Below are 206,190 nucleotides of genomic sequence, written 5' to 3'. Positions count from 1 at the left end.
GGCAGAATCCCCTCCCTGCCCTGCTGCCCACGGGGCTCTGGATGCAGCCCAGGACACGTTTGGCTCTCTGGGCTGTGAGTGCCATGGCTGGGGCATGTCCAGCCTCTCACCCACAGCATCCCCAAGTCCTTCTGGGCAGGGCTGGGCTGGGGCTGTTCATGCCCAGCCTGTGCTGATACTGGGGTTGATCTGACCCAGGTGCAGAACCAGCACTTGGCCTTGTTAAACCTCATGATGCTCCCATGGGTCCAACCCTCACGCTTGTCTAGGTGAAGGGGAGATATGGGACATCAGGGGGGTTGCACCTTATTTGACTTTCCTTTTCTGGAAGCTGTCCCTGCTTTTCTTTGTGCTTTGCCATGTTCAGTTCCAGCTTTGCCTTGGCTTTCCTTACCTCATCACTGCAAAACCCTGCTTTGTCTCCATACTCTTCCCAGCTCACTGTCCTTGCTTCTGCTGCCTGTGCACTTGCTTTCCCTTTAGTTTTACCAGCAGTTCTCTGCTCACTGCTGGTCTCTTTCTTTCCTTGTCTGACTTCATGTTCCTGGTAATGTGCTTTATAGGAGATGTCCTTAAAGCTCTGACAGTTCTGTTCCAATCTCTTGTCCCTGTGGGCAGTGTCCCAGAGGATCTCCCTGAAAATCTGGAACTCTGCTTTCCTAAAGTTCAGGAGCCTAACTTTACTCCTTACCTGACCACATCCCTCAGGACAAAAACTCCATCAATGCATGGTCACTGCAGCCCAGGCTCTCTCCAGTCTTGGTGTCCCCAGTTATCTTTTTTGCGCTGGAGACCAACAGATCCAGTACTGCATCCCCTCTGGTAGGGCTCAAGAGCTATTACCTGGCTCAAGAATTTATACTCCACTCCAGGAGTTTCCTGGATTGCCCACAGCTTTCCCAGCAAATGTTGGGGAGGGTGAAGTCCCCCAGTATGACTAAGGCCTGCAAGTGTGATGCCTCCTGTGGCTGGTCTAAGAAGCTTTGGCAACAGGCTCCCCTTGATCAGGACCTGAGCAAACACCACCCACAAGGTTCCCTTTGCTTCCTTTGCCTCTGATTCCTTCTCCACAGTCATTCAACTTGCTCATGACTTATCTTCAAAGAGAGCTCTTCACTCTCAGTCCACCTCTTGATGCAGAGGGCAACGCCCCTGCCTCTCTTTCCTGCCCTGTCCTTTCTGAGCAGCTTGTAGCCACCCATAGTCAGACTGCAGTCATGGGTTTTGTCCCACCAATCTCCAGTAGTGGCAACAAGGTCATAGTTTTCTAACACCAACTGGCTTTCACCTCCTCCTGTTGGTTGCCCAGGGTATGTGCCTTGGTAAAGGCACCTCAGCTGGGCTGCCAGCTCTGTCACCTTCCCAGGGCACCACCCCTTAATTCCTGTGAGATAATTTCCTGGTGTTTAAGTAGAATATGGTAAGGAAAACAACCCAGTAAAAAATGCACCTTTTTTTTTTTTCCCCCCCAAATCAGCTTCCAGTCTGTAGATGGGGGAAACATGAGTTTCTGGGGCATGAAACTGCTCTGATGGTTTATAGGAGCCTCTCTCTGTTTGCAGCAAGTTCTCTGCCAACCACCAGTCTGAGGTTTAGTGTCCATAAATCCAAGTGTCCACTTCTCCTCACACCCAACTAATACAAGTTCCTGACACTCAGTTATATATATCTGATGACCTGTATGGTCTTTGTGGCCTGCATGGCAAGACCTAGAGAAGGAAGTTGGGATAGTCCCTGCCCAAAATGTTGAATGAAATTGTGTGGTTGATGAATGCATCTTTGTTTCAGGACCTGTTCTTCCATTAGATTTTATCCTTACTTTTGGATATGCAGAAGGGCCAAACCCAACTACCTGCTGCTTCATCTGTCAGTTGAAACAAAAAGTTTTAAATCTAACAGCAAAAAGCTGTTAGACAAACATTCCTAAAAATAATTTTGAGTCTAAATTGGGAATTTATTCACCATAGATATGTTCAAAGAAACAATGAAACTTTTCAGACATTTATATACACTATAACACCCAAGATTTTTTTACAGACACTCCCAAAAGTCTGCCCAATTTATTGCATCATGGTACAGGTATTTAGTTTCTTTTAATTGCTACCAGACTATCTCATCTACCTTTATTTAATGAATAACCCAAGTTTTATCCAGCTAAACAGTTCTTTATTAAATTTGCTGTCCTGGTTAGACCATTATCACTGATTAAGTTTTCTGAGGTGTTCAAGTCTATGAAATGGGTCCCTTACCTGCAATGAATTAATTAAGTTTTCTGGGGTGTTTGGACAGACCTTTGACTCCTTAACTTTCTCTAGATATCTTTCTTGTTCTATGACATGTAATTCATCTCTAGTTATATGATAACCATTAAAAAATTCTTTATTGAATTTTGTTCTTCAGCTATTGATTAAGTTCTCTAAGGGGTATGGATCCATGGAGCTCCTTTCTGCAGGTGCAGTGAGGTAATTTCTCAGGGTTTTCTACTGACACTCAGCCAACACAGATTTAAATCAAAACCAGCTAAAATAATGGCCCAACATTCCTTAACTAATTAAACATAGCTCACTACAAAATTTTTATAGAGTCACAAAACTCCTGGCTGACCCTGTCACAGGGTCATTCTAAACTTTCTTATCCCAGGATGTCTGGTTGCCTATTGCTGGCAGGATGAGCATCCATAAGAAATCACAAGAGGTCTGTGCATTGCCCAGCCACAGGAGGAAGCCACAGCACAGCAGGATATCTCTAAGGCAGAAACTGAGAGTGAAGAAACTCCCTCAGTAGCTCTGAACAAACCTGAATTCACAGATCATAAGAAAAAGGGATTATTGGTGCAACCCACAGACCACAAGACGGAAGGAAGCAGAAATATTCCCAAAACTGTTGGGTTTTGCAAAGGGGGCGACAATTTTTGAAAGAACTGCTCTAGAAGAAATCTTCTGGAGAAGTGCTGAGGGTCATGAAGGGAAGAGCAGATCATGTAAGCAGTTCTTGCAACACATCTTTTTATCAGGCAGCAGCATGCCTTTCTTTTTCCCTTAAAAATTGCATCATTCTTAAACAGTAGCTTTTTAACTCCAAATGAAGGGAGCTCTCATGCTACAGAAACATTAATCTAAAGCTGTACTCTCAGCTCCAAATTGCTAACCATTGTTAATTTGAAGTTAATTTTACTTTAGTATCCAACACAGCAAAGACAGGAAAGAATTGTAAATTTGTGTATCCTCCAAGACTAATTCTGAGTGCAGTGTAGAAGTCTTCCTGTCAGCTGGCTGACTCATAGCTGTAGTGCTTGGAGGCAAAATGCTAACAGGAGAGGCTGTCATATTTCCAGTGCACTATGTGGCACCTTTTTCCCTTAAGAAGACCTTCTGTTTCAATAACAATATCATGAACCAATACAATAATGGAAAGTCAATAGAAAAAGAGCTTATTCATTTGCGCCCCACAGAAATATGATTATTTCCATTTTTGGGGGAGGAAAAAAAATGTATTTAATGGAACTTTGGGACAGCCTCTGCCTTTGTAAGATGAAAGAGACTTAGAATTCTCATGTTCTGAGACATCACTGGTGTGTCTCATAATACCTTGTAGTTGGCAATGTCTCCTACTTGGTCTCTTGATGAAGTGAAGAATTATTATTCTCTTTTATGAATAAGGAAAGAGAAGCACAGCAGCATTTATTGATTCATCCAGGATCTGTCACAGATGTGAGAGGGGATTTGAGTCTCATTTCAGTGTTGCTTGGGCTGTTATCCTTCCTTCTTTGGGTTGTGTCCACATGACCCTATTAGTCATAACCACGGCCTATTATCTACTGGGAGATCTTTAAATAAAATTGTAAGCTTTCACTGCTATGTTTGCAATCCCATCTGCTGCTCTGAAAGGCAAAGAATAGATTTAGTCTGAAAAAGGCTGCAGTGGTACTGATGAATCTCTTTTCATTAATCGAGAACACACAGAACAAAACCCCCTCAAACAGACAAGGTGGTTAAGGAGGTGTGAATTACTTTTTAGAAAGGTTTCTGATTCAATAATTTAGCATATTGCGAAGCATGTTTTTTAAAAAAATATATTTTAAAAAAAATCTTTATCTGTTTAAACCTGACGCTGATTTGGAATTTTTCAGGCAGAAGGTGTCATTAAACCTAAAAGCAGGAGGCTAAAAGACCTTAAAGGAGCAAATCAAAGCTTGTGAATTAGCACTGGAAGTTTTCATTATCAAACTGTAGGAAAGTATGCAATACTGGTGTTGCAGATAAACATCATTACTTAGACAATTTAATTTTATTGCACGTTTTTATATTGCACGTTTTCATATTGCAGCCTATCGCCATTGTACTTAGGTGGCTTTTTTAGATTAGTTCTCTCTCTTCTCTGTCTCAGATTTATCTTTGTAAACGTTTTATTTAGTCTGAAGAGGGCATTGAAACAAAAAACCGTGTCAAAAGCTGAACTGACACGTTTTTTCTCATAACATGGAATCCAGAAGCGTGGATCAGGATCCTTCAGTACTTGGCATCATAAACTCCCCAAACAAGCAGCTATCCCACAGAAGTTGCATGCATTTTATAGGAGGCAGTGAAATGTCTGACCTGCAAGGAAGAGCACATTTTTTGACTGAAATTCTCCGAGTGCTGTCCAGGAAGACAAATCTGCTGGCTGCCAAAAGCTGAGCTCAAGGTCTCTCTGCTGCTTCAGCTGCAAGCAGGGCACACCACCGGGTTCCTGGGCTGCACCTCTCTTAGGTGAAACCCAGAGCCTGTGGTGGATAAACCTTTGTAATACCTGGAGGCACACCCGAGTCCAAGGATCACTTGGTTTTTATTTGCTCAGTGCTGCACGGTGCCACGTTCCACCCACAGCCCCGGGAACTTTGCCTTTCCCCTCGCACCAGACATCCTGAAACTCCTGGATCAGCGTGCCCCTGGGTGCTGGATCCTGGAGAGCGTGGTGTTCCCTCGCCAGCCTCACCTCCCAGCTGGGGAGAAGCTGAAGGAGCTTAAAACAGGGCACTTAAACAAACTGGGGCTCTTTGCATGGTGCTGAAAACAAAACCCTCTGTGCGGCGTGACAGCTCCAGGTTAACCACAACACACAGAACGGCCAGGTAGGACAATTCCTCTATTTCTTCTCCTAAGAGAAGAGTGTGAAAACTTGCATAGAAGCTCAGATTTCAGCTTTTTTTTTGTTCCTTTCTTTCTGTTTTTTTTTTTTGTTTTTTGTTTTTTGTTTTGTTTTTTTTTTTCTCTTTTGCATACCAGATTATTAATCTATCTCTGAATGTTTCTCCTCAATAATGAGCCTGGTGTCAATGTTTTCTGTTTGTAGCACCAGCCCCAGTGTGTCACCAACACTCAAATCTAGAACAAGCTGGGATCACTGCAGTGTGGCTGTGTAAAGCTCTCTGAAGTTGGTGGGAAAACACATCTTAATTTTACTGGCTTTGGATCCAGGCCTCTCTTCTCTCTCTCTGTAGATTTCTGAAGGGAGAGCTGAGCTTCCCCTTCTTGCTGAAAGGTGTTCTGAGTTGTTCCTATAATCACTATTGGCAATTGCATTTTAATTTAACATAAATACATGAAACACAGGCTTTGCATGAATTGGTTTGCATTGGAGCTGACTGTCTCTGGAGGAGATGTGCTCTCTCACACTGGTAGATGCTCCAATTAGCAAGCTATTTTCTGGCCTGTCCCATGCTAAATGATAAATGGTGTCACTGCCTTTAAAACTGGAGGGTATGAGACTGGGATGAAGCATTTGCACCACTTGTTTAAGACCCTTATATAGAAATCACAGCGTTAGGTTTCTCCTGGACAGTCTTTTCTTAGCATAGTTATTTTTGTTTCATTAAGCCAGTATGTGACACCCTGCAAAGTCAACTCATGGATGCTCAAAAACTTTGTGAAGTTTTTCCTAGAGTAAACACTATCTTCTGCAGTACTGTGAAAAATCACCCCTTCTCCCACAAATCTTTTCTCATTTGATATACTAAGTCCTCCGATGTTTCCTCACATCTGTCTCTATTTTGACTCTTACCCTAGGACTAAGACACTTTAGAGTGTATTGAAGGAGGATTTCCACCACAAAGTATTGCTCTTCTCTCTCTACCCATGATTATTCAGGTGTCCTGATACTGGCAAAAGAAGTCCTATGAAAGCCAGAAGGAGATTTTGCCAAATGAGGCCATGGAGGAAAGAACATTTTTGTTTTAGCTAAAGCAAACTTGCAGTGCTACCTAACTCCGCAAATTTTAAATTACTTCAAAAACAGTATTGAAAGCAAAAGTTAAGGCCATGCTACTGGTGGCAAGAGGCACTCTCCTTATTTCTCAGCATTAGCTTGGTTGCAGAGCATCAGGTGAAGGTAACACTGCAATTCACAGTACCGAAGTAATGTTTGCTTCCTTTTCCGTGGATGGCTTATTTTTTCTTAGTGATAAAAACTCCCCGTGGATCTCTATTTAGTCAAATGTGTGACTTACTGCACTTTAGCTGTGGTTCTAGGTGTTAGCCTAGTCATGCCCTACACACAGTTTTGCATTACTGAAAGTCACTGTTGCAGGTTTAAGCAGAACAAAAATCACTGGAAGGAAGGAAACAGAGATGTGGGATAATTTGCTGGTATCACAGTTAATGATGCAGTTTGGTGACAGTATAGCTCTCTTCAAACCAGCCAGGAAACAATGCTCACAGTTTCACTGGGAATAGCTGGTCTCTATCAGAGAAGACAGACCCCTGGGTCATGACCAGGCTGTCTGTGTTAGAGGGACACTCCTCGCACCTTCCACAGAGTTACACTGGCAGTGTTTAGTCTGGGTAGCTGTCCAGCCCCTCACACTCGTGGGTCCAGCCTGGGACCCATAAATGTTTGCATGTGCTCAGCACTGGCTGCAGGAAGAGCAGGATTAGGTTCTTGTACAGTGGTGTAAAGGTAAGGAGGGAAACCTGCCTGAGAACCTGAGACTCATGAGCAGGAAAAGTCAGAGGTGAGTTCTGCTCTACTGTCTGTAGATCTGTACCTTATCTATATCTATATTTAAATATCTAAAGGTGATTTTCACAATTTAAAGGTGGAATGTTCTGGTTTTGCCAGCGCCCCCAGTGCCATATTCCAAGCAGGAGCAGTGAAAGGGCTGCAGACAGGCTGTGATCCGTAGATAAACAGGACTCCTTTTCCCTTCCCCTGACTCACTCCAGAGGCCTGCAGCTCCTTCCCTGCCTCACAGGTGATTCAGGATTACTCGTTTATCCATTACTTCCTTCCTGCTCCCTTCTTCTAGTGAGTCTGACTTTACTGGGATGTGCAATCACTTCAGGCTGCAATTTCAGTGGGAATCTGGATTACCCACCAGTTTAAATTTAGACCTCCACTTGCTTTCCCCTTCAGTAAGAGCTGCAGTGTGCAATTTATACTCTTGTTGTCTTGTGAAATGTTGCCAATGCATTCCCCACCTGCCATTTCACTTCTTGAACAAACAAGACTTTGTTTACTTTCCCATCTTAAATGTACAGATTTGGCGTTACAAAAGTACAAAAGGTACAGGTGTGAGGGGAGTCAGAACAATGGTTTTGCTTAATTTATGCATGTTTTCATGAGAGTAATGTCTTGCATTCCAATTAGGATTGCTCTCCTTGTCTTATAGACCTCCCCACCCTTCCAGCCATGTCCTCTGGGTGTTTTTTACCCGAGGGCTCTGTCTTTGCACTTGTTAGGATGGCTGTATCCTAAAGGGAATTTCCCCACAGCAAAGCAGTTCCCCCAAATCATAGTGCATCTCTTCCTGAGCTGCTGAATTTGTAGGAACTGTTCTGTGAGCATAAACTGACACTGATGCTGATTTATATTTATTTGTGGCACTGCAAACCATGACTACTCCAATTAGCATCCTCTCCAGCTCTACCTGCTGCAAAATAAATTGATGCCTCAATGCCTCAGACTTCCCCAGTACCTTTCAGGAACCTCTGGGCTCCACTGTTTGCAAACACAAGCATCTCACATTAAATTCACTGGTTTTCAGTGCTTTTCCTTACTACTGTATCCATCAAGCAATTTGGTTTGTCTTTAAATTTATTTCCAATTCTAGGGTTGTTTCTCTTCATCCTGGTACACTCCTAAAGTGAATTCTTTTGCCTCTGCTGCCTGGCCTTCAGAGCTCCATAAGTGCACTCCTTTTTTTCTTTGACTCTTCCCCTTCATGTGATGTAAGAGACTGCCTGAAGACCTCTTCTTGTTTCATTAACAAGCAAAAGACTTGAAACAAAAACGAAAAACCTGAACAAATTTGTAGAACACTTGCAAGATCAGCTGCAGACTGAAACAAGTTTCCAAAAAATCATTAATCCAAAAATTTCCACTACATCACATATTGATTAATGAAGCAATATACACTTTGGTCTATTTAAATTTCATGCCTCACTGGCAAGGTTGCCTCATGTCCCAGGCATTTTTGGGAGTCCCAAGGTATAGCTGTGTGAAGTACAACTTCACCATATGCTAGAGAGATTTCCCAGCTACAGCTGGACACCATGCACTGCTTTTGACTTTGTGTGCTTGCCAGAGGTTGTCATTCTCTGGATTGTCACCAGTTTCGTTTCTGATCAGCTCTCGCTGCAAAGTTGTACTGCAGGTTGACTGGCCAGGCAAATGTGCTTTTCTTTATTTGGTTTACAAACAGCATTTTTTCTCAGCATTTTTTTGCTGGACTAGTGTAAATATGCTCTTCCCAAATATGCTCTGCAAACTCACTTGGGACACTGCCTTTGACTAACCCCTTTGTGTTTAATGCTGTTTTTTTCTCCTATGGCCAAAACAGCAATCTGATTGTAGGAAAAAATTAAAGTCCTTGCCTGGGCAGACACCACCTGTTAAGCAGATGGCATCCAAAGAAACACTCAGACCTCTCTCTGACCTGTTTACATCTCTGTACCAGCTCATCCCCAGAGCTAATCCAAACTTGCTTTTCTAAGAGAAATTATGACTTTCATTTACTGACACAAAGCATTTATTCTGTTCTGATTACACCATCTTTACAAAGTCTTTAGGGATTACATGTGTCTTCTAGTACTCAGCTTCACCCAGGGAGCTTGGCCAGATACTAACAGTCCTTAGAAGACATTTCAGCTTAACCCAAGCCCTGTGAATATCTGCTGTGGAATATTTGAGGTAAGCAGTTACGTGGGAGCTGGGCACGGGGGATGCCAGCAGCCCAGAGTGGAGCTGGGCCACAGGCAGGGCATTGCAGAGCTCTGCTTTTGAGGTGTGACACAACTGGAACGAGGTTGTCAAGGTTCAAGGTTATAATCATAGAATCACAGAATGGTTTAGACTGGAAGGGAGAGTAAAATAATGTATTTCCAGGCCCCCTACTGTGGGCAGGCACACCTTCCACGAGGTTGTTCAAAGCCCCATCCAGCCTTGAACACAGCCAGGGATGAGACATCCACAGCTTCTCTGGGTAACCTGTCACTGTGTCTTACCACCCTCACAGCAATAATTCTTCCTAGTATCTAATCTAAACCTACTCTCTTCCAACTTAAAGACATTCCCACTTGTCCTATCTGCATGATTTTGTCAAAAGTCCCTCTCCAGTGTTCTTGTAGGTTCCCTTTACATGTTAAAAGGCTGCTTAGAAAGTTAAAAATGCAGATTTGGAAATAATGGAACTCAGCATAAAAAGAACCTAAAATAACAAAACACACCCTGAAGATTTCGCTTAAGAGCATATTTTCTCATTGTCTGCACTAATCCTCATGCAGTTTACACCTCTTTTTCTATTATTTTAAACTGGGATATCCTGTGATTATCTAAAGATTATCTATCTCCTTGTGGGGAGGAGGCACCAAAAATGGTTGAGCTTTTATGCTTCAGTGCCACACCAAGATAAAGGGCCATGGGTTTTGTGGGTTTTTTTCACTTCCTTATTAAGAAAACTGCTTTCTATATTTCTCCTGACTATGCACTTGGTGCTTCACAGTACTGCTGAAACCTTATTCATTCTCTTTAGTCCCAGAGTCTTTTGATTACTTTTTTTTTTTGTTGCTGTTGCATATCTTCATTAGCACATTACAAGCTTGAAGCTATGTGTCACTGCCTTCTGGAGATACACCAACAAGACCTTGATCACTCTATCAGAAACAGGAAATGCTGTCTCTTCTTATGGGGCCCACAACTTATTTAACCCTTAAGCAGCACATGATGAAAGTCAGAAGTGGGATGACAAATGGCAACACTGGGAATTGGGTGTTAAATATCTACCTCCCTTCTAATGTATCTCCTTGTTTTAAAAGGGATCTTCTGTGATACTGCATCATATCCCAACAGCAGAAACGGTAGTGATTAACCTCAAATGAGTTTCACACCCAGCTCCTTGTGGCTGTGTGCACTGCACATTTCTCACTGGCTTAGCTGCTGATGTGTTCTTCATGTTCTCCTGATCTGCCAGTGAGGAGCATGTCCTTAACTCTGCCATCACATCCTGAAGGCCCCAGGCACACATCAGGCTCTTCCTCTCCTTCATAAGGCTGCAGAGGGATTCACATGCACAACTTCTACCTCAGTTAACAGAAAATCACTGCCTAAACACTGGCTGTCCACGTGAATGGAGATGGGAATAATACATGTCTTTGCTCTCAGCCAAGTAAGTGCAAAGGAACATGCACTTCTGTTAAATACCTGGAGGACAGATGCAGGAACAATACAACATAAATTAAACTTGCACTGAATAAAAGCAAAGGCTGGCAGTGCTGTGATCTGGCATGGGCTGTGGCCATGCTGGCAGAGCTGTGGATATATTTATGGCTTATTTACTGCCAAGGTGGTGCTGCAATGGAAGTGCAAACTGTTGATTAAAATGTCATGCAGTTTTGATGGGGAAATATCCAGGGAAATAAATTTTTTGTGCTTTTTTATGTCATATCATATTAGCACAGACATTTTAGATTTTTGGTTAATTATCTGAAGTTTGATGTTCCATAGAGAAGCCAAGTTTTCTCTTGTCAATACATTAGGCTCCCTAGGCCTTGTTTTATATGATTTTTTTTCCAGATCATGCTCCTTTGCCACCAGGCAGAGGCTTCCTTGTTCTTTTCAAACTTCACAGAACCTGAGCTCTGATGGCTCAAGAAGCCAATTCAGTCCTAGTCATCAGCTCTACAAATTATTGTAGCGCTACAGATTATACTCCTGTGTGCTTAAATCCTGTTTTGGGATCATGGCTCGATGGAATGCTGGTCCTGTTGCACATCCCTAAAGTGAACATCAGTCAGTAACCCCAAGGCCCTCTAACCTCTCTGAAGTGGGCCAGGTTATCATGATCTAGCCATCAAAAACTATAATAATATAATAAAGACCTAATTATAGAATTGTAAAATGATTTGGGTTGAAGGGACCTTAAAGATCATCTTAGCTCCAACCCCCTGCCATGGACAGAACACCTTCCACCAGGTTAATCTAGGCAAGACTTGAACACCTAATTCAGTAAATTATGCTAAAAAATATTTAAAAGATCATTTTATATTAGAAGTAATTATGTAGCAAGTAGCAAGTTGTCTCCATATTTCTCCTGGCAGGATAGATATAATTGTAACCTGGAAAAGAGACAGTAGAGATATACATCATACAGTATGTTCAATTTGGAATTATGGTTAAAATGCTCATGAGCATAATGGATGTGGCATGCTATTTACAGGAATTCTCTCAGAATGCCACTAAGTCTTTCATGGGATGGATAATTGATCTTCACAGCAATATGCAATGAAGGACTTAAAGAAATAAATCCCAGATATCTTGGCTGGTGCTGTAGGGAATGCAGAAGCAGGGACTAGTCCATGCAGACCCAGGGACTTCCCATCCCTTCCATGCATACCTAGTGCAGAAAAGTGGAAGATTGTGGGAAGTCTCTGTAAAATGTGGAGGTTTGGCATGGTTGGATCTCCTCTGGGTGTTCAACCACGGGGTCCCACTGAGGGGTATCCTAATTCCTCAGTGGATCGAGCTGGGGTTTTTTGATGTGTGTCTGAGGAGTGGGCAAGTGGCAGTGCCTGAAGTGCCACCACACATGGCATATGCCTTGGTGGCAGCTGCTGCCTTGCCAATAGCAGCCTTGGCCCTTGTGCAACACCCCTGTTACAAAGGGCACTCAAAGGTTCCAAGGAGCTGGGCTGCAGCTTTGCCCTCAGCTACTGATTTTATTTTTCTATTCACATTCATGTGATTAGCTTTTAACGAGCCCTCCCAGGCATCCCCCTGGGATCCCCCTCTTTTTCTGTGGAGATAATTAGGAAATATGTGTTAAAGCAGTGTGGACACCTCTGGGGTTTGCTGCAGCAGCTGATTAATCCCCAGGCTTTGCCAGTGCAGCTGGGCACGTGCAGTGTCCTGGGCAAAGACAGAGACACGGATTTTTATTCCAGGAATATAACTCTGAGACAGGAGGCTCTCCATCAGCTCCCACCAATATCTGTGTCCACCAAATCACTCAGTTTCTCACAGGATCACAGAGAATATTTCAGATACCCAGGAGATTTCTCTCCTTCAACAGCACCTTCTCTACCAGAGCAGTGAAATTTTTGGCCGGGAGGGAGTTTGTAAACAGAACATCCCAAATCTGGTGGGAACAGGACTCAGAAATGAGGTAGTGTTGGGCCTTGTTCCCTGCAGGACTGGTTTTCTTCTCGACTTTTTTCTGAGCATCTGAACCTGGGTTTTTGACCAAAATGTTTTCAGCACTGCTGCATCTCCTAAGGGCTGCAAAGGCAACACCTGAGAGATATTATTTCAATTTCTGTTTTAAAACATCAGATGTTATCACATTTGCAGGGGTTGGTGCCAGGAAGATGAGATCAATAGTTGCCAGAGCAAGCTGTTGCTTTCTTTTTAAAGACAAGAATCTGGACCTTTTTTGATTTCTCATATCCAAGGTGTGGACAATAATGTCCTGATTTGTTCCTTTGAGTCCTTTATTTCTCATGTATCCTACTCTGACTTTTGACAAGAAGAGGATACTGAAAATGTCTCATTGGAAAGCCTCTGACCCCTTTGACCCATTGCAGGTGCTCATAACAACAGATGTTTCCCCACAGTGAAGTGGGTTACTTATCCTTCCCCTACATAAGGAGCTCCTCACTGATAAGGACTAGGGGGGAAAGCTGGGACAAGAAAAGCATAGACTGTGGGAGGAGATTAATTCATCTAAGGCTAACCCTTGTGGGTTTGTGAGGAAGCCAAACAATGCCAAATAGAAAGGCTTTTGTGGAACAGTGACCAGCATGGTTAGGAACTGAGCAAGGCTCTTGTGGTGCTCTGGGAGATGAGGCTGGGTGAAATGATCCCTGGAGATTCCACATGCTTGGGCATGGGGGATGAGCCCAGCATGGCTCATCAGACAGTGGCACCATCACTCATCTGCAGAGTGGTACCAGCCATGGCAGAGCAGGTCAAGCTCCAAACCTTGCAGTTCAGGAGTGGCAGACTGCAGTTACAAGAGAGTAAGGGAAGGCAAAGACCATCAGTGCTGCTTTTGAAATATATTGGATCACTGGGAAACCATCAAGATGTCAGTAATTTTAAAAATTGTATATCATGGAGACAGATTCTCTCAAGGACAGGCATTTGGTTTAAGTCTACATTGTGGGATGCTCCAGCATGTTCTTCTCTCCTGTTTCTCTCCAATCCTCTAGTTTGCTCCAGCTGCTCAAGGGCATATTAAAACTGGAGCATAGTATGAAGGAATCTGCCTGGCCAAGAAGACAGCTCGTTTACTGGAACAACTGCAGATTTAACTTCCCACCATGGCAAGTGACTGCTGCCCTGTTGCATCTGCCCAGCTGAATCTCTGCCCAAACCATGCTGGCTTCAGGGAACACTCAGACACCCAGCATATGTGTACACCCTTTATACAGGAACTGAGATTTTGACAAGTGCCACTGCAGGCAGCAGTGCTCCCTGGCATGTTTGGAAATCTGCAAAAGAGGATGTAAATCACCTGGTGATGGGAAAGATGCTATCCAGGGAACAAAGTGTAAGGCAAGGACAAGAGAACCCGGAGCTGAGTTCATAACCCTGAATCACCTCCTGCTCTTCTGAGTGCTTCCATGTGTGTTAAGCTTCCCTGTGTGAGCAGGTTCACTGGAGTCCACAAGGAAAGCATAGCTGAGGGAAAAGTCATGGCCAATGTATATGAGGTGGATTTCAGTGCCAAGAAAAATCATAAAACAGCCTACTAAACTCTTAGCTATTTTAAAGCCTAAACAAGACCCAAGACTGGGTGGCTTTATGGTTGGTTCCATTTGTGTGTCAAAGGAAGGAGACAAACCTAACTCTAGGAAGGAAGAAATTACTGTGGCCAAGGTCAAAGTGGTAATAAGCAAGTATAAAGACAGCAGCAAAGAAAGTAGGAGTAGTGTAGAATGACTTGTAATCAACCAACATATTAAAATGTCATGAAGAAAAGCAGATGAAAGTTATAAGAAGGAGGAAAAGTCCAGAATGAGGCAAAACTAAGGGGTTCTCTACATATATAAAAGGACCAAAATTAATCCAGATTCTTCTACTTTTTCTTGCTGTTGAAATGAGGTGTGGGGGTCGAGAAAATAAAAAATGGCCAGTGCAGGGGGGATTTCTTCTCCAGTTAGATCCTTCGAGGTCTTCATCATAAACATCTGAAAATGACCTGGATCTTCAGGAGATCAGTCCTATGTGCCTCATCCCACATTGGCTGTTTGTTGTATGTGTGCTTGAATTAGGAAGCCAATTCAGTGAGCATTGTCTCAAATTGGTGTAGCTTGAAATATCCCTGAGGTCATAGCAAAAGGCACAGACTTTTCTTTCAGAAATTGCTTGTGATGCTAGAGTGCCCTCTTCATTGTCACTCTGTTCCTCAGCCTTCATGACCAGCACTGGAGCACTATCACTGCAGCTTTCAGAGTCCTCCATACCTTTCCTCTTGACTACAGAAGATTTCACTTTGTAGAAAATACTCTTTGGCAAAGCCTTGACTCTTGTGTTACTATAATTAATCAGCTGATCAACGCATTCAAGAGGGTAAATATGAAACTAATTTTAACAGTGCTAATGAATTTGCCTGTAGGAAAACTCAGAAGCTGAAGGAAAAAACCAGACACAAACACACATAGAATATTAAAGTTTCTTGTGTAGTCACAATAGATGGAGATATTCCTGGCAGGCATTACTGTGAAGAATATGATGCTTTAAAAATAATTGCAATTCACAGGTATAGGGAAGCTAGAAGTGGATCAAAGTTGTAGTTGCCCCAATTTTGGTCTGGAGATTAGAGCAGCTGGCAGGTGAAATGCCACAGGACTGCCATATAGGATGGCACTGTATTGTGAAGAGTGTCAAAGCTTGGGGAAAAAAGTGAATGTTTTATTTGTTGAAGGTGGGAAACTGGGGTGGGAAGGCTGGAAGGCTCATGAGCTGCTGGGGGGTTGTGGTGAGCAGGGCCCCCGTGGCCACAGTGTGGTCAGGCAGGTGTCCCAGAGGGCAAGGGAAGGTCAGGATCTCGGGATGAGCAAGCAATTCGGCGCCGAAGCAATCCTCTGGCTGGCTGGAGGAAACTCTGTGGTTGAGTTATGCAATTGTGCTCTACGAGGCTTTTCTCTGCAGAGTTCTTGCTACTGACAACTTTGGAAAGTGAGTGAGGTGGAGCCTTGGGATCAGCTTGTAGGACCGTGTCTCTGAGTTTAAGGAGTCCTGACCAACTCCGGTGTTACAGGCACAGAGAGAGGGGCTGCTGCTGAGAAATGGATCTCTTCCCAAGCTCATCCTTTTTGAAGGCAATTTGATATGTTGGACTCTTTTTCCCGATTGCTTTCTTTCTGAAAGCTTCCGCGTCGGGCAGGAGGTAGGTAAAGCTGTTGCCTCTGGAGTTAGTTGGGGTTCCCCAAGCCCAGGTGCTGTGCTCTTCTGCTTTGCTCTTTCACAGCTTGTAGCACTGAAGAATTGTATTTTTAAGGGAGCTACTACACTCTCCTTCTCTACAGGAAACAGAATATAAAAAAAGAAAAGGAGAGGAAAAGAAAAAAAAAATAATAATTTGGCAAGGAGCCAAGCCCAGCGACTGAAGTAAGAAGTAGGGAACTTGGAGTAAGTGTAGCTGCCGGGACACTGTATGTCAGAGGAGTCAGCGGCGGGTTTAAGGTGCGGAGAGACAGGCGATGCCCATCTCGGAGCGCAGATAAGGGTTGCGTCCTTAGGTGAATGTCCCGGCGCTGCGGCCGGGAGCGAAGCTGCCGGTCCTGGGAGGGGATAAAGCTGCGTGTAAAGGAGAAGAGAGGAGTGTACCGGAGTGCTATGGAGGGCAGCAACTTTGTTGCTGTGACTTTTACAAGCCGTCAAGGGTAAGATTCAATGCTTTCCTTCCGCTATCTTGTTTTTCCTGACAGTTTGGGGGTGGGGGGCAGAAACTTGTGGGGTTTTTTTTCAGACCCGAGAGTTTTGCGAAGCTTAATCAAAGCGCTCGGGGTTGATCTTTTCCTACGGGCGAGCTGGGAGACGTCTGGGTGGAGTGAGCTGAGCTGTGCATGATTCCGAGCAGCAGGAGCAGCAGCAGCCGCTCGGGAAGCTGCTATTGTTTGTTTCAGAGGGATCAGACCGCGTTTCTCTTTGGGAACCCGCTCCGCCACAGCTGTTGGTTCGTAACTTGAGCGTCGCCGCAACTAACTTACCCAGCGGAGCTGAATGCAGCTTTTTGACTGCCGTCCTGGTGTCAGTTTAAAGAGTGTTTTAATGAAGACAGATGGAGGATGTTGGATCATTACTTTAAGACGTGGCAGATAACAGACTGAGCCTGTTTCCCAGCAATTACAGCTAATTGCATTGGCACATTGGAGTGTAGGGGTGGGAACGCAGAGTTTCATGGGTTTCTGTATATATAGATTGGAACAGCACCAGAAAATAGCTGTATCGCTGGCTCACCTCATCCAGGATACCTCTTCACGTATGGAAAAAGCAGGGAGGCTTCAGGGATGCTTTGAAACTCTTTGCACCTGGGTCGGTAGATTTAAACCAGAGGCTACGCTACTTTTTTTAAACCCTGATGCCACGAGTGACCACTTACAGCGCCTTAAACTTGTTCCAGGTTTTAATTCAGCCAAATCTGATTTCAGCCCTGAAAAAGAGTAGTTTCTGGATTCAAAACACACGTTTTAGTTGTCAACCCTGCGGCTCGCTTTCTGTGTTTGCAAAGCAGGGAGTGGTACAACACATGCTATTCCCTGTTTTGCTCTTGAGGTATTCAAACACAAGAGGATGTAAGGAGGGGTGGAGAAATGCAAATAGTGATGTATTTCAGTGCTGAAAGGTTAATAGTACTAATTACTTAAATGGCTGAAATTTTTGAGTCTGCTTTTGGTAAGAAAAAGCAAATGCATTCTTCACTTTGGAACCAAAATTTGACAAATTTGACTGAAACAGTTAGTACAGCTGTAGTTCAAAGGGGCCCCTTGGCAAACATGCCTTTGTGTGGCACATGGCAAGGTCAGTCTGTGCCAGGTGTGCCAGGCCTTTATGCTGATCTCACCAGAGCCTTGGCAAAAGCTGCACTGTGGTGTCCTTCTCTTGCAATACCTGTGAGTGAATGTGACTGTCCAGCTCCAGCACATGACATGTGGCAACAAAGGCATGGATAAAACAGGGAGGCTGAGGATCTGGTGTATTTTAGATCCTTAGTATTTTCTCAGATGTGCCTCTAAATCCAGTAAAGTGATACATGTTCAAAATTCAGGAACTGAATTTGTATTTAACATCATTACTCCACCAAGAGCAATGAGCATTGAAAACAAGTTTTCAACCTTTTTTGTCGTGATGTTCATTGCTTGGGACATATTTTCTCATATGTTGAGTTGTTGGTTGAATATTTAGTAATTTAGCCTGAAAAATAACAGAATTCTAAAATCAGTGAGTATTCATGAGCATTACATCATCTAAACATATTTTAAAAAACCCAAACTTTGCTGCAAAAAATTGATCTGACCTGGAAAGGTGAGGGGAGACATGATATGCTTTCTGAATTTGTACCTGCACAGGGTTGTTTAAACTTTTTTGTGTGTACACACACCACAGGATATTTGGTGGCAAAACTGACTGGAGAAATCTTGTTCTTCTGCCTAATTCCCCTCATTTCTGGGTGCTTACTTCTTGTACTACAGCACTATTCACTGCCCCCTCAGATCTGATATGACCACTGCCTGGGCAGGAATTTCAGTCTGTACTGAACTACACCCCATGATCTGGATTAAAATAACCCTTCCAAAAATGATTGTATTTAGCATGGATCATTTAACAGAGTCTGGGAATGAAGTGATAGGAGCAGAGGCACCAAGTATATCCTAATTCATATTTATCATTGAATCTGATGTATCATATAGCTTTGTTGAGAGAAACAGGGCCAAGAAATAGGACATGTTTTCCATCCACAACATCTGCTCTGTATTCATCCAGGTTGTGCCATGTCTTTTCTCATTTTGCCACTCAAGGCTGTGGTGGTGGGAAATGCCTCCCTCCTCCTTCAGTTTCCAGTACAGCCCTCAGTGAACCTTTGCAAAATCCACATGTTGTAGCTCATTGCAACTTACCCCTCATGCCAGAGGAGCTTTGCAGTTGTGTTCTCAAGCCAAATCATTGAATTGTGGGATAGTTTGGGCTGAAAGGGACCTTGAATATCACTGTGTTCCACCTCCCCTGCCATGGACCGGGATGCTCAGAGCCTCATCCAGCCTGGCCTGGAGCATTTCCAGGGATGGGGCATCCACAGCTTCTCTGGGCAGCCCGTGCCAGTGTCTCACCATCCTCAGAGTAAATAATTTCTTCCTAATGTCTAGTATAAGCCTACTCTCTTTCAGTTTGAAGCCATTCACCCTTACCCTGGCATTTCATGCCTTGTCAAAAGTATCTCTCAAGGTCTCTTGTAGTCTAAGTACTGAAATTGGCTCTGAGATCTCACCAAAGCCTTCCCTTCTCCAGGCTGAACAACCCCCACTCTCTCAGCCTGTCTCCACAGCAGAGATCCTCCATCCCTCTGATCATCTTGGTGTCTCCTCTGTGCTGGCTCCAGCAGGTCCCTGTCCCTCCTGTGCAGGGACCCCAGCTCTGGCTGCAGTGCTCCAGGTGGGTCTCACAGAGCAGAGCAGAGGGGCAGAATCCCCTCCCTGCCCTGCTGCCCACGGGGCTCTGGATGCAGCCCAGGACACGTTTGGCTCTCTGGGCTGTGAGTGCACATGTCCAGCCCATGTTGAACTTCTCATCCACCAGCTCAAGCCTCTCTCCTCTGGTCTGCTTTCAAACTGTTCTCTTTGGGATTGCCTTGACCCTCCTTGCTTCTGTCTCTAAAATAAGGCAGAATTTGGTTTGTGAGGAAACATCACTTCCCTATTCAAGACCTGTCAAATCAGCTTCTCATTGCAGATATTGAAATACCCAGAGCCCTTGATCAAACTGTCAGTAGCCATAAAGAAGGTGGATTTTCTTTGCAGAGAGACAGTTCACAGAGCCCTGCAGGTACAAAAGTGTTCTATGGTGAGAAGGGATAATTTATTTGTAGCTTATACCTCCAATTCCCTGTAAGGGAAGAATTGGAAATTTGAATTTTAAATAATTTCTGATATAGGTTCTGAAAACATGGTGAAGCAACATGTGTCCTGTTAAGCTGAGGGATTGGACCTGCATGAGTTCTCAAATACTCTGAGCCCCAGTTGATTATTGAACAGTGCAGAGTGCCTGGGGTAAAAAGAAATGAAAAAAATCCAAAAATAATCAAGAAGAAAATGGAGAAACAACAACAACAAAAGTCCAGAAGGGCTGATTCAGACTGTGGAAAGCAACTAGAGGAGACTAAAGCAGTGCCTCACTTTGCCTGAACATAGCGGGTGCCAGGGAAAATTAACACAAACAGGAAATTGTCTTTTTTCTGACTATAGAATGTGTTTTGTGTGTTTATGGGTTTTTAATTAATTCAGGAAAGGAGGCTATGAAATTGTCCAAAATTTGAGAAGTACTTAATGCCACACAACAAATGAAATATGAGATAATTTTTTTCCCCCAATAGCTTTTTTTCCCTGGAAGCATAAAGAGAAATTAAAACTCTAATTAAAAATAGATGTGAGTGATAGGAGGCTGATGACCCATCATTGCAAGTTTGGAAGGGAAACTGAATCTCAGCCTTAAAAAAATATGAAAATAAAGAAAATTAAAGAGAGGCATGAATTTTGATTACACGTGAAATCTGTGGGGGAAAAAAATACCCTGAGGGAGGTTGTTGATAAATACAGGTGCAAAGATGTTGGATGATGCAGGTAGAATTGAGAGTCTAAAATAATCCAAGAAAGAAGACCTGGGGCTGAAATGCAGGAAGAGCCAAGGTCAGCCAAGAGAGCACATCTGTCTGCACAAGCTGTGATAGGTGAGACAAACAGGAGCAGTACCTGCTGCTCCACCAAAGGGGACAACTCCACCATTACTTGCTCGTGTTTCTTTTCACACTGGCAGCTGGTGGTCAATGAACTCCCAGACTGAAAACAGACACCTGGGAGTGTGGCAGTGTACTGTCACAGAGGGGGTGTGAGCAGGCAGCCTTGCACAGGAGCCACAGTCCTCCTGAGAGTGGCTTTCCTCTGTAAAGAAGGATGGGGATTAGACGTGTGAGTCAATAACAAAGCAGTAAAGTAAGATATTTGCAATATTATGAAAATAAAGGGTACACCTAAATGCAATAAGGGTGTGTCTAGCCCTTAATGCCATCATCTGTGTGCCCATTGAATACTGACACATTTTCAAATTACATTGTGGTTTGGGCAAGTCAGGAACTGAGTTTTGCCTAGAGGATCAGGTCATCTTGGGAAGGATTCATGCATGACTCCTGGGATTTAACTAAGTGAGCAGGTATGCCAAGTCTGTGTGGTGGAAATGATGAACTGGAGAGGTAATTGGAACAAATGGATGTGGCAAAGTTATCCCCCACGTCTGCCCTAAAAGGTGAAGTTTTGTGGGAATTGAAAACCAATAAGGGTATTTGTGCTGGCCATGATGGTAACTTAAATTTACTGCTGAGTGAAGACGTTGAGTGCATGCAATCCTGATTTAATGCACTGAGAAGCTGTGGGAACTACATGCTTTCCATATCAAAACACTGTATTGTTTCAGTCTTCTTGTCGTGCTGCATTCCCACCAGAAACCAGGGTTCAAAGAACCACAGTAATTAACAAAAGCAATGTGTCAGAGCTGAAGGAAGTTTGGGTTTTTGTTTGGAAGACGTGAAAGTCTATTGTTTGTTTCATGTTATTACTGTAGAGAGAAAGCTTATAGCCACCTTCTCTTCTCTGCTCCCCCAAAAATATAAACATCCTTTTTTCACCCTATGATGAAATTATATGCCTTGTCAATTGAGTACACAGCTGGGAGAGGTAGCTGGGATTGTTTTTCTGAAATGTTTGGAAAATACACGAAGATCCAGGGTTCATATGGGTCATGTAATCATCAATATGATGATTATAACCAGTTAACCTTTTGAATCTTTGTGCTGGCAGTGATGAGTGCCATTTGTTTTTCTAAAATGTTTTGCAAATACAACAATATCCAGAGTTCATATGGATCATGTAATCATCAATATTTTCATTACAACCAGTCAACCTTTTGCATCCTTGTGCTGCCAGGATTACCAGATTAGTGATTATCAGATCTGTGGCTCCTGGTGCTTTAGAAAATCTGAGGTCTTTACCTCTATGCATGTGGGGAATGTATCTCACTCTTTTCACCATCTTATGGGAAACTCTCAGTGAGTAGGGGTTTGTGAGACTTAACAGTAATTCTAAAATGTGGAAGAAATACATTGAAAGAGATAGACTGAGGTCAGGGATGGAAAGCAAGTTTGGTCAGCAGGGTCAAGAAAGCTTTAGATTGTGACATTGCATATTTTAACTCTAAGTGGTTCGGCTTCATGGGCACAGAAATTCTGGGGAGAGGTGGTACCAAAGCATTTGTTATGATGAGCAGAAACAATTGGATGAGTGAATAGAGAGAGGACATCTTCCAAGTAGAGTGGGCACAGAGAGGCTCCCAAACCCCTCACTGAATTCAGATTCATGCAACAGCAGTAGCTAAATATAGCTTTGCTGGAGCATCTGGACCAGAAGTTTGACATAAGCTAGGATTGTAGAGTTTTCCTTAAAGTTTACCTTTATTTTCTGCAAAGACATGAAGCCCAGGCTTTCACTGGTGGTGTTGTGTGAGGCTTGCATTTGGGCAGTGGCATAGGCTGTGGTCGCATGCGTTTCCAAGATGTGACATATTTGTTATTCCTGTCTCCTTAGGCACCCTTGCTCTGCACAGATAACACAGGATAAAGTGAAAAAACTACATTCTGTCACCTAGAAAACTTGTTCTAGACTGTGACTCTCTAAAGTGTCTCAGCTTGCCTCACTGACCATTTAAGCAACTGGTATAGTGCACCTGTTGGTTCAGGCTCCTGGTCACAGAGCAATGCCATCTTTCTCATGTTCACAGATTCTCTAGCTTGTCAGCACCAACATCACCTTCAAATCCTTTAAATAAACTTGTCTGGTGATTGGGACACATAAAATTCCACTACCAGCCAGTTTTGACGTGATTATTTTTTTAATGCTCAAATCCTCTGCCTATCAGGATATAATCAGGGCTTTAAATGCATTTCTGGTGCCTGGTCTTAGCTTCTGGGCCAGGTAGTTTGGAGCCAGTGGAGGAGAAATTTTATTCTAGTCTGCCCCAAACATGCAGGATGACCAGCAATGGACAACAGTGTGAGCCAGCACGTGTTGAGCAGAGGCGGATTTACAGGAAACCAGTGCTTCCCTCTGCTTCCTCCTCTTCAAGGAGGCTGGACTTGCTCTGGGTAGACACGCAGTTCGGTTCCTCTGTGCCTTAAGTACAAGCTCTGGGTGTGTATTTCTCATTTTCATATAGCTCCAAGATAGTGGGAATGTCCTCTTCAGTCTCTCCTCCACTGGCCCCTCTTTTGTGCTATGTCAGGAGATGAATTGATCAGCATGTCCAAGGTAAGGTAGCCCGCTGATGCAGTGCAACCTGAAAACCTAGGACTGTTTTACATAGATGATAAACGGTGGCTGTTGGCCACAGTGCTTAGGAATTTGTTTCCCCCATTTATTTGGCATAGAATTATATGTGTGTGCTGCTGTATGTGTTGTGAATTGCCTTCTCTTTTCTCTTGCAGAAGTTCCATGGAGTTGGACTAAAATAAAGTTTTGGGATGTCTCTATTTGGATTAAAATTTGGAAAAAAGAAATTGAAAGGTGAGTGTGGTCTGGTAATGCCATTGTCTTGTGAGCAAAAGAATGTAAATACAGCACATGTGGAAATCCTTGAGCTCCTATTTGGGAGCATGTCTGGCCCAGAGCAGGTGGGGGAAGATACACTTTCTTTCCTTTTCCTGCATTTCATGCTGCTTTGGAAGAGTGCTGTGGATTGGGAAAGGCGGCACATCTGCAACAGGACCAGCTACAGAATTTGTGCACTGTCCTGACACATGGCTGCCTTGGGGAAGTTGGGTTTTGGTGGTTTTTTTTAAATACAGAATCCTTTGCGGGTGTGGGTGGATGAGCAATGCACAGTGCAAAGGTCTGATGCAGTTTTTGGATGATGAAATGTACCGGTCCATCTCAAATTCTGTGTTCAGTTTTGACCCCCTCACAAGAAAGACTTTGAGGTGCTGGAGCACATCCAGAGAAGGGAGAAGAAGCTGGTGAAGGCTCTGGAGCATAAATCTTATAAAGAGCAGCTGAGGGAGCTGGGAGGTGTCTAATCTGGGGAAAAGGAGGCTCAGGGGAGACTTTATTGTTTTCTAAAACTACCTCAAAGGAAGCTGTAGTTAGGTAGGGGTCAGTCTCTCCTCCCATGTAACAAGAAACTGGACAAGAAGAAATGGCCTTGATTCACCAGGGGAAGTTTAGATTGGATATTACAAAAAATTTCTTCACAGGAAGAGCTGTCAAGCATTAGAACAGGCTGCCCATGGCAGCCATGCCCATGGTGGAGTCACCATCTCTGGAGGTGTTTAACAGATGTGTAGATGTGGTATTTAGGGACAGGGTTTAGTGATGGAGTTGGCTGGGTAAAGAGCTGGATTTGCTGAATTTGGAGGCCTTTTCCAATCTAAACAATTATGATTCTGTTTTATGATGGCAATGGCCTAGTTATTCCCCCCAATCAGAAACAGGAAGAGTAAATTAGAGACATGAGAGCACTCTGTGGGCACCCTGAGAGACCCAGGGTGCAGTGTCTGGTCGGGGATCCAGGCCTGCAGGCATGGTGAAGAGGGAGAGTCTCCAGCCTTTCCTTCCAGGGTGTTCCTCTCTGTACTTCATGCATGCGGAATTGCTGCCCTACTTGTTTTTTGACAACCTCTCTGAGCTCAGAGGACTGAACAGCTTTTTCCCAGGGGTTTATTTTTGCAATTGTGCTGCTATTTCCCCTTCCTGGACCAGGGCAGACTGCGAGCCCTGGTGTTAAGACAGGGGCATCCGTTTGTTTCTCCGACAGTCCCAGGAGAAGAGGTTGTGACTGCTCCCAGGGAAGGATCTCTGCCAGCCCCAGATCTTTTTTACCCTATTTTGCCTTTGCTGATGAAGCAACAGAGATTCATCTGTGAGCCACCATCCAGTCAGGGCACCCCCACTTGTACAGCAGTAACTGTTCAGATTATCAAAAATATTCTGTTGCTATATTAAGAAAGTGTTGTGTTTTGCCTGGACTGGAGTCTGGGTTTTAGCAGGGAAGGGTTCAGCCCACCCACCCTCAACCAAGTATTCGAGAAACTCAGATCTTCCTAGATATAAACCATGTATTTTATTTCTTTTCACATCTTACCATCAGTTCAAAACCAATGAAGGCAAACTGGAAAAAGTTCAGAGGCTAAAGGAAGCAGAGGTGATCAGGGAATGAGGAGCTTCCATAACAGGAAGCCGAGAGTGTTTTCTCCTCCTCTTGTGTTTTTAATTATTTTGCCTGAGGCATAAATGCCAGTATTGAAGTGCTATATTAATCCAAGGGTTTGTAAGTCTTTGTGTTTGTAGAAGTCCAAAGGATTGTGCTGCCTGAGAGCAGGCAAGGCCCTCCCACAGGGAACATCACATGTGCTCATCTTGGAGAGGCAGTACTGCTTATGGAAAGACCAAATTTCTGTTCCAAAAACAAAGCTGGATGATGTTTAACCTTGCTGAAGAGCCATGCTCATGATATGACTTTTATTGGAGAGAATGGATTACCTCAGGCATCAGCTGCTGGACCTGGGATCAGGATTGCTCTCATGAGATCCAGAATTTCTCCCCAGCAAGGCATGGTTTCCACATGAGCTGAGGTGCAGGTGAAATATGATAGCTGTAGTTTAAGAGGACAGGTTACATGGTCTTAAGTTTCTTGGAGATAAGGGTAGGCTTTTTATAGTCTCAAGTTCTTTATAGAAGTTATCAGGAGAGTAAAACGCAGCTCATGTTGACACACAGAGATGCTCGGAGGAAACCAGTTGCTGGATAATGTTTGTGAAGCTGTTCCAGCTGAAGCAGAGAAGAAAACCTCTTAGATAAGCAGCAGAGGTGTTTCTATGGAAAAGGTGTCTGAGATCCTTTACACTGAGGTTTAACCTACAGTGAACACGGCTGGAACAGAGAGGAGGGGGGCACTCTAGTCATCGACTGTGTGGAAGGTTGGCTGATAATTGTGGGATATCTCTATTCACTGGCTTCCTCCCACTGCAGTTCAGTTCAGCACTGGAGTTATCGAGGACAGGGATAGGCAGGTACAGTCCACCAAAAAAAGGGGAATAGAGAGTGGGGAGAATTCATCCACACAGGTGGAAAAGCAGTCATTGCTTTTCGTCTCCATAAGCCCAGTGTCAGGGCATTGTGAGAGGAGGAAGAAAGTTATAAATTCAGCTTTTGGAAAGCTCCACTGGGTTTTCCTTCTTGCCAAGGCAATCTGGGCTTGGAGCAGTCAGGCTCTGGGCAGAGCTTGGCAGCTCCTGAAGAAGGCAGCCCATGACTGGCAGGATGGGACACTGAGCTCAGCTGCCCCCTGGGATCCCCATTCTGGTCCGATAGGAAATGTCTCACCACGATAGACATTGAGCATGAAAAATGCAGTTATTTTTACATAATTTCCCATGAGGGTGATAATTGTGAATTGAAAAACTTCTCAAAGTTAGTGTCAGGGCTGTATTTATTTTTATGATTTTTTGCATCACTTCCTATCACTGTGCATTGCTGTTATTAACAACATGTGCAATTGTGTTAAGCTTGTATTTACCAGCATGTCTAGGAGATACTGTTTTCTAGTAAAGGAAATTATATGTGTCAGCCAGTCACTGTCAGACTAGTCTTCAAAATAAAAACAAAAGACTATTTCAGCTGCTTTTTTTGGCATGCTAATATAAGTCAAAATATTGTGAACTACTACCAGAAATAAAACCAGGACATAGAGTGATATAAAATTCTAAACCAATTGGGGTGGGGGAGGGGAAATCAGTTCTTCATAATAAAGAAAAGAAAATTTCTACTGCTCATATATTTGAAAAATGTATATTTCATTCTGAAGTGGACTGAAACAATTATGAAAAGATGTAGATGTTTCTTGAGAATTAATTTGTTGCCAGGCATTTTTGAGACATGATGAGCCCTCGCCTCTGCCCAGAGCCAGGGCAGGTGCTGAGACATTGCCAGGAGTAGGAAAGGAAGGGAAACCAAGACTGGTGTTATTGCAGGAGATGGGAAGAGAGATGAGTCACCCTATGTCCCTTCCTAGAAAAACCTAAATAGGAATACAAATGGGTTTAAGGTTATCCAACACTTCTTCCACCTGTGTCCCAAGAGTGCTATTTGACCACAAGGGTTGCACATGCTGGGCAAATCTGGAGCAATCTTTTTGAGCTGTCTTTTCTTCTTTTCTCTTTTCCTATGGTGATAATACAAAATGCTGCTTTTAGAAAAGGGCAAGGTATAGCACAGAACTTCATGTTGATATTAAAAATTTACTAGACTTGAGGTAAAAATATTTCCAGTTCACCCTCAGGGTTTTTTATTTCAGACCTTTAATCTGCTGTATGAAAATGGAGGAGGTCAGTACATCACCAAAGTGGGCCTTCTGTTAGTGATTCAGTAGCAATTTGGCTTTCTATACCAGGGATATATGAAATGTTTTACCTGTGTGAGAAATTCTGCTATGGTGTTTGTTTGATGATTAGCAGGAGGTTTAGCTTAGTACCAATCACCAAAGACACAGTCCATGACCACAAAAGTGTATTTCTTGCATTTTATCTCTTCAGGAGGAGTGAGGTTTCTTGTTTTTTTGAGGCAGAAAGACATAATGAATATATTTATTTAATAAAGGAAGGATGAAAGAGGGCTAAACCCATTGACGATGGTATCCCTGTAAGGTCATGATGCATGCTTTTTCTTAATTAAATGCCTCACACTCAGGACAGTCTACTCCATTTCTGAGATGAAAATGCATGTAATTGCCAGCATAAATCTTCTCCAGCCAGGGAAGCCAGAGAGCTCCACAGAAGAGGGAGCACCTGCACATTAAAAATGTGTGGATTTGTAGCACGGAGCCCAGGAGAGCCCCTCTTGTGAGTCAGTAAAAAACCACATTTGTGTGCCAGGCAGCTGAACATGCTCCTGCTCTGAGCTGGGCTTGGCTCTGACCTTCCTCTCCCATCTCCATCCCACAGTTTTCTCACTCTGCTGTCCCAGCCACACTGGCTGAGCCCTGCCAGGCTCTGGCTGTGGCTCAGGGCAGGGATGGGCTTTGGTTTCGTGCTGCAGAGCAGCAGGTGCGCAGCACTGCTTGGGTTACAGCATGAGGGTGACACTCAGGTAATGGGGGTCTGACAGATGTCCCAGACTGGCTGTGAAATATAGATATTTAACCACTGTGACCTCAGACCTGCCTTTGCTTCACCCATGCATCCTCTGAGCCATGTGGGATGATGAACCTTTCACATAAAGATCCCTGGGCTTGCTTTTGGATGAAGTTCATTTGCTGCAGCTCTGATCCCAGCAAGGCGCTGCTGTGTTATGAATGTGAAATTCTGTTGTATCACTGCTGTAAGAAATAATCCCATTCTCTTTACCCCAGTGACAGGGACTCTACCCAGATACAGCACCTGCGAATCAAGACACTTGTTGCATGGTTCTTTCACCCCAAATGATTGCAAAAAATGGGGCAAATATTGCTTTAAGGTGCAAGGAGATTTTAACTACTGGTTTGTATAACAACCTCCTAGGAGAAAAATATTTTGGTTGCCCAACATAGTAAATGATTGCTTGCCCTCTGCCATGGAGTTGCCTTTCATGGAGACTGTAATTCTCAGGTTTTTTTGAGGAGAGGATAGAGGTACTGACTCACCGTGGCAATTTTGAGTTGCTTGCGCATGAAGAGGAGCAGTCCAGTAAAGAACACAAAACAGGGCCGGGATTTGTCTGCCTGTTAAGAGATGGCTGATGCTGGGTGTGAGGTGGCCATAGTTGAGAAGTGATACCAAAAGCTGAGCCACACAGTGATGATAAGGTGCCCAAAAGTAGGGACAACAAAAGGAGGGAGATGGGACAAGGAGGAGGTAGCAGGAGGCACTTCATGAGGTGTGTGACTAGAGGGGGTTTTCTGGGACTGCTTATAGCTTGTTACAGAAGACACCTGAATTAGAGTCCCAGTAGGGTCAGTTCCCTGGGAACCAGAGCAATGTGTTGCAGCTTTCACAGCTTGGTAAGGATAACAGCTCTGCTAAGAACCACTCTGTAAGGGAAGTTGGGGAGATGAGTCCAGCTCCTGGATACCACACTTTGTAGCTGGTCCAGGGCAGAGTTTTTGCTCTTGAGGTCACTTGTTAAAAGGGTGGAGGAGAGATTATTGTTTTTACAGAGTTTATGCTGTCTCTGTTCTGTTGTCAGGGTTAGTTACGCAGGCACTCCCCTAATTGGGCTGTGTTCATTTCGTGCATGAAGTATCACTGCCTAGTTTGTATTGGACTTGGCAAAACCAGGCAGATCTTAACCTCCCATTTCTTGGAGCCACAAGACCCAATATCTACAAAGCTTTTCCAATACCCTGTTGAAAACACTTCTCTTGGCATATGTTCCTTAGCATAAACCAGAAACAAATTTCCTGGCTGTCTGACCAGATCTTGAATCTAACCTTTTGCAGGACTTTTCCATGCAGCAGTCTAAAGTAAAAAGGCTGGTGGGCTGGCCAGTTACATTTATAGCTGATTTTTTGGCATGGGTTTAATTTTATTAAATACAGATGTTATTCTGAGGTTTAGCTTCTAAAGCTGTCTGCCTGAGAAAACAGGCACTTTCCCAGTGACTTGGTCTCAGTGGTTAGACCAAGAACTGGGCACTAAGCCATATTTATGTACTCTGAGTTTCCACTGATGAATAATTTAAAATAGTTTTCAGTGGCAGTGAAATGATAACTTGGAGCACAAATACCATTCCTTCTTTCCAGTGAATGCAATTTGCAGAAGCAGAACATTTGATTTACTTAGAGATATATTAAAAAGTTTCAAGAAATGAAAAACTTCTCATCTGATATCCGTACAGCTTCCCCCTCCCTTTTTCCTCATTGCTTTCAGAATCAACAGGGCATGATAAGACACGCATGCTTGGATCTACAGCCAAAAAACCCTGAGTTATGGTTTCCAGGCAAAGCTGTTGTAATGCTTTACTTTTCCTAATTTTTTGCTTATTGTGATCATCCAAGAGTCTTCATTTCTGTCCAGACTGTTCCAGAAACAAAGGAGAACTGCTGGATTAGGAGGCACAGCAGTAGGACCTCACAGTCCTCAGCAGGTAAAAACCACTGAGGCAAAGCTGCCCTGTGCTTGTGGTCAGAGTGGCTCTTCTTTGGTGTAGCCAAAGGACAGAAATTCTCCTTGCTGATGCTGTTGGATAAGTCTCCCTGTGAAAATTATTGTGTTTTTTCTTGATTTAGCCAAGGGTATTGGCTGTTGCCCACTAGGAAAAATTAAATTTTCGCCACTAGACATTAGCCTTGTGTTTTGGCCTTTAGAGACGCTGCCTCTGAGAGAGATGAATGGCTATGGCAGACAAATGCCCCATTCAGTTTTGAACCAGTTACCTGGGGCCTTAAGGAAGGATTATCACAGAAAACCTGCCCTTGGGTGCCATGTGAGAGTGCAGTGCCTTGATTCCCATTTCTTTCTGTTTCATGTCCCACTGCCTCATGTTTCTGTGCCATCCCAGAGCCGTTTGCTGCCATTAATGTTTCTCACATAAAAGCCATTCGAGGGTGTATCTCTCACTGTTCTGAGAGGCTCCTTTCCTCACCGGGGCACATACATGTGTCAGCTTTTTTCTAAGAGCATTTGAGACTCCTGAGTTCAAATCCATGTGTCAAGTGCCTCTTCCCTGGCTGCAAAGACCCTGGGGGAAGCCTGAGAAACGGGATGGCTTCTTGCTCCCCCCGTGTGCCCTGGGAGCACCAAAGGAGCTCAGGGCGTGTTCAGCTGTTGCCTGCAGCACTTGGATTTCCGTTTCTGCATACAAAACAGAAAGCCACTGAGGACTCCGTGTGACACTGAGGCTCTCTAAAGCTTTGTCATCTATTCCTATTTACATTAACACCATTTATCTTTTCTGTGGCATTTCTTCCAGGACTAGACTTTGAGCCCCTGAGGAGGGGATAAGGATAGCACTTACTGTATGGCAGGAAACAGGCAAGTGTTGGGAAGTTCTGTTTTTCACAAATAGCTTTATCTTTCATCAGCTCTGAGAATTTGCTCTCAGGAAAATTCCTGAAGGAGCACACAACACAATAGTTGAAGCCCAGCAAGCCTGGACCTCTTGAGCTCTCCTTCTGTTTTCCTCTTCTACACCAGATAAGTGACTCTGATCTCTTGGTACATTGTTCTCCCCATTGTGAAGATAAGAAAAATTTGTCTGAGGAAAGCAGTGAAGGATTAAGTACTTTGAGGGTTCTGAATGAAGCTGCTGTGGCCATCTGAATCATCCATCTGGGGCAGATGGCAGCTGATTTCAAAATGACTGATACTGTTAGATGTGCCTGAAGAAGGAGAAAAGCACATTTGCCTGCTAACATAGCTTTACATTAGTGACTAGAGGGCTTGATGAAAATAGCCTACAGACAGACACCAAAAAATGGTGATCTGAAAGAGGGCTTAAAAATTAGGGATGCTCTGTATTTACAGGGTCATTGAAGAAAAAAGAGGAAGGCAAGCACTTCAATGCACTGAACAGCTTAGATGCTTGCTAATGCAAGAGTGAATAAACAGGAAGAGCTAGATATCTTAGCACATCAATTAATAGGTGTAGCAGATACGCGCTGTGATTAACTCATGAGGCTGGAATATCCATAGAAAAGAATAAAACTAACTCTGTATTGTTAGCAGAAGTTTTCATTTTGTGACTGTGTGGTCTGAAATGCAGCTTGAAGAAATAGATGAGCAAATTGCAGATCTCTTTGTAATGCTACAAGGTAATGAGCACAAGCACAGCAAACCAAGAAGGGAAGTCTTTTGTGAGGGGGGAAAAGAAAGTTTTCTGAGAGGCAGGACATGGTATAAAGGAAGAATTCTGTCTATGCAGAGGCAGAGTTGGAGAGAAGTGTACAGGAACACGACCTAGTCAGCCAGCTCAAAGTTTTGGTGCAGAGGTGGGTAATTTTTTGGAGAGAAGAGGAGGTTGTTTCAGAAGTTATTCCCTTCTAAATGGAGGGAATGGGAGGAGCTGGCTGGTCCTCTGAAAGCTGGAGGGAGTGTATACAGGAATTGTTATTAAATGATGCGAAGATACTTAGGAAAAAGTGACAGTATCAAATTGTTTAACATTGACTTCAAGAAGGAAACCTCCAATAAATATGAAGAACTAATAGCTGAGACCTCATGGGAAGGAATCCTGGGGTGGAGGGAGAATTAGACAGGGTTGTTGTTTCCTTAAATAATTGATATTAAGGGAACATATATTATTAATTGATATTAAGGACACATATATTATTAATTGATATTAAGGGCACATGTATACGTTATCACCTTTCAGAGAAAGGCTCAGAAGGATGAGTGAAATGGTGAAATCAGAAGCTCCCCATTTGCTTCAGACAAAGGAAGGATGCCTCTAGAAGGTGCAAAACAGTTTGTTTTATCCAGTACAAACAGTGTGGCAAAGGCTCAAAGAGAAAAGGCTATCAAGGACATCTAGGACAATGAAAGTTGTTCTGTAAGAATTAGGGTCTCTGGAGAAGCTCAGTGGAAAAAGCCTTAGCAAATAAAGCTAAGAAATCAGAGGGGTTTTGTTGGGGTGGTTTTTTTGTTTGTTGTTTTTTTTTTTTTTTTTTTTTTTTTTTTCCCCTCTAGATATCTAACAAAATACTTGCCAAATGTAGAGGAGAAAGGGGCAGGTTTTGGGCTGGAATAGAGAGAGGATGGCTTGACTGGGTAAGGTAAAGCATGCCCTGGAGCAGCTCTGCCTTTGAGAGTCTGGCTCACAGGCAGGAAAGTTCAGAAGACTGGGAAGAAAGCAAGCACAGCATCTATCTTGAAACAGGGAAAGAAGAAAAGCTGAGCAATTATAGATGTATTGGCTTCACTTGAGTAAAGGTTAAAACAATACAGTAAACCACTTCAAAGTAACTAGGAGTGTGTGTGTGGGGAAGAGATGATTAACAGTCAGCAGTCCTGAAAAACTGCATCAAACCAAAATTAATTCTGTTTTAGTGGTAGCTGGAGGGCTATTGAAAAAGCATCAGATAGCTGCCATGTATCTTGACTGTCACTTGTGGCATTTTTATAAGTAATCTGGAGATGCATGCTTGAGATAAAGTCACAAAACAGTGAGTGCCAGATTTTTCAGGAAAAAAAAGACATCAACAATAGATATTGATGACTGATTAGGAAACTCAAAAGATTCGTCAGGGGTATATCCCATCCTGAGTCTGGTATTCAATATTTACTTCTACATCCTGGCTGACAGAATAGAGAACACACTTAGTACATCTGTGAATGGCACCACGCTGGCAGGAACTACAAGCACACTGAAAGATAGGATTGGAATTGCCTAGTTGAAGAAATAGTCTGAAAGAATTTGGATGCAATTCAGCAAGGACAAATGAAAGATTTGCATTGCCTGATGAGGCATCTGGCTCTGCCAGAAAGGATCTGCCAAAATGGATCATATTCTGAGAAGCTATCCTCAGTGTGCTTGTGGTGCATAAGGATTTTACTTTAAATTACTCCTGGGTGAATTATTATGCATGATGTGCAATGTCTGCAAGGAAAGTTGCATGTCCCTTGTGCCCTGGCCAGCTTTGGTAGGGCCTCAGCTGCAAACCATGGCCCATTTTGGGCATTCATCCAGAATGGGTTGAACTAGCTGGGAATTCCACCGGAGAGCACCAAGAGTGATGCTCCTACTCATGGATTAATGCATAAGAAGACTGAAGAAACAGGAGCTGCCTACCCTTGGGAAGGCTGGAGTAAAACACAACAGCCTTTACTACGTAGTGAGCTTGGAATCACAGACTCATAGAATCCCTTCACAGAACAGCTTCAAGAACCACACCTTGTGCCTGAGAACATTGTCCAAATGCTTCTTGAACTCTGTCAGGCTTGCTGCTGTGACTGCTTTCCTGGGGAGGAAGCACCCAGCCACCCTCTGGGTGAAGAACCTTTTTGTGATATCCAACCTAAACTTCCCCTGACACAGCTTCAGGCCATTCCTTCTGGTCCTGTCACTGGGCACCCAGAGGAGAGATCAGTGCCTGCCCTTCTGCTTCTCCTCCCAAGGAAGTTGTAGACAGGGATGGGGTCTCCCCTAAGTCTACTCCTCTCCAGGTTGAACAGGCCAAGTGACCTCAGGTGTTTCTCATGTGGCTTCCCCTCCAGTCTCTTCACCATCACCTTCCTTTGGTCTCTTTCTAACAGCTTTTACACCTTTGCATACTGCAGTGCCCAGAATTGCACACAGGACTTGAGGTGAGGCTGCACCAGTGCAGAGCAGAGTGGGACAATCCCCTCACTCATCTGTACTCTGAATCCTTGGCAAGTAGCACAAGGAACTTAGGAGAAGCTGAGGATCACCTTTGACCCTCCTGAGAGAAGACAAAATTTCTTGAAATTGAAGCAATGAGTTTTACGTTAGATAATGTAGGCAAAAACTGCCCTAGGGGGAGGAAACTTCAGTCCTGGAATAAGTATTTGAAGAACAGGTGTCACTGGAACTTTCTATGTCATTTTTGGGGGAGAGAGGCAAGACCCAGACTAGAGGTAAAGGACAGATTTGATGACCTTTTGATATCCTTCCAGTAATTTTTGATTTCATGAGAGCTGTGGTGATGGTGTCTCATCAGTGGGATGATGCTCAGAAATGCTCCTGTACTGGAAGAAGGGCACCAGCTGTAGGCTGATGGCAACAGCTCCAGAGACTTCAGGGGGAAGAGAAGGAGCAGGGCAGGAAGAGTGAGCACCAGTAGTTAAGTGGGAATTCCTACCCAGAAGGTGAACAACCTGACGAGGCCCTGGCATTGCAGTGAGTGGTGGGTAGAGGAGATTTGTTGTGTGATGTTAAGAGTGCCATGGTACCAGTCCAGAGTGCAGCTCCACCAGGGCCACCAGCACCCCCAGGTCCCTGACCTGTGGCTGTTGGCACAGGGCTCTGATTCACTGTGCCATTCCCTTCTAGCAGCTCTGCTTGCACTTCCTGATGCTTCATCCACATCTGTGTAGACTCTGCTTACCCTCCAGCATGACTGATGTGTTTTTCCTTTTCTTTGCAGAGGAAGAGAGACAACTTCAAGCAAACAACCGTGATTTCAATCTGCAGTTTGAATATGCTGTGAGTAACCAGCGTGTGTTGTTTCGTGCAGATGTAGTCACAGATGTAGCTGCATCTGCTTCATGTCTCGAGTGTGATTTCAAAGGGGTGAGCAGAACTGCATGCCAGCTTTGGCTCTGCAAACCAGGCAAACACAAGCCAGATGAACCATCAGAGGTGGATTGCTGCTGAGTCAGCCTGAAAAATGGGCATTTGGAGGAGATGTGCTTCTGGAAAAGCATGACACAGTGACTTTGCACACTTCCAGAAAATTATTTGTGAGTCAAGGCGTTTGCAGGATCAGGCTCCAAGGCCTTTCAATAACGGAATCTGGGAGGAGTTTTCCTTGGAAATTTGTCTCCATTTAAAGTAAAACATGAAAGGAAATGTGTCAGTTCCTCAGCTTTTGCAGTGAAATCATCTGTGTCAGGAAGGTTTTTGAATCTGGCCCTTGTGGCTTTCTGCCAGCTTTTCTGCCAGATTCTTAGCAGCCTACTTAGGTTCACTTTGTGCTGTGAAATCTGTGATTCCAAATTTGGCCTTGACACAGGCTGGCTGTGTCCCAGGTCTGCCAGGCTAATTCACCAGGGAGCCCTTGGCAACTTGATTTCCAAAGCTTGTGGACCATTTTCTGATGCTGTGTAGAGGAGGGTTATTTCAGCCACTAGATCTGTCCTGCCTGCCTGCAGGGACATCCCCTCTGTGAGGCCATCCTGAAGCTGCATTCTTTCAAACTGTTTGCAGTGGCCAATTAATACCAAAGTGAATTTTGTGAATTTTTGTGCTTTGAATATCTGAATTCCAGTGGTGAAATTAATCATTCAGTTACTCAGGAGCTTCTTTGAATCCTGTTTTGGTTTAGGAACATCACAAGTATTTTCTTGGCAAGAGCTGAAAAAATGATGCATTTTAGAACACACTAGTTTCCTGTGATGGGGACAGTCTGACTTGCCAGCAGGTTTGTCTAATGGCAACAACATGGTGGTTTTCAGTGGTCACTTTTCATCCACAAACTACACAACATTGGTTAGAGTCCCAGGATCCAGAGCTGCTGTGTCCTGAATATGAAATGCATATAAGTATATATATGTGAAGTACTATGCAGCATGAATATATGTCTTACCAAGACTGGTGATTTGAGACTGGGGAAGTGAACCTGATTTGCACACAACCTGTCAGTAGTGTGCTGGGGTGGGTATTGCCACTACACTTATTTTTGTAATCTTCCACTGAATGATTGCTATGTGCATAGTGGGACAGAACAGTAGGAGGGAGATGGGCAGGGTAGAGGAAAGGAGCAACTCTTCTGGTTCCAGGCCTCATTCTGTGAAAAGCCATTCAGAAAACTGACTTTGCATGACACAGCTTCCCAGCTGATTGCTTGATTGTCCCAAGGATTTGCAAATAGCCACAATTAGATAGACAGCTTTGAGAACACTACAGAATTTCCATAAGTCTGTGATTAGGTGATAAAGTGAAGGCAGCCAAAAAGCCAGCTCAGTACAATGTGCTAAAACTTGGCAGTTTTGGTAGTCACACCTCTCATTTTAGTCAGCTGTGGCTTCTGATTTCTGGAGTCCTGTGTAGACTGAGGTTTAGAACATCCAGGAAACTGCCCAAAAAGAGATGAGCTTTGAAGTGGTGAGTGGGTGGTGAGGTACTAACAGACTTTAGGTAGTGATGCAAGAACTGCTCTAACTGTACAAGGCTGCATATAATTTCCTGGGCTGCTTATTTCCAATAAGTCCTTGCAAAGGTTCAATTTAATTACTCCACATTACTGTGGTCGATGAAAAAACTAACCTTGCTCATAAATTACTTCAGATCCCATGCTGTAGATTGCTGAAGAATGTGGAAATGACAAAAAGGGAGATAGTCTTCTGGCATCCTCCCATAACATATCCATGATGCTCCTGAAAGTTAGCTCTTCCAGGCAAGAGTTAAATTTGGGCACTTTCCTCGCCTTCAGATTTGTCTCATCATGTTGGGGTTGCACTGCTAAGCACTAGGATGTGGTTCAGGGGGAGAAGACCACTACGATCCAAAGGAAACACACCAATATAACAAAGCTTTAAAAGTATTTTAGATAGTGAAAGTCACAGGAGTGAGGTTCAGATTTCTTCATACAGTAAGGCAACATTAGCCATAAAACCTATAGAACAGGTTCTTGTAACAAAGCTAGGTGAGGCGCTAAATTCTTTAGGGTGAGGCTGTTGCTGAGAAAGGCCAATAAGGAAAAAGAAAGGGAAATGCAAGCCGAGGTGTTGACTTACTTGTGTATTGTTGAGGCCAGGATTTATGTTCCCCCTGGTGTGAAGATTTGAGCCTTTCACTAAAAGGACAGTTTCTATTATGTAGGAATAGATCAAAGGTACAGAGGTGTTTTGTCCTTCTTATCACAGGGAGAACAGGGAAGTAGGAAAGTACAACCAGAGGTGGGTGTGCTGTCCCTGAATATCCCTGTTCCTGGTGGGACTTTGCCCCTTGCCCGTGCAAAGTCTCCAGGATATCTGTGAATGGAGAAGAGACGAACTGATAAATACTTGAAAAGTCTATTGTGTGTGGAGTCTGACATCAGCTCTGGCAGCTGCTCGAAGGTGGCCCTCCTGGGATGAAGCAAGACTCCTGAATGGCTCAAACCAGCTTTGCAGGAACTGCTGCTGCACCAGGGAAAGCCGTGTCTGCCCCTGCGTGCAAGGGCATGTCCACCTCCATCACAGTGCAGGAGACTTCAGAGGCCAAATTCCAAATTACCTCCCAGAGCTGCCAGAAAATACAGGAGATGCTAAACTGCAGTGTGTCCCTGCCTGCCACACTTCTCCAGCCCTGAGACCTCAGTAGTTGAGCAGAAGGGTTAGAAAAATTAAACAAACTTTAAAACAAAGTGATGTGTGGTTCACTGGAAGGGCTGAGTGGGAAGGTATGTACACTACCCACCAGCTCACAAAATCAGGTAGGAATTACTCAGAAACTAGGTGTGAATGAGTGGCATGAAAAGGCACTTAGAGCAGCAGAGAAAAGGGCTCAGTATAGGTCAGTAAAAATGAAAAGTGAAGTCCTAAACCTGTGTTTATTCACAGTGCAGAAAAAAATAATCCTTCCTGAATTCAGAAAGAGGTTTGTCTGTGTGAAGACTGAAATAAAGTGGAACGCAGGGTGGCAGATGTGGTATAGCGAGATTTAAGGACTTTAATCAACTTAATCTGTCTGCACTCTCCCCAGCAGAGCTACAGAGGGGACAGCCTCTGTGTGTCCACCACGATGGGCTATCCATCAACACTCTGGAGGGGACAATCTCTTCTGAAGGCTTTTAATGTTTGCTCTGATCTTAGTTCCCTTTCTAATTCTTTGCTTTCACATTGGAATTTAGCACAGCTGCACTGGGACGTCATGAAGGGCTGCGAAAACAACTTTGAAATTGGCTTTCAGACAATAGGAAAGGAAATGCAAGGCCTATGAGTCAATGACAAATTTCATCTTGGATCAGGACCCAGGTCAAACCAGCATTCTTTCATCAGGACCAGCAGCAAGGGGGCTGCTTGGACTCGGGTCACCTGATGAAGTCACTAGTTAAACAGGAGGGATGTATATGACTTCCTATAGCCAATACACATTGCCCTGGGCTGGATCAGCCAGCTGGGTTCTTATCTCTTTGAAATTTATTTGGAGAGCAGGGAGATCTATTAGTGGCCCAGTCTCCTCTCCGCCTCCTCTGCTTGCATGCTTTGATCTCAGGAGGCTGCCTGGTGGGTGATCCTCAAGGACCTTATCAGTGTGGTCAGGGCTGTGGCACCAGCTGCCCTCTCTTCCTGTCTCAGCTTGCAAATGTTTCCCAGTGTCCCTCACACTCAAGGCTGAAGGGAGTGTAGTCTGATGAAGTGAAAAGTGTGCTCAGCAGTCCCCGAAAGAATAGCTACAGCAGCAATACCCCTGTGCTCCTTCATTTAGTAAGGTGTAAGTTGGATTCATCCAAAGGGCAGCTGAGGCACTGTCAGGGAGCAGCCAGAGCAGGGCTGTACTACGAGAGGGGGCAAGCTGGGAAGGTGATGCCAGCTCAGGCAGAGCTCTCACTGACCAGAGTGCAGTCCTGCAGCATCTGGCTGGCAGGGACAGGGCAGGATGCTGGTGATGGGGTCCATCCTGACCATTCCAGACAAGGTGAGGTGATGAACCAGGTCCAGGGCCCTCCTAGGGAGCCCAGGCAGAAGTGGTGAGAGACAGGACTGAAGACAAATCTACACCAGAGGTTCTGGGTCCATCAAGGAAGTAGAGCTGGATAGATATATCCTGGAAACTAGGACAGGTGGCAGTCTGGAGATGGGGACTCAGGTGAGGATAGAAGGCTCAAGGCTGAGCTTAAGTGAACTCCTGAGCTCTGGACAGGGTTTGTGGGAAGCACATAAATATTGAGCTGTGCCAAATGTGGTCTTCAGTGAAGTCCATAGACTCCTTTGGATCAAGTCCTCTACTCTTCATCAGGTTAAGTCTCACGGAGAGAATACTCCTGTCGCACTGGTTGGGAGTCTTGTTGTGTGAGACCACAATGAAAACAAGCCAGTAGTTTGGAGTTTGTCTCCTTTGCACTACTCAGCTGTGCTCTGCCCTCACCTTCTTTCCTCCTTCCTGCCCAGCAGCAGCTTCAGGTACTGAGCCAGGCCACAGGAGAGCACGGAGCTGTCCCAGGGGACTTGACTAGAGCCAAGACCTTTAGGTGCTGTGCTTGGCTTGTCTGTGAGCAATGACATGATGTGAGCAATGACATGATGTTGTCAAGCCATGCCAGCCCTGTGCCCTCCTTTGCACTCCCGTGACAAGGACATTCACCACACTGATGATTAACTGCTCAGTAATGGGGTGGCACCAGACTGAAGGAACAGCATAGGAAAACACAACCAGTGGTCACGCTTTCCTGCAGATTTTCCTGGCATATCCACCATGTGATGAGATCCTGGAACTCACTTCATTAGTGCTGTCAAGAGAGGGTCAAGGGGTCACATATGTAAGACATTCCTGTATTTTTTTCTGTTTAAAGGAAAGAAAAATGGGAGGAAAAAGAAAGAAAAGGGAAGAAAAGAGAACTGTATTTTGGAAACTGACATTTTTATTTCTGCTGTTTGGCCACTCTGTTACTTCTGGGAATTTACTTTTTTACAGGGACTTTTACGGGGACCAGATTAACACCACCACATCGTTTTGGCCTTTATCAGTCTTCTGTTGAGCTGGGACTGCTGCCTGCCATCAGGAATAAGTCAGTGAATTTGGGAGTCTTAAAACTGATCTGGTCTGACTGTTTCGTACTCCCTGTGAAAACAAAGCCTTGGTGGCAGCATATGCACTGTTACATGAGTTTATTAGAATTTTTCACGAGCACATTCACAGCCCTTTTGGTCACATTTCTGCTTATGGCTCCTGTTTGCTTTCCCGTGGCACTGCTGCAGTCAAACAGAGTGCCATGGAATTGCACTTCTGCCACCACCTTGACAAGGCTTTACCAAAACTCCTGGGAAAGACATTTTGGCTGTTCAGCTGTTCCATTGGTCTGTGCTACACAAGTACCAGGGAAATTATTAAGTGTTGTGGCATAACACCTCCCTCTGGGGTCACCAAAGTCTTGCTAAAATTTACATATGGCTAGGTTGTCCAGCTGCTGGGAACTATTATGTCACTGAGCCAGGGGTATAAATTCAGAGGGTCAATACCTTGCCATACCCTTTAGCCCCTGTAATCTAGGCACAAAAGCATCAATGTCTCTCATTTCCAGTGACTTTTATGGCAAGGAGATGATTTGTTTGCTCAGCGATCTAAGGTAGGAGCCATCTGCTGAGTTTTGCTTGCTGTTGGACGTCACTGGCGGGCTTCTGAAAACACCCCCAAAGTAACAGCTCATCCACCAGATCTGGACTTGTGTAACTGTGGAGAGATGAGCACTATTCTTAGGAACAGCATTTTGGTGGAGTCACACCTCCAGGAGGTGTGAATCTAGCCCCTGAAAAGAGCAGATGAGAATAATCCCTCACCCACAGACAACATTGCTCTGGTGTCAAGCTCTGCATCTGGAGAGCTGCAGGCTGACTGTGGGTAACCAGGCTCAGATCTGCTCATTTAGGACACAGGTGCCTGCAGGGGCTGCCCTTGGGCAGCCAGAGGATAGGGCAGATCAGGGAGTAAATGTAAAGCTCCCCATCTCTGTGCTTACCCATAGAACTCTTATCTGGGAAGTTGCCTAATTGCTGTTACAAAGATTATTCCTCTCCATGACTTTTTCTCTATGGGAGTCTCCCCACTTATGGCAGAGTGTGGGGACAGTGAGGCAGATGATGTGCTAGAGGCATTGTTTGTGAAATGATGGCTGTATGTGGACTATTTAATGCACTGCCATGGTGCAGGCTCCTGTAGCATCCCTCCCACCCCCAGAGGTGGGAGGTCCAGGTTCTGGTCCAGCTCTAAAGAGTGACAGGGTTTGATGCTGTTAAGCATCACACAATAGGATAAGATCAAGAGCAGAGGCCAACTGAGATTTTCCTGTAGCTGGCCAAGAGCCTGAGCCATCAAAGCACACAGCCCTGTAGTATTCCTGAAAACATAATTGATAGCTGAGAGAATTGGGTTTGTTCAGCCTGGAGAAGATAAGGGTTCAGGGTGACCTAACTGTGGCCTTCCAGTACCTGAAGAAAGCCCACAGGAATGATGGAGAGGGACTTTTTACAAGGGCATGTAGTAGACAGGGCAAAGGAATGACTTCAGAGAGAGGCTGGGTTTAGAGGATGCTGTGAGGATGCTCAGGCACTGGTACAGGTTGTCCAGAGAAGCCGTGGGTGCCCTATCCCTGGAAGTGTTCAAAGCCAGGCTGGAGCAATCTGGTCTGGTGGGAGGTGTCCTTGTCCATGGCAGGCGATTTTGAATGAGATGATCTTTAAGGTCCCTTCCAACCCAAACCATTCTATGTTTCTATGATTATATGGTACCTTGCATAGTGCTTCAGCTGTATCTGTGATGTGGAAATGCAGAGCTCTGATTTGGAAAGGGTGAAGTTTTCTCTAGTTTGTCATTATAATTTGCTATTGATATGCCTTTAGCCCCTGAGGTCCATGAACAAGTTATGTGTTGAATTAGAAATATTTATAGTAATTATAAGATCTTTTTTTCCTGGTGATTAATTTTAATTATCAATTCTAGAATAATGAGAAGATCCATGATAATACTCCCTGTCCTTATCCCTATCGTAAAGTGCTCTAGTGTCTCAAAAGACTGTATGTGCCTAACAATATCATGATCCTGAGCAACTATGGAGAAAACACTGGTTATCCAGATTCCTGCAGTTAAGCATTTGGAAGCTGTTATGTCTGGGGTTTTTACCATGCCTAATGGCAATAGGAAATAAAATGAATGGCTGTGGTTCATTCAATGATCTTCCTGACGTAATTAATGGACAGAAATAGAAGGCAGGAATTGAAATAAACCACTCCCATTCTTTTCTTATTCCCCTTTGAGATTTTCACAGGCAAAGAATTATAAACTTTATCTGAGTGTTTACCAAGTAGTTTTTCCCATGTTATATGTGACCCTCTGAAATCTGTTGACGCACAAAGGTCAAGTCCCTGCATTTACTTTTTCCTGCAGCAACAATCTTCTATTTTTTCTTTAAGTAAGTGGTCATGACACTTTTCCTCAGAATAGTGGGCAGATTTATATATTGAGGTCCAGCATTTATTAAAATATCTGCTAGGCTCTGTGCCTGATGGACACACCCTTGTCAAGGAATTTAGTTCCCAGTATGCTGGGTTTGCAGAGGATGCTGTTATTCCATTGCTTCTGTTTCAGCAGTGCCCATGGAGCCTGTCCACAACATACACCCCACGGTTAAGGATTTTGAAATAAACCAAATTTAATTACATGTCATGGCACAGACAGAGTGAACCACTTACAGGTGGCTACATGATACCAGGAGACAGGCAATACAGTGAATATGACGATCACTGATAAATATATTTTCTTGTTAGACTGCAATCAACAGGAGGATTTGGCTAGCTCTTCTATGAAGGCTGTTTTCATTCCTGCCCTTTTAGAGATTTACTCATTTGTCCAAGGGATAAAACATGATTTTAATGCTAAAGAACATATGCTGTGATGTGTGTCTGAACACAGAGAAATCCAATAACTGCCTTAAATGGAATAGCTTCCCCCACACATACCTTTCAATAGTAACCTGAAATAATTGGTTTAGTACTGGAAACATGCTGATGCATGTCAGTGTAGATGTTGAGATCTTGGATTAATGCATGGATAAGAAGTAGGCTGTGATTCATACTTAGTAGCTCCTGTCCTCCCACCAGCTTAGCAATATCTAAAGGCTATTACAAATACCACAATCACCACTTTCTCTGCTGTTGCACCAGGCTATTTATTATGGAATTCAGGTGTCCTTCATATCTGCCTCCTTGTGCTGTCACAGTTTATATTCCCTGAAAGAGGCTTAAATGGGCATTGTCTGGAGAGCTTCTAGGGGTAAAAATTTAGGATGTTTTTACAACAGGTGGGATTCATCCTTCCAGGATTAAATCTGGACCAGGGCCTGTTAAACATCACATGAAAAGATGGTCTAGCACACCTGAAAGCTAGAGACAGCTGTAGCTGGTGGGTCAGTATGATGGATTGAGCCTGTCTGGGTAGTGACAAGTATTGGACCAGACTGCTCTGACCTTTGGGGAAGAAAATAGCCAGTTCTGCAATATCAAGCTTAGGTCTTTCTGTGGCTTGCAGAAGACAGGCTGGGGAGCAGCCAGTTCTTGTGGCTGCAGGGGCTGTCCACAATTAGAAAAGGAAACTGGAAATAGGGAACAGAGCTGCAGCTTGCTTACTGAAATGGTGAGTTCTTGTATCAGTGACTGTTTGCAAAATGCCACATCCAAGTTATTTTTGTGGAATAGAAACAAACCACCCGTTGAAGCTGCTGAGCTGAAAGTTTGCTGAATGAGCTGAAAATGATAATAATAATGTCCTGCTCCTGGGAGGACATATACCTCATGCAAGGTTGTCCAGCCAATGGGTATTTCAAAGCATCAAACAAGCTACAGATGGTTGACCTGGCATGTGTTTTCCAACCCTGCTTTGTAGATGCTAAGAGCTAAATTGTCATCGTCTGGTTACAGTTCTCAATTTGCTTTGTGCACTGTGTTAGTAAGAAGACTATTAATAAAGGGAAGATGTTGTGAGCAGCTACATACAAGTTTATCTACCTGCAGCAGCACTGGCATAAGCTGATCATCATGTTTTCACCCATTCCAAGAGGAATTCTCTGTTTATCCAGACTTGGCATGATTGTGTGGGGAAAAAGGAAACCCTTTTTGAGCTGCTGTTGGAAACAATGCTATTGCTAAATATAAGCAAGACACAGTTGAAATGTGTTGTGCTGTAATTTTGTTTCCTGTTTTACCAATCCTACTTATTTTCATTTTTTTTCCCAACAGAACAATTCAATTAAAACATCGAAATATAATTTCTTCACTTTCCTGCCTCTCAACCTGTTTGAACAGTTTCAGCGAATAGCCAATGCCTACTTCCTTTTCTTGCTGATTTTGCAGGTATGAAATCACTATGTTGTTTCCAGCAGATTGTTCTCTGCTATCAAAGCCAGTCTATGTTTGACAGGTGTAATGAAGTGCAAGCTATATTCCTGGTGTGAATTAGCATCTTAGTAAAATCTTACAGTACATAGAAAGTAGGGCAGAAAAAAGCAATTTTCTCTTTTACCTTTGGATATGAGGGTTTGAACTAAATGAATAAAAAAAAAGTTAATTAGTTTTCAACAAATTGTGCATGCCCTGCCCTACTATCCCTTTGGGTCTACATCTGAGTGCTCCTGGCTGTCCTCAGATTTGCATTACTTACTCAACCTGCAGTATAAAGCTAAGCTGTCTCTTACCCATAGATTTTAAGGTGAATTCCACAAGGAAACAGCAAGAAGGACACCACCTGTGTAACCTGTGGTGTTTCTCTGGGAAGGAAGAAGTTAACATTAGAAGGACTCAAGGTTGTGGCTAGTTTGCATAAAGCTGCTGCCTTCTCCAGGGTGAGGAAGGAGTCCAGTGTGGAGTGTGTCAGACACTGGCAGCACCATTGAACCCTGTGGATTGTAATGGCATTGAGTTGCACTTTGCTCATCACTCTTGCTAATGATACCCTGAAAGCTGAATGCACTGGATAAATTGATATCAGGATTTCTGCCCCTTTGCACCTTGCTGTGTAGTCTGCAGTTGCTGAGTCATATCAGAACACACATTATCAAAAGAAGGGTATAATTTTGATTATGTTTCAAGCTCAGTGTTTTATAGTTGACCCTTTCACTGCACGCAAATTTGCAAAATAACCTGTTTCAAATGCTTTTCTTTTTAAAATTTCAGCTTTAAAAAGGCTTTAAGCCTTCAGCAAACCACATACGATCTTTTTTGCTTTTCTACAGGGAATGAATTTTTAAAATTTCAGTGCATGTATATTTTTCAAGAGAAGGTGTCTTTTCAGCTAAGCTGAGAGCACAGTTCCTGCGTTGTTGTACTGCACTCTAGCTGTTTGTCTGTCAAATTCATAGTATTTCAATGTATTTGCCTTAAGTTTTTCCACAGTGTGTTTTGCTGGGCCATCTAGGGTTGACTATATATAAAAACACACAGCTTTTTCTTTACATCAAGGTAGCCTAAAGAGGGCAGGCATTAGTCTAGCTATTGCTCTGTTTAATTATTTTTCCTCGCTCCATCCCTGTGGGACCATTCCTGGATCAGGAGGGGACATGATGGGCAGGCTGTGGGGACTCTGTGTCCCCCTCCTTTGTCACAGACCAGTGGGACATGCATTTTCTGAGGCAGGTGAGAAGGCAACTATTGTAGCCTGTACAGCTGAGCAGGGCTGTGGTGGCTGCAGCATCTGGGTTATGACAGGGCAGAAATGCCAACTTCACAACACACATGGAGCTGACACTTCCCAGATCCAAGCTGAGGGACACTGATGCTGGTTTCACATTGCTTCCATTCCTAGTGCTGTGCTTCTAGGGGAAGGGGACAACTGTGTGGGGGTGAGACATCTCCCTCTGCATTACTGATGGCACAACAGAATCACCTTCACTTATTTGGCCCTCTCAAAGTTAAAGATGTAGGAAATAAAAATGGTGCTGCTCTTGGGAGAGCAAGGTCAGTCCTGGCAGCATCTTGCATGTCCATTGATGTGAAACTTACTTCAGCAAAGTGTGAAAAGCTACTGAAACAAAAAACAGAAGCTTCTGATGGCTCTGCACAGCTGGTTTTGCTCAGATAGCTCTTGAGTCCCTCACAGCAGGCTTGCCCATGTCAGTACTTCCAAAGAAATACCCTGGGGATTTCACAATCCTGATTCTGCAAACAACAAGGAAGACCAACCCACTGCACTTTCTGACTGCTCCATTTTTCTAACTTTAATTGTAGCTTGTTTTGTAAGGAAAACATGGGTTACCTGCCTCTCCCACCTTTGAGGGATGTCACACATCAGGGATGGAGCTACATTTCTGTCTTTATTCTATATTCAGTTATCATAGCAAAATGTTGTCTGCAGCTTCATTAGGAAGCAGTGTTTTTCTGCACTGACAGGAAATGTCTTAACTCAGGTCTTTTCTTCTTACAGTTGATTCCTCAGATTTCCTCACTGGCCTGGTTTACAACAGTGGTGCCCCTGGTGCTGGTGCTGGCTGTATCAGGAGTCAAAGATGCCATTGATGATTTTGTAAGATCTGTATTTCTCACCTGAGCTTTGGAGTTGGACTGTGATTTTTTAGCACAATAGCTGAACTAAACTGCTTAAACACAGATGGTGGCAGGCACTCAGATGGGGTCTGAGATTAAGTCCCCAAAATCTACAGTTTGTTATTGAAACAGGAGCTAGAATTTCCAAATTGCTGAGCAGCCCAGCAGCTCCATTGACTTTCTTTGAAACTGCTCAGCATGTCTGAAAATGTGATCACTCATAGATATGTCTGGATGCAGGCACAGAAATCTTTTCTTAGGCTTCCACTTTGGAAAACTCATCCTCTGTCATCTAGCAAAATGTAGGTGGAAAAAAAATTTGGTAGGAAGCAAATGCTCAACCCACTTGTGATTTTTCAAACTTGCTCAGCTTTGGCCAAAGTCTACTGCCATCAGAGCTAGTGATCGAAGCCCAGTTGACTTCACAGAGTGATATTAGAGCTGAGTTTAGCATCTGGTTTTCTCTCATTATTAAAATTATTTTGATGTTCAATGGAGCAATGCCAGAACATCAGTGGCCACTTTCTGTATGAGAGCAGAGGAGTTAATTTCTCTGGTGTTTACAGACTGAGGTGGGTGGGAGGAGTGCCAGCTGAGTCAGAGCTGTGCTAAAGTGACATGTAAGACTCTACCCTCCTCCTCCTCCCCAAGAGCAAGCCCAGTGTTGCCTGTTGCCCTTTGTAGTCTGGTTATACTCTGTGTCACTGCTGTAAACATGTGCTGGACACTGACTCAGTTGTGACCCTAATCTGCCTGACCCATTCAGCCAGCTGGGTGGAAACCTAAAATGTTAATGAACTGCCTACGGCTCCTGTGTGTTTGGTTTCCTGGAAATGCCTTTTAACCTTGTGATCCAATTTTCAGAATCGACACAAAAGCGACAAACACGTCAACAACCGCCCAGTCCAGGTCCTGATCAATGGCATGTAAGTCCTTTTTGCTGTAGTTCTCACAGGGAAAAGCATTTCATTAGAAATTTTTGATTTTGTGTGTGTGTGTGTGATTCTCAAGGGTCACTAAACAATTTAAAATTGAATTGTATTTCACACTACTAGTTCATCATGCAGTTTAGAACTATGTGTCTGATTAATGAACACTAGACACAGTACCAGAATCTGTGCATATATTATAGCTGTGACCTTATGCTGACAAAAACTAAACTCTTTCTCTGTTCCTGGGTGTTTATGTTTAAGTAAGAATTTCAGAGTCTTGTATTATTTTAATCCTTACCCCAGCAGTAATAAGCAAAGCTATCTTCTGTGTCCATTTATACTCATAGCATTTATTTTGCATTAAGCAAAACTAGGCATTCAACAAGATATTTCAAATTAAGAAGCTGGAAGAGCTCCCTCATACACTTCATTATAGTTTGAGTGTGTGTAGCACTTCTGGCTTAGATGTACCCAAAACATTTCAGCTGCGTACTTTGGACATTGTACTGCACTGTTCTTTCCTGCAGAAAAAATAGCAGAGGCTTTGGCCCTCTTGGCAGACAGATGTGCTGTTTACTTGCAGCTCCATGGAGTTCAACCATGCATAGGACACAGCTGTAGACAGCTGTGAAGTCTTTTGTGACTTTTTTCCTCTCTATAGATAGCAGTATGTTGTGCAAACTCCAACAGATGATCAAACAGTCAAAAATATAAGTGGAAACGGAAGAATAGGGACATAGTTTTTTGTGATCTCTGCTAAGTAAACCAGTTTCTTAGTTTACTGTGTATTAGTTACTGTGTCTAGGAAACAAATTTTGGCACATAAATTTTATAATATTTTGCCTTTTCCAAAGCCTGGAAACCACAGATTCTGTCCAGCTCTGATCAACACTGAATAAGCAAGATTGAACTGAGTTCAAGCTTAAGCTCCCAGTCCTGTTTTGAGACTGATCTTTCTCACTTTCTCACTTTCTCACTTTCTCATTTGCATATACAGCTATCTTGACTTGGCTGTGTTGGTGGTTGCAGTTTAGCTGGCTTCCTGTGTGAACATCCAGCTCAGTGCTGTGAAGACACAGCTCAGACTGGCAAGTGCACAGCCAAAGCACCTGCACTGACCTTCCAGACAGCTGGTTACCCTTGCCCTTAGCACCACGCAGAAAACCTTACACAATCTGCAGTTTTCCCAGATGAAGTCCCTCACACAAAGCAGACAGGGTTTTTTGAGGCAATGTGGCCCTCTAAAAGAAGGAAGGAAGGGAGTGGTCAGTGCAGAGACAAGGACAAGGATTGTGCACATGGACTGCTCTGCTAATGTGGGGCTTAGTCTCAACCCAGCATGGGACAACCCAAACACTGTTTTTTTTATTTTTACTGCTTTTTTTTTTTTTTTTTTTTTTGGTACTGTGGTACAAAAAAGCTTAATATGGAACAGAACACATCATGGCAGGCCCTGGCCCCAAGTCCTGATGGCACCTGTAGCCTAGCTCCAGGAGCACAGCTAAGTTCCTCACTTTCCCAAGTAGCATTTCCTGTATGTGCTGACTTACTAGAGGTTTCCTTACAGGTTAAAGGAGCAAAAATGGATGAATGTCCAAGTGGGGGATATAATAAAACTAGAAAACAACAACTTTGTGACAGTGAGTACCATTTCTTTCTATCCTGATCGCAGTCAATCTCTGCCACTCTTATCACGCACAAGAAAATTGGTCAAAGTGATGATATGGCAGTAACCACAAGCAGCACTGGTCTCTGACTGTGTGAATTCATGCCAAGTCTGTCTGTCTGTCTGTGCTCAGGCTGATCTCCTGTTGCTGTCGAGCAGTGAGCCCCACAGCCTGACATACATCGAGACAGCTGAGCTGGACGGGTAAGTGAGCCTGGCCCTGGTGTCAACCACTGCCACGCTGCAAAGCCACCTTCCTGGTGGCCCTGGGTGCTGCAGGCATACCTGCAAGCAAGAGTTTCATCACATGTAGAATAAACTTTGGGTAGGTATCTTGGAAATAACATCTTCTAGTGGACACTTTTGCTTCTTGAGTGCAAATGTCATGTGAGGAGGGACTTTACTTTCCAGTGACAGTTCTTCTAACACTGAGAGTTAGACACATGTTCCTGCAATATCCCCAGCAGAAGCTGTTTCTTTTCTCTTCTTTAGTATTTTGCTTGAGACAGATTATGATTATCTAGGGGAGATAATCATAATTAATAACTCTGGTAATCTCCTTTGGACTGCTACAGAATAATATCAATGCAAGCACACAGCAAAGGCTTCCAAATGCTGCCCACTCCAGGACACAGCTGGCCACAAAACCAGAGGGCTGCAACTTGTATTAATTGGAATAAACTGGAGCAGGCTCATCTTTATGACCCAGCTTGCATTACATTTTGGGCATTGCCCAGAACTAGCAACAGTCTGAGGGACTAAGCAAGACCAGAGATTTTGTGTCACTCCCAAGACCCTACAGACATCCCTCTGGGCCTTCCCCATCTGATTCTGCTGAAAATGGGTTTGTAGTTTTCATACACCCAAGGGCCACTTCTAAGAGGCCCTGAGCAGATGCATTACTCTTTTGACATTGCATTTCCAACTCCCCAGCTAGCTAGTCCCAGGACTGAAGTAAACTTCCAGACCAGAACACCATGGGAGTAAACATTCAGAGTTCTCATATACGCTGAGATACTTTGGGTTTAAATGTGTCATGAGTGACAGGATAGAGAGTGAAGTGCTCTTGGTGAAATTAAGAAGACAGAGCCACTTCACATTTGCTACCATGCTCAGAATTCTTCTGAATGCCTGTCATTGCAACTGAAAGAGACATCTATACCCTTTGGCCAAGTGAAACAGGTGTACAGTATCACAGTCCATCAGATGTCTAAGGAAGAAGACTGTCCTCAAAAGCAGAAGGGATTTTCAAGGACAGCTTTCAGTTCACATATGACTTTCAGTTCATGTTTTTGTCTTATATTATTTGTCACAGTGAAACAAACCTGAAGGTGAAGCAGGCACTGACAGTCACTGCAGAGCTTGGAGAAGATCTTCAGAAGCTGACAGAGTTCAATGGTGAGTATAAATTGAAAAATCACTTTCCAGATGACTTGCCCAGATTACAGAGAGTGGTTGGGACCCTTCCTTCCAAGTTATCCACTGCCCCCTGCTAAGTCTTCTCTGGAAACAGTGCCAGCGAAATAGAACAGGCACTTTGCAGTCTGTACAGCAGGTATCAACACCACATGTAAAGGAAAAGGTCCATCTTTGCTTGCAGGTCTTGGTGCCATGCAGGGCTATAATCTGACACTGCACTGGTGGCAATTCCTCTGCGTGGACACTTTTCTTTTGTGTCTGTCTGCACGTGGCAAGACTACCCACCCTGAAAGCCAGCACAGGAGCTCACATAATTGCACAATTTAAACTGTTTTTAACTTTATGCTTAGTTCTGGCCTCAAAGCATTTTTGCACTGCACTTTCACACTGAGGTAGCAATGCTGATGCACTGATTACACTGATTACATTTATCTTCTGATCAGTGGCACTTCCCAGACACCACACAAACCTGAGGGCTGACTGTGCACACAGGACAGGTGACTACATCCCATCTTGAAGCCTCACCCTGAAACTGTTCCTTTCATTTCTCAATGCAACAATAAAGACTGAATTTTAAAATATCTAAAGGCAAACAATATAGATGTGCTTAACAGGAAATGTGTCCTTTCTCAGTGCTGTTCATTGTATAAAATACAGGATAGGATAGGATAGGATAGGATAGGATAGGATAGGATAGGATAGGATAGGATAGGATAGGATAGGATAGGATAGGATAGGATAGGATAGGATAGGATAGGATAGGAATGGAATGGAATGGAATGGAATGGAATGGAATGGAATGGAATGGAATGGAATGGAATGGAATGGAATGGAATGGAGCAGAATATTTTAATTCAAAGGGTTCTACAGAGATCATCTAATGCAACTGCCTGACCAAAAATTAAAGTTTATTTTTAAGGTCACTGTCCAAATGCCCCTTAAACTTGACAGGCTGGGGGCATCAAACACCTCTCTAGGAAGCGTGTTCCAGTGAGTGTTCACCCTCTCAGTAAAGAAATATTCCCTAAGAAGTCCAGTCTGAACCTCTTCTGGTGCAACTTCAATGATTCCCATGTGTCCTGTCACTGGATGCCAGGGAATATTTAGCAGCACATACAGAGAAAGGAGCTAGACTTGTCAAAACCAGAATACTCCATGCTCACACATCATCTATCTGTGGAGAGAAGACGAGATCTTCATGAGAAGACGAGAACACCAGACCAAGTGGTGCTAGCTCTGCAGTGCCCTGCTGGCTTAGGTATGAGGTCAAGATTGCAGGAGGAGTTATTATGGAAAGGGGTGGAATCAGTGCTGGAATCAGTCCTTGGAATGCCTCAAGGACTGCAGGCTCTCAGGAAATATTTTCACATATAGAGGGAAAATAATTTTAGAAAAAAAATGTTTTTTAAAAAAATAGATGATATCAGGACAAGTGGTGGGGATGCGGCAAAGACCATAGCTGAGACTGTCTCTGGTACAGCTTCTCTTGCCTTCTTTGTTGAAGTTTTATGCAATAATGTGTGTGGCTTTTGCCAGATGTTAGCTCAGTACATCAGGACTTCTTTGAAGTGATGACTGAGGTTCTGCGTGTTTTAGGTCTTGAGAAATAAGTTTTAACATGTACAGTTAGATGCTTAATGCTAATAAATGGAGTGGCATGCCTTAATTATTTTCCTGAGCAGGCTGAAGTGTCTATCAATTTGAAGCAAAATCTTAATCTTAGATAATTTTTCAAACATGCTTAGTGTGATGCTTATCTAAGGGCACTGTGTTCTTGGAAGTGCTTAACTTAAAAAAAAAAATTAAAAATATTTTGGAAAATTGAGAATTCTCTTTTTGGATATTTACCTATTCTCTAAATCTCTATTTTATTTATGTTGTAAATAAAAGTGGCCTCTTCACAATACTTGAGATGAATAAAATGTTTCCCAGAATGATTTATACTTGATAGCGTACTGGGAAGAGTGCCTGGAATCAGACCCAGCCTTGCATTTCCCTTAGCAAACCTCTGTAGAAATATTTAAATATTTATGTAACTCTTTATCTAATTACTTTTTAAGACAGGAAGAGAGGGCAGGGTTGTGCAGCTAATACAGGCACTCAGTGGAATGCTTAATATGAGTTATGATGTTTGTTTGATGGTTCAGATAAGGAAGATGCTTGCAAAATGCTGAATTTCTTTGAGGAACTGGAAGACCAGAAAGGCCACAGTACTTTTCAGTTACCTCTGCTTATCACAGTTGACTTGGCAGTGTTTAACTCTTTCAGCTGAAATGTGTTCCAGACATCTTATTGCTGTGCCTTCAGCTGCAGAGGTACTGAGTCCAGTGCAGCTGTCCTGGGGGGATCTTTAGAATTTCTCCCTCTTTTGTGGTCAGTCTCATCTGGATGAATCCCTTCTGATCTCAGAATTAGCGTGGCAGGCACGGTGCTCCTGCTGGGAGGCCATGCCTGGGTTTGCTTTGCCAAGCATTGTGCTGTTTGAGGTTCCAGTGCTTTTGTGTGTCCTTTGTGCTTTTCAAGGTGTTTGTGAGGGTGGCAGTGAGACTAGCCTGGTTGCTAGAGACTTTCAGAAAGGATGGGGCACAGGTCTGGTCCCTGTTGGAACAACCAGATAATGAAATAGAAGATAATGAATTCTGATGCCACATGTCACTGAATTTCCTAACTACTTCGATCTTTCATGTCTGATGGTTTGTCTGTCCTAGATTAGAGCTGCTTTTTTGACTATTTGCATAATTTTTAAAATGTGTTGTGGTGAAGATGATCACGACAGTTAAAGCTGTACTTTTCTTCTGGACTTCTCTGGATTTTGGTTCCAGTCTCTTAAGCCTGGTGTGTAAATCTGAGAGCAGCTAGAAGAACTATACTCTCTGCAAATGCTAATATTTTTGTAGGTATTTACAGCCTGTGATGAAAATAACTTTAATGTTCCTGCTGATTAAGCGAACAGACTGAACTCTTAGGCTGCCTTTCAGTAAGGCATATTTGTATTTTCCAGTTCCAATACATCCACAGGGCTCTGCTTTGAATGTTTAAATGTCAGATGCAGTGTTGATTTAAGTACTCATTTTTATACTGAGGTATCTGAACACTTTTTATTACAAGAAATAAATACAAAGCATGGAAATAGACACTCCCATCACTTAGAGTATCAGCTCAGTGGCCAAAAAAGGTAGCTGTATCTTTTTATACACTCCTGGGACTTGAGTTATAAAACAGATGAAATTAAAAATCAGTGAACAAAGACACCTCAGTTAATTACTCTTCTGCAGCCTTTAGGCTATGATTCTATTCGCTTGGGCTCCTGCAATTTGAAGGAAAATGAAACAGGAAAAAAGGTGAAGTCAGCACTTTCAGCTGAAGTTATCCAGTGACATCCTACTGCTATGAACTTGCTGTGAATGGATTAAAAGTATGTTGCTGGTTCAACATTTCTTCTCACCCAAATAGAAGTTGTGGAAACTTTGTTTTGTACTCTTCTAATAAAAAATTGCCATGTTCAAAGAATTTGATAAATGCAAGTTCACTACAGTCCCTTGATTTATGAGATGAATATGGGGAAGGAGCAACATCCAAGAACATCAGTAAATATAAAATATAGAAAGGGAATGACAGGGTTAGGATTGACTGTAACTAGAGTGTGAAATATTGTCTCTCAGGAACACTGGGAATGCAGTACTGATGATACCTTTCTGGCAAAGATTTCCATTTTTCCTTTTACCTTCTTTTTACAGGAGAAATCAGATGTGAGGCACCAAATAACAAGCTGGATAAATTCACAGGAACTCTTACTCTTCGAGGAGAGAAATATGCCCTGGACAATGAGAAGATGTTGCTGAGGGGCTGTACTATCAGGAACACAGAGTGGTGCTTTGGACTCGTTATTTATGCTGGTAGGTGGAAAGGCTGACATGTCAATTGCAGACCCCAGCAGCTCTAGCATGGGGATACATCACACCCAGAATGCACACAAAGTTTATGTTTGTGTTTCTACCAGGTATGAGAAGAAGAAAGTTTCTTGTTTCAGAAATCCATGCAGCAAAGTACAAGGAGGGGAGTTTTGATTGATGACTAAGATAGAATGTAACTATTAAATTTGGTTAAGAACCCTCTCAAGTGTATTGAAATAAACACTCTATATAATTTCTATGTGATTTTAATCCACTTGGAATATCAGGGTCATAAATAATATTATTGATTAGATCTATGCTTTTCATGAGCAGAGGCCTTTCTATTGTCTCTATACTCCTCTAGGCATGTGAGATAATACATAATATACCACCGATATCATTGCAGTATCAGAGATGCTGTGAAAAGTGATTAAACCCAAAAGGAAGGGTTGAATGTTGAAGAAAAGGGTTGAGTCAAAGTCCAGATTTAATGGTTTTATGTGACTCTCTCCATATAATCTCAGACAAATGACTGAACCTGTTTCTGGCCAGGTTTCCCACCAGCACTCTAAAATGTGTGTACCTGGCTTCATGAGGGCTGTGGTGGTTATTTATGCTGAAAATCACAGTGGGCCCTCAGGGAGAATCAGCTTTAGAACAGCTAAGTGTTATTACTAAAATTTACACATGTGCTTCATCTCCAGGGCCAGACACGAAGCTCATGCAGAACAGCGGAAAAACAACTTTTAAGCGGACGAGCATCGACCGGCTCATGAATGTCCTTGTGCTGGTGGTGAGTCTGATTAATGTGCCTTCCTTTCTTCAGATGTGCTCATCATTTCCAGACGCTCCACCTCTCTGTCCACAATATCAGAAGTGGCTAAGGATAAAAAGAAAAAGTACATCATAATTTATCAGCAGCCTGAGCTCTGCAGAGCCTCTGCCAGCCCATCCTGCAAAGCAAGGCCATTACATTGACAGAATTAAGGACTTTCCTTCTGAGCTTGTCATTTACTTTGCTCTCCCTTGCTCTGCATTTTTGTGTGAGAAATATTCTGAAGCCTGCAAAACTCTTTTTTCTTCTAGTAATTTTGTCATTTTCTATTTAAATAAACATTAGCAGTTCTCTCTCTTCCTCCCGATTTCCTGGCATCTCTGGTGGTATCTGCACAGGCCTTGGTAATTCAGTTTGCTAATTTACATGGTGCCAGCTCCTGACTTAACACATTAGGGTGAATTATTAGACATGGTCTCATTAATGCTCAAAATAGTATTTTTAGCAGCTGGGAAATTTGAGAACACTAATCTTACATAGCAGGCACTCTTCTCAGATTGAAAAACAGATCTAATTTGAGGGTTAAGCTCATCAGTGGTTTTAACAAATGGCAAATACTTCCAGGCAGAAATAGTGATTCTTTCACAGACTCAAGATTTTACTGTTTGAGTTCAAAGCCATTCAGGGAAGAAAGACATACACTCTGACACTGGCTTAATCAATGTTGCTTGAAGAAAAGGTCTTTAGTTTCAGATTTTATTTCCCTTTGAGTGCAAATTTGTCATGCTTTCCCACACACGCTGCACCACCTTCAGTTTATGATACTGGGAAGGTCTGGTGCTCAGTGGTCACTGTCAGAAACTCAGTGACACTCAGTGTTTCTGCCTCTTCCCTACTACTCTTGCTCTCCAGATCACCTCAGCAGCCAGCTGGGGGCAAGATCCATTTCCAGGAGCTGGAAGAAGCCCTGGAGGAGGCATCCATCAGCCGTCTGTGCATGACAGCAAGGCTGTCCTGAGCTCTCTCTGCCCTCTCTCACTTCATGCCTCCCCAGCACTGGGGCTTAGAACACAAACCTCTCCAGGCTGGCACCACCTTCCAACATCCACATTTCATCTCAGCCTCTCTATTCCTGTTTTGCTCTGGGGATCCCTAAAGCCCTTTAGGTGAGCCCGGGGTGCCACAGCACAGAGAGACACTCCAGGGCAACCTCCCTCTTGAGGCCTTGCTCTGTGTACAGTAAGGGCATGCCCTTAATTTTAAGTCTTGCACCTATCTCTACCAAGGGAAAATCTTGGTTTATTAATCTAGGTTATCATTAGCTTTTTTCCCTCAGTGTTTTCTTCCCCTTCTCCCCTTGTGGATAGCAATACCAAACAAGGTTAGGCCTCTTACATTCATAATTTTGCAAGCATTTGAAGAATTTCACATTTTCATAGGTGTTCTGCTATGTTCTGACTAGAGAGGAGAATGAGCTTTGGGGGGGATCCTCAGGGCACAGAAACAGCAGACAAAAACTGAACTGGAAATCTGGAATTTAACGTTCAATTATGATTTGCTAAATCTCCTTTCACAAGCCAAGGGTCCCACCCAGAACTTTCAGTCTGTTTGGCCTCTCTTTATAAAAACAAATGAGATGAATTTACCTCCTGGCTCTGTTTAAAAAAAAAAAACTTAGCAAGTTGCAACTGATTGCATCAGCCTCTGCCTGGGTTCTGGGGCGCTGGAGGAGCCAAGGGTGTGTTTGTCTCCTTTACACATTTTCAAGGATCCTAAAATTTTGATGTTTAAGTAAAGCTCTGTCACACGTTTAACACCAGACTCGTGGCATTGGGTTTTTCCAGCTCACCGGGTGGTCAAAGGTTACAGAGTGTAGCCACAAAGACAGGCAGCATATTGTGCTCTTGAGCTGGAGAATACAAACCAGCCACAGCTTACTACAAACAGGTCATTTAAATGTGGTGAAACTTACTCCACATTAACACTGGCAAAGTTATTATGTGTTTATTTGCCCATAAAACTTCCAGGCACAAAGCAGTGTTTAAGCAGGTTTGCCAAGGGTGGTCCTGTTTAAATGTTGCCCTGGTCTGCCCCAGCAAGGGTTTATCAGAAGTGAACCTTCCCAGATGGCAGTCCTAGCTGTTTTGTCACATTTGGAGGTGTTTCTCATCGATTTCAGAGAGAAGTTAATGCTCCTCCACTGGGGATGCACTTGCCAGCTCCAGAAATGCTTTTTTCTCCAAAAGCTGCTTTGTAGCAGGCTAGGGGGAGCAAATTCTCAGAGAAAGAGAGCTCTCACATTCATCTCTTAAACAGCTGGCTGCTTCAAATCCCAGAGCAGAACTCAAAGTACCAATCAAGAAACCAAGACTATTTTAATTCACAATACAACAGTCAATGTTTGCCTTGAAGTCAAAAGTCACTTCCTCTTTACAAATCTCTTACCAAGAGGATCTTCAGCAGTCAATGCATGGGCAGGACCCAGGGAGGGAGGTTGCTCATGCTGGGAAGCTCCATGAGCATGCACAAGCAATGATTTTTCATGTCCTTCTCTCCAGGGCTGTGGTTACAATTGCAACACCCTGCCCACAGTTGTTTCTGTGCACAAAAATTAATTTAGAGGGCTGCTTTTAATGGCTTGGTCCTTTCCAATTGTTTCAGATTAAACAGCATGTTAGTGAGCTTTGTGCAAGCACAAGTGTTGCACATGAGTGGAGCTGTGAGAGTTTTGACATGCCCAGTGCTCAGAAAACAAAATGTACACAAATCAAGTGCAACTGTAGGCAAGAGCTGCTGTGGTGTAGAATCAGAGTGGTTTGGGTCGGAAGAGACCTTAAAGATCCTCTTGTTCCAACACCCCAGCCACAGCAGAGACACCTTGGGAAGTTCAGCTCCTGTCTTGCCCCACATACATTTCTATTGCTGAATCACTACATGGATTGTGATATTCTGCAAATGGATAATTTTTAGCCTCTGAAGCAGTGGGGTGGATCATGCCTCTCAAATACCCTTAAGTCCTTATAATTACAATAGCATGGATTGAAGTATGTTTTAATTTCTGGTTCACAGAGGTTTAAAAACACTGCACCACATTCCTTACCAGCAAGCAATATTGTCTCCATTTCACAAGCTGAGCAATTTATTTGGCTCCACACAATTAAATAGAGAAGCTACTACTCATGTGTGAAATAAATGTGTCCCCTGAAAGTCAGTTTGCCACCTTTTCTTACTGCAGTTTCCTTTTGTGGCTTTTTGATATTAAAACTGGAGTTGATCAGGCATGAACTTTTCACCAAGTGATTCATATTACTCCATAGAGGTATCTTTCTTCCTCCCATAGATTACCTCAGCAGTACACATATTGGCTTTACCATCAACGTTTCTATGTTTGTCCCTCAATTACTGTTTTTAAAAAAGGTTGATTACTGTTTTAATGTGATTGTTGCTGTGTGGCCTTTACATAATGGCCCAGCTTACTGATATCTCCTCCCTAATGATTATCCTTGCAAAAGATGATTTTTAATTGCTCTTTTGTGCAGCCTGTTGACTCCATATCTTCACTTTCTTCTTATTATATTGGTTGTTTTATGTCAATGTTTCCAAAAGATCATGCCAAAAGAATTACTTTCTCATAATTTGTCCAGGAAGGGTTCCAAATTAACTGCAGTTTATCTCCCCCACCATCACCATTTCTACATTCTAAATATTCTTATTATATTAACAGGATTCCAAGATGATGGGTTTTCCTAGTTTTCAATGCGTTGTTAAAAAATCAACCTTATTAAAACTTAAAAACTAACCTCTAATCTTCCTTCTTTGAATTAGATGGACCTGCTGCATTGAAAATGTGTATTAGCAGAGAGAGCCACACAGTACTCTGTGTCAGTGAATATAATCTGCCTTTTTCATCTACTATAGGGCAGATAAGTCCTTCCTTTCTTTTTCTTCTTGGAGGACTGTCTATTAACACATTTGCTTTTCACATATCTGTTTATGATCTTTTTTTCTTTTCTTGATGCTTTATTACTGTTAGATATTAAGAGTTCAGTAATTCCTTGCATTTTATATTAATTTATGTTAAATTTCTTTCTTCCTGTTCTTTTTATCTTCTTTTCCAAATAAATGTATTGCTACAGTCTTGCCCTTTTTTAATCAAAAAATGCTTTATTACATGTGTAATGGTTTTGTGTCTGTTAAATGCTGTTCTTGAGGAAGCCCCAGTTTTCCCAATTTGAAATTCACTTCCCAGTTGCTGTTGCCCTGGTTCCTTTAGGCTTCAGGAAACAGGCTTCTCTAGAGCCCAGGGATATGCATCACTGGTTAGTGTTGCTTTTTGTTTGCTCAAAGGAAATGTAATCAAATTGTGAGGGCAGATACCGAGGCAACCATTAGCTTTGAGAAAGCAATTAACTCTCCTCTAACCATCAGAATAATATCCAGTGCTAAATTCCAGACTGTACGCTGGATTATCCTTAGCAGTCTTTCAGAAATTGTGAGGAAGACTATGATACATCTGGCAGATGGCCAGGTAAAGCTCTCCAGGCAGTTTATATGCCCAAGTGTGCAGCCAGGTGTTTGAGGACCCTCAGCTCAACTCTTCTCTAATGAGATTTGGTGTTCTGCAGCAGACTGCTGTAACCACCCTAGTTGAGATGTCTGCTTGGGATTTAAACCTCCAGCTGTTTGAGCACTTTAAATTCCAGACTCTGCATGGTGTTGTCCTTGAGGTAGAAGTATCATAATTTTGCTGGTTTTTCCTCCTCATCCCTAGGCACATTATCCTATCATTCAGGCTGTCCAACCCTATCCTATTAGGGTCTTCTGATAAACCTGTGCATAACAAATTCCTTGTTTCTAAAATGCAATACATTTTGTTTGGTTTTGATTTGTTTGGTTTGTTTTTTGATTTTTTTTTTTTTTCCAGATCTTTGCATTTTTAGCACTGATGTGTCTCATCCTAGCCATTGGCAATGGTATCTGGGAGCATGATAAGGGCTACTACTTCCAGGTCTATTTGCCCTGGGCAGAGGGTGTCAACTCTGCCTCCTACTCTGGCTTCCTCATGTTCTGGTCATATGTGATCATTCTAAACACAGTGGTACCTATTTCACTCTACGTCAGGTATGTGCCAGAAGCTCCTCTCACTTTTGATCTTAGGAGAGATTTAGCTTTTGCCTTAACTGGAAGCATCATTTTCCTGAAAACCTAACACAGCCCCATCATGGATGCTCCTACACAACCACAGTGACGCTTTTCTTGTTTCTGCTGCCTTCAGAAGGCTTTATCAGGGTTGGAGTGGGGACAGCAGCGAGCCCTGGAAGAGGAGAGGATGATTTTGCAGTTAAAGGGGAGGTGTAGGTGTGTAGGATGCTATAGAAGCAGGGCTGTAAGCCTGCCACCATTAGCATCTTGATAACAGTGAATGAATGGCCTGTTCTTGGAGGTGGCTTCAGGACTGTGTGAGGGTTGCCAGGTAAGGAGGTGCAATCAGGTTGAAGTACTCGATGCTATATGAGCAGTTGGGAGTGTTGCCTCTTCCCAGACAATGCAGAGCTGTGTTGGTTATTGGTGATAAACAAATAGGAGTGACAGGTAGGCAGTGTGTCTGTGATGCTCTCAGAACTTGGGGCTAGGGTAGAGACTGCATAGCCCTGTTTAATTTATCATTGTAGCTACCTTCAGTCGGCTTTGCTACTGAGACTCTCTTTTGTGTTGGTAAACGTGAGGAATGAATTCCATTCCTGTCCACTCAGCAAGGTGAAAATTCATGTCATCCATGAGTTGATGCCACTCTTCTGGTTGTAGTGAGTGACATGGTGGCTCTCTTGTTGTGGAGCTCACTGTTGTTGGAGACAGGGCTGTGCTCATCCCCTGCCACTGGGCTCAGCCCAGCCCACAGCTCTGCTGCAAACCATCTCCTGAAACGGCATTAACTGACACCCACTGCTCCTGCCTCGCTTCTCAGGCCAGAAATTTCTGAAACTTTCCAAGTACTTTTATAAAGTACTGCTTTATAAACAAAGGAAATGAGTTGCTGTAAACTTAGCAGATCATTTCAGTGGGGCTTGCTTCAGCAACCCTTACCACAGGCCACCTATGGTCAGATGAGTTCAACCTGTCATTACTTCAAAGTTGTCTTCTAATTGCTATTGATAATGGTGGTGCTGAAGATAAAGAGCTTGTCCCTTAAGATAATTTATATTCCATCACCTCCTCTTTCTGTTTTGTCAGTGTGGAGATTATACGCTTGGGTAACAGTTTCTACATCGACTGGGACCGTAAAATGTATTACCCACTGAATGACACCCCAGCTCAGGCTCGAACCACTACACTCAACGAAGAGCTGGGGCAGATCAAGTACATCTTCTCAGACAAAACAGGAACTCTCACACAGAACATCATGTGTTTCAACAAGTGCTCCATCAATGGCAAATCCTATGGTATGTTTGTCTCATTCTCTGGGTTTTTTTCACTGTGTGCCTCTTCATCCACAGAGACTAAATCTGGTATCCAGAAGACAGTGCCATGTAAGGAGCTGCAGTGATCAAGGGTAAGGCTGCCCATCAGGGATGTCTGGACAGCCTGGTTGCATCACTTGCCATGTATTAACTGTTTCCCCTTTTTTCTCTCTTTTATCCCTTTTCCTGCCCCACTGTTATCCCTGCTAAAGAACCAACACTATTAGTTTCTCCTCATTTGTCCCAGATTTACATCTGTAGTCAAATTTGTGTGTTTTTTCATGATGTCATTAGTTAGGTAATCACAGCATTTTATGGTATTATTGACATCATTAGCCAGATATTGCTAAGCTTGCAAAACATGACATGTAACTCACATCACTCACTCCCTCCTAATCACTTATGAAATCAGCCATCCCTCATGGGGCTCATCTGCAAATTTTGTCAGCTTCTCACATTGTCTCTCAGCAATTTCTTGTGCCATGGGCAGTGATATTCCACTTCCTTTTCAGGTAGCTGGGCTAGTCAATGACCTTTCTTTGTATTTATACATGACATTCTTCACCTATCAGAAGAGAGAAGAGTTTGCAGGGAGTTGGAAAAAATGGGAAACATGAATTGTTAGCTCTGTTGGATCCTAGAAGTCATTGATTTAAACAGCTTGTTCATGCTATGAAACTGCCTCAGGCAGTTTTCTTCATACTGCTCAAGAGGTGCCAGCACTTTGCTAATTGATTAACATCATTAGGTGCCCCAGAGAAATTAGTCACTGCTTATTTGTATATGGATGCTTTCTTTGCCTGTGTCAGACCTGCTGATGCACCAATGTGCCAGGAAGTTTGCATCTTTTCTCAGTGCTATCAGATGACTTAATAAAAGAAGATATTTCTTCCTATGAATCTGTGCATATCTGGAGACCACCTTGTCTCAAGCAGTGTTACTATGACATCTAACATTAGTATTGCTAAATAGTTTGAAATTTCACCTATCAATTGTCCTTAACTGACTTTTCTGAAGTGGATATCTCCACCAACATAGATACAGGGTAGGGGTTCAAGAAATGAATGAGAAATACATGCATAGAAGGCAAACAATCTATTGCCTGTAGTTTTCTAAATGTTTAGCTTCTTCTCACCACAGTGCTGCTCAGGGGCATTCAGGAAAGCAATCCCAGAAAGGATGATTTAGTTCTGCTCTCCTATGGAGGCTTAAGGGAAGCAGATGTACAAAAGCCTCTTGACTATGGTTCCCAGGGAATCAGATGTACAAGTCCTCAGAAGACATGTTTACTGTATTTCTTTCACACTTCTGAGGCCTTTGTGAAGGCACACCAGCACAATTTACTTTGTTAGCAGCTGAGGTTGCTGGTGCAAACATGAGTCAATCATTCCTGCAATTCATTGCATTTCTATCTTATTTCAATGAGGTGTTGGGACCTGGTAGCCTTGGCACAGTCCAGACCTTCCTAGTGAAACTTTTCTCCAAGCAGAAGTTTTAATAATGTTCTTTAGAGATGACATGTCTTCAATTCCTGTGACCAGATATTCCATTCAGGAATAATCAATAGAGCAGTCTTGCTACCTAGATGCAGGAAAAATGGGCTTTGAAAACTCTTTTTCTGTGGGTGTCCAGGGACTGCTGCAAATAGTAGGATCCAGAAGCTGAATTTTGAAAGAGAAGGTACAAGAAAAGTCATCCCCTGGAAGTACTTTCATTTCCTACCTAGCACTAGAAGCCCTGTCCTCTGTGTTCAGCTCAAGACAAGTCTTCTTTACTCAAAAGCCAGTCACTTTTATGGTAACTGCTTTGTGTTTCAGGCATCTGTCCCTCTCTGGATTTTGTCACGGACCAACATAGAAACTGATTGTTATGTATCACTAGTTGTCAGTGCCCATGTCAATGTATGGAAACTTTTAAAATAGATTCTAGCTTAGAAACACTTGACCCGATTTTGTGGCTATAATTTCATCTTTCTTTCTTGCAGGTGATGTCTATGACATATCTGGGCAAAGGATAGAAATAAATGAGGTAAGTGCTCAAGTGCTTTCAGTGGCCCTGGATAAGTACCAGTGGACACAACCCTGCATAGCTTATGTTTTTGACCCTGCAAGAGCTGATGCTCTTGATGCTCACAACAGAGGTGTGTGTACCTCTGGATATCAGAGAATTCCCAGAGTTAAGTTCTTTTCCAGTAAGCCTGGGTTAAACCTGCAGATTAGGAACAGCTCACTGTCCCCTGTACTTCACGTGACATCCTGGTGAACGCACAATTTCTCTTGAACACTTGACCATTGGTGTTTGCTGGAGACTTGGACATTGTTCAATTTTATTAACCTTGGCAGTTAATTAAAGCTTTAGCTAGGAATTAGTGAGTGCAGTTCATACCAATAGCAAGGTCTCTGTCAAATTCCTCTAATGTCTGGACTTCAGAAAGTGTGAAAATATATAATTTCTGCATTTTTCTTTAACCTCTGCTTTTGGGCACAAGCTCACATGTCCTCATTTCTAAAATGTCTGAAAGCTGCACGCAGTAATCCCAATAACAAACAGAAAGATGATGAAAATCCCACTCCTCCTTCCAGTGATTCATTTCCAGTCCATTTAGAACTTAAATTGCCCACTGCAACAGGCTGTTTGTGCTGAGTACTGTGCCTCCAGCCTGCCCTCTCCATCAGCCTTGGTGACACACTGGACTCCTGCCAGCTGTCCACCCCACCCTGCTGCCGGTGACCCTGTCTGGAGCAGAGCCCTGCTGCCCACACATCCACAATGCTGCTGTGCCTGGACCTTGCTGCACAGACGAGTGTGGGAGGGGTCAGTCTGTGCTCTTGGGCTGAGTGCTAAATGTCAGTGTGCAGACGTCAAAAGGATGATTCCCGCCCTGGAAACTCTGAGCTCATCAGGGATGGGGCGGGAGGCAGAATTGTCCGAGGCAGGCTTGGCAGTCCATTACTCCATGACACATCATGTGGTGAGCTTCTGGACATTTCTCCAGTGTGCTCCACTCTACTTGGGGCTCCTTGGTTTTTGACAAGATGGGCAGTGCCTGTGGAGTTTAACCTTTACTTCACCTGCCTGTCCTATTTTTTTCATATCAGGACTTTTTTCTGGCTTCGGGAGAACATGGTGTATAAGACAGACTTTAGAATTGTTTTAAACTCTGTTGCTGCATTCCACTATCACAGGCAGCCTTTGACATTGTAAGCATGATGTTTCCAAGCAGGCATGTTTTGAAGGCAGGCACTTCTTTGCTGTAGGCATCCATTGGCAGGGATCCTGTTGGAGAATTAGCTGCTGCTCAGAGAGGCAGTTTAGCTACTTGGTTCTTAGCCTGAGTGCTGCTCTGGAAGGCACATCTAGAGCCTGTCCTGCCCTATGATTAAATACCTTTCATGACCTCCCACTCCCTTAAATCCACCAATCTCTGTCACGAGCAGCCAGCCCTGCAGGGCAGGGTCCTTTGTAAATGTGAGGAGGAGAGATGTTGTGTTGGGCAGGCACTGGTGCACAGCCCTGTGAGAGCTCAACAAACCAAGCCGTGTTTTTTTTCAGAACACAGAGAAGGTTGATTTCTCATACAACCCGTTAGCAGACCCAAAGTTTGCCTTCTATGACCACAGCCTGGTGGAAGCTGTGAAGCTGAACGATGTCCCGACGCACAGGTTCTTCCGGCTGCTCTCGCTGTGCCACACGGTGATGCCAGAGGAGAAGAAGGAAGGTGAGGACTGCTGAGGGCACTGGAATGAGGGGTTATGTTCACTCGCACCACAGCATGTCTTCTCTCCACAGAAGCTGTTGTTGGTCCTTTTGGCTCCTTGGTGATTTTCTGTAGTGTACAGCTAATCAGTGTCTTTGGAGATGCCACATGGGAAGAGAAAGGACCAGGGACTCTACTCCCTGTGTGTTCCTGGGGTGGAGCTGACACTACTGCAAACACCACATCTCTGGAGTGAGGAGATTGCAGGTGCCACAGCTTCCCTGAGGTGGCAGACTCTTGCCCCAATTTCTCTCTACTCTGCTGCTAGTCCCAAAAAGCAAAGAGCATCTATCCACTGGAGACTCATTAGCTCCTCTCACCCAGTGTTTCCACAGCTACTAGGTCAGCCTCCTCAAATCCCAAACAGGATGAAAGCCATGCTTAAAGGCTAGAATCAATTGACAGGTATAAAGTGAAAATACTGATCAGAAAGATACATGCAGATCTAACTAGAAGGGGCTAAACCCAAGGATCCTATCCTCTCAGTGGGACATTAAACTCCAAAGAGAGTGATTAAAATCCCCAAAAGAATCCAGGGTGCCTCTTGCACTGTCCTGGAGGATGGGTTGGTGGAACTTGATGAAGATGTATGGGCATAATGTAGTTTTCAGTGCTGCACCTCTATGGATAGACAGAAAAGCAAAGGGATAATTGCTATATTATGTCTTAGATTTAATTTTTTTTTTTTAGCTCAGAAATAAGTCAGAAGCCACATTACTTTTTTTTTTTTTCTTGCATATCAGGAAACTTGGTGTATCAAGCACAATCTCCTGATGAGGGAGCCCTAGTCACTGCTGCCAGAAACTTTGGATTTGTGTTCCGGGCTCGCACACCAGAGACCATCACTGTTGTGGAAATGGGAGAAACAAAAATCTACAAACTTCTGGCTATTCTTGATTTCAACAATGTTCGCAAGAGAATGTCTGTGATTGGTATGTTCCCTTTGCTGCTTTCTTTCCTTCCTTCCTTTTAGGTTCTGGAACTGTTCCTCATTCTGCTATGATGCATTTTTCTAGGACATCTCCTTTGCAATGTGCCCTGAGTAATACTTATTTCTGAGGACTTGAGATGGGCTGCCTTGACTTTAAAATTATACAGCTACAGTGCCAGAAAAATACTTAAAGGAGGCAAGTGGGAGAAATCTCCACATCTGGACCACAGTGATGCAAGCCAGCTTCCTAAAGACACTAGCTTTCATATATCTTGCCCCCCTCATTACAATGCAGGAAAGGCATTTCTTCTAATCACGAACAAACTAAGAAACCCACTTTCCCAAACAGAAAACGGAGAAATTATTCAAGAAACTTTTTGCAACCTTTATTAACACTCCAACATACTCTAATATTTCAGGAATGTTGCAATTGTAGTTACAGTTTACTGGTGGCAAAATAGGAGAAGTGGACCAGTTCCCTAAAAACAGGTTGTTGCTAAGTTTTGATTGAAGTTCTGCCTGTAGGGACAAAGTAGCTCCTGCTCAGACCAATGCACTCTCTTCTTTTCTAAGCAGAGCTTATCTTGATTCCTGGGAGTTTGCCAAAACTTGGGGAAATTCAGACACAGTAAAAACTGTTCTTGGTTTTGATGGAAGGGCTTTGTACCTTAAAAGACTCAGTCTGGTATTTGTAGCATTTCTTCTCCTCTTCCTCACAGTGCGGAGTCCAGAAGGTGACTTGACTTTGTACTGCAAAGGGGCTGACACCATTCTTTATGAACTGCTTCATCCATCCTGCAACTCTCTCAAGGAGGAAACCACAGAACACCTGAATGTAAGAGCTTCCTTCTCAACAACATCTCTGCATTTGGTGTTTTCCTTTTCTCCAGCATACTTTGTCTTCAGGGGAAAAAACCCTCAGATTTTAGAAACTGCACTTAGGCACCAATTTTAAGGTATGGATTAGAGAAACAAACTAATTTGTATGGCCTTAGGTCTCAAATTAGTTGCCTAAGCATGAGCACCAGGTGCCATTTGGACTGCTGCAGGACAGTGATCAGATTGAGGGAGGTGATTCTGTCCTTGTGCTCTGCTCTTCTGACACCTCACCTGGAACACTATCCAGCTCTGGGATCCTGAACATAAGAAGGATGTGGACATGTTGGAGTGAGTCCATGGCTACAAAGACGATCAGAGGGCTGGAGCACCTCTCCTGTAGCTGGGAGATTTGGGTTTGTTCAGCCTGGAGAAGAGAAGGCTCTAGGGAGACCTTATAACACCTTCCAGTACCTGAAGGGGATACAAGACTGCTGGACAGGGACTCTTTACAAGGAGATGTAGTGATAAAACAAGAGTTAATTGCTTTAAACTGAAAGACAGACAATTTAGATTAAGTATTAGGAAGAATTTCTTTACTGGAACAGGCTGTCCAGAGAAGATACAGATGCTCCATCCCTGGAAGTGTTCAGGGCTGAGTTGGATGGGGCTCTGAGCAACCTGGTACAGTAGAAAGTGTGCCTGCCTATGGCAGGGGGATTGGAATGAGATGATTTTTAAGGTCCCTGCAAACCCAAGATATTCTATCATTCTATGATTCTGTAATATGGACAAAGACAGCAAATCCAGTGCAGGACATTTAAAAAAACCTGTGACCTGTTTCTGATGCACCTTTACTTCAAGCCTGGGGAAACAGCTCCCAGAGTTGCATTTCACGAATGCATCTTTGCTGTTCCACCAAACACTGAGCTCTGTATTGTCCATCTGAAAGCATGGCTGCAAGGAGTTGCTGAGATGCCATGACTAGCTGCACTCATGCTGTGCATTTCAGCCAGAATTCATACCTAAAATATTGAACCCACATCCAAAATTTGAGACTGTGTTCAGTATTTATTTAGGTCTCACTGTTCTGGACCTCTTGTTGAGAAATAGATACCTGGCAAGCAAATACCTGGTTAGTGAAAAGCTTTAAAGCCAGAAAGTAGAAAAGACCTTTTGAGTTATTTTTTCATAAGGACCATGGATGGCAATGATAAAATGGTCTGGAATTGCTATGTAAAAATACCCCAACATTTGTGGACTAAGGTGTTATTTTTCCACCTCTCCTCTGCAAACTTTGCCAAGACACTTTTACTAGTCTGCTTTCTGAGGGTTCTTTGTAAGCCAGGTGACCAGACTGTTCTTCTTGGACCTTTCTGCCTCACCACTGTCTTGCAGGAGTTTGCTGGAGAAGGCCTGAGGACACTCGTGGTGGCCTATAAAAGCTTGGAGGAAGATTACTTCCAGGACTGGATCAGGCGTCACCATGAAGCAAGCACTGCCTTGGAAGGACGGGAGGACAAACTGTCAGAGTTATATGAAGAGATTGAAAAAGACCTAATGGTTGGTAATTCAGGGAATCTGGGCCAAGCTGTGGGGGAGGCAGTGAGGGTGGTGGTTTGTCAATAAACAGCTCAGTATGACTTTGGTAAACACTGCTCTGCATGTAGCTCAGTGGGCTGTGTGACAGGAGCAGGTCAGAACGTGGCAGCCCTGGGTGTTCACTGGCACCTCCACCAGGAGCCCATAACTGGGGTGTCAGCCACCAGTTCAGGGGAATGGTTTTATTTTAACTCACGTGGGTGTCAGAGTAGCTTTCCCGTGATGAAGTGACATACCAGAGCCTGCAGGAGATGACGTGGACACAGATATTTCATAGCTATCCTTTGTATGTGCAAATGGATGATCTATTTATTTTCCAGCCTTTGAAATGGTAGGCAGTGAATAATTCCCAGTGCCTCTGAGAGTGTCTCCTTTGTTCTTCCAGCCCTGGGCAGGATGGGTAGATAATATCCATGAACATGTTTGTGTCAATTTGAAATGGAGCTAAACTGTGATCTTTGAGTCATTCTTCTCTCCCTCTGTGTTGTTACAGTTTTTAAATGCCCTGGAGGATTTGCCTGTGTTTTAGAGCCATGAATAATGAATGAAAAGCATGTGTGTGATCTGAGGAGATGCAATCCAGCTATTGCACTCGTGGCAGTGCTTTCTTGAAACCCCAGAAATCCTGGCAGACACCTTTGCTCCTTCCATTAGCTGTATGCTCAGAATGCCAGCAGGGACCAGGGACCAAGCAAGTGTGAGCTGGGGAAAAGCTGGCCTTTGAAATTTGCGTAGTCTCTCCAGCTGAATCAATGACTACTGTAAATCAGGGATTGCACAGTTTTGAGGACCCTGTAGAGAAGTTCTGTCAGAGCTGTTACTACATTGGTAACACTCATAGCTGATGTATGATGGACATCCCATGCCAAAAGGGATCCCAGGCTTAAAACCAAGCTCTGAATTTATTCTCTAAGCAGCAGGAGGTGGGTGGCAGCAGTGAAACCGAGGCAACAGTGAAATCTCCATGTCCTTTTGACAATAGGTTAAAGCCACCAACTATCTGCAGAGCAGCACAGCTGAGATCAAGTACCACACCAGAGGAGGTTTGGGGACACAGATTCAGGGTCTTTGTTCCTCTTTTAAAGCTCTATCTGCTGTGAAGGGAACACATGGAACAACACAGACCTGTAGCTCTGCAAACATTCTTGCAAATAATTTCATGCATATTCATAATCCATCAGAGCCTGGGTGGATTAGAGCCTAGAACATCTGCAGGACCAGGACTATATTCTGTACAGTAAATTTGCTGAGGAAGAACGACAATCAGTACAACCTTATTCCTGGAGATTTAATTTGTGTTTGCTTGAATAATTAGGTTTAATGCTTTTTCCTTCAGTAGCAGTGGGAGGATTAACCAGCTCCCTGCCATTTCTGTTAAGCTGCTAGGTGCCACAGCCATAGAGGACAAGCTACAGGATGGGGTCCCACAGACAATTGAGACTCTTGCCAAAGCCAACATCAAGATATGGGTTCTCACTGGAGATAAGCAAGGTAAAGGCACTACAGCTCTGGATGTTTCTCTTCTCTTCCCCTGCTGGGGTTCTGCTAGACCTTCTCATTCTTTGAAAACTGCACAGAAGACAAACTTAGAGGGCTTTGCTTCACTGCCAATTATGCAAAATTTCAGTTAACTGGAATTAGACCAGATGACTGTGGCTTGTGCCCATCCTTAATTTCTGTCATGAGAGTGGAAGCAGGGTGAAGGCAGCATCCTTTGTCTTTGGAGAGGTGACAGTAAGCATCCCATAGTCCCTGACATAGGCATGGAAAGGTGTCACCTTCATCCAGTTGATCATTCAGGTGAAGAAGGTGGAAAATATCTTGTCCTGCTTTCCAGAAACTTTAATGTTAAAGTTTATGTTTAATGTTAATGTTAATGTTTAATGTTTGGTACATTTGAGTTTGCATTGAGTTTTTTGCTTCTGGCTCTCATCATCCCAAATAGAAACAGAGGAAACATAGGTTTTGGAGGTGGAAAGAACAGCAAATAGACCCCAGTGAATTCTTTTGGAGACATGGTATTTTCACTGAAACAGTGGTGTTTCAGGGAGGTCAAAAATGTTTGCAAATAATTTCATCCAAGGCTTGAGCAGAGAACTCCTGAGAAAAATGAAACATTTCATTTTGTCATGTTCCAAATGCAATAGTTTTGCTATAAAATACCAAAATACCTTTTTCAGAATTTTATGGACAAAATGTTATAATCTTTTTAAGAGCTGTGGTTTGGGGGTTTTCTGGAAGTAGGAAAAAAGCAAATTATCCCCAAAAAATTTTGAATCAACATGAAATGTTATTTTGTTGCTCCAAGTACATTGGTCAAAGGGTGTTGGTCAAAGCTTTTTCATTTTAGTGGAGTTACTTTTTTCCTGTGGTCTTGTGAAGTCAAATTTGCTGCTACATCCATCAGATTGACTCTCCTGGCTCTCTTGCTTTTGACTCTGAAAGGCCACAATCTCTTTTGAGTCAGAAAGAGAGCTTTTGTCACGTGAACAAAAAGGCTACAGAAGTGGATGAATTTTGGACTGCTGAGGTGGATTATCTTTCTGGTTTATCTTCCCCAGAGACAGCAATGAATATTGGTTACTCCTGCAACTTGCTGAATGATGACATGGCAGATGTTTTCATTATTGAAGGCAGCACATCTGATGATGTACTGAATGAGCTGAGGTAAATGGCTGAAGAACAGTTTCAGTGCTATGCACTAGCACTATCTGTGTTTTGTATCTTTCCACCTTCTTTTTCCCTGTCAGCTTTCCTTGCTGCAGTTCATTCAGGGACCTTAGATAAGGCAGAGCTGTCTCCCTGGAGGATCCAGAAGCTAAACACAGTGTAGAAATCTCCTCTGAAAGTAAATGCTGAAGTTTCTTGATCCAAGAACTCAAATTAAACAAAAGTAAAAGAAAACAGAGTCAGATAGGGAATATCAGCTGAAATTGACCATGAAGTGATCCTGAGCCACAAAGGCTTTTATTTGGCTGTTGCTGTACTGCTGTTGCCATTTATTCACGTTGCTGTCCTTTGTCTGGGTATTTCCTTTGTCTGGAGACTTTCTTGGCAGTATTTGAGAACCTCCCTTCCTTCCTCATCTCCTCTGCAGACACAGGTTCTTAGGAAAAGGTGGAAAATGGGAAAAGTTTGCAGTGTTTTCCTCTTGGAGTAGATGGCTGCCAGACAACATGCACAGAAAATTGGATGTCCTTTGGGTTACCATCATTCATGACATTGACATGGTTTGTTTGACTTAAAATCAGCAGAAGTTTAGCAACACTTATTAGAGTTTCAGAAATGTGGATGATCTGTGCAGACAGCAGAAGTTCAACAGTGCATATTGTTGTAGGGATACAGTAAAAATTGGACTGAACTATCAAATGGAAACGTTAAGCTTTTTGTTCTCATAAAGTTACTTTTACAAAACATATATATATTTGCAAGATTTTCAGATTTTAATTGTTATCTTTGGTTTCTTTTTTTTTTTTTTTTTTTTTTTTTTTTTTTTTTTTTTTTTTTTAAGGAATGCGAGGAAAAAGATGAAGCCAGACTCCTTTCTGGACAGTGATGAAATCAACATTCAGTTTGAAAAGCCTTCGAAAAAACAAATAATTGTACCTGATGAGCAAGCAAATGGGGTCTATGGTCTGGTTATCACTGGCCACAGCCTGGTAAGGAAGGTTCAGAGCCCTGCTAGGGATGAGTTCCCTGAAGAACTTAACTGCAAGACATACTAGAAGTCTGAAAAATGCTTTAAAAATTACAAGGGTTTTATTTCCCCTACTTGAGGATTAGGTTTAGTGGTTATCTGAGACATCAAAGCTGACAGACAATGTTTCAGAAGATGTTTCAGGAACAGAAAACAGTTGGCCTTGATCTTTGGTGAGCAAGAGGGATAGAGCAGCTGCATCATATTTAATTTCTGGAAATATACTAGAAAAATAACCAGGTTTGTGTTTGCTGCAAGAAGATAGCATGAGATGTGGGCTTCAGTGCCAAGGACATACTCTACTAAATATAGCTGAAAGTAGATATGCTTAATTTATAAGATATAGATCTTATCACTTAACTAATATATTGATCTCTCCCACTATGTTTTTCAAAGCAAATCAAAGCAAAATCTAGACTAAATTGCTAAATGACAGATGGAGGACTGCTTGGCTCTGAAGGGCTCACTGTTGATCTAAAACAGCAGTTAGCTGTCATCTGCAGAGGGTTATCCCACATCTCTTTGACGCTCAGTGTTTGCATTAACTGTTTAGAAAGAGAGCAGGTAACACCAGGCTGGGAGAGAACAAAGAAATCTGAGTCAGGCATGATGTGGAAAGCATAGGGGGAAACTGAGTCAGTTGGGATTTCTGAACCTGGAGAATACTGATCAATCTTGGTAACACTCTTTAAATTATAAGAGGTAAACAAAGTAATGGAATTAAACTGGGATGAGAGAGTTCTGGATGAAATGTCTTCCTGGTGAGAACAGTGAAATTCTGCAATAAATTATCTCTGTTAGGAAATTTTTTAGAGGAAAGAAAAACAATTTAGATAAATTCAAACCTGTCTGCAAGGAAGGTTTAATTTTTGTTAGATTTATTTATCTGTTGTATTTTACTTTCCCAGTTCTCAGTGAAAGCAAATAGACATATTTAGAAAGTTCTGGGTTGTGCTGCCTCCCAGAAACAAGGTGCTTCTCTTCCCTGTGGTTTCTACCTTTCTTAATGTCAGCCCAGAAAGTTTCACTCCCAGTTCTATAGCAGCCCAGAAAATTACTATTAAGAAAATCTCATCTTTCTTGACTTTTGGCTAATATGCCATGTATACCGACCCCAAACACTCTCAGACAGTGCCTAGGTTGTTAAGCACCCTTTTTCCCTCTTTTACACTCACTTCCTCTTTAACTCCAGGGTCGTAATCCCCTTTAGATTCCCACTGCAAAGTGGACAAGAGGTCTGTCAGGTTTGGTCCATGTTCCTTGCATGGACATCAGCTGAAGCCCCCTGTCTGTTCCTACTCCATCCCTGCAGTGCTTACCCTGAGTGCTGTGCTACCAGAACACCACTGGCAGAGATGGCAAAGCTTTCTTTATGCTCCTGGAAAACACACACTCACCCACACCCTGGCACAGGGATGGACTCACAGAAAGAAAGTCTGCATCCAGTCCCCACAGCACAGACACAATGAATTTCACCAAGATTATGGTTTTCTCCTTGGTGGGGATCACAAGGACAGTGCAGACAAATCTAGGTGTCATTTATTTATTTCTATGAGCTTGAACAATGGTAGCAGTGCTGACACTGTCCCCCAGACAGCACCTGCTGAGTGCTCTATCCCTGCCTGCAGAGGGGTGGGAGGGCAGTGCTGGGCTGTGCACACATCTGGTCCTACCTGAACCAAGCAGTGAACAGAAACTTGCCAGCATCCTTACTGGCATCAACATGCCAGTTGATTTATATGCGCTTTCACCATTAATATACAAAGTGAAAACATTTTGCTGGTGCTGTGCAGGAAGGATGTTGAGGCAAAAGCCACCTCTGACTGCACTGAGCAGCAGTGCTCAGGCTGAACCATGAGAAGGTCTCCTGTTGAGCCAGCCTGCTGCCATGACAGAGGAAAAAGGGGACACTGGTGACTCACAGCTCTCTGTTTCAAAAAGAAAGAATATGTGACTGTCTGCCTTACACAGACAGGGCACTGGGCCTGCCGTAAAGGCTCTGAGCAGGAGTGACCCTTGTAGATTCCTTCCATATATGTCTGCTAAAAAGTGACAACAAAGAACAGAGCCAAAAAGGATGATCTGAAAGAAATATGACAAGCTCACAGCGCTCCCTCCTCCCCATGCAGAGCTGGAGGGGTAACTAGACATCCAATTATCTCAGTGCTTCTCAAATAGAAATAACACAGCTGACTGATTTAAAAGATCAGTACTCAGAGTAAAGCAGCCTTCTCCCTAGTTTTGTGGTTTGCTTTGTCATGCCCTGAGCTTAACTTTTTACATGTTTTTTTTAAAATTAAGCACTTAACTAATTGAAATCTTTCCTATTTATCTCCCAGAGCTTAAATAGTAATCCAAGATGGATGAGCAGAGACTCTCTCACATGGAGATACACAAGACTGTCTCAGGCACTGCAGCAGCTTCCTGCTCTTGGTGTTTGACACTTCTGCCCTCTGTCAGGTCACAGCAGCCAGAGCAGCTGTGGTGCATGCCCAGATGTAGTACATATCCAGATGTGGTGCATGCCCAGATGTGATACATACCCAGCTGTGGTGCATGCACAAGTGTTGTTAATACCCAGATGTGGTGCATATCCAGAGGTGGTTCATATCCAGACACGGTGCATATCCAGCTGTGGTGCATGCCCAGCTGTGGTGCATATCCAGATGTGGTGCATATACAGATGTGGTTCATACCCAGCTGTGGTGCACAGACAGATGTGGTGCATGCCCAGCTGTGGTTCATACCCAGATGTGGTTCATATCCAGACGTGGTGCATACCCAGATGTCGTGCATACTCAACATGCAAACTTGCAGGTGTAGGGTGCACGTCATGATGTGCAGTGTGGATGCTCCCTGTGACTGGGTGCATGGATCACCCACATGAGTGAGTGTAAGAGGCTGGCTCAGCTGTCGTGGGCCCCCTGCTGCATCCTCTTTGTCAGCCCAGGAGCTGCTGAGAGCCTGCCCTGAGCACTCCCTTTCCTCCTTTCAGGCTTATGCACTGGAAGGGAACCTGGAACTGGAGCTGGTGAGGACTGCCTGCATGTGCAAAGTGGTGATCTGCTGCCGAGTGACCCCCCTGCAGAAGGCCCAGGTGGTGGAGCTGGTGAAGAAGTACAAGAAGGCTGTGACCCTGGCGATTGGAGACGGTGCCAACGATGTCAGCATGATCAAAAGTGAGTGATGGCCGACAGCCAGCATGCTGCAGCAGACTGACTCAAAGGGGTGTTTGCTCTCTGAGGTGGGCTAGCAGCAGGAACACATATCTGAGTGCCTCCTGTACCACCTTCTTTGTAGAAATAAGTGTCTGTGTCCCAAATTTTGGCAGATCTCCACAGAGCACTCTCAGTGCAGGTTAGCTGTGTCCCCCTCCTGGGTCACACTGGGCCCCTTCAGGAGATAAGGTTGCACTAAGTGCCTAATTTTTTGTTTCTACCTCAGAATGGACAAAATGGTTGGTCTCAATGATCTTACAGGTCTTTTCCAACCTAAAGGACTCTATGATTCTGTCAAAAGCCCACATGGGCTGTGATGTGTCAATCAGTGTGTCTGCACGGCCACCATCACAAGGGCAATATATATAACAAACAGTTTATATCACACAGGGCCTGACTCAAAGCAGAAATAAAATCTTTGTGCCTGTAAATATTCTGTATAATATTATGTGGTGTGGGTTTTTCTCATCATTTCTTTGTGTCAGGGCTGTTTGTTAATTATCTCCCTTGAGTTACAGATGATGGGCTTCCAGGCCTCTCCATCCTTGAGCATCATTTGATGCTGCATTACCTCAGTGAATTTATGAAAAAAAGTCCTAACTAGGTATAATTAAATTAAGATTATTCAGAAAGACCTATTGCTAATCTTCCTTGTGTTAATTTGCAAGAATTGATTAACTGGAGCCTTTTAATTAAGAAAGAAAAGGCTAAGTAGAGAGCTTCAAGGGAGATAAGTCAGGCAGTCAGTAAAGAAAGGAGAAGAAAGTTAAAGTGTACATAATAATTAGAAACTAACCCACTCCCCCCACAAGAGGATTGAGACTGGGATTTTATCAATTCAGTTCAGTGAAAACCTCTGAATCTAGCCAACCTTCAGCCATTAAGATTGTATTCATTAGTCAAAGCTGTGTAATTAGCTGTCACATTGAACTTATGTCCATATTTAATAAATGCAAGTTACTATTAAAAATAATGTGACTCTTCTATCTAATTATTTGATTGAACTAATAAAGCCCAGGGAATGTAAAAAGACTACAGTCTGCCTTTCAGCACAGTGTTTGAGAAACTTTAAAATGTTTTGAAGATTTTGCCTGTTTGGGATGATATTTTAAGGCTGGAAGGACATGCATGCATGCAAATAGAAGTCACATGTCAATATATATTAAAGTTATTGATTCATAAAAGCAGATGTTATGGACAACAGTAAGTATTTATGCTGCTGGAAAGCATTCAGAAAAAAAATCATAAACTGTCACTGAACCAATAATTTCATTCAAATAATAAAAGCCCACTCAAAGGAAGTGTATCACAGAGCCAAAATCATAGTGCTGCTGAAAGAGCACGGGAATGCCCATGGGAATTTAATGCTGAAAGAATTGGCATCAATTTTTTCGTTTTTTAATATCTTTTCTTTCTGACTTTTTATGAAGGCTGTGAGGGTTTTAACAGGGTGCTCAAAAGAAAAAAGCAGGTGTGATGATGTGACCAACCACCCTCTTGTTGCAGCTGCCCACATCGGGGTGGGCATCAGTGGCCAGGAGGGGATGCAGGCGGTGCTGTCCAGCGACTTCTCCTTCGCGCAGTTCCGCTACCTGCAGCGCCTGCTCCTGGTCCACGGCCGCTGGTCCTACATCCGCATGTGCAAGTTCCTCAAGTACTTCTTCTACAAGAACTTTGCCTTCACCTTGGTGCATTTCTGGTATGGTTTCTTCTCTGGCTTCTCAGCACAGGTAGGTGCGGCTTTGGTTTTGTCAGGGGTGGAGATGGTCAGAGGGCAGCACCTCTCCTGTGGAGGGAGGCTGGGGGAGAGGGCTGGTCCAGCTGGCACATGAGAAAGCCTCAGGGAGATCTTAGAGCACCTTTCAGTACCTGAAAGTGCTGCAAGAGAGCTATAGAGGAACTTCTCAGCAGGGCCTATTGCTATACAATAAAGGGTAATAATTTTAAACTAAGCTTAAATTGATACTACAAAGATGTTTTTTACAATGAAGTTTGTAAAACACTGACAGAAGTTGCCCTGAGAGATGGTTGATGCCCCCTCCCTGGAAACATTCCAGGTCAGGTTGGATGGGGCTCTGAGCAACCTGACCTAGTCAAAGATGTCTGTGCTGATTGCAGGGAGATTGGTTTAGATGAATTTTACAGCACTCTTCCAACCAAAACCATTCTGTAAGTCTATATCCAGTGTTTTCAAGCAAAGTATCTAGAAATACTTTACAAGGAAATAAACTAAGCAATTCCTTCCACCTCACTGAACAAACTCAGGTCTGTCTTCTTCAGCCACATGGGTGTAAAGCAGATATTGCTGCCTCCATTGTGCTTCAGCTGGAGGATGGATGCCGGAGACAAAATATATATCTATTATAGAATCATATAATAATTAAGGTTGGAAAAGACCTCCAAGATCATGGAGTCCAACCATGAATCCAACACTGCCACATTCACCACTAAACCATGTCCTCCAGTGCCGCACCCACGTTTTTTAAACACTGACCACCCTTTCAATGAAGACTTTTTTCCTAATATCCAATCTAAACCTTTTCCAGCATTTAGGTACATTCTGAAGCACATACATCACTTGCAGGATTTTCAAAAGTAGTCAAAGTGATTACAACCATCAGCTGGTGACACAAATTAGAGTTTGGTGCAGATTTTGTAGTTAGCATATCTGGAGCAAGCAGATTTACCCTGAGATGTCTGTGGGCAAGAGGAGCACATCCAGAGTGAAAAAACTGGTGTTGTTGCATGACAAACCAGCCTCCAACTAAACACAGATGTGGGGAGTGCAGATATCCAGGGACTGGGGGTGCAGAGTGGTGCAGAGGGATCTTGTTCTGGCTACAGCCAGCAATGGGTGCTGAGCAAACTGGGCTGGCATAATGTGATCCTTCCCTGTTTAGGGATGCTGAGCTTGACTCATCCCTTTTGTCTCAGTAACATCTCAAAGGTGCTGCAGCAAGTAATTGTATATAATTTCAAAGAACTGGAAAACACAGCTTTTTGCTAACTTCACTTGCTTTGTTTTTGTTTATTTTCCCCAGACTGTCTATGATGAGTGGTTCATTACACTTTACAATTTGGTATACACCTCTCTCCCAGTGCTAGGAATGAGTCTCTTTGATCAGGTACTGTTTCTGTCATCACTTTGGGGGATTTTATTCATAGGGGTTTTGTCTCCAGATGCTTTTAGCTGGTTCTATGAAGCAAAAGCAGCTGACCTTTTGTCTACCTACTGTGGTAACCCCTGAAATAATACCCTGAAAGAGAGAACATGGACCACAAAAAATGATATTATCTCCTAGTCATATGATTTAGGTTTAGGTACCCTGTAACAGGGAGTTGAGATAAATAATATTACCCTGATTTGGCCTGTAGGTTTCAGTGTGTGATGAGATTTTTGGGTTAGGCTGCTGCCTACAGCACCAGCTGCCATTGCAACCCTCCCCTGGAACAGTCATATTCTACTACCTGTGTTCCTGAAGCCTGGCAAGTGACTTCCTAATGACCAGGCAAAACAATTAATTAACTGGATCTTTGAAACTAGAATTTGCAAGTTCAGCCTTTTTAGTGAATTCTTTATGCAGTAATTTCACGGAAATTTCAACTTCATTTTTACTGTTTGATAAGACAAAGGAGCAATAAAGCTGCTCCTATATTCATTTTACAAGTTAAATAAATAGGAATTAGCTGCTTTCCAGTGACTCAGTGCTCCACTCTGGACACTTAAGGGATCCAAGTCCGACAGCCTTGCCTGTGTGGGGAGGTATTTTCTAACCCTGAACTTCAAGTCAATTCTCTGGAGAGCAGTCTGCTTTAGATGAAGTGTATATTCTTTCTTATTTTATCATCTGTCAATTTTTTTTTTTTAGCACAAGAAAGGTAAAATACATTATGGAAAATATGCCCAGGTGACCTTGGGATGTGCCATGCCAATAAGCACAACTGAGTGAACTGTGTGCTATGGCTTTCCTCATGGGAATGTATGTCACAGGGACATGGCAGCCCTAACTGGGTCTGTGAGTTTGGTTGGGCAGCTGCCAGCAAATCTGACTGTCTCCTCTCTGCTTTCAGGATGTGGATGATCGCTGGAGCATGCTGTTCCCTCAGCTATATGTGCCTGGCCAGCAAAACCTCTACTTTAACAAGGTGGTGTTTGTCAAGTGCATGTTGCAAGGGATCTACAGTTCCCTCATCCTCTTCTTCATCCCCTATGGGGCCATGTACAATACAATGAGGAGTGATGGGAAGGCCATTGCTGACTACCAGTCCTTTGCTTTGATGGCCCAGACCTGCTTACTGATCGTGGTGTCTGTACAGGTAAGGCATCCCAGGTAATACTTTTAGGAATTAGTTGTTGTTTCACCATGGCAGCATCTGGAGGGCCAACTGGGGCCTTGACAGCATTGTATTTGCTACTGCATTGTGCATTCTTGCAAAAAAAAAATCTCTTGACACAAATTAGTCTCCTCAGTTCAACAGAACAGGAGATTTTTATGTCATAAAAGATCAAGCTGACAGGAAAGAAAAGCCTTTGCCTTGGGAAGATTGCAGTCATAACAGACAAATCAGTTAAGGCAAGGGATAGAGAAGGACATGTTCTGGTTTTGTGGGAAGGGTTTGAAGCACAGGACTGCCTGTCTGCCATCAGGCAGTTATTTATAGGTTCTCCATTATGGAGATGTCTCTGCAGCCTGGCCCAGTGCATGATGTATGTGTGACGCAGCCTGAACTTGCTGGAAGAAGGACTTGGTGGTATAAAATTCAGATGGTACTATCAGGATGAGAGAGATATCTTAAAAGAAGACCAATCAATCACAGTTCCCTGGATAATAGTTTCTGCCTTCTGAAGTCTTCACAGGCTTGTTCTCCTAACTTTTAATGTTACATCACAGCTTAGGAGAGGGGAAATAAAGCCTGACTCGTTTGAAATTACTGTTCAGCTCTGGGGCCCTCAGCATAAAAAGGATGAGGGCCTGTTGGAGAAGGGCCATGAAGTTGATCAGAGGGCTGGAGCACCTCTTCCAAGGAGCCTGAGAGCACTGGGGTTGTTCAGCCTGCAGAAGAGGAGGCTCCAGGGAGACCTCATTGCAGCCTTACAGTACTTACCAGGGGCCACAGGAAAGCTGGGGAGTGACTTCTGATAAGGACATGTGTAATAGAAGAAGAGTTACTGGCTTTGAAATGAGAGTGGGTTTAGATTAGATACTACAAACAAATTATTCCTGTGAGGGTATTGAGGCACAAGTTGCCCTGAGAAGCTGTGGCTGCCCCATCCCTGGAAGTGTTCTGAGTCAGGATGGGTGGGGCTCTGAGCAACCTGGGGTAGTGGAAGGTGTCCCTGCCCATGGCAGAGGGTTGGAGCAGGATGATCTTTAAAGTCCCTCAATACCCTGTCTCCAGGGCTGGCCAATAGTGAATGCTTGAGAAGAGGGCAGCAACAGGGTAAAGGTCATAATCCTGCCTTGAATGGTTTCCCAGAATGTTATGATTTGTGACTTGTTCTTTCTTGAGACTTGAATGAATAGCATTCTCAGAGAGGGATATACAAAGTGGAGGACAAGCTGTGTTCAGCACAGATCTGCTAAATAAGGAAGGCACTGACAATAGCTGCACTGCTCTGTTCTTTCAGATTGGCTTGGACACCTCTTACTGGACAGTTGTCAACCAGTTCTTCATCTGGGGCAGCCTTTCTGTTTACTTTGCCATCACCTTCACCATGTACAGTGATGGCATGTACCTGATCTTCACAGCCTCCTTTCCCTTCATTGGTAAGCCTTGGGACAAATCTGGACTGCACTCAGAATGGACATACTGCAGGGCTTAAAGTTTCCAAGTATTTCTATGTATATTTCAGGATATATTGTTGCCTTTTCTGCAAGAAATGCCAGGCTATTTCTGAGGGTTGCTGGGATTTATTTTGAATCCCATCCATCCAGGTGAATGGGTGGCATGTTCCCTTCCTTGTGTAAGAGTGGACATTCCCATGCAGTCATGGGAATGGTCCTTTAAATAAACCTAATGAGCTGGATGGAATGCTTTCTGCTGCTCTCCTATATTTGGGTTCCAGGTATCCAATTTTTACAGCTATCTAGGAGCATCTTATTTGTAGCTGTGTGATCTCTGCAAATAAGTTAACATTTTGGCATAGGAAGGTATACAAGTACAACATCCAGTTAGACATGAGAAAAATGCCATGTGATTATGGTGAGCCTTCTGCCAGGTTAAATGCAAATTCCCCAACAACAAAACATACCAGTGGTGACCAGGTCATTGTAGTTACTTTACATAACAGATTACTGAACACATACAAAAAAATGAAGGATGAAAAAATTAGTCAATCTCCTGAGACTTTGACCAGGAAGAACATATATGTAAGCAAAATTATTCAGATGATTTTAAAAGCTCTGTACATCCATAGCCAATACAGATACAACATTGTTATGAGTATCTACTTCTGAAATTCCAATATTTTTTATTTCAAGTCTCAGATTTTTGTATTAATCAATGCCTTCATTTTGTAACTGACTTTTTCGGTAAAAACTTGATTTGTTTGTCTTCACTGCAACAGCAAGGGGCTAATCCAGAAATATCTGAGATGCAGGTCAGTTGGTCAGTTATTGCAACATATTTTTCAAGCAGATGATCACATCCACTGTGAGATGGCTTTTAGAATCAAAAATGCTGAGTGAGAGAAGACAGAATGTCTGTTCAGTTTCCCAAGGCAGGTGGACAGTTGGATTGGATGATCTTTAAGGTCTCTTCCCACCCTGAGGATTCTATGAGAATTTTAACTCACTTACCAGGGATATCTTATCTGCTGCTCTATTATTACTACATTGGTCAAAGAAGTCATAATGCTGAGGGCTACTTAGGATCCCAGTCTGAAACTACTTTTAAGGAAAGTGTTTCTAGTCTGGACTGAGACAATTTGTTTACTTGAATTTCAGTGAGGTTGTATTACAGCAGAATTTGGCCAACTGGAGAGAAAACATTCAGCAAATATACTGCCAACACCAGCATCATTAAGCCCTGTAATGAGGGTTTTGCAGACTGTTTGTTCTGTCTTACATTCCCTCCGTTGTGTAAAAGCCAGAAGTGAGCACTTTGGATCCAAAGGAGGTGGCAGTGACGTGCCAGTGGTGCTGCCAGGACACCCATTAGGCTATGCTGTCTGTGCAGATCCCCAGAGCAACATATGCTTCTCTCATAAAGGGCTGTGATTCCCATCATCTTCTGGGCAGAGCCAGTACTCCACATCCTTTAGGGAATGGTGCTGGGAAGCAGGAAAGGAGTATTTCTCCTTTTGCACTAGAGTCCTGGCAATAAGTGGGAGTCCTCGGCTGCTGCTTAAGATCTTCTGAATGTTTATACCAATCCTTTGCTGAGATTTGACTCTTCACAGAGGGAAAAGATCCACTCTGACACCCTTGTCCACCTGGGTGGTTGCTGCAATCATGCCTGTACATTGCATTTTTCTTTGCTCATCCTGGACAGTGACACTGGCTTTGCAGTTGTCTCTGCAGCCAGTTGATTTCACTGTTGGAGACGATGCCTGCCTTGTATTTTGCTCTGTTTGCAGGTGCTGTGAAATCACAGAGAGCAGCAGGGAGCAGTGGTGGAGGCGCTCCGTTTGGTGTTTCAATCGTGTGCTTGTTTTCCAGGTACGGCTCGGAACACCCTCAGCCAGCCCAACGTGTGGCTGGCCATCTTCCTCAGCATCACCCTCTGCGTGCTGCCGGTGGTGGGCTTTCGGTTCCTGAAGGCTCAGCTAAAGCCAACTCCCAGCGACAAGGTGAGGAGATACCTTGTTAAACCAGAAATCCTGCTTACCGTGGCCTGGGCTCACCGGGGAGCCACATTGCATGTCCCTTACTCCCCTGAGGAGGATTGAATTTGGGGTTTGGCACAGTTCAAACCATCTGCAGCTGGGACCAAGGCTGAGGTTATTCAGATGTGGATTAGGCTGCTCTGAGGCAGGAAAAGCTGCACTATTTTTAGGTGCAGGGTTTAAGTGGTGTGGCTCAGTGGCAAAGGAGTGGCATGCTCCCCCTACCCTGACACTGTGTAGTTTTTAGCCTGGCAGAGTGCAGGCTTTCACCCTCCACCGGGGAATATGAGCTTGATGGGATTTTTTTATTTATTTCAGAATTTGCTTTTAGTAGCCAATAGCTAGGAACCAGCTTCCCTCCTATTCCCAGGAAGATGAGGGCACCAGGGCAAGGGGAGACAGGGAGTGGTGGAGTGGGCAGGGAGCACGGTGCTCACTGCAGCCCAGGGACCCTCAAGAGCATCAGCTCACACGGAGCTCCCCGGCTCGCCTCCAAACAGGAGCATTTGCTGAATGCTGCTGCCACCTCGTGCTTCCTTCCTCTCCCTGCACCGAGCTGCTGTGGCCCGGGTCAGAGCACAGCCCCAGGGCAGAGCACCGCAGGTGACACACTCCCTGGTCATCCTTGTGGAGCTCCACAGGCTCTCTCTGACCGTAGGAGAACATGTTAGGGGAATTCTCAGCCCTTGCAGAGAGGGTGGGTGGGTGCTGGAGAAGACAGAGCACTAGGGAGGTCATTGGGACACAGTTTGAGGCAGTTTGGGGTGTAAAAATGGGCTGAGTTTAGCCCAGCAGAGCAGAAGTCAAACACAGCTGTCACCCCAGATCCCAGCCTCACTGCTGAGGCTGAGCGTGCCTCTCCCTTTAGCACAAAAGTACTTTTCTGCCTCCTCTTGGAAGTGAATGGTCACAGGAGAGGAGTGGGTTTCCAGCTCTACAGAGTCCCCCAGCTGGCAGTAGACAGGCCTGGTGTTTAGAGGGGCCAAGCACCTGCCACTGCCATTGTGCCAAGCAAGAAGCACAGCAGTCTGGCAGCTGGGGGTTCTGTTGAACACAGGCTCTCAATAGCAGCCTCCTGCATTAGACAGCCCCATTCTGAAAAGGTTCTTGACAGCAGATTAACTCAGTGGCCACCTGGGAGCAGAGAGCCCACTACCTGCAAATAAAGTGCAATATTTATTTCCCATCTGCCAAGGAATACAGGAATTATCCCTGTAAGCAGGGAATTATCCCTGTAAGCATTCAAGGCCAGCTTGCATGGGGTGTTGATCAACCTGATATAGTGGCAGTGGGGTTGGAATGAGATGATCCTTCCAACCCAAGCCACTCTATGATTCTATAATTGTATAACAATCATCATTATAATCATAAAAAGCTTTTGTGTGCCAGAAACCCCCTTTAGTAGTCTGTTTTCTATATTAAATATGCCAATTCTTAAATGTTTCTTCATTTATTTTCTGGAATTTTGACTTGTTGAGATGACTTTCACATTTTGGGTGATTTGACTGAAAGTCCTACAGCCATACCCCAACCATGGCATCGCAGAGCTGTGGGTAACACATGGAAATCATTCCCTTCTATGACTTACAGATGATGCTCCCATTCACATCTCTATAGGATAGGATAGGATAGGATAGGATAGGATAGGATAGGATAGGATAGGATAGGATAGGATAGGATAGGATAGGATAGGATAGGATAGGATAGGATAGGATAGGATAGGATAGGATAGGATAGGATAGGATAGGATAGGATAGGATGAATAGAATAGAATAGAATAGAATAGAATAGAATAGAATAGAATAGAATAGAATAGAATAGAATAGAATATGCTCTTTCCTCATATTTGCCTTTGGATACCTGCTTTTGTTTCCCTTTCTCTGCTCCTCTTCCACTGTGCCTGTGAATAATGACGTACTTTCCACTTTTTCCACCTTATTTTCTGATTCCCAGGTGCTGCTGAAGATCAAAGAAGCGAAAAAGAGACCCCCTCCACCTTCCCCCAAGCGACGCCTGCGCCGGACCAGCACCCGCCGCTCCGGCTACGCCTTCTCTCACCAGCACGGCTTCGGAGCACTCATCATGTCTGGGAGAAACATGCGGCCAAAATCACCTTTTGCCACAACGGGAACGTTCTCACCAAATAGTGACAAATATAAACACAAAGGATTGTAACAAAAAAACTACAAAAAGAAAGCAACTGAAAGAAAAAGAAGAGAAGAAAAAAGAAAAGACACCCCCCTCACTCCCGTCCCCTGTAAAAATCAACAAAGCAAACCAAAGGACTGTCAGGACTGTCAGGAGAGGAGGCTGTGCTGTGTGCAAGGCATCAGTGGCTGCCCAGAGCTCTGCCCTCTGGGCTGCCAAACCAAGGACTTGGGGCTTTCCTTTCACCCAGGTGCACTCTCTGATTCTAGTTTCTTTCCCAAAGATGTGTGCCGCTGCTAGGGAAGGTGGCCAGGGTGAGTTGGACCGTGGAGTTGTATGGTATCCCAGAGGGCCTCCCTGGCACAAGAGAGAACGTGCTGTGGAAAACATCTCTGCTCCCTGACATTGTTCACAACGCTATTTTTTTCTTCCCTCTAACTATATACCTCAGAGCAAAGAGAGTTCCAGTCTGAGGAAAAGGTTGAATTTGCAATAATGTCCTTCTCACTCATGTGCCTTCATTTTTCTTCATGAATCCATTCTGGGCTGTATTACTGGGGTGACAGTATTCACCCCAGGTGTGCCTTAGGCCCAGCCACACAACCCACAAATCCACAATCTTTGTAACACGTGTGATTTTGTGGCCTTTTGACTGTAATCCACCTTCTCAAGAGATGGCCAGTACCCAAACACCATCCTCTTCCCACATCTGCCAGCAGGAAGTGCTGCAGGCTTGGAGAAACCCTTAGCTGGTCAAGAGACCAGGAGCTGACACTCATCAGCCTGCCCTGATTTATCTGGGTTGCAAACTGCTCTTGTAAAGGATTGTTGTCCTCAGAACCCTCTCAAGTTTTGTAAATGGGCACCAGCCATTTCATTAAAACTTAAAAGAGCAGAAGGCGCTCAGGCTTCCTTATGGATCAAACCACAACATTTGTCTCCTGAGGAGCCCGTGCCATGGTTAGGGCTCACCTGAACTGCCAGCATGAGGCATCTGACCCCCTTAACACAAGGTGTGTGCACATCTGGCTTGGTGGTGATCACATAGTTATTGAAACCAGGAAAGCTATTTCATAGCCAAGCAGGTGAAATAGCCTTTACTCCACTGGTGCTGGAGCTCAGTGTAAGGGATGAAGCATGACCTGGTGGCTCCCTCACCCGCCCTGATGAGCAGAGTGGTCACAATTCAGGAGAACTTAATGAGGCCTCAGGAGTCTCTGCAGTGTTTCAAGGCTGCAGTGTTTCTCTGTGCTGGCTCAAATTTTACTTTACTCAAATTTTATCTATCAAACACGGGTGGTAGAGAGCTGGAAATCCTACCAGTCTGACTGCCAGCAGAGGGACCTAAAACGCCCAGACGCAGCTAGAGACGTGGTGATCTTGAGGGACTGGGATTTGCTTGCTGTTTTGTTACACCAACTCCATAATCAGCAGGGTTACTGGGTGGAAGGCCAGCGTGGCAGCATGAGAGTCTGTCCTGCCAGCACTGCTGAGCTGTCTAAATGCAGCTTTTTTATGCAGAGGACTAAGCTCTGGCTGGTTTTAGGGGGGTTTTTTTGTTTGTTTTTGTGGGTTTTTTTGTTGAGGTTGGGGCTTTTTTCAGCTCCATTATACAAATTTAGGCTCCTTCCTTCATTTGAATTGGATTTTTTGTGCAGAAACCAGTTGATATTTATGAGACTCTGCCCTGAGTCTCTGAGCTGTCAGTGGAGGCAGTGTATGATGGCAAGAGGCCAGCCATGTCCCCATTTCATGGAACACCCTGTGGTCCCAGTTTCAGCAGTTACTGCGTGAGATTGTTTAAGCTCCAACAGAAGGTTTCATCTCCCTGTGCTTAACTAAATGCAGGAAAGAAAAAAACCCCAAAAACCAAACTAGTCTGTTGCACCTGCTGCTTGGGGAGGCTTGTTGCAAACTGTGGTATTAAATTTCAGCATGGCCAGTGAAAAACTGGAGCTGGGACTGGATCCAGACTTCAGTGTCTGGGAGCTGCTTGCTAGGGAAGGAGTAAATAATCTGGTGATCTCCCCTGGAAGGAGACACCTAAGTAAAGTGAGAGCCTGCACTCTGGCTGAGGAAGCTGCTGTGGTAGTTAATGCTTGTCGCCTCCCCCTGATTTACCATTCAGTTTGCAGAGACAATCATGGCTTTCTGATGAGGATTATGTTTTCCACAGTCAGCCTCCCTGGAGTTGGAGGAAAAAGGAGAATTTGCGCAGATAAGCAGACATCCCCATGACACCCAGACTGATCTGTGGACTGAAAGTCCTCTCAAAGCTGTTCCCGGCGTCTGATGCAGCAGAATATATTGCAGAGCAGCAGAGGCAGACCTTGTGCTGACAGAGCAAGGAAGATCTGACACTGTGCCTCTCTTCTCATACGGTTTACGTGCAAAGTACTCACCTTCTGGCTAAAAGGGGATTTGAAAATGTTGGCTACAACATGTAGGGGATAATAAAGCTGTTGGTGAACTTGCACCAGACACAATTCTTTCAGTGGTTTGACACAATCAGCATTTGAAACACATCAGCTGGCAGTGATGTCTGTCTTACATCACTCCTGATTTTGTAAAATAATGGTGGTTTTTTTTAAATAAAAAGAGAATATTGGGATGATAGATTGCTTGGCACTCTTGCTAATTGACGTACCAAGTTTATAACTTGCATGGGGGGATGGTCTGAGGGACAACGGATCTGAGACGGCAACCTCTTTCATCCGGTATCCTGATGCTGGAAGCACAGAAATTCCCCAAATTTTCCATCCTGGCTAGGATGTTTTAAGAGGAAACTTAGAGGAAACGTCAGCCATCCTTAGGCGGAGGATGGGTGGGGGCGGGCAGCGCGGAGAGCCCGCCCCGCGGAGCGCTGCGAGCAGCGGAGCGATGCTGGCGATCGGTAAGGGACAGTGCGGGGATCGTGCGGGAATCGTGCGGGAATCCTGCGGGGATCGTGCGGGAATCCTGCGGGATGGTGCGGGCAGGAGCGGGGTCGCTGCTGCTCGTGTGCGCGGTGCTCTGCTTGCGTCTGCCGGGGAGGTCAAACCGTGTCTCATCGTCTGCGCGGGGTCTGAAAAGTACAACCTCGTCTTTTATGAAGCTCTCGTGTTTCACGGATATGTCAAAAATTAATCCCTGAAGTGGATTCCGGATTTTGTTTTCACCCCCTCCCTTTTCCCCCTCCTCATTATTCCATAATATAAATATTCACAGTTTGAATGTTGTTCTGCTGTTGTGCCTATACTTGCCACCCCGCTGGGCTGCAGTTTGGGGATCGAGAATGATATGCTCTGATAGTGTTGAGGCATTGGAACAGGAGGCCCAGAGAAGCTGTGGGTGTCCCATCCCTGGGAGTGCTCAAGGCCAGATTGGATGGGGCTCTGAGCAGCCTGGTCTGGTGCAGGGTGTCCCTGCCCATGGCAGGGGGGTGGAACGAGATGGTCTTTAAGATCTCTTCCAAACCATTCTGTGATTCTTTGATAACCAGTGGTTCCTTGTCTTACACTGCAGCCGAGGAGAGCTTAGAGCATCTTCTGTCTCCCCCGAATCCACAGGGTGACAGAGAGCAATCTCTGTCCCTAATGCCATGGGGCAGCAGGTGCATTTGGGCAGAGGCACCTCAAGGGTGTTTTCCATTGCAAACTGCAACACCTGCTTTCCTTCCACGCTGCCTGGTAGCTCTCACTCTGTGTGCATCCACACAACTCTCTCCCACTGACCTGTAGCCTGGAAGTCCTTACTGGTGAGCAGCTCTTAGGAAATGGGAGGGCAGAGGAGCACTACATGCTTGCCCTGGGCTCTGCAGGTGGATACTCAGCAAAGTTTGTTGTATGAATGGAGACATCTGTGTAATGACCCATGTTCCAGCTGGAACAAAAACAGGAGCATAAAGGCCCTCTTGGGTATTTCTGGGCACATGCACTGTATCCCCTAATCCCATCAGACTTCTGATAAAATTCATCCTAAATCCAAGTATTCCAGTTGGAAAGCATTCTGTCCTAAGGGTTGATTTTTCTCTCTCTCTAATTTTCAACCTAAATGTGTTCATTGCATTTATTCTCTTGTTGTCACACCAGCTTTACACTTTTGCTTCAGCAGTTTTGTTTGTCTCCTGTGATATATTTAGACAGCAATCCTATCCGCTCTCTGCCTACATTTGGCTAGGCTAAACAAGCCAGGCTCTTAAGTTTCTTCTTGTTTGATAGGTTTTCTGTTTCCCTCAGGCCTTTTCTGCACCTGCTCATTTGAGTTTATCATTTTTAAATGTGGGTGACCAAATTTTTTTTGCATGATGCTTCTTTTATCAGTGCCTATACAATAGCTCTGGTATTTCACTGCCTCGCCTAGATTGTGTTTGCTTTTCTTACAGCATCATCATCTCTGTGTTTTTTAAAACAATTTTAGTGGTTATTTTTCCTAATTTTATTACGAATATGCACAATTGTTAGCTAAATTAGGTTAGCTACATAAATGCCTCTCTTTTCATGCCTGACAACATGGGGAGGAGCTGAAGTCATCACAGGATAAGTCTGCGCATGCTGATGCTTTAAACTGATGCCTTGTCCTCAGGGCCAAGCTTTTTCCTGAGGGCTGGCAAGGACGTTCGGCTACATCTGCTGATGTGTTGGCTGATGTGAATATTCTGGAGGGAGGGACCTGCCATTTCTTCCAGCAGTATGTGGGGCTGAGTTCCCAGCCACAGCTCCCAGACAGCCCTGTCCCTGTCCCTGTACCTGTCCCTGTCCCTGTCCCTGTCCCTGTCCCTGTCCCTGTCCCTGTGATAAAGGTCTGTGTTGCTGAAGGGCTGGATGTGATGAAGGGCTCAGAGGAAGGACACAGAGCCCTGCAGCCTGGGCTTGACCTCTGAGTGCTTTTGGCCATATCTGCAGCACAGCTACTCCTCAGCTTTTTCCAAAGCTAGTCTTCTGCTGCCCTGCTTCTTATAATTAATTTAGAAGTAGAGAGTGTTTTTTCTCTTTCTGGCACTATAGGGAGGCTACCTCTCTCCCATCGCTCCCAGTTTGAAGGGAAGAGGTTTCCATAGCCCTGTCTCCCTCCCCAGCCTGCCTCTCCTCTCCAGCTGGGTGGAGCTGACAGTACTGAGCTGTCAGCTCCTGCTTTTCCAAACAACGCTGAGCCCTCTGCCAGACTTCCCAGCTATAAATGGATCTCGACTTTTCCAACCCCCACCCTCGACACCAAGAGATGTTGTGGGATATCGGAGCTGGGCCAGGCTTCCTCTGAATTAGGAAAACATATGACCCAACTGCTTGCTTTTTGTAGGTTCTCTGTGAGCATCGTGCCTGGCTTTGGGGGAGCTGTGTGTGCCCTGGTGAGGGCTGTGCTGCTGAATTCCTTGTGTGCACTGTGAGAGCAGTGGCTCTCAGACCTGGGTGCAGGCCTGCAGGTGCAATCACCAGCCCCACAGGTCACCCCTGATCAGATGATATGAGCAGTGTCCCCCCAGGGAAGGCCAATGTTTTTGTTACTGGCTGCATCCTGCCTCCACATCCGAATCAGGCACTTCATAAGAGAAGCCTGGCTTTTGTACATAATGAGCAATCCTGTTTGCCTCCCTTAGCTTTGGGACTTGTGGCAGGGGTCCTGAGATCTTTTGAGCTTTATTGCATTCTGGCTGCTTTGAGAGGTAGGGAGCATCAGTATCTTCTCATTCAGAGGGGAGCTGGGACCTGAAGTATGCACACCAAGGTGACTCAGGGAGTCAGTAGCTGCCCTGGATTTTAAACTGAAGGCTTTTGTGTCATCAAGTGCTAACCTCCATCAGCCCTGCAGGCATCCAGGCCATTCATTCCATGTAGAGTGCAGGTCTGTATTTAGAAAACTAATTTGTACTCTCATGTTGAAAAATTGCAGTCTGAAAGTCTCCTAGTTACTGTGCTTTGTAGAAGCTGCAGGGCAAGGTTCCAGTCTGGTGACCTTTTGCTGGTAGCAGTGGGTTTGCATCCTTTTGTCTTAGACAGCAACACCTAGAGCAGCTGCTTCAGAGGCTTCCTTACCTCCTGGCAGTCATCCCTCAGAAACCTTGAGGCTGTGGATAAAGGATCATAGAATAATATTGAGAAGGTGCAAGCCTGGTTTATGGCTGTGCAGTAGTCACTCCACAGTTCTGCTTCTGGTTCAGGTTTTGCTGTGGCAGCAGATGCTGTCTGACACATTTTCCTGTGCAGGATGCCTAGTATCCTGCATTTTCCTTACTCAGTGGCTTGGTTGTGTTGCCTTTTGAATGGATCAATGAATCTGTTGACAGGGCAGTGTTCAATGGACAATATGCAGGAATAATCTGTTCTTTTTTTTTTTAATATGAGCTGGAGAATGTAATGTCCCAAACCATGATATTGAGTAGGGCTTATGGTTTATTAAAACCTCATTTCTGTCTCCCTTCTGGGATTGTGAGCAGTATTTTGTACAAAACAGATGAGGGATAGGTGAAGTTCTCCTTCACCCTTTTCCACTCCATCCCTGGACTTTGAGCTCTGGGAATGTATGAAATGAAGATACTGTATATAGTTGTAGCTACCTGATGCTCTTTCCTGTGGTAACCTCTGCCTCAGGTGTGCCAGGCATCAGAGCCTGCTGGTTTGCCAGCTCAACTTGGAGTGCTTCGGGTTAAACTTGGTTGTGAGGAGTTTTTCTGCTTGTAGCGTCCCTCCCAGATGTACAGGGAGGCTGGCTACCCCCGGTTCTTTTTTGCCTTTTGTAATTTGCCTTCCACCAAATACTTGATTCCCAGTTCTTCACCAAAGCTCTGGACTCATAGCAGGGTGTTTCCTGAGGCTTGCTGGCTCTAGTCTCTGTTCCTCTGATTCTGGAACATGAAGCCTGATTGAGGTTTTGCTACTGATACCTGCTGCTCACCTGAAGCCCACAGTTTCTCTGCCTCCTCTTCTCATTCTTGTGTGTGTTTGCCTGGACTGGAAGTTATGGTTTCCACAATTCACATCTCCTATGCCTGGGGTGAGTGTTTGGTGAGCATATTTGTAGTCCTTAGGCATTGAAGTGGACTCTGCACTTCCACCTTGCCCTCAGTGGAGTCATGGATGAAAATGTCTCAGCCACCCAACACTGCAGGCTCTTCTACAGAATGGCAGAATGATGATGGTGCTGAATCATATTTTCAATTAAAGCCTTTTTTTCTTAAGAGGTTCCTGGAAGCCAGGAAACGTAGAATGGGTTGGGTTGGAAGGAACCTAAAATATTATGTAGCATTCCTGGTGACTGTGCTTGGAGCTCTCCTTGTCAAATGCTGTGCTTTGCAGGGCACCAGAGCTCTGGTACCTGCAGTGCCTGGTCCCACAGGGGTCCCTGTGCCACACACCTAGCTGTGGTTTGGAAGACATAGTGAAGACTATATTTTTCTAGTGATTAGAAAATTAAATTAGATTAGGGTTAGTCAGGGTGGTTGGTTTGAAAACTTCTTGAGGAATTACAGGAGCATGTTGCAGAACTATTAGCCTGATAAAACAGCAAATGGGAGATCATGCTGATAAATGCCACATGTAATGGTGATCTGTAAACAGTTTCTCACTGCCCACAACGAGCTGTTTGGAGTCACTGTGGATTTTTATCTGAGCACATCAGCTAAATGTTCAACTGTGGCCAAAAAACCACTGAAAACAAAATTTGCTGGTATATATTCTTTTATACTAGATATACAATGTTGTGCCTGTATCTTGGGTATCACATACCAGCTGGTCACTCTCTTTCAGAAAGAGTAATGTAGACCTGGAAATGATAGAGAAAAGTGGAATGGGAATGACTGAGGGACTGGGATAGCTTCTGTAGAAAGAGAGATTAAACAAGAAAAAATAGATGATCCTGGGAAAGAGCAAATGTCTGTAATAGAGTGTTCAGTAGGGAGAAGTTGAGTAAAGACTGACCTTAATAAACTTTGCTGTTTCTCACAGTGCAGAGGAAGCACATCCAGCAAAATAATTTATTACACAGGAGGCTGAGGAAGCCCTTTTTCAACACGGTTGATTTGTAGAACATGTTGCTACGAGATGACATGAAGACTGAAAATACACACAGATTCCAAAAGGAACCAGACACCTCAATGGCAGAGATGTGTTTCAGTGTCTATGAAACGTGATGGTCAGTGTGTGACCTCCAGCTCTAGGAGCTCCTGATTGTTGCAGGCTGAAAGGATGTGTCCTTAGGGGAGATCACTCTGATTGCACTCTGTGATTTTTATGTGCCAGTGCCATATTGTCAAGGATAGGACACTAGACCAGAAGAATTCCTGGTGTAACCCACCGAGGTGGTTCTGGTTACCAGAGCATTCGGGAATGGTGGGGTGAAAATTAACTATTAGGTTTTGAGGACTTTTGCTCTCTCCACTCTCCTGTGGGAGTCATGCACAACTCACCACAGATTTCCTTATCACTTTTATTTTATTATCAAATCTGGATGGACTGTCAGGAGCAGGGGGCTGATGCAGGCATGGCCCATCAGCTGGCTCGGTGTGCCAGGCGCTGCTGTGGCTGTTGCAGGGTGTGCCAGCCCAGTGAGCACTGCCCTGCCAGGCAGGTGACATGCTTGGCATTCTCTTTCTTGGCTTGTGACTAAGATATGGTTTCTGTCCTGATGGAACAAAGTCTAGATTCTTAGAGCCTCTTATTCACGGAACTGTGGGTGGTGTTGTTATCCATCCAAATGTCTTGTCCTACGGAAAGGGGAAAGAACAGCTTATTGCAAATTCTATTGTGAATTCCTTTATCCTTTCCAAGTCTGATGTTGCAATTTCCTTCCCAGTCTAAATAGCAAAATGTCTCCAGTCTCCCTCCACGGAGAACTGTGAAAGTTTGGAACTGCAAAGCCTTGAAAAGTCTTACTTGCTGTTAATGAAGTAGTCATTTTAGAAGCATTAACAGAAACCACTGTTACTTGCTGCTCATTCTGTTTAAAAACTTACCAAGTCAATGTTTCTGGGGCTTTGGTTTTGATGGGATATTTTTGTTGTTGTTGTTGTTTTTTAGTGAAAGCTGGATGAGGCTGTAGCAAAAGCAAAAAGCAGTAATGGACATACTATTTTTTGTTTTCCATTCAGTTTGCTGCAAGGGGATTCTTCACTGGTTAAGCCTGATCATTGTATCACAGTGAGATTTTGAGAATACTGGACTCAGAATCCAGTCATAATTTTACCTCTGCCTTATGACCTTGAACTCATAAACATTAGAAGGTTTGTGTCTCTTCCAGTGGTACAGATAAAGAGTTCTAAAGCAAATTCCCTGCTCCCTACAGGGAAGGAAAAAAGTCTCCTGGCAGCCTCAAGCCGTTTTTAAACGAGACAAATGCCCATGGTGCCTGTCTGCCAGAGCCCCCAGCCCCTACACTGAGTCCCTTTATAGTGAACTTCATGCAGCTATATCTGGCTCCAGTTCTTTGTTCGGGGAACGTGACCTCATCGTTGTTTTGGTATTTCCAGTGATTCAGCCTGGTCCGGGGCAGGGAGGAGTCATTCCTGGTGCAGGCTGACAGGGTGTTTGTGCGTTTCTGGAATTCCAGAGCAGTGCAGCCTCAGCCCTTCCGCTGCTTTGACAGCTCGGCTGAGGCTGGGCTGGTGCACAGCATTCCTGCCTGGCAAATGGCCTGGGCGCAGCTGGTAGAGGCACTGATGCTCCAGCTTCTGGGGGTGATGGGGATCCCTGTCTTTGCAGGGTACCTGCTGTGGTGAGGGTGAAGAAAGCTGCTAGCGGTAGCTTGTGCGTCGAGGGAAGCCACAAGGAGTCTCTGCCGTATGGCTGGGAAGAGAGTCCCGCAGAATGCTCGTTCCTGCTTGCAGGCTGCCAGCATCCCACCCCGAAGTTAACCTTGCAACATCCACAGCAGCTTGGTGAGTGTCACGGTCCTTGTTTTTCAGGGGGGGAAACTGAAGCACCGAGCAGGAAAGTGGTCTTCTTGAGGTTTTACACCACTGAGCTGGAGGTCCCCCGCATCCTTACAAACCGTGGTTGCTCGAGAAGTACAGGAACTGCTTGTTCTTCACTGCCAGTTTCACCCAGAGGTCACTGGTGTGAGCTGTATGCCTGCCTGGCACAAGGCACATAGGCAGTGCCTGCTGTGCTATGGAGTGCCCTGAAACTCTTTTGCAGCCTCTCCCTAAGATCTCCCAAGGCTTGTTTAATGGGCAGTGGTTGAAACCTGCACACCTCTCCTCTGCTGCTGGCTCTAGTTGAAGGCACAGTGGAAGAAAATATCCTGAACCCTTTGACACCTTGCTTCTTAACTGTGAGATGAGCTCAGCTGGTTAGAGCGTGGTGCTAATATAGCCAAGGTTGTGGGTTCAACCCCTGAGTGGGACATTCACTTGAGGGTTGGACTTGATGGGTCCTTGTGGGTCCCTTCCAATTCAGAATAGTCTGTGATGCCAACCTAGTTCCTATCCCCCACGTTCTACATGTGCTGTAAATCCAGCTGCAGTGCTGGATTACCCTGAGAAGCCAGGGGAAGAAGAATCCTGACAGGAGATACTGAAGATGTTGAACTGGGGAAGGAGGGTAGGTCTCGAGGATGTGGAGACCCAGAGCCTGGACAAAAGGAGTGGGTCCAAGCAGGTGAATGGAGCAATGCTCCAACCAGCCTCTCTCCCTGGCATGGTGGGGTGCTGTGGCACTCTGCACAGAGAGAGATGGGGCTGGGGATGTCCCAGCCGGGGTGCAGGATGGGAAGTTGGATCAGTTTGCATTACTGCTAGCATGTACTGCAGATGGAGCTTAGGATCTGATGGAGAATGTGGAACTGGGGGGGTCTCCCCTCGCCGGTGGTCTCTTCACCCATTGGCTTCTCCTCCCAGCCCCTGTCCTGATGGCTGTCACCCATCCCGCACAGCCCTGCCACGCTTTCCACGCCTGCTGTAAATGGCTCTGTGTAACTCGAGCTGCATTTCTGCCATAGCCCGCTCCTGTGCGCATCTGTATTTACACTGGGGCTTTCATTAGCACTCCGGCCCTCGCTCCTCTCTGCTGCCCGATGCTCCTCGGGTGAGAGCCTGGCACCGCTGTGCCTGCCGGGGGGCAGGTGCCAGGCAGCAGGAGGAATTCCTGCCAGCGAGAAGTGCCTTGTCATCCTGCCTGCCGCCCGCCATCCTGCATCCGCAGGGGAGCAGCCGGCAGAGCCTCGCAGCCCGGCTCGCTGATCCCCGAGCCGGGACAAGCCGGGCTTGCTCTGGATTCTCGCTGGCTCTGCACGCCGTGCTCCTCCTGTGCCTCTCATGCCTCCAGCTGCGGTGAGCCGAGCCCACGTCCGGGGGTGGGTCTGCCTGGCAAGGTAGGAGCTGATCCCTTCTGTTTGTTCTGCTAAAAGTAATGTGGCCAGTCCTGCCGCTTCGCGGCATGTGTCAATTAGTGGGTTTATTTTGCATTGTTCTGTAGCTCTGGTGTGCTGCTCGGGCTGTAGCCTGTCTTGCAGGGAAAGAAGATGTGTATATACATTTTATTTTTACCTACATACTGGAGAAATCAAACCTTTCTGCTTCAAGATGGATTCTCCTCTATCTTGTCTGTTCTCATCCTGTAGATGTTCTTCAGGTCTTGTCACCTGCTTCTCCAGGAGATGTGAGAGTAGGGAGCAGTCTGATGTGTCTGGGGAGAAAGGGGGCGGGAGGAGAAACTCTCTGAAGACAAAAATCAAGGAAGTTCAATAGGCTTGGAAATGGCTTTAGAGAAGTTATTTTTAACCCAGAAAATCAGACTAAGGAAGAGCCTCTTTTCCTTTGATAGTCTCAAAAGGGTGGTTTGCTTTTGATTTTTTTTTTCCTTTGGTGCTTTAGGGCACACTGGTTTAATATGGAAAGGCCTGAGGCTGCTACTGTCCCTAGGGATAAAGGACAGTCAGTCTTGTTAGTCTGGTGCCTCCTTTCCAGTGAACCTTGCTGACATTTAGTGCTTCACCTGCCCCCAGCACTGCACACCTTTACTGCTGCCACACTGGGAGAAAAGGTGGTCACCAAAAAACCCAATCCCTGCTGGATTTCCCTGCAGCAGCCAAGGAGAGATAAAATAGGAAGGCATCAGCATTTTCTGTGTTTAGGCACAGCTGTTCCCTTTTTAGTCCACAGCAGCTGGGATGTGAGCTCAGCCATCCATCTCCCCCGAGCCTAATGTACCTGGGTTCCCTCCCATATGGACAAGAGTCTGGCTGCTCAGCAGGACACACAGGGATACCAGGCATTCTGCAGGCTATGGCTCACTTCTGAGGACTACCCCAAACACAAACCCATGTTTTAGGGCTCCACTGTATCCCTGTGAGGAGGATAAAGGGGTGCTCTAGCTCTCCCCAGCATATCCTGCGGTGCTGCCAGTGGGTGTATAAATAGTGCCCACAGTGTACTATTTTGGTGACAAGCTCTTCCCAGGATTCATCCAAAGAGTTATGTGAGCAAGTGTTAAAAATAACACCAAGCCCTGCCCAAGTGCTGGCATCATTTCAGCCAAAGTGTTGGGAATCTTCCATAGAGAGCAGCATTGGACCCTTTGTGGCGGGCAGCAGGAGGGGGTCCAGAACAGCTTCCCTTATTTTCCTCCTCTTGCTGTCTTGCTGACTGCACAGGGTTGTGACCGTCAGCTTCAGCAGATGTGCTGGTCACCAAGAAGGTGTGAGACTTCCACTTCTAATTAGGTTATTTGCCACTGGGCTTTCCCTGTGTGTTCTGAGTATTATCACTAGGTCTAATGAGAGGGTCAGGAAATTTAATCTAGCTTTAATCTAGCCTGCTGCCAGGTCTCTGCTGGTGGCCAAAACTTGCTGCCTCATTAGAAAGTCTTGGTCTGTAGAATGGGATATGGAGGCATTCTGGGTCTGAGTTAGGTTTATCCTGAGGACTGGTAGCTGGAATCAGTTTAACTGTGGAAAGGATATTAAAACTGTGTGTTGCATTGTGGCTGTGGCTCTTGACATTCTTGGCATCCATATAATGAGAATGTTATCCCAAATTCTGCCCTTTTCATGGTGTAGCTGGTGTCTATAACTGAGAGGTGGACCACACAGCAGAGATACCTGGGGAGCCACGCTCCTTGAGCTGTGTAGCCAGTGCAGGATGCACCATCCCACTGTTTGTTCCCCTCAGGCTGGGTTTTGCTTGTTGTTGGTCAGGTTCTATGCTGGTTATGCAATTCAGCTACTATCATGCTGCAGCAGCATCATGCTGTGTGCTGGAAAGCAGGAGACCTCACTTAGTCCTTGTGCTTGGTCTGTGAAGCCCAGAGCTCACAAAAAGGCTTCTTGAGGGGTTCATGCTCAGAGAAGCCCTGTCTGAAGAAAGATCTAATGCCTTTTGCAGATGGATGATGTGGCTCCACTCTGGCCTGGTCTCGTATGGGGATGTAGAAGCCCCTGTGGGAGGAGAGCACCCACTGCTTAATTACACGGCTTAATACATGAAGCCTCTGGAGAAGAGGTGACATGTCTCCTGGTTGCAAACACAGGGGCAAAGCTGTTTGCTCCAAATCGATAGCAGAAGTATCACAAACAGAGATGCATCTCTTTCAGGTGCTGGAATTCAAGATGACAGCATTAATCCCCCTTTATAGCTCCCTGGCCCCCCTCCCCCATGTTTGCATCCCCAGATACATCAGTTTCTGGCTTTGTAGAGGAAGGGCTGGATGGTTACAGCTGGACTTGATGATCTTAGAGATATTTCCCAACCTAAATGGTTCTGTGGTTCTGTAGTCTTTGAGCACTTTCAGAAGGGCTGCATTTATTTTAAGCTGAAAGAGAAGGTTGCTGTGAAAGCAGCAGGCATGCGAAAATTGCTAAAAAAGGTTGCAAGTGCTGTTGGACACTCTGTGCTTCACCTCCTCTGATATGGGATTACTAATTCTGGCAGATGTTCGCAGGGATGGAAAGCAGGTCCTGGTCAAACATCATGACCAAGCATTTTCCCTGGCTGTTGAGATTGAGAGAGAGAGCAGAGCAGATGCTTGGCTTCTGGCTTGGACTGTTGTATCTCCAGTGCTCCATCGTTCTTGCCCTCTCACCTTTTGGCTGGTCTTCTCTTTTCCAGGCTGTGTGTAGAGAGCCACAGGCTGGGTGTGTGCACAGGATGGAGTGCTTTCTTAAGCATGTATTGAGAGCACAGAATTCAGAATTGTCCGGACATGGAAGTACGTCATGGAGATGAAAAGCATGTTTCTGTTTCTCCAGGAACGTGCTCTGGGCAACCAGTCCTTCATCAGGGGCTTCCTGCTCCTCAGTTATTCTGTTCCTTCCTGGTGCTCGCCCATGCCCAGCCAACAAAGAACTCTCTGAGTCACCACGGTGGCTGCTTATTATTAGACTCAGCCAAGGCTCTGTGTATCATCATATATTACAGAGCTCCCGAGGGCTCTTTTAGGGCTCTTTCCACCCTGGCATGCTCTTGTTCCTCTGGCTGGAATGTGTCTGGAGTGTGTGGGGACATCTTGTTTGTTGTCCTTAAGCACCTCTTTGCTGGATGTTTCTTGATAGTTCTCTAATAGTTCTTCAACCTAGAATAGCCTTCTAGACTGTTCTCTGGTAGTCTATGCGGTGCCAGAGCCACACACCAGGGATTCCAGGAGTTTCTGAAGTGCCAAGATGTCTCCATGGGGAATGTGTAGAGTGGTCTGCCCCAGCTCTTTCATCTGCCTCACAGGAGGCTGAGCTCTGTTTCAGTCTGCCTGATGAATCCAAGCTTGGCACATTTGTCAGCCATCTCCTGTGACCTGCTTTGCCTTTGTGGCCTGCCTCACCACTGCTACTTGGGCTTTGCCTCTGCCAGCTTTTAATTAATTTCTATTTTAAAGAACAGGATTTCCTCCCACACACAGATCCCCTTTATCCCTATAACATTTCCTTCACTGGGGGTGTTTCTCCAACCTGAGCAAAATCGTTGCCCACAGACAAGAAATTCCCCATTTCTGGCTCTGCGTGCCTGTCTGCATGTGGGATGGCTGCCTGTTGTTTGAATGTGACTTTTGGAGGAGGTAGACCTTGCACAACTTGCACAGCAGCTGGAAGCTGCGAGTTAAGACTCTGTGTTAATTAAATGTACACCGATAAGCACATACAGCCACAAGGTTGCTTAATCATGGGCTGACCTGACATGGAGACCTTGAATACAGCTGACTGATGATCCATGACAGCTTGCCCTGGTAGATGGGAAGATGTTAATAATAACCAGAGGAAAGTTTAGAAGGGTTCTCAGCTGTGACCAAGGATCATCTCCAACAAGACCAAATTCTTGAGGAAATGGTCTCTTTGCTGTGGTGGATGGAAGGGAATGAATCCACTGGCTGAAAGCTCACACAAAACATATTCTGCTTAGGGAAAATATACATCTGGATTATGTTTTAAAAGCCAGGTGGATAAGCAGCCAGATCAGCTGGCACAGGATGCTTTTCCACTCTCAGCTGCACCTGTGTGTTTGCTGTGTCTTTCCAGGAGTGTGTTTGTGTTTCTCCAGGTATTCTGCCTCGCAGAATAAATTGCTCTCAGCTTTTAATCCTGCATTAGAGGCTTCCTGTTTCTCTGAGTCAAACAGAAGTCACACGACAATAAGACCTACAAAAGCCATGCAATAATCACATTTCCCTGAGCAGGCACAGTGGACTTGGGCTCTGCCATTCCTTGGGTTTCTTTATTTAATTTCTGGAATCTCCCACTGATCAGGACATTACCTGCTGCATCCTTCATTTTAGCAATCCAGCCCCTTCCTTCTATTGATATTTCCTGATGCCACGAGTTAACCAAGATTGTAACATGGGCATTTGTTTTGCAGTAAAGTTGGAAAAATACATTCTTTCCAATTTTTAAGAGTGAGTGCCTGTGAAGATTAACAGGGGTGCATGCCTCTAAATAAGTAAAGCAAAGAGCTTCTGAGATATACAAGACCATGGAAAATTTTAAGAAAACCAATTTACCTCCTTACTGTTACGCTTTTTTGGTGGAATAGTGAATGGTTAGTTTTATCTGTTACACCTGATGTCTAACCTCAACTCCCCTGTGTGGCACTCAGGGATCCTCTTTTTGTGGATGTGAAGAGCAGCTTGTCCACTTGCTCTTGGCAGCAGCCTTTTATACATTTTGGAGCTGCTTTAATGTACCCCCTGGTTTTCCCCTGAGAACTAACCCACTTGCTTTGCAGTTTACTCCTTTCTGTGCTTTTTTCCACGTCGTCTTCAAGCTCTCAGCAGTTTGTCCATTTAGGATACCTCCATGAGCTGTGTGCCAGTGTGGGCAGAGGGGAAGGATGACTCCAAGTCTTGCACATGTAGGACATGTCTGTTCACACAGCCCTACATATTGCTTGCCTGCTTCAAAGCAAAATGCCACTATTGCTCAAGCCCTGCCTGTGATCTGCAGTTACCACAGATCCCTCTGAGTGAGCAGGTCATGCACAGTGATTAAGGGTGGGGATGTGCAGTCCGTGCTGCATGAGGTGTTATGGTAATGGCTGAAATCTATGTCAATTTGTTGGTTGTGTATTGACCTTATCCCTTTGTCTAACAGTACTGTAGACAGCACAGGTGAAGAGTAAGAGACAGCTGCTCCACCTGAGAGCCAGCAGGTTCATGTACAAGTGGGGCACAGGGTCTTGAGAAGTTTCCAGTGGTCCTGTTCCCTCTCCCCCTTGCAGCTTTTCTGGGTGCCTGCTGGGATGTGGGTGCTCAGGAGCCCAGGCAGTCTCTTGTGTAGCACTGGAGCCTATGCCTGCCAATATTTTGCTTTTCTTTTGCTGCTGATAGGTGGGGATGGAGTGAATCTTCAAGTGTCTTTTAATCACAGTGTGCTTTGCAATTGCCAAGACACTGCTCTATTTGCCACTAAAGCAGAGCCAGCTGGGGCAGCTAACAGTGCAGAGCAGCACTATGTGTCCAGTTTGGGTGGTAACTGGAGAAACTTAGAGGGAAAATCAGTATAAACAAGCATAATTGATATCATATGTCTCTAATAAATCAGCCAGTGGTTATGTGTTCCCTGGGCTTCTTTGCAGAGTGGAGTGGAAATGTTTGAGAGCTGGAAGGTCTGTTGGGAACTTTCTGTTCTTTGTGGAGAGTTCACAGAAATCTCAGTCTGACTTTTGCTGTTGCTCAGAACAGGGATGGCAGGGAAGGACTTTGGCATGTGCAGAGTGATGTTAATGCAGGTTTTCTGTGTGAATCATAGGGTCATAGAATGGTTTGGTTGGAAGAGACTTTACAAAGATCATTTAGTTCCAACCTCCCTGCCCTGGGTAGAGAAATCCAGAACAGTTTTCATATTTACTGTTGCCTTGGAAAACTGAAATGTTTATGACTCAGTCCTTGGGCAAGAGGGCAGGAGGGTTTTTTCCATTCTTGGATGTGGCTTCTTGTGCATCCAGCAGTGATGTTTTTCTCCTCTGCTTGCCCTTTCCCTGCTTCATCCCTTCCATTGCAGCTCCTGTGAGCTGAGCCTCATGTGCATAGCAGTCACCCTCACTTTGAGTCAGCCCAGCCATGCCCCTGGAGTTGCAAGAGAATGTCACTTTGCTGCACATCATGGGAGCCATAAGCAGCCACCATCCTCGAGCACTGCGTGCTGTGTGCACAGTGAACCATTTCAGGGCTGCACATTCAGCTCAGCCCTGCAGCTTTTCATCTGCTTAGTTGGAAGTACATAATTTTTATTTGAGGTCAGAATGCAGCAGTGCTGTGGGTGCCAAGTTCACTGGCCCCAGTGTATTATGTTATGTGGCAATTTAAGGCTTTCCTCATGGCAGTGGGGAACTATTAAGTTATTGTGAAACTAGTTATTTAGGTAAATGGTGCTTTAAGGGCAGCATTGATTCTGTTTTGAAAACTAATTTTAATAGGAGTGAAGACAATAACACCTTAATATCCACTGTTACCATGGCTGCTGCTCAAAGTGATTGTTTGCCAGATTAAAAGGCCCTTTTTTTTTTTTTAAATAATACCCTTTCTGCTTCTTTTGCCAAGGCTTTGACTGGTGAGAGTTTATATTCCCAGTCAGTGTAGCATCAATATCTGAGTGTTGAAGAAACAGCTTCGCTCTTAGAGCTGAGCTCCTACTCAAAACACCCTGAAACCTCAGTCTAGATCAGTTATGTCCAGGCTTTGCTTTAATTCAATATTTTCTGTGCAGCTTTATGAGCCTGGTTTATCAGATGGAAGCAGAGCCTTCAGCCATGATTCAGGAGCTGCTCTGCCGTTTGTGTTCTGATTTCCCTCTGCCTAGAAACATTCAGTTATATTTTTGTGCTCTTGCTTGGGCCGTGCTAAGTATTAGGAGTAGAAGAAGGGCACTGAGAGTTGGGTTGTAGGGTCATTTCTCCCTTTCACACAGAATTCCTAGTGATTCACATCTCCCTGTTACCCCAGCCTCCTTTGGGTACAAACACACTGGAATCCTGGGCTGGAAGGGACGGGAGACAGACAGCTGGTTGTGGGCAGGGTTTGGTTTTCCCATAGATGCCTCAGTAGTGTGGAGGTATGTGGAGCTGAGCCCAGCCCTGTGCAGAGCCCTGCCAGCACTAGCCCTCTCTGGGAGTTGTGACTTTTTATGGAGCTTGTGAGGGCCTCTGTTCCTGAGCAGTGAAGCATCAATTGCCTGCACTGGGAAAGATTTGACCTCAGTACTGGAAGCTGGGAATTCAGATGGTGATTGGGATGGAGGAGCCCCCTTTTCCCAGTATGGTTTTTTTAGAAGTGGTTGCAGGTGGCCAGGAGAGACAGGGAGCAGGACACACAAGAGTGTTTGTTCCAGGACATTTGCTAGTATTTCATTTGTTTAATAACCTGAAATGAAGCTCTCAAGTGCTTGTCCTGCCTCCCTTTAATCCATGTGTAATTCTTCCATTCATAGTAGCCTTTGAGAGCTGAGGCAGTAAGCAGACTAGAGGAAAATAACAGGAATGCTGAAAGAGGAACTACTGCTCTGAAGGGAAGTTTTTAGTGGAGATCAGCCTCAAAATGGAAGCTGTTCAATACATGAAATAATGCTCTGTTCACAAAAAAGTAAGACTTCAATAGTTATTATTTCCTAAAGGCACACAAAAAGCTAAGGAAGCATCATCAGAGGCTGCTCAGTGTTATTCAGCAGGAAAAGCTGGGATTATTCCTTAAGGAACTGTACAAATGGGAACTGGATAGCTCAAAATTACATGATTGTGTGCCTAAGAAATGAGCAAAAAGTTCAGCTCTGAGACTGGAAGCTCAGTGGGGGAAAGTGACAGTGGGGGAAAACTCAGGGTCTCAGAGTGGTGTGCAAGATAACTATGAGCATCTAACATCATGCAGCCGTGGAAAAGATACACATCATCCAATGTGACACATTGGGCAAAGCATTTCTAGCAGAGATGGGAAAATTTTAGCATACTAAGGCATGGGAGACCTTGCTTGGAAGACTGAACAATCACTCTCTGAAGGCTGTGTGCAAACTGGGTCGTGTCCAGAAAAGAAATATGGGTATGATCAAAGAAATGGAAAGCCTACCTAATGTGAAGTGATTAGAGAACTCAATTGATATGACTTTAAACACAGGCTGGATAAATGCTGACGTTAAAGCTCATTTTTGGAACATGAGTGAATAGGGGTGAGTTGTGCATGGATAAAGATAAGCTGGAAATTCAGAGAATGTTCTTAAACATCAGAGGACTGAACTTGGGGAATTAATTCTGTTAGAAGACAGTTAGCAAGCAACAAGAAATGTCCAACTTTTTTGAAAAAACAGGAACAACTTTCTCCTCTGAAGCCATTACCTCATTTGGAGGTGTGGCTCCAGCCTTGGGTTGCTAGCCCTGAAGAAGTCAGTACTGCTGTTGTGGGCAGTGGGCAGGGCTCACTGGGACATGGTTGTCTTGGTGGGCTGGTGAATCCAGATTGTCTTTGACTGGCAAAACCTCACAGCCTCCTGTGCCTCTGTCCTCAGTTCCCCTTGGAAAGCAGGCTCAGTGTGGATCGGCTAGTGACCCCCCAGGGAAATGTGAGGGCTAAGGGCAGGCATTTCCTCTCTGCTAACATATGTTTTTATCAGTCTGCCTGGATTTTTGACCCCTCGTTCAAAAGCTCCTGTGTGTTCCCACTGAACAGAGAAGATGTTGAGTGCATGTCGGTCACGATCAGCCTGTATTGATCTCTGTGTGTCAGAGACCAGGTGTTTGACCTTGAAGGAATGGGGAATTATTTTAGTTTTCCTTTATTTGAATTTTTATAAAGTTTCATCATCGGCTTTTCTGTTGGCTCCTGTTTTCTGGTTCCCCCTTGCTCCAGTTGAGCAGACCCATGCTCTTAGCTCAACTCTGACCAACATCCCTCTCTCCGGCATTTCCCAAACAGCCTGGATGGTTTTGGTGCTGGGTAGGGTTGCCATGGGATTTAGATTTCTGCCACAAACAGTGGGTAAGCAAGACACTGAGCTGCTTTGGCCTTGCTCCCTGAGCACATGAGAAGAATGAAGATGTCCCTGTGGCCATGCTATGCGGCCAGAATGTGTATCCTGGGCATGTTGCTGCTGTTGCACCTGAAGATAGCTAGACACAGGTTTTCTGGTGTGATGGAGAGCTTGCTGTTGCTTGTACCACCTTCTGTTTGCTTGAGAGGCATGGACACACTGAAGGTAATGAGAGATTGGTCAAAATGCCACCCTGAGGAGGAGGTGGCAGACAGCTCCCTTTGCTGGGGTACAGCTGTGAGCTGGAGGCAGCAGCTGGGGCTATCTGGCAGTTTTGAGGGTGGTCAGATTGTGTCCCACCCCTGATGGTGAGGAGTGATTAAAGACCTAGCATAGTGCTTGATGTTGAAGCTACAGCCCAGACTGCTGACTGGAATCTGGGGCTGAGCTGTTTCCAGCTCATGCATCACTGGAGCAGCTTTGCAGCAAAGAGGTGGGAGGCTGGGTCAGCTGTTGGGTGATTTTACTGCCCAGTTGCAGCAAAATGGAATGGTTTCTTCTTGTTCTTCTTGTGGGTGTGTGCTGACCTTAGCAGCCAATTCTTGTGTGGTATGTGAAGGAAGAAGCCCAAGTCTAAGAGCGAAATGTGTTGGGCTTTCTAATGCCCAGTTGATCTATTTGTGACCTAGCTGTTGTCAGCAAGAGCTCCAGGTACATGTACAGCTCATGTCCAGTGTGAGTGCAGCACCTGTGGCTCCCTCAAAGTGGTAAGCTTTGCTGCAGCCCAGGACTGGGAGGAGGATGTGCCTCCGTACTGGAATTCAGTGGTGGAGATTCTATTGTGCATTCAGTTCTGACAGCCCTGGAACAAGGGGTAAGGAGGTGAGATGACAAAAATCCTGCCCGTCACTTGGGATGCTTGTGGATAGTGAGGCTGACATTTCTTGATAAGTAATTTTCTTCTGCCAAGCTATCTTCACTGCAGAGTGCTGGATTCTGTGGGAAGCACCTATCCCTCACTGCCCAGGTGAAGCAAGGTGGGAACCCCTGCTACTGTAGGGGGAGGCATGTCTTGACACCTCCATCTCTCTCACCTTCCTTCTCCAAGGAATACCATCACCAGCCTGCAGAATTTCTGCTCCCTCCTTGCATGACACTGTGGAGTCAGCCGTGCTCCTCTTTTTGCACTGACTCATCTCTGTGATCAAAGAGAAGTCATCTTCTAGAAGACAGTCTGTGAGAAAGAGCTTTGTTCTTCCTTATTAGCGCCTGAGATCTCCTGCTGCCTGCAGAGCTTTGGGACAGGCCGTCAGCTCCTAGCGCTGTTGCTGAGCCAGGCAGCTTGGGGAGGGAGATGCTGCAGAGGGGTGTGTGCTGCAGAGGGTCGAGGCCATGTGAGTTTGAGATCTGGGGAACATGCAGGGTGTATTTTGGGGGAGGAGGGTACAGACATTTATGTTGGAAACAGACATGTAAATAGGAGTGTTTCTTCGGGAGCCCCTTGTCTGCTTCATCGCTCTGTCTGATTTCAAAGAAAATACCCCCCTGACTCCATCTGCTCTGGTATGTGTGTCTGCTACAGCAGACAGGCATTGCTGTCAGTGAATTGGTTAATGCCAGTGTCCTGTGGCAGGGGCAGGGATGAAGGCAAGCACTCAGCCTGCCAGCATTTATACCTCCTGGCGTCAGCATTGGCAGTGCTTGTGGAGGACTGGGGAGGGCACCGAAATAGTTTCCATTCTCCTCTCTGCTGTGGGAACGAGTCTCCTGGGTAACAAATGCTCCTTGTTCTGCATAGACCTCCACAGCTGAAACTCTCTGTCTCTTTCCTCGCTGTTGCTCCCTGACCGTCCCAGCTGAGGGGGCTGGAGATGTCTGCTTGAGCCTGCCTTAATTAAAACTGGCAGTACAATGGGACTGGCCATACGGGGGTCCTGGGGCTGCACAGTAATGGGAGCACAGTAAATAGTCTCATTTACAGCAGCTTGGTTGGAGCAGAGCCTGCCAGGACTGGCTTTCTGCTTGCTCTAATGGCCAGGCATGGAGGTGAGTCCCTCACTCCTGCATCCTCCCAGGGGTTTGTCCCTGCCTCTTGAACAGGACCAGTGTGGGGAGTGGGTCCTGAGCACCCCAGGAAAGGCAGGCAATGGGCTGGGGAGCATGAAGTGCTGATAGAACGAATACATTGACTTCTGACCTGTGGAACCTGGACTCTGGGACTGGTGGAGGGACCATTTGCTGTGGTTTGGAGGTGAGTAGCAGAGCTGCATCTGTGGTACTGGCTCCAGTGCACTGCAAACAGGCTGCACAGCCCACAGCCTACAGCCCAAGGACCTTACTCTTTTCCCAGTGGGATGGTCTCTTTGCACCGGGGGGAGTCCTGGACTCCTGCCTCTGAAGACCTTGGTAGGAGCCCCATGGTTTTCTCTCAGAAATCTGATATAAATGTTACTTGAAAAGGTTTTTTAAAAGTTTCTTGTATTCTTGGATCTGAGATAATTGGCAGCCACTTCCAGTAATAAGTCTAACATTTTTCTGTCATAGCTTTTATGTTGACATCTCCAGAGGCAGAAGCTTCTGTAAAGTGTTATATTGTCTAGACTGTTATATTTGTGTTGTTTGCTGCTTTGGGTGCATCATGGCATAAAGTAAAAAGTACTCAGTCATGTGGCAGTTCTTAATTTCTTAGAATTTTGTGTCCATGTGACAATTTTAGCTCTTCTCTGCTTTGCTCTGATCTGCTCACTTCACAGACCCTCAGTTTAGGAGGTTGGGGGTGACAGGTTTTGCTTTTTCCAGCGTGGATTCTCCAGTTTCAGAGCTGTGCTTGGCTCTACGCAGGGCTGTAGGCATGGGGCTGGGTGAGAAAGGGCAGTAACGTGAGTTGTCCCTCCAGGATGGATGTTGCTCCAGTGCTAGAAACATCTGCCCTGGCACAGCACAGGCCAGAGCACAGCTGAGTTTCTGGGGTGTGTGGTTATGCCCCAGCAGGTAGAAAAGCACAACTAGCCACATGTGTCCCTTGCACAGCTAGTGTGCCCTGTCAGGAGCTGCACTACTCTGCCTATGGAGCAAATTCCATCACCCCATCTCACCAGCTGCCTCTGGTGAAAAGAGATATGGAAAAATCTTTCCAAATAGCAAGAGAGCCTGAGCTTTGCAGGGGGTGACCCCCTGTTTCAGGTAGGAAGATGTGCTGTGGGTTGCTTTGCCGAGATGCTAGTGTCTAGCCCAGGTCGTGGGCAGCATTTTAATTGCAAGCTGCAGCTAAGAGTTGGTGGGATCTTGATTTGAGGTCCCCTGTGAGAGCAGGGACTGCAGACATCCTGCCCCTGCCAGGTGGGTTCAGCACTGTGGGGAGTGGTGGTGGTTGCATCTTCTCTGAGGTAGCTGCATTTCAGGGGTGGTGTACAGATACTGTTGATGAAGCTGTCTAAGGCAAGGCACTACAGAAATTTAAAGAAGCTTCAGGAAGCTTCTTGCAGTCTTCCCATCCTCCTCCTCCTCCTCCCATGCATTGCTTTGCAGACTGCCATTTTATCTCCAAGGGTTCTAGCTGCCATTATCAACAGTAGGAACACTTCAGTCCCTTTTGCTTTCCTTTGCAAAGACAGAGTAAAGAGATCAGGCAGCCTGCAAGCACACAATATCCAAAATCCAGTCTCATCACAGAATTGGATGCTGCAGCTCTATTTTATGGCACTATTTTATTTCTCCTCTTGCTGCCTTCCTGATTTCCCAGTTCTTGTAAGAATCAATCCTCCATCATCCCCTCCTCTTCTGCTCCCTCCCATCCCCTGCCTTGAGGTTCCACAGGGACTGACTGTGAGCTGAAGCGGCGGTGCTGTGGGCATGCTTGCTCCTTCACACGCAGCAACGTCACAGCAGCAGCAGCAGCAGCAGCACCAGGAGCATCGGAGATGTGATTGCGCAGACCCTCTGCATTGCCAGGGATGCAGCTGTGAAGAAAAAAAAAAATCAGAAAAAAAAAATTGACTCTGTGTTTCCCACAGCATCCTGGTGAGAGAGCGCAGAGCCTTCTGGAATCTGAGTGCTCAGAAGTGCTGGAGCAGAGCGTCTTCACCGTCAGCAGAGAGGGATCTGTGGAGAGGTGAGATGGACGATTTACCGGGGCGGGTGTCAGTGGTGCTGTTGGTTTCGGGCCGCTCGGTGGCCGGTTTGTTTTAGTGGAGGATGCCAGCTAGCCGGTGAAGCTGAAGGATTTTAGGGCTGCTTTGTCTCTTTGGAGGCTGCATTGCTTTGGAGCTGGCTGTGGCTGTCATGGAAGTGAGCGAGCGCGGAGGCTGTGGCTGCTGCGCAGTGTGCGTTTGTCCATTGTAGCTGTGAAATAGCAGTTGTCATGTCCGGGGCTGGCTGTGCAGAGGCGAGTCGTGCTTCACCCTGGCACTGCCTCCACACAGCTCTCCATTGTGCCTGCCATGACAGCCGAGCCCACACGGATTGTTGTGGCCCACGCTCTCCCTGCATCCCTGGTGGTGATGCTGCTGTGCAGCTCAAAAGCTGTTTTGACAGACAGCACTTCCATGAAAAGCCAGAGACAAAGGGCTCAGACAGAGGAAAGGTTGCTGTCACTGTGGCTTTTGCCTTCTCTTTTTGGCTTTTATTTTTTTCCTTCTTCCCCCCTCCCCCAACACTAAATACTGATAAATCATTTGTTCAAAAGGCATTAGGGTGAATATCATGTCATGTAAAACCCTGTCCTTCTGCTAAGCGATACACGGGCTCTATGCAGGCTGGAATCTTTTGTGTTGCCAGGGTGTGTCTGTGCTGGCTGTGTAAATGGATGCTTTCTCCCTGCCTCTTTTCACAGATCAGATGAGAAAGGTTATCTAGGAATGGAAGAATTACTGCTTTTAATTACTGGAATGAGGGGTCCAGGCTGGGTACCAGTTACTGGAGCTTAATTACATGGTCTTGTTATAGCCAAATCCCTCTTTTCCCTCCCTGCCTTCCTTCTTCTTTCTCCCTCCCCCACCCTCTGCACAAATCCTTCCATTAAATTGCCTCTGCAAACAGGAGAAGGGCTTGAACAAAGAGAAGGATCTATGTGGGATAGGGACGTAGATGCTGTAAGGGCGAGGTTCAGCATGACAGTGAGAACAATAAAGCAAAGGTATGAAGAATATGTTGGTGTATGTGTTAAAGTGATGTGGCTGTACGGGAATGTGCAAATGGAAATGTCATAATAAAAGGAGATAATCAAATAGCAAATTTAGTCTTTTGGAGTTATGGAAAATGCTGAGCATGTGGGGTTGTTATTGCAGGATTTTGAGTGGATGCGAAGTAAATGGGAGTCAGAGAATAACATATACAAGGTGTGGATTGATGGGTGTCATAAAGATGTACTAAAGTACAAGGGAAGTAGAGATCTGCATTTTAATCTCCATACACATGCAGCCTTTTATACCAGTGTTGCTAAAGAGTGAGCTTGGCAGGTTTTGCCTATTCACAAAATTTTTTTTCCCATTTGCCAGTGACCCAAGAATAATTCAGACAATGCTTTTCAGGCCTATAAAGCATAACAGGATGACAGGAAAAATGTATATAAAAGTGTTGGATGTTTAGCAGAGCTGCAGAGGAACCGTGGAAAGAAGAGGCAGATGAGAGGCATTGCAGAGCTGGGGGAGCAGGAGGTTTGGGTCAGAGACCAGAGGGAGAGCGCACAGAGGGGAAATTCAGGGCTGTCATTGTCAGGGCATGCAAATGTGTTGTTTGTGTTGTCATTCTCCAGCCTCTCCCTGTGCTCCCGAGACGCTCGGCGCTGCGCGCAGCCCTGCGGGGTTTGTGGGGGTGGGGGATCCTCAGCACAGCCTTTTCTGCAGCAGCTCTCCAGAGGAACCATTTTGCTGCTGCAGGTTCTCCTTTGGCTGCTCCCTCTCCATCCCTGTGGAGTGACAAGGCTCCACAGTGTTTTTACCTGGTGGTGAAGGCAAATCCAAAGTTTCAGTGCAGGGTGCCAGGCGAGAAGGAGAGATTCCAGCAAAATCTCAAAGTGGCGTGTTGCCTTCTTGCAGTGCAGACAATGTATGGAAGCACCATACCTGAGCTGCAGCTCCTTCTCACACCTGTCTTGCTCCTGGGTTTTCCCTGTACCTGGGAAAACCTCTCTGTGTCTCCCAGAATCCGGCCCTTTCGGGCTGCTGGGAGCAGGGAGCGGGATGTCTCCTGCAGGTGTGCACCAGACTGGGTTTGTGGTGCTGCTGCAGAGCAAGTTCCTGTGGGAGATTGGTGGTGGGCAGCAACACCATGACTGTGTGCAGCACATCATGGGCTGGAGCGCAGGGTGTGCTGCAGAATGTACAGGACACAAATACCTGTGTTAGCATGTGGAAAAAAACTCATGTATATATGGTTTGTATGTACAATGTTTGCATAAAGGAATTTAAAAAGGTGATGCAGCCTCCTTCTCTGTGTGGGGTGGGAATGTCCCCAGGGCATACAGGCTGTGCCTGGCTAGTAGGTACCACTCTTACAAGAGCATCTGTTAAGCAGTGAGAGTGCACAGATAATCTCTCCCTTGAGACGCTTGAAAGATGGGCAAGAGGTTCTGGTGACTGGAGCTGACTGAAATCATCCACAGGAGTGTCTTCCTCACTGCATCAATGCAGGTGGTGGAGATAAAGTGCAGCTGGATCTCTAGATATGAGGGACCTGGACCTGCATTGCAGAAAGTGCAGGTGGCCCAGGGGAATATGCTGTGAACTCAGGAATGGCTTGCCCACACCTCCATTACTGCCTGTCAGGTGTCTGAGGCTTTGAGAACAAACAAATAACAAATTTTGAGTCCCAGACATCTTCATTTTCTTCCAGTCTGATGTTCCTGGTGAGGCAAGGTCTCACTCTGGTGTGGTTCTGATACCCAGACAATACTGTAACTTTTGCAACTCCTTGTTGTGCTTTGCCCTGTTTTTAATTTATTTCCCTATCTTATTTTTCTTTTCTAGTGTTTTCTGAAAGACTTATGTAATAGTAAGGGCAGGTTGATAAATCTAACATGGGTCACTTTCCCTGCCCTTGCAGACCAGCTGCAGACTTTTATTTTTAATATTTGTCAGCCACATGGTTTCACCTTCTCCCACTCCTTTCTAATGGGTATTTTATCAATACAGTTGCCAGCTGCGATCAACCAGCTATTCTTTTATTGTTCTGGGGTCGAGAATATCTTGTCCTTCTGACTTGAGTGCTTTAATCTTCTTGAATTTGTTTCCTCTCAAAAGCTCATTTCCTTTTCTGCACCTTCTTCACCCTGTATTATCTAACCTATCATTGCTGCAGCTTCAATATTCATCTTGCCAAAGCACTGAAGGTGCTGTTTTTCTTACCTCTAATATCCTTCTTGATGTGGTTACTCATTCAGGTTGATCAGGAGCCTTTCTCTTCTCATCTTTCTTGGTGAGTCCAGATTTTTTTTTTTTTAAACTTGAATTCAAAATATTTTTTGCAGTACTTTTTCAGGCTCTTTGTTCTTGTTGGAATTACAACTGTTTACTCTGATGCTCCAGAGATCTGCTCTTTAAAAATTAAAAAGGTTTCATTACAGCTCTGTCTGCTTTTTACCATTCTATTTAATATAAACTGGGTCAGCTTGAGATGTTCAATCCAAAGGCACTTCTGTATAGTGGGTGCTGGGTGACCGTTCATCTTAGTTCATCTTAGTAGGAGTGATTCTGATTGTTGAACCCAAAAAAAGTAAATTCACAATAAGAGATGTGGAGATCTCTGCAGGTGGTTGAGAGGTGGAGGATTGGAGGTGGAGGTACCTTCCTGTCAGCTGTGGAATCAAGGCCCATACTGGACAAGATTTTGTCCTCATGCTTGTGGAAATCTTTGAAATCTGACTGGTAGTGGAAAACCCCACTTGTCTCCTTCCTCTGCTGCTTTGTGGACAGTGTTGTGCTGTGGATAAAGTGCTTCTGGATGTCCAGTCCATAAGCCCAAAAGAGCCAGAAGCCCACCAACACATTCCAGCTGTGCGAGAGGCTGCAGGATAAGGATTGAAGAAGCTGAGAGAGCTTGGTTGGCAGGAGATGAAATCCATAGCAATGATCAATGACAGCTGTATTGGTAACGAGCCTTAGCAGGGATTTGCCATTATTATTATTATTATTATTATTATTATTATTATTATTATTATTATCTGCCAAGCAGGTTCCCTGCATGCCCTCACACTCATCTCAAAGTTGGTTACTCTCCAATAAGAAAGAAATGGGCTGTCAAAATACCTCTGGTCTCTGATTCTGCTCCAGTTTTCTCTCTTAATGAAAATGTTTTTAATATTCATTTTCTGAAAAAAAGTGGGTCAAAGCCAGGACATACCTGTTAAGATAAGCACAAAAGCAGGCTGGTCCACAAGCTCTTTCTCTCCTCACCACAGTTGTGTAGCAGCCTCAGGATCATGTAGACAGTATTTTTTTCTATCCCTCAGACACATGCAAGGATTTTTTGCTTGGCAAGGCTGACAGTTGCTAAATTTATGGACAGTGGGATAAAAAACCCAAACAAACCCCACTGTGTTTGTTAACTGCTGTAAATGGGATGGAGGGGGAAGGCAGAGCTGGAGTGTAGGTGAGTGGCCATAATGTGACTGATGGCTGCCTCTTACTCAGGCTCAAGTTCTGAGTTTGGACTCTTGGAAGAGAGACCATGTGTTGGTCTTTGGGCAGTGCTGAGGCTGTGAGGCTGGAAGTACCTTTGAGTGATAAATAATCAGTATTTGAGTGATGTTAGCAATGCTTTGTATTGACCCTTGGCAAGTGATAGGAAACTGGCTTTGCCCCGAGCTGCCACTCTGACACAAAATGTTCTCTGGAAGCAGAGAACAAGTGTCACTGCCCTGTTATGCTTTTGGGGACAGTGTATGAGCATCTCAGGGTGTATGAATGCTAGCTGTTCCTTTTGGGAAGAGGGGAGTTTCTGCTCTGGGAATTATAGGGAAAAATACCCAATTAGAGCCTGGATGGAAAACCCTAGTAAATAGACATCAGGTTTTCACCTGATACTTGCCTCAGACCCACTTGCTACCTCAGACTAAAGTCCTTGCTCCCTACCCAAATGCACTAATCTCATCAGTTTGACTCCAGAACCTTATTCTTTATAAACTCACAGTGGCTGCCATTGCTTCTGGAAGAACATGCCCTAAATGCTTTCAGTGGGCTCACTCTTCTCTGTTATGGCCTGCCTGCCCTGGTGCAGCACCAGCCACATGGCTACTTTGCCTCCTTTTGCCTACATGCCCAATTCACCTAGGTTGTTTAGCAAGGTAACTTCTTTTGGTTCCTCTCTGGGGATGTGTGCCTCAGGCTTCACTGTCATGTGTAAGCTCCTGTGTAAGCTCAGATAGCATAGTTGTACTCCCACATGCCCTTCTTAGCAGGAAGAATGACCTGTGTTGATTATTGTGCTAGTGCAATTTTCTGCTCTTAGCAGGCAGGTTCATGACAGTGTTTGCTTACATGGCAGTTTTCCCTGTAGTCCCACCCTCAAACCTTTTCCAGTAACTCTGGTGGCAAAATGATAAGCTCACACCAGGAGATGATCCAGTGGGAGGAGTAAATATTTCATATCTCTGGTCCCAAGATGCTGTTGGCCTACACAGTGTATCTTCCTTGGCTTTGTGCAATTAATTCTGATGATTGATATCTGGAGTGACACATCTGCCTGGGGTTAGTCTTGGTCTGGTTGACCTCTCCTTCTCCACTTGTTCTCATGTGAGTTGCTGTAGTGGCTTCTGAGGAGTTTCTTGCCCAAGTATCTCTTACCCTGAGCAGTGACTGTAGCTCCCTTCAGAAAACCAGCAAGAGGATTTCAACATCCACTGTGCTTAGCCATTTCCTACTGGCAACAAGCTGTTCTCACTTATCCACAGTCAGTGGCATCTAATTTACCCTGCTGCTGAGATTTGTCCTCCAACTGCAGGTTGTGGTGCTTGGAATGGTGTTGAGGAGAGCACTGTCCTTACCCAGGTGTCTCCTCCTGCCTTCAGCTCCTTGTCATGTGCCTCATTTTCATTTCCATAGGCATTTGCTATTTATAATCACTGTCTTTATAAACCACTCTGGAGGTAGTGACTGCTTATTACAGTAAGCCTGGCAGCCTGTTTGTTCCCATCTGCTCCTCAGAGTGGCTGGTTTTGGTGGGGCACTGGGTCAGAACAGAGGTGAGGCAGCGTGGAGCACAGGGTGACCCCAGGCATCCCTGACCTGGTCAGGAGGGCTGGCCAGCTCATAGCACAGGAGAGGAGGAGGAGGGAAACCACAAGGAAGCAGGTGTGTCCTGGCACTGACGGGCAATGGCATGGGGGTGGTCAGTGCACAAAGGTGGCAGTGCTCCAGCCACAGCCATTCAATTTGTGCTTGGCCGTGTCTGGTAGAGACACCAGGATCATTTTTGATCCACTGGGGTTTCTGTAATCTCTGGTTTGCTTGGTGACTTTGCAAAAGTTTCAGAGACTCCATAGAATATTTCCATCTCTGTAACCCTTCCAGGCATTGTGCTGGTGATGATTTGGTAGCCCAAGGTAGAGTAGCACCCCAAACTGAAATGATGCATTTGTAATTGTCCCAGAGGCACTGAGGAGTGATTCTGCTCTATCCCAGAGCATGTTCAACAGCCAGGATTTTGGTCCAGGGCCTTGTTTCTGCTTTCCACTTGGCATGAGTTAAGGTTGAAAAGAAAAACCACAACAAGCTCTCAGCCTGCCATCAAAATGAAAGGGGAGTCTTATTTCAAGGATGCAGGCCACTAGACATCCCTGCTTTAGTGAGGCAAATTCACTGTGGAGAAATATCCCTCAGCCCAGACCTTAGCAAGGCTTCAAGGACTCTTATCACTTGGGGGACCTTAAAGAGAAACTGCATGTTGACATGCTGAGAATTTATGCAAGCTCCAAAACCCACACTCCAGAGATGAGGGAAAATAAACTCCTATCCTCAGAGAACAGATATGTTAAAAAAGTTCCCCTGATTTATCCTAGACTAGTCTTGTGGTAAATCTTGAAAGTTTTTATTTTAATGCTGAGTTATGTAAGTGTGTGTAAGAGAAGATAGTCACAGAAGTACACTTTGTCAGATTCCAATGATTTAACTGATTAAATGCATTACAACTCATTAAACTTATGTCATTAAACTGCAAAAAGTAACGATTGTCAACCTGGTCATAAGGGATGTTACCTGGCATGTACATATGTTAAGGTACATAAAAAATGAAATGGAAAATTATTTTACAGCTTCTAATTCCACTTCCAGTTGGAAAACTGTGTGAAATTAGTCACCCCAGCTCAGAAGCATGAATGCATAGCTGGAGGGAATTGAGAAATTGCCTAGGAAACTGAACAAGTCCCTGGAAAACATTCTTAAGAGGAGAGACTAAAAAAATGGAAGTTGCTTGTGGGTAAATGGGAAACTGCAGGGTTTATGATATGAAATAATGAACAATCTAGAGAAAGAAAATAATGATTTATGAGGTTGTAACATGAAAGCACGCCAGGAAATTAAGGATAATTATTTGAAACTGATAATATGAATACTTTTCACATACTGTGATTAATTAGTCTGTGAATCTTGCTTTCAAACTTCAAAGCCCAGCAGTATTCCCACATGGCTTGGCATTCTTGTGAATAAGACTACCAAGTATATTTATAGGACATATTCAGAAGTTGCAGATTTAAAACCTTGTGGTTTTGTTAAGGCCCATCTCAGTTCAAGGGCTTAATACAGGCAAACATTTGTCTCAGCTGCATCTCTTCTCTGAGACTAATGATCTAGAAAGGATGCAACAGCTTCAAGAAAAAAGATGTTCAAATGTGAGTGTGTCCTATCTGCAAAGATCTGTGAGCCTGCAGTCTTAAGGCATCTCCTCAGTTCTCTCAAACACTGTTGAAGTGATTAAAAGTAGACTGCTCACAGAATCATAGGATAGTTTGGATTGGAAAGGACCCTGAAGTTCCCATCTCATTCCAAGCCCCTGCATGGGCAGGGACAATTTTCACTAGACCAGGCTCTTCAAAGCCCCATCTAACCTGGCCATCCTTTCAGTAGACTTGGTGGGTTTTCTGGACCCCTGACTGCTCTGCCGGCACAGAGTCAAGGATCATCCCTGTTTGCCCTCTTTTTTTTTTTTTTCCTAGTCAATAGGTCTGTGTGGCCTAACATCATCATCAGAAGACCTTGGTTAATCCAGGGTGATCAGATTTAGTTTACCCTTAATGCTCTGTTGAGCTCAGTCATTCCAAGCCTAATTAGCACATGAGCTGTCTTGTGGAGTGATATCCTAAAATAAACTGTCCTGAATACAGCTTTACAAAGTGAGCTTGGTTTGGGTTGCCAGCCCCTACAAGGGATATGTTTCCCTCTCAGAAGGAAAGTATGTGTAATCATTAGGAGTGCCTGGTCTGCTTCATAAGAATTTTATTAAGATTCTGGCTTGCCTTTTGTTAGTTCTGCTGCATGGAAAATATTCTGTTATATAAACTGATGCTGTGGTTTCATCCAGATCCTCTTGAGTTCTGCCTTGCTGCCAGCCATGTGAGCATACAAACCCACCCACACATCAGGAGGACACTTGGAAAGAGGTTGGTAATCGGACCAAGGATCTGGGAGTACTCTTGTACTTGAGCAGAATGAAAATCTTGGCACTGAAGGTTGGCAAATGGAGTAGGAAATATGATCCTCTCCCTACCCTAGCCCAAGGACAAGTAGTGAAGTTAAATATCCCTATGTTCAAAAGTACTCACAGATAACTACTAGTGTGTTGTGTAATCTGGTGTGGAAGGCACTGGTTCAGGAAGTAACAAGCTCTGAAAATTTGCAAGAATTCCAAAAAACAAAAGAGACACTGAGGGATGATTGTAGTGTCTTCTAAATTTCTATGGGCAGGTTATGAAACCTGCTTTGCAATGTAAACTACTCCCAAATGAAGGAGGCTGCTTGTGACTGGGTAGTCTTACAATGGCCCAAGGATCTGTTCCTACATCAGATACTTCTTGTCTCATCATCCCAGGAATCATTCTGCCTTTTTTATTTTTACCCACACTGAACTCTGCTGAAATGAGATTCAGATATGATTTGTGGACCTGTTTGTTCAGGTACCTGGCCAAAAAAAAGGGTCAAGAAATGCACAATCTTAACAGTAACCAGGAAATTTCCATTTTCAAATATGAGTGCTAAATGATCTTTTCCTCCATCTGCCTTCGAGGGATTGTAAAATCCAGCCTGTGGTCTGAAAGCATTTGGGTATCAGTGTTATTATATCCATGTATTATCCGTATATCAAATACCCATGTATTAATATATTATGTATATAATGTATTTCTATGAATTATTATACGTATTCATAAGAATAGAATAGAATAGAATAGAATAGAATAGAATAGAATAGAATAGAATAGAATAGAATAGAATAGAATAGAATAGAATATATAATTAATATATATATTATATGTGGTCTTAATGTCCTTCAGAAGGCAGGATAAATTGAATGTATTAACTCTTCAAATGCTGCTTTTATTGGGTGGCTCAGATTTTTTGCTTTGTAGAATTCTGTCACCACCAAAGCAGGGAGTTTCCAGCTTCCAGACCATTGTGTATTCCTCCTTAGAGACAGAAAATGTCTATCCAGACATTTCTTCTGGTCTTGGTAGAACAGGCTAGGGCTAGGAAGGGTTAAAGTCTCCTGCAGCCTTAGCAGGAGTCAGCTGTTGGTCACAGCTGCTGGTAGAAAAAGCATTTAGATGTGCAGTGTGAAGGAGGAACATGGAGTAAAGGCAGGCTGCTGCTGGGATTTGTTCTGTTTGTGCCTGGTTTTGGCGCTCCTGGTTTGTTTGCACGCAGTGTGCATTAAATTCCGTGTAGGACTGCATCATTTAATACAGCTTTGCAGATGCAGGCATTCAGGCTGCCTGGCAGATCCAATGTCCATCACTCCCAGGTAATGCCATACCTGTACTGCTTCTCCTGTTCACTGGGATGTGGCAGCAAACCATTGCAGCACTTCTGTGTTCCAATCTGAAAATAATCTTGCTGGCACTTTTTGACATCACTAGCTACTTTATTTACAGTGGCTTGTGGAGTGATAGTTTGTTATTTCAAGATCTTGGCCTGGCTGTAGTTTTACTTGACTCTCCTGCAGCCACTTTTGCTGTCTGTTCTATTTCTGCTGTTATGCTGCATGAGGTTGTACATCTGTAACTCACCATCCCAGAAACTTTTGCTTTTCACTTGATGGTGAGTAATTCCTACATATGTGGCACTCTGGGCTGAAGATACAGTAAACATCGTTTACTGAGTTACCTTAAGGCTGAGTTCCTATTTGTCAGGCTTTTTCAAGTGGTCACTAATGCTTTTATCTTGCAGGGAGAGATTTTGTTCTTGCAGGGATTGTTTTGCAGCTGTGATTCCTGCAGTGCATAGTCTGGACAAAAGTGTGATGCCAGTTTCCAGAAAGGAAACAATAGGGAAGATAAGCAGCCACAGAGTGGCTGGAGTCTGTATGGATGTGCTGAGCTGTACTGCAGCAAGATCTCTTTCACAGTGAAGATAGACTTTGTCCATTTTAGGACTTAGCTGGTCTTTTTTCCCCAAGTCATGAAGGTGGTAGAGGATTTAGGACTACTTGAGGTAGAGCTGGCCTCATGTGCTTTTTTTGTGCAGATGAAGACTGCTCCTGAAATTATCCTCCCATAAGCTTTGGGTAAGTAGGTCATCTGCATTGCCATGGTCTGGCCAACACTGTATTGCCTGAAGCCAGATTCCAGTAAGGTTTATGGAAGAAAATCCAATGCAAGTTATTTGTCAGTTCTCTTTGAGAGGTCTTTCCAAAGGGTGGTGCAAGGTTGTGTGAACTGATAGATGCAAGTAACCAAGGTGACCACAATCCACAGCTGAAGTGCAAAGAGGAAGATTTATCCCATCACCTCACTGGCTGGAAGGTTTTGAAAGCAGATACATGGGACACACACCTGCTAAGCTTATTCCATCTTAACAGGGACCAAAAGCACATGGGCCCATCCCCTGGCATCTCAAAAGGCCTGGTCCATGTGCAGTGCTTCACAATTCCATGCTTTCTATAACCTCCAAGCTTCTTACCTCTTTCTCACAGTGGGGAGGCTCAAGCGGGAAGAACGAGGTTTAAGTCCTTGACAGCATTCTGTTGACTTCTACAGGAATTCCATTTCTCAAGATAGACAGAAAAAGCCACAAAGCAAACACAATGCATGAAATTTCCCACACTGAATATTCTTAGCATCCCCTAGCTGTCAGGTCACTTTGAGGGAAAACAACTCTGTTTGTCCTCCTCACTAAATTTTCCACTTTCAAGCCTTTTCTCCCTGCAGGAGTGTGATTCTTGAGGTCCTCTATGCAGGGCCAGGAGTTGGACTTGATAATCTTGGTGGGTCCCTTCCAACTCAGCATATTCTGTGATTCTAATTTTAGGGATGCTACAGATCCCCAGCAAGCCCAAAACTCTCCAGTGCTGTTGAGAATATTGTGTCCTCTCCACTTCTTGATGTCATCTCCGGAGACTTCACCCCTGCAGTGGACACCTGAATAAGAACAGCTGCCCATTCACCATTGCATGTAGCCCTATGACAGACTTAGAGAACAGTTTTGCCACCCTGTGCAAGCGCAGGTCAGAGAGTTGGCCTTGATTCATGAGTTTGATGCCTGACTCCCTCAGCCAAACACTCCATTCTCTGCTCCCCGTGGCTGTCGTGGTGGAGAGTTTTGAGCTCCCATCTCCCAGCCATAGCAGATTGTGGGGAAACCTTCAGTCCACATTTAAGCTGAGGTTCACCCACAGCTGATGGCTGTGGTTTTGCCACCACTCAGCTGCAACTGCTGGTTCATGGGGTCCTCAGTTGGGCAGTACACTAGAAGAAGCACGTTGATGAGGCAACCAGCTGACAGCACTGCTTTGCACAAATCACAGAAGCATAAAATGGCTTGGGTTGGAAGGGACCCTAAGGTCATCTGCTTCCAACCCCCTTGCCTTTGACAGGGAAGCCATCCATTAGGTCGGGATCACTAAGCCCTGACCAAGGCTGTGCAGTTAGGGAGGGGTAGTTTTGGCATCTTTGAATACTGATTGTGCCTGAAAATTTCATATGCTTATAAGACTTGCTGTGTGGGTTCTTGAGTTCTCGGTGACCCTGCAAAACCCAGCTCCAGCACCCAGCCAGATCTGCACTTCAAAATGGAATTGTGTGATTTCTGCTGTTGTAAGATCGTTAGGAAGCTTTCAGAGTGCTCAGGCAAAAAGATGCTATAAAAGCATAGTCCTTCCTGCTGCTACTGCTGCTGCTACTAGAGTATCTGTGATAAGAAAGGATTTACTGTGTCTGCAGTTTAATTCAGCAGCAATTTCTATGTGATATGGACAGCTAGAAACATCAGTCTTTTTCTTCTCTTCGGATTTGCATAAAGCAATTAGGAGCATATGTGCTGGGGGCTGGGGCAGAGAAGAGGAGGAGGAGCAGATTCCATCCCAGAGCACCTCGGTGGATGCTCTGAGTCATGGCCTGTAAATGGCTCTTGCCGAGTGCCACATGCCAAACGATGAGTCACAGAGCAAGGGAGCACAGAAATGGGAGAAACTTGTTCGGTCACTGTCCTGGCTCCCGCGTTAGCTGGTATAGATCTGCTGCTTGAGCTATTTCTGATGTCTTGTGTAACTCTCAATGCACAGAGCAGCTGGGGCTTCTTGTCCTCTGGCTGGGAGGCAGTACCTGCCTCACACTGCTTGTGTCATCATCAGGAATACACACGTTACACCCATTGCTTAGTTTTGTGTGTGCTGGTAACCCCTAGCCCATGCAGCTCCTTTCTGCCAGCAGCACAAGGGCTGTGACCGACCATCACGTGCTGTGGTTACCATTTGGAACACATCATAATGCTATATAGTTCTGGGATGTAATGATACATTAACCATGGACTTAGGCAGTCCTGGAAACCACTGGAAAAAGCCCTGGCCAAGGCAGGGCTTTGTGGAAAGAAAAGGGAAGTGGTCTTTTCAGGAATCACTGCACAGCACCACAAGAGGAATCAGCAGAGGCAGAGTTTGGGAAATATTTAGTCTTTCTATTTTTATGCAGCTCCCTTTTAAGTAAAGTGCTGGAATATTCACCCTCAGAGCATGCAGACCACCCTGACTATGTTCCCTGTCCCCTGAGGCAGGAAAGGAGAACTAGAGGTTTAGGATGAGTCAAACAATTAGCATTTCCTATTACACAGTTTTTCTTCATAAAACACACTGGATGATTTAATAAAGCATTTAATGAAGGTGTGAATTTGACAGAGATGTATTAGCTAGCAAGAAAGAAACAGGTGTCCAAACACTAACTGAACTCATCCTGGAACAGCTTACAGGCTTCCTCACCTCTACTTCCTGCTTGCACATTCCCATGGTTCAAACCCTTCCCCAGGCCACTCAGCCTGAGCCACTCATCCTCTTCTCTGATGCTGCTTCCTGAATGTCCTCCAGTTTTCTGAAATTTTCCTGAAATAAATGTGTTTTTTTTAAATAATAATAAATGTTTTGTTTAAAACCATCAGTGCTTTCTGGCAGCTTTTGAAGTGACAGAGGTGGGGCAGGGATGAACTGCAGTATTGGTGCTGGGTACAGTGAGCCCTGAGATCCCCCATACTGTCTGAAGGGTGGCTTTCAGTTTGGATTAATCTCCCAGCCCTTTTGCCTGAAGTAGGACTGAAAATATCTCTCCCAGTGGAGCAAAGAGGAATTGTCTGTATGGTGCCTTTGTCTGCAGGATCACACAAACTGTGTTGCTTTTTGCAGCATTTCTGCTGCTGCTTGTTTTGTAGGGCTGTGTGGTTTCTTCAGGCACTTTAATGCAAATGCACTGTAGGAGTGAGGGGTTCACATGGATCAACCCTCAAAGAACAGGCAGCTCAAATACAAAAGAATTTTTTCTGCTCCTTCTATGAAACTGAGTGCCTAGCTTTTAACTCTGCTTTTGTGTATTTCACCCTTGAATGGCATGATGAATTTTGGTCTCTATGAGGAAGGTGATGATGGCAGTGAAACCACAGCCATACACAAGGAGTCAGCAACAGCCTTTGCAGTTAAAAGCTTCCTTTGGACACTCAATTTGATGGATGAAGTAACTGAGGTTTGTAGAAACAATAATCTGTTCAGAAAAGCCATCCTCCAGAAAGCCAGCATTGCCTCCAGCTGACAGTTCTGATGATGTTGTGCCTGCTTCCTCATCCTCTGTGTTCTATGTGCAGTCTTTTTTCATTAAAATCACATTTATCTCTCATATCTCTGCATGCCTCCTCCAATGCATTACATTTTATGAGGAAGCCTGTGCTGCTGTGAGCTGAGCCCTGTCACCCCATGTGTGTGCAGGGGATGGCCCTGAGCAGAGCGGGGTGTTATGGGTTCAGCTCTAGAACTCCAAAATCGTGGTTGGAGCCATAACAAATACCAGAGTAGGCCTGGAGGTGTGCAGCCACCACACATAACTCATCAGCCCTTGGAGGCAATTGCAGCCAGGTCTGGTGACTTCTGCATCTTCTCAGCTGTGTTGCAGAGGCAGCAGTTGGTACCCAAGGAGCCATAAAGCTGCACTGACCACCTTTGAATTAGCACAGCGTCCTCAGTCTCAGAGGTATGACAGGAGAGGGACTTGAGGGCCTCTGTTTAATGGTCAGCAAGGACTTAAAAGGCATGGAGTGCAGAGCCCAAAGGATTCTGCCTGCTCCTGTTACCTGCAGCATGCTGCCTCCTCTCTAAAGCTCAGGCCTGACCCGATAGGCAGCTCTCAGATCAGTGCTGAACCACCCTTTGTTGCTCAGCACTCACCTGCTTTTTAGAGCTTTGCTGCAGCTAAGAAATTTTTGTTGTGTATATTTATTTCCATAGGGGTACGATGATGTATGAGCAATTCCATTCCAAATGCAGGCGTCTCACAAAAAGCCATTCTTCCTGCTCTGTATTATCCTGGTTGGAATGAGGCATCCACAGTGTGGCCCTCACCTTCTCTGGGTAACCCTTAGCACCTCAAGGAAGAGCTCCCTGAATAAACAACCCATGTCTGCCATGTTGCAGCAGATGGTGTCAGTATAGAGAAGGCAAGAATTCTGACATTTGAGAATAAAATGGCTGATATACAGGCGTGTCTAGAGCTGTGGTGCTCTCTGCATGCCTCCCTGCCTTGTGCTGCCATTACATGCTGTTCTAGGCAGGAATCAATGCTGGATGCTGTGTTTGCTCTTGTGAGTGTAGCATTGAGCAGGATTCAGCACAACAGTGAGAAGAATGAGCTGGTTTGGCAAAAAATGTTCAGGTATGAACTGCCTATCAACATCTGTAAATTTCCTGTTGCAAAAGGGGAGCGAGGGCTTTACGAAGGGCTGATCAAAACCAGCAAAATCCCAAACTGGTCAGCATACAGCATTTTATTTCCCATTGTCAATCCCAGTGTAGCAGACCCCAAGAAGGAAGAGAAAGGATACTTCTACAGTGTTCCAGGGTAAGGAAGAATCAGCTAATGGTGTGGCCAGGGAGGGTGCTCTGGTGTTGGGAACTGAATAATCCTTTTGCTGTCAGTGCCATTGCCAACCTCCCTGGACCCCTAAGTCTGGGGAAAGCCACGAGAAATTGCAAGGGAGAGAAAAGTAGTAGCTACTGCACAAAATGTCATGCCTGTCCCTAGAGAAGCCATCAGAATGTCTCCTGGCAGGAGCTGTCTGCATGTCACCTGTGGTCCTGTGCTGGGAGCAGGTCGTGGGTGCAGGCAGGATGGGCATTGTCTGCTGCAGCATCTCTGGTGGCCAGTGAATCACAGCCCAGCTGGGGAGCCTGTGCTGCTGCTGGAGCCAGAGGGCTGGGCAGAGCTGCGTGTCGCAGCCAGAGCACCGGAGAGACAGATGGGACGTGGCTGAGTGTCAGCTCTGACATTTTGCCGTCAAATGTCAAAATGTGTCTGTGCAAGGCTTGTCCTCCCACAGCAGCTTCTGTGCTGACGTGGATTGAGTGCTGCTCAGCAGATGGGTGCTGGTGCTGGGAGCCTGCTCCAAGCAGCCATTTCCCAGAAGCAGCAGAGATCTGGTGCTTCAGCAGTGAAGTGTGCTGCCATCATTGACTGTATCCTCAAAATGATGCTTTTCAGGTGGTTGCATTGTGGCAGTGCTTGAAATACAGCAAAACCTGGTGGAGAGATGTGATCTGAGCATTACAGTCAGATACAAGAGCAGTAACAAAGGTGGGGTGGGCTACAGGAATAGACAGCCACTGGGGGACCAGCTTTTTACCCAAAATGCTTGTGAGGTGGTGGTGGGAAGACAGGAAGACTCCTTCTGAATTCAGTAAATAAACTCAGACAATCTCAGAGCTCCTACTGTAACCTCAGTGATGCACAAGGTTTAAATTGGGGCATGAACACCACTCCAGCAAGTGTGTATGTGTGTGTGTGTGCTCTAGGCGCAGGGTCAGGAGCTGCAGTTATCCACAGTGGCTTTTGAGCAATGGGATCTTAGGAATCTTTGACGAAGAAAATCTGCCCCCCAGGATCTGGGCTGAGGAGAGATTAGCCTCTGTGGCAGCAGCTGCAGGAAAGGAGCCAAAGGCTTGTAAAACAGAGAAGTCACTGAAAGGGGTGTAAAGGCTGATAGAGGTTTCAGGGAGACTACAGCAGATGGAGAGTATATGGTTGCACAGTTAATGGTCCACTTGGATGTCCACCACCTGTCCAAGTGGCCCAGGTGATCTCTCTTCCTCAGAGCCTAAACCTGAATGAAACATCCCAGGAGAAGCAGACATGTAGGTGAGTGTCCCAGCCATGTAAGTCTCTGGTAGCATCTACCAGAAGGCCTGTCTGTTCTCTGACACTTGTGTTAGCCTTCACTATTGTATTATTTGGTGTTTACTGCAAACATTAGCTCTGTTTCCATCTTTGTATTTTTATTCCTGCCAGCATCATCCTGTGTCTGTGAGAAGCACTACTGTGCGTGGGAGGAAAGTATTTCTTTTGATCATTTTTATCATCTTCTAATTGCTATTCTTACACATTGAGGCTGAAAGAAGTGAAGTTCCTGATGTTTCTGTGTAGCTGCCTAATTGCTCAAGTTGTAGTTCTAACTTCATTTAACCCATATTTCTCACTTTCCCTCCTGTGCTCCCATGTGCCTTTGCAAGTCTGCTCCAAACCCATTATCACCTCACAGTTACAAATGCTGGGGTAAGGTAGCCACTGTGAATACCACTTTCTGGAGTCTGAACGTCAGTGGTGGGGGCCCTGGAGTCCAAAGCAGGATCCCAGGATGCAATTTTTGGAGTGCAGTGATCACTGAGGATGTTTGGATGAGTTATGAGATGTGTAATGCTGACCAAGGGTGTTTGGGCCAATGTTTTCAGAACAAGTGGTGGATCTGTGAGAGCATTAGGTCATTTTTTAATCTCTCAGACTCATCCTGGATCACTGCTGTCTTTTGTGGTTTCTCCCACTCCTTGCTGCCTTAGCTACCCGCCTATGCACTTGTCTGTTTGATAATCTGATCTGTAGAAGGAAAGGCAAGAGGAAAACCCCATCCAGACTTGTGCTGAAGGTGCTTGTAGGCTGGACCTCCGGGCTAGGTGAGGAGGGAAAAACGGGTTTGTCCTTTGCTCTCCCATGTCAAACTCTGGTGAACATCTATAAGAAAGATGAAGAGAGACTTTTGACACAAGCAGAGAGTGATGGGACAAGGGGGAAAAGTTTTAAACTGAGAGATGGTAGTTTAGATTAGATATTAGGAAAAAAATTCTTTACTGTGAGGGCGGAGAGGCACTGGAATGGGTTGCTCAGAGAAATTGTGGATGCCCCATCCCTGGGAGTGCTCAAGGCCGAGTTGGATGGGGCTTTGAGCAACCTGGTCCTAGGGACGGTGTCCCTGCCCATGGCAGGAGGGTTGGAACAAGATCTTCTTTAAGGTCCCTTCAGCCCAAACCATTTTGTTACTCTTCTGGCTCTGAAAGAACCTGTTATTTACTGAACACAGGAAGAGTGAGGCTCTTAGTGCCCTGCCTGTGCAGTTCCCTACTTGCATGGCTCCAGGGACTGACAGTCACACTGTTGGGAACTGCAGCTGGTAATAAGCAGGTAAATGCCACAGATAATGTGGCAGAGAGATATGATCCCCTCCCAGGTCACAGTAGGGACCAATTTGAGCTGAGGTTTCACTATCAGCAAAAGGTCAGCAAAAGCCAGTGTGCTATATGGGACCTATTTGACCAATGCCAGTGGCTCCCCATGGCCCCACTGAAGTCATCCACTCCTTTACACTGGAGAGACCCTTGTGTACATAAGTAATTGCATACTTTGGCATGTTCTCCTGGCACCATTAAAAGGGCTCAGGACCTCATGGAGTCTCCTGGATTTTGGAGAGGAGTGATGCTTTTCTTTTCCAGTCGGCTCCTGCTTTCCAGTCTCTTCCTGGATGTATTTGTGTGTCTGTTGCAAGACCTTGCTGTGTTTGGTTCTTGAAGGAAGGTTCAGTGTATGTCAAATGAAGCAAAGATGTTCAATCCAGTGTGAGAAGATAGGCTTCTCTCACCAGAGTGCAGTGCTTCACTTCAGACTATTTCCTGTGCTGTTTTCTTGTGAGCACACAGTGCCATCTGCAGTGAGGTCTTTGTTTGGCCCAAATCCTGTGCAGCCCTTTGGCCACTTGACTGAAATCAGTTACTCTCTTCAGAAAACTTTGAGAAGGGTCAGGTGGAATCACAAGTGTTGTCCAGGAGCCTTCATGGAGGGTGACGTGTTTCTTTTACATTGTGATATTTTGTTGCCCAGAAGAAGGACTTCCTGCTCAGGTACTTGTGCTGACAAGGAACCAGTCTGTTTGATCCTTGTCAACACGTGTAATCTTCAGTCAAACCAAGGATGCTTAAATAGTCACTGCCTTTCCCGAGAGGTGACTCCTTTGTGATTTTGTCTCTCTGTAGGTATCTGAATTCCCTCATGAGAAGTGTCCTCCCTGCCTCTCATGTGCAGCCCTTCCTGTTCATGGGTGGTACCAGCTTCACTGATGCCCTGAAGAGTATTCCTTACCATGGATAGTCCGCCCAAACTGACTGGTGAGACGCTGATTGTCCATCACATTCCCCTGGTGCATTGCCAGGTCCCCGACAGACAGTGCTGCTCCGTGAGCAAAAGGACCAACCCCTTCTGCCAGCCAGAGCTCAGCATTACACGGACCTCTGCTCTTCCAGACAGAGACCTGTCACAGACTGACTCCTTGGTGTACAGCAGCTTTCTCCAGACCTCTGAAACCTCAGCAGAGGCCTCAGACAACAAGGAAAGAAAAGCAAGGGATCTGATTGTCCCTAGTGTCAGTAAGCGACACAACCCTTTCCTGCTGAGTGAGGGTGAAGACCTCAGTATTTTTGGGGATGACTTGGGTCAAAAATCTTTCCACCTTCACAACTCACTCGTCGATGGCAAACCTCCCTTCAATCTGCAGGATCTGGCCTTGCCCCCTTTTCACCTCCACGACTCCAACCACATTGTGAAATCCTGGAACATGGCCAGCCGGTCTGGTGTGGTGGACGGGCAAGAGGACAAACTCAGCAGTGACGACATCCAGAAGAGGAACAATGCCAACAGGTGCCACCAGGCCTCGGAGCGCATGGAGCTGGATGAATGCAGCTGCCATCGTGGCAGCTCCTCCAACTTCTCCTTCGACAGTGGTGACCAGGAGTGGAACCAGAACGCAGGTGAACCGCTGAGGAATCAGGATGCCCTGCACAGGACATGCAGTTGTTCCAGCTCAGAGATCCAGCACTGTCGCTGCTACAGTTCATCGAGTCAGTCTGAAGTGATTGACCAACAGATGGGCTACATCAGTGACTCTTCTTGCAACAGTTCTGATGGGGTCCTGGTGAACTTCAGTGCTCTCTACAACAAAATGAATGGTCAGTCTCAATCCAACCTGAATTCAGCTAACCTGTCCTGTGACTCTTCCTTCTGCAGCCACTCAGACACAGGAGCTTTTTACCTGGATTTACATTCATCGCCCACTGAATCCAAGATGTCTTGCGAGTCGCATAACCCAGAAAATTCGGGGAAGGTGTGTGGGTGTCAACACTCCTCCTCACCTGTCCTTGACGCTAACTGCAACTCCTACCATCTCCACTGTGAGCCTTGCACGTCAGAGAGCTCAGACCTCACTGCTTGCTTCCAGAGCCAAGCACGGCTTGTTGTGGCTACTCAGAATTACTACAAGTTAGTCACATGTGACTTGTCTTCCCAGTCATCCCCCAGCCCTGCGGGATCTTCCATAACTAGCTGCTCAGAAGACCAGACCAAGGGTAGCCCAGCCCAGCCCACAGAATACTATCTGTTCAGAAGGCCCGACCTGAGACAAGAAGAAGGCAATGTAGAGTGCAGTGAAGAGGAGCCGAAGGGAGAATCCAGCCAGAACATGATTGAGGGTCAGGTCTATGTCAATGTGTCACCACCGAACCTCAACACAAGCCGGCAGCGCTCCAGGAGCTACGATCAGAACCTGGACAGGAGTCCTGGCAGCAGGCTGGGCTCCTTGGAGCGCATGGTGAGCTGTCCAGTCAAGCTGAGTGAAAGCCCAGCAATACCCATTCAGAGCTCACCCCCCAAGAGGGTGACATCGTTTGCTGAACTGGCTAAAGGACGGAAAAAGAACGGCACCTCCCCACCGTTCCGCCCTAGTGGTGATTCTTCCCTGGAGTTCTCTCCTATCCCTGAAACTCAGCGGGATTGCCCAACCTTCCTTGAAGAACGAGCTCGGCGCAGCCAGAGTCTTCCACCCATGCCCTTCATCCATGGCCTGAACCGCAGCTGCGAGGGCTTCTGTTTGAATCATGCTTTTGGGGACAGCCAGGCTTTGTGTTCCACCAAGGACTCGGTCTCCAGTGAGAAGGTCCCCAGTGGGCATGGGGCAGGTGAGCAAGCCTCTCTCTCCCTGCTGACGAAGGCAGATGCCAGCTTCTCGGGTGGCTCTGCCAGTGGCCACGGACTAAAAGATGTTAGAGCTCGAGCAGACGGTAAGGAGCCAAACTAGGCAGAAGGGAGAAATAAAAAGGAAGGCAGCTCATTGGGATATAAGGGGACAGCAGGGAAACATGAGGGGTGATAAGAGAGCAGTGACGGGGCAGTTTGGTTTTGCCAGTCCTTGAGACAAAACCTTGCTGTGGTTTGTCACAAAAGCCTTTCATTCTCACATCAGTGCAAGTGTCTTGTCCTTGTATTTCTAAAGCCTCCAGAGGTTTTGTTCAAACCTCTCATGTTGTGTTAGCAGGACATGGCATTAATACTGAGAGAATCTGTGCAGCTTGAAGGGTTGTATCCCTTCCAGGGTATTTACTGGGCTTGTCCATGAGAATCACCTGCCCTTAGCTCCTAAGACAGAGTTGTGAAGATGCTCAGCAGAGTCACAGTCTTTCTTCATTGGAGTTACATGGGGCAGAGGTGGAAAGGGAAGAGGCATAGCCAGCAGTCTCCTTTCCATGCAGGTGCAGGAAACTTACACAGTTTCTGCTAGGACTTAACAGTGTGAGTCCTGCAGTCTAATCTGTATATCTCTGCGGGAATATCCTGGTCATGTCTTCCACAGTGCTGTGAATTGCAGCAAAGGTTTCCGGGGAGAGCCACTGTCACAGTTATCTCTGTAGGGAAGCCTGTAATTTGTGAGTTGTTTTCCACCTTGATACTGCTGTCACTTGTCCTTACGAGGAAGTTGTGACACTTCCTTTGGAGGAAAAAAAAAGGTAAACACCCTTCTTAGATGCCTCTAACCAAATCACTGCAGTAAATAGCCCTTACTACATTAAAAAATTGTGATGCCTTAACAGACTGTCTCGACTTAATGTTCTGAAAATGAGGAGGTAAGAACATGTGGTTTATTGGCATGGCAGGGGTGGGAGAGATTTTGGCCTCTGGAGCAAAAGTTTTTTAGTTATTGTCCTGTTTGTTTGAATGCGTGTTTGGTGTGGGAAGGCAGTGAAGGCAGATCTCTGCTGGAAGAGGACAGCATGGCAGCAGCCCTCTTAGCTTCAGAGGGAGGGCTTTGAAGGAGCAGGTCCTGCTCAGGGAGAAGGGGGCAGACAGGAGCTTTCAGGGTAATATATCCCAACAGTTGCTGTCCACCACCCTGATAGGGTCCCTCTTTCTGCACTGTGACAGCAAGATAGCCATCAGAGCTGTGATATCTGCCTTGCTCCATCCCAGAGCAGCCTGCAAGCCTAGAAGCTCTGAGAGGGGATAGAGGGAAAGCAAGCCCTGCTGAAAGCTAGCTACAGGGAGAAAGGTCTGGAACACCCCATGGCAAGTAACACCAGGGTCAATGAGGCATCTCAGTCAGCCCCGGTTCTGTGTATGTTTTGCACTGAATACACAGTGTCACACTTCAGATGTGTCCCTCAGGATATTTGTGGCCCCATCAGGAGCTGGAGGCATGTACACATGTAGATCAGCCTACCACACTCCCTCAGGACATCCTGGCACTTTTCCAGGTTGGAGGCAGAATGTTGGGAATGTCTGTTTAGGTCTGGTAGAGGCAGGGGAATGAAGGAAGCTCTGTGTTCCAAAGTGCGGACAGTGACAGGGAAAAGAAGAGGGAGGGAGAAAGGGAAGCAGGCAACCTTTGCAACAGCACAATATATTGCCTTGTGGGATGCAGAGCTGCAGTGCTATTGCATGTAATGCTTGTGCTGAGCTGTGCGAGTCTGCAGTGCTTGTGGAGGGGACAGCCCTTTGTGATGAGAAGTCTGACTGTACCACAAAGTGTTGGGCCTTGACTTTGTGGTACTGCTTGGGCAGAGGCAGCTCAAGGGCAGCCACCTGACCCCATGGCTTTATGCAGTCCAGGGAACAAGAGACTGAGAAAAGATATGAGGCTGGTGACCCTAGCAGGACAGACAAGGTCCTGGTACGGTGCTCTGCTCTTCCAGACAGCTGGAAGGTCTGCTCCTGGGGTCACGTATCTTTTATCTTACCAGCTCTTGATGTGTGTAACCAGTTCAGACTTGAACCGCTCTGTAACTGGCCTCTAGCTCATCCTCTGTCCTGCAACAGAGAGCACATTCCCTTTTGCCTGTATTCTGCTTGACTGAGGGTGATGGTTGCACTGTCCATCCTCATGCTTTCTTCCTCTTTCTCTCCCTGAAGGTGGTGGTGCAGACAGCAAGCCTGTGGTACGCTACAGCAAGGACCAGCGTCCCACAACTCTGCCCATCCAGCCCTTTGTTTTTCAGCACCATTTCAGCAAGCCACCCAAGGCACGTGCTCTGCACAGCCATTTTGCCTCCAGCCTTTCCCAGCTCTACAGCTTGTCCAGCAACCGGCCTGCCAGCCAGCAGATCTCCAGCTCCCAGTCCTCGGCCTTGGCCAGCTCGGCGGAGCAGGCGGTGGCGGGGAGCCAAGGCCATGGCACGCTCGTGACCCAGCGCTCGGCTGACGGAGCCGCCTCGCGCGGCGATGGGGGCGTCAAGAAGCCCGGCCCCGAAACAACCCGCCCGTCCCCGCTGGGCAGTTACTCCCCCGTGCGATGCAACGTGCCTTTCTTCCAAAGCGTGGACTCGTCTTCCTCGCCCACTGCAGAGAGAGCTGAAGACTGCCAGCCCCCCAGAAGCAGGTCCTGCCCCATCTCTGCTAACCTGCTTCCCACAAGGTCGTCCCCTGCTGTCAGTGCCATGCAGCCCTCCAAAGCCACCAAAGCTGACACCCTGAGGCAAAAGGAGAACCCCAAGCTGATTCCCAAGAAGGAGGCTCCACTAGAGCCAAGCCCACCGCTCTCCGAATACCGACTCCACAGTGGGTCCCTCCCACCCCTCTCGGTGGGTGCCATGTCCATGAGCAGACTAGGAGGCCATGCAGATTCACACTGGAGAAGTGGCAGTGAGACCAGCAGCTCTGGTACCCTGAACAGCATGGGAATACGGCCTGTCAATGGTAGGTATCCATCCTCCAGGGAGTGCTGGTCTGGAGCATCTACAGCTCCCTGTAGCTATGGCTGCTCTCTATAGTACCACCATTTCCTGTAGCCACAGACCAGGATAAAATTGCATTTGGATGCTGCAGGAAGACCTATAGTAAGAGCATGTCCCTCCAGTCCCAACTCCTACACTGTGTCTCCAGAGAGGGCAGTGTGGGCTGCTGATCTTACAGCACCCCATGTCAGGTGCTTGCACCCCAAACCTGCTGCCTCTGTGCCTGCAGCCACAAGGGCACCCAAGTTCCTGCCCTGCTTTGCCAGGCAGTGACCTCCACCTGTCTCCATGTGCATGTGCTAATGTCCTGAAATGCTGCTGGACCTCTGAGTAATGTGCTGTCTCTGTTTCTCTGTCCTCCATCTTTCTCTTCCTCTCCCTCCCGTTTCCCTTCCGCATCCTCCCGTGTTCTCTCATCATCCTGTCCGGTGCTCACTCCCAGCAAACCACCTCTCCCCCCAAGCGCTGAAGTGGCGGGAGTACAGGCGGAGGAACCCCCTGGGTCTGGACCGCGTTTCAGGGCTGCCCAGCTTAGCGGGCAGCCTGGACAGAAGGCAGCAAGAGCCTCGGCTGAACCGGGGCAACCCCATCTTTGAGTTCCCTGGCGCTCTCAGCACCAGCCATTTCCACTGCAAGCTGAACGGTGCGCACCACCTTTCTGCGGGAGGGGTCTTGGGAGGTCACCTTGGGACTCAGGCTCAGCTTCCTTGAGGCTCAGATGAAGCTTGGATTCATCACTGCTGTGCCTGCTCAGAGCAGGAGGGATGATACATCTGTTCACAGTGGGGCTGGAGGGTCCAAGAGGAAGGTGAAAGTTGCTTCACTGGTTCTGATCTTTGTGGAGCCTTCCTTCTTCATGAGGTGAGAGCAGTCAGGTCCAGCTCTGAGCTGGGTTGAAGGGCAAAGTGAATGGCCCAAGAGCCCGCTTAGACCTCAGTAAGTGCTTCTGGACTATGGATAGCTTGTAGTTTGTCTCACAGAGGACTTGGGCCCCTTGGAGATCTCAGGTGTGTGCCCCATGGTGCCTGACCATCTACCCCAGCCCAGACAATGTGCTGGGTGCTGAGCTGTAGATTCCACGAGGCAGCTGGCAACACTAAAGACCTTCACAGGACTCTGTCCTTCTTAAGGTCTTCCTTGTCTTCCAAAACCTGTGCAGGAAGGGATGACAGGGGCAGACTGAGCCTCCAAGACTCATGTGGAGAGAGCAGTCTGGTCTGTCTGTGGGAGGAAGAGCATTCTACAGGCTAGCCTCAAGCTATGGAGGGAATTCCTCAAAGCCTTACACCTCACTCTGCCAACCCAAACAGTTTCTCCATCTTTCTTCAAGGGAAAATACACGTAGCACACAGTCAAGCAGATGGAAGTTAAGCACATGGGAGAATGCCTATGGATGTCATCCCTTGAAAACAGAGGCCATCCCAGAGAAGAGGCAGCAAACATGCAATTTCTTGTCTGTGGATGCCTATATGTGACAAATAATAATTTTCTCTGTGCTGGGACTTTAGACCCTGCTTGCAGCAGCACAGGCAGTCTGGAGCAGCAAGGTTTCCCTTAGCCCCAGCCATGAGAGCAAAGACCATCTTCCAGAACCCATGGGCCCCCAGTCAAGCTGGAGGTGGACATTGGGTAGGCCATGGGGGATCAGTTGTACAGGCACACATTACAAACCACTGCTGGGGTAGCAGCAAGCCTGTAGCCTTGCTGTCCCAGCAGAGGACAGGCTGGCATGAAGACTGCTACTGGTGCAGGTTGCTTCTGGGAAAAGCAAACAACATGGAAGAGGCTTTCGTGTGCAGGATTGAGACTGATCCTTGTCCCCTCTATCTTGTCCCTGCAGGACAGTCTATGAGGCAACTCCAGCTTACCTACAATGACTTTTTCCCTGACTACTTCTCGCTAGCGGAGAAACCGCCTGCTGAGTTCTGCCTCTCCCCAGATGGCAACACAGAGTCCATCTCCATCGACTTGCTGCAGAAGAAGGGTGAGCCCATGCATCTCTGGTGGACCATGCAATGTGCTTGGAGTGTGCTTGAACTGCTTGCCCCAGGAAATATAATTAGAAAGCATCGTAGGTGCACAAGAATGGGCAAAGAGAGCAGACAGGCACAGAACTGTGACCTTAAGGCAAGGCACACAGCCACCCCAGGCTCTATATACGAAGATAGACCCATGTGTATCTGTATGACATTGAAGATGCGATCACGTGAGATTTTGTAATTCAGGTAAAAAGTCTGTTCAGTCGTACATAAGTGATATAAAATTGCATCAGTTATATAAAAAAGTGGAAGAAAGGACTCCTGAGCAGGACAAGAAATGGCTGTGCGGGGATCCATGCTACAGGCAGTGTGGCAGGATTTGACAGCTCAGCATCTCAGAGGCCAGGGATGTGCAGAAAGGTTCCCATGTCTTTGCCAGCTATGTGCTCATGATTACCAGGTAGCAGCTTTCCCTTCTGTTTCAGTTCTGTTCTCACATTATCGTGGTGGAGATAGCAGATTACACACCACTGGCTTGTTACTGAAAGTCATGACAGAACCTGCCAAATGCAAGGCTTCTGCCCTGCCATCCTGTGGCATCAAGGCAGCAAAAGACACGTTGCCTCAGATCCCATCTCTGCTGCCTCAGGACATGGGGTGTGAAGTTGATGGTCCTTGTCCCTTGGGATATTGACAGGTTATCCTACTGGCAGACTGATAAGTGAGTGCTGGAACCAGCAGGGAGAGTTTTGATGAGGATTTAGGAGAGTCTCTGTATGTTTTTTGGCAGAGAGGGCCTGTGTCAAGTCACGGGCTTGCAGTGCCCCTGGCTGATTACTTCAATGAGTGTTTTGTAGAGTCTGTCCTAGAAGCCCCTTGGGCAGTTCCTTGACCTGCTGTTTTCCTCTAGGTCTGGTGAAGGCTATCAACACTGCTGTGGACCTGATTGTGGCTCATTTTGGAACCAGCAGGGATCCAGGGGTGAAGGTATGTCTTGCATCCAACTCATTCTGAGTGGCACGCAGAGTACAGTGCAAGATTGCCTCTCCATTCTCTTCCAGTCAAAAACTACAGGTTGTCTAACAAAGGCAGGAGTATACCAAGGACAAATCAAAGGTGATGGCACACCGTGCAGCAGAAAGTAAATCTCTGACAATTCCTGCTGCTTGATGCAGTAAGTACATGTATTTAAAGGAAGATCAGAAAAACACAGGGAAGAGAAATTCACTGATGTTTACTAAACACACAGGAATAATAGCTTAGTCTCTGAGTTGGAAGTAGTTGTAGGCTGTGAAAGTATAAAGGGCAAGTATTATGTGTGTTTGTTCTGGCTTAACTCTTTCTTGTGTACTTACAGATCTTTATAAGAAAGAACACCAGGCCAGCTGCCCTTCTGGTCTGATACAGCACACCAGCTCTTCTTTCTCACACAGTGGAGAGATGTGTCTCCCTCCTCCACATGTGCCATGACTCTGGCCTGCACTGGTGCCAGGGCACAGTGCAATGTTCCCCATCCCTCAGCATCTCACAGGGCTTAGTAATGATAAACAAGTGCATCAGACTTTGCCCATCTGGGGCAGTTGGTCACCCCCATTGTAGCCCTTACCATGAATTCATTAGGGTATTTAGAGTACATCTGCGGGGCTGGCTGCCTTAGGCCTGTGCTCCCTCATCCCCCATTTCTGGAATAACTCAGAAGCAGAGCAATTTTGCTTCTGTTTGTACCAGGCATTGTTTGCAGTCCTGTGACACCCAGCATGTTTGTGGTGCCTCTTCTCAATGCTGAATGCTCTGCTTCAGTCAGGCGACTCTGGGCAGCAATGTGACACTATTTGGACAGGACAGCTCCCTGGCATGCCATCCCCAAGGTGAAATCTGACTGGGACAGATTCCAAAATCATTCAATCTTATCTCAGAGCCCAGTGTAATTTTCCCCTAATTACGGCTGTTGCTGATGCAGAGATTGCAGTGCGACATAACTGGAGCTATTGAGATTCCCATGGCTTTTTAGGGCTTCACTGTGACTTTCCAATTCTTGCAGCGTAGGCTTGGGGAATAATTGCAACATTCCCCCATTACTTTGCTTATCAGCCAATGCTGTGTTTTTAACCTTGGGTTTCTTTATGCATCAGTGTGCCAGGGGCTGAGCATCACCTGTCAAAAGGCAGCATCCATCCCCACTGCTGCCGTGCTCAGAGGATCTGACAGGATTATTCCTGAGCCAAGTTCAGTTTCAGTTCAGGGTTTTTGTGAACCAGTGCCAACTGGTCAGTATAATTCCAGCTCAGCTGGTAAAATCTGTGCCCTGAACACTATTGCCTGACCCATTTGGATAGACCCCTTGGCAGCTCAAACGCTGTAAGAAGAACAATGTGTCCCTGCTCTGCTGGTGCTGGGCTCTTACATGCTTCTTCTTCACCTCAGTCTGAGCTCTGGCCATCGATTTTTCCCTCATCTTTTATTTATAGTAACCCCTAGGAGTTAAAGCTTGACATGTCACTTAGTTAAGTGTTCCTTAACCCCTCACTGCTGGTAGTTCTATGTGGCTTGGTGCTTCCTGTTCCAAAATTAGGTACGAAAAAATCTACAGCAGCAGGAATATCTCCAACTCTTTTCTTTGTCCAGCAGGAGAGCCTTGTTATCCCTTTTGGGAGAACCAGGCATCCTTTCTAATTGGGATATCATCTCCCCAAGCTAGGATATTCTTTTTTCAAGTTATTGCCACTTCCCAGACTGGGGAATCCAGAGAGCAATCCAGAATTGGTGTATGAAGCATCAGGAGTGAAAGCAAAGACCCTGCATGTTCAAGGAGCTGCTGAGCCTGAATGTTGCTTGCTGGGTGTCTGTAGTAGAGAAGTGGGCCTGGACTGTTTCCATGCATCTGCACCTTGGAAACATTTACCAACACACTCCCTGTTGTCTGTTGTCCATTAGGCCAAACTTGGGAACAGCTCTGTAAGCCCCAATGTGGGGCATCTCATCCTGAAATACCTGTGCCCCGCTGTCCGGGACATTCTGAGTGATGGGCTCAAGGCCTACGTCCTGGACATGATCATTGGCCAGAGGAGGAACATTCCCTGGAGCGTCGTGGAGGCATCCACCCAGCTAGGTATGGATGTTGTTCAGCAGTGCCTGTGGTAGTTGTGAGGTACTGGGGAAAGTTGGCTCAGAGGATGGGAGTGCAAAACACCCATTTTCCTGCTTGAAGCAGGATGCACATTGACCATCTCTTGCAAGAAGGGAAAGACACTGTGCTGTTCTACCCAAGTATTTATTGTCATTTCCCCTGAAATTTGCAAATTCTCCTGTAACAGGCCAAACTAATAAAAAAGGGGAGACAAAAACTCCAACGGAATTAATTGCACATTGGTTTCTGCATCACACTGGGAAGCCTCATAGCCTGATTATGGTAAATCTTCAGCTCTGCAGTTATCTGTATGATTGCAGACACCCCAGGTTATAAGCACACACCACAATATTCTCTTCACATGCTGATTTGAAGCCAATGGAGTGGTGGTCTGGAATAGATCTCAGCCCATCTCCCGTGTGTGGTCTAAGCTCTGGTATGGAGTGAGCTAGCACTGGCATGGTGGAGAGGCAATGCACACAGACATGGACACCCAGACGACATCTGTCTTGCCTTGGTGCTCCATCCTGTGGGCAGTTTTGGCTTTTCTCACTGCAGCTAATCTCAGTCATTTGCTTCTCTCCATAGGCCCCTCTACAAAGTTGCTGCATAGCCTCTACAGCAAGATCAGCCAGTACACGGAGCTCACCAATCACACCATGAGGTTCAACGCGTTCATCTTCGGCCTCCTCAAGTAAGCAGGACCCCAGGGGTGGCTGCATGTCCCTGTCCAGGGCTGGCAGCAGCTGTTGGTCCTTGACTGCAGGCAGGCACAGTTGACCATGAAAAAAGCTTAAGGATAGGGGAAGCCTTGCCCCGAAGTAGGCAAAGGAAGGAAGAAGCTATAAGCCTCAGGGAACTCCTTCCAGGTCAGGACTGAGAATGAGTAACTGTAGCCAACTGAAAAGCAGCATCAGTCTGTTTTAGCCCCAAAACATGAGGTGAGAAAACTCTGTGTGTCCAATTTCATAGGAGGTTAGACATAATATATGCATTAATTACTCTTAGAAATTCCTCTTTAAACCCATGTTTCCTGGAGCTGCAGTGGATCTCAAGGCATGAGGCTCTGAAGGAGAAATTGCCCTGGTCCAGGACTGCAGACTGACCCTTCTAGTTTGGATAAGTAATGTGCACACTCTGCTGTGTTTAACAGAGGAAGGCAGTGATACGTTTTTGTGGGTGAAGGGATAAGCCCTGCTCCTCTCTTGTGGTCAGCAAGAGCTCTGGCAGTGGCAACAGAGTTCCCAAGATCTCCAGATGCTGTATAACTCCTCCAGGCAAAAACAAGATTTGCCCTGCTCTCCCCACACAGGGTGACCCAACTCTCCCCCACTGGCACAAGATACTGGCATATTTTGGGCTGAGCCACCAGCACAAATCTTAGCTTTGTGGATCATTTGCCTTTTGCACAGCTGCCTTTTCTCAGCAGAATAAGGCTCTATTAAGGACACAGGAGCAGAACAGTGAGGAATCTTGCAGTGGTTATTCAAGGTCACAGCTGCACATGTAAACCTGTGTTTGATGTTCTGTGACAGGCTGGGCATCTATGATCAGGGCATGCTGATGGGGCTGAGCCACTGTTCTTTCCCTGAGGTTCACAAGCTCAAGCTTTGTAAATGCCCTTTTCCAGCCATGCTTCTTGTGGCAGAACAGCAAGGATGAATGGGGCAAACAGATTTTCTCTGTTTCTTTCTTACCCTGTTAATTTTTCATTCCTGCAGTATCCGGTCCTTGGAGTTCTGGTTCAACCACCTTTATAACCATGAAGGTAAGAGCCCAAAGGCTGTGGGCTGCAGTGGGAGCCAAACTCTGCACACAAATAGAGCATGGGATGGAAATGTGTTTCTCCTGTTGCTCTCTCAGCGTGGGCTGCTCTTCTCTGCCCTGAGGTGCAGGACTAAGCTGTACATTGTCTCAGTGTACAAGGGAAATCCCAAGTGGAAGTTCAAGCACCATGCAGCTCCTTCCACCTGAACCTGGACTTCCATTCTCCTTCCTGCCTGCAGCTATTACCCGAGGCTGTCATTACAGATCCCTCAATCTATCTGCAGGAGATCAGATCTAAGCTTGCCCAAATTTCTATGTTCCCTGCCAAGTGCCTGAGAGTTCTGCATGCCTGGAGGTGTGCACACTTACCTGAAACTTTTCGGGCATGGAAAATAGGAAGACATGGAAAGGAAAACCTGGCATACGAAAAGCAGATATTACCAAATGTATCTATTTTATAGTGGAGTGGAGTGGCGTGGTGCGTGGCGTGGTGCGTGGCGTGGCGTGGCGTGGCGTGGCGTGGCGTGGCGTGGCGTGGCGTGGCGTGGCGTGGAGTGGAGTGGAGTGGAGTGGAGTGGAGTGGAATGGAATGGAATGGAATGGAATGGAATGGAATGGAATGGAATGGAATGGAATGGAATAGAATGGAATAGAATAGAATAGAATAGAATAGAATAGAATAGAATAGAATAGAATAGAATAGAATAGAATAGAATAGAATAGAATAGAATAGAATAGAATAGAATAGAATAGAATAGAATAGAATAGAATAGAATAGGGTCTATGCTTATCCTGGCTTTCTGAAGCAGAAAACAACCACCTTTTCAAGCCATCATTAAGAGCTGGAAGTGTGAGCAAAAGCTGGGTCTGTCAGGGTGATGAGAGCTAAATGGAAGGATTGGAGGTAAGGTGTAAGTCCTGTCTGTGGTGTAGATTTGTTGTCTTGCTGGGCTAGGGCCACAAATCCCATTCCCAGCTCTCTCCCTGGTAGTGAGATAAAGCAGGACAGAGGGGTAGTGTAGATGTGGTCAAATCAAGTGAACAATTAGTGCTAGAGATAGAAATGCTGATTCATTCTCTGCTAAGACTCACAGTACAGGTTCCTGGAAAGACTGTATTCAGCTGTGCCTGACGCCTCTATCTTCAGGGAACTGGTATTGGCGATATCTGCAGCTCCTTGTTCATCTCCAGAAGTTGAAGAATAGGATTTTCACATGTGCCAATGCTTTGGTGCTCTTTATTTTCATCCTACTTCCACGACATTTAGTGGCAGAGGTCATCTGGGTTTATAGTCTGCCAGGCAAGTCCTGGCTGCAGGTACAACTGCAAAGCTCTGTCTGGGCCAGTTTGCTTTGAGAGGTTCACAGAGCATCTGGTGCTCCCTGACCCAGCCCTGAGCCTCACACTGTGACCAAAAATTGGTGTCTATGTCATTTCCTCATAGCTTCAGCAGCTTTGTGGTGGCTTGGCAATGAGGGCAAGAGTGTTTCTTCTAATTGATGTCTGTTTTCCTACAGACATCATCCTGGCACACTACCAGCCAGTGGGCTTCTTGTGCCTGTCTCACAGTGTATGCCAGCCTCTTTTTGAGGAGCTCCTGCTCCTGCTCCAGCCTCTGTCCCTGCTGCCCTTCAACCTAGACCTCCTCTTTGAGCACCACCTGATGCAGATGGGCAAAGAGCAGCAGCAGCAAAAGGAGCTGCTGCGTGTGAAACAGGACCTGCTGCTCTCCGTGCACTCCACCCTGCAGCTGATGCGGACCCGGGGCAGTAGTGAGGATCCTGATGGCTGCAGCACTGCCCCTGAAACATGCCAAGGGGGTGCCAGGGATGGTGACATCTCACCAGGGCACAGCCCACAGCAAGCTGTGAGTGAGAAGAGGGTCAAGGGAGTGGGGGCCTCCTGTGGAGAAGGTGACAGAGAGGAAGAGCAGAGCAAGATGCGAGAGACCATGTGGGAGGGGAAGAAGGACAAGCAGGCAGGCTGGTGGTACCAGCTCATGCAGACCTCTCAGATTTACATTGAGAGCTCAGCCGAAGGCTCCAAGTTCGTCCGCTCTGAGAAGAAGAAGGCGGCTTTGAGTCCTGTGCCCAGGCCAGTGCAGACCAACAAGGCACCACCTCCCCGAGAAGGGGTGGTGGAGGGTGCAGAAGCTTGTCCCATTGCTGAGGGCACCTTGGAGGAGAGGCCTAAGGCAGCCAGCAAGCCAAGTCCTGAAGCCGTGGAAGAGCCCGTGGAAAAGCCCCAGCAGGTCGTGGTCGGTGAAGAGGTTAAGGAACGGAGCTGGCCCTTCTGGATGGGCAGCCCCCCAGACTCTGTGCTTACAGAGCTAAAGCGCAGCAAGGAGAAGGACGCTCAGCAAAGAGTGGGAGCAGCAGCAGCAGCAGCCCCCCAAGAGGACAGCAGCACCAGTGCATCAGAGGGCAGCCAACCCATCAAGTGGGGACACTTGTTTGGGTCCCGGAAGGTACAAAAAGAGACCAGGCAACCAAACAGGTAAGAGCAGAAGTGGTTTGGGGCTGAGAAGGGCTTGTTAACCTGTGTCAGTACAGGTGGAAGTCAGGCCAAGAACTGACTGCTGGAGTACACCCTGGTGGTACATCATGGGTCTGGAATCCTGCTCAGTCCTGCCGGCCTGCCTTAATTCTTCCCATACCCTTGCTCAGTCCATCTCATAGGCTCTTCTGCCTGAGCCCTACCACAGCCTTGGCATCCAAACCCTGCTACATGGCCCCATCATCACCTCATCCCTCCCAGAACCACATGTTGAGAACAGAATGTGGAGCTATCCCTGTTGCTTACAGGTGTAGGGGAGGTTGAAGTTGCCCCCAGCTGCTGAGAGCTCTCTGCATTACCTCTCCCTCTATACACCCTTACTGCTCCTGAAAATGACCACTGGAAATGTCCTTCCCAGTCCAGGTTGTGGTGCTACATTTGAGCTCTCCTCACCTGGAGACCTGAGCCACTGCCCAGCAGTGCCCTTTGTGCATGAAGCCAAACCTCTAAGGTGTGACCTTGCCATGAGAGCAGCTGCTCTGTTTCCCCGGGTTCACTTCTCTGCCACTGACTGCTTCTGTCTCCTTCTTCCAGGTTGCCCTCTGGCTGGCTGAGCTTGGACAAGTCTGTGTTCCAGCTGGTGGCCCAGACAGTTGGGGCTAGCATGTGGCGTGAAGCAGCCCCAGAGCCAGACCCTCCCCATCCAGAACCACCCGAGGCACCTGCTGTGGCACAATCAGCTGGGGCCGGGTCTCCTCACCCTACCTGGTGAGTGACACCAAGTGGACAATCCTGCAGGTGCTGGAATGGGTTGGGTTGAGGGTGGCATGGCTCTAGCTATTGCAATTTGCCTGGCACCTTTCACAGTCATGGACCAGAGGATGGTTTGGGGCAGTGATGCAACTTGTGCATCCATCCACCACGAATCTGCAATCTGCAGGTGATAGGGAGCTGGGGCGGGGGCAGCTGGGAGCCTGGCTAGGGAGGGAAGCAGGAGGTGTTTTCCTCTCTCCTGTGGGCCTTTGATGGTCCCTGGGTGGGGTGAGTGTCCTGAGGTGAGCTAACCCTACTTTCCTTCTGCCTGCAGTGAGGTGAAAGCTCTTTGCCATCACATTGCCACTGAGGCAGGACAACTGAGCTTCAACAAAGGGGATATTCTGCAGGTCATCTCCAAGGTGGATGGTGACTGGCTGCAGTGCAGCCTTGGCTCTGAGAAGGGACTGGTGCCCATCATGTACGTCACCCACCCTGAGGACGAGGACTATTGAAACGTTTAGGAGGCCAAGCACAGTTTCCTGGGCTGCTGAGGCTCCTCTGGGCCAGCCTACCCTACCAGAGGAACAAACACAGCTTCTTGCTAGTTTCTTACCTTTCCTGCCATTACAGAATACAGTAACCATAGGTGGTTCCTTCTTGCTCCTCCTTGTGCAGCTGCCAAAGGCCAAATTAGCCCCCGGGCTCTTCTGCGAGCTGCACCTCGTATTGCCAGGCATCACCATGCATGCAGCCACACCAGGGACCGCCTGACTCCCCCCTCCGCCCCACACTGTCTCCAGCACCCACAGGCCATGGACTTGTACCCTACAGAAACCCAAGCAGTCCCTGCCAGGGCAGTGCTGCCCCGCTGCCTAGCTGTTGGATGCTGGGGGGTGCAGGATGCTGGTTGTCCCCTCCCTGGGGGTGGCAGTGCAGCCTGCAGCCTCCAGCATCCCCAGCACCCTCAGCCGCAGGGGTGACAGCACCCTGCATTGGCAGGGCCCCTGCAAGGCTGGGCTGATGCTTGTGTTTATTGGGGCACTGCAAGGTAGGCTCCCCCACACCGGAGCATCCCTGTCCTCGTGTGCTCTAGTGGTTCCCGGTGGGCTTTACTGGGACAAGTGGCCTGGCAGTGCCACGCTGCAGGGCTCGGCTAAGCGTGGTCACAGCCAGTGGAGGGGGACGGGGTAGGTGTGTGAGTGTGGAGCAAAGGGGTGTGTGGGGTTGTGAGGAAGGCACGGGGTTGTTCAGTGTTATATAGGTCCGGGATGGGTAGTGCCACCACATGCAGAGATGGGTGCTTTGGGGGGAGGCCCTGTGCCCTCCACACTGATCAGGGAACCAGTGCCTGGGAAGCCCTGGGATGCTCAGTGTGGGGGGGCGCTGGAGGGGAGGGAATGAGGGCAGGGTCCCTGACTGGGCTAGGGATTTGGGGGCAGTGCTCCCAGCAAGTAGATTAGGGGTGCTCCTAGAGGGAGTTGGGGAGCCGGGGGAGGGAGGGAGGGGTGGAGCTCCCTTTGGCACAGGGTTTCTGGTCTTGCTGAGCAGTGCCGTGGGGTGGGGGGGATAAGTGTTGTGCACAAACACAAGGGGATACTGGAGGTCCTGGGGTCCTTGGTAGAGGCAATGCCAGTCAACCCCTTCCTTGCCATGTTCATGCCGCCTGCTGTAGTGGGGATCTTCACCTGCCTGTCAGGTGGGGAACAGTGTTAATGAAAGGCCATGCCAGCATTTGGTGCCATGGCCGGCTTGACGCTGTTCACAGCATCGTGCCTGGGCTGGCTTCACCATGGCAAGGGGCCCTGGTCTTGCTGGGTTACCTCCTGCTTGTACATCGCTTAGCGGATGTTGCACCGTATTTAATTTGTATTTCCCTGGTAGAATGAGGTGTCTCGCCTTTATTTATTTCTTTATTTATGATGCATATTAATAAAAAAGGTGCTGATTCAGCTCCCTCCTACCCAGACTTGTCATTTCAGCGCATCCCTCTGAGGGCTCTGTGGGTTACCCGTGCTGGGACACTGCACTGCAGGCTTCCTTCTGCGCTCACCAGAGCCTACACCAGACCTGCAGGAGGACGTGGGCTGCCCTCACAGTCAGAGCTGTCAGCTCAGGCCTGACGGGTGGGGGAGTGGGCACTACACATGGTGCTATGTCCTGGGGAGGCAGGGCTCTTTGGGGTTCCTTGTGCATTGCTTGCAGGGACCCAGGCAGGTTTCAGACAGGCGATCACACAATCTCATCCTGGAATCTGCTTCTCCTGGGTCATGGGAGCGTGAAGGTGAAGGAGAAGTTGTAGGCTTGGGGGCTGGGATCCATAGCCTGGGATAACCTGGCCATGAGTTTTAGCGGCTGTGGGTCACTTACAAGGAAAGACTCCAGGGGCTCTAAACTTGGACTCAAAAAAATCATTTGGCCTCCAAGTCCACTATGAACCCCAAGAGCCACCTCTTCTCTTTTTCTCTCAGCAGCTCAAAGCGAGAGGGGAAGAACTCTGCTTGTGAATCCCACCTTTATTGCAGGAGCACTGCTCTGGAGTTTGTTGCATCCATGTGAACAAATGATCTGCACATGTGCAGTGCATCAGAACTGCTGGACAAAGCCCACAGCTGAAGCAGCATAAATCCCTGTTCTGTCTGGGAGCAGCACAGAGCAACCAGGGCCTGTACATGAGCTGTTTTGATTAAGCTCTCAGAGAGGCCAATGGTCAGGGCTGTTTACAAGTTCCATGGAGCCAGGCTGCTCTCCCTGCGTGCACTGGCTGGCCCAAAATGAGGAAGGGGACCATGTGCTGGCAAACAGTCCCCCCAGGGTGCTGAGTCAGCCCTGAGGCAGGAAGGGGGATTTCCAGCTGCCTGCATTGTGGGGACTGACACTGAGCTGCTCCCTGGGTGCTCACTACTGGGGAAGCCTTGGAACAAGGGGAGGCACAGAGGGGTGGTTAAGGTGTCAGAGGCTGGATTTGGGATTGCTGCTATGGAACCTGCAGCTGATGAGGTCTTCTTTGGGGTCCTCTGGCTAAGGTCAAGCAGACCCAGGTTGGTGGCTATCAGATAGCCTGTGCCAGCAAGGAACTGGCCACAGGGCACGGAGCCCAGGAATCCTGCAAGGCTGGAAGCACACAGCAATGTGTATGGGACATTGGGACAGTACTTGAACTCTGACTGGTGGCCCTGCTGGTGACCTGGTCCTGGAGGGTCAGCTGTAGGACCCTGATGGGGACACAGGCCTATGAGCTCTGTCAGGGTCATGCTAAGCACGAAGAAGAGACACTGTGTGTCTGTAGATGCTCATCATGGGGGCTCCTGCTCTCTGGGGACGCTGCTGGTCCAGGCCCCTCATGTGTTTTGGGGTGCAGAGCCAGGCCAGGGGCAGCTCTGCACCAGCACCAAGATGCAGTCAGTGCTGCCTGTCTCATGACACATGAGCAGCAGCAGGCTCCTCCTCTCCTGCTCCTGGCAGATGTCTCTGAGCAGCTGCTCAGCAAAGTTGCTCCTGGCTTCCTTTCAGATCTCAAAGCAGGTCTTAGCAAAGAAGTGCTGGGCTCTATGGGTGAATCCTGGGAGCAGAGATTCATCGTGTGGGAAGCAAAAAGGAGCCCAGTTTCATGGTGCAGGAATCTGCTCTGCATGGTACAGAAGCTGGGGGGATGGCCCACATGACTGTGGGACCCAGTGTTGGAGGAGTAAAGTCATGGGGTGACAGCAGGGCTGGGGCAGATTTAGGGTGCAATGGGAGTCCAGATGAGCATGACAATCTGAGGGGCATGTGCCAGCTGAGAGGGGGGACCTGCTGGTGTCAGGTGCTAGGGGGTCCTTGGACCTTCTCTGCCCAGTTGGTCAGGACCTGGCTCATCCTCAGCTCAAAGGCGCTGACCATGGACCCTGGGTGTCAGTGCTGAAGGAACTCTGGAATGCCTGTGTCCAACGGAAAGGCCTGATACTTATTGGAAGAGAGATGGGAATGCCTTTCCTTCCTATGCCCCTCCTGGCAGTCAGGTCCCATGCTCAGACTGGAAGTGTGCAGGGGCAGTGACACACACACACAATGCAGAGAATCAAAGGATGGTTTGGGCTGGAAGGGACATTAAAGATCATCTAGTTCCACCCCTGCTGCTGTGGGCAGGGATGCCACTCACCAGACCAAGTTGCTCCAATGCCCATCCAGCTCGGCCTCATCCTTGAACATTTGAAATCCCACAAGTTTCCATTCAGCAGCTGTGCATGATGGGCAGGGGCTGCCAGGCTGGGGATGGGTGTGCAGGTGACTCTGGCATATATATGGCCACTAGTTTGGGGTCATAAAACTACGTAGAAGCTCATATTAACCGCCGAGAGCTGTGTGTGAGCCCAAAAGAGCTGACCATCAGCTTTTGGGCCAGCCCAGCTGCAGAGGCCTGGGCACAGGCCTGGCACTGCCTCTGTCCCAGCCTGGAGTCACAGCAGCCACTTCCCAGGCCCCTGCTCAGCGAGGCCCCACTTGTGGCAGCAGGCCAGGAGTGCTGGGGCCGGGCTGACACTGGGGCACAGCCTGTTCCCCTCCAGCCGGAGGAAGGACAGTGCTGCTCTTGGGCACCATGCTGGGGCTCAGCACTGAAACTGGCTCTGCACTGACTTGGTGCCCTGGGCCCTTGGCTGGCTCCCTCTCTGCCTCAGTGCCTCCAGCTGTGCACTGGAACCCACAAGGCCTGCTCTGGGCAAACTGCTGTGGCAGCGTTGCCTACGAGTGGTTCTTGGGGTGACTTTATGATACTTATATCCCCAAATTGTCTGTTCTCTTGTTATTGAATATTGAGTTCTGCAGTTTTAAGGCTGGTTTCAGGAGTAAAGGGGGAGAAAAGAGGTACAGAGTTTCTTATCAGAGACGGCACTTGCTCCCCCACATCCTTCACACGGACTGTGGTGTCTGCAGTGGGCAACAGGAGAGAGCTCTCCTTTGCTTTTGGTTAGTTTTTCTGCCTAGCTGAGGCAGAGAAGCTCCCAGGACTGTAATTTTTGTTTTATTTTTCCTTTTTCTGGAACCGTTTGAACCTGCTCTGGACTGAAAACCCAGAGCAGCACCAGGAGCTCACACCTGCGGCCCACCAGGCCTGGCCTGGGCCTCAGCATTTCCCAAGGCCAGAGGGATTGAGAAACATCCTGAGAACCAAGGAAGGGACTGAGAACAGCCTGAGTGAGCTGGGCTGTGACCCACAGAGGGACTGAGAACAGCCTGAGTGAGCTGGGCTGTGACCCACAGAATGGAATTCTCTGAATTTGTCATCTCTTCAGAGCAGCAAGAGGTTTTACTGTTTAATATTGTTCATTTTTGTGCTGGGAAGTGTTTAAATAAACAATTTTTTTTCCACTTCTCTCTAAGGAAGCATTTCCCCAAGCCAGTTACAGGAAAGACTCTTTAAATCTGCTTCCTAAAGAGACCCCATTCAAAGATTTTCTCTCTAAATTTGTCCTGAACCAAGAGAACAGCCCAGGGCACTTTTCCCGAGGCCGGGATGCTCGTGGGACCAGGGCCAGTCTGGCACCAGCAGCTGCGTGTGCTCCATGCCAGGAGAGGACTGGCAAGCCAGATGCCACTCCTGGAGAGCATGAGGCGGGGAGGAGCATGTGTGGCTGCAAGCACTGACTTACAACTGCAGGCAGAAGGCCTTTCAGACACCGATTTCTTCTCTGTAGTGACCAGTGACAGGACCTGAGGGAATGGGCTGAAGTTGTGTCCAGGGATATTTAGGCTGGATGTTAGGAGAAGGTTCTTCACCCAGAGGCTGGTTGGGCACTGGAACAGGCCCCCCCAGAGAAGTGAACACACCACCAAGCCTGACAGAGCTCAAGAAGTTTGGACACTGCTCTCAGGCACGTGGTGTGACTCTTGGGGAAGTCCTGTGCATGGCAAAAATTTGGACTCGATAATCCATGTGGGTCCTTTCCAGCTCAGCTCATTCTGTGATTCTGTGATTCTCCAAGGTGATGGGGCCCTGCTCCAGAGGAGGGATGCAGACCTCTTTGCACTATGGATACACCTTTGGGAACAGAAATCCCAAATGAAAGGGGCAGGGTGCCCCTTCACAGGGCAACTGCTGTTGGTCTTCAAGCACTTCCATGACTGGTTTGCAATACCAGGCAGGGCAAGCAAGGCATCAGTGGGTGGCTCTCCACATGCACCACTGGCAGGAAAATGGGGAGCTGAGCTCTGTGCAGGAAATATGGGGCAAACATGTTCCCAGGAAAGGGCTGCCTGCTGGTGACAGCCACAACATGCTTTGTTTCCCTGACATTGCATAATCAGCAAAGACTGGAAAGTCCAGGGATATCTTAATCAGCACCAAAAAGGAGAAATACATGAAAAAAAGGAAACAGATAAAGCAGCATGGTCACAGTGTCCAGCAATATTTCAAAGACTTAAGGCAGCCCTTCAGAGCTCAAAAAGTAGAGGCAAAGCATTAGGAATAACCACCAGGGCCAGAGGTTCTTCAAAACAGAGAAGCTCCTTCAAAGAGGTCATGTCTAGAGGACAAAAATGGTGTCAGACAGATAAGACATATATTCTTGATAAGGCTAACAAAAAAGTGAGCAAAGAACAGCCTGTAGAAGCAGCCAGGAGGCGTTTTTGCAAACACTTCAAGAACTCCAGATCTGCCACAACATCTGTAGGGTCGACAGGAGAGTGTGTCCTCACAGCCCTGAAAGGTTTGTGGTGAAATGGGACACACTCCTGGCAGCATGCCTGGACCCTGGCATTGCAGCAGGACACAGCTCCTTGCCTACACCTGCTGAGATCCAGCCATCACAGGGGACTGCAGCCTGGCTGTGAAGCCTCAGAGAAGATCTGAGGGCTTGTTTTTCTCTTAGTTGTGTGTTTCTGTTGGGACACAGGCCAGGCACATCCAATGAGGTGGCTGGGGAAACACAAATTCATCAGCTCCTGCACTAGACCTCCTCTGGTGGTTGGGTCTGCTGCTGTGGCCAGTGCCAGCCTCCAGCTGCACAGGTAGCCTCACCAGCAGTCCCCTTTCTGCCCCACTGCCTGTGCTGGCATCCCATCCCTTTGTGGTCATTCCTGCTCCCACCAAGTTTTGACAGCACAATGTGCCACAGCAGTTGAGCTCAAGGCCTCCAGGTCTCTTGTCCCCTTCTGCCCAAGCATTTGCTCTCAGCCCAGTCCTGAGCATCCATCCACTCCTGCCAAAACCTTGGCTTTCCCATCCATAGCACACACTACCAGGTAATTAAGATCATCTGTGCCCTGCAGAAGTCCATTTTATCACAGTCCTTTTCAAGGCTGTAACAAGGTGAGGATTGTCCTGATGTAGTCATGGTTTAACTTGCTGGATGGAAGCCACATCTTCCTGCTAAAGCCCAGCCATGAGCCAGAAAACCTCACAAACCCTGCTGAGATCTGTGCTGGGAGAAGAGGCAGCCCAGCTGCTCCTGACAGAAGACCTAAAAACTGTGGTTTTTAGATTGCAAAAGGGTCGTGGAGCTGAAAGAGAAAGAAAGCACTGGTGGAGTTTCCCTCTCCAATGAGGAAGCCTTTTGCACCATATGTGATTTCTCTGCATGCCTGTTTCCTTTCCGTGCTTGCACCACTCACAATCAGATGGGTGTGCAGTGAGGCAGCCGGCGGAGCTGAGACCTCAGTCCTGCCCTGGGAGCGTAGGCAAACATGGCCCTGCAATGGATGTTTCTCCTGCTCCTCACACCTCTGCTGGCAGCACAAAATCATGATAAGCCCTCTCCAAACACTTATGGAAAATCCCTGGAAAAAGGTAAGCAGTGCGCTCTCCTCTACCCCCAAGAGAAGGTTTTACTGTCCTCCTTTTGCACAGCTGCTGTGCAACTTCATGGCTTGCAGAATACGGCAGCTGTATCAGAGAGGTCTGATGGCCACACTGGGGCCCAAGTCCACCAGCTGGCTTGTGGTGAGGCAGAGTTCTGTTTGGGGATGGAGGGCAGCAAAGCTGGGGTACTGAGAAAGCCTCTGCAGAGTCTGTAGTGTTCCTCCACAGAGCTGGAAATACAAGGTGTCCATATGTCCTTGCACAGTGTCAGGGTGCCATGTCCTCACCACAGAGGAGATGGGTTCTGGTGCCCAGCAAAGAGCAGGGGAGCCATGAGCTGAGCCCCTGGGTATTCAGGAGAGCCTGGGGAAAAGAGTTTTCATATTCTGGGATTGCTCTTTGGTGGACTTCCTTGGTGCTGGAAGGATCAGGGCACCCCTAAGGTTCTGCTGGGCTCTTCTTACACTGGCTGCACACTTTGTTGCCAGCAGAGTCAGTGGGAATTTACAGGCTCACATGTTATCTGTCCTCCCAGGAGGCTGCACTGTCTGGAAATTGAGCTGTGGGTCCAGGAACTGTGACCGTGCATTGTTCTGCATCTGTCTGAATTGGAGTATTTCTCTAAACTAATTTTCTTGGAGCTAGGTGATAAAAATCATTAAACTAGCATCTAATCATGTCATCCTAGTCCACTGTGGTGCTGCAGGTGCTGGGTGGATGCAGGCTAGAGAAAACAGCTGATCTAGTGGCCGTGGCAGAGCACAGGGAATGGGATCAGAAACTTAATTGCTGATGTGAAGTGACACCAGGGTCTGTACTATGTGAGGAGTGTCATGGGAGTCTGTTTCCAGGGAAAATGTGTCCGTGTGCTTGAAGAGAGTGCGAGCACAGCACACTGTCACGCAGAAAGCAACGGCTGCCATTGTTACAAGGGATATTCTCCTGCCCAAAGTGTCTTCCCATTGCCCAGATCCCTGCTGTAGCTGTTCTCCCAGGAAAGCATGTGCAATCGTGTCCAAGCACTGTGTGGCTTTCCTGTTGTTTCCAAGGTGCACACTAAGACCAGGATCTGTCCGTGTCGAGTGCAGTGGGATGCAGTAGGGACCTGTAGGCCTGCAGATTCCTGTCACACTCTGCAGGTCTCAGTCACCCTGCCATCCCCAGAGGAGTCTGGGGCTGCCTGTGGCAGAATGATATTGCTGAGTTTGCACCGTGGTGTTGTGAAAACAGGAACCAAGACAAAAGCATGTGGTGGCCACACCCAGCAGTGTGAGCAGCCCTGCCTACATCCTCAGCCTGTGTGTTCATCCCATCCTGGCACCTCTGATCTGATGGATCAGGGTCTTCCCCTGCAGAGGGACAGGGCAGGGAAGATGGCCCGAGTGAGGCAGGAGGGTCTCTGCCATCCCTGCGAGGGTGGAATGGGCTGACAGTGGCAGTGGGGCAGGGTAGAGCTGTTGGACAGAGGGAGGGAGAAATTGGGTGGGATCCCTGAGCATATTCCCTGGCAGATAAGTCCCAGTGCTGATGGAAACATGTGGAGAAGCTTCTAGGGCACGTTTTCTGTGCAAAGTAAAGGTCTGGAATCCAAGCTGGCCCTGACTCCTTTTTCATCAGCCTTGCTTGATGCTATGTAGTGATCTAGTGGCAGCTGACAAGAAGTTCTACGGAGGATCACAGCTGCAATAACCAACTGTGGGGGTGGGAGGATGGTAGTTAACACTAAGCCGTAGCCAATCTGAAACGTTTTGTGTCAGCCGAATTCCAAACAATGCCTGCATAGAGTAGATCCTGTGGGGAACAGGAGTGCTAAGAGGTTCTGCAGAGGAGTGCCTGGGGCTTAACCCCTAGGGGTGGGGAACTGTGTGCTCCACTGTTCTTCCACTTCCCATCACCAGAGCACAGGTTCAGGAAACACAAATTTTGCCTCCTGTTCTTAGACACGTGTCAGATGTTCTTCAGCATCTGATGGACCAGTCCAGGTTAAAGTGCCACCATTTCCCAGCTCTTCTCACAATGCCTTGTTCAGTGATTTGCTGTGCCACCTCCTTTCCCTCCATGATTCCCAGGCAGAGCATCCCCAAGGTTCTCTCTGCTCCATCACTCTTAAAGACCCATTCAGCAGCTCTGGTTGCTGCTGAGAAGTAGAGAGATGCTCTAAGACCCGTGTTTGTGCTCTCAGTGCCTTGCAATAGAAATTTCCACTGATGGAAAGAGTGATTGCTTTTCTTAGCTCCTCTCAGCAAGCACATGGCATCAAACACAGCAAGACTGCAGTGCACTTTGCTGTCACCTGTCTCAGCTGCTGAGCTGCCCTGTCAAAAGGGTTGAACTTCACCTACTGCTTCTTAAATTTCACCTTATTCTTTATTCTTTGTATGTGAGATAACACAGTGTAAGAAAGGACACCTTTTGCTGCTAAGCAAAGGGCTGAACCCAGGAGCCTGACCTGAATGATCAGCAAAGCTGTTTCTTCTTTCTCCTGACCCTCCCCTTCTGGCCCATGCTGGGGCTTTATTTAGCCTGCCAGGCTCATAACTCCTTGCAGCAGGGACAGGCAGGCCAGATATTTCTGAAAAAGGCTTTCTATATTCATGGGTATTAAACAATGTCAGCGAGGAGGGTATTCATTTAATAGCATGAACTAGGAAAAGAACCAAAACAGTAAATATCTGCCTTTAGGAGGCAAATAGACCAACCTTTTGTTACCACTCCTGTCTTAGGCATTCAGTATTTCCCATTTCACAATGAGCATGTTACAAAAGGTGCCTATTTGGTCACATCTACACCACATTTTCCTTGCTGAAACTTCACTTGACTCAGTCACCTTCCTCTAGCTGGAGCGGAGAGCCTGTGGGCAGCTCTCTGCATACCACTGTGCAGGGTAAAAAACAGTGTCTGAGAACTGTTCCACTACTCTCCCAGCTGCTGTTAATCCCTACAAGGTTGAAAGCTGAGTGTTTCTTTCCCCCTTCTGCCTGAGCACTCTCATTTCTCCATCAATGTGCCAGTCCCACAAATACTTCCAACTGCTTTGCACAAGTGGGGACTTCCATCTCTCCAGTGGAAGTCCCTTGAGAGCTTCCCATGAACATCTCCAAAACACGCCAAAGGCACCCTGGGTTAGCACAGGCTCCTTTGCCCCAAGGTGCCCTTTTCCCATGACAATTTTTATGGAATGATTTGGAAAGGAGTGTAAGGAGGGGGAGGACAGAGGTGTTCCCCCCACCCTGTCCATCTTGACTGCAGCCAGCAGCCATGGATTAGCTTCTCCCAATGAGCCTCAAGTGCTGATCAGCCTGAAAGACTTGGACTTATTTGAGAAGTGAGGCCAAGGTGGTTTGTAGTCAGCAATGTTCTTGAGATGAAAACAGGCAGGGACTGAAAGTGTCTGCTCTTCCCCATTCTGCAGAGAAGCAGAGCTTTCTAGGCTTTACCCTCAAACAGTCATCAGAAATGCCACCAGCAGGGACTCTGGGCGGCTGTAGATGCCTGGATGCAGATGGTGCCAGTGCTGTGGCAGGGGTTCGTTGCTCTACAGCTGCAGGAATGTGGGCAGGAGGCAAGTCCTGGAGGGGCTGTGATGTTTGGCACTGCTGGCAGCATGCTCTGTGTGCAGGAGGTAAACAGTCCTCAGCCTGCCCTGCTGGTGTACCTTGCCCCTCTGCAAGGCAAACAAGCTTTTTTAGCCATACCCAGCCCCTGTGTCAGACACTGTTAAGCCCCAGGATCATTTCTGATGTTCGTGCACTCCCCTGAAGTGGCACTCTCTGATCACTGGATTCTTTGAGTATGGGAATGAGATGTGGGCTCTGCCTGCCTTTTCTGATCTCTCCCACCCAGCCCTTGGGCTCTGCTCAGCATGGTCCATGTCCAGCTTGGATTTGGGTGCTGTATCAGCCTCTGTCTGTCCCTGAGCAAAACAGGGGCACATCTGGCAGGTCAAGGGGCATAGGGGAGCCTGTGAGGCCAAATGATCACCTCCATTCCCAAATTCTGAGACATACTGTAAGATCCATGATTATGTTCTCAGTGGCTTCCAGTGCAACTCTCCAGTGCAACAGGAAAAACAGTGGTTTTTTCTGTGGAAACAATGGTTGCTTTTCTTAGCTCCTCTCAGCAAGCACATGGCATCAAACACAGCTCAGAGAGCTTGGGAAGGAAAGGATGAGTTGCAGAGGACAGGAATCCCCCTGGTGCTTGCCAGGCACCCTGTGGGCAGAGAAGAAGCAAGGAGGGAGCAAGAGGGTTTGCCTGCAGGACTGCTCTGCCATGCAATCTTTGTGTCCAAGGGCAGATGTGGCCACTGACACTCCGCTGGCACACGTGTGGTCTTTGCAGAAGCACATTTCACATGTCTACCCCTGCCTGAGGCTGTGCTGGAGTCCATGCTCATCCCAGCAGCATCCCACCATTCCAGCTCAGTGACACTGACAGGAACACTGAGGAAACCCTGGATCAAGTCTGCACACCTGTGGAGGCCTTTTCACCTAAAATAAAGATAACAGAGCAGAGACTGATGTTCCTGGCAAAGGGTTACATCTGAAAAGTGCCCAGGTGTAAGAGAAATGATTCTATGGAGCCCTGGTGAAGGTGGAGAGCATAGTCAGAAATGTGTGGCTGTTACACCACTGCAGTTCATGCAATCCCTTCACACTCACTTCCAGCCCAGGAGTCTTACACAACACCTGTTTTGTGGTGCCCTTAGCCAAGTAACCTGAGTTGCAGGGGGCAAAAGCAGAGATTGGCAGAATGAGGACCATCCTGCTGCAGGAAAAGACCAGATTTGAGACCCTCTGAGGCACATGAAGGTGCACTAATCCATGCAAGCTGATGAGATGCATGTGTGGGTCCTGAGGTGGAGGAAGAGGTGAAGACACTGTCCATCATAGCTGAGCAGTTGAAGCAGGCAACTTCCAGTAAAGCTCCCACTGAGTGTGAAAGGAGAAGCACAACCCATTTTAAAAAAGGGGAAATGAGGGAGACTCTGAGAACTACAGGCCAGTCAGTCTCCCTTTGATGCTGAGCAAGACCATGGAGCAGTTCCTGCTGGAAACTATTCTAAGGCAGTGGAAATGATTTGTGATGGCTTCACAAAGACCAATCATAGCTGAGTAATTTGTTGGCCTTCTATGGCAGTGACAGCATTTGTGGATAAGGGAGGATTGGCTGACATCATCCACCTGGACTTTGCAAGGCATTTGACACTGTCCTGCATGATATCCTTAACTCCAAACTGTGAAGGTGTGGATTTGATGGATGGACCACTCAGTGGGGATGGAGTTAGCTGCATGGTCACACTCAAAGTATTGCAGTCAATTTTTTGATGTCCACTGGCACAAGATGCCCAGAGAAGCCTTGGATGCCCCGTCCCTGAAAGTAATCAAGGCCAGACTGTGGATGGCTTTGGACAACCTGGTGTAGTGGAAGGCGTCCTTGTGCATGACAGGAGGCCTGGAAACAAAATTTTCCTTGGGAACCTTCCAGTCCAAGGCATTTATGAAAGACTGAATGAGTCCTAAGTGCCTGTAAACAATAATTAGCATAATGCTAAATATGGCTAATTTCAGTTGTGCAGAAGTAGAACTGTTTAGTAAAAGAAAAAATTCCAATCTTTAAACAAAGACTAGCTCTCATCTTTGCTACAGTAAGTCTGCACTGTATTGCACCTCTAAAGCAGCAGCCATGAGATGTGACTTTTTCAAACACAGAGTAACCCCCAGCCTCTGCAAGGAAGTGTAGTCAGTCTAGACACATTCACTCACAGTTGTTTCAGCAGTAAGAGCTTTGCTCTATGACAAGACTCAGGGAGAGCTGGGAGCCAGGCAGAGCTCTGTTGTGCAGCTGCAATCACCCTTGCCAGCAGAACATCCATGTTTGGGGAAAGATGCTGTCCCAGATACCTCTTGAAATCTGCACCTGTGTCAGCAGAGTGTCTGCAAAGGAGAATTTCTCTTTTCCTCCTAGTTTCCTGCCCAGCAGGTTGCCACGTTCAGTGTTGCCAGTGGGTTTTGAGTGCAGTGGGAGCTCTCCCAGCTACCAGGAAGTGTGGAACAGTTACAAAAGGAAAAATGGTGAGGCTCCCTTGCACATAGGTCAAGAGTGGAGCAATGTGGGAGAGGCCAGCCATGCTCCTGAGCACTCACAGCCCCCTCAGCTCGTAAGGCTGCCTCCACTGCAGTCTCCATCCCCTCAAATTGCTCCTTGCTTCAGGCCAGGCCCCACACCTGTGGTGACTCTAAGATCAAAGAATATCCACGAGTGAATAAAATCTTCATATGGGCATAATTCAGGGCCTTCAAATGCAAAATAAAATATGAGAAATGATTTCATGAGTATCTCCCACCTGCCTGAAATACTCGTGGCTCAGTTTTCCAGTCTGGGGATATTTTTTTTACCTATGTTTCAGGGGCTTCATTTTGCATGGGGTGGTGCAGCTGTTGTGGTCTACTACTGCGAGAGGTATCAGAGCAATCCTGGTTTCCTGGGGAGTCCTGATGCCACTTGCGTGTTGCGGGACACAGTGCAAACTCTCTGAGCCTCCTGGACTGCACCTGGTAGCTTTGGACAGAGTTTGGATGGTTACAGCTAAACTTGTGTGGTGGAAGAACACTCACAGAGAGTTACAATTCTTATGCAAAAGGTGGGATCTGATCAGAGGGTAGAAACCCAAATTCGGGCCATGCAGAGAGCCAGCAGCTCCTGTATAGAATCTAATGAAAAGGAATATGATGATTTATTTCAATCAGTTGCCCAAGCTACACGTTGCAGAACACAACCAAATGTCCAGCTGGTGAAATACCCACATGCAGTCCCAGCCAAGCCCCTTCTGCCAGATGGGGGCAGATGAAGGGTGTCACTCGTTTTGGATGAGGATGGGAGGGATGTGGGATGGGAGGTAGCTGCTCCTAGGAGCCATCATATATTTTGCAAGAAGGATGGAGGAGAGGAAATAACAAGCGTAGCATCCAGACCAAAAGTAAAGTGGCGACTTGAGTGGGATTTTTCTGCAAATGGGTGTGTGTGTGTGTGTGTGTGTGTGTGTCTGTGTGTGTGTGTGTGAGAGAGAGAGAGAATGAGAATAGGTTATGTCCAGCACAATGACGGGAATGCCAATGAGTGGTGCCAGCAGAGAGTTTGGTGCACTGCCACAGCCCCTGTATTTGTGGGAGAGAGCAGCATCCCCCAGGCTGCTGGATCCCTCTGGCTGGGGTGTTTCTGCAGCAGCAGGCGGGCAGGTGGACTGTGGATAACCCTCCTGCACTGCCCCTGGGGGCGTGAGGAGGGATAAAGCATCTGGAGGATGGGGTTCATCCTGGGAGGTGCCCTCTCTGCCACCCCTCTGAAGACAGGGGGACTGGCACTCCTCTGGATGGACTACCCTCACCCCTGAGGATGCTGCTGGAGCCCAGGGACCCTCAGGCTCTGCCTCCTGGCCTTTGCACACAGGAAAATGTAAAGCTCCCTCTGACTGGGACTCCAGACTGCGGCTGTACCCGGAGAGGAGCAGCTATGACTTGAACGAAGTGGTGCTGCTCAGGTGTGCTGGGAAGTTTTTGCCATCTGTACCACAGATTCAGTGCATTTCCAGAGGGGCACAGGCCATGTGGAATGAGACTGCCACCTGCAAAGGTAAGCACAGCCCTGCACCACCCTGACCCAGGGTGCTGAGCTGGTGACAGACCCTCTGTGACCTGGTCATGCACATGACAGTGCAGGAATGGGAGACTTGGATGCCTTGGTTTCCCCCATGTCCTGGCAGTGACAATGCTCTTTTTGTCTCAGCACCTTGCTGTAGGCACTTGCTGGGCTCTGTGCTCCTAGGAGGGGTTCAAGGGGGGCAGGAACAAGGGTCACTGCACTCAGTGCCACTGGAAGCCCTTTGCCTTCAAACAATGACTGGGGGTATGGCCAAGGTGGTGGGAGAGGTTGAAAGCTAATAATAATCACAGCCTTGGTCTCTCTCATGCCTGAGCATTCCCTCACTGAGAAGGACTCTCACATTTTCTCCCGGACAGCAAAATGCCCAAAACCTCAATGGGATGCACAACTTCAGTTTTCAGAGAGCAAAACCGAATACCCACAGAATACAGAACTGACGTTGACTTGTCCCAAAGGTCTTGAGCCCTCCTTCTCCAAGGTCAAATGTACAAAAGAATTTCAGAGAGTGAGTTCTGGAAAACCAGATTATGTGGATGCCTGGTGGGGCAGGAACAGCAGAGGTGCCTGGACACGCATTGAGAGGGATGTCCTGTGTATGGGTAAGTGAGGCTGCAGCAGCTCTCCCGTGTCTCCCCTCTACCTTCACCCTCCTTGGGGCTGTGCTGCCTCTGCAAAATGCTGAAGAGGACAAGAGACAAGAGACCAGTTAGAACCAGCTGGGCAAGCTGAAATCCTGCAGCAGTTCCTGAGCAGGCCAAGTCTGGGGCTCAAGCCCAGGCCAGTGCCAGGAGCCCAGGCGGCCCCCCAGGTGCCCATGGAGATTCCATTGTCTTTGCTGTGCCTCCAGGTGCCACCCTACAATACACAGCTCTGCTTGTTCCCCTACTGGCCGTGAAAAAGGGACCTGGGGGACATCTCCTGCACCAGCAGGAGCTGGAGCAGAGGGGAATGAAGGGAGCCCTGATGTGCAGGGCAGGCTCAGCCCTTGGCACTGGCACAGGGGGCTGTGAGGGAAGGACCTGGGGGAAGAGCAACGCTGTTCATCAGGGGATGGGGATGCAGAGCTGTCCTAGGCAGAGACAGCTGTGCTCACTGGGGGTATGGCAGCACATGGCAGTCTCAGGACAGATGGGCAATGAGAGATAAGATGGCAGTGTCCCTGCTTTGGGCTGTGGGAGATGGATAGCAGTGTCCAGAGACAGAAGGGCATGGACAGGGCAGGTTAATGGAGGAGTGATCCTTCACAATTTTCATGCATAAGGAAAGCCCCTTCCCCACAAATCTTGCCCTGAGTTCACATCCCAGCAGATGGATGTGTCACCTTCCCTCTCCCTTCATTGGCAGGAGGGGTTGCTTGGCATTTCTCACCACCACTCATCATCTCATACCCCCTTCATCATCTCGTCACCTCCCAGCCCATTTAACAGCATCTTTCACCTCTCACAGAAGGGTGCCAAAGGCCCCCATGGGACTCCAGACTGCAGCTGGTACCAGACCAGGAGAACTATGAGAAGGATGAGGAAGTGAACCTGAGCTGCCCTGAAGGTCACCAGCCAACCTACACTGAAATCAAATGCCAGAGTGGACTCCAGGACTATGATGATGATGTGACACCATATTCTGTAGAAAAAGAAGTTTGGCATGGGAGAGACTCCAGAGGTGCCTGGGTCCCCATTCAGTCCAGTGTGAAGTGCATTGGTAAGGGAGGGATCAGCAGCAGAACCATGCTTTGAAGGGGGGATGGATCCTGAGAACATCTCTGAGGGGACACAGCATGGGAAAATCAGGGTTTTTCCTTGGGCACAGTGCTGTGAGCATGAAGGCTGTGGCAGCAGTTCCTGCTTCCAGGCCAGGATGAAATGTGTCCTGCTGTGCTCTGCCATGGCACCAAAGGATGAGTGCAGCCACACAGCTCAGAGGGTTTGAGGGAGGCAGGATCCCTTTGCTGCTCCCTGGGAGCTGTGATGTAGCCCAGCTGGGACACACTCTCCTGGCTTCCCTCTGTTCTCCCCAAAATCTCCTGATATTTGACTGAACAGGTGTGGTTGTGTCACTGGGGAAATTCACCCAATGGTTCACATTCAGATACCTCGTGCACCATGGTCCTGTGATATATATATACCATATTGTAATTCGTGTTTTGTATAAAATAAGTCTGCAAAATAAACGAGCCACAGGAAAAGGCAGTGATTGCCTCAGAACTAGGTAAATTAACATATCTACAGATCGGACTGCTACCGATAAGCACCTATCTCCTGGGGACGCCTGGAAACTCACAGGAGAACAGCATTTCCCGAAAAACCCATCACCAGGACTGCATTCCCCGACTCTGGTCCCCGTAAAGATGAAATCAACCACCTAAAAGCAATACACAACGGACACAAAATCTCGTCAAGGAGCAGGAAGGACTTTGTCTTGTGTGGACACCAGAGCTGAATTTGAAAGAAACAAATGACTGTCCCGCTCCAGGCTATGAAAAACAGTATAAAAAAGAGGCCAACCAAGACAGCGATGTGAACACCAGGGGAACCCAGTGCGATAGAGGCTGGGTAACATCGTGTGTTCACCCAATTCCGACCCCGGGCTCGGTATTGTTTTTTCCGGTTGTGGCTTTCCAGGACCGTATTTTGGTCGCGAAAATAAAATTTGCCAATTTAACCTTTTAATTCGGTTTGATTCGTTTATTACCTATAACAGTCCCAAACTCCTCCTGCTCCCCTTTGAGAGAGCTGCAGTGAGCACCTTCAGTCCCTCACTTTCCCTCCCACCAGGCTGGGGTGCCAGGGGGACAAAGCTGCTGGTTGTGGTGCTCAGCTGGGTGTCACTGGTCCCCTGCCAGCAGGGCTGTTTGAGAGCCAAGCCTGAGCACACGTGGCTTGTCACCAGCATTTATTTCCCTTTGTGGCAAAGGTGATCTGCACCTTGTGAGATTCCTTGTGTGCCCCTTTGAGAGAAGGAAGATTGCATTTTAAAGCCCTTCAGGCCTCACAGAGCTTCTTGCAGAGGCTTGAAGAGGCAAGGGCTCCTTCCAGAAGCCAGTATCCTTCTCTGAAGGAATCATTGCCACAAAGCCTCCCCCTGCAGCACTGGACAAACTACTGGGACCAGCTACTCAGTCACTGCCTCCTGAGCCTGGAGGATGGTGAATGTTAAGAATGATATTCTATTTGCCCTATTTATCAAACACCAAGGTTAAATTTTGCAGCAATTTTTAATAGCAACAATTTTATATAAAAGAATAAAGTTGAAGTATATTTGATTCATATATTTAAATACATACAAAATTGGGCAATGAGTATTTTAGTGTATATGAGGCTCATATAAAACATAACTAAAACTGACCAGTTGTATGGAGAGGGACCCTCTCCTCCTCACATAGCAAAGAGTCAAGCTAAAAATCTCACTTATATACTGTATGCTAATACATATTAATATAGAATTTTCTGGAACGGTCCTCCTAGTTTCTATTTCTAAAATCTATGTCACTATGTTGTGTTGCACGTGCTCCACTAGTAGTTAGGGGTTTCTCATCCTTTCAGGGCTCTTTATTTCCAATGAAGGCTCTGTGTCTTCCTCGTGTCCACTGTGTAACCTTGCAGGTAGTGCAAGTGTACTAAGCTTAGGCTTATGTAACTAGGCATATGTTCCCACACTAAATCCTTATCCAAGTGTCCAGTGCCTGGAATCACCTCAATTAGGCCCATTCCAAGGTTGAAATTTTTTATTTCTAGATGCTGCTTATCAAGCTTACATCCTACTACTACTATATCCTTCTACTCCCACATTTGGAGGATTCTATCTGCTTTGTTTAACCATTTCCTTTTCCTTTTTTGCTTTGCAACAATTATTTTCTATTAATATAAATAGAATTTTGCTAATTAGTTACAATTTAGTTAGCACTAATCAAATTTATCACAGTGAATTTGGTGAGGAGGTTTCCTGTTTTAGGGAAAATCCAGGAGAAAACTTCCAAAGGTTTCCCCCCACCCCCCCCAACCTCCCAGGAAGCAAACCCGAGTGGTGCCTCTCCCAACCGGTTTGGGAAGAAATTTCCTCAGAGAGAAGTGGAAGCAACCTGTTTATTCAACAGGCAAAGCACTGCCCAGCACAAAAAACCAATACTGAACTATGAACCCTCTCAGTCTCTGCAGTGATGACAAATTCAGGAAGTCTCTCTGCTGTGGTGGTAGCTTGGCTCAGTCTGTTATCAGTCCCCCCGGCGCTGGACAATGCCAAGGCCAAGCCCCGCTGGCCACAGGTGTGAGCTCCGGGTGCTTCCCCCAGGTCCCCAGTCCAGAGCAGGTTCAAATAATTCCAGGGGAAAAAAAGACAAAAAAAAAACAAAAAAAACCAACTTTCTGGGGAACTTCTCTGCATCAGTTAGTCAAAAACTAACAAAAAGCAAGAGAGACTTCTCTCCCGCTGTCCACCATGGAAACACAGTCCAGGAAATGAAGCAATGAAACTTCTATCGTTGTGTTTTCAAAACAATAGCCTCAGAAATTACACTCCTCTTATTTCCTGGTCCAACACCCTTCACCCTTCACTATCAAAGCCAGCCTTAATGGTACACAATTATTTCTGTGCTAAACAGACAAATGAAAATATAATTCAAAAAGACAAAGTCACCATGGGACAGGAGGTGACAAGAATAAGGAAGGGCTGTGTCAGGAGAAAGGGGCAGGGGCATTGGCAGAGCAGGAGATGTGAGTGGAGGAGGCACTGCTCAGCCCTGTCCTGCTGCCCAGCAGTGTGGGGCAGGAGGAGAGCAGCCAAGGCACTGAGTGAGTGACACCAGGGAGCCCAGAGGTGCCACAGGGGCGTGGCTGATGCCTGTGGGAGGGATGAGCCACAGCTGCAGGGACATGCTGCCAGCAGGAGTGGTGGTGCCATGGCCCAGCAAGTGCCACCTGAGCTGGGCTGGGTGACAGGACTGAATGAGAGGTTGGAGGGCATCTCCTGCTGCAGGGGTGATTGTCCTGGGAGCATCCCTGGCCTTTGGAGAAGGGAATATGGTGCCCCTGGACACAAGTGTGAATGGTGCAGGCTCATGGAGGAGTGATCCTTCACAATTTTCATGCATAAGGAAAGCCCTTCCCTATAAGGAAAGCCTTGCCCTGAGTTCACATCCCAGCAGATGGATGTGTCACCTTCCCCCTCCCTTCATTGGCTGGATGGGCTGCTGGGCATTTCCTCCCACCACTCACCCATATCTCATCCCACCACCTCCCAGCCCATCTAACAGCCTCTTTCACCTCTCACAGAAGGGTGCCAAAGGCCCCCATGGGACTCCAGACTGCAGCTGGTACCAGACCAGGAGAACTATGAGAAGGAGGAGGAAGTGAACCTGAGCTGCCCTGGAGGTCACCAGCCAACCTACACTGAAATCAAATGTCAGAGTGAATTCCAGTATTATGACGTTTTGATACAATACTGTACCAATACTGTATACAATACTGTACCAAGAATTTTGGTATGGAAGAAACTCCACAGGTGCCTGGGTCCCCATTCAGTCCAGTGTGAAGTGCATTGGTAAGGGAGGGATCAGCAGCACGATAACCCTTTGCAGGGGGGATGGATCATGAGAACATCTCTGAGGGGACACAGCATGGGAAAATCAGGGTTTTTCCTTGAGCACAGTGCTGTGAGTGTGGGGGCTGTGGCAGCAGCTCCTGTTTCCAGGCCAGGATGAAATGTGTCCTGCTGTGCTCTGCCATGGCACCAAAGGATGAGTGCAGCCACACAGCTCAGAGGGTTTGAGGGAGGCAGGATCCCTTTGCTGCTCCCTGGGAGCTGTGATGTAGCCCAGCTGGGACACACTCTCCTGGCTTCCCTCTGTTCTCCCCAAAATCTCCTGATGTTTGACTGAACAGGTGTGGTTGTGTCACTGGGGAAATTCACCCAATGGTTCATATTCAGATTCCTCGTGCACCATGGTCCCAAACTCCTCCTGCTCCCCTTTGAGAGAGCTGCAGTGAGCACTTTCAGTCCCTTACCTTCCCTCCCACCAGGCTGGGGTGCCAGGGGGACAAAGCTGCTGGTTGTGGTGCTCAGCTGGGAGTCACTGGTCCCCTGCCAGCAGGGGTGTTTGAGAGCCAAGCCTGTGCACAAGTGGCTTGTCACCAGCATACACCCTCGCACGTACCCTTTGCCGATCTTGGGGCCATTGCCAGCAGGAGGCCAGGCTGTGACACCCACTCCTGTCCATGTGCCAGTTTCAGGGCAGCCTCCGGGCCCTTGGCCTGTGTCAGCAGTCATTGTAGTGGTGCTGGTGGTGGTGCTGTTGATCCCCTTGTCTGCTGGGATCCTCTGGTTTGTGTTCTACAGGTGAGTGGCAGGAGATTTGGAGCCTCGGCTCTGTCTCAGGCCATGCTGTGCTGTGCTTTGGGTGGGGATGGAGACGGTTCCCCAGCTGCTCCCACCCTTCTCTGGGTGCAGAGGATGCAGCTGGCTGCTCCTAACACACATTGGCTCTGGGCTCCTGGCTGGGGCTCCAAGTGTCTTCCTCAGGGGCAGGGCCATGTGTGCTGAGAGACCCTCGCCCCTGGTTGCTGTTGCAGCCACCGCTGCTGTGCCCTGGGGTGGGCAATGCCTGCCAGGGCAGAGGGAGGGTGTGCAGAACCCTCCATGCCACTGCTGCTGGCTTCAGCAGGGTCTGGCCCAGGTCAGCCTCTCCCTGACTCAGGACTGCCCTTTGCCTTCCCAGAAAAAAGAAGGCCTCGCCCAGCACAGCCGAGGAGGATCACTACACAGGTAGGATCCCAGCAGAGGGGACTGAAGGGCTGGAGCTGGGAGGGCAGCAGGTGTGTTTCAGGGCCTGGTGGATTCTGAGGTAGCTCCAGGCAGCCCAGCTGGCTTTGGCTGACCTGTCAGACCAACGTGTCCCACGTGCATTCCCAGCTGAGACCCTGCTCAGGAGCCTCTTCCAGCCGCTCCTGGCTGGGGTCTCCCTGAGGTGCCTGTGGGGGCTGGGAACTGCTGCTCCTTCTCACTCTCTGGGGTAGGCAGCAGCTCTTCCCAGCCCTGCTGTCCTGATGGTGAGCAGCCCAGGATGATCTGCAGCCCCTGGTGATGCTGCCTGCCTGAGGCTGCCCAGCTCCTTCTCCCACAGTCCCCGGGTCCCTCAGGCTCTTTCTGTCCTCTTGTCCCCCCAGAGCTCCAGCCATATGAGAATGGGGATAATTACTGCATGATCAAGACTTTTCTTGAGAAAGATGCAGGTAGGAAACGGGTAGTCCTGCCTGTGAACCCCACATGGCACAGAGAGAGTGGGGACTGCCAGCTCTGATGGTGTGTCTGAGCTCCTCACGTTGCTGAGGGCATGCAGCAGCCTCTGCCCTGGGTTCTCTTGTTCTCTCTGAATGAGGAGAGGAGGTAAATGTGACCAGGCTGGAGAGCCATTTCCCAAGCCCCTGCCTGTTCTGGAATCCTAGGAGAGCCAGAGCAGTGAGGAAGAAGAGCAGCTGGAGTAGACATCTGAGGCTCAGTGGTGATGGCACTTCCCTTCTCGAGGCTTGGTCTTCCACCACCAGAAGCTTTGAATCATCTCAGGGGTTATTGCTTCCCCCCAGATTTTCTCCTTCATCAGACTCCAGAATGCTCTGTCACAGCACAGGAGCAGCTCAAGGCATGGGATGACCTGCTTGTGCCAGCAAGGATATGTCCTGGTAGTTCTGCAGTGCTCTGCCATAGCCATCTCACCAGCACCTTGGTGCCTGCAAATGTCCTCTGAGAATGAAGGAGCTCACAACTCCTCTTTTCACCCTGTGTCCTTGTATCCATCTAGACCCTATCCTCTGCTTGAGTTTAGCCTAGCTGTGCTGTCCTGTGCTGCTGAGACTGAAACAACCAATAAATTGTTCTGGTTTGCAGGGGCTGCCTGGCTCACAAAAACTCCTGCCTTGATTTGTGTGTGAAGGCCTTGACCCCATGAATCTTCGTGCAGGAGCTTGGAGCAGGCTTTTCCAGCCCCTGGCATCTCCAAGGAAGCACACCCAAGGTGCTGCATGCTCCCAGTGCAGAGCTTTGAGTGGCTGCTTTCCCTCCTCCTCATCCTATAGGTGACACCATCTCCCCTATGCACAGCTGGACCTCTGTGCTGGTCTGTCTCTTCCTCTGTGGGTGCTGGTGCTCATCTCCCATTTTGGGAGGTGCAGTTGGTCCTCTTGGGACATCTGTGTCCTGCAGCCTTGGGATCTGCTGGCTCTTGTCTCTTGGCTGCTGCTGCTGTCCCATCACCTCCACCACCACTGTCTCCCAGCCTGTGGAATGCCAGTGCCCAGTGCAGCCTGGATGCTGAGGCACAGTCCCAAAGCTCTCCTGGGTGAGGGGTGCACTGCTGGCCAATGGAGCAATCAGCCTCTCTGTTCTCCAGCTCTGTGAGCTGCCTGTGATGTTTCCATCTCCTTCTCCTGACTCTCCTGAGTTCCCTGGACTCAGGTGTGACAAGCTGGTTCTGGTTGTGCTTTTTACAGCCCTGAACACAGAGCTGTCATGTTTTATTGCTTGGTGTTATCTCTCTCCCCTGTCAAATGTGCCAATATCCAGTGCAGCCTGGAGGCTGAGGGGCAGCCTCAAGGCTCTCCTGTTGAGGACTACACTGCCAGAACATAGAGCAATTGACCTCTCTCTTCTCCAGCTTTTTTTTTAGCCTGGCATGACTTGCATGTGCTGGTAAAGACATGTTTTGACCGTTCTTCATATGAGCTGTCTGCCCATCAGCTCAGTACCTTCAGCAGGCCCCTGGGACCAAAAGATCTCCTTCCTGTGACTGTTGATGGTGTGATGTGTGTGCCTGATGGAGCAGCTCTTTGTGGGTATTGGGCAAAGAGAAGAGAAACTCAAGGCTGTGTGGCTGCTGCTGGTTGAGAAAGGGGAATGAGCAGGCTTGGGATAGGGGAGAAGAGTTGCCACCTCTTTGGCTACCCTGCTTCCCACTCCATGCCCCCACACCCAGTCATACCCTGGGCTGTCAGCCTCATGACTCCAGCTGCTCTGTCCAGACAGTAAAGGCTTGTGCTTTGGACAGGGCTGCCTGCTGCCCCCAGCTCCTGCCCAGTCACCTCACTGCCCTTTGAGGTGCTGTTCCCTGTGTGTGCTGACTGCACCTTGTTGAGGGCAGCCATGAGCAGGGCACCCTTTGCCCTGGGCAGGAGTGTGTCCTGTGCATGTGCCACAGGCAAAGCTGAGGGACAAGTATTGTCTGTGTGCCTCTGCAGCCCCCCATGCCTGATCACCCAGCCTTCTGGAATCCAGGACATCCAAAGTGGAAGGGAGGATCTGGAAGAAGAGAAAAGTGGTGGCTGCTGACTAGCAAGGGGCATGTACTGTGAGTACAGTGAGAGTTTTCTCAAGCACACAGCTGGCACTGTAGGGCAGCACGGTCTGCACACTTGGGGACAGAGGAGAGTGCTGCCAGGCTGAGAGGGAGCAGGAGGAGGCAGCTGAGGATACAGAAGCGAGGAAGGATGAGAGAGGCTGTAGGTTGAGTGTTTCTTTCAGAAGGGCCACAGACTATTTCAGGCATTGAAGTCCTCCTTGCAGTTCATGTCCCCATTCCTATCCATGCTTCTGACCAGCTCTTTATGTGGTTTCTCAAAGGTCCTCCATCTCCTGTGATCATTGAGGGGAAGTGACTCATCACCACTCTAAAACCCACACAGTGTCAGGAAGGGTGCGGGGGACTCCTGGACTCTTTGTATCAGGGTGGACGCGAGGAACAAGACTCAGACGCTCTGTAAATGCTAAAAGCTACAGTTGCAGTTTATTATAAGGGAGTCTGCAAGGAGCTGCCCGGCACAGCCACGTGCAGATTAAAGAGATAAAAAGGGGGAGAGAAAGAGAGAAGAAGGAGGGTAAAGAGAGAGAGTAAAGAAGGTAAAGAGGGGAAGAGAAGAGGAAAAGAAAAGAGAGCGACTTCCCGTTTGTAACACAATAAATCCACTTCCATCATGAATATTCTAATTCCTAAAAACCAATCTAATACAAAATACTAATTCTATAGCATTTACATACAGCCTATAGGAAATCTTACATTAGCATAGCATGTGACATTCTAAACTCTAAGATCTAATCTTTGGGTGCAGGTCAGTCTTTTGTGTCTTTTGGCCTTGCCCTCTGGCCAAAAGCATTGTTTAGTTAAGAGTGGATTGGCTTCGGTGAGCCATCCCATTGTATACCTGGTTATTCAGTAACTAGGGCTTGGTATCTCAAACGTGGCTTTCATTTCAATTTCATCCATGGTTTCTATATTCCCAGAATCTGAGCATTCATATTTGCAAGATTCCTCAGTTTCATCTTCTCCAACAGAAGGGCTTGGATATTACCTCAGAAACAGGAGTAACACTTCTTGAATGCCCTGGTAACTAGGAGGGTTTGGGGAGGAAACTCTGGGGTCTTGGTGACAAGGTTCCTTCTGATGAGTCCCAGAACCTGGATGCTCTTGGGGCAAAAAGATATCAAAAGGCAGAAGTGCTGACAGTGATGGGAGGTTCCCTGCCAAAAGAGGAAGCATCCTACATCTCATGAGGAGACGTGTCTGTTTCCTTCCTGTGGTTGCAAGCCTTGCAGTCAGATACGGATGCCTGGGCTCAGAGGCAGCGAGTGGGGCTGAGATTTCAGTCCTGACTGGGGACTTCATGCTACGATGGCCCTGCAGTCACTGGCTCCGGAGTTCCTCCTGGCCCTTGCATCTCTACTATCAGCACATGGCCAGGAAGAACATTTCAGCATCCAAATAGTGCCCCAGGGAACAGGTAAGAAGTGGTTCTTCCTCTTGGAAGCTTCTGCGTCACCCATGTCAAATGTTCGAGTGAAGTCCAGTCCTTCTCTCGTGGGAAACCTGTGTACAAGGAAGTCTGGATTGGAAGAAACTCCAGAGGTGTCTGGGTCCGCATTCGGTCTAGCGTGGAGTGCAGTGGTAAGGAAGGGATCATGAGCTCTCCTCTCAGACAGTGCAGCTTGAGTACCACGGCTTGCTCCATGTGGGCTGGGCCCCTCCAGATTCTTGGCATGGTGGGTGCAGGCTTAACACCCTCTTCTCACAGCTTAGGGCATTCATGTTCCCACCAAGGGAGAGCAGAGCTGTACCTGATGGTCTGTAGAGATTTTGGGACACACAGACATCTCAGTTTTGAATCAATGGGGAAAATTGCTTGAACAGTAGTAGTCCACTCATTCACCCACATTCACTGCTGCCCAACTCTTCCTGCTCCCCTTTGAGAGAGCTGCAGTGAGCACCTTCACTCTCACATTCCCTCCCACTGGGCTGGGTGATGAGCAAAGTTGTCTGCCTGCAGCATCCTTGCATGGCTGAAATGGGAAGGGAATGAAGTCACCCTCTGGCAATCTCTCCTTCACAGAAATCCTCAAGGTTGGTCCCAACAACTCTGAGATTTCCAGCAGCAGCATCAAACTGAAGTGGACCTGCAGGTTCCCTGATGCCTGCCAGAGAACAGCCTCCCTCTTCCCTTCTCAGAGGCTCAGCCCTTTGCTCACACAGGCTTCTGCTCGCACATCCCGAGTGTTGGCTCCAAATTCCTTCCTCAGCCGGGCAGGCACAGGGCAGGGCAGGCGGGCAGGGTCGCTGCCAGCTGCGGGCACCTTCCCAGCGGGCACCTGGGAGCTGCTGCATTCCAGCTGTGCCTCCTGTCCGCAGCTGAGCATCACAGCCAGGAACGCAGCGGACAGCAGCGTGCTGGAGACGGAGCGGCTGCGGCTCAATGGCTCCGTCACTGAGCTGCGGCTGCCGGAGCACAGCCCTGGCAGCAGCTACGCCGTGACCATCCAGGGACTGACGGCTGCCGGAGCCGGGGCTGCGCTGGCCAAGGAGTTCCACAGCAGCAGCAGCAGCAGCAGCAGCTCCGGTAAGCTTTGCTGCGCGGCTGTCCCGGGAGCGTGGGCACACACGAGCCGTGCTCGCAGCCTGCCTTGCCCGAGGCTGCCCTTGCTCCTGGCCCAGCCCCGCCCGTGCTCACTGCCCGGCTGTTCCCCTGCAGACACCCCGGGGCCCCAGGGCATCAGCTGCCGCAGCGCCCGCGACATCGCCCCATGGCAAGGCACGGCCGTGCTCGCCCTGAGCCCCATCGCCCGCGGCTCCGGAGCAGCCAGGTGAGCGCAGCCCCGCGGCTCTGCAGCCCCGGGACGGCTCTCCCCAGCCCGGCGCTGGCTGCAGACGCCTCCCTTCCACCGCCCCCTGTCCCCTGTCCCCTGGCCCCTGTCCCGCTGACTTTGGGCCCCGCAGGGAGCACCAGCTGCTCGTGGCCCCGACGCACAACGGCTCGGTGATCGAGGGCATGTGCTCGGGGCAGCCGCAGCTCCTCAACGCCAGCGTCTACGTGGCCGCTGTTCTCAACCTCAGCGCCCCCACGGACTTCGTGCTGGGCGACGGCAGCCGCGGGCAGGGCGAGCACAACGCTGCGCTCCGCCCGGGCTGCGGCTACACGGCCCTGCTGCGCCTCGCCCGCCGCTCGCCGCAGGTACGGCCGGGCTGCTGCTCCTGCTCTCCGGGGCTGCTGCCGGCCGGAGCTGCGCCCCTGCTGCCTCTGGGCTGCCTCTCAGGGCACCCTGCTCTGCCGTGCCTGGCCAGGGTGCTGTCCCTGGCCTCCTGGGCCACAGCCGGCTCACTCGCTGGCCCTGCCTGGGGACCTTTGCCTCCAGCTGGGTGGTGCTGCACGAGTGGGTTGAGCTCTCCCTCCTGTCTCCTCCAACAGGCAGAGAAGTTCACCTGTGTCTGCTACAGCTTCTCTCTTGGTGAGTGTCTCCTTGCTCGTGGTGCCCAAGCCTCTCTCCAGCATGTTCCCTTTTGCCAGCCTGGCAGCTGCCCTGGAAATCAGCTGGCCCAGCTCAAGTGCTTTTGGGTCTCACGTGGAACAGAGCTAAATCCCCACACATGGGGTGATCCTACCTCCCAGAAGAAACCTCAGCCAGGACACAGGCCTACAGCCTTGCACATACCCTTTGCCCTTCTTGGGGTCATTGCCAGGCTGTGGCACTCACCCCTGGCTCTGTGTTAGTTGCAGGGCAGACTGCAGGCCAGTGGCATGGCATTGTGATTGGACTGGTTGTGCTGTTGGCAGTCCTCCTTCTGACTGCAGTCATCCTGTGGTTTGTGCTCTCCAGGTGAGTAGAAAGGGGACAGGTTCAGCAGGTACATACACAATGCCAGTTTCTTACCCAGGACTCCCCTTTGCCTTTACAGGAAAAGGAAGTATTTGCCCAACAAAACTCAGGAGGATAATGAAAAAGGTAGGAAAATGCAATTCTGCAGACAACCATCACAGAGGGGACTATAGGGCTGTGGGACAGCTATAGTGAGCTGCAATCTCCCAGGACAATCTGAATTTCAGGAGAAGCAGCACTGAGGCATCTCTTGATTTGCCTTAGCTGGGGATGGTCAGGATGGCTCTGCCCACTGAGGCCCCCATGGCAGCAGAGTCTGGTTCCAGGCAGTGCTCCCTGCCTGGAGCAGGGACAAGGGTGGGCAAAGACGAGCATCCCAAAGGCTCAGATCTTTGAGGGAGCCATGTCTGTGGCATGCCTCACAGAGACCTGCAGGCTGAGGGGCTGCTGCTCTCACCTCAGCACTGACAGGCACCTCTGGGGCCCTGTGGTTGGGCACAGCTGGGATGAAAGGGCTGGGCTGTGGCAGGCACTGCTTGTGCCCCAGCCTGTCTCTGGCACTGGGTGCCCTTTTTCTCCACAGGTAAAGGTGGCTAGGCTGGAGATCAGTCACTTCAGCCCCAGCCAGGACCATGGAAACATCCGGAGCAGTGTGGACATGGGGAAAATGGGAAGGATGACCCTGGCTCAGTCCTGATGGTTGCCATGTCCCCTGGCTCTCCTGTGACTGTGACCAGCCTGGGGGACCCATGCAATTCATTCAATTCATTGCAAGAGGAAAACACAAGGCCAAGGAGGGTTGAGCTTTTTCATACCTCAGCCCTTTCACGTTTTCTTACTGCTTTTGTAAGGCCTTTGAATCTGGCTTTCTGTAATCATTTTTTCCTGGGCTTTATTTTCATTTTTGCTTTCCTGGAAGCAGGACTTGTATGTAGGATTTCTCAGTCTCAGACCCACACAGCTCAGTTGATGGCATTCTCCTCCTGTCCTCTTGGTCCCCAACCCTTCTGCCCTCTCTGTTGATATTCAGCCAAACCCAGGGCTTTGCTTGGCCTGGCTGGACTGCTTTGTGTCTCTGCCTGTTCTGTCTGGACAACAAATAAATGGTTTATGGTTTGAAGGGGCTGCTTGTTCCACACAGCTCCTGCCTGGTCCCCTCATTGCCCCTGTGGGGTCATATTGCCCTGCAAGGAGCTGACTGTGCCTTGTTGGGGGAAGCCACGAGCAGGGCTGCTGTGACTAGTGGTTCCCCTAGTGGTTCCTGATAGCTTTTCTGACCTCCTGAGCTGAACTGCACAGCTCTAATGTGAGTTTGGAGCAGATGTGTGGTGGGAATCCATCAAGAGTGATGGCCCTTAACACACATTTTGGACAAGAGTGTGTGTTCTGTGCCCATGCTGTGGTATCTCTGTGCTTTCAGCTCCTTGTGGCCCCTGTGCCACGTCAAACTTGGAAGAAAAGCAAAGATCAGAGGTCACCACCACCATGGCTTTATTGATGAGACACAAGACAGAGAGCCATGGGGTCACTCCTGGTTCTGAAGTTTCCTGTGTTTGGGCAGCAGAGGCAGAACCTTTCTCTGTGGTGCTGCTTGAAGCACATCCAGGATGTTCACTCTGAGCCACTATAACCTGGGATTGCCATGGTGCAGCCAGACAGCTGATGAGAGAGCCTCTATGGAGCTGGTAGGGCAGAGGAATTTGGAGCAGCACCAGGAAGATGCAGCCCCCAGGAAGATATTGGGTGGGGTTTGAAGGACCAGTTTAGCTCTACAGGACCATGTGTTTGAGATTTGCCTGACCAAACCCAATATAGATGTTGGAGCTCCCCCACTTTCCTTGGGGCTACTTGAGGGGACAAGGGAACCTGGATGGGACAGCTGTTCTCTTCATCCTTGGTAAGGAAGGATAGGTGGAGTCCTGGTGCTTCTGCTCTGGTCTGCATACTCAGGCTGTGATTCCAGATAAGTTCCTGCACAAATGCTAGGAAGAGGGTCCGGTTCCCATTTCAAAACCTGGCCAAAATTTGGAGACAGTCCAGCCTGTGTTCTCCAGCCACAGAGGACCCTTGGGGTGGATTTTTAGGGGAGTGAAGCATCTTGGGGTCACGCACATCCCTTTGTTTCCTCTTGCTTCCACTGTTACTGATGAAGGGCTGTTTGGGGAGTTGAAATCCCTTCCAGAGTTACGTTGTGGTGATGTCCCTACTTGAAATTCCCATAGGTTTCAAATGAATTCAAGTAACTGAGGGCTAGCTCATAACAAAGCCCATACTGTTCCTGTGGATAAAAGAATGCACATGAGACACCTGTGGACCAACACCTGCAGTGGCACATCAGCATTGGTCTCCAAAACTGCCTGACACAGAGCATGTTAGACACAGGTACAGTACACGCTCTCCCACCCAGCTGGAGTTCACCTTCCCCTGCTGAGGAATCCAGGCATGTGCTCCAGGAGCTGGATGGCTGGATTACACCAGCACTGGAGTCAGTCGGTTTTGGCAGGAGAGCCAACCTCCAAAGTGTACAAAGTGTTGAGCAAACAGAAGGAGCAGAATGGTGCCCATTCAGTGCTGCAGGATTGCTACTGCCACTAAGGGGTGGGTACATCCCAGCAGTAGAAAATGGGGTTTTCAAAGATCTCATCTGCTCCTGGCCTCAGAATGATCTGAGCACAGAGGAGCTAGGGAAGCTCCTGGGACAATCCCAGAAATGGCTCTTGTTTTGGTGTTGCCATCTCAGCTGGGTTTGAAGTCAGCACCTACCACATCTTTAATGAACTGTCTCCGCCGTCTCTTCAGCATCCTCACAGCCTGGGATACATCCACCATGCCCTCACTTTGGATCTGCTCGCACAGGAACCCAGCAGCACAGAAGATCCCACTCCGGCTGGCTCCGTCCCTGGGGAGGAGGCCAAGGGGAGCTTTGTTTGCTCTGGGATCAGGTGGCAGGCCTGAGCCTCAGAGGTGTCCCCCTAGACCCCCACACTCTCAGGATGATTGTGGCCACAGAACCCACACTCAAGCAGCCTCCACAGGGAAGCTTTCCTCCCTTAATGTGGCTCAATTCATATCCATACATCCACCCAAGATGGAACTGTGACCAACTTCCCTGACACAGCCTGAGCTGTGTCCAGCTGTGTGCTATGGCTGCTCCTCCAGGCGACATCACTCACCAGCAGGTGACAAGGATATGTCCATCTTGGCTCTGCCGATGGTGTGTCTCCACCTTCCCCAGCAAGCTGATGATGGTGTCAGGGTGTGGGGGAAGACGCTGCTGCATGGGCCAGTCTGTCAGTTGATGTAACTGGATTTCCACTGCAGATTTCTTGGGCTAGTGGGGAAGACAGACAGTGGGCTGGGCAGAGCAGAGACCCGTTGGCTTCAAGGAGGGAGGGGGAGGGACAGTGCATGCCAGTTCTGGCTCAGCCATGCACGCTGGATCAAGGAAACAGCTCTCCAATTTGACATGTCACTCCAGAGTTTGCTCTTCTCCCCCAAGTGCTCTGCACCCAGCAGATGGACAGAGCATAAGAGAAGAGCTGAGCACCAGGTGCAGCTCAGACCAGTCCTGTGTCCAGCTGCCTCAACAGTTCCCGCCCATGAAGCACTTGAGATGCACAAACTCTATCCACAGCTGCTGCCCTCCAGTTGGAAAGGCACACAAAAAACATCTCTGAGTTCTATCTCTGCCTGCAGCCTCATTTTCTTGGGATTAGCCTCTCTCCCAAGGCAAAAGACTCTGCTCTGGCCAGTGCCCTGCCAGGACCCCACCAGATCCCTCTGCCATCTCTAGCTGTGACTTTGACCCCAAATTAAAGCCTATTGACTCCCAGCCCTTGCAGAGGTTGTTCTCAAAGGAGTTTGCCATGTCTGAGCAAAGGGCCCACCTGCTGCCTGTTGCTGAGGACAAGTGTCCATGTTGTGAAGCCAGCCCCAGGCTCCTCTGAGATCAGCTGCACGTGGAAACGGCCGTAGTCATCTTCGCCCTGGGTGGGCCAGAACTGCACGTATGTCTGGGGGAGGGGAAAGGTGCATGATCACACACGGACCCACCTGCACGCAGGGCAGGGCTCAGCACCTCACATGGGTTGGCTCCCACCAGCCCATCGCCCATAAACCACGTACACATGGCCTTGCCAGGCACTTGCTGGGCACCAACCCAGTGCTGCAGCCAGAAAATAACACTCCATCAGAGAGGACACCGGGGTAGGGGCAAACCAAACCTGAGGGATGCTCACTTGAGTGAGACCAAGGCCAACCCACTGCTGTGGCTCTGTGGTGCAGGGACTGTCCCCAGGGCTCTCCCAGGGGGAGCCCCACAAGCTCGCAGGAGGTCCTGGGGCAAGCAGGGCTCTCTTGGTAAAAGACATGCAGGGGCAAAGGCAGAAATCACACAGCCCCTCAGGGAATCAGGAGAGGGGAGAGCTGTGCTCGGGCTGCTAACCTTGTCCAGCTCCTGGAGTTGATTGAGCGCAACTACCGACGTGCAGCTGTAATCCCAGACCAGAGCCCAGAAATCCACCAGCGTGGTGGGGAAAGGCAGCTGGGTGATGATGATTCTCTCCTCCTCGGTGTACGTCTGCAAAACACACGCATCCGTGTGTCGGGGGAGAGCGCCACGATCCCCGAGAGCCCTTCCCACCGCGGGCACGGCTCCCTGCCGCCCTGCTGAGATGGAGACGGCACGGCCCAGCCCAGCCCTGCTCAGAGCAGCTCAGTTTGTGCCCCGCTGCCCCAGGCTCATCACCCCGGGCTGGGCTCCCCGCGGGCTGTGTCGGGCACACGCTGCTGCGCTGCCGCCACGGGCAGGGCTCTCCGATGGCGATCGCGGGGGCCATCTCCTGGCAGCAGGGCCAGCAGGCTCTGTGCAGGAGCCCGGGGGCTGGGACACCTCAGCCCGGGCCGGGTGCCCTGCCTGGCCTCGAGCAGGGGGCTCAGGAGCGTCCCCGCTGCCCCGAGCCGCTCCCGCTCCGGCGGCCGGAGCCTTACGCTGGCGAACACGGCGTTGATGTAAGCGGGAGAGCCGTCTGCGTTCACCGAGGACATCAGGATGGGCCGGCAGGAATCCGCTGCGGGGGCAAGGAGCAGAGACAGGGAAACATGGGGCATTCTCTCCCTGCAACAGCGACAGTCAACATAGCTCCCTGCAGCATGGGCTGGAGAGGATTGAATGGGCAGGCACCAGCATGTCCGTGGCTGTGGCAGCTCAGGGCACCCTGATGTGGGATGTCCAAAACCCCGTGGTTGGGAGCACAGCAGATACACCCTTACATCCTTACATCCTTACATCCTTACAGCTCCCTGATGTGCCTCATCCGAGCTTCTCCACTGGGATATCCTTATCCCAGGTGTACCTCATGTATCTCCAGTAGGTTCAAAGGAATCAGCCTGATCTGTGTTTATTATCTACCAACCAGAAAACAATGGCTGGGCTTTGAGCAGAACCTGTCAGTGTCATGTGCTGGGGAGGAATGCAGCAGTAAAGCATCGTTGCCCCCGTGCTGCTGTCAGGCACTGGCTTTTAGAGCAAGAGGCTGCCCAGCCCTGCCAGCGTTACCTGGCAGGATCCCTGGCTTGCGGTTCTTGGGTTGGTTGCTGGGTTTCTCTGCTTCTCTGCACGGCAGCAGCTGGAACAACTCAGAAAATCTCTGCAGGGCCTGCAGAGAAGATTCATCCCAGTCAGTCCTGCCTGTCAGCACCTCACCTCCTTGAGCCTCTCCAGAGAAATGACTCCCCCATCTCCATCCTCCCGCTGGGGAGGGGAGCAGGGAGAGGGTTGGCACCACAGATGAGCCCTCAGAGCACCAGTCTCCTGGTGGTACCTTGAACTCCTTCTCTAGGACTCTGGTGTGGCCTGTGGTCTCATCCTCTCGAAGGGAGTGCACAAGGGTGGTGATGCTCTCCACTGGGACCCCGGTGTTGCCGCAGAGCAAGCCTTCGAGGAGCGCCTCGTACAGGAAGCTGTACTGCTCCTGTGTGAGAACATGGGTCAGCTGCACAGTCTGGAGCCTGTCCAGGAGGATCCCTGCAACTCCAGTCACCAGCTGTCATCAAACTGTGCCAGAAGTGGGTCAGGTTCATCCTTCACCTTCCTGCTATGGATCCCTGAGGATCCCAGACACTTCTCACTGCAGGCAGCCCTGCTTTGGGACACAGCCAGCAACTCCAGAAACCCAGACAAGATCATCTTCCTGAGGTTTAATGCTCCCTCTCAGACCAGAGTCCTGCTCTGGGGAAGGCTGCCCAGAAAACCTCTAGACTAATTAGACCTCGTACAAGCAGCTGGTTTGTTCAGCCCAACCTAGTTTCCTGCAAAGGAACCCAGCACTGAGCAGATCATGGGGACACAGTCCCTAGGCCAGGACACTGCTGCCCCCAGGAGATGCCAGGAGGGCAGACATCCTGAAAGCCTCAGGGACAGGTAGATTCTCATTCATTATCCTTGCCTACAAGACAGCCCTTCTGTATCAGGGTGACCAAGGCATACAAATGCTGCTGATACCTCAGAGAGTGTTAGGAAAATGCAGATTCCAACTAGGTTTGGAGACAGCATTGAAAAAAGATCCTTCAGTCTCCATCACCAGGTAGTCCTAGTCCCTGTGGCTAGATCATGAACAGCATGGCTAATGAGGCTTTGCATGCCACATGTCCCTGGGAAGGGTGGCTGTTGAGAGCAAAGGGTTAAAAGGAGAAGAACGGCTTTTCATTTAGAAGGACCATGGTGGATTCTGTCAAGGGGTTTTAAAACTGGGAATACCGAGGGCTGGAAAATGACAGTGTGAGAAATCCTATGTATTTTGTCTAAACAGCCTACTGCTGTTCATCCTCTGTCTGCTTTGGGGAGTAGAATCTGTGTAGAGAGAGCATAGGCATTTTCAGACCTGGGGGGAATTGTCATGGACATGGTTTAGCACTTGTATTGGGGGAGATCAAAGACCAGGGACCATAAAAACACAGAGGAGATCACAGCCCAGCTGTGCACACGAGCACAGACCTTTGTTAAATGGGTGACAAGAGCAGACCCACTGTCCCCCACGATGGACTGAGCCTGATGGTGCTGGTGCTCCCACTTATGTGTTACCTGCTGGGATCCTCCAGCTAGCAAGGCAATGAAATAAATTTACTCTTGGCATTTCAGCCCTGGTTTTGTGGGTGTTCTGGCCACCTGCCTGTGTCGACTCCCACAGGTGGGAATTGGATCTGCAGCCCGAGGTGTGGAGGGAGCAAATATCTCTCCTCACCTTGGTCTGCACCATGCTGACCCGCTGCTCCCGCAGCTGCTGCACGCAGTGAAACACATCCACCTTCCCCTCGGCCTTGCCCATCTTCAAGAGGAAGTCCAGGGCGATGAAGGTACCCGTGCGCCCAATCCCGGCGCTGAGGACACAGGGAGCTGCGGGTCAGTGCTGCCCCTGCTGGCTCTGCCCCAGCACCCAAACAGCCCCAGCTGCCACCTGCAGTGCACCAGCACGGGTCCAGCAGGTGCTTCCAGCAGCCTCTTGTTCACCGCCTCCACCAAGCACAGCAGCTGCGACGCGTTTCTTGGCACCCCGTGGTCCGGCCACAGCAGGTAGTGAAACTGCTCCACTGCTCTTGGCAGAGCACAGCCTGCCTGTAAAAAGGGAGATGGAAGCAACCAGAAAACTTGTGTGAAGTGGCTGCTTGCCAGCAAGGTGGGAGCAGAGGAGAAAACCACTTCAGAGGGGCAGCAGCACAGAGTGCTCCCTCCAGCACCCACACCAGAAGGACTGCACCACTGTAGCTCCTCAGACAGTAAAGGGCAGATTCATCCATCACACAGCAACACAATTAATTTTGTTCTCTGCTTCTCCGTGCTGTGAGCAGTGAACACAAAGCAGTGAACACAAGCTCTGCTTGTGCCCCATAGGAAAATGATAAAAACCACAGCTTAGGGTATTTTCAGAAAAGTAAGGCCGTTACTACACTAATATGAATGTAGTCACTTGTTACCATCCCATTGTGATTTTCCCTAAATATCACACTCACTTGGCATGAACTAATGCTACATCTTGCCATCAGGTGCTCTTAGAGCTCTCTGTTTCAGCTACATATTGCTCTGGGCAAGAGAAGAAAGGAGGGAAATATGCATAACTGCATTTTCTTTATATCGTTCCTGTTTTCCCTTCTTGCAGCTCCCTCAGTTTCTGCCCTTTATCTGAGGTGTAAATTCAGCAGGACCACACATTTTTGGAATTACTTTATGTAGGCTATCTTAAACCATAAACTACCTGTCCAGATTTAGGTCTATGTGTGACCAAGGACCATCAGTGTGGACCTTCTGCAGATTGATTCAGGTGACAGGCAGGCACCTATCCCATTCTCCTGGAGGTGCAGAAATTCCATTTTATACCCTTTATCTGCAACCTCTCAAGAATCTACAATATTCCCATCAGTCCAGACTCATCTAGGGTGAACACTGAAGCTTACTGACTGCCTTTGCTTGGCACAGAAACCTGGAACTCATGCCCTGGCATGGATTCCATTTATAGCAACATGCTAACACATTCTTGTGCTGGAGACCAGGCAGGGCTCCCCACATGAATCCATGTCAGGGTCCATGTCTGGCAGCTCCCACCAGCAGCTTGAACAAAAACACATCCTGCATTCCCACCTCAGCTCTATGCCAGGCTTACCTTCTGCAGGCAGAAGATGCGTTTGACAAGGCCCGTGGTGGTCCAGGTGTTGTTGAGTGTCACGGTGAAGTCGCCGTAGACCTGCTCCTGCTCTGGCCAATACTGCTCACACTTGATCTGTCAACAGCAGTGAGACCTCTGGGCACAGGCAAACTCACAAGGAGAGCAGTGCAGGGGTGCAGAGCTGCTCCCTGCCCCCACTGACGGCTCCACTGGGAGCACAGCAGGTGTGGGAGCCTGGGCTCTGGTAATGCCCAAGCTGAGCATGGGCTGAGAGGTTTTCTCTACCTTGTTCTGCTCCACTAAGCCTGTCAGCATCACAATGACTGAGGTCTTCTCCTGCCAGACCATGTGCCAGAAATCCACCACTGTCCCAGCCAAAGGGCCTGGGCAAGGAAGGAAGAGGAGAGCCCTATGCCAGTGTCCAAGCCATGGGGCTGTGTTCCCAGGCACAATTTGGACAATCCCAGGTTTTCCTCTGCCCAGACACAGGGGCACAGCCAGGGGACATCATCCCTGACAGGGGTGCTGACCACATCAGCTTCATCACCATGTTAGAAATTAGGACAAGGAGAAGGGAGAGAAGATGAGCCCAGGACATGTCAGGGATTCACTGCTGCTTTAGGGGATCCCACATGCAGACCCTTGAGATCACTGTGAGCTGCTCCCATGTTTGAGACACTATTGTCTAGAGAGCATTTCTGCAGCTCTGCAGGGAGCCAAGACCTCCTCCTGGGATGCTGCACAGAGCAGGCAAACCCATCCAGGCTTTGCACGATTGGAAGAAGACTGTATCCAAGTGCACTGGGTGCAGACATGCAGGATTTGCAGGATTGTGCCTGTCATTCCAGCTGCCAAAGGGAACAAACTTGGCTTGAGAAGGAGCATTATGAGTCCATGGCCTCATACTGGGCAGTGCAGACACCAGCTCCAGCTGCTGCCGAGCTACCACTGAGACCTTCCATGCCCTGCAGCAGCTGTAACAACTATTCAGGACAGAGACCCTGGAGATACAGGGATTTTGAGTGAGCCATTCACAGCTCCCTTGCTGCTATCCCAGTTCCCCATTTCTCAGATTGCTCAGGGCAGTGAATGGCATCTCCTGAGGATGAGGTTTGGGAGCACCTACCTTGAGCTGCAATGAAGAAGCGAGGACTTCTGTAGGTCTGAGGGAAGAAATTAAAACAGCTCAGATCACATGAGTTCCCTGTTTAACAGGGAATGAAATAAAGGATCAATCCTCCAGGCACCAAAGCCCAAAATTCTCAGCACAGTGTGTCCCACAGCCCCTCTCCTGGCCAGCACAGACAGTGGGTAGCCAGGAGCTGCATCTCAGTTCCTATCCCATCACATGGGTCCCTTTTTGCTAGAGATGAGAGCTGCACACAAATCCAGAGTACTCCAGGCAGCTCAGAGAGGATTCAGGGGAAGTGACATCCCAAGACCTGCCATCTTAAGGGCAAAAAGTGCCAGACCTCAGGGCCCCCATGTGAGCAGGATTGTCCTCACCCAGCGCAGACAGGCACCTCTCCTGTCCTTCCCAGGGTGACAATTCCTCACTACCTACATCCACATAACTGGCATTGATGTAGTCATTCCCGGTGTCAGAGGGCTGCAGCACCACACGGCAGTGATCATCTGAAAGAGAGGGAGGTAGACTGATGCTTTAGGGCGGCAACAAAGAGACTGATTAAGGGGGAAGGTTAATTTATTAAAGTCTGTGATTGGCTGTCATCTCCTCAGCAGCACCCCAGGCCTCAGGACATGCTCAGGTTAAAGAACAGCTGATGAGACAAGGGGTAACATGGCACAGCAGGAAATGCAATGGAGTTTTAGGGAAGATTATGAAATAGCCAAATGCACACACCATGTGGGACCCAGAAGAGCTTTAAAGTTTGAAAGAAATTGGGTCACCCCTTCCACTTTCCGACAAATACCTTCCTCTGGATGGGACATGACAGTGTTCAGCAATGACTACATCAGGAACAGGAATATGATGATTAAATTTGCAGGAGGATTTGAAGAGCAGAACAAATATGCTCCAACAGGATAGAAAAGAGTGGGGGCAGAAATCCCTCTGGGTTTCAGTGGCCATGGAGGATGAGAGGAGTAGCTCAGTATTTCTGAAGTGCTGGAGGGGCACCTACACCAGCCCAGCATCCTGTGCTAGCCCAGCCAGCTCCAAAAGCCTGAGCCAACCCCTGGAGATCTCTGCTTACATGGGATGATGCTCTTGTAGCGGTTCTTGTTTTGATTACATAGCTCCTTCCCAGCATTGCAGGGGTGCAACAAAGTGGAGGACAATGACTGCAGAGGAACAAAACAAAACAAAGCACTCAGCATTGGAATATATTCTGGGGCTGGTCAAGGCTAAGTGCATCACATACCCTGGGAAGGGGTGAGGGGTGGGCAGTGCAGCCAGGTGGGAAAGCAAAGCTAAACCAGACCTGATATTCTCTAAGAAGCCCAGCACCATGCCTGTTGACTGATTCATCTTCTGCCTGCTCTGCCTCTATTTCTTCCCTCTTAAACATCTTCAGAGCCTCCAGCAGTTCCTCCACTGGGATCAGTGTGTTTGGCTTGCGTACATCTGCAGAGACCACAAGGACAGGACTTCAGCATCCAACTGGTGCTAAGCTAGCCAGCCCTGGAACTCTGCAGCTGGGACAGAGATAGCATTGCACCAGCCAGGACTTCTCCAAACCTTAGATTTTCCCTCCCCACACAGGTCCCTTCTCCTGGAGAAGTCCCTTTCCCTGGGCCAGCCAACTCTGATCACCTTGTTCCTGCAAGGAACTTGTGGAACCTGCAATCATCCTGTGATCAATGCCTGTGCTTTTAACAGACAGCCTGTCTAGACAAGGCACACAGGGCCCTTGCTCATACTTCACCTTTTTGACATCCTCTCAGGGGTATAGTGCTGTTGTTCTCCGAGGCTTTTGAACTGTTGTGCTTTAGCCTGCAAAACAGCAAGTCAGGTGCACAGACCATCAGAACAGAGAGACAAAGAAATTGTTGCCCATCTAACCACTCTACCTAATCTTCGGCTCCACTTGGACACACCCTGCCACTGCAAGGTGCTGAATTTCTCACAGAAACCAGGAGAGGTGAGGCACATACTGACCTGAAGACCACAAAAAACAGCACAATTCCCAGTGCCAGGAATGCAACAGTCAGTGCTACTGCCATAACCACCAGCTTCCTGTCCAGTAGAGATGATGGCTCCTGCCCTGCAAGCAGGATAGCCCAGGCTCAGGCTCCTGCACAGCCTGAACTGAGCATTGGGACATCCACAGGGACATGGAGAGAATGACAACTTCCCTTGTCTTCCACCGCAGGCTTTGCATTAGAGAAAAGTTAAGGTGAGGCAGAAGAAGCAGGTGCTTTATTGGTGTGATACCCTCCATTGTGGACCCTTGTGCTCCTGAATGCCCCAGGCACTGCCAGAGTTTGGTTAGGTATCTGCATCTAGGGGTGGCACATACACCAGCAGACTACTGGGACTAGAACTAAATATTTAGTGCTGGCAAGGATGTGTGAATGTCCAGAGGCAACTGGGTCACACTTGCCCTAGTGTCCTGAGGATGTCCAAAGCCCATCTACCATAGATAACCTCAAGATCTAGACAACTTCTGAGAAGACCAAACTACTGCAGTACTCCACTACATCCGCCCAGGGCCAGCTGATTTCCAGAGCAGCTGCCAGGCTGGCAAAAGGGAACATGCTGGAGAGAGGCTTGGGCACCATGAGCAAGGAGACACTCACCAAGAGAGAAGCTGTAGCAGACACAGGTGAACTTCTCTGCCTGTTGGAGGAGACAGGAGGGAGAGCTCAGCCCACTCGTGCAGCACCACCCAGCTGGAGGCAAAGGTCCCCAGGCAGGGCCAGCGAGTGAGCCGGCTGTGGCCCAGGAGGCCAGGGACAGCACCCTGGCCAGGCACGGCAGAGCAGGGTGCCCTGAGAGGCAGCCCAGAGGCAGCAGGGGCGCAGCTCCGGCCGGCAGCAGCCCCGGAGAGCAGGAGCAGCAGCCCGGCCGTACCTGCGGCGAGCGGCGGGCGAGGCGCAGCAGGGCCGTGTAGCCGCAGCCCGGGCGGAGCGCAGCGTTGTGCTCGCCCTGCCCGCGGCTGCCGTCGCCCAGCACGAAGTCCGTGGGGGCGCTGAGGTTGAGAACAGCGGCCACGTAGACGCTGGCGTTGAGGAGCTGCGGCTGCCCCGAGCACATGCCCTCGATCACCGAGCCGTTGTGCGTCGGGGCCACGAGCAGCTGGTGCTCCCTGCGGGGCCCAAAGTCAGCGGGACAGGGGGCAGGGGACAGGGGGCGGTGGAAGGGAGGCGTCTGCAGCCAGCGCCGGGCTGGGGAGAGCCGTCCCGGGGCTGCAGAGCCGCGGGGCTGCGCTCACCTGGCTGCTCCGGAGCCGCGGGCGATGGGGCTCAGGGCGAGCACGGCCGTGCCTTGCCATGGGGCGATGTCGCGGGCGCTGCGGCAGCTGATGCCCTGGGGCCCCGGGGTGTCTGCAGGGGAACAGCCGGGCAGTGAGCACGGGCGGGGCTGGGCCAGGAGCAAGGGCAGCCTCGGGCAAGGCAGGCTGCGAGCACGGCTCGTGTGTGCCCACGCTCCCGGGACAGCCGCGCAGCAAAGCTTACCGGAGCTGCTGCTGCTGCTGCTGCTGCTGTGGAACTCCTTGGCCAGCGCAGCCCCGGCTCCGGCAGCCGTCAGTCCCTGGATGGTCACGGCGTAGCTGCTGCCAGGGCTGTGCTCCGGCAGCCGCAGCTCAGTGACGGAGCCATTGAGCCGCAGCCGCTCCGTCTCCAGCACGCTGCTGTCCGCTGCGTTCCTGGCTGTGATGCTCAGCTGCGGACAGGAGGCACAGCTGGAATGCAGCAGCTCCCAGGTGCCCGCTGGGAAGGTGCCCGCAGCTGGCAGCGACCCTGCCCGCCTGCCCTGCCCTGTGCCTGCCCGGCTGAGGAAGGAATTTGGAGCCAACACTCGGGATGTGCGAGCAGAAGCCTGTGTGAGCAAAGGGCTGAGCCTCTGAGAAGGGAAGAGGGAGGCTGTTTATTTCAAGGGTGTAGATACATGTACTAAGCCTGAAGACAGGTCTTGCAGTATCACAGGCACTGTGGTGACATTCTTCACAAGAGGACCCCTGAGCTTCTCCTTTCTCCTGCAGGTCATCCCAGCTGTCCCTTTCCCACCCTTCCCAGTGTGCCTGCACAGAGCTCCAGGCAAGGGCAGAGGGTCTGCCCTGGTCCCTTGGTACCTGGTATCCGATGATCTCCCCGTTGCAGGAGGGCAGCGAGTTCCACCTGAGAGAGCCCCTGTCAGGATCCAGCCACAGTTGCTCCGGTTTGTCCGGCACTGGAAGCACAAACAGTGGGGTCACACACAGGGCCATGAGCAGGGACTGAGGCCAGAGAAGGGTGCAGGCAGCTCCTGGCCATGGACAGGCTGCAGGATAGGGATCCCTAGGAAGGCTTTGACTCCTGCCAAGGCTGCATGTGCTGCAGCAGTGGGAAGCACAGCACTGTGCTGTGGAGTGGAGTGGGACAATGGGAATGGGGCGTGCCCTGCTCGGGGCTCTCCCAGCCCCTTCCCCACAGCTCCACAGGACCCAAGCAGCTCTGATCCCAGGCACATCAGTGCAGGGAGCAAATGGTCAGGCTGAGCTGACAGGTGAGGGGAACATCTATTCTCCAGCTGGTACACAGCTGGGACACAGTTCTGCACTGCTCCTTGTCTCTGACATTTCTGTGCACCTACCTGTTTGCTCTGTCATGAACAACCATGAGAAAAGGGTTGTGTTGGGGGGCAAGTCGATGGTGACACGGTACTCAGTGAAGGGCTGCAAAGGGGAGCAGGTGAATGTTCCCTCCTGGCCATGTAACATCTGCTCTCCTTTCACCTCCTTAGCCTCACAGGGAGGGGAGGAAGGCGCTGCCAGCCGGCACATGGCCCTCATGCCCTGGCAGGCATCAGGGAACCTGCAGGTCCACTTCAGTTTGATGCTGCTGCTGGAAACCTCTGAGTTGTTGGGGTCAACCTTGAGGATTTCTGTGAAGGAGAGATTGCCAGAGGGTCACTTCATTCCCTTCCCACTTCAGCCATGCAAGGATGCTGCAGGCAGACAACTTTGCTCATCACCCATCCTGGTGGGAGGGAAAGTGAGGGACTGAAGGTGCTCACTGCAGCTCTCTCAAACGGGAGCAGGAGGAGTTTGGGACCATGGTGCACGAGGAATCTGAATGTGAACCATTGGGTGAATTTCCCCAGTGACACAACCACACCTGTTCAGTCAAATATCAGGAGATTTTGGGGAGAACAGAGGGAAGCCAGGAGAGTGTGTCCCAGCTGGGCTACATCACAGCTCCCAGGGAGCAGCAAAGGGATCCTGCCTCCCTCAAACCCTCTGAGCTGTGTGGCTGCACTCATCCTTTGGTGCCATGGCAGAGCACAGCAGGACACATTTCATCCTGGCCTGGAAGCAGGAACTGCTGCCACAGCCTTCATGCTCACAGCACTGTGCCCAAGGAAAAACCCTGATTTTCCCATGCTGTGTCCCCTCAGAGATGTTCTCAGGATCCATCCCCCCTGCAAATGGTTATCATGCTGCTGATCCCTCCCTTACCAATGCACTTCACACTGGACTGAATGGGGACCCAGGCACCTCTGGAGTTTCTTGCATGCCAAACTTCTTTTTCTACAGAATATGGTATCACATCATCATCATAGTCCTGCAGTCCACTCTGGCATTTGATTTCAGTGTAGGTTGGCTGGTGACCTTCAGGGCAGCTCAGGTTCACTTTCTCCTCCTTCTCATAGTTCTCCTGGTCTGGTACCAGTTGCAGTCTGGAGTCCCATGGGGGCCTTTGGCACCCTTCTGTGAGAGGTGAAAGAGGCTGTTAGATGGGCTGGGAGGTGGTGGGATGAGATATGGGTGAGTGGTGGGAGGAAATGCCCAGCAGCCCATCCAGCCAATGAAGGGAGAGGGAAGGTGACACATCCATCTGCTGGGATGTGAACTCAGGGCAAGGCTTTCCTTATAGGGAAGGGCTTTCCTTATGCATGGAAATTGTGAAGGAACACTCCTCCATGAGCCTGCACCATTCACACTTGTGTCCAGGGGCACCATATTCCCTTCTCCAAAGGCCAGGGATGCTCCCAGGACAATCACCCCTGCAGCAGGAGATGCCCTCCAACCTCTCATTCAGTCCTGTCACCCAGCCCAGCTCAGGTGGCACTTGCTGGGCCATGGCACCACCACTCCTGCTGGCAGCATGTCCCTGCAGCTGTGGCTCATCCCTCCCACAGGCATCAGCCACGCCCCTGTGGCACCTCTGGGCTCCCTGGTGTCACTCACTCAGTGCCTTGGCTGCTCTCCTCCTGCCCCACACTGCTGGGCAGCAGGACAGGGCTGAGCAGTGCCTCCTCCACTCACATCTCCTGCTCTGCCAATGCCCCTGCCCCTTTCTCCTGACACAGCCCTTCCTTATTCTTGTCACCTCCTGTCCCATGGTGACTTTGTCTTTTTGAATTATATTTTCATTTGTCTGTTTAGCACAGAAATAATTGTGTACCATTAAGGCTGGCTTTGATAGTGAAGGGTGAAGGGTGTTGGACCAGGAAATAAGAGGAGTGTAATTTCTGAGGCTATTGTTTTGAAAACACAACGATAGAAGTTTCATTGCTTCATTTCCTGGACTGTGTTTCCATGGTGGACAGCGGGAGAGAAGTCTCTCTTGCTTTTTGTTAGTTTTTGACTAACTGATGCAGAGAAGTTCCCCAGAAAGTTGTGGTTTTTTTTTTTTTTTTTTTTTTTTTTCCCCTGGAATTATTTGAACCTGCTCTGGACTGGGGACCTGGGGGAAGCACCAGGAGCTCACACCTGTGGCCAGCGGTGCTTGGCCTTGGCATTGTCCAGCGCCGGGGGGACTGATAACAGACTGAGCCAAGCTACCACCACAGCAGAGAGACTTCCTGAATTTGTCATCACTGCAGAGACTGAGAGGGTTCATAGTTCAGTATTGGTTTTTTGTGCTGGGCAGTGCTTTGCCTGTTGAATAAACAGGTTGCTTCCACTTCTCTCTGAGGAAATTTCTTCCCAAACCGGTTGGGAGAGGCACCACTCGGGTTTGCTTCCTGGGAGGTTGGGGGGGTGGGGGGAAACCTTTGGAAGTTTTCTCCTGGATTTTCCCTAAAACAGGAAACCTCCTCACCAAATTCACTGTGATAAATTTGATTAGTGCTAACTAAATTGTAACTAATTAGCAAAATTCTATTTATATTAATAGAAAATAATTGTTGCAAAGCAAAAAAGGAAAAGGAAATGGTTAAACAAAGCAGATAGAATCCTCCAAATGTGGGAGTAGAAGGATATAGTAGTAGTAGGATGTAAGCTTGATAAGCAGCATCTAGAAATAAAAAAATTCAACCTTGGAATGGGCCAAATTGAGGTGATTCCAGGCACTGGACACTTGGATAAGGATTTAGTGTGGGAACATATGCCTAGTTACATAAGCCTAAGCTTAGTACACTTGTACAACCTGCAAGGTTACACAGTGGACTCGAGGAAGACACAGAGCCTTCATTGGAAATAAAGAGCCCTGAAAGGATGAGAAACCCCTAACTACTAGTGGAGCACGTGCAACACAACATAGTGACATAGATTTTAGAAATAGAAACTAGGAGGACCGTTCCAGAAAATTCTATATTAATATGTATTAGCATACAGTATATAAGTGAGATTTTTAGCTTGACTCTTTGCTATGTGAGGAGGAGAGGGTCCCTCTCCATACACTGGTCAGCTTTAGTTATGTTTTATATGAGCCTCATATACACTAAAATACTCATTGCCAAATTTTGTATGTATTTAAATATATGAATCAAATATACTTCAACTCTATTCATTTATGTACAATTGCTGCTATTAAAAATTGCTGCAAAATTTATCCTTGGTGTTTGATAAATAGGGCAAATAGAATATCATTCTTAACATTCACCATTCTCCAGGCTCAGGAGGCAGTGACTGAGTAGCTGGTCCCAGCAGTTTGTCCAATGCTGCAGGGGGAGGCTTTGTGGCAATGATTCCTACAGAGAAGGATACTGGCTTCTGGAAGGAGCCCTTGCCTCTTCAAGCCTCTGCAAGAAGCTCTGTGAGGCCTGAAGGGGTTTAAAATGCAATCTTCCTTCTCTCAAAGGGGCACACAAGGAATCTCACAAAGTGCAGATCACCTTTGCCACAAAGGGAAATAAATGCTTGGCTCTCAAACAGCCCTGCTGGCAGGGGACCAGTGACACCCAGCTGAGCACCACAACCAGCAGCTTTGTCCCCCTGGCACCCCAGCCTGGTGGGAGGGAAAGTGAGGGACTGAAGGTGCTCACTGCAGCTCTCTCAAAGGGGAGCAGGAGGAGTTTGGGATCATGGTGCACGAGGAATCTGAATGTGAACCATTGGGTAAATTTCCCCAGTGACACAACCACACCTGTTCAGTCAAATATCAGGAAATTTTGGGGAGAACAGAGGGAAGCCAGGAGAGTGTGTCCCAGCTGGGCTACATCACAGCTCCCAGGGAGCAGCAAAGGGATCCTGCCTCCCTCAAACCCTCTGAGCTGTGTGGCTGCACTCATCCTTTGGTGCCATGGCAGAGCACAGCAGGACACATTTCATCCTGGCCTGGAAGCAGGAACTGCTGCCACAGCCTTCATGCTCACAGCACTGTGCCCAAGGAAAAGCCCTGATCTTGCCATGCTGTGTCCCCTCAGAGATGTTCTCAGGATCCATCCCCCCTGCAAAGGGTTATCGTGCTGCTGATCCCTCCCTTACCAATGCACTTCACACTGGACTGAATGGGGACCCAGGCACCTCTGGAGTCTCTTGCATGCCAAACTTCTTTTTCTACAGAATATGGTATCACATCATCATCATAGTCCTGCAGTCCACTCTGGCATTTGATTTCAGTGTAGGTTGGCTGGAGATCTCCAGGGCAGCTCAGGTTCACTTCCTCCTCCTTCTCATAGTTCTCCTGGTCTGGTACCAGTTGCAGTCTGGAGTCCCATGGAGGCCTTTGGCACCCTTCTGTGAGAGGTGAAAGAGGCTGTTAGATGGGCTGGGAGGTGGTGGGATGAGATATGGGTGAGTGGTGGGAGGAAATGCCCAGCAGCCCATCCAGCCAATGAAGGGAGAGGGAAGGTGACACATCCATCTGCTGGGATGTGAACTCAGGGCAAGGCTTTCCTTATAGGGAAGGGCTTTCCTTATGCATGGAAATTGTGAAGGAACACTCCTCCATGAGCCTGCACCATTCACACTTGTGTCCAGGGGCACCATATTCCCTTCTCCAAAGGCCAGGGATGCTCCCAGGACAATCACCCCTGCAGCAGGAGATGCCCTCCAACCTCTCATTCAGTCCTGTCACCCAGCCCAGCTCAGGTGGCACTTGCTGGGCCATGGCACCACCACTCCTGCTGGCAGCATGTCCCTGCAGTTGTGGCTCATCCCTCCCACAGGCATCAGCCACGCCCCTGTGGCACCTCTGGGCTCCCTGGTGTCACTCACTCAGTGCCTTGGCTGCTCTCCTCCTGCCCCACACTGCTGGGCAGCAGGACAGGGCTGAGCAGTGCCTCCTCCACTCACATCTCCTGCTCTGCCAATGCCCCTGCCCCTGTCTCCTGACACAGCCCTTCCTTCTCTCATCACCTCCTCACCAAATTCACCATTCTCCAGGCTCAGGAGGCAGTGACTGAGTGGCTGGTCCCAGCAGTTTGTCCAATGCTGCAGGGGGAGGCTTTGTGGCAATGATTCCTACAGAGAAGGATACTGGCTTCTGGAAGGAGCCCTTGCCTCTTCAAGCCTCTGCAAGAAGCTCTGTGAGGCCTGAAGGGCTTTAAAATGCAATCTTCCTACTCTCAAAGGGGCACACAAGGAATCTCACAAAGTGCAGATCACCTTTGCCACAAAGGGAAGCAAATGCTGGTGACAAGCCACTTGTGCTCAGGCTTGGCTCTCAAACAGCCCTGCTGGCAGGGGACCAGTGACACCCAGCTGAGCACCACAACCAGCAGCTTTGTCCCCCTGGCACCCCAGCCTGGTGGGAGGGAAAGTGAGGGACTGAAGGTGCTCACTGCAGCTCTCTCAAAGGGGAGCAGGAGGAGTTTGGGATCATGGTGCACGAGGAATGTGAACCATTGGGTAAATTTCCCCAGTGACACAACCACACCTGTTCAGTCAAATATCAGGAAATTTTGGGGAGAACAGAGGGAAGCCAGGAGAGTGTGTCCCAGCTGGGCTACATCACAGCTCCCAGGGAGCAGCAAAGGGATCCTGCCTCCCTCAAACCCTCTGAGCTGTGTGGCTGCACTCATCGTTTGGTGCCATGGCAGAGCACAGCAGGACACATTTCATCCTGGCCTGGAAGCAGGAACTGCTGCCACAGCCTTCATGCTCACAGCACTGTGCCCAAGGAAAAGCCCTGATCTTCCCATGCTGTGTCCCCTCAGAGATGTTCTCAGGATCCATCCCCCCTGCAAAGTATGGTTCTGCTGCTGATCCCTCCCTTACCAATGCACTTCACACTGGACTGAATGGGGACCCAGGCACCTCTGGAGTCTCTTGCATGCCAAACTTCTTTTTCTACAGAATATGGTATCACATCATCATCATAGTCCTGCAGTCCACTCTGGCATTTGATTTCAGTGTAGGTTGGCTGGAGACCTCCAGGGCAGCTCAGGTTCACTTTCTCCTCCTTCTCATAGTTCTCCTGGTCTGGTACCAGTTGCAGTCTGGAGTCCCATGGGGGCCTTTGGCACCCTTCTGTGAGAGGTGAAAGAGGCTGTTAGATGGGCTGGGAGGTGACGAGATGATGAAGGGGGTATGTGATGATGAGTGGTGGCAGAGAAATGCCAAGCAACCCCTCCAGCCAATGAAGGGAGAGGGAAGGTGACACATCCATCTGCTGGGATGTGAACTCAGGGCAAGATTTGTGGGGAAGGGGCTTTCCTTATGCATGGAAATTGTGAAGGATCACTCCTCCATTAACCTGCCCTGTCCATGCCCTTCTGTCTCTGGACACTGCTATCCATCTCCCACAGCCCAAAGCAGGGAGACTGCCATCTTATCTCTCATTGCCCATCTGTCCTGAGACTGCCATGTGCTGCCATACCCCCAGTGAGCACAGCTGTCTCTGCCTGGGACAGCTCTGCATCCCCATCCCCTGATGAACAGCGTTGCTCTTCCCCCAGGTCCTTCCCTCACAGCCCCCTGTGCCAGTGCCAAGGGCTGAGCCTGCCCTGCACATCAGGGCTCCCTTCATTCCCCTCTGCTCCAGCTCCTGCTGGTGCAGGAGATGTCCCCCAGGTCCCTTTTTCATGGCCAGTAGGGGAACAAGCAGAGCTGTGTATTGTAGGGTGGCACCTGGAGGCACAGCAAAGACAATGGAATCTCCATGGGCACCTGGGGGGCCGCCTGGGCTCCTGGCACTGGCCTGGGCTTGAGCCCCAGACTTGGCCTGCTCAGGAACTGCTGCAGGATTTCAGCTTGCCCAGCTGGTTCTAACTGGTCTCTTGTCTCTTGTCCTCTTCAGCATTTTGCAGAGGCAGCACAGCCCCAAGGAGGGTGAAGGTAGAGGGGAGACACGGGAGAGCTGCTGCAGCCTCACTTACCCATACACAGGACATCCCTCTCAATGCGTGTCCAGGCACCTCTGCTGTTCCTGCCCCACCAGGCATCCACATAATCTGGTTTTCCAGAACTCACTCTCTGAAATTCTTTTGTACATTTGACCTTGGAGAAGGAGGGCTCAAGACCTTTGGGACAAGTCAGCGTCAGTTCTGTATTCTGTGGGTATTCGGTTTTGCTCTCTGAAAACTGAAGTTGTGCATCCCATTGAGGTTTTGGGCATTTTGCTGTTGGGGAGAAAATGTGAGAGTCCTTCTCAGTGAGGGAATGCTCAGGCATGAGAGAGACCAAGCCTGTGGTTATTATTAGCTTTCAACACCGTGAGGAATCCCAAGGACACCCAAGGGCAGGAAAGGAGCATGTGGCTAGGCAAGGAGGTGACACAGGACCCTGGGAGAGAGGTGAACTGAGGTGCAGCATCTGTCCCCATCCAACTTCCCCATAACATACAACTCAGGAAGAGATTGGCAGGAGATGCAGGGACAGAGAAAACCTGTCCCACATTGAAGGCTTCTAACCCTCTCCATCTGGGAGACTGCTCCCAGCTGGGGCCTGAGTCTGAGCTGTGTCCAAGGTCTCTCACAGATATGGCAGGATGTCTATGTGCCCTCCCCAGTGAGAAGTGCATGTAGCAGGGGAGACCCAGTGGTTCCCAACTTACCCATGGTACAGGTCAGCTTCTGTGTCAACCTGTGCCACGTTCCCCCAATTGCCAACACCTCCCAGGCATTGTTCTGTTTTGGAGGAGTCCTGTTTGCACATCTGATCACAGCAAGGGGAGGAGCATCGTTCAGAAAGCAGCTCAGTGTCACCTCTTCACCGACCCAGTAAAAATTCTGGTTTGGGCTAAACTGGAGCTCTGAGTTCCACTGGGGCTGCTGGCATCTCTCTGCACAGGAGAGGAGAAGGAGCACATGTAAGCAGGATGAGAAGAGGTCTGCTGGGGTATCACTTGCTCTGATTTTGACAGGGCCCATCTCCTTTGGTTACCACATTCAACTCCTGATCCCTCTCTTGCAGACTAGAACAGAGTTATTGGTGGCAGCAAACCACTCCAAGAGCATTTCCATCCACGCCTGCTAAAGTCTTGCAGGTTTCTCTACTCAGGCTCCATTTGGATAAGGCTGGGCAGGGTCTGAATTCCTCTCCAGCTTTTACACAGAGTTCCATCCCCTGCCACCACCTTGGCCATACCCCCAGTCATTGTTTGAAGGCAAAGGGCTTCCAGTGGCACTGAGTGCAGTGACCCTTGTTCCTGCCCCCCTTGAACCCCTCCTAGGAGCACAGAGCCCAGCAAGTGCCTACAGCAAGGTGCTGAGACAAAAAGAGCATTGTCACTGCCAGGACATGGGGGAAACCAAGGCATCCAGGTCTCCCATTCCTGCACTGTCATGTGCGTGACCAGGTCACAGAGGGTCTGTCACCAGCTCAGCACCCTGGGTCAGGGTGGTGCAGGGCTGTGCTTACCTTTGCAGGTGGCAGTCTCATTCCACATGGCCTGTGCCCCTCTGGAAATGCACTGAATCTGTGGTACAGATGGCAAAAACTTCCCAGCACACCTGAGCAGCACCACTTCGTTCAAGTCATAGCTGCTCCTCTCCGGGTACAGCCGCAGTCTGGAGTCCCAGTCAGAGGGAGCTTTACATTTTCCTGTGTGCAAAGGCCAGGAGGCAGAGCCTGAGGGTCCCTGGGCTCCAGCAGCATCCTCAGGGGTGAGGGTGGTCCATCCAGAGGAGTGCCAGTCCCCCTGTCTTCAGAGGGGTGGCAGAGAGGGCACCTCCCAGGATGAGCCCCATCCTCCAGATGCTTTATCCCTCCTCATGCCCCCAGGGGCAGTGCAGGAGGGTTATCCACAGTCCACCTGCCCGCCTGCTGCTGCAGAAACACCCCAGCCAGAGGGATCCAGCAGCCTGGGGGATGCTGCTCTCTCCCACAAATACAGGGGCTGTGGCAGTGCACCAAACTCTCTGCTGGCACCACTCATTGGCATTCCTGTCATTCTGCTGGACATATCCTATTCTCTCTCTCTCTCTCACACACACACACACACACACGCACGCACACACACACACACATTTGCAAAAAAATCCCACTCAAGTTGCCACTTTACTTTTGGTCTGGATGCTACACTTGTTGTTTCCTCTCCTCCATCCTTCTTGCAAAATATATGATGGCTCCTAGGAGCATCTACCTCCCATCCCACATCCCTCCCATCCTCATCCAAATCGAGTTACACCCCTCATCTGAGCTGGCAGAAGGGGCTTGGCTGGGACTGCATGTGGGTATTTCACCAGCTGGACATTTGGTTGTGTTCTGCAACGTGTAGATTGGGCAACTGATTGAAATAAATCATCATATTCCTTTTCATTAGATTCTATACAGGAGCTGCTGGCTCTCTGCATGGCCCGAATTTGGGTCTCTACCCTCTGATCAGATCCCACCTTTTGCATAAGAATTGTAACTCTCTGTGAGTGTTCCTCCACTATACAAATGCTGACGGTGCTGTGAGTGCTCAGGAGCATGGCTGGCCTCTCCCACATTGCTCCACTCTTGACCTATGTGCAAGGGGGCCTCACCATTTTTCCTTTTGTAACTGTTCCACACTTCCTGGTAGCTGGGAGAGCTCCCACTGCACTCAAAACCCACTGGCAACACTGAACGTGGCAACCTGCTGGGCAGGAAACTAGGAGGAAAAGAGAAATTCTCCTTTGCAGACACTCTGCTGACACAGGTGCAGATTTCAAGAGGTATCTGGGACAGCATCTTTCCCCAAACATGGATGTTCTGCTGGCAAGGGTGATTGCAGCTGCACAACAGAGCTCTGCCTGGCTCCCAGCTCTCCCTGAGTCTTGTCATAGAGCAAAGCTCTTACTGCTGAAACAACTGTGAGTGAATGTGTCTAGACTGACTACACTTCCTTGCAGAGGCTGGGGGTTACTCTGTGTTTGAAAAAGTCACATCTCATGGCTGCTGCTTTAGAGGTGCAATACAGTGCAGACTTACTGTAGCAAAGATGAGAGCTAGTCTTTGTTTAAAGATTGGAATTTTTTCTTTTACTAAACAGTTCTACTTCTGCACAACTGAAATTAGCCATATTTAGCATTATGCTAATTATTGTTTACAGGCACTTAGGACTCATTCAGTCTTTCATAAATGCCTTGGACTGGAAGGTTCCCAAGGAAAATTTTGTTTCCAGGCCTCCTGTCATGCACAAGGATGCCTTCCACTACACCAGGTTGTCCAAAGCCATCCAGAGTCTGGCCTTGAATACTTTCAGGGACGGGGCATCCAAGGCTTCTCTGGGCATCTTGTGCCAGTGGACATCAAAATACTGACTGCAATACTTTGAGTGTGACCATGCAGCTAACTCCATCCCCACTGAGTGGTCCATCCATCAAATCCACACCTTCACAGTTTGGAGTTAAAGATATCATGCAGGACAGTGTCAAATGCCTTGCAAAGTCCAGGTGGATGATGTCAGCCAATCCTCCCTTATCCACAAATGCTGTCACTGCCATAGAAGGCCAACAAATTACTCAGCTATGATTGGTCTTTGTGAAGCCATCACAAATCATTTCCACTGCCTTAGAATAGTTTCCAGCAGGAACTGCTCCATGGTCTTGCTCAGCATCAAAGGGAGACTGACTGGCCTGTAGTTCTCAGAGTCTCCCTCATTTCCCCTTTTTTAAAATGGGTTGTGCTTCTCCTTTTACACTCAGTGGGAGCTTTACTGGAAGTTGCCTGCTTCAACTGCTCAGCTATGATGGACAGTGTCTTCACCTCTTCCTCCACCTCAGTACCCACACATGCATCTCATCAGCTTGCATGGATTAGTGCACCTTCATGTGCCTCAGAGGGTCTCAAATCTGGTCTTTTCCTGCAGCAGATGGTCCTCATTCTGCCAGTCCCTGCTTTTGCCCCCTGCAACTCAGGTTACTTGGCTAAGGGCACCACAAAACAGGTGTTGTATAAGACTCCTGGGCTGGAAGTGAGTGTGAAGGGATTGCATGAACTGCAGTGGTGTAACAGCCACACATTTCTGACTATGCTCTCCACCTTCACCAGGGCTCCAGAGAATCATTTCTCTTACACCTGGGCACTTTTCAGATGTAACCCTTTGCCAGGAACATCAGTCTCTGCTCTGTTATCTTTATTTTAGGTGAAAAGGCCTCCACAGGTGTGCAGACTTGATCCAGGGTTTCCTCAGTGTTCCTGTCAGTGTCACTGAGCTGGAATGGTGGGATGCTGCTGGGATGAGCATGGACTCCAGCACAGCCTCAGGCAGGGGTAGACATGTGAAATGTGCTTCTGCAAAGACCACACGTGTGCCAGCGGAGTGTCAGTGGCCACATCTGCCCTTGGACACAAAGATTGCATGGCAGAGCAGTCCTGCAGGCAAACCCTCTTGCTCCCTCCTTGCTTCTTCTCTGCCCACAGGGTGCCTGGCAAGCACCAGGGGGATTCCTGTCCTCTGCAACTCATCCTTTCCTTCCCAAGCTCTCTGAGCTGTGTTTGATGCCATGTGCTTGCTGAGAGGAGCTAAGAAAAGCAACCATTGTTTCCACAGAAAAAACCACTGTTTTTCCTGTTGCACTGGAGAGTTGCACTGGAAGCCACTGAGAACATAATCATGGATCTTACAGTATGTCTCAGAATTTGGGAATGGAGGTGATCATTTGGCCTCACAGGCTCCCCTATGCCCCTTGACCTGCCAGATGTGCCCCTGTTTTGCTCAGGGACAGACAGAGGCTGATACAGCACCCAAATCCAAGCTGGACATGGACCATGCTGAGCAGAGCCCAAGGGCTGGGTGGGAGAGATCAGAAAAGGCAGGCAGAGCCCACATCTCATTCCCATACTCAAAGAATCCAGTGATCAGAGAGTGCCACTTCAGGGGAGTGCACGAACATCAGAAATGATCCTGGGGCTTAACAGTGTCTGACACAGGGGCTGGGTATGGCTAAAAAAGCTTGTTTGCCTTGCAGAGGGGCAAGGTACACCAGCAGGGCAGGCTGAGGACTGTTTACCTCCTGCACACAGAGCATGCTGCCAGCAGTGCCAAACATCACAGCCCCTCCAGGACTTGCCTCCTGCCCACATTCCTGCAACTGTAGAGCAACGAACCCCTGCCACAGCACTGGCACCATCTGCATCCAGGCATCTACAGCCGCCCAGAGTCCCTGCTGGTGGCATTTCTGATGACTGTTTGAGGGTAAAGCCTAGAAAGCTCTGCTTCTCTGCAGAATGGGGAAGAGCAGACACTTTCAGTCCCTGCCTGTTTTCATCTCAAGAACATTGCTGACTACAAACCACCTTGGCCTCACTTCTCAAATAAGTCCAAGTCTTTCAGGCTGATCAGCACTTGAGGCTCATTGGGAGAAGCTAATCCATGGCTGCTGGCTGCAGTCAAGATGGACAGGGTGGGGGGAACACCTCTGTCCTCCCCCTCCTTACACTCCTTTCCAAATCATTCCATAAAAATTGTCATGGGAAAAGGGCACCTTGGGGCAAAGGAGCCTGTGCTAACCCAGGGTGCCTTTGGCGTGTTTTGGAGATGTTCATGGGAAGCTCTCAAGGGACTTCCACTGGAGAGATGGAAGTCCCCACTTGTGCAAAGCAGTTGGAAGTATTTGTGGGACTGGCACATTGATGGAGAAATGAGAGTGCTCAGGCAGAAGGGGGAAAGAAACACTCAGCTTTCAACCTTGTAGGGATTAACAGCAGCTGGGAGAGTAGTGGAACAGTTCTCAGACACTGTTTTTTACCCTGCACAGTGGTATGCAGAGAGCTGCCCACAGGCTCTCCGGCCCAGCTAGAGGAAGGTGACTGAGTCAAGTGAAGTTTCAGCAAGGAAAATGTGGTGTAGATGTGACCAAATAGGCACCTTTTGTAACATGCTCATTGTGAAATGGGAAATACTGAATGCCTAAGACAGGAGTGGTAACAAAAGGTTGGTCTATTTGCCTCCTAAAGGCAGATATTTACTGTTTTGGTTCTTTTCCTAGTTAATGCTATTAAATGAATACCCTCCTCGCTGACATTGTTTAACACCCATGAATATAGAAAGCCTTTTTCAGAAATATCTGGCCTGCCTGTCCCTGCTGCAAGGAGTTATGAGCCTGGCAGGCTAAATAAAGCCCCAGCATGGGCCAGAAGGGGAGGGTCAGGAGAAAGGAGAAACAGCTTTGCTGATCATTCAGGTCAGGCTCCTGGGTTCAGCCCTTTGCTTAGCAGCAAAAGGTGTCCTTTCTTACACTGTGTTATCTCACATACAAAGAATAAAGAACAAGGTGAAATTTAAGAAGCAGTAGGTGAAGTTCAACCCTTTTGACAGGGCAGCTCAGCAGCTGAGAGAGGTGACAGCAAAGTGCACTGCAGTCTTGCTGTGTTTGATGCCATGTGCTTGCTGAGAGGAGCTAAGAAAAGCAATCACTCTTTCCATCAGTGGAAATTTCTATTGCAAGGCACTGAGAGCACAAACACGGGTCTTAGAGCATCTCTCTACTTCTCAGCAGCAACCAGAGCTGCTGAATGGGTCTTTAAGAGTGATGGAGCAGAGAGAACCTTGGGGATGCTCTGCCTGGGAATCATGGCAGGGAAAGGAGGTGGCACAGCAAATCACTGAACAAGGCATTGTGAGAAGAGCTGGGAAATGGTGGCACTTTAACCTGGACTGGTCCATCAGATGCTGAAGAACATCTGACACGTGTCTAAGAACAGGAGGCAAAATTTGTGTTTCCTGAACCTGTGCTCTGGTGATGGGAAGTGGAAGAACAGTGGAGCACACAGTTCCCCACCCCTAGGGGTTAAGCCCCAGGCACTCCTCTGCAGAACCTCTTAGCACTCCTGTTCCCCACAGGATCTACTCTATGCAGGCATTGTTTGGAATTCGGCTGACACAAAACGTTTCAGATTGGCTACGGCTTAGTGTTAACTACCATCCTCCCACCCCCACAGTTGGTTATTGCAGCTGTGATCCTCCGTAGAACTTCTTGTCAGCTGCCACTAGATCACTACATAGCATCAAGCAAGGCTGATGAAAAAGGAGTCAGGGCCAGCTTGGATTCCAGACCTTTCCTTCGCACAGAAAAAAACAAAAAAAGTGCCCTAGAAGCTTCTCCACGTGTCTCCACCTGCACTGGGACTGTAAGGGAAGGAGAGTTTTGTAGTGGTATTACATTTCGGGGAGGAAAAATACCCTGTGAGAGCAGCACAGCAAGACAATGAGATGACAATAGGACAATGACACAATTCACCCTGCTGAGTTCACAGCGTCCCAGTGATGGGGTGAGCAGAACAAGAGGGCCAACCACACGTGCCAACCACATCCTGTGCCTGTGCTGTTTCCTGCACTATTCTCTGTGGTACTAAGCACAAACGGTTGTACCCTCTATCTGCCAGGGAGTATGCTCAGGGATCCCACCCAATTTCTCCCTCCCTCTGTCCAACAGCTCTACCCTGCCCCACTGCCACTGTCAGCCCATTCCACCCTCGCAGGGATGGCAGAGACCCTCCTGCCTCACTCGGGCCATCTTCCCTGCCCTGTCCCTCTGGTGGGGAAGACCCTGATCCATCAGATCAGAGGTGCCAGGATGGGATGAACACACAGGCTGAGGATGTAGGCAGGGCTGCTCACACTGCTGGGTGTGGCCACCACATGCTTTTGTCTTGGTTCCTGTTTTCACAAGCACCACGGTGCAAACTCAGCAATATCACTGCTGCCACAGGCAGCCCCAGACTCCTCTGGGGTGGCAGGGTGACTGAGACCTGCAGAGTGTGACAGGAATCTGCAGGCCTACAGGTCCCTACTGCATCCCACTGCACTCGACACGGACAGATGCTGGTCTTAGTGTGCACCTTGGAAACAACAGGAAAGCCACACAGTGCTTGGACACGATTGCACATGCTTTCCTGGGAGAACAGCTACAGCAGGGATCTGGGCAATGGGAAGACACTTTGGGCAGGAGAATATCCCTTGTAACAGTGGCAGCCGTTGCTTTCTGCGTGACAGTGTGCTGTGCTCGCACTCTCTTCAAGCACACGGACACATTTTCCCTGGAAACAGACTCCCATGACACTCCTCACATAGTACAGACCCTGGTGTCACTTCACATCAGCAATTAAGTTTCTGATCCCATTCCCTGTGCTCTGCCATGGCCACTAGATCAGCTGTTTTCTCTAGCCTGCATCCACCCAGCACCTGCAGCACCACAGTGGATGACATGATTAGATGCTAGTTTAATGATTTTTATCACCTAGCTCCAAGAAAATTAGTTTAGAGAAATACTCCAATTCAGACAGATGCAGAACAATGCACGGTCACACTTCCTGGACCCACAGCTCAATTTCCAGACAGTACAGCCTCCTGGGAGGACAGATAACATGTGAGCCTGTAAATTCCCACTGACTCTGCTGGCAACAAAGTGTGCAGCCAGTGTAAGAAGAGCCCAGCAGAACCTTAGGGGTGCCCTGATCCTTCCAGCACCAAGGAATTCCACCAAAGAGCAATCCCAGAATATGAAAACTTTTCCCCAGGCTCTCCTGGACACCCAGGGGCTCAGCTCATGGCTCCCCTGCTCTTTGCTGGGCACCAGAACCCATCTCCTCTGTGGTGAGGACATGGCACCCTGACACTGTGCAAGGACATATGGACACCTTGTATTTCCAGCTCTGTGGAGGAACACTACAGACTCTGCAGAGGCTTTCCCAGTACCCCAGCTTTGCTGCCCTCCATCCCCAAACAGAACTCTGCCTCACCACAAGCCAGCTGGTGGACTTGGGCCCCAGTGTGGCCATCAGACCTCTCTGATACAGCTGCCGTATTCTGCAAGCCATGAAGTTGCACAGCAGCTGTGCAAAAGGAGGACAGTAAAACCTTCTCTTGGGGGTAGAGGAGAGCGCACTGCTTACCTTTTTCCAGGGATTTTCCATAAGTGTTCGGAGAGGGCTTATCATGATTTTGTGCTGCCAGCAGAGGTGTGAGGAGCAGGAGAAACATCCATTGCAGGGCCATGTTTGCCTACGCTCCCAGGGCAGGACTGAGGTCTCAGCTCCGCCGGCTGCCTCACTGCACACCCATCTGATTGTGAGTGGTGCAAGCACGGAAAGGAAACAGGCATGCAGAGAAATCACATATGGTGCAAAAGGCTTCCTCATTGGAGAGGGAAACTCCACCAGTGCTTTCTTTCTCTTTCAGCTCCACGACCCTTTTGCAATCTAAAAACCACAGTTTTTAGGTCTTCTGTCAGGAGCAGCTATCAAGCACAGCTGGGCTGCCTCTTCTCCCAGCACAGATCTCAGCAGGGTTTGTGAGGCCCCACTCCATGAACCTGCCTTTTTATTTCCTTTGCTCAAATATGAAGCTCACCCATAGAGGGGTCAATGTACTCAAATATATTTGCCCTGGAAAAGATGTCCTGGGGCTGCAAGTGCACAGAGAGGACCCTGTCATGGCAGCAGGGCAGAGCCTGGGATGTACTTGGGAGGTAAGTGTGCTCTGCCTCAGGTACCTGGGAGGTTGGGGAGTGGAGGGAAACAACTGCTGCTTTGCCTCTAGTAACAGCAGCAACCCAGAAGTCACCTTTCCCTGCCCCTTCGGGCATCTGGGCCTTTCAAGACAAAAGTTAGAGCAGAAAACGCAAATGGTATCAGTAGGAAGAGGTCCTTCAGTTTGGAGGATCTCTGCAAAAGGAATAGGAGAATGCCATAAATTAAAAATGTCTAAAAAAAAAAATCACATCCCCTTCTCCACTCTGCACCAGTCCCAGGAGCGCAATGGCTCACAGCTCCTATGTTATCAGAACCTGGCATCTCTGAAAATCCTTCATGGCCCCACATGAAACCTCAAAAGCCTCGGACAAACTGTGGCCCAAGCAGCTGTCAGAAAGCTCTCTAATCTTTACACTTCCCCTTGCTCAACATCAAAAAAATTCAGCCTTGACTGTATCCTGGGCTCTGGCAGAGAGGATGGAGTAGTGATGCAAGACAGTTCTGCTTTCTCCAGAGGGTCCAGTGCCTTCTGGTCGCACCAGGCAAGCTGAAAGCCACACAGACAGCTGCACCCAGCTGGAAGGATGGGCAGGCTGGATCTCAGCAGGTGTAGGCAAGGAGCTGTGTCCTGCTGCAATGCCAGGGTCCAGGCATGCTGCCAGGAGTGTGTCCCATTTCACCACAAACCTTTCAGGGCTCTGGCACTGGAGCCACATTTTGCAGCAATCGTGTCACCCCAGGGACATCAATCTGCTGTGAGGACACACTCTCCTGTCGACCCTACAGATGTTGTGGCAGATCTGGAGTTCTTGAAATGTTTGCAAAAACGCCTCCTGGCTGCTTCTACAGGCTGTTCTTTGCTCACTTTTTTGTTAGTCTTATCAAGAATATATGTCTTATCTGTCTGACACCATTTTTGTCCTCTAGACATGACTTCTTGAAGGAGCCTCTCTGTTTTGAAGAACCTCTGGCCCTGGTGGTTATTCCTAATGCTTTGCCTCTACTTTTTGAGCTCTGAAGGGCTGCCTTAAGTCTTTGAAATATTGCTGGACACTGTGACCATGCTGCTTTATCTGTTTCCTTTTTTTCATGTATTTCTCCTTTTTGGTGCTGATTAAGATATCCCTGGACTTTCCAGTCTTTGCTGATTATGCAATGTCAGGGAAACAAAGCATGTTGTGGCTGTCACCAGCAGGCAGCCCTTTCCTGGGAACATGCTTGCCCCATATTTCCTGCACAGAGCTCAGCTCCCCATTTTCCTGCCAGTGGTGCATGTGGAGAGCCACCCACTGATGCCTTGCTTGCCCTGCCTGGTATTGCAAACCAGTCATGGAAGTGCTTGAAGACCAACAGCAGTTGCCCTGTGAAGGGGCACCCTGCCCCTTTCATTTGGGATTTCTGTTCCCAAAGGTGTATCCATAGTGCAAAGAGGTCTGCATCCCTCCTCTGGAGCAGGGCCCCATCACCTTGGAGAATCACAGAATCACAGAATGAGCTGAGCTGGAAAGGACCCACATGGATTATCGAGTCCAAATTTTTGCCATGCACAGGACTTCCCCAAGAGTCACACCACGTGCCTGAGAGCAGTGTCCAAACTTCTTGAGCTCTGTCAGGCTTGGTGGTGTGTTCACTTCTCTGGGGGGGCCTGTTCCAGTGCCCAACCAGCCTCTGGGTGAAGAACCTTCTCCTAACATCCAGCCTAAATATCCCTGGACACAACTTCAGCCCATTCCCTCAGGTCCTGTCACTGGTCACTACAGAGAAGAAATCGGTGTCTGAAAGGCCTTCTGCCCGCAGTTGTAAGTCAGTGCTTGCAGCCACACATGCTCCTCCCTGCCTCATGCTCTCCAGGAGTGGCATCTGGCTGCCAGTCCTCCCCTGGCATGGAGCACACGCAGCTGCTGGTGCCAGACTGGCCCTGGTCCCACGAGCATCCCGGCCTCGGGAAAAGTGCCCTGGGCTGTTCTCTTGGTTCAGGACAAATTTAGAGAGAAAATCTTTGAATGGGGTCTCTTTAGGAAGCAGATTTAAAGAGTCTTTCCTGTAACTGGCTTGGGGAAATGCTTCCTTAGAGAGAAGTGGAAAAAAAATTGTTTATTTAAACACTTCCCAGCACAAAAATGAACAATATTAAACAGTAAAACCTGTTGCTGCTCTGAAGAGATGACAAATTCAGAGAATTCCATTCTGTGGGTCACAGTCCAGCTCACTCAGGCTGTTCTCAGTCCCTTCCGTGGTTCTCAGGATGTTTCTCAATCCCTCTGGCCTTGGGAAATGCTGAGGCCCAGGCCAGGCCTGGTGGGCCGCAGGTGTGAGCTCCTGGTGCTGCTCTGGGTTTTCAGTCCAGAGCAGGTTCAAACAGTTCCAGAAAAAGGAAAAATAAAACAAAAATTACAGTCCTGGGAGCTTCTCTGCCTCAGCTAGGCAGAAAAACTAACCAAAAGCAAAGGAGAGCTCTCTCCTGTTGCCCACTGCAGACACCACAGTCCATGTGAAGGATGTGGGGGAGCAAGTGCCGTCTCTGATAAGAAACTCTGTACCTCTTTTCTCCCCCTTTACTCCTGAAACCAGCCTTAAAACTGCAGAACTCAATATTCAATAACAAGAGAACAGACAATTTGGGGATATAAGT

General features: G+C 47.7%; 4 protein-coding genes and 1 long non-coding RNA gene across 18 annotated transcripts; 4 read left to right on the top strand and 1 right to left on the bottom strand.

Moving 5' to 3' along the window:
- The first annotated feature begins 4,871 nt into the window (after window positions 1-4,871).
- Window positions 4,872-88,362, top strand: LOC130264738 (phospholipid-transporting ATPase ID-like). 4 transcript variants are annotated; one of them, XM_056513188.1, is made up of 28 exons: window positions 4,872-5,110; window positions 23,219-23,297; window positions 34,804-34,862; window positions 44,309-44,422; window positions 46,488-46,586; window positions 47,471-47,532; window positions 49,106-49,178; window positions 49,338-49,408; window positions 50,520-50,602; window positions 54,361-54,519; window positions 55,221-55,309; window positions 60,216-60,412; window positions 61,523-61,731; window positions 63,734-63,777; window positions 65,302-65,467; window positions 66,250-66,438; window positions 67,157-67,272; window positions 68,652-68,816; window positions 70,235-70,346; window positions 71,417-71,522; window positions 72,367-72,514; window positions 75,548-75,731; window positions 77,277-77,500; window positions 78,812-78,895; window positions 79,842-80,087; window positions 81,400-81,538; window positions 83,432-83,562; window positions 85,552-88,362. In XM_056513188.1, exons 2-28 carry the CDS (start codon window positions 23,255-23,257, stop codon window positions 85,771-85,773), a joined length of 3,534 nt encoding a protein of 1,177 aa, XP_056369163.1. In that variant the 5' UTR covers window positions 4,872-5,110; window positions 23,219-23,254; the 3' UTR covers window positions 85,774-88,362. The 4 variants fall into 4 exon arrangements, with proteins under 4 accessions (XP_056369163.1, XP_056369165.1, XP_056369164.1 ...); XM_056513190.1 differs by lacking the exon at window positions 4,872-5,110 and adding an exon at window positions 15,688-15,862; XM_056513189.1 differs by lacking the exon at window positions 4,872-5,110 and adding an exon at window positions 15,924-16,358.
- A 90-nt stretch (window positions 88,363-88,452) lies between these two features.
- Window positions 88,453-146,136, top strand: RUSC2 (RUN and SH3 domain containing 2). Of its 10 annotated transcripts, XM_056513179.1 has the most exons (14): window positions 88,453-88,639; window positions 95,418-95,593; window positions 110,100-110,197; window positions 129,046-131,121; window positions 133,244-134,026; window positions 134,507-134,707; window positions 135,905-136,048; window positions 136,954-137,030; window positions 138,978-139,152; window positions 139,759-139,864; window positions 140,892-140,938; window positions 142,455-143,433; window positions 144,028-144,201; window positions 144,521-146,136. In XM_056513179.1, the coding sequence occupies exons 4-14, from the start codon at window positions 129,153-129,155 to the stop codon at window positions 144,699-144,701; spliced, it is 4,836 nt and encodes a 1,611-aa protein (XP_056369154.1). In that variant the 5' UTR covers window positions 88,453-88,639; window positions 95,418-95,593; window positions 110,100-110,197; window positions 129,046-129,152; the 3' UTR covers window positions 144,702-146,136. The 10 variants fall into 10 exon arrangements, with proteins under 10 accessions (XP_056369154.1, XP_056369153.1, XP_056369161.1 ...); XM_056513178.1 differs by lacking the exon at window positions 95,418-95,593; XM_056513186.1 differs by lacking the exon at window positions 134,507-134,707 and having other exon boundaries at window positions 129,046-131,019.
- A 5,599-nt stretch (window positions 146,137-151,735) lies between these two features.
- LOC130265501 (uncharacterized) lies at window positions 151,736-173,884 on the top strand. Its single transcript, XM_056514602.1, has 12 exons — window positions 151,736-151,951; window positions 159,413-159,595; window positions 159,982-160,224; window positions 161,072-161,186; window positions 170,416-170,543; window positions 170,986-171,489; window positions 171,622-171,733; window positions 171,867-172,101; window positions 172,336-172,375; window positions 172,639-172,744; window positions 172,824-172,870; window positions 173,328-173,884. Exons 1-12 carry the CDS (start codon window positions 151,849-151,851, stop codon window positions 173,339-173,341), a joined length of 1,830 nt encoding a protein of 609 aa, XP_056370577.1. The 5' UTR covers window positions 151,736-151,848; the 3' UTR covers window positions 173,342-173,884.
- Window positions 165,089-167,976, top strand: LOC130264750 (uncharacterized). The gene is made up of 3 exons (XR_008842513.1): window positions 165,089-165,157; window positions 166,332-166,378; window positions 166,780-167,976. It is a non-coding gene; the product is annotated as an uncharacterized LOC130264750 (long non-coding RNA).
- A 334-nt stretch (window positions 173,885-174,218) lies between the features above and the next one.
- LOC130264745 (receptor-type tyrosine-protein phosphatase kappa-like) lies at window positions 174,219-203,195 on the bottom strand. Of its 2 annotated transcripts, XM_056513205.1 has the most exons (31): window positions 202,980-203,195; window positions 195,537-195,719; window positions 194,731-194,958; window positions 194,054-194,296; window positions 192,954-193,205; window positions 191,220-191,471; window positions 188,025-188,276; window positions 187,160-187,450; window positions 186,660-186,757; window positions 186,043-186,250; window positions 185,799-185,910; window positions 185,438-185,672; window positions 185,164-185,203; window positions 184,523-184,628; window positions 184,290-184,357; window positions 183,846-183,988; window positions 183,618-183,705; window positions 182,966-183,036; window positions 182,528-182,564; window positions 181,687-181,784; window positions 181,399-181,515; window positions 180,199-180,356; window positions 179,986-180,121; window positions 178,567-178,716; window positions 178,302-178,401; window positions 177,734-177,813; window positions 177,189-177,323; window positions 176,632-176,757; window positions 175,918-176,075; window positions 175,508-175,643; window positions 174,219-175,022 (listed from the first exon to the last, which is right to left on the bottom strand). In XM_056513205.1, exons 1-31 carry the CDS (start codon window positions 203,080-203,082, stop codon window positions 174,948-174,950), a joined length of 4,479 nt encoding a protein of 1,492 aa, XP_056369180.1. In that variant the 5' UTR covers window positions 203,083-203,195; the 3' UTR covers window positions 174,219-174,947. The 2 variants fall into 2 exon arrangements, with proteins under 2 accessions (XP_056369180.1, XP_056369181.1); XM_056513206.1 differs by lacking the exon at window positions 188,025-188,276.
- Between the last annotated feature and the right edge of the window lie 2,995 nt (window positions 203,196-206,190).

The sequence above is a fragment of the Oenanthe melanoleuca genome, chromosome Z (assembly GCF_029582105.1).
Source record: "Oenanthe melanoleuca isolate GR-GAL-2019-014 chromosome Z, OMel1.0, whole genome shotgun sequence".
Taxonomy (NCBI): domain Eukaryota; kingdom Metazoa; phylum Chordata; class Aves; order Passeriformes; family Muscicapidae; genus Oenanthe; species Oenanthe melanoleuca.
The sequence above is the reverse complement of the archived record's forward strand: the minus strand, read 5'-3'. Positions and strand labels throughout refer to the sequence as shown.

Bases quoted from the DNA above. Each gene is read 5' to 3' on its own strand.
- LOC130264738 (XM_056513188.1), top strand. From the start codon at position 23,255: ATGTCTCTATTTGGATTAAAATTTGGAAAAAAGAAATTGAAAG. The intron at 46,587-47,470 runs GTAAGATCTGTA...TCCAATTTTCAG, and splicing joins AAGATGCCATTGATGATTTT to AATCGACACAAAAGCGACAA. The intron at 54,520-55,220 runs GTAGGTGGAAAG...CTTCATCTCCAG, and splicing joins TGGACTCGTTATTTATGCTG to GGCCAGACACGAAGCTCATG.
- RUSC2 (XM_056513178.1), top strand. From the start codon at position 129,153: ATGGATAGTCCGCCCAAACTGACTGGTGAGACGCTGATTGTCCATCAC. The intron at 134,027-134,506 runs GTAGGTATCCAT...GCTCACTCCCAG, and splicing joins GGGAATACGGCCTGTCAATG to CAAACCACCTCTCCCCCCAA. The intron at 134,708-135,904 runs GTGCGCACCACC...TTGTCCCTGCAG, and splicing joins TTTCCACTGCAAGCTGAACG to GACAGTCTATGAGGCAACTC.
- LOC130264745 (XM_056513205.1), bottom strand. From the start codon at position 203,082: ATGGCCCTGCAATGGATGTTTCTCCTGCTCCTCACACCTCTGCTGGCA. The intron at 188,277-191,219 runs GTAAGGGAGGGA...CACCTCTCACAG, and splicing joins GTCCAGTGTGAAGTGCATTG to AAGGGTGCCAAAGGCCCCCA. The intron at 175,023-175,507 runs GTAGGTGCTGAC...TTTTATCCACAG, and splicing joins GACAGTTCATTAAAGATGTG to GAACAGTATGGGCTTTGTTA.
- LOC130265501 (XM_056514602.1), top strand. From the start codon at position 151,849: ATGGCCCTGCAATGGATGTTTCTCCTGCTCCTCACACCTCTGCTGGCA. The intron at 151,952-159,412 runs GTAAGCAGTGCG...CTTTGCACACAG, and splicing joins TGGAAAATCCCTGGAAAAAG to GAAAATGTAAAGCTCCCTCT. The intron at 170,544-170,985 runs GTAAGGAAGGGA...TCTCCTTCACAG, and splicing joins GTCTAGCGTGGAGTGCAGTG to AAATCCTCAAGGTTGGTCCC.